The sequence below is a fragment of the Sander vitreus genome, chromosome 10 (genome assembly GCF_031162955.1).
Source record: "Sander vitreus isolate 19-12246 chromosome 10, sanVit1, whole genome shotgun sequence".
NCBI lineage: Eukaryota > Metazoa > Chordata > Actinopteri > Perciformes > Percidae > Sander > Sander vitreus.
The window spans coordinates 17,827,699-18,116,056 of record NC_135864.1 but is presented as its reverse complement, the minus strand read 5'-3'; the positions used below and the strand labels follow the sequence as shown (position 1 = coordinate 18,116,056).

At 40.9% G+C, this 288,358-nt stretch overlaps 21 protein-coding genes and 23 pseudogenes across 25 annotated transcripts in view; 43 read left to right on the top strand and 1 right to left on the bottom strand.

The window, feature by feature from the left end:
- fbxw11a (F-box and WD repeat domain containing 11a) overlaps positions 1 to 16,794 on the top strand; it is a 16,838-nt gene extending 44 nt beyond the window's left edge. The window contains exons 1-13 of the mRNA XM_078260650.1: positions 1 to 102; positions 5,605 to 5,673; positions 6,512 to 6,731; positions 7,208 to 7,394; positions 7,703 to 7,793; positions 8,446 to 8,583; positions 10,484 to 10,602; positions 13,122 to 13,371; positions 13,693 to 13,811; positions 14,055 to 14,165; positions 14,263 to 14,341; positions 15,176 to 15,340; positions 15,509 to 16,794. The exon at positions 1 to 102 is cut by the window's left edge and continues 44 nt beyond it. Coding sequence (XP_078116776.1) covers positions 64 to 102; positions 5,605 to 5,673; positions 6,512 to 6,731; positions 7,208 to 7,394; positions 7,703 to 7,793; positions 8,446 to 8,583; positions 10,484 to 10,602; positions 13,122 to 13,371; positions 13,693 to 13,811; positions 14,055 to 14,165; positions 14,263 to 14,341; positions 15,176 to 15,337 — 1,584 coding nt within the window. The 5' untranslated portion in view covers positions 1 to 63 and the 3' untranslated portion in view covers positions 15,338 to 15,340; positions 15,509 to 16,794. The remainder of the gene's footprint in view (positions 103 to 5,604; positions 5,674 to 6,511; positions 6,732 to 7,207; positions 7,395 to 7,702; positions 7,794 to 8,445; positions 8,584 to 10,483; positions 10,603 to 13,121; positions 13,372 to 13,692; positions 13,812 to 14,054; positions 14,166 to 14,262; positions 14,342 to 15,175; positions 15,341 to 15,508) is intronic.
- A 9,814-nt stretch (positions 16,795 to 26,608) lies between these two features.
- Positions 26,609 to 35,528, bottom strand: fgf18a (fibroblast growth factor 18a). Of its 2 annotated transcripts, none has more exons than XM_078260647.1 (5): positions 33,930 to 35,528; positions 30,218 to 30,257; positions 29,899 to 30,079; positions 28,090 to 28,196; positions 26,609 to 27,910 (listed from the first exon to the last, which is right to left on the bottom strand). In XM_078260647.1, the coding sequence occupies exons 1-5, from the start codon at positions 33,959 to 33,961 to the stop codon at positions 27,638 to 27,640; spliced, it is 633 nt and encodes a 210-aa protein (XP_078116773.1). In that variant the 5' UTR covers positions 33,962 to 35,528; the 3' UTR covers positions 26,609 to 27,637. The 2 variants fall into 2 exon arrangements, with proteins under 2 accessions (XP_078116773.1, XP_078116775.1); XM_078260649.1 differs by having other exon boundaries at positions 29,899 to 30,076.
- Positions 35,529 to 67,435: 31,907 nt separating this feature from the next.
- LOC144524963 (protocadherin-10) lies at positions 67,436 to 73,588 on the top strand. Its single transcript, XM_078261454.1, has 4 exons — positions 67,436 to 69,958; positions 72,469 to 72,527; positions 72,722 to 72,849; positions 73,272 to 73,588. The coding sequence occupies exons 1-4, from the start codon at positions 67,436 to 67,438 to the stop codon at positions 73,586 to 73,588; spliced, it is 3,027 nt and encodes a 1,008-aa protein (XP_078117580.1).
- Positions 73,589 to 79,256: 5,668 nt separating this feature from the next.
- pcdh2a1 (protocadherin 2 alpha 1) lies at positions 79,257 to 81,689 on the top strand. The gene has a single exon (XM_078261453.1). It carries the CDS (start codon positions 79,257 to 79,259, stop codon positions 81,687 to 81,689), a length of 2,433 nt encoding a protein of 810 aa, XP_078117579.1.
- Positions 81,690 to 82,104: 415 nt separating this feature from the next.
- LOC144524960 (protocadherin alpha-C2-like) lies at positions 82,105 to 84,801 on the top strand. Its single transcript, XM_078261452.1, has 2 exons — positions 82,105 to 84,507; positions 84,730 to 84,801. Exons 1-2 carry the CDS (start codon positions 82,105 to 82,107, stop codon positions 84,799 to 84,801), a joined length of 2,475 nt encoding a protein of 824 aa, XP_078117578.1.
- Positions 84,802 to 85,009: 208 nt separating this feature from the next.
- LOC144524959 (protocadherin alpha-C2-like) lies at positions 85,010 to 87,466 on the top strand. The gene has a single exon (XM_078261451.1). The coding sequence runs from the start codon at positions 85,010 to 85,012 to the stop codon at positions 87,464 to 87,466; it is 2,457 nt and encodes an 818-aa protein (XP_078117577.1).
- Positions 87,467 to 87,901: 435 nt separating this feature from the next.
- On the top strand, positions 87,902 to 90,318 carry LOC144524958 (protocadherin alpha-C2-like; annotated as a pseudogene).
- A 902-nt stretch (positions 90,319 to 91,220) lies between these two features.
- On the top strand, positions 91,221 to 93,631 carry LOC144524957 (protocadherin alpha-C2 pseudogene; annotated as a pseudogene).
- Positions 93,632 to 94,147: 516 nt separating this feature from the next.
- On the top strand, positions 94,148 to 96,605 carry LOC144524956 (protocadherin alpha-C2-like). The gene is given in 2 exon segments (XM_078261450.1): positions 94,148 to 95,710; positions 95,712 to 96,605. Coding segments are annotated over 2 exon segments (2,457 nt in total).
- A 975-nt stretch (positions 96,606 to 97,580) lies between these two features.
- On the top strand, positions 97,581 to 100,040 carry LOC144524955 (protocadherin beta-16-like). The gene has a single exon (XM_078261449.1). It carries the CDS (start codon positions 97,581 to 97,583, stop codon positions 100,038 to 100,040), a length of 2,460 nt encoding a protein of 819 aa, XP_078117575.1.
- A 975-nt stretch (positions 100,041 to 101,015) lies between these two features.
- On the top strand, positions 101,016 to 105,713 carry LOC144524954 (protocadherin beta-16-like). The gene is made up of 2 exons (XM_078261447.1): positions 101,016 to 103,415; positions 105,543 to 105,713. The coding sequence occupies exons 1-2, from the start codon at positions 101,016 to 101,018 to the stop codon at positions 105,711 to 105,713; spliced, it is 2,571 nt and encodes an 856-aa protein (XP_078117573.1).
- Positions 105,714 to 110,874: 5,161 nt separating this feature from the next.
- On the top strand, positions 110,875 to 113,949 carry LOC144524953 (protocadherin alpha-3 pseudogene; annotated as a pseudogene).
- A 166-nt stretch (positions 113,950 to 114,115) lies between these two features.
- On the top strand, positions 114,116 to 117,035 carry LOC144524952 (protocadherin alpha-3-like). Its single transcript, XM_078261446.1, has 2 exons — positions 114,116 to 116,467; positions 117,018 to 117,035. The coding sequence occupies exons 1-2, from the start codon at positions 114,116 to 114,118 to the stop codon at positions 117,033 to 117,035; spliced, it is 2,370 nt and encodes a 789-aa protein (XP_078117572.1).
- A 126-nt stretch (positions 117,036 to 117,161) lies between these two features.
- On the top strand, positions 117,162 to 119,490 carry LOC144524950 (protocadherin alpha-3-like). Its single transcript, XM_078261445.1, is given in 2 exon segments — positions 117,162 to 118,652; positions 118,654 to 119,490. Coding segments are annotated over 2 exon segments (2,328 nt in total).
- A 1,212-nt stretch (positions 119,491 to 120,702) lies between these two features.
- Positions 120,703 to 123,882, top strand: LOC144524949 (protocadherin alpha-3-like). The gene is made up of 2 exons (XM_078261444.1): positions 120,703 to 123,075; positions 123,871 to 123,882. The coding sequence occupies exons 1-2, from the start codon at positions 120,703 to 120,705 to the stop codon at positions 123,880 to 123,882; spliced, it is 2,385 nt and encodes a 794-aa protein (XP_078117570.1).
- Positions 123,883 to 124,205: 323 nt separating this feature from the next.
- Positions 124,206 to 126,575, top strand: LOC144524948 (protocadherin alpha-8 pseudogene; annotated as a pseudogene).
- A 647-nt stretch (positions 126,576 to 127,222) lies between these two features.
- LOC144524947 (protocadherin alpha-3 pseudogene) lies at positions 127,223 to 129,589 on the top strand (annotated as a pseudogene).
- A 1,167-nt stretch (positions 129,590 to 130,756) lies between these two features.
- LOC144524946 (protocadherin alpha-8 pseudogene) lies at positions 130,757 to 133,114 on the top strand (annotated as a pseudogene).
- Positions 133,115 to 134,139: 1,025 nt separating this feature from the next.
- On the top strand, positions 134,140 to 136,754 carry LOC144524945 (protocadherin alpha-8 pseudogene; annotated as a pseudogene).
- A 419-nt stretch (positions 136,755 to 137,173) lies between these two features.
- Positions 137,174 to 139,653, top strand: LOC144524944 (protocadherin alpha-8-like). The gene is made up of 2 exons (XM_078261443.1): positions 137,174 to 139,537; positions 139,609 to 139,653. Exons 1-2 carry the CDS (start codon positions 137,174 to 137,176, stop codon positions 139,651 to 139,653), a joined length of 2,409 nt encoding a protein of 802 aa, XP_078117569.1.
- Positions 139,654 to 140,152: 499 nt separating this feature from the next.
- LOC144524943 (protocadherin alpha-3-like) lies at positions 140,153 to 142,552 on the top strand. Its single transcript, XM_078261441.1, has one exon. It carries the CDS (start codon positions 140,153 to 140,155, stop codon positions 142,550 to 142,552), a length of 2,400 nt encoding a protein of 799 aa, XP_078117567.1.
- Positions 142,553 to 143,408: 856 nt separating this feature from the next.
- On the top strand, positions 143,409 to 146,036 carry LOC144524942 (protocadherin alpha-7-like). Its single transcript, XM_078261440.1, has 2 exons — positions 143,409 to 145,780; positions 146,018 to 146,036. The coding sequence occupies exons 1-2, from the start codon at positions 143,409 to 143,411 to the stop codon at positions 146,034 to 146,036; spliced, it is 2,391 nt and encodes a 796-aa protein (XP_078117566.1).
- Positions 146,037 to 146,492: 456 nt separating this feature from the next.
- LOC144524941 (protocadherin alpha-3-like) lies at positions 146,493 to 148,871 on the top strand. The gene has a single exon (XM_078261439.1). It carries the CDS (start codon positions 146,493 to 146,495, stop codon positions 148,869 to 148,871), a length of 2,379 nt encoding a protein of 792 aa, XP_078117565.1.
- Positions 148,872 to 149,609: 738 nt separating this feature from the next.
- On the top strand, positions 149,610 to 151,982 carry LOC144524938 (protocadherin alpha-8 pseudogene; annotated as a pseudogene).
- A 1,040-nt stretch (positions 151,983 to 153,022) lies between these two features.
- Positions 153,023 to 155,422, top strand: LOC144524936 (protocadherin alpha-3 pseudogene; annotated as a pseudogene).
- Positions 155,423 to 156,691: 1,269 nt separating this feature from the next.
- LOC144524934 (protocadherin alpha-8 pseudogene) lies at positions 156,692 to 159,085 on the top strand (annotated as a pseudogene).
- A 1,272-nt stretch (positions 159,086 to 160,357) lies between these two features.
- Positions 160,358 to 163,509, top strand: LOC144524933 (protocadherin alpha-8 pseudogene; annotated as a pseudogene).
- An 88-nt stretch (positions 163,510 to 163,597) lies between these two features.
- Positions 163,598 to 166,144, top strand: LOC144524932 (protocadherin alpha-8 pseudogene; annotated as a pseudogene).
- A 1,285-nt stretch (positions 166,145 to 167,429) lies between these two features.
- On the top strand, positions 167,430 to 170,087 carry LOC144524931 (protocadherin alpha-3 pseudogene; annotated as a pseudogene).
- A 207-nt stretch (positions 170,088 to 170,294) lies between these two features.
- Positions 170,295 to 172,670, top strand: LOC144524930 (protocadherin alpha-8 pseudogene; annotated as a pseudogene).
- A 16,704-nt stretch (positions 172,671 to 189,374) lies between these two features.
- On the top strand, positions 189,375 to 192,197 carry LOC144524928 (protocadherin alpha-3 pseudogene; annotated as a pseudogene).
- A 538-nt stretch (positions 192,198 to 192,735) lies between these two features.
- On the top strand, positions 192,736 to 193,811 carry LOC144524927 (protocadherin gamma-C3 pseudogene; annotated as a pseudogene).
- A 735-nt stretch (positions 193,812 to 194,546) lies between these two features.
- On the top strand, positions 194,547 to 196,408 carry LOC144524410 (protocadherin alpha-9-like). Its single transcript, XM_078260646.1, has one exon. The coding sequence runs from the start codon at positions 194,664 to 194,666 to the stop codon at positions 196,341 to 196,343; it is 1,680 nt and encodes a 559-aa protein (XP_078116772.1). The 5' UTR covers positions 194,547 to 194,663; the 3' UTR covers positions 196,344 to 196,408.
- A 1,480-nt stretch (positions 196,409 to 197,888) lies between these two features.
- Positions 197,889 to 201,325, top strand: LOC144524926 (protocadherin alpha-10 pseudogene; annotated as a pseudogene).
- Positions 201,326 to 201,334: 9 nt separating this feature from the next.
- LOC144524925 (protocadherin alpha-3 pseudogene) lies at positions 201,335 to 205,038 on the top strand (annotated as a pseudogene).
- Positions 205,029 to 207,619, top strand: LOC144524924 (protocadherin alpha-3 pseudogene; annotated as a pseudogene).
- Positions 207,620 to 208,588: 969 nt separating this feature from the next.
- On the top strand, positions 208,589 to 211,061 carry LOC144524923 (protocadherin alpha-8 pseudogene; annotated as a pseudogene).
- Positions 211,062 to 211,574: 513 nt separating this feature from the next.
- On the top strand, positions 211,575 to 214,154 carry LOC144524922 (protocadherin alpha-8 pseudogene; annotated as a pseudogene).
- Positions 214,155 to 214,903: 749 nt separating this feature from the next.
- On the top strand, positions 214,904 to 217,436 carry LOC144524921 (protocadherin alpha-2-like). Its single transcript, XM_078261434.1, has one exon. The coding sequence runs from the start codon at positions 215,022 to 215,024 to the stop codon at positions 217,434 to 217,436; it is 2,415 nt and encodes an 804-aa protein (XP_078117560.1). The 5' UTR covers positions 214,904 to 215,021.
- An 895-nt stretch (positions 217,437 to 218,331) lies between these two features.
- Positions 218,332 to 221,091, top strand: LOC144524920 (protocadherin alpha-5 pseudogene; annotated as a pseudogene).
- Positions 221,092 to 221,763: 672 nt separating this feature from the next.
- Positions 221,764 to 224,307, top strand: LOC144524919 (protocadherin alpha-2-like). The gene is made up of 2 exons (XM_078261433.1): positions 221,764 to 224,188; positions 224,287 to 224,307. The coding sequence occupies exons 1-2, from the start codon at positions 221,810 to 221,812 to the stop codon at positions 224,305 to 224,307; spliced, it is 2,400 nt and encodes a 799-aa protein (XP_078117559.1). The 5' UTR covers positions 221,764 to 221,809.
- Positions 224,308 to 225,131: 824 nt separating this feature from the next.
- Positions 225,132 to 268,151, top strand: LOC144524408 (protocadherin alpha-C2-like). Of its 4 annotated transcripts, none has more exons than XM_078260644.1 (4): positions 225,132 to 227,605; positions 255,397 to 255,461; positions 258,345 to 258,430; positions 267,748 to 268,151. In XM_078260644.1, the coding sequence occupies exons 1-4, from the start codon at positions 225,227 to 225,229 to the stop codon at positions 268,053 to 268,055; spliced, it is 2,838 nt and encodes a 945-aa protein (XP_078116770.1). In that variant the 5' UTR covers positions 225,132 to 225,226; the 3' UTR covers positions 268,056 to 268,151. The 4 variants fall into 4 exon arrangements, with proteins under 4 accessions (XP_078116770.1, XP_078116768.1, XP_078116769.1 ...); XM_078260642.1 differs by lacking the exon at positions 225,132 to 227,605 and adding an exon at positions 231,606 to 234,023; XM_078260643.1 differs by lacking the exon at positions 225,132 to 227,605 and adding an exon at positions 234,824 to 237,299.
- LOC144524866 (protocadherin alpha-4 pseudogene) lies at positions 228,405 to 230,888 on the top strand (annotated as a pseudogene).
- Positions 268,152 to 286,296: 18,145 nt separating the features above from the next.
- The window catches only part of LOC144524917 (protocadherin gamma-A12-like), a 2,771-nt gene continuing 709 nt past the window's right edge, over positions 286,297 to 288,358 (top strand). The window contains exon 1 of the mRNA XM_078261432.1: positions 286,297 to 288,358. This exon is cut by the window's right edge and continues 441 nt beyond it. Within this exon, the coding sequence (XP_078117558.1) occupies positions 286,394 to 288,358 (1,965 nt within the window). The 5' untranslated portion in view covers positions 286,297 to 286,393.

Below are 288,358 nucleotides of genomic sequence, written 5' to 3'. Positions count from 1 at the left end.
GCGGGCCGCCGACGCAGGGCTGGGTTTCCATTTTCAGAGCGAGTTTCGGGGGGGATCGTCAACATGGAGCCGGAGATGGAGGACAAAACGTTGGAACTGATGGTAAGAATCGTTTCATTATGGCATCCTGAACATTCGAAGTGTTCAGTATCACTCTCATATTGGTGGAACCGCCGAGGCTCGATTCGACGGCAGGAATGGGCTGAAGCGGCTTTTCGTAGAGGTGGAGGAGAAAGGAGGGGGGGGACCAGAAAACAGAGGGAGGGCCTGAAATTATCGATACATTTAGCTAAGAATGCTCCGCACACTAGTCGGATTAATAACCAAGACCTGGACTTCAACATCTGATAAATATAAAACCTATTTTGTTTTGGATAAAACTGGTGATCAGCAGGGAAATTTAAAGGTTGATGTTCAGTCGTCGGCCGAAGACAGCCGAGGATTCTCGGGGTAGCGTTCACTGCGGTGACGCTGCGCCACTTTAACTGGGCCCTGTCTGATACTTAGCCAGCCGGCTAACGCAGGCTAGAAGGCGATGAACCACGTAAATTTACGGCTATGTTATATTATGTAGTTTATGTTGAGACAACCCACATGATAATAAATATGTGGAACAGTCAAATATATTTCATAATACAACGGGATGTTGCTAAAATCGAAACTATGTGCTGGTTCTCTGTTTATATTTCCAAAGTGCGTAGAAGGAAGTGTATTGCTTTTTCATTCACATAACGTTAGCGTTACCACGATTAGCGAGGTAGCAATTAGCCTAATAGCTAGCTAGCATGCTAGAAATGCTGGGGATACTTTGACAGCCATTACCATATCAAAACAGTCAATTGATCAGGGCGGTAAAAGCTCTTTTGTTAACCAGAAACATGAACTGTCATAATATCGCTTTCCTCTATAGGCGGTTAGATTTGGTCTACACGTAACCTCGTTTTCTTGTGAAATGATTAGCTAGCTATCTTGGGAAGCTAGCCAGCTAGGCTATGGTTAGCTTCGTATTAGCTAAAATTAACATTACAGGGGTCAAAGTGGTCTCAAGGAATACGCCAATAAGATAAAGCACAAACGTGTTTTGTCAATTAACTTACACACTGGTAGGCTTTCCATTCATTTGGAGGTATCGTAACTCCTACTCCATATCTGAAATACCGCACAACCCTCTGTTTCTCTAACAAACAAATCATTTGTATTGTCACACTTGCTATTGACATAGAAAGTTAGGCCTAGCATCTTAGGTTGTTTCGTAGATAACGTTATATGGATCGTACGTCTCTTGTGGGACACAGGCTGAGGGAGCAGTTCGGGGGTCCTATCCACAATTACTACAGATGTTTACAGACCGTGAACCATCGTTGAGAGAAATACGATACCACTAAAGTGCCAAATTAGTAATGGAGAAAGCCACTATATTACACACTCGCCAGACTTTAGGAAGGTGTTTAAAAGTTCATTACATTTAAACAGCAATTAAAATCACAGTGAAGACAGACTAATTATTACAATGTAATACTTTAGATACATTGTTCTACAAATCTTCCATTGGTTGTTTCTTCTTTATTTTGGTCTCTAAGTTACAATAAATAAATAAATAGACTGAAAACAGAAATGTACCCATACTTACTACAGAATAAGAATGAATAGAGATTAGTATAAAAAGTAATATATCTAACAAGGGCCATACTGCATGTAGCCAATTGACTTAATTGATTTATACAGTGTATCTATTTCCTCTCACTGAAGAATGATTACACATATTAAAATGGAGGAAATATACATTTGTGCAGGGTTTGGGAACCTTACAGACCTACAAAACATTTTTAATTTGGTGTGGGTTGTGTCTTTGTGTTTATTTTGATTTTATTTATTGTCCCAGTGTTATTCACCACTCATGATAGTGGGGATGACAGAACAGTGGGTGGGGTTTCTGTCAAAAAGAGTGACAATAACTGACAATTACTCCCATTTCCCCTCCCTCTCCTCCACCTATCCCTGCCCAGTTTGTGTCTAATAATGCTTCTGTGTGTATGTTTATTAGTCTGTATCTTGTGTGTGAAAGAGTGTGTGTTCCTGCGCTCACTGTGCCAATGTGTGTCTAGCTCTAATACTGGTTTTTCCCCTCACTATCCCCCACCTCCTCCCCTGTTCTTCTCTCCTCACCTTTGGTGGTTACACACCCACCTCCTCTCAATTTCAAACTAAACCTTTTATTTATTTTTTATTTATTTATTTTTTCATAATTTTTATACTTTAACACTTTTTCACACCACCTGTCCTTTTTCTCACCAACTCCTCCCCACTTCCATCCATCTGTCCATTCATTGATCCATCCATTCACTCATCTCCTTTGGTTTCCTCCTCCCACCTTTCCTCATCAACCCCCCCTTCCTCTTTTCCTTTACTTCCCATCTCTGGTCTCGCTCTTCCCTTTCTCTTCCTCCCTCACCCTGTCCACTTCGTTCTCCTCCTCCCGTCCTCCCTTCCTCTCTCTCTTTCACACAGTGCTCTGTGCCTCGCTCTCTCTGGCTGGGCTGCTCCTCGGTGGCTGAGAGTTTGTGTGCACTCAGGTGCCTTCAGAGCATCCCCTCCACCCGGGCTCACAACCAGGTTCTGCCTCTCTCCTCTTAATTCTGCTGCTCCTCCTCCTCTCCCTTCCTCCCTTGCCATCTTCTCACCCTTTACTTTTCTTCGCCCCCTCCACATGACTACCATTACCACCTTGGTGCAGACAGCACCCACTCACCCTGTCACCCTCCTACCTCCTCACCTTCCGTTGTCCTTTCCTCCCTGTTGGAAGCACACTGCTCTCAGGTTCTTCACTGGTGCGTCCTCAAACTCTGCTTGACACAGAATTGTAGCTTCATAAACTGTTTGACTTCCTTATAATCATGTCAAATCACAGATCTTGCATCTAAATTAGGCCCCAGAACACTTAAAAAGTCAAACAGTGATTGTGCCATATAAGGAAAAGTGGAATTTTTTACAATCAGTTTGAATAGTAGACTATATTTTTAAGTAATTTGGTTTGAGTAGAGGAAGGATGGAGGGGGTACCAGAGAATAACCCCGCACTAAGGAGTAATGTTTTCTCCTCTTCTACCTGGAGATGTGAGGGCCGAGGTGGGGGGGGGGGGTCTTCCTTCAAGCTGTGAGAGGCTACATGCTTGCTTGCCTTTCTGCCTGGCCAAACCTGGTCTGTCTGTTTTTTATTTATCCTTCTTTTCTCTTCTTCTGCTCTGCATGGTCATCAACACCAGCAAGCCCATTCTGGCTTCTTGTCCTGTCTGCTTTGGTCTTGGTACCTGGCCGTTTGTCTCTTTGTTTGTGTGGTTGTGTTAATGCCAACCACTGATATGTTTTTGGTGGTATTGCTCTCCACATGTAGCAACATCACCAAGTTATATGGATAACTGTACTAAGCAAAACCTGGAACAGCTCTTCAGGGGTTCTGGATTTTACTGAGAAAATGTCTGTCTATATAATTAGATGTCATTTTTTTTTTTTTTTAAAAGATATGCCCCAGGTTCTGCCCATCAATGGCAACTCTTCCGCCTCTGGAGAAGCACCAACAGATAGGCTATTCAAATAAATAGACAGACAGACCTCTATTCTAGCTTTTTCGCCAACATAGGTGTTTTCAAAGACTGACCTTGGCTCAGTCATCACCTACACAGATATGCAATAGCATTGACCCTCTCCCAGCTAAAAGTTCTTGTGTGTCTCATTTCACCAAATTAGTTTGAACATATCTGCAAACAGGGAATATACATAGGAGTGAACCTGCAAATAATAGCACTCATGCAATAGTCCCGGTTTGGTGTGTTTCATATGTAGTTGTGCTGTTCCTGCTCATTTCTGGAGAGTTTGCAGCGTATCCTTTTTAAAGAGTCTCCATAGTTCAGGAATAAGCTCGTTTGATGAAAATGTTGATTTTACAGTGTGCAAACATGTTGGTTCAAGGTGGTCTCCTGACATTAATAGTCCAGTGTATCTTTAGTCACAACTAAAACATGAAGGACTCCATGTTGGGTTTGTATGAAAGATTATAATATTGCTGCCTGACTGTCCATGACTCCCAAAGAAGTGTATATGCTATAATGAACTTGCTATTTGCCATTTATTTAGAAGTTATTATTATTATTATTATTATTATTATTATTATTATTACTATATTTCATGATTTAAGTGTTAAGAGCCAGACTAAATGGTAAGCCTCTCAGCCTATTACTGTCAAGTGATTTGGGCCATAACTTTTATAACTTTATAAAATGACTCAAGTCTCTGTAGCTTATTTGCAATGCACTTTGTAAGAGACTTAAGTGGAGGTGTGACGAGATCTCGTGAGATTAAAACGTTACGATATTTCTCGTTGAGGTTAAAAGTTGTCTCGCGATCTCAGTTGGCCTACAAAAGTGCAGAATTCCGTCGGTACTACCGAGGACAAATTCGCGTTAACTCAATCAGTGCCAAATTTTGGTACATGAGAGCGCATAAGCGAGAGCTTCTCTGTCCTCTCTGCATCTTTCACAGAGAGCGGGGCTCAACTCCAACACACGCACACACACACAGATGGAGTGAAAGTTACATTGAGTGAGTCACGGTGTGGTTACACTTTTCAAAACTTCACGCAGACATCGTTTGCTGTAATATAATAGTGAGATCGCCGTGCAGTTAATGTTTACTTACGAGACAGACAGGTGTTCTCTATTGCCCTGGTGACTGACTGACAGGCACAAGACAAAAGCATTAATTTGCCCTGGTGACAGACTGACAGGCTGAGGTTGTAGTGGAAGCCGAGAGAACTTTATTTATATAGCACCTTTCAGCAACAAGGCAATTAAAGTGCTTTACATAAAACATTAAAGAGCAATTAAAAACGGTCATGATAATAAAACAGGCTAAAAAAGAATAAGATACAAATACAAGAATAAAAGTGTAAGGCTAAGAAATTAATATTTTTTTAATTAATGGGTTGTAGGGACGGGTTAGGGAGGAGAGGGGGACGCCATAGTTATTAGGTCTGAAGAGGTTAGTTATACAGGATAAAAGCCATCTGAGTTTGTGGCAAAACCCTTCACAGTGCTCATTTTTCGTTTTGTGACTTTTGATTGAATAAAAGAATATGTCATCATCTAAGTTTTCTTTAAAATACTGTAGTGTTAAAATCTTGTGTCTCGTGTTTTAAGCTGAGTGTCTCGTCACACTCCTAGACTTAAGTCATGATAGCAATGGGTGGGATCTGGTTACCTCCCAGTTATTTTTTCTGTCCTGTCTATATGCTTTACTATTTGATTTTAGTTTCATTAAAGTAATGTCTGAGCTGCTGCCAGTGACATACCCAAGATGCTGCAGTTTAATTTCCTGTCCAGACTACTTAGCCCAGATCACAGACAAGCAAGCGAATAGATTCCTTTTGTTGCAGTACTCAGTTTTTTTTGTGTGTGTGTGTGTGTGTGTGTGTGTGTTGGTTACCCTTCCTTGGCTGTGTTTGTGGCACTCTTGTGTCCAGCGCTGTCCTGGCTCTCACAGTGCCTTTAACACAGATGCAAAAAGAATAAAACACTAATGCACACCTTCTCTTTGTCTTCTTTTTTTACAGAACACATCAGGGATGGAGTCACAGAACCTCGTGGACGATCTGTCGCCAAAGAAGAACACAGTTCTCAAGGTGTGTGTTTAACCTCTTAGCAATGCATATTGATGTTTAACTTGGTTCATTCTGCAACAATAAGCGACTCCTCTTGATCCTCTTCACAGACTTATATCTTCTTCATTCCAGTTAAAACCAAAGATTTGCGACGAGACGAGTTGAACGCACCAGTCTGCAGCGTTCTAAAACCTGCCAGTTCACAGCAGTGTGATGCAATGTGTATCCTCTCCATAGCAACAACTCTTAGTACTTCCATTCTAACTTCCAGGCTTTTTGTAGCTGAATATCATTTGTTGTGTCTAAATATGAATGTGGATAACGTTAGTGATAGTGAGACACTTGTTACATTTCTATTGATGAATTGGCGAAAAACGCGTTTTATTTCTCTGATTCACGGCTTTGTCCTAGGCACGCCCTCTCTTCAGTCACTCTCTACAGTAGCGTGCTCGACCGTACATGCTTGCGGGCGCACGTTAAGCCTCCGTCTATCTGCCATTTCAACCCGTTAACGGTTTGTAACAGAAATAAAATGGATTATGGATCATTTTATTTCTGTAGTTTGTAGCTGACTTTACAAGCTGACTTCTCTATTGGCTGTTAAAACAGTGGATGTCCCTTACGTTCTAAAACCAGCCTCTGCAACTTCACCAGCTGAGTCGCAGGCGAGTCGAGCTGAGACGGGCCAGTTCAGACCGCTGCGAAATTCTAAAACGGTTTTGTCTGGTCGCGAATCTTTGGTCTGAATTGGGCTTTAGAAGGATGGGGGGAAAAAAATACTTAAGAGTAATTGAGAAATTGTGTTTGTTACTGTAGTAACTAGATTTGAAATGAAATGGTATGTTTTCAAAATTTACAGCTTAGTAATGGTCCTGTTGTGGGGTCCCGCAAGCGTCCGTCAGAGGGGAACTATGAGAAGGAGAAGGAACACTGCATCGCCCTGTTTGACCAGTGGTCGGAGGCCGACCAGGTGGAGTTTGTCGAGCGCCTGATCTCCCGTATGTGCCACTACCAGCACGGCCACATCAACTCCTACCTCAAACCCATGCTGCAGAGGGACTTCATCACTGCGCTGCCAGGTACAACTCCAGATATAAATGCAACATTTAGTAGCAACCACTCCAGTTTGAGCCCCCATCTCCCCTGACCGCAGGGTAACTGGACAGTTAGGCACACATAAGCAGCATTTCATTTTTTTTTTTACAGATTTCCCTTAAAAATGCTCAGATTTTATTTGAAAAAAGGATTATTTTAGAGTGATTTTGTTTTATGTCCAAAAGTAGTTTTTTAGTAGTTTAAGTTATTTTTTTCTCTCGATAAGGAAGACCATTGTAGTTTAGAGTAAATGAAACCTTCTGAACACGTCAACAAAAATATAACTTTTGTTTTTATATACGTTTTAAGGTTTTCCTTAAACTTTCATCTAAGTTTTTTATTTATTTTTTATTTTATTTTAAATAAATACCAATAAACAAGGATTACTTTTGAAAATAACGAACCCCAGGCACAGATAAACTGACCAGCGAACTTAGCCTCTTCTCTTTCTCCCTTTTAGCCCAAGGCTTGGATCACATAGCGGAGAACATCCTATCTTTCCTGGATGCACGCTCGCTGTGTTCGGCAGAGCTGGTGTGTAAGGAGTGGCAGAGGGTCATCTCTGAGGGTATGCTGTGGAAGAAGCTCATTGAACGCATGGTCCGCACTGACCCGCTCTGGAAAGGCCTGTCTGAGAGACACCAGTGGTAAGAATGGACATAGACCCATTTACACACATACAGGGTTAGCTATCCTACTTTTGTTTTACATTAAGATCTAAAATTGACTGACGCTCTGGCAGAAATTAAGAGGATGCTATCTGAGGATATAGGTAAACTATTTGTTTTCAGTGTGCTTGTTAGTCTTCAGTTTTTTGGCATTTAATTTAGGGTAAAGGAAAGTAAGAGAAGGAGAAAGTAAGGTTATACTTGGTTGGTCTTGAGTGTCTATTGTAGATGCAAGGAAATCCTAGTGGATAAAAAGCAGCTGTCATTCTTATATTTTTTTCCCCCAGGGAGAAATATCTGTTCAAGAACCGCACGTCAGAAGTCCCACCCAACTCCTACTATCACTCCCTTTATCCTAAGATCATCCAAGACATAGAGGTAAGAGACAGTGAAATGGATCAGTCAGTATTAACTGAATACTTTTTGTAGACTTCAGGAATTGACTTCAATAAAAAGAGCAGCTTTCATTATTGCATCAGATTATTTTTTCCTTTGTTGTTAAAAATCCCTTTGCTGACTACAGGGAATGTATTATTGTAGCTCAAACTCTACAAAACATGAATCTGTTCAAATGGACTCATTTGAAACTATAAAAAACAAAAATGTGTTTCTTTCAGAGTATATGCATGACTGACCAACACGTTTTTTTATTGACCTTAAAACAGGTGGGAAAAGTCTAATTTGACTACATATCCCATTGGTTTATCTAATAGTGTTTTAATATATAGCAAATGTATTCACGCTTTGAAGCAGCTTTTTTTTTTTTTTTATACAGAATGGTCTGAAAATGTTGCTTCACTCACACATAGAAAATGTTGATTACAGCTAATTGTTAACGTTGTTAATTGTCAGTCTTATTCTAATTGTGTGATAATCTCCTGAACAAATCACATCTTTTACTGTCCCCTCTAATAACATTACATCACATATTTGCCTCCATCTTCTCTTTCTGTTCAACTACAGTGCTTCTCTTTCTCTATTGTTAGTTTCTGTATTTGTGTTTCTCATCGTTTCTCCCTCTTTCCTCCAGACTATTGAGGCAAATTGGCGGTGTGGCAGACACAACTTGCAGAGGATTCAGTGTCGCTCAGAAAATAGCAAAGGGGTTTACTGTCTCCAGTACGACGACGACAAGATCATCAGTGGCCTTAGGGACAATTCTATCAAGGTACGTGTGTATTGAACATCTAGGACAGTCTGTGATTTAGCTTGGCCCACTTTATTGTTGTCTTTACCACTGTGCCCGTCCACACATTGGCTCTTTTTCTAAACGTTCTGGTCCAAAACTGCCTCAGAGATCTGTGTAGTTGACATGTTAGCAGGTACTTTGATTTAAAAATTGATAAAAGGCTGTTTTGTTTATTTGGTTGTCTCTTCTTTTTTGAAGAGCAGAGTAGTCTCAACTAGGGCTCGGCTATATGGCCAACATCTTTTATCTTGATATAGGTCATCTCTAGAGATATACCTGTATATCATGATATAGCATGTGTTCTGGTAATTCAAATAATAAATAGTATATTAAAGGGTAACTTTGTTTTTTCAACCTGGACCCTATTTTCCTACGTTTTTTGTGTCAAAGTGACTGATGGGAACAACAATTTTTGACATTGGTCCAGTATTAAGCAAGACTGCTGCTGTCGGTAGTTAGCCAAACAAGCTAGAATGTAAGTTATGGGGCAATTGCGCACCTTCCATTTACGTTCACAGAAGTGCTTGTTTTGCCATTGACAGGCAGTCTGATGGGTTTAGCACTAGCGATCTCGGAGCTGTTTCTGGTTAAACAAAAAGGTATTAAATAGGTTAAAAAGGCCTTTATCTGTAGCGATCCTTCCCATAATGTTGTCAGACACTTATAATAACTATCTGAGCCTGTCAGTGGCAAAAACAGCACTTCAAGTGGACAAAATTTTGTGGATATATATAAGTGGATTTGCCTTATAGGATTACATTGCAGCATTGTGGCTGCTGGCTCAGTGTTCTCACTTAATACTGGACCAATTTCATAGATTGTTGTTCCCATCAGTCACTTACACAAAATAACTTTTTTTTTTTAATGATCAACCTTGGGTTAGGGTCAGCTTGTGCCTCCAGTCACGTGATGGTTCGTGGCTGGAGGGAATGCAGTAACAGCCACATGTTGAGTGGTCCTCAACATGTGGCTGTTACTGCATTCCCTCGATATAATCTGCAGCCTTGGGTTGAAAATCTGAATGTAGATCTCTTGTTTTTATTTTTTTTTATAGCGTCGATACTATCAAATGTATAATTAGCAAAGATTGTAACGTTTTAAACATGCGGTATCGAATATTGAATCGAGCATCGGTACTTTTACTGCAAAATAAACAACGTGCAAGAATCAGAAAATAAAGCATTGCCCAAATGCCATAAATATTGCTGTAACGCAGTTAGGCCATTTGTATATCATTTTGACGATATATATCGTCATATCACCCAGCTCTAGTCTCAACCTTTTGCCTCTTCACAAAATGCTCTGAGTGAATTTAAGCAGGAGCATGCTTGTTTTTATTTTATTACACTTGCCTCGGCTACAGTAGTTAGGTCTATCTTGGCTTTGTGGTTGTTTTCTGCCTACCTGGGTTTGTGTATTTAATTTATGAATCAAATCTTTTCTTCTGGCTCAGTATGGCTTATCATCTTATTGTCTATGGCGCTGAGCTAATCCAGCAGACACTGAGACAGAACACAAGTGAATATAGGATAAAAGGGCTCAGCTCCAAACATGTTGTGTGTTCCACTTATCTGTCTGGCCTGGGAGAAGAGAAGAAGATGAAGAGGAGGGGAGGACGGAGGCAGGAGAAGAGCGGATTTGTCTTCTTATTGTTCTGGAGGAGGCTAAAGCACACCAGGGAAAAGCTGAATGGCTCTTACGTACACATGTAGAGCATGGCACAGCAGTGGGGAAATGGGCCATAAACACTGATGTGAGAATAGGCCATTCTTAGCATGAGCCAAATCTGCAACTTTTAAAGAAAAAAAAAAAAAATGATTTCTCCTCTTTCTCTGTGTCCTTCTCTATCTTCCTCTACTCCTGTCCTTTCTCCTGATAGATCTGGGATAAGCAGTCTCTGGAGTGTCTGAAGATACTGACTGGTCACACAGGATCAGTGTTGTGTCTGCAGTATGATGAGAGGGTCATCGTCACCGGGTCTTCTGACTCAACTGTCAGGTACGACACACATCTTGTTACAGAAGGAACACACTGTATTTTGGAGAAGACCAGCGAGTAGTGTCAGCAAGATAAAAAATGATTAAGAGGATTTACTGCCCAACTATGCTTGGGTCAAATGTCAGTTATTTATCAATATCGTATATCTCTTTTATCTTTATTAACCTATTTTTAGTTTTGAACACACGGTACATCCTTGGTAAATTTTTGCAACATAATGAGATAAATAGTAAATGGGCAATAATAGATACTATGCTAAAATCTGTGTAACAGTCAGGTTATAAGTCAAAACTAGCAGCTAACAGCATCTCTATATTTCTTTTTGAATTGATTACTCACTTAGGTGAGTAAATACAAGTTGACACCAACATCAGTGTTGAAGGCGTTGGTGCCACAAGTACATGAGACGGCTGTTTTGATGTATGAAAGTGTACAAAAGCAGAATAGTTGATTTTATAAACTAGAGCTTGGCCGTCATCCACAAGGATATACTTAAATGATACCATTTCGTACACCTCGGTGGTGATGGCGCAGTGGATATGGCACATGCCTTTGGTCTGGGAGATCTGGGTTCAATTCCCACTGCGATACATCAACGAATGTGTCCCTGAGCAAGTCACTTAACCCATAGTTGCTCCAGAGGGCTGCGGCCTGACATATGTAGCAATTGTAAGTCGCTTTGGATAAAAGCGTCAGCTAAATGACATGTAATGTAAACAAATGGCTTACTTTAACTTTGTAAATAAGAACTGGTTTTAGCCAAAGCTGCATTCCTGCTCTTAGTGAATAGACTGACTGACTTCACTGACTTTTAAAGTAGCTAAAGTCTTTCACTAATCAACTTTCTCACTTTACTACATTTAGCGGTTACAGCCAAAGGAGAGCAATCTGGCTCCATAGCCACTATTTCTATTTAAATACATTCATCCCAACAATTGTACAAATGTGCAGCTTTAACTATAGTTTGGCCAATAAATTGAACATACAGCATCTCTTTACTTGGGCAATTAACATGGCTGTTACTTGCATTTTACAACTATTGGATGATATGTTATGCAGTATTGTTATTTATATGACAGAATAGTCACTTGACTGAAAGTACTTTTAGAAGCTATGATCACACTTTCGCTATTCAGTAGGTTTGATTTTGATTTGGTCAGTTTGTTCAGTCAGGTGGAGTGCATCTGTTGAATATAATGAATACTTCATCCACAGAGCAAAATGTACAAAACTACATACTGTACCATTTGAATGAGGAGACAACGTGTTTTCTCATCACCTGAAACGGTGGCTGTGTTTTATCGCTTCAAAGCCTTGATGCAAAATACACCTCTGTTATGTAATGTAGAGCGAGCTGCTCATTATTGCGAATTAGAAGTTCAATTTGCAATAACGACCCGCTGGCTCTACATTATCCTTCTTATTACATGGCTACATACTGAAGGAACCAATCATTAGACACAAAATATTGTGTCAAATGCTATGATTAGAACTGCGTCCATAGCAACGGTCTGCAGAAATAACAGACCGTAGAATGCCGTAATCACAGAACGTCGAAGGTGTGTTGTTTTTGACTCGGCATGTGGCCGCAGCCAGAAGACAAATTTAGTTTCAAAAGAAGCTGGAGGCAGGTAGTGTAGAGTCAAGCAGGTACCATGTAATGGAAAAACGCCACTGTCTATCATTTCACATACTGTATGCTTATAATCCGCCCAGTCATGACCAAAATACCTACTGCTGTCCCCAGTTTACGATTAGTTCCCACCCAACCTACAGCTGCTGCTCAGTCTGGCAAGGGAAATATAAATGTTGACGTTAATGACGTTTTATGAGTTGGATTTACTATCATTACTAGAGATAGTGGTGTGTGTGTGTACACTTGGTTGGCTACTGCACACAGAAGCTCAACATTAATTATCTTATTACTTCACACTTCAGTCGTACTTGTTGTGCGGTATCCAAGGAAAATGTGACTTCACTTCCCTAGCAACAGCTTGACAGACACTTTGTTTGGTAGGTTTGGTTGTCAGCTTTTCCAGTGTGTTCTGCGTTTGAGCCTCAATGCCCAGCGGTGCAGTTCAGTAACATGTTCTTCACAGCTGTGTGTGTGTGTGTATATGTGCGCTCTGAGTTACTGTCCATTGTAAAACCAATAAACATAATTCTCTCTCCTGTCTCCATTGTTTCCCCTTTTCCTTCTCTCCCATTACATTCATTTTCCGTTCTCCATCTTCAACCTTCTTTTCTTTCATTTTGACCACTCTTTCCGCTGCCATCTCATTTTTCTTTCCTACTCACCCCTTCCTCCTATCATTTTCCACTTTTCTCACCCCTTTGTCATTTGTTCCCTTTGTCTCACACCCCTCCCCTCTCATTCCACATGCCCATTTTCCTTTCCTGCCTTTTCTTTTCCTCTCTCTGTCACCTTTGCCCTTATCATTTGGCCACCATTTCATTTCTCCCTACTTCTATTTTCTCTTCCTCCGTCCTTCTATTTTCTCTTCTTCCGTCCTCTGCAGGGTGTGGGAGGTGACGACGGGTGAGGTACTGAACACACTGATCCACCACAACGAGGCAGTTCTTCACCTGCGCTTCGCCAACGGCCTGATGGTCACCTGCTCCAAGGACCGTTCAATTGCCGTCTGGGACATGGCCTCTCCTACTGACATCAGCCTACGTCGTGTCCTTGTGGGACACCGGGCTGCTGTCAACGTGGTCGATTTTGATGACAAGTACATTGTGTCCGCCTCAGGGGACCGCACCATCAAGGTAACAAGAGACAACGAGGTGGTTCCTGGGGAAACATTATTCTGATTGTTGCTGCAGGGTAGGGTTTTATGAAATGTTCTTGGTATAGCAAAAGTTTGGAGCACACACAGGGATTTCTTTAATGATAGTTGAACAGACTAGGCTGTGAATTATAAGGGCTAAGACATTTTATTAATTAACTAGAAACTAGAAATGTCAGACTTCAGTTCTATAGTTTCAAACCCACCACGTGGTTTCAAAGTGGATGTTTTGGTTAGCTGTACGCATCTGAATAAATCCAGGCCATTGTTTCACAAAGCTTTTTGTGTTGCCCCCCTGTAGGTATGGAGCACCAGCACCTGTGAGTTTGTGCGCACTCTAAATGGTCATAAGAGGGGCATTGCCTGTCTACAGTACAGAGATCGTCTGGTGGTCAGCGGCTCATCTGACAACACAATCCGGTACGTGTGCGAGATTAAAGATGTATATGGTTTGTATGTTATGTAGTTTTTATATTCAATGTACATTGTTAAAATCGCATCAAGCTAAACTGTTTGACAATTTTCTAAATGTACTAAGAGGATTGACAGTTTTGACCAGTCGGTCAAAAGCACTTGTAAACCCTGTACTCGGATGTCATTGTTTCAAAAAAATACTGCAGTGTATGTTGTCTCATGTGTTTACTAAGGCTTTTCTTTCTCCAGGTTATGGGACATTGAGTGCGGGGCATGTTTGCGAGTGCTGGAAGGTCACGAGGAGCTGGTGCGCTGCATTCGCTTCGACAACAAAAGGATTGTCAGCGGCGCCTACGACGGGTCAGTCTCGCACGCACACACACAAACGCACACACAGCTTTGCCACAGAGGCGCATTTTGTTTCTGACACTGTCGTCTCATGTTTCTCTCTCTGCAGCAAGATCAAGGTGTGGGACCTGCAGGCAGCCCTGGACCCACGAGCCCCCGCCAGCACATTATGTCTGCGCACTCTAGTGGTGAGACCTTTTGATTTACAGGTCTAACAGTTGAAACATGAATGACTGATGGATCTTATGCACAAGTTGCTTAAACTGCAGTTTCTTTAAAGCACTCTAGATGTAAAAAATCTCTACTCAAACTCCTACCTTCTTTCTCACAACACAAAACATTTATTTTTATTTTTCACAATAGTTATAACGATCGCTGATAGTTAATTTCAGTTCTTCTAATGTGTATTTTGTTGGTCATTTTGTGACCATTAAAGAAAGGACTACTCATTTGCTAATTTGAGGTACAATTAGCTAAAATGAATGCTTTCTATAGTCCTGCAGTAAACCCTACCATCATCACAACAAATATATGTTTTGTTTTTGTTGAAACTGTTTAAGTTTGGGATTTCAAGTTTCTTATCATTGGCCTTGTTGTTGAATTATATTGTATTATACTGAAAGGTGTATCCAGTGTTTACCTCTACCCTCATTGATCTAAATGGGGTGGACAAATACCTCCATATATGGTATCTGAGATTGGACTGTGAAGGTGGTTTCAAAATGTACTCTCATATAAATCTGTGGGTGAAGTGCAGCGTTTCCCCAACTTAAAGACTTTATTTGTGATGTCTTGGAATGGGATGTGGTGCTGCAAACAGCACTGGACATTGAGAGTCGGCTGCAAAAACAGTTAGCTGCTAATATGAAATGTAACTTATGGCGACACTGGTCGCTCAACCTGCAACCAATGCATGCAATTCATTGGTGACATCATACGTGTCCATGTTTTTTTTTTAGAGCCCATTGTCTGCCTGTATGCATAGTATGTTAATATAATCTCTTAATTCATTGTGTTTTCAGGAGCACTCTGGCCGCGTGTTCCGTCTCCAGTTCGATGAGTTCCAGATCATCAGCAGTTCTCACGACGACACCATTCTGATCTGGGACTTCCTGAACGTCTCGACCAATGGCCAGTCAGAGGGACGGTCTCCCTCCCGCACCTACACCTACATTTCTAGATAGCAGGTACAAAGACACACACACATTCACACTTGGCTGATGAGACCTTTTTTCTGGTGTGCATCACACATGAGGTTCTGTATGTGTGCATAGTTGGAGAATCATATTCAGTCAATATGTTTATGCTTGTTGAGCAGATCCAAGTGTGATTGCAGACTCTTTTCTACCCCCCAGGTGGTGCCATCCAAAGGGTGCGGTACCCTTTCTTGGAGGAGCCCAGGGCTTATTGGCTGATGGATGATGGGTGCGTCCATCATGGAAAGGAGCCCATCTCTTCTCTTTCCTCCTCGTCATCGCTCTGTCCACCTCCCACCCTGCCCCCGCCACCTCCACCTCCCTGCCCGTTCTGACAGACTCTTGAGCTTGTGCCCATTGCCTGCCAGTACTGTGACATGCACACAGACACGCACACACAGGTCAACACTGACTCCCTACTACAGAACCAACACAACTCTCCCAAGAAGTTCACCTTCTACTACTAATTTATGTTTTGTAAAGTACACTAATGGCAGTATTAATCTTATAAGTCACAAGCTCCCTTTTTGTCCCCTTGATACAAACTTAAAGCAGCTTCTGCCCCTCAGTTTTCAACCCCAGGTTTCCACAGATATGGAACCTCTTATAGATATATATTTATACATATATTACACACACACACACACACACACACACACACACACACACACAATGGCACAGTTGGACAGAGGATGACCGGAGCTGTGATGCGGGAGACAGAGACTCTTTACTCAGCTCTAGGAAAGGAGGGAAGGATGGGAGATGGAGGGAGTGAACGAGGGGAAATGTGTCGGGGACCGCTTCCCTGCTCCCTCTCACTCCCTCACACTCCTCCCTGTCTCTCTCCACCCCCTTCGCCTCCCCACTCCCCCTCTAACCCCCAGAGATGCACACTCACTTGGAATATGGGGGCGCGCGCACACTCAAGTTTGCGTGAGTGTGTGTTTGTGTATGTGGACTTGTGAAACGGCAGAACAGAGCAGAAGCGTCAAACAGACAGACATGCATGTGAGGTTGCCTTGGATACAGCATCCCGGTACACCTCTGCTTTTTTTTTTTTCTCTTTAACTCTTACTTTCTTACTGTTTTTTATTACTGTTATTTTCTCATTTTATTTGAGTATTTTGGTTCTTAGTACAAAAATCATACTAAGCGTAGTCCTCTTTCTATTTCCCTCTCTTACGGTCTTTTCCTCATTCTTTCGTCTAACTTCGACCCTTTTTTCATCTGTCCCTTTCACTCCATCTTTCTCTCCCCCAATCATCAACGTGCTTGCTTTGGTTATGAGAGAAGCTGGAACTCAAGAGCTCAAATTTAGCTGTAAACGGAGTTGTCTTGTCAAAAATTGTGTTGTATATTAAAAATGATTTTTTAAAGAAGAAAATGACCTTATTGTGAATAAAGTACTTGACAGTGGTGGAGTGTTGAGCCAACTGTAACGTGAATGAGTGTCTAATTGTCTGTCTGTTCCTGTCTGTGTGCATGTGTGGGTGGATTTGTGCTATGCTGCCTTTCTATCTGACATGTAGATACCACACTCTAGTCTTTCAGTTTGTTCCTTTTGTACGTCTTTTGTGTCCTTATGGGCGAACCAGTCATTGGCTCGGTGTCCTAAAGACAAATAATTTAGATATTTATTTGTAATGTGTGGAATTCATGATGTTTTTTTTCTGAAAACAAAATAACCCAACTCGACATCCAGTTAATAGGTTTTTTTGGAGATCACAGCATCTTGTGGTCTTCCTGAGTGGAGTCTTCTCAGTTGACCAACTCAACAGACAGCAACTCTACTGAACAAACTCCATCTGCTGGGGAGGACAAAGGTGGAAGGTTGAAAGATTGGTGGAAAAAAAACTAGTGAAGTGGACCTTAAGTAAAGATTATTTTATGTTTTGGTTCAAACGGTTTCCAAGGTCAAGAAAAAACGCTCACGCTCCACTTAAAACGGAGTGTGTTTGCGTGTAAACACACTCCTTTTATGTGGGGCACTACTATCCCAGTTTTGAGTCTCATCCTGGTTTTAATCTTGATGTTTACATGGAACATGCAAATCCTGGCTATCCATATCCCTGTATACATGATTCTAACAGTATCCAGGTTTTTGATAATCTGTGTACAGTTGTGTTATTTATCACCATCTCAGCCATCATGTACGACATACGTTAGCATCACATCACCAGGATACAGGCTCACTGATTTCTGATGTCAGGTTGTAAGACCATTTGCAAATAACTCATGAAATGTGATGTCATAAAGGTTTGAAACTCTGCATCAGTGAAGATTCTCAAAATGGAACTCAATACACAAACTTGCTGTAGCTGGCTGCAGCTTAATGTAAAGGATCTTCAATGGGTGAGAAGTATATGTAAGCCTCTTGTGTCAGCTTTAGAATTAATGTGGATAGCAGCACTAGGTAGGTAGGTTTAAATCATGTTTGTCCCATCACACACACACATATATATATATATATATATATATATATATATATAAAATATAAGTAGAAGATCACCAATTTTTCTAATACCTATGTAACAAAAATATATGTGGGCACAAATGAATCAAAGTTGACCTCAGCATTGTCAAATGTTTAGAATTACCCTTTTTTTGGCAGTCAAAAGTTGTAAATAGTAAAATAAGGCCAGTTTGCACTTAAGACACAGTCAACTTTTAATTGTAACCACATTTTATGTGTTACAAATTCATTTGATTCTACGCACCTGTCAGTAAGACTTTCCAGTGTATTTTTGACACACTTCTAGGCATAGTGATACCTCCTCATTTACTATAACCCATAACATATTTTGTACTCCTTCCAAAAATATTTTTATTTCTGTGCAGTACCATAACATGAATTAAAGTTCCCCTTTCTCCATAGCCATTCCAGTACATATTTGGGTTCATTTTATGTATGGTGTAAAATCTTCATCTGTATAAGTTTATATCGAACACATTTTGATAAATAATTTGTATATTTAATTATAGTGCCCCATTGTTCTTGTGGTAAGTGTTTTCCCATACCACGTTCCCAGTGTAATTTAACTTTATCCCTGCCACTACAGGAGAAGAGAGATATAAATCTGCACATTTTGGATACTGTCCCTCTATTTGTTACAGTCTCTTTCAGTGTGTTATCTGTGTATTCATCTGAGGCCAGTACAGTGCCTAGAGTTACAAATTTCTGCATTATAGATTTGAGCTTGAAGTACTGCAGGAAACACAAATCTTTGAGCTCAAAATTATCTTTAAGCTCACTAAAACTATTATTCACAGTATGACTTTTTTCATCACTTTTTTGACATACTGTATTATACTATGACTATTTTTGACATACTATAATATGACTTTTTCATCACTTTTTCAACAAACTATACCATGACGTTTTCATAATTTCTTTGTAACATACTATAATATACTGACTATTTTTGATATACTACACTATGACTTTTTTATCACTTTTTTTCGACATACTATACTGAGTTTTATATCACTTTTTCCACATACTATACTATGACTTTTTTTAATAATTTTTTTTCGATATTCTATACTATGTCTTTTTTCGACATACTATACTATGTACTATACTATGACTTTTTTTTTCGACATGGTATGGCTGTGACTTTTTTCGACAGTAGTAAAAGTATGACTTTTTTTGACATTCTATACTATGACTTTTTTTTATCAATTTTTACAACATACTATACCATGTCTTTTTCATTACTTTTTCAACATACCATATCATACTATACTATGACTTTTTTAGATATGCTATACTATGACTTTTTTTAATCATTTTTTTCGACATACTATACTATGACTTTTTTCGATATACTATACAATTACTTTTTTATCACTTTTTTCGACATAGTATAACATCACTTTTTTGACATACTATACTGTGACTTTTTTCGACAGTAGTAAAAGTATGACTTTTTTGACATACTATACTATGACTTTCTTATCACTTTTTCGACATACTATACCATTGCTTTTTCATTACTTTTTCAACATACTATACTATACTATGACTATTTTTGACATACTACACTATGACTTTTTTATCACTTTTTTTTGACATACTATACTGACTTTTATATCACTTTTTTCCATATACTATAATTGGACTTTTTTATCAACTTTTTTCGACATTCTATACTATGACTATTTTCATCACTTTTTCGACATACTATACTGTGACTTTTTTTGACAGTAGTAAAAGTATGACTTTTTTTATCAATTTTTGCAACATACTATACTATGACTTTTTCATTACTTTTTAAACATACCATACTATACTATGACTTTTTTCGATATACTATACTATGACTTTTTTCGATATACTATACTATGACTTTTTTATCACTTTTTTCGACATACTATACAATCCTATGACTATTTTATCCCTTTTTTTTACATACTATACTGACTTTTATATCACTTTTTTCCATATACTATAATTGGACTTTTTTATCAACTTTTTTCGACATTCTATACTATGACTATTTTCATCACTTTTTCGACATACTATACTGTGACTTTTTTTGACAGTAGTAAAAGTATGACTTTTTTTATCAATTTTTGCAACATACTATACTATGACTTTTTCATTACTTTTTAAACATACCATACTATACTATGACTTTTTTCGATATACTATACTATGACTTTTTTCGATATACTATACTATGACTTTTTTATCACTTTTTTCGACATACTATACAATCCTATGACTATTTTATCCCTTTTTTTTACATACTATACTGACTTTTATATCACTTTTTTCCATATACTATAATTGGACTTTTTTATCAACTTTTTTCGACATTCTATACTATGACTATTTTCATCACTTTTTCGACATACTATACTGTGACTTTTTTTGACAGTAGTAAAAGTATGACTTTTTTTTATCAATTTTTGCAACATACTATACTATGACTTTTTCATTACTTTTTAAACATACCATACTATACTATGACTTTTTTCGATATACTATACTATGACTTTTTTCGATATACTATACTATGACTTTTTTATCACTTTTTTCGACATACTATACAATCCTATGACTATTTTATCCCTTTTTTTTTACATACTATACTGACTTTTATATCACTTTTTTCCATATACTATAATTTGACTTTTTTATCACTTTTTTCAACATACTATACTATGACTTTTTCATTACTTTTTAAACATACCATACTATACTATGACTTTTTTATCACTTTTTTCGACATACTATACTATGACTTTTTTTTAATCACTTTTTCAACATAGTATACCATTACTTTTTCATTACTTTTTCAACATACTATACAATCCTATGACTATTTTTGACATACTACACTATGACTTTTTAATCACTTTTTTCGACATACTATACTATGACTTTTTTATCACATTTTTCAAAATACTATACTGACCTTTTCATGACTTTTTTCCATATAATATGGCTTTTTTATCCCTTTTTCGACACAAAATACTATGACTTTTTATGATATACCATACTATGACTTTTTAATGTTTTCTTTTGACATACTATGCTATGACTGTTTTCAACTTTTTAAATTGGCATCACAGTGGCTCGGTATCACAGTGACTCAGCGGTTAACATCGCTCCAAATAGCACCAGCCATACCATTTATTTGTCGTTACTTTTTCAACATACTATACAATACTATGACTATTTTTGACATACTACACTATGACTTTTTTATCACTTTTTTCCACATACTATACTATGACTTTTTTTAATAATTTTTTTTGACATACTATACTGTGACTTTTTTCGACAGTAGTAAAAGTATGACTTTTTTTTACTATGACTTTTTTATCAATTTTTGCAACATACTATACCATGACTTTTTCATTACTTTTTCAACATACCATATCATACTATACTATGACTTTTTTAGATATACTATACTATGACTTTTTTTATAATTTTTTTTCAACATTCTATACTATGACTTCTTTCATCACTTTTTCGACATACTATACCATGACTTTTTCATTACTTTTTAAACATACCATACTATACTATGACTATTTTCGATATACTATACTATGACTTTTTTTTATCACTTTTTCGACATACTATACCATTACTTTTTCATTACTTTTTCAACATACTATACAATACTATTGTATTTCGACATACTATACTGACTTTTATAACATTTTTTTCCATATACTATGACTTTTTAATCACTTTTTTCGACATACTATACTATGACTTTTTTTTCGATATACTATACAATGACTTTTTTATGACTTTTTTTCAGCATAGTATACCATCACTTTTTTATTACTTTTTTGACATGCTATACTATGACTTTTTTCAATATACTATACTATGACTTTTTTCAATATACTATACTATGACATTGTATCACTTTTTTCGACATAATATACTATGACTTTTTTTAATCAATTTCTCCAACAAACTATACCATGACTTTTTTCGATATACTATACTATGACTTTTTTATGACTTTTTTTCAGCATAGTATACCATCACTTTTTTATTACTTTTTTGACATGCTATACTATGACTTTTTTCAATATACTATACTATGACTTTTTTCAATATACTATACTATGACATTGTATCACTTTTTTCGACATAATATACTATAACTTTTTTAAATCAATTTCTCCAACAAACTATACCATGACTTTTTTCGATATACTATACTATGACTTTTTTATCACTTTTTTCAACATACTATACTATGACTTTTTTTTAATCACTTTTTCGACATACTATACCATTACTTTTTCATGACTTTTTCAACATACTATACAATACTATTGTATTTCGACATACTATACTGACTTTTATATAATTTTTTTCCATATACTATGACTTTTTAATCACTTTTTTCGACATACTATACTATGACTTTTTTTTTAATATACTATACAATGACTTTTTTATGACTTTTTCTCAACATAGTATACCATCACTTTTTTATTACTTTTTTGACATGCTATACTATGACATTGTATCACTTTTTTCGACATAATATACTATGACTTTTTTGAATCAATTTCTCCAACAAACTATACCATGACTTTTTCGATATAATAGACTTTTTTTATCACATTTTTTGACATACTATACTATGACTTCTTAATGGCTTTTTTTTTTTTACATAATATGCTTAGACTTTTTTTTTTACATACTATACTATGACTATTTTATCACTTTTGTTGGCATACTATACTTTGACATTTTTATCACTTTTTTTTATCATACTATACTATGACTTTTTTAGATATACTCTATTATGACTTTTTTAAAATCATTTTTTATCACTTTTTCTACATACTATACTGTAACAGTTTTTGTCAACATATCATACTATGACTTTTTAATGGCTTTTTTACATACTATGCTTTGACTTTTTTGACATACCATACTATGACTATTTTATCACTTTCTTCGACATACTATACTTTGACATTTTTATCATTTTTTTCGACATACTATACTATGATTTTTTTGGATATACTATATTATGATTTTTTAACATTCTATACTATCACTTTTTTCGACATACTACACTGACTTTTTATAACTTTTTTTTGACATACTATATGTGACTTTTATCACTTTTTTCGACATACTTTACTATGACTTTTTTTGATATACTATACTATGACTTTTTTATTACTTTTTCCCACATACCTGTACTATGACTTTTTGACATACCTATACTATGACTTTTTTTTCAAAAACCTTAAAATATTCCACTTTTGTTTAATACATTATTGGTATTTTTCAACATTTCAATGAAATTCATACTAATTAAAACCCTTCCCACTTTTCCAGCTATTTTCACTACTTCACCAATTTAGCTTTTTAGCATTCGCAAGCATTTTCTGCAGGAAATGCATTTTCTAGTTATACATTTGTTACTTTTTTTTTTTTAACAAATTTGATTTGAAGTCATGAAACAAGAAACAAATGTTGGTTAAACTATTGTGGGATGTCAGTGTATTAAGAATGGCCACCAGGTGGGAGTATAAACTTAGCTATCTCCCACATCTCTCATCTGTTTATGAGACTTTGGCTTTGACTGTTTGGTAGCCAAGTTTGGAGTCTAAACAACCTGTTACTGTAGATCACATACTCCGTCTTGTAAACACTGCAACTGTGAATGAGGATGTCTGTTTAAGATGCTTAGAGTGGTGCCTTTATAGCAAATATCTGGCTTGCATAATTGAGCTCTAAAATGTGTCTGTCTGGTTGTACAGTGTGTATTCTCTCGACAAGGAGAAGGAGGGGAGTTGGTTTCCTAAATTTCTGGGTTTAGTTTAGTGCAGTAGAATGTTTCAAATTGTGGGAATAAGTTATGTGGGATGGATTTGTGCTTGGTGGAGCACCATCAGTATATGATGTGTGTATGAGTTGGATATGGGTGTGTGTGCTTCCTCTGGGTCTGTGGGATTTTGGCCCATAATTCCTGCAGCTCTCAGGTCACAGCTCCGTTCTCACGCACATATTTGGCATTCCTTCCCCGACATGATTACCATACACCTTCCACTCTGGGTTTGGCTAAGCAGAATATTTCCATCATTCCCGAGTGGAACTGGAGCAACGTTCCAGAAATGAACAACTCACCCCACCACCCCTTACTCGCTCTTCTTTATCCCACCCCCACACCTCGTTTCCCTCCCACCTCACTGTCTCCCCCTTATACCACCCCCCTCCAGCACAGATTCCTGCTGCCTTGCAATAGGAATCCTCTGGTACAACCCATTTTCCCCCTGAGTCAGCTGTTTGTGTCTGCCGGCATGATTGGGTCATTTGGCAGAGACATCTCTTCAGTGACCTCCCGCTAGGATAGGGAAGGAAGGGGAGGGATAGGGGGATAAGAGCAGGATAGATGAGAGGAGAAGCAGCTATGAAATTCTATCCCACTACTGCATTTTTCCCTTCCACTGTGATCATTCATGCTGTATATTCATGGCAACACTTTATAATGTGGAGGTGACTGTTGATTTTTGCACAACAGTTGGTGATCAGCAGTTTTGAAGGGTTCCTGAGTGAGGCTGGTCCATATTAGATTTGTATTTTTTCTTAAAGCAATTCAATGTCTGAGTTTCGAGCTTCAGTGACCACTTCAACTCATACTGACAAGAACTAGAAAACCACAGAATCTATTCTTCTTTACGTTCTTGCACCTTGTCTCTATAAGAAATCTGCTGGTTTGATATAAAGTGCTGAAGTAGTCTAGGAACTTTTCCCAGTTTGTAAGACGAATTCTTGTGGAAAATGCTGAATTCATAGTTTTGCAGTGACAGTGATTGGGCCTTGATACTTCAGAGGTTACTAAATTAGTTATGTAGTTTTCTAATCATTTTAAAGCCAGCCAGGGCAGCAACTAAGTAAATGTCATGAGCAATTAATCATTGCATTTCTATTATTATTATTATTATTATTATTATTATTATTATTATTATTATTATTATTATTATTATTATTATATTTTTTCATTTAAATGTCTTTTAGGAGTGGGCGATATGGATAAAATCCATCACAGTAGATGTAATTCAATATCACAATATTAATACATATCGTGATATGGTAAATTTTCTGTGAATTCCAAATGAGAAATTTTTTTCATGGATAAAGTACCAAGAGGGCAATGTCTGTGTTTGATTAATCCAGTGAATTAAATACCTGAAAAATTAAGGTACATTGATGCAAAACTCTTGCAAACCCAATATTGCCATACATTATCCCTGCACACTGATTGATTGCAATATTGCCAGCAATGGTCTAAAGGCGCTGACACACCAACCTGATTATCGGCCGTCGGACAGTCTGGCGAGGTCGGTGACTCAAGTCTGTTCGGTGTGTTCCGTGCCTTCGTCAGTCAGAGGAACTGTCGGCGTTCATTTTGACCGATTTGACATGTTGAATCGGCCAGTGGGCAGTCGGACTCAATGACCAATCTGATTGGTGGAGTGCTAGCCCTTAACTAGCGAATCGGTGCACGAGAAAACTGGAGCTGACAACGCCAGTATCTTCTTATTACTAGCCATCGTATTTTCTTCCGTTCAGCTAGTAATGACAACAACAATCCTTCTTGACTACTACCAACACTCTCTGATGAAAACAATGACTGACGACAGCGTGCTCTGTGTTTACTAGGTCTAGAGAGATGTTCCGTCATTTCTGGTTTTAATTTTTTGGGCGACAATACAGATTAGCGCTGCCTGCTGTTATGGAGATGTAATACGTCTCGCGCACGCGCAGAACGTACGCTCAAGTCGGTGTCGCTTCGTTGTGTTCCGAGGCACTTTTTTGACCTCGGGGAGCCGACTGATCAGTCCGACTGCCTTTTCTGCCAACGGTCGGCCGTCGGGTTGGTGTGTCAGAGCCTTAATACAACCAAATATATTAAAGGGATATAAATCTTGGTATAAATAGTATGGCACAATCTCTGATGGTTGACAAATGTATATTGCATCATGGTACATATCATCATAATGCCCAACTCTACTGCGTATCATAATTTCTTTGAGCCCAAAGAAATTGCTTCAGTTTGCTTGTTTTGTTTAACCAACAGTCTAAAACCCAAATATATTCCATTTAGAGTGCTACAAAACATAGAATACCATCAAACACTCATGTTACAGTGGCTGGAACAAGCAAATGTTGGGCTTTTTCTTCTTGATACATGACTTACAATTATTAATTATCAAAATAGTTTCCAGTTATTTTTGTGTCGATCAACTAATTGAGCAAAAAAGCCAGCCCACAACATAACGAACTTGAATCTCTTTCTACAATATTATCCTTGACAGAAAATCAAGCAGGTGGAGAAGCAGTTTAAAGATGCTGGGAGACACAGGAAATGTTTCTGTAAGGTTTACTGAGTCGAGAAAGACTGCTGCACACAGAGCTGAAATAAATAAATGAAATAATTTTATCGTAATAATTATAATAACCATCATAGTAAGATTGCTTATTTAGGGTTTCTGTCTTCTTTTATATATATAATATATATATAACTTTCAATAAATTGTTCCCTTTAATATTTTTTCCCCTGTGTGTATGCATGAGACTTTGGTTTGTTCCACTGAATGTCCTGGTAGCAGCATTCTGTATCCACGGTATCGCACGGGAGCATCATCCCCTGGGTCGTTTCTATAGCAATGCTAATAGACAAGGCACCCTCCCCGCCGTCCTCGCCCCTGCGCTTGTCATCCTCTGCACCTATAAGTTGAGAGTGTCCTGGGGGGGGGGTTGTCTTTGGTCAGTCGTTGGTTTGGTTTGCTGTGATTGGCTGGCTGTTTTTGGTGCAGCTTGGTTTTTATACATTCCAGTTCCTAAAGCTTCAGTCCCTGCAGTGAGTTGTCACAGGTTCATGCAGGACTGGATGGTCCCTTTTTGGAGTCCCTCGTGATCCATGAGCTTCACTCATAGTTGATGGTGCACTCACTCGCTCTCACACACACACACACACACACACACACACACACACACACACACACACACACTTACATACAGTTCATCGTCTTGTTCTTACAAACACGCATTTATTCAGTAAGTCACTTGCTCGATCATTCCCTCATGCATCTTTATGTCATCCATTCATCCAACAGTCTCACAGGTTCACACCAATTTAGCAGTGAGACAAAAATAAGTGTGTCACATGTCAACAGTCCATTATTGGTCCATTTGATCTGTGCAGATCACTCTATCCCTTTGTTCACTCTGCCATTTTCCTGTCTTCTTCTTCTTCTTCTTCTTCCTTTTTTCCCTTTATCCGTAGGCTAAGCACCCACTCTCTTGTTCAGTCTTTCCCACCCTTGTTCTCTCTCTGTATGGTCCAGCTGTAATCCCATACTTGACACTGTCCAGCTGGTCCAGAAAAGGAGACATGAAGGCCTTGTGATTTTGAGATTGTGGAATAAAGGCCTTCGTAGCACCTGGGACTCTGGCTGCACTTCAGGTTCCCTGTCAGTATTTCTGGCCTTGGAAGGGAAGCAGACCAGGTCCATAGAGCTTCCAGCGATGGACCAGTCCATTAATGGTCCAGTTGGTCCAGTAAGGGAACTAAAATTGAGAGGAATGATCACTAACTAGTGGCAAATTAGTAGGTGTAAAGCTAAACCCCATGAATGATTCATCAAGTTTCTGGTCAATGTTTGTCCCAACAAAGGGAGGTGTTCAGTCGTGTGTCACAGAGGAGATGATTGGGTTAGCCATTGGCAGGCTCTGGTAAAGGCTTTAGATGACAAGACAGCGGGTGTTAGCATTAGCCACTACTAGCGGGGCCCGGTAGCACGCACCCGCTTGCCCCGCTTGCTGACGGTGGTGAATCGAAAGGGGGTGGTGAGGTCGGGCTGCTCCCCAGGTGGGAAGCGCTTCATAAAGTGTACATCCTGCTGGTTGGGGAGAGTGTGGGGGCCACGGCGAGGACGCCCTCTTTTGGTGAAGCCAACATACCAGCCTGTGTAGCGCGCTGACATCAGAGCTGTGTAGTGGTTTTCCAGAACCTTTTCCACAAAGACGCAGTCATCACTTCGATTACTGGCCTTCTGAGAGAGCAGATAAACCACAGGTGCACACACGTGCACACACACACACGCACACACGCACACACACACACACACACACACACACACACACACACACACGGAGAAACAAAGAGAGGCTGGTCAGAAAACTGTAAGATAATTAGATTTTTGATAATGTCGATAAAAAAAAGAAGTCTTACCTTTCCTACCAGCTTGCCGCGGCGGTTCATGCACAGGTAGAAATTGGTTTCTTTGCCCCGGATTCTCACCTGGCTACCAAAGGTATCGGCCTCCACTACGAGCTGGGCTTGTGAAGGGACAGACAGAGGGACAGACAGACATTAGAGCCGCAGGCAATACAGAGAAATTAAGTTTGTTGTGTTTGCAGGATTTCACAGGTTTATTAGGTTGTATCACACAAAAATTAGAGAAAGGAATTAGACAACATTCAAGCTTACACGAACAAGCCCATGGCCAAGTAGTGTGGCATTAATTGCACAGATTACCAGCCATCAATAAATAATATTTGGCTTTTTAAAACCAGATAAGGCATTCACATTAAATCACAGTTTTAGGATTCATAGTTGCTATTAAATGTGCTGATAAATCACAGGCTGATGTAAATGTCTCTGGCAGGACAGATGGTTGTCAGATAAGCCTGGTCACACACATGGATGTAAGGCCGCTGACCACAAATGGGCCTCGTAAAAAAAGATAACAGCCAAGAGTAGACGGAGCACGGTGGGCTGAGAGCAGCGGGAGAACACTCAGACTGAGTGTCTGCGATACTGTTGTTTAAAGGTAAGTGCATGTGAGCGTGCACCTATGTGTATTTGTGTGTGCAGGTGCATGCATGTTCATCCTTCCAGGCAATACCGCTTCACCAACTACACATGTTCAGAGAGCGCTTGTGCCTGTTTAAAAATAAATTCCTAAAATGGTTCCTACATGACCTTAGTCAACAAAAGGGGTCAAGAGAAATCAATACCTCCCTCCCTCTTGCCCTCTTCCGCTCTCTTCCCCCAACTCTTCTCTCGTCTCCCTTCTGCTCTTTTGCTTCATGTTTATACCTTCATGCACCCGCCTCTTCTTTGCTTTATTTCTTCTCTCTGCACTTGGTTCCCCTGTGTAATATCTCATCGCCATAGTTGGTCAGTTTTGGATGGATTGTTCAGTAGGCCCTATAAGAGTGGTATTTGTCAATAAACAGACAGGCTTGTGCATCTACGGTCCCATCTATGGCTTGAAGTGGCGTGTTAGCAACCTGACATGTTTGTGAATCGACTGGATGTGCAATATGAGCCACTGCTGGAGCAGATGCAGAAATATGAACTCTTGCTTTATTGCTTTGCTTTCTTCTGCCCATTGATTCTGTGTGGGGTTTAAGAATGGGTTAGACATCATTACAAACAGAGAAAGGTGGAGAGGAAGCGGGAGTGGGGGATGGACAGAGGGAGGATGGAGGGAGGGAGGGAGGTAGGGAGGTAGGGAGAGGAAGCCTGCTGTTTTAAATCCAGGGGAGACAACAGGGAGGATGAGAAATCAATGGAGGGATCGATGAAGGAGATGAGTTTCTAACACTCTGTCCGACACTCTACCTGCCAGGCTTCACCCGCTAACTCACACTTTTTTTCACTAACACCTTCACTAACCACCTCTCTCTTTCTCTCTCTCTCTCTCTCTCTCTCTCTCTCTCTCTCTCTCTCTCTATTCTTTTGCTCTCTTGTGAATCATTGAGTCAGCAGCCAGTCGATGAGGTCTTTGTACTCCCAAGACAAGCTCCACTGCCCCTCTGCCAAAGCCTGGGGAGGCATGTGTGTGCTTTTGTGAGTGTGCCTGCACAGTTGCATTCTGTATCCATTCATGCATGCACTTGGTCAACCTTCAAGTCTTTGTACTTGCAGCCGTTAGTCTGTGTGAATGTGCATGTGTGTGCAGGAAAGAATCTAACTGTGCATACACTCACATGTACCAAAGTGTTTGGCTGTGTTCTACTGTGTTTGTCTTACCAAATTTGTCTCCATCTTCTCCTCGAGCGCTGATTTTGCGTCCTAGCACCTGGACGTGTTTGCCGCTGGTGCGGCTGTAGAGCTGGTAGACCCGGTGGTGTCGCCGACTCATGGTGTCTCGCACCTGCGTCTGGTTCTCCACATGCACACTGAAGTTGACCCCATCCACACCAAGTACCTGCTGAGAGAACACACACCAAGGCAGACACACACCCAGAGTTATGATCAGGCTTAATGAACTGCACATACTACCAATATACAACTTGTTCTTTATAATGTATGATTGCTCTTTGTCATGCACGACTTTCATGAATCTTACCTGTAATGGATTGCACATCACCAGCAACATCTGGATACATCTGAAAAAAGTAGAAACAGATGAGTTTAGAAATATGTAAGCAACATTGAATGTTGGAAGAGTAATGCGTGACACCATCATTTCCATCTCTTTCTTCTCTGCCGTTCTTTCTGTTCAACATCTCTTTTCCTTATTGGGTGATTACTCACACTGCTGGGTGTGTGGCTGGCACAGAGACATGACATACAGACAGGCAGATGTCCAGGCATCGGCAGACAGAAAACACCCAGAACAGTGTTTATCGTTACGCTACCAGCCTTCTGTCCAAACCCATTTTCTGACCCGTTCACGACTTTCGCCACACCAAAATCTGGCCTCCAAATGACCTGATTGGACCATGGCGAAATGGCAAACATGCCGAGACAACTAGAACATGTTTTGGTTTGGACATCTAAGGGACTGGGCTGGCTTATTTGGCTGCTCTGTGTATGTAGACAGCTGGGCTGAACTACAGGTGTAGGCTCCACTGTGATGTGGCTTTGGAGAGTGACGGACTGTGGTTACATTTAGAGATGCTATGAATAAGTGAGAACATGAGCTTCCAAAACGTGTAGAAAAATTATTTATGGAGGAATCAATTGGTGGGGAGTAATGGCGGTGATGTAGCATGCAGAATTAATATGTATTGTCCTTAATACAACATGTGTATTATTTCTTATTACTTACTTATCTGTCTGATCAGGACATTTATGATTTAAACAGCTGGTTACAGTTAGAATAAAAATTTGTCTCACTTTATCACATTGCTTAATTGAAGTGTAGACCTTGGATGTATCAAATGTTATTCACAACTTTAGTAAGGGAGTGATAGTGTTGCGCAAAATCTACTCTGGCAGTCCTTGAACTGTTCTGAATTAGTGGCTGAAGACATGATGAAGTTCAGAACCAAGTGTGTGGGCTGAAAAGCAATTCTACGAATTTTGTCTTTCCCCACCTCGTCTTGTGCTATCTCTCTGCATGCCTCTTCGCTCTCTCTCTCTCTCTGTCTCTCTCTACTCCACTCTTTTTCCCTGATGTGTTGTCCTCCCTATTTCTTCCCTACCGTATCTCTCCCTCTCTGTCTCTCTGTCCACTCTACCTTTATTACTCTACCATTTCCCTTTATGTTGGGGGTTAGTAAGGTGACTCCTCCACACTGTCATGGGCATGCACACAGATGTGCCGATGTGTGCAGGGTGTATGTGTGTGTACAGGAGGAGCAGGCAGCTGACAGCTGGGCCAAAGGAAAGACATATGTGCTTCTGAGAGAGGGAGATAGCGAGGAGAGAGAGGGGTAGACTGAAAGGTACACAAAGGGATAGGGAGAAGGAAGGTGATGTAAGGTTAAATAGAGGGGAGATGGTGGTTGTGATGGCGCAGTGGATATGACACTTGCCTTTGGTGAGGGAGATCTGGGTTCAATTCCCACTGTGGTACATCAACCAATGTGTCCCTAAGACACATTAGTTGATGTTGATGCTTAACCCCTAGTTGCTCCAGAGGCGTGCAACCTCTGATATATAGCAATTGTAAGTCACTTTGGATAAAAGCGTTAGCTAAATGACATGTAATGTAAAATGAAGCAAGAGAAGGCTGACAGATAATGAGAGAGGTGAGAGATAAAATCAGAGAGAAGATGCACAGATGTGACAAGGAGAGGGTGAAAAAAGACGAAGGTTACATCTTCACAGGAGAAGAAGTGGCAAAATGAGAGACAATAGTGTAACCACAGAGTGTAGTCTGGCGTGAGAAGTAGACAAAAAGATAAATATGGGAATGAAAGAGGAGGGGGGTTCAACTCATGCACGTCGTAACACATGTCACTGCCTCCTGACTAACACATACATATAGATATACTGTACATATTCTCCCTTCCCTCGTGTTTCTCAGCATTTCTTTCCCATAGCTGGTGTGTTGGCCCCTGAGTCACTCTAATAGATGCAGATATCCTGGGCAATGCAGTAGAGAGTTGGCCCTCACATTTTGCCTGTGCAGACGAAAAAACCTGAGTGCCTGTGCATTGTGAGGACTCTCAGCTGTTAAAACACCACGGCTGCACTGCCACCGAGGACACTGCAGGAAAAGTGCCTCGCACTGGATTCCCCCGCTCCCACAAAAGCCACAGACACTCCATATTATGCCAGCCACAGAGAGAAAGAGAAGGAGAGAGGAAGAAGGAGACAGGATCAGCCGGGGGTGGGGGAGGGATGAGAAAATGAGAGAATAAAAGAGCGCTGAGTAAAAGTTGGGGAGAGTAAAGACAGAAGGAGGTATGGAGAGAGGGAAAGCCCGGTGCGCGTTGGCCGACTGCCAAAACAAGCAAGAGTCTGACATCATAAACCTGCGTCCCAGCAGATCTACCATATGGAGGCTGCGGTTAGACTAGCAGGCCTCAGCAATGAGGACTGGGCAGCAGCATGGAGTGAGAGCGGTCGGCCTGGTGGGACTCAGCACAGAGCGGTGGTTTCAGCTGTGTGTAGCAGTGGTTAGCGTGGTAGGCCAACACTGGAGCAGTGGGCTTCAGCATGGTGCAAGAGTTTTAGATGTTCAGCAGTGGGCCTCAGTAAAGAATAGTGGTTAGGCTAGTGGGTTTGTGAGTGGTACATGTATCAGCAGTAATAGGTCTATGGTGGAGCAATGGTTAGAGAAGCAGAGGGCCTCATAATGGAGCTGTGGCTTTATGAGAAGAGCAGTAACAGGTTGTTGGGGCAGAAGGCCCTTGGCTTTTCTTACTGGCTAAAGACTTTCAGTATGATCATACAGCAAAGATGAAGTGACATGGCTGTGGTAAAACTGATAGGCAAGGAGGAAATGAATGGAAAGATGATTGGCTTTGAAAGACCTAAACTAAAACCAGCAGACTAAACAGTGAGACTGCTCCTCCTCGGATACTGCCAGGGGCGCCATCATTCATCAGTTATTAATTCATACTTTTTATCTGAGCAAGTATCTGTGGAAAAATGGGGTATAGGCAAGACAGGAAGACAGATGTAGGCAGTTAGGTGGGTAAGTGGAGAGAGTGTGAGGGAGACACACACGAAGAGAGAGAAAGTCAGGCAGACACCAGCAGCAGCAGCAGCACACACCCTGTCCAGGTTGTGTGAGGAATGAGAAGTATCTGGAGATGACTGCCATCTGGGAGAAATACAGCCGACACAAAGAAAGAAAAATAAATCCCTTGGCTTTTAACAAGACACACCTCAAATGGGCAAACTCAAGCCCCCTGAGTCTGTATCCTCCTCCCTTATATTTGCTCTTGGCACTTTATCATTTTCCTAGCCCACTAGATAAAGCCGGTGTTATTTGACTCAACTTCTGAAATATTTTCAATAAGGAAAAAAAAAGCATTTTCTTGGCGATGGGAAAATGGCCTTTTTCTAAGCCAGCCTGGCCATCCCTGAAGTAAATGCAGATGGTGATGGAGATGTTTATGGCAGGTTTTATGAGTAACAGGGCCCTGACTCTGACCCAGTGACCCTGAACTGTCAGCCAATCAAAACAGGGCCTTCCATGGCATGTTTTCTATGGGCACTGATGAGGAGTGATGTAATCGTTAGACACTGCAACCTTCCTCTCCATCATCTTCATATGTAGTTAGACCTGCCAGGAAACTAGTTCAAACAACTATAGAAAGACATAGAACCTGAGTGGATAAATACGATTATTACACGATAAAGTGATAAAAGTGACTTACAATACGGTCAGCGTGGAAAGAAGGGGCCACATTGCTTCCCCCCTCCACTATGGAACTTGTCCCAGAGACAGTCTCCTCGCTCGGTCTGGGCCAGTCCGACAGTCCGGAGAGTTCCCCTCTGTGTTTTGAATCCGCTGTATGTAGTGCAGAGTCAAAGAGTCAGCGGACACTCCCGTTGGCATCGGCGGCGGCGTGCCCAGGTTTTCCCGGTGTGGGTAAATGTGCGGGCGCGGGCAATTTGGGGTGTGAGGTCGGGGTAACTGTGCCACTGTGACCGCCGGGCAACCTCTAACAGCTGTCCAGACCGATGGAGAGACGAATGGGCGGGGTAGCAAAGGGGGAAGGTCAGGGCTTTAAAGGCTGCGCGTCCTCGACAAGGAGAGGAACAGGTGAAAGCGCGCTCACGCGTCACAGATAACCAACTGCAATCGACCTTGTTGACCCTCAGAGTGATGCTCGGCCCTGTGGACAGATGCGGTGCGGGCGTAATCTTCTGCGTAATCCAATGCGTAACGTTTCAGCGCAACAGCAAGTTTCTGGTCACCAAAATAATTTCTGTAGTCGGTGAGATGATAACAGAAAGTGGAGTGTTTGTTCCGGCACAGGCAGGAGTAACAGGCAGGTTCAGTCCCAGCAGAGCAGGGTCAGGAGCTGTTGGAGGTGGGCTACCTGGGCTGGCTGATGGAGCAAACGGCGAGCTGGAGACGGGGGCTCTGCGGGCGCAGGGTAATGCAGGGTTGCCTCGGTCATGACTGCGCCCCCACGCTGGCTCAACGGGTCTGTGGCTCAGGTAACACCGACCAACAGTGTCCAACAGAGAGGGTGATAAGGTCCCGGAGAGGTCCAGCTCAGAGGGGTATATGGAGAGTGCTGAATGAAAATGGGATAATAAAGGGGAAAGAAAGACGAGGGAGGGGTGGCTGGAGAGGATGGGAACAGTTGTACGTGGGTGGCGGACTCAGCCTCCCGCGACACAGCGAGGAAATGACAGCCGCACTTTGCACCTGATTTTCCGGACTTCCCCGCTTGCCTCAGCCGCTGGTAACCGCCTGGCTGCAGTAGTCCTCCCTGCGCCCTCTCGACACAATACCAGCCAAAACACAGCACGATGACATCACCTCAAAAATGTTTGAAGGGGGAAAATGCAATCCGATCTTTTTATTTATTTTTTTAAACGTAGAAAGTTTAAGCAGTTTCTCCGAAGACGAAAAAAACTCGAAAGTCTCCTCGTTCCGAGAAAAGCGAACTCCGCGGTGCAAGAGAGGAGTCGAGCTCACCAGTTTCTGAAGAAATAAAAGTTAAAACGTGCGCACTGGAAACGTGTCTACCCAAAATCACACTGACAGATCAACTCCCAGATCAGAACCTGCACCGTCCCTCTTCCCCTTATGTTTGCCTCCCTGTTTCATTCAGACACCAGAGGAGAAAACGCAAGAGAGAACGCAAAAAGAACCCAGTCGTGCGTTTTTTTATCCACTTCACTGGTATAATTCAGATTCTCCCTTTCAAAAATGCCAATGTTTTCTTCCATAAAAAGCTCTTCTTGAGGGGGCTGCATAGGAGAGGCGCGTCGGCAGGCACAGACCTCACTCCAAGAAAAACCAGAACAAGATTTTAACAGACGCGGATCAATCTTCCCTCCCTCCCTGCCTCCTCTCCTCACTCCCTCCCACCTCTCTCTCGCTCCCCTCTCTTTGCCTCTCACACACACGCACATGCACACTTATTGGATCAAAATGGGATTAGTCAGTCGCTATGCGATGCCGACCCAACTTACACTGCACAAATATTCATTTTAACAAGCGTTCCGTTCTGTGAAAAACATCTGCTAATGAGGTGAGATAATTTCACTTGTTTAGGCTACAATACAAATCAACTTGTTTCTTTAATTTTCACGAATCAGGCTGTTATTGTGCCTTGTTTCAACTTATATTTGTTTGTGGAAATTCCTGAAACAAGTAGGCTAAATGCATTGGAAACAATATGAATGGTGTCATAGTATCGAGAGGAATTCATTCGTTTCAAGAAAATACGATTTTCAAGTGGATTTCAGAGCAAATTAATGTCTGTGACAGAAAGAGAAGGTAAACACTTTTATGTCTCCACAAAACAAAGACACCTGCCTCAGTCAAATGAACATCTGTCTTACGGACGTCTTGCCCTACATTATCTCCCCTGAAGATAACCTTACCCCTGCAGCCTCAGTGGCCCCGGACTCAGGGTGGAGGGCAGTGCACTCACACACCCTTCAGAGCCGCAGCGCTTTCAAGTGATGTATTTTGACTCCCCATTTCATAACTTTTAAGTTAAACGTTAAGAGGGAGAAATGAAACGGAGAATGGGAGACAGTCGGGAGGGCGGTATGTAAGCACGGATACGGATCCAAAACGAACATTTCTCAGGGATTTCGGCAGCAACGCCCGCTCTGCGCTCCCAAAACTCCCTCTCACCGCTGCACAACCGCAGACGGTCAGCCAAGCCAACACAACACTCCTGCCATACCTTTCATTCACATACAGACAGACAGACAGACAGACAGACAGACACACACACACACACACACACACACACACACACACACACACTGCACAGAGAGAGTGAATAGAGTAAAAGAGAGAGAGAAAGAGTCATCAGGGACAGTTATCTTGGCTCCAAGTGTAGGCTTATTCTTTTCAACGTACTTTCAAATCACCCACACACACACACACACACACACACACACACACACACACACACACACACACACACACACACACACACACACACACACACACACACAAACTGGACAGGGTTGAGCTGCGCTGGGTATGGGTACTGTGGTTGAATGCCTTTCCAGTCATGCTCCATAGACAAGCCTCTGGCCTTCTTTCCTACTACTGGCTCTCTGTGTCTTTGCACCTGTGTCTGTGTGCTTTTTCGCTGCTCACCGCACTGCTGCAAGGGACACAAGTGTAAATGTTGTGGAGAGGGATTTGAACCACATTCTGGTGATGAGGAATGAGGCCCGTCTGGTACTCTTAAGCCCAGATGAAAGGGTTCAGAACAGGGACTATAGCACATCCCGGTACAATGTTGGAGTAAGAAAAAGCAGACAGAATAGCTCAACTCCATTCACATACTGTACACAAAAGCCTGATTTAACAGTAGTAGTGGATTTGCAGATATAGTAGATTTTCCAAAAGGATCCTGATGCTGAGATGATCTTCCCATTTTAAATCTGGCAAATTTATGTTACACTAGGATTCTTCTGGGAAACAAGACTTAGTGTATCTGGCTCAGCAGTATGAACATGTGTTGTGGTTGAAATACAAAAAGAAAATAAAGGACAAAATTAAACTGAGCCCCATTCACATCTGGAGTCACAGACAGTTATAATAACATATTGTTCATACCTCAATTGTAACTGTGATTGGTTACTCACTAAACAAACCTGCAGCAAGTCTCAGAAATTACTTATAGCTTGCTGTTTCTGTGGAGTTTTGTGCAGAAATGTTACCTGGGTTTGGAAATCACATTTCACGTACCTTACCCAAAAAAGAACAAAGTTAGGGGAAAATATTTTTTTAAACCAACCAGGCACACAAGGCCTTTTCTTCCTCCCTCTCTCCTTCTGTCACATCACTCTTTCTTTTTCATTTTCTGTCCTCCCTATCTGTCTTTTCAATCTCCCCGGCTGTTTTTTATCTGCTCACTCTGTCCCTCCCTCTGTTTGCAGCCAGCATATTGATTGCCCATGTCTTTGCCTCTGCAGCTCCTGCCTATTGATCCCTAGCTAAGACACACATACACACACACACACACACACACACACACACACACACACACACACACACACACACACACACACACACACACACACACCTACACTTACACACATCCTCAAACACATGGATGTCCCCTTTCCATTTCTCCGCCCTCAAAAATCTTATTTTCATGTAGACTAACTTTGCCACACACATTATTCATAAATGCACACATGCATGCACTCACATGTGCACAAACACACACAAAGAGACACACAGCAGGACACCTATTTTTTTTGCATATACCCTCTGTTGTGTTGAATAGACTTGGCATTGATGGACGTTATGCCTTTGTGCTCCTCTCTCGACTCATTAAAGTGAATGAGAGCTGTGTGTGTGTGTGTGTGTGTGTTTTTTTCTGGGGCCCTAGCTGCTGTAGGTCTGGGCCCAGCAGCTTTTACTTTGTATCTCTCTCTCTCTCTCACTCTTTGATTGGGCCTGTAGGCTTCTTCATCCAGGGAGCCTGGTCAATATGGCCATTCTGTCTAGCAATTAACATCGATCAGCGCTCGTCAATACCGTCAGCACCCAGACAAAGACCCAGGGTGCATTGCGTGTGCTTGCCCTTTCTCTATCACAGCCCAACAAATCCCCAAACAGCACTCTCATTATATGAGAGCATTCTGGCCTGACCCCAAGGTCATCGTGGATGAGAGGCATGGTGTGCTGGACTTTATGTTATGGGTGACTGGAGTGGAACCTAATGCAGAGCTCGGAGCGTTCTGAGCCACGGGCCAGTTGTTGGCTCATTATGACAATTGTGTGTGTGTGTGTGTGTGTGTGTGTGTGTGTGTGTGTGTGTGTGTGTGTGTGTGTGTGTGTGTAGAGGTGTGGGTGAGGAGTCAAGTTTAGATATTCCTTGGTTTGGATGCAGTGAAATACAAGTTGGCAGACAGGCAATATCATCCCCCCGCTGTGTACTCTTAAGTGTTAGACACTGTGAAAACTTTGAACAGTATAAATGCAATCCATCATTCTGGTGACACACAGATTTGGAGTTTTCAGATGTGTCAAGTGCAGTGGATTGTGTCCAATTAGCTGTGTCTATGAGGTATTGTCTGTATATGTTTGGATGGGAGGAGGGACCAGGGAAGCAGGCCTGTGTATATGTGGGATCACTGGAGGGAGAGAGGCTTTTGGCTTTGATTAATACCTGCAGACATGGGCCTTAAACTTCACATCAGATGTTGAGATGTCAGGCTAACATCGGTTTCTGGGATAGATATCCCTACTCTGTTAATCACCAGCCAAGTTTAAACTGTTCCCCAATGTGTAAATGTATGAGACACTTAATAAAGGCCCTTTGATGACAGGGGGGCCCATGCGAAGTCAAGGAATGCGTACAGTGTGCTGGGCTTTGAAATGAGAACCTGTTCGCCACTTGTCCGCGTCTGCGAGATGAGAGAATCGACAGCTGCAACTAAGTGAGAGCAGGAATTAATTAGCGGAGAGTCGTTTGTGCGATAGTGAGCCGCGGTTTAGATGAAGAGAAAAGAAAAATATTGTTTTTATTAGCGGCGATGTTGGTGGTGCACAGCCTGCTCCGTTCTCCTGCAAGATTAATCCAGTGAGTATGAACGTTTACTCTCCTCCGATGCACAATCCATTGCAGCTGTTGTCTCTATACATAACACAGCTGAAGCACTGGAATAACTTTACTTTGACACTTTCAAGTTGGACGGTTTGATGCTGCTTTGGACTTGTGTCAGGGTAATTATTCATGTAATCTAGCTTGTCATTGTAAGGCCAAAGCCTGGTTTTACAGAGTGAATCAGGTAGTTGTGTTCTTTGGGCTACACCTGCCTTCCTAGCGTGATACATGATACACTTTTCATTATGGAAGTTTTTCAGTGGCTTCAGGAGTTTATTGTCATTGTTGTGAATGAGGTTTGCCAACATTTGAAATCCAGCAACTAGGTTGTCTCATCTTCACCTCGGTGCCATCTGGCAAGGCTGCTTGCTGAAGTTTGGACAGTTTGCATTGATGAGGTGGTTCGTAAAAATCATAAAGACATCAAACTTGGAAGGAGCCATCTTCATGCACCTGGATCAGCATCATCAGGAACTCATGACAGAACCTTAGGCAGGGACCAACAATTCAAGAACCTCTGACCATCCCAATGAAATTATTAGGCACCATCTAAATATTTTGTTTGACTTTTAGATGCACAACACTAAAGATAAGATGTTACAACACTGCACGGTAAACACAAAAAGTCCTGTGTGATAGAGATTTACTGCAGCAGTGGCACTGCATGCTGTCTGACACTGATTGGCAGGGGCTGTTTAGTGCGCTATGTGAGGATGTAGAGAAGAAGAAAAAGATAATTGCTTTTGACCAATGAGGTTGTATATAAATATGCAACACTCAGCGACTGGGTTGATGTTTGTGTAATTATGGTCCTTGTGGTTGTGTGTGTTTGTTTGAGTGAGAGTGTCATGACCCTCAGTGACAGAATGTGCACAGCTGAGTATGTGGAGTTTGTGGCTATAGTGTAAATGGTTACAAGTATATGCAAATATTGCATCAACAAGGGTATGCACAAAGTTGTGTAGGTGTGTTTCATGACTGCAGCATGCACGTGTATGTGTGTTAAAGAGAGAGAGAGAGAGAGAGAGAGAGAGAGAGAGAGAGTTATCCTGCCCTCACCATGCATAGTGATGTGAATTGCAGCTGTGGCTTGTGTTGGACGCTGCTCCAGCATGATTTTTTCTTCCTGTTTCATGTTCAAGCACTCTGCGATGGAATCCATGATCATGGTAACCTTCACTCCTGTCATCTTTTCTGTTCATCTTGTCCACACTCCTCCCTTCTCTCCTCGTCCCCCTCCTCTCCACTAAGTGCCCTTTACTCTTCCATCCTCCTCTCTGCTTTCCTTTGTGCTGCTTCTGCTCCCTCTCACTGTGTCCATTTCTCTCATTGAGTTTTTTCCCCTCTTTCTGCCCCTTTAGCCTTGCCACCGGGCAGAGGAGGAACTGTTATGTTTATGAAACCCTTTAATGTGCTATGTAATTACCCTGGCAACACCTCCCATCATTACTCATGCCAATAAAGCACCTTCAAATTGACATATCAGAGTGGGAGAGCAAGAGACAGAGAGAGAGAGAGGGACATAGCACACACACTTTCCATCATTCACACCCCCCCTCCCCCATTAATCTTTCCTCCTTTCTTGTCTTTCCTCAGTCTCCATTTGTTCATCTCTGTTTTGTCGTTTCTTTCATTCTTTCCATCCACAGCTCCTTCCTCTCCCTCTGCATCCCCTTCTCTCCAGCTCACTGTGACTTCTGCCAGATGCCCAGGTGGTGGTCAATTACAGCACAACTCCTTTTGGAATAACAAAAGCATTCTTAAACTTGCTCCACTGAGCCTATTTTAGGAAGACTTCTCTGTATGTTGGAAACTGGGTGAATGGGCTTGAAGGAGAGTAAGAGAGGGGGGGGTTATAAAAAACATCTTACTGAAAGAGTGTAAATGAGGATGCATAAAACAGGCAGGCAGCTGCAGGAGTAGCCTGAATGGTGCATTCCTAACACAAATTGTTGTGAGTAATGCAGAAATGTTTGTTTATGTTAAAAAACTTCCATATGAAATTAACACATACTCACATCCTATTACAGCAGTCCCTCCCTTTCCACTGCACCCACCCATGCTAGTCCTCAGGTCACGTACCTCCCACTTACACAGCTGAGGCCCTGGCCCTTCTTGTGTTAGCACTTATGCTAAGTCCCAGAGCTTTCCTCTATCTTTACTCTGAATGCACAAACCCCATTTGCTGCCTTAACATTGGGCTCTTACTGTAATACCCTTTGCCCACCTCTGTTCATCTGCGGCTGTAGCCTCTTATTCTTCCTCTGTCCTTGCAAAATCCTCATTTATAAGACAAATATTATAACGAATTAAGCAGCAAAACAATGGGTGGGTGTCTGCCTGACGTCAGCCTGCATTTCATTAGCAATCGCTAGGCTAACACGTTCCATATGGAGGAGCCTGCAGGGTAGCCCCCTGCTGCCCAGCCTCAGCCGAGCCCAGCCCAGCATGGCCCAGCTCGACTTGGTTGCCACGGTCTGCCCCCACCCTCAGTCAGCCCCAAGTTAGGACCCCATCCGGGCCCCTGCCATTATGTCATCTTTAATTTGGACTTGTCACACATCACCTGACACCTACCCCCGTCATGCTGTAACCTTTTGTCCCGTTGGAGCGAAAAAGCACTCCGGAGGCTTTCTCCCTCTCCATTTCTCTCCCACTTTGCCTGTTGTTTTATTCTCCCTTTTCTTCTCATTCTTTCGCTTTCTCTCACGCTCTTTCCCCCTTGCTCACACTCTTTCTGTTGGCTTCTGTCACTTCCTCCCTTTCTCTCTTCAACCTCTCACTACATGTACACCCACCTGCCTTTCCACTCTGCCCTTTGTCATTCAGACTTAGGTTAGATATGTGAGTTTACATGTGTGTGCGTTATGAGCAGAGGAAACAACCAAAAAAAGATTCAGACAGGAATCTGATGACACCTCAGCTCAGTTACCGATAGCCCTTTTGCCAGACCCCCGACAGATGAGCTGAATGACAGTGATATATGGGAAGTGACAGTCAGAGGGAACGTAAAGTGCTCTGGAAAGAGCTAAATTATAGCACGTGTCAGGATTCTGGAGTCAGACTGGTGTGTTGGACAGAGCTTTGGACTTCTGGAGAGCGGCAGGGCCGTGGGGCTGTCTCCTGTGATGGAAATATGGAATGTGACGGATCTCTGGAATTTAATAGAAGTAGAAGGACAAAGATGGAAGCACAGAGAAAAAGTTGAGAGGAAACATTCATGATCAAGCATGAATTTATGTGCTCAATGTGCACCGAAACAAAGGTGGATATGCATGTGCAATACAGGTGTGATGTGTGCAGGTACTTGCTTGGTGTTTGTGTGTGTTTGCACGCTTGCCCTTTCCTAACCTGTGTATCTATATGTATAATCATGTGTTCTTTATGGCCCATGTGCACTGGTGTTTGTGGGTTGCTGTGCACACCCATGTGAGTTGATGGGTGTCTCTGGTAGCCGTCTCTCATCACTGGTCTGTTCCCCCAGGTCTCTGCTGTTGGCTTTACTCCGCTCTCCTGTTCTGCCATATGCTTTGTGTGCTCAATTCTATTCTGTTGCTGAAAGTATGACTAACTAGAGCAGTTATACAGATAATTGTTGGCTTTGACTGGTTTGAAGCTCAAAGTTGGATGATTAAATTCATCAGTTCTGAAAGCTGTATTTTTATATCTTGCAAGTAATAACTCCCCATTGCTTCTGCAATACAAAAATGAATAAATCAAGCAGTGACAGCTGGTGGACAACCACTTGGTTAAAATTATTCTCTTCAGCTCAATGACCTGTATTCAGCTTGGATAGAGGAAAATTATTTTTATTATGAAGGAACTATTTTGTACCCAAATGATCTGTGAGAACTGCGCTGACCGAAGTGAAAGGAAATTTCAGAGGCTATAAATACCTAATCAACTACATATTGGATAAAACACTGAAAATGGAAAAGGAACAGAGAAACTCATAATATACACAACTAAATTATCTACTCGAAATTCATTTGTATTGTGCAAAGCCAAGAGAATATTCCCACGCATTTTCAAAGGTTGCACAGCAGTTAAGAAGCTACTTGAGCCTCGTCGCTTTATGAACATTCCTATAAAACTGATAATTGACATTTTCCATATACAGACGAGTGAACCTGAATAAACGAATGGAGAAACATAACGGATGCAGATGTTTCGACAGAGGGCACGAGGGGTCACTGAATGGTTTGATGAGCATGAAAATTATGTGAATCATATGCTATGGCTTTTACAGTCACAATCTCAACACAATTAAATACCTGTGGGAGGTTTCGGACTGACATGTTAGATAGCACTCTCCCCCACCATCATCAAACCAAATGATGAACATCTTTTGGTAGAACGGTGTTCATCCCTCCTAGTAGAGTTTAGAGTCTTAAACAGCTTCAATGCCAACTATTTCATACATTTACAGTGCTGAATAAAATATATTAAACCCAAGATGATTTTTTTTTTTTTGGCTTCAGCATTCAATAAAGTGGAGTGATACTGTGTGCATCTTTTAATACACAGTTTCCTGTACTCTGCATGACAGATAATACAAAAGTTAATTTTTGACTTGGAAATGGTAGATTGACAAAACAATCTTTACTCAAGGTCCACTCACTTAATTGTTCTGGTGCTTTCAGTTGCACACTTCCTCAGTGGATGGAGTTTGCCTGACATGAAGATATCATTAAGTGACAAAGACCATATCTGAACAGCGACATGAGTTACGGTCTGTGTTGTGTATACAACCACTTGAACAACAACCACTTGAAGACTGAAGTTCCAGACAGAGGTGAGAACTGAGCCATCTCCATCTGCTGAAGAAGACCATGAGATGTGGTTGAAAGTTCTATAAAAAGTAAGTGGACCTTGAGTTAAGATGTTTTTGTAAAATTGTATTTGTTTGAACCACAGCAGAATCATTTGAATTTTAGGATTATGTGTGGCAGAGAGGTTGCAGGGAGGTGTTTTTACTTTAAGGTCACTGACTTTTTTGTTGTGTTGAACAGACAGAGGACTGTGTCTTCTGTGACAAAAATCACAATGTCTACATCAACACTTCAGGTGCTCAGGTAAATCACTAAAACATGAAGTTTTCACCTTTGTTTTTATTCTGCGATGTAAACCGCGTCGACGTAGTGAAATTGTAGCACTTGAGCTCTTTTTTAACCAATAACTGTCACATTATGTGAGCTGTACTTTCAGCATGCAGCTAAAATCACAATGCCTGCACTTTCAAAGTAGTGAGTCTGGCTTATAAAATGACAGTGGTGGAGTGGTAAATACCAGAATGACAACATCAGACATTTGTTTAGTGAGTTTGGAGTGTCTGGTTGCGCGGTATGCTCAGTAGCAGTGTGTTTTCAGTGGCTGTGTCGTATGTGTGTGTGTGTGTGTGTGTGTGTGTGTGTGTGTGTGTGTGTGTGTGTGTTTGAAATCATGGTTTGTTCATATGAGGGCAGTTTACAATTTGTGTGTGTGTGTACTGTGTCAGTAGCTTGTGCGTCCAGTAGCATGGTGTGTATGTGTGTTGGCTCTCTGTGGGGTTGTTGGTTGCTCATGCTGGTTGGAAGTTTATGATCAGTATTTTCCGGCTTGCATGACTTAGCGTGTGAAAATCCATTCACACTCAAAACACATACACACACACACACACACACACACACACACACACACACACACACACACACACACACACACACACACACACACACACACACACACACACACAAATGTTGTGTATCTTGATAATATTCCATGGTGTGTCCGTTACTGTATGGTAGTCTTGGTAGCGGTACAATGTGGGGGTAGTCAGGGTGTGTGTGTAACTTTGTGTGTTTGTGAGTGCAGCTGCATGTCGGTGTGTGTGGAATGAGTGTAAAAGACATTAGACACCACCGTTAATGGGCTTAATCAATGACAGATGAAATTCCTGTTGTTTTTCTCACCGCAGCACTGTCTGCTCCAATAGAAACAAGGCACAGAATGTGCAGAGAGACTGATGGGGATGACTGAGGTTGGAAGTCTCTCTCACACACACACACACACACACACACACACACACACACACACACACACACACACACACACACGAGTGCTGCGAGGAAAGGTTCTACATTGGCATGGACCTGCTTGCATTTTGCTTCGCCACAGAGTTTACGAATTGCATGAAATATGCATATCACAAATAAACTATGCATACAGTGGTCTTTGACTTTGTTACAGACATACGTCCACACGCTTACACACATACTTGCCAAAGTCCTCTCTGTGCTCCAGCTGGGGACCCAGCTGCAGTGATGTCATTGCTTGCTGCCACTTTGCTGATTGTGACTCTTATTGAAAGCAGAGCACTTTGATTTGGCTTCAAGAGCGGTCACTGTGCACACGCATACACACAATACACAAACACTAAAATAGATTGCATGCATTATGCACATACGTACATGTACGGTTCATACCATCAGCATATTTTGAGTCTACACACACACACACACACACACACACACACACACACACACACACACACACACACACACACACACACACACACACACACACACACACACACACACACACACACACACACAGTGCTTGGATCATAGTGGCCACAGTACTTTAACAGCACTTTTCCAAAGTAGACAAACAGCTTGAATACTCAGTAGATGAGATGGAAAGCAGGATGAGAGGGGAGGAAAGCAAAAAGGTTGTGCCCCTGAAGACTTGATCCAGAAAGAGAGGAAGAAAAGAGAGAGAGAGGAAAAAAGTGAGGGAGAGATGGGAACGCAGCATTGACAGTTTGCTTTGAGAGCAGAGATAAGAGAGATGAAGTTACGCAATGAGGGAATGTCTCCTTTGCCTTTCCAAGCTATCCCCAAATACATCTATCTCCCTCACACATGTACGTTTATTCACACAAACACCTTTCACACAGCATGCAGAAAAACACACACTCATAACTGTGTGCAGATTTATGTATAGACACACACACACACACACACACACACACACACACACACACACACACACACACACACACACACACACACACACACACCAATACTCTTTGCCAGAACCGTTTTCTTAACTATCAAGATCTGATATAAAACATCATTCTCCTCTTAACCTCCCCAACAGACACACATGCACACACTGACAAAATCAGTTACAACACTATGTAAAAGTCCTGCCAGTGTAAAAAGCTGCAAACATATGAGAACAGTTCTGAACAGTTTCCCCATATTATGGTCCATCTGGAATTGTCCCAGCACCCCCTTTTTCCTCTTGCACTGGCCTTCGCTCTGTGTCCTCACTGCCAGTGGCACAATCTCAAGTTCTCAACCCTCTGTCACCTCCTCCACCACCCCCCGAGACCTTTCTACCCATTCATGTCCCTAGACCCTATTCGTTTGCCTTTCTAAACCTTTTTGCCCTGTCCCCTTCACGTCCCCCCTTTCTCTCCCAACTTCCCCCATCCCTCCTTTCTCCTCTGCCTTGTATACACTCGTCTGTTGGCATGTCCTCTGTCTTTCCAGCCTTTGAAGGCTTTTCAGGCTGCTAATAAAAGACAGGTCCCCACCACAACAAAAGGGCTCAGCGCTGCCTTTGAATAAACAGTTTATTTCACTTTTTTTTCTCCCCATCATAGCCCCTCCCCCCACTCTTGGCTAAGGGGGAAATATGTGCACTTGCTATGTTTTTTTTTTCATGTGATCACAATGCTCTGTAACAGATTAACAGAAGATGAGGGAGAGAGAGAGAGAGAGAGAGAGAGAGAGTGATATAAAAAAAAAAGGCGGAAGAAGGAACAGAAAGAGAGCAGGTAACTGTGGCAACCTTGGCCTTCAAAGTAGAGCTGTGTGTGTGTGTCTGTGTGCAGTCTGTCAGTCAATCTGGTTGTCTGTATCTCTGTGCTGACTTGGCCCATATTGTTTAGGGGTCGTGGGCCACATGCTCACCTCCCATCTCAGCATCTTATCTTCGGAGCAGTGCAGCACACTCCTATAAGCACCTGTAGTCTGCACTCTAAGGTAAACTCCCCAAACCACATTAGGCTTGTGTACACTGGCAACACCTGGCTTTTCCCAAGGGGATTCGAATAAACATCTAGTTGAAGAGAGACCTGTTTTGTTGAATAAACTGGAACAACCTGGCTTTGAATCTGAGCGTAATCCACCAAATCCAGGGGATTCACGTCGAAGTAAAGTTGACAATTTGTCCTGTTTACAGTGTTTTCTACATTTCTACCTCTGTATTTATCTGGGTAGAAATGACTTATAAGGCATATTTGAAAAGGTGTACTCCCCCCTCCCTCCCTCCCGAATGTAAATAAGGAACTGGACCCAGAGTGGCTGTTCGCTGGAAAGACACTCTGCTACTGATCGGAGATCCAATAGCCGGGCCAGGCTGGGCAGGGCAAAGTGCTCCCTCCAGCAGATCTGGACAAACATAAACAGCTCAAAATATTTGAAATGTGTGAGGTGAACCTTAATTTGTCTCCTCAAACACTTTCACAACCTCAATGTGGACGGAAATCACTTGAAAGATACATTTATTAAGCACTTCTAATATGTGTTTTCAAGTGCTCAGAGTGAATTCAGCTACTTTCTTGCCCGGGTGTATTTCCCTGCTCGTTTCAGCCCAACCCACACAAGCCACAGCCAGATTGTAACACAACCAAACGCTGCACCGGACCAAACCACAGCTCGCAACGCCACATCCACCAGGAATTTCTCTCCTTCTCTCTCAACCTGTAACTCCTTCCGGCTTATTCTTTTCTTGTTCGTCCACCACTCCTCCCTATGTCCTCTTCTGTTGTTTGCCTACCTTTTGCCTTTTTACTCCCTCCTCTGTTCTACTCTTTGACTCGTTCTTTCTTTTTTCTGGTACTGGCGGGGTGTGTTGCCGCAGCCCCAGAGCTCAAAGTAAATAAATGGTCATTTTTCGGCCTCTTTCTCTTGGAAGAAAAATATCAGTGAGAGGAGCATGTGTGTAAAGGTTTGTGTTAACTGTGCACATATATGTGTGTGTGTGTGTGTGTGTGTGTATTCATCCGACAGTGTGTGCATATCTGTGTATATATGTGTGTGTATGTGTGCATGTGTGTATGAGGCAGCAAACCACAGGCTTATTGGAGCTATTAGAGAGCTGGCTGAGCAGCACAGCATAGCAGCACCAGATGGGCAACTAGGAGTAGATACACACACACACACACACACACACACACACACACACACACACACAAAACACAAACTATGTACACAGACACATGGTGCACATTAATATTGACAGAAGAATTATTAATACATACAATACACACGTGCATAAACAGACTTTGAAATGTATGCAAACAAATTGATTACACACGTACACTTGCGCACAGCTTGCATGCACAACTGCCACACACTCTGGAGCCCCATGATGCTCCTGATGAATGATGGACGGAGTGAGAATGAAGATGGGTGACACCAGAGAGCATCCCTTCATCTCTGTCACCCAGCTAATTCCTCTATCCTCTCATCCATTACGTCACTTTGCCTCTCGCCAGACACCCCCTCTCCAAACCCTCATCCTGCTCTGTGCGTCAGTCGCTTAGTCTTTCCCTTCTCCGTTTGCCTACTTTCCTCCATTAGATCCATCTCTCTCGCTCTTTCTCTCATTCCCCTACGCTCACTCTCCTTGGTTTGGTTCTAATTTTTTTTATTTTTTTTTTAAATGGAACTTCGGTTTATGTTTTAGATTTTTACGTTAAAATACTGTACCATCTGTGCAGTGTCACACGCAGTGGTGGAAGAGGTACTCAAATCTTTAAGTACTGTAACACTACAATTTTAAAATACTCAAAGTCCTGCATTCAAAGTTCAAGTCAAGTTAAGTAAAAGCACAGAAGTATTATTACCAAAGTGAACTTAACGTATCAAAAGTAAAATCCTTGATTATGCAGAACGTGCCCTAGTCAAGTATAATATTATTAAATAAATGCTATTATTGGATTATTATTTCCAATTTACTAACGTGTAAGCAGCATTTTAATGCTGAAGCTAGTTAAGGTGAAGTTAATTTGATGTACTTTATAAAATTTGGGGCTGTTAAATTTAACAGTGAGTCATATTTTATAAACTGGTGGTATATTTTGAATATAAAAACTTCATTTCCAAAGTAACTTGTACATAAAGTTGCAAGATAAATGTAGTCAGTTAAAAATGGACAATATTGTCCTCTATGGAGCAGTGGAGTAAAAGTACAAAGTGACATAAAATACTCAAGCTAAGTATGTCAACATTGTACTTAGTACTTGAGTATGTAATTATTACTAGTTGTTTGCACATGCACCCTCACTCATGGACCTGCACAAATATGTGCATCTATGGACACCTACTGTACTGTATGTATGCATAAAGATCATTGTAAAGGGCCTAAAACATAACATATCCTCCTTTTCAAGTTATCTTTAACATTCCTGCCTTCTTATCATTCAAATAATTTGTATCTCTTACAGCTGTATGCTTTATTGCAACCTGTTTTGTGAAATGTATCTTACTTGCATAGTATTAGGGATAACCTGTCCAAAAAGCCCTTTATATTTATTACCAGTGTTTTGAATCCCACAAAACATTACAGCTTACACTTATCAGCTTCCCAAAAGTCATAGTAACTTTTCTAGAATTTCTTATTTTCTCTGCAATGTTCCCTTTGCATCTCCCTCTTGGCCAGCAGGAATTTACTACAAGCTTCAGCGTTACTCCTAACATTCTCCCATTTGTTATCCATCAGGCTCGGCACAGTTATTGGAACGTTGCAGTTGTGCTTCCCGTGGCGTGGATGCGGCCGGCGGGCACGTTCTTGGGGTTGCAGTAAAACAAGCGTCTAATGGCACCCCCTGTAACCACAGCAAAGGGGGGGCACGCGTCACCAGCGCTAACCCAGGAAATGCTTTGGTTGGCCACAGGGTAATTGGGACTGTCCCATGTAATTTGGGCGGAGAGGCAGGCAAGTTTGGCCGGCACTCCTGCACTTGTCTCTCCCTGGCTGTTGGTCAACTACACAGCACCACAGAAATGACAAAGGGATGGAGACAGGGGAGGAGGAGAGATGGACAGATAAGAGATAAGGGTGGGTTTAGGGAAATTGGGAGAATGAGTGAAGACAGAATACTAAGAGGCTGCATAGAAAGAAATCAGTGAATAGAAAGCAGAGGGAAACTGTAGACATTGAGGGAGCGGATTAGCGGTGTGTGTGCATGTGCATGTGTGTGTTTAAAGGAGTGTCACAGCAAGTAGAGAAAGTAAAGTGTGGCGTGTGTTTGGTGGGCATTATTTTTCCCCAGGTTCTCCTACGCTGAGGCCGATGGAAAATAGGAAAGGGGAGCAGGGGGAAATTCAGCTTAGTCAGGTCTTCTGCTCCAGCAGTGTACTCATCACAGCGTGTGTGTGTGTGTGTGTGTGTGTGTGTGTGTGTTTTCTCTGTCTGTCAGGTCCTCTTCACAAGCAGCGCTCACTTTAAGTGGGACAGACAGCTCGAAGACTTAGGAGTTCGGTGTTCGAGTCTGAAACCACAGGTGTGTCTTTGTGTGCACACACTTGTACCTACTGTGTGTGTGTGTGTGTGTGTGTGTGTGTGTGTACATTTTATGTGGGTACACATTTCTGTTTTGGTGTGAGTAGGTTTAAATGTGTTGGTCATGCATTTTTTTTTACATGTTTCTGTTTGTATGTGTATACTGTGTGTACTATACATGTGACTGGCTATACGGTGTTGAGTGTGTGTAGTCTGTGTACCTATGTGAGTTTAACCTTGCTAAACACACGACTGTGCAGTAGAGTAATCTCTTTGTGTTTGTAGTGGCTGCTGTGTCATACCTGTCTGTCTCTGCAGATTTTTTCGTATTAGTGGAATTAGATGGCTTGTTCCGTATGTTGTCTCCGTGTGTGTGTTCTGTCTGCCTATCTGTCTGTGTTTTCTTGGCTTGCTTGTGTGTGTTTGAGTGCATGAGCAGGAATACGTCTGCGCTCTGCTTATGTTTATGTGTGTGTGAGCGTGCATATAGAAATGTGCAAGAATGTGAGCGTGTGTTGCAGGCTATGGGGTCACCGGCAGGTCCTCATCTCCTCAGACCAGACCAGACGATGAGGAGGGGAAGCGGCTTGGTGCGGTGCAGAGCGCAGCGGTGTGCTGTGTAGCAGTCTCCAATCTGGGACATGGCCTTGGGCTGCGACTAAATGAAAAATGAAACAGTGCAGCAGCGGGGCCTTAAATGTTTGTAACTCGGAGACTGGCTAAACCATGCTAAACACAAAAACACACACACACAGAGCAGACTCCAAACAGATCTCCCACAGAACAGCACCCTCTGACCTGCTTTCCTGGCCTAGTTCTGGCCCGAATCCAAACCTAGTCAGGTACACACCAAAGGCGATTTCTCCTCCAGTGGCCTGCCTTGGGTTTATTTTCCTTTTAAAGGCTGCTTTGTTTTTATGATTAATCAGAGTGAAGGGTTCTCAAGCAGGATTCATGACCGCAATTGAATGCATTTTTAACTTCAATAAACAAAATATTTAAGTGTTGTTGTTGTTCTTTGCCCCAGATTCTTGCGTAACAGTAATACTGTATGTTTAACAAAGCACAGATGCTGTATCAGCCTGGAGACATAGGTCTGCATTACAGAGGGAAAAAGACAGGGAGAGAGACTTTTTAAGAATGTCCCTACCTTTGGTTCAGCCACAACACACACGTCCTCATCCAGCCAGGGCCAAAGGCTGGCCGAGCCCAAGAAACACTCTGACCTCTCTCTGGGCAATGCTGAACTCTTCAGCTGGTATCATGTTTTCTTTGTGACATTTGGGTTCTGCTCTCCACATGTGGCTGTGGGGGGATTTGGGGTAATACAGGAATACACTTAAGTGAACACAGGGGAAGAAGGGATGAGGAGGTGTAAAAGGTGATGAACAGGAGATGAGACAAAATGGGAGAGATATACAGAGTGAGCGACAAAATGGGGTGAGGGGGAGAGGGTCCTGCCATAAACAGATTGAGTACGAGGTACAATTTGCGCAAGGGACCAAGAGAATTTTAAGCCTTTTTTTGCTGCAGTTGAGGTTAAGAGTTATTTCAATTCAGGAAGGACTCGCCAAGACAAAACAATTCCAGTTTTCCTGCACCAGCACAGCAGACAGCGTCAAACCTCTGCACAGCTGGGAAAGTCCAATCTGACTCATTTGTGGATTCCATTCAAAGTCTATGCATCTGCAGATGGAGAAATACTGCTGCAGTTTAAATAAGACTGGAATAGTGAAATACAACACCATGCAGCCCATCCTTTCCCCTCATCCATTTCAACACTTAGCCCAATGAACAGTAGCTACCAACCAAATGTCAATCATGTGTGACCCCAAATGCATGACTGACTGACATTGAATTGCTTTTCCTCTTTTTAAAAAGTAATTTAAAGAGTCTTTAATGTACTGATAGTGATAGCTTAGAGAAGTACTTCGTAGTAGTGAATCAAGTAGAGAGATGGTGGCAATAACCTCAATTATGTTTTGAGATTTATTTATTCCCAACAAGTCTCAACAGCCATAATGTTTGTTATTTATGTGAAGAAAAGGCATTATCATCTTTTAGCCTTGCGTATAATTCAGTTATTTTTTGGGGAAAGAAAGGCAGCAGTCATGGCTGGGACACAATTCGATATAACTACAGATAACACTCTTTCAACCATGTGTGCTCTCATCCATCCATCCATCTATCCGTGAAGTCCGCGCTCTTCCTTGTCTCCTTTACTCCTCTCTTTGCACTCTCATCCCTCCCTCCTGCTCCCTCATTCTATGTCCTCTTCCTCTTTCATCTCAGGCCAGACATGCCCAACTGTAGCCAATTAGCATTTTCTCCTTCTCCTTTTCTCTTCTCTCCCCCCCCCCCCCCCCTTTTCTTCCCCTCTGTTTTTGCCCTCTCTTCTCTCCTCTCTCTGTTTGTTGTGTAAATTAGATTTGGGGGCTCTAGACAGATTTTGTACTGTTTAAGCTCTCTCTTTCTTCTGCTCTCTTTCTCTTAACATGAATAAACCTGCTGGCAATTAAACATTTATGGATCTGGCATGCCCCCATTTATCCCATCTCTCTCTCTCTCCCAACCCCAACCCAATCTCTCCCCTATCCATTCACCTCTAACTTGCTTTTATCCCGCTCTGTCACTCTCTCTTTCTTCTCGTGTTTTCGCTCTGACGCTTACATTGTCTTCTGCCTCCTCACCTTTCAACACCTGCTACACAGGTCGTCAAGTCCCTGCACTCGTCCGTCCTCATCCTTTAGTCCTCCACATCCCTCTCTCTCTCTCTCTCTCTGGGTGGAATAGGGGAATGATTAGTGAGAACACATTCAGATTTTCCTTCCATGTGTTGTGCCAGTGAAACGCCCGTGTGCCCGCAGCATTTGGGACAGCTGTGCCAGGGAAGAAGTGGTGTTTGAGTGTGTGTGTGTGTGTGTGTGTGTGTGGGCGTGCATGAGAGTATGTTTGTGTGTTAAAGGTAAGAAAGATCAGGGTTAAAAAACAACAGAGTGATACAATAAGCAGCACTTGCATAACATAAATGAGGAACTGTGCCCATCACAGATGTTTGTGTACCGATCGTGGTTTATCAAGGTGTGTGTAGATGCATGTGAGTGTGTGTAGGCTATGTGTTTTCAGTCGTGGGAAATCTAATTCTGCTCTCGCAGCCCAGATGTGGCTGCATGGTGCTATGAAACCTGACCCCCCCCCTTCCTCCCTTGTCCTCCAAACCCGCCCAGAACTCTGCGTTAAGACACATGTGGAAACAATTCAGTCAATGCCCTGAGCAGGGTAGCCCTCACACACACACACAAACAGACGTATACACACACTTCACTAATATACACACACACACACACACACACACACACACACACACACACACACACACACACACACACACACACACACACACACACACACACACACACACACACAGACACGATACAACATACTCATTTCACACTCAGCCCTCTCATATACTATGCGCAGACATACACACGCCCAGCCTACGCTCACATGTTGCTCTCATCTATCCCCTGTTGAGGTGCTCATTGCATGGCATTTGACAGTGTGTTAACTCTACTGTCATCCTAAACTGCTATCAGGTTGTCTACACTCAATCAGTAAGTCATGTGTATCCCCGGGATAGCTCAGGGTTTGTGGAGGAGGTGAGCAGGGGGCTACACTTTCAGAACAATATGTGCAGAAGGTAGAGTCATAGATTTTTGGAGATGTTGTAATGCTAGCCAATAATGCTATTTTAGCCTGTAATGCCAGTGTGTTGTCTGCTGTACAATCAGATGTGATATGAAGAAGAAGAAAAGATTAGATTATTTCTTGGATTCCCACGCTTACTGACGTACACATATTTTCATTTCTGAATACAAATGTGAAGAATTCCTAATTTTTACCCAACTTTTAGATTTAGCAGGCTAAAAATATATTCTTCACCCTGCTGATTGAGGGGGGTTTGAACTGAAATAGTCGTTAAATAATCAATTGTATGTCTGTGTTGTAGGTTTGTTTATTTGTTCTGTATGTTGTTAACATGTATTGCTTGACTTGAAGATCTGTCAGCTTACTCTGTCTAACAGGGACCACAATGGAAATTATCTTTTAGCTTTTATTTTAGCACAAATTCAATTGTATGTTAGGACTAGCTGTTTACAATCTTGTATTCACCACAGCAGAGTGTGATAATCAGAATAATCACACAAATCAATCAAGCAAATACACCCTCCATGCATGGTATTAGTAACATTTGTGCTTTTACAGTATGACAAGTCAAAATGTCTGCAGTGGAAAAGTCTGATACTGATCAAGAAAAAGGGACCTAAAGATAACACCATTTTTTACCATTTAATTGGAATTGCTTTGCAACAAAGAGTTTGGGTCCAGTTTATTACCCATCAGCTACTGAGATTAGCAAGCCCTGCAACATGAAATAAACATGAATCCATTAACATTTATATTTGGAACTAAATGGTCTGTTGACGTCATAGTGTGTATATATATATATATATATATATATATATATAGTAAGGGCTTTCATGGAGCCAGCATCTAGTGGTGTTTACAGGGAATGCACCTCGAGGCACTTTTGCTACAAGATCCAGCTGTGGTGGTTGCTGCTTGACTCTGATGCAGTGTTTGTGGATACTGAAAAGAGTACCAGTACACTCAATAAGTAACAACAATAACTGTACTTTGCGCCTTTCACCTGCAGTGTATGGTCACACACAGTTTGAAATGTGATTATCAGAATGTGAGAAAGTGTGTGTGTCAGATCAGGAGAGAGCAAAGGCGGGGTAGTTTTTGATATAGCCAAAGTGCAGAAATAAGCCCATTTCAGTAATTTAATATTTCACTGCCTACACATCTGGAGCTGCATGTAAAAATGGAAAATAGAGGGGTGGGATATAAGACTGACATGGAGAGAGGGAGGAAGAAAGAGGAGAGAAAAAATACACCCTCCTCTCCAGCGCACACATTCATAGCCTTCACTCACTCACTGCTCACACTATGACCACATGCCCGTCTACGCACACACACTTTTGACAGTAACACAGGATGCATACTTGCTGCATGCATATACTTCTTGTCTTTCGTTTTCTTTCTCCCTCTCAATCAGTCTTCCTTTTTTTTTTTTTTAGACAAACACACATACACACACCACTCTGGGGTGACTGGTGTTGTAAGTTGGCGTGAGTGTGTAGGTGATCTGGGTGTGATTACTGCTTGGCTCTCAGGCAGCTCTGATGATGACATTCAGTGCTTTGAGCTCCTCTGGCCTGGGCCCGCTCCAAACACAACCAGGCAGTACACTCTCTCTACCTCGCAACCATGCATACATGTGGCCTAGACACTACATACGCACGCACACACACACACACACACACACACACACACACACACACACACACACACACACACACAGTATATTGTATGTTCAGCTGCACATTCAGGTTCTGGTACGGGAGTGTGAAGTCCAGAGACAACAAAAACATGTTAGCTGTGTACTTTGCGCTCCTTTTTGTCAAATGATGCGCATCTCTTTGTGTTTAAAGGTGAGATGTGATTTCAATAGTCAGGTCACCATCTCTATCATACACACACTCTTTATGCTCATCACTGTTATGTAGTTTACAGCCCAAGAATAAGTGCAACCTGCTCTTGAGTCTGCTGCTGCTCTTCAAATCTCTTCTATCTGTCTGTGTTGTCCCCGACTCTGTCTGTATTCCATTTGCTCCAAGTGTCTGTTTGCCTCATTTAAATGCCAAGCTTAGGGAGCAGCTGTGTGTTGAATCGTTGCTATCAAGACAGAGTCAACATAGGGACAAACACATCGCACACACAACACACAACACACCACACACACACATTGCGCGCGCGCACACACACACACACACACACACACATATATATATATATATATATATATATATATATATATATATATATATATATATACACACACACACACACACACACACACACACACACACACACACACACACACACACACACAGTTATGGGGCTTCATGCCCAGATTGTGTTAATCCTCTCTGTCCTCCACATATTTCTCTACACCCATCAACGTCAATGCCGCTTTGATGAAGACCCACACGCACACACACACACACACACACACACACTTACTACTCTCCATCATTATCATTGTTACAGCTGGAGAAGAGTCAACGCTTTTGTTTGTAATTACAGGGGTTTGAAGTGAAGCATTTTCAAGAAGAGAAAAGAGGATAGATGGAAAAGGGAAAAAAAGAAAGAGTAGGTCAGAAAAAAACACACCAGTATGTCTGTGACATATTAGTCACATTTTACCGTAATTGTTGTTCGACCCCATCCCACACTTGTAAAAAAAGAAGAAAAAAGAAATACTTTGGGAATGTGCTTTGCAGTGGATGGCTTCCAAGGTTTGTCTGGTGTGTTCTATACAAAGGGCAAACGGAGCTTTGTGGCTGGCTGGTATGGCTTTAAAAACATTACAGCTATGGGTAGAGGCCTGTTCCGCTTCCTAAGCCTGCGGCTTCAGTTAGGATTGACCCCATCAAAGCAGAATAGATTGTGCCATTTGTTGAGGTACTAAAGAGTCTTCAGCTATAGTCTTTCAGTTTCCCTAAAATCAAAACGAATCCCTCAGTGCAAAACCCAAGATAAAGGAAACATGAAACCAACTTCATTCCCTTCAATCTGGACATATGGTGATAAGCCAACCTGAGGATCTTAAAGAAAGAAAAAAACAATTGATTGATGATTGATTGACTTACTTTTCAACAGAACAATCGACAACATCAATAAGAGCAAGCCCGTCTGTCAGAAGCACAAGCTTGTTTGAGGCACAAAACTGTTCAAAAACAACACTGCTGAATGATGACAGGCACGTGGCACACAGCAACATCCACACAGCCTGCAGCGATCCCTCAGGGTTCATAAAACACAAGCCTCATTAAAGCCCCACGCCCTCACTGTGACGAGCAAGCAGAGGTCACAGTTCAGGGATAAGGGTCGGCATAAGTAAAACCAGAGGATGAGGCAGACTTACTGTAGTAAACAATACCTTTCCGTCCTACCCAAATTTAATTTTTGTTCTCTGGATATTTAATTTTGTCAGTTTTTGCATCTGGTGAGCTCTCTTTCCTCTCTTTGATCCCTTGTTTCTTAGACAATTCACACACACACACCTTAATCACACGTATTTCTGGCAACATTTTGTGCATGCGCAGATTTCTATGAAAGGAAAAACTGGTTATGCAAAAGCACTCACGCCTGAAACATATGCACAAAATGCGCAAACACACTCACACACATCCTCACATACAACTGCTTTCAAACTCAAAGTGCTTGGGGAGGTGTGTGATCCATGTACGTCCTCTCCTGACTCCCAGTGTTGCCCAACAGGGAGTGTTTGTGTGGTATCTAAGGGCAACGGCTAGAGAGGGTGGGGGAGGCTGATGTAGAGAAGCAGGGCTACAGCCACACTTTTTACTCTGGTTTGTTTGCATGTCTGATTGCTGTATGTGTGTGTGCCTGCAGAGCATGCAGGTGGGCTTATGCAAGATGTCATTGTGTGGCTATGTTTGTGTATGGCTGTGTGTACGTGTGTATTTGTGCATACATGTGTGCCTAAGCAGTGTGTGGAAAGTGTTGTTGTCTACAGGCTAACTGTTACTGACAAGCACACACTGACTACTGGAGTCAAAAAGTTAAACGCACTCTATGCTCTTTTCTCTCCCCCGAGGCTCCCTCTTTCTGCCTCTCTAACTTTCTCTCCTCCCATTTTTATTTTCTATATTTTTCTCTCTGTCACACTCTCCTGCTTTTTCTCTCTCCCTGACAATTTCTTTCTTTTGCTCCCTCCTCCCTCCCTCCATCTCTGATGATTTTAGCAGAGGTGTGACTCATTGGGCATCGAGCCACAATGTCAGGTAGTTAGGGGAGGGCAGGGATGAGGTGGAGAGGGAGAGAGAGAGAGAGAGAGAGAGAGAGAGAGAGAGAGAGAGAGAGAGAGAGAGAGAGAGAGAGAGAGAGAGAGAGAGAGAGAGAGAATGAGAGGGGGAAGGAGAGTTGTTTTATAAGTAGTGAGGTAAGGGGGGGTAAGAGATATGCAAAATGGAGTGGAATGTGCAAGAGGAAAAGAGTGAGAGTAAAAGTGGGAGACCGGGGAGAGGGAGGGGTGTAGAGTCAGCACAAGGAAAACATAAAAAAGGAGGGAAATGAATAATTTCTGCAAATGGTTTCCGTCACGATTTACTTTTTTCCTCGTTGCATGTTTTCTCGATTGCTGCTCATGTTTTGGCCATGGAACGCACTGTGAGCTGACCAATGTGTTTATGTGCAAACCTGTTCATGGGCAGGCCTCCACTCATGCCTTTTTATGCTTTAAAGTAGCTAATTACCGAGGGGGTCATTAATATACGCACGGCTCCTAATAAAAAGACATGGAGGAAATAGGGAAGTGGAGAAAGGAGGGATGGTTGGGAGAAGGGTGCAGAAGATGAAGAGAGAAGGGAAGGAAGGAAAGGAAGGAAAGTAGCGATATAAGACAAAAGAGAAGTGCTGTGATTATGAGGATTTGGAATGGAGGGAGGGTTACACAGGCACAGGCTTGTCAATCAACTGTCTTTGTGGCCCCTACGGCAGGGGCTCTCCACTCTCATCTCAGCATTGGCACTCGTCCACTCACATACATGCACATGCGCACACGCACACGCATGCACGCACGCACACACACACACACACACACACACACACACACACACACACACACACACACACACACACTTGGCTGATAATATGAACATTCTTGTATTTTCTTTCTTGTGATGAGACATTGTACTGAATGATTTTGTTTAATATGCCCAATGGTTCAGGTCACCCTGAGGACACACATACACATGTGCACACACACACACTTGAGCATTGACTTCTGTCCTCAGTAGACACTGCATTTGTGCCAGCGCCATGTCTCTGTCTCCTTTCTGTCTCCCTTTTCCCATCCTTTTTTCCTTCCTCTTGTTTTTCTTCCTTCCCTCACATCTCAGATCATCTTGTTAAAAATCACAAGAAATTCTAGAAGTTTAATGATTAAATGGGATTGTATTGAAAATGGTGACGATTTATGTTTTATTTCACCGATTGACACCAAAACATTCCCATGATGTTTGCAATGTTTCAGGTATTAGCTGAAGTCAACTCCCTGGAGCTTCTCTCAACACTGCCGCCTTCAAATCACTTTATCTCACTGAACACACCACTCAGAAAAAGAGATGCCACTGTTCGTCTATCTCTGCTTTACTTTGGACAGAACACAAGGAAGCGTGGGTAGACAAAAAGGCAGCTTTGCATAACTTTGGATGCATTTCAGCTTGTTTTCAATGTGCAAATACAACCTGATGTGTACTCACTCAATCAAAACTACAATTTTACTGTGGTGCTGGTATTACATCTTGGCGTGCTTATGCACATCATATGATTAATTGGAGACAGGCCTGATCCATCCAGTGTATTTCAGCAGTGGTGACAGAGGCATGGGGAAGATCAAAGTCATTCTGATAGATTGCTATCGCCACTCCCACCTGTTCCCTCTGGAATTTCCTCTCTTCCCAGCATGTGTGCATGCGCGTGCATGTCTGTTATGTCTATCAGAGTGTTTGTGTTTCTGCATGTGTGCCTGAGTTTGCATTTGTTACCAGGTAGACCTGGACCTGTGTGTGAGTCTTTGTGCATGTGTGTGTGTGTGTGTGTGTAGTCTGTTTCAACACGTCTACAACTTGCGGGAATTTTATAATCTGGAGCTGGAATATGTGCTCATGTCTGTGTCTGTCTAGCCCTGCTCCACCTCTCTCTTGCCTTCTTTCTATTTTTCTCTCACTCTCTCTTTTCTCTCACCATTTGACAGCTCTAATAAGTTCAGTAGATCAGGTTACACCCCTCGATACATGCCAACTTCTCCCTGTTTTTCTGTACTCCCTCTAATTCTGTCTTCTTGCTTCTCTCTTTTGCCCGTTTCATATAAATGCTTTGTCTCACTAACAGACACTTTCTCACGAACATGAGGACACAGACACAAACATGCACGCACTGTCTCTAAAGGCCTCTCAGGTTGCTGACATTTTCCATTTTTGCGCATATAAAGTAATAATAATAATAATATTAGTGGGTGTGACAGAGCAAGGGTCCATTTACTGCCACTGCCAGCCTCCTATAAATATCCCCCTTCTTCGGGGGAATCGGAGAAGCAGCAGAGACCTTCAGTTTACACAGCTGAGGAGCATGTGGACGAAACCCTCTATTCTCTCTCTTTCCCTCTTTTTCCTCCCTCTCCTTTCCCCTATCCCCGCTCTTCATTTTTCTATCACTTCACCACTTCTGCTACTGTGTGTCTCTAACATTTTTGTGTTTTCTTTCTATGTATTCTCTTATCTCCTCTCACCTGCCTTCCTCCCCCATTATTTCTTGCACCTATCTCTTTATCTCACATCTCTCTTTTTCTTTGTCTGCTCTGATAGATATTGTGGTGACACATTAGACAGAGTTCAGCAGGTTATTATGGAAACTGTGGAGAGTGATGAGGTGAAGCTAATTGCAGATGGAAGTCACCCTTCCTTTTATCACGTATCTGTGTTTTGTTGTCTCTTCACTTCCCTTTGCCTTCTGCCTCCCTCTGTCTCACCTCCACACACACACACACACACACACACACACACACACACACACACACACACACACACACACACACACACACACACACACACACACACACACACACACACATACACATACAAACACATGGAAAACATAAAAATATATAATGTATGTATAATATAGGCTATAGGCCTAAATATCATTATGGCAAAAGTACGTTCTTCATCATATATGTGGGCCTAAATCCATGTGTGTCTATGAGACAGACAGACAGAGAGATAGGTGGAACTTGTACTTTGGCTCGTCTTTTATTGGTCTTTAGCTCCTCCTAGTGGATTGTATGTGTCAACGTGACAGCCCGCCTATTCCTTTCCTAAGAAGATGACGTCATTCAAAACTCAATCCGGGCATTAGAATTGCGGAATATGCCGAGCAATATAAATAAAAGACACATTGACAGTAGACAGTCAGATTCAGTCACGTGTGCCTTTTGAGAGTAAGTATTTCGTAGGACTACAAAAATAATACAATAAAGGAGATTCAGTAGGAATAAAGGCCTTTTCTAAAGTCTTTTTTTTTGGTTTCTTTATTATTGTGGCGAAATTAATAAGATGATCCTCTACTGAATGTCTCTGCTCATTTTTTATGAATCATCAGTCAGGTATTACAACAGACCAAAGCTGTGGTAGCGTTACCTATTCAGGCGTTCAGCGTTATCCCTATTTTTTTTATTTCACTTTTCTGTTTCTTTGTAAATGTGCACGTGTTTATTCAACATTCACGCATTGCTTGCTTTTGAATTGAACTTTAAAACAGACTACGGCATGTCTAGTAACTTGCTTCATTATTTATAGAAGCTGTATTCTTAATTCCGTTGCAGCGGTTTAGCTCAATGGTTACTCTGGATACTTCTGTTAGGCTCTTTATCTCAGGAATACAAGCTAAAACCCATATTATCCCAATAAAAAGTTATATATGCGAATAAATAATCTACTATGATTGTGTTATGGTATTTTAGGATCTTAAAGACACACTATGAACCACCACGCGATTTGTGTGTTTGTGCTTTGCCCAGCATTATATAGCCTATTCCGAATCTGATTTAGAAAAATAAATATAAATTATATAAAAAATAAAACACATTTCCACTGTTCTGATTGCGATTTATCTACCCTAGAAATAACCCAACATGTTACCATGGATTTAACCTGGTGCTCTCCAACACATGAATACGATTCCTTTAAAGTGATGTAGCTCAGTCTATCAAGTGGTTAAAGTCAAAATGTAGGCTATTGTGTACTGAAATATAAGGTAGCTAAAACGATCAGAACTTTATCAAATTAGCTGATTATTTGAAGCACTTAAACCGGATTGTAAGCAGTCCATTCTGATTCTCTAAACTGTCTGGTAAAGTCCTGTTATCATAAGCCCACTGTTATTGCATAGGCCTACTCTGACACAATAATAATGATTAAAAAAAATGAACAAACTATTTTTTATAACGGGCGAGGCTACTACATAAAACATAAAAACGACTGCTGATTGCCTAGTTTAATTCGTTTTTTTTGGTCGAGATAATTTATATCTCTTGAATATATCTCTTTGTAGATATCCTCTACAAAGAAGGTTATTAATAAACACAATACATACGTCTGTACAATACGCACCAATAAATAATGCAACAATAAAACATTACAATGATGATATAATATAAATAATAGTGTTAGATATAATAAAGGTAAAGCTTTAGAGGATAGCTGCCCGGTTACTCAGGTTACTGGATCAGACAATACATTTGATTACAGTAGAAATACAGTACAACCCAGTGTTGTACTGTATGGTGTTTTGGCCGAGATGTTATGCCGATCAACATCCGGTAGATGGCGGACTAAGACCACAGATTTAAAAAAATAAATAAATAAATAAATAAAAAGACCCAAAACACTACAGACAATAAACAACGGCCTCTGATGGTGACAAAGTGTAAACGGCAGAGAATTAATTGACAAATCCTGATATGTGCTTCGGGAAATGTCAATTAATTAGCTTTTAATGCGTTTTTGCCCCGATTTTCTTTTTTAATATTAAGTGCTTGTAAGAGGCATGTTCTGGGAGGAGACCCCTTCATGGGTTATTATATTATCTTATTTATTCACATAAATTGATCTAGCCTGCTGTGTAGACTAATTGTCACCGGTAACACACTTCATCCTCACTCTCTCAGCAAAACACCCCACATGCTGAACTCATTTTGTAGTCATATGTAGCCTATGTATAAATGCCCTGATGTTTAAAGTGTATTGTATATCGGATATGATATGTTTTTAAATATTGGCACTTTGAGAATATTTTCCCAAATGAGCCTGATGAAGACTGTAGGCTGAAACGCATTGGTTTCCACAATGAAGCCCCATGAACTGGTGGTTGATGAGTGGAGTTGATATTATGACATGTGTTTATGTTTAAAAATCCTGACTCAAACTATAGTGGTTACATAGGCAGGCCATGATGTAACTTTAAAACTCAACATTATGAAGGGCAGCTGTATGTTGTTATGTATGGAATGGCAGTCTATGATTGCATTGTGGATTGTGTGTTTTATATGGATGACAGTTGATGCCGGAGTAATCCTCTCTTTAGTGGCTGAGCAAAAAAAAAAAAAAAAACATATTTTGTGTTTGGTTATTTCTGTTAAGTGTCACTTGCTTGTAAAATATATTGGATACATTATAATCTATACATGTTTGTATTGTTGTATATTTGTTTAGCTGTATGTCTATATGTATCTTCCTCTAAATGTGTCCTCTGCACGCTGTACTTAGAATCTGATTCAAATGTTCTTTGCGTCAACGTACTTGATTAAAGTTGATTATGATTTTTATTGATAAGGTAAAAGAAACGAAACTTTTCTTTTTATAGTATGCCTTTTTTTAATGGGGCCCTTCAATTGCTCAGCACCCTGTTGCTGTGATGCCACTTACAATATTACAATAGCCGTACTTATTTCCACACATTGTTACACTGTCGGGCAGTACTCAGTAGATGGCGCCACACGATCACAAACGAAGTGAAATGAATTAGTTGGCCTCGCATGTGCACATTTGGGGTCAAATAAAACCTGCTCAACTTGATATCCCTTAAAACTGAAACATATAGCCTACTTCTTACTTTTGAGCATGTGAAAGAAAACATGAAAAGTTTCCTACCATTAGTCCTTTACCATCCATGATCCACCAGGTGGCTGTTGAGCGGTAGTTCAGAGAAAGTAATGGCTGTCTTTCTGTCGGACAATGGGGTGAGCGAGGCGATAGGGGCGGGTGAGACCGGCTTAATGCTGCGTGTAATGCATGTTAATGTAACAGGCACCGAGGGACCTCTGGCCGGAGTGCTTTGGGATTATTTATCACAAAACATTTGTATTCTTCCGTCAGAGAACGGTTGATCCCGGATAGCTGCCCACTAATCCTTCACTCCGTTAATTAAAAAGAAGAGTAAAGCAATGGAACTGGTGGTGGTGATTTTTTTCTTTTCCAGAAATGTAATCATTTCTGGAGAAGCTTAACCATCTGCTTGAGGTTAAGTCTGCAAGCAGATTGTGTTTTCTGCTTATTTAAACCTGAGGATTTTAGTTTTTTCCTGAAAAGGGGAGGGTGTCGCACTTCGGGGGCTGCTTACGAGACAGGTCGGAGGACACTTTTTGTGCCAAGGGGAAAGTATAAGTGATACTTATTATTTAACATCTTATTCCATAATGAGCACTTAAATCATTTAATAGTATGCCGTTTTTATTAAGAAATAAATCGTGACCATAGTTATTAACCTTCAAATACCAGACTGAGCATGAAATATACAGAAACCACACCCCACCCCCATTCCCTGAATCCTAAAGTTATTCTTCTCTTAAAAGAGAAATGTCAGAAACAACTACTCTCCAATCTGAATTAGTATTCCCACTACCCCCGTTTGATTTAGTTTTCAAGGGAAAAGTTCACAACAACAATAGACATCAACGACGCTTGTTTTCCCTAAACATTCTCACAGAGGAGCAACCATCAACACAATTTTCGACAGAGGTTTTGGGGGCAGTTATCCAGAAAATGTAGCGTCTAGTGTACAAGAAAAGGCTGACCCTATGAAGTAGAAATGTTTGTTTCTTGTTATTTCTCTCTCATCTCCCACTCGCTTTCTTCATCTTTTTTTTGGTAGCTAACAAGCTCAGAGCTGCCCGGAGGCCAAGGCTGTGTCGTCAGTCCCAAGAAGAGACTTTCAGATTTCAAGCCACCGTTTTACATTAGGATGCCACTCGTGTCTGTCTGGAGACGAACCCGAATTCACAAAGGCATCCTTTAGTTTCTCTCTCTCACTCTCTCTCTTTCCCTCTCTTTGCTGTTGTTCAGTGGCTGTCTAACTGACCAGGATTAACAGAAAAAGATTAGATCTGAACAAACATGTGCCGCACTCTAAAGAGGCCCGAGTTGTACTCTTTGTCCTATAAAAACTACACTGCTCAGTGGTAGTACTTTAATCTACTGAAGGCACTTATTACAGTCAAAGATTTGAGTCCTCGAAAACAGCCTTCATGCTCTCCTCTTTCTGTCATCTGAAACTGTAAACACATCACCTATGGGATATTTATCTAATCCCAACTATAATACCTGATTAGAGACAAGTATGATTACGGCTTTATGACATTGCTTTTACGTTGATTATGTTGATACATGTTCAGGCCTACTTAAGTAAATGAAAGTCGTGTAACGCGCATTTGTATGAGAGTATCGCTTTGATTGTCACTGTATTCATTTAAGCTGCAAGCATGTAGCTCACACTCGTTTAAATATTGATTGGAATTGAATATCCTGGCCCATCAAAGGTTGTTTTTGTAAAACCCAATTTCGTGTGTGATGATTAATGAATGGGACTGTTTTTGCAATGTGGGCATTCACCTTCAAAGAGCTCTCATTAAAAAGCATATAATCCCAGGAGCCTACTGGCAGTGGCCACTGGCCCGTTTGTATGTTGACGAGTTGGGGGTGAGAATGTGTTGCACGGCACAGCGAATGAGCGCTTAGGCTAGTAGCTTTAATGGAGGTTACAATAAATCAAGGTAAAATAATGTTCGCTACCACTGCCATCCTGGGCCTGTAGGGCAATGTGGTCACAATGACAAATCCTTGTCCATCTTCATCTGTTAAATGTAGCGTAGAAAACGACACCCACAACACAATTTATCCCCTAATCCAAATCTGGCTCTGACGTCTGGTGTCAAATTTACGCCTTGTCGTCTCTTTAATGGGTCAGAGGAACAGAGATGTGAACAGAGGATGTGAAAGGGTTAAATGTTTCCAGTAATTAGAGTCGCACTTCGCGTCAGTGTCCTCCAATACGGAGCTGCTAGAAGCTACGTCCACCCACTCGCTCTCTCTCTCTCTCTCTCTCTCTCTCTCTCTCTCTCTCTCTCTCTCTCTCTCTCTCTCTCTCTCTACACACACACACACACACACACACACACACACACACACACACACACGCCTACCCACCAGCTCCTCCGAGTGTCTAATACACTGGAAAATCAAAGTGCGAGCCTCCCCCGTTCACACACCACCGGTGTTGCGCGTGGAGCACAACACACAGAGAGAGAGAGAGAGAGAGAGAGAGAGAGAGAGAGAGAGAGAGAGAGAGAGAGAGAGAGAGGGGGGCTTTCACTCTCCTCACATCTCCCGTCCCCTCAGCTTAACTATCCAGTAAACTTATCTGTACATATAGATGTTACAAACTTAAATCTGAAGATTTTTTTATTTGGGACAGTCTGTGCATTTGTATGTACTTTTTAGCTATAGTTGAATGGCTTTATGAGGCGAAAGATGTCTGGGTGAGGTGATTTTACGCACACCGCTGAAATGGATCACAGACTCCCCAAAGGCAGTTGGGTACCGGTGACTGGGCTGGTTGTATGTCTGCTTCTGTGTGCGTGTGTAGTGGACCTGGTTCTTGCGCAAATTCGGTACTCCATTCCAGAAGAGCTGGAGCATGGAGCTTTTGTGGGCAACATCGCCGAAGACCTAGGCTTGGATGTGGCCAAGCTGTCAGCCCGCCGGTTTCGTATAGTCTCCGGCGCAAAGAGGCAGTATTTAGAAGTGAACTTGGAGAATGGTATTCTCTTCGTCAACGAAAAGATAGACAGAGAGGAGCTGTGTGAACGAAGCCCGAGTTGTTTTTTACACTTACAAGTGGTCATTGAAAATCCATTAGAACTGTACAGAGTGGAAGTGGAGATTTTAGATGTGAATGACAACTCCCCCAGTTTCCCATGGAGCGAGTTTAATCTTGACATCACAGAATCGGCTGCGCCAGGCTCTTGTTTCCCGTTAGAGAGCGCACAGGACCAGGACGTGGGCACCAACTCTCTGCGCTCCTACCAGCTAAGCGCAAACGAGCACTTTGTACTGAATATCCAGACGCGCAATGATGGAAGCAAGTTTGCTGAGCTCGTGCTGGACACCCCACTGGACCGGGAACAGCAGAAAAAGCACGAAATGGTTTTGACTGCCTTTGACGGTGGGTCACCGGAACGGTCTGGGACCGCACTGATAACTATTACAGTGTTAGACGCAAACGATAACGTGCCCGTATTTGACAGATCAGTGTACCGGGCGAGTCTGGTGGAGAACGCACCGAGGGGGACGCTGGTGCTGAAGCTGAACGCCACAGACCTGGATGAGGGCTCGAATGGGGAGGTGACCTACGCGTTTAGCGGGCACGCACCCCTCAAAGTGCGTGAACTGTTCAGCGTGGACCCGTACACCGGTGAAATCCGAGTGAAGGGAATTGTGGACTATGAGAAAGCCAGCGTATATGAGCTGTATGTGCAGGCAAAAGACAGGGGACCATCGGCTGTGGCTGTACACAGCAAAGTGCTGGTAGACATCCTAGATGTGAATGACAACGCGCCCGAAGTCATCCTCACATCAGTGTCCACTCCTGTCCAGGAAGACGCGCCACCGGGCACGGTGATAGCTGTTATCAGTGTAATGGATCGGGACTCGGGAGAGAACGGAAACGTTGACTGCCAGATTCCGAGCAACGTCCCCTTTCAGCTCCATTCATCTTTTAAAAACTATTATACTCTGGTGACAAGCGAGTTTCTGGACAGGGAAACTGTGTCAGAGTACAACATCACCCTCACAGCCCGAGATTTGGGCTCTCCTTCGCTCTCCACCAGGAAAACTATCCTCGTTCAAGTATCTGACATTAATGACAACCCCCCGCGATTCTCTCAACCTTCATACACAGTTTATGTGACCGAGAATAATGCCCCGGGCGCTTCCATTTGCTCTGTAACTGCATTCGACCCCGATTCTAATCAGAACGCCTATCTGTCTTATTCTATTCTCGAGGGTCAGATTCAGGGCATGCCCGTGTCCACTTATGTCTCAATCAACTCTGACAACGGCAATATCTACGCACTGCGCTCTTTTGATTATGAGCAACTTAGAAACTTTAAGATTCTGGTACAGGCGCAGGACGCTGGTTTCCCCCCTCTCGCCAGTAATATCACAGTCAATGTCTTTGTCTTAGACCAGAACGACAATGCACCTGTTATTGTATCCCCGCTGCCTAAAAACGGCACCGTGGCCACAGAGGTGGTTCCGCGGTCAGTAGATGCTGGGTATCTGGTTACCAAAATAACAGCGTTAGACGCGGACGCAGGGCAAAACTCCCGGCTGTCCTATCAGGTGTTGCAGGCTACAGACCCAGGGCTGTTCAGTGTGGCTCTGTACACGGGCGAAATCAGGACTATTCGCCGGCTAGTGGAAAAAGACGCAACAAGGCAAAGACTGGTAATATTAGTCAAGGACAATGGGCAGCCGCCGCTCTCCGCCACGGTCTCCATTGTCCTCACAGTGGTGGACAGCGTGCCTGAGTCGCTGTCAGATTTCGGAGACCTCACACTCAGCCCACAGCCCCCCTCAAACCTCGCCCTTTACTTGATCGTGTCACTGAGCACAATATCTTTAATATTCCTTGTGGCTATTATCGTGCTGGCTGTGGTCAAATGCTACAAGGACAGGGAGACCATCAGCGGGTACAACCTCCCCCCGTTCGCCTGCTGCTGCTGCGGGGGGTTTCAACCCGATCCGCCTCCGGAGGTGTTCAAAAAATCCAACCTCAATCTGCAGATTTCATCCGCGGCCAAAGTGCCCACGAACTGTATGGAGGTGAATGGAAACAGCAGTCTCTCTCAGTCATATTGTTATAAAGTCTGCCTGACTCCCGAATCTGCCAAAAGTGACTTTATGTTTCTGAAGCCGTGCAGCCCCGGCAGCACGCCGAGGAACAACGAAGCGAAGAGTGCAGAAAACTCGTGGAACGCGCAAAGCCGGAGCGCATCTGTGAACAACGGAGCAACTACTCCCAATGAGGTACAGTGAAATCAGCGTATAGTACAAGACGCGAGAGCTTATATTCATTAAAATCCGTCTGTTTCACTCACTGCCACAACAAAACCCACCTCAGTTTTCTATCTGATAAGTATCTAGACTGTGACATTCTCCCATGAAGGTCAAATCACGCATGTCAGACAGATTTCAACTCAACTTGAGCAAAGCAAAACCGGGGTTCTTCTCTTCTCTCTCTTCTTAGTAAGTGTGCTACACAGCATGTTGTCTCGACTGTTTTTATAATTATGGCAATACTTTATCCTATTGCGCAACCATGGTAATGTTTTGCACCGTGTAAATGAAATGAGACGATGTGAGATTACATTTTAAATGACATGGTAATGAAGTGTAAAGCCCTATCTTGCAAGGAGCATATTCTGCGCGCATACCGTGTCTTATCTCTGAAGTGAGATTTAAATTACTGTGTGAGAGGAAGAGGAGATGTAGTTCAAGTTGTGTCCTCTGTTCAGTCTTAGTAACATTTGCAGGTGTCTTCACGACACGTTTTCGCAAATTAATTACACATGGAAAAAGCTTTGAAGAATAATTCATGAACTTAATTATAATAGGTTGTGACCTGGGAGATTACATCATCCAGTGTCATTGGCACGTGCTTTTCATGCAGTGAGGGGGCACACACCTGCTCCCAGCCTATCTACCTGAGTTTAAACAAAAAGTCAAGGTTATATATAGGGCGGACAAGGTGAATGGCAGTTATCTATTTTCATTCAATTCATCTGCTTGGGTTCAGACTATTCTTTTTTTGCCAGTCGCGTTTGCGACAAGCCTTCTTGTCCTCAAACTAACAATATAGGACAGATAACCTCACTAACTATGCCTCAAGGGCACAAGCACGGCTGGACCATTATACTACACACAATGTGGCATATTCGCAAGGGGGGTGGCCATTATTGATGAAAAATGGCAAATGGACGGTTTTGGGAAAACAGGGGAGGACATCGAGAGGGGAGGGGGCAAGGAGAAGAAGGGGGTGCAAGGACATGACTGGACTGAGACGTGGGCCGCCTGTAGATCGGCCCCGACGTTATCCTCTGAATGCTAGGAGAGAGAGAGAGAGAGAGAGAGAGAGAGAGAGAGAGAGAGAGAGAGAGAAAGATGTGGCTTCATATTTGTCGAGCGAGGGTGGGGGAAGACAGGAGGGGGGCATAGAAGGAGGGGGAAGGAAGGAGACAAGGAGAAAGAGAATTTACAGAGGCAGGATGTCTACACTAGTGTTTTCTAATTCTAATAGACGGGGCAGTAGATCGTAAATATGTGCGTATTGCTCATTGTCGCCTCACTGTTTTCATCAAAACGCAGAGTGACAAAGACTCAGGGCCATGCTACCAGACTCTACCAGACAGACTGAGAAATGTCAGTCCAGTCACTGGCACATGCACCTCTGGCCACAAGAGGGATTTCGAGGTCACGGTGATTGTTCTGCCTGCAGCTATGCTCCTTCAGGAGAATGTGTCCTTCCTGTCGTTAATTGGTTCCCGTAATTCACCCGGTGGTGTTCCTCAGCGTACCCATATGAGTCGTCTTAAGGTCGTCAGGGACACATTAAACCTCAAAGACAAATCTCAATGAAACCATTTGAGCATTACGCAAAGCAAGTACATAGGCCTGCTTAAATTGATGAATTGAAGGTGAAAAGAGAGATTAAACACACATTCAAGCGTGTAAAACACGTAGGACAGGTGCGTGTACGTGTATGCGTGCGGCTGTGTTTAGCTGTCTTGGGTTGTGTATACAGCTGCAAGGACCTCAAACTTTTCAAGGCTCTCTGTGAGACTTTTAATTAAAAACCTTGCTCGAGGAGCATCAGGCAAATATTAATGTAAAAATGATGCATAAAATCCACAAAACAATGACGTGTGTAATTTTCTTAATTTCCTCCCTGGCACGGTTTCCTTTGAAGATCAAAATCATGTTTCGTTTCATCCCGGTGGGGTTCTAATTGGTTTTGTGCGTAGTTGGCGGGACGTGTATTTTGAATAATAATACGCTTACGTCGCATTCTCCATGTTAACAACTTTTAAGCGAATTAATAGAGCGTGGAATCCATACTATGAGACTCAGAGCCGGAATAAATATGTCTCGGGTGCTCTCATTCACCTCTCACGCTGTGCCACAGACGATAAAAGCAAAATTAAGTGACAGGCGAGTTGTAGCTGAAGGCAACAGCATTTCTGCTCTTAAAAATGCTGTTCAGTCAAACATCCACAGGGCGGCAGCCGCGATCCATGTGAAACGAGTTATGTCTCCATTTCAGTACAAAGATAGACTGCTCCTCATGTCAATTATCACTGACCTCCACTGATCCAAAGGGATAGAATGAACAGGCGTTGTTTGTTATCAAGACCGGTTTGATTAAAACTTATTTTGAAGAAAGACATTTCTCAAACTAGACCTGGACAGTGACATTGCATACATGGGGATTTTGTATTTTCTTTTTGAAATTTAATTATGTCATGCTATTTTTCCTGCAGCTGAAGCACCCAAACACAGACTGGACTCTCACAAAGAATCAAAACTCCTCCATTAAAAGGTACCATTTTTTAACTTTGACCTTTGCTCTTTTTCAACCCAGATTAAAGCAATTGTACTAAAGCATAAAATGCTCACATAATGAGCTGAAGTACACAGCCTGTATAAAGATCACTCGTGTTAGAATGGATATAGATATTGCATTTACATATGAGTAAAGTACGTTGTCATAACAGACTGGTATCTTGTTTGCAGTTATAACTCTATCAACATGGATGGCACCCTCATGCGTAAGGCAATGCATGCAGACCCAGAAAACTATGTCACCTCCATGGGGCCTGGACAATATTGGACCTGGGGTACTCACATGAGAGGGATGAAAGGTAAAGAGAGGCCAAAGAGTGGCCCACAAACAACTTTCTTCAACACTTTAGGGTTAAGTATACATTAAAAGTATGTTATGTACACACAAACACAAGTTTTCTATACAACACAGCACACATCCATGCGTTTGTGTAATAAGATCTGTTTTCCTTTGTTTTTGCCTTAATTGGTTTGTTGGTATAGACTTAATCAATCTCCACTATCACTAACAGAAGCAGGGTTATATTCATACCCCATTGTTATAGCTCTGTTTTGTATTTTTGTTGCTTATGTCATTGTTTACTGTCCTGACTGCAAAGCACTTAACTTTGTTTTAGAAAAGCGCTATGCAAATGAATATAACACTCCAGCCGTAAGTCAATATTGAATAATTAAGTAGCTGCTTTTCCTCTCCTTTCTTCTTATCTATGTCATACTACAGACTATAAGATGTCTCCTTCAACTAGTGTGGTCCCCGCTCGCCCCTGGACTCCTCGGTGCACACCTCCTCCCCAACAGCAGCAGCCATCAATCCCACCCCACCCTCACCCGCATCCTCCCCCACACCCACCACCTGACTACCACCACAATGTGTACATCCCTGGGACACCATCAGGATTTTGCACCCTGAGGCCTGCAGCACCCCGAAGTGAGCTGGATGTCCACAATTCCTTCTCTACCTTTGGCAAGAAGCGACGTCTTCAGATGTCCCCCCAGGGAGAGGCTGCGATTATAAATAATGACCTGTACAATGACTGACTTTTCAATGACTTGGAATGGATGATTAAAATGACGGATAACCTCATATGAATAGGAAGAGACCATTCAGTACATACATTTATGAACAAATGATTTACAAGTAGGATGAAAAATACAGAGCATTTGCAAAAGAGAAATAATGAATAAACAATCCATTATGGCAAACATGCTGAATGGAAATGAAGTCTGATGGCTATTTATGTGACATGCAACTGTAACATGGTCAATATGTGTCTGCCTATTATTATTATTATTATTATTATTATTATTATTTAGACAATCAAACTGGAGCAGCAATTATATCCAAAATGTTTTGAAAACGCATTAGTGGACAATACTTTTGCACACCCTTATGAATTTATATTTTTGATTTTATGAAAATAAAAAGTGTTTTCTTTTTGTATGTTTGTTTGCTAACAGAGTTAATGTGAATATGACACATAGTAGGATAATGTATATGCAAGCTGCAACATGATGCAGACAACTGTAAAGAGGGGAGGTTCCCCACACATGTACTGTATACATTTATGAAAATAAAGTATTTTTTTCATATGGTCTTCCTTATGTCTCTTGAACATGCTAATTCATAAAACTAAAGGCCTAACCCAACCCTGATACCCTGATACATGCACGCACTCAAACACAGATTCGGTTGATCTACATTCATAAAGCTCCCCAGATCTATGTTTAATTAGCTTGAGTCAATTATTTTGGGGTAAAATAATTTCAACAGCTCCTCTTAAAAGGGTGGAAAGCTTTTCGCCTTGGTAAGCTGTTTTCCACAGCGAGGAATAAACATAGTAAAATGCTAACATATGCTAATTGGTGTGCTTGCATTTCCATTTGCCCGCAGAGAATAGTGAAGTTCATTAACTGAACAAACAGACCCTCCCTCTCTCTCTCTCTCTCTCTCTCTCTCGAAATATCACTTTAATTAAGACCACGGACATGAATACAAGCATCAGGGGAAGGGGGGCTCAGCTCAAATGCCACACCTGGATGTGAGCTAGAGGGCCTGTGACTTCTCTTTCTGTGCCCTTTTACATCTTACTTCTCAGGGAATTAGTTTCTACCATCAACAGATGAGAGCTGGCCACTGGCCAGAGATGAGCAGGATAATTAGGTCGTCGTATGGCTCAGATTGAAAATAATTCAGTTAATAAGGAAACGGGTGTCCGTAGAGAGCACGGAGGGAGCAGGCTAACCTTCTCTGCGGTAAGGTGATCCATAGGGACGGCTGAAGGGGCAGCCGCATTTAGGTCAGCTTGGCTTACTTTCAGATGAGTGAGGAATAAAGCTCTGTTCTAAAAATAGAGGTGTATGATTATTCTTACTCTCTGCTGCAATAAAGTTAAAGTTATTAGTTATTTCAGCATCATTAAACAAAACATATTCAGAAAAATCAAATAAATGTGTCCTATATGTCATCACCTGAAGACCAAACAAATAGGCTCACACAAATTTCGGTATCTTTTAAACTCCTTGTTTGGTGAAATTATAATACAATTATAGTGTTGTCATTGGTGAAATTATAGTCAATAAAAGGTATAACATTTCACAGTCATTTCCGTTACAGCCACATGATCCTCAGCACATGGCAACTACTGTAACTTCCCATCCTTTATTAACCATGTTGGTCATTTGCATTGGGAGCTGTCCATGGTCATGGTGCTGAAATAGTTTTGACCAAGTTGTCCTTTCCAAGCCAGCTGCAATTTCATCAGTCGTCCACCAGAGGGCGCATACGATACTACTCAATGAAGACTGGTGCAGCATGTTGGATTTAATGTTATCGAGGCGAATTAGCGTTTCCTAGGATGGCGAAGGAATGTCCTGCCCTACTCTGCCTTACTCTGCCTCTGATTGGCTTACCATGGTATTCTTACCCTAAACCTAACCAATCCAACCAACGATGGTCTTTGAGTGTTTAAAAAAGCGCTATAAAAATAAATGTATTATTACTATCAGCACTAATCAGAGGCAGAGTATGGCGGGACAGAGTTATTGACCACATTCAGGTGTACTCGGGTTTTTATCAAAATACTGGGTGCAATTGTATTCATCCATGTTTCACACCTAGTCACAATTAATGTGCCTATGATGAGCATTTGCACCATCTGCTTTAGCAGCAGATTTCTCCAGCAGATGGCATCATTGAGTAAGAATCATTGCACACCAACGAGACAGTCTTAGGTAAGAAGGGTTGATTCATTTTACATTGAAAACTCAGGGTGTGTGGGGCTGACGTAAGCCAAAACACTGTCAGAGGAAAAAAACGAGTTTGGCTGAATTAATTATTATTATTATTTTGAACAGAGTGGAAGCAGAAGGGACAGAGGAATATAAAGGGGCATAGTTAGTTCTTTTCTTTTGGGACAGACACAGACTGAAACCACACGCAACAGTAGTCAGTAGTATTATAGGTTATTAATTAAATCAAAGCTCTGTTTCTGATCTCACTTTAATATATGAAAATAGAGCAGACACATATAGAAATATTTATCCACAATTTACATCTTGCAAATGAATATCCTGAAAATGTGTGCAAATACAGACTTGTATTTGTGTGTGTGTGTGTGTGTGTGTGTGTGTGTGTGTGTGTGTGTGTGTGTGTGTGTGTGTGTGTGTGTGTAGAAAGCTACAGGTGTTGTGCTAAATGTTTGTGTTTAAGGTATACAAGAGTTTACAGATTCATAACCTTGGCCTTACACAAATAACAGAGAGGCTCTGATTGGCTTCATTGACATAAGAACAACTTTCCCAGATGCTGTTATCCATTATTTATTATTATTAATTATTAACAGTATGATTAATGATTTTAGCTAAGCCACTATAGCACAACCTGGTGCTTTGTTGCCAACAAGTGACATAAGAAGGTAATACAAATTGGGTTGAAGATTAAGAGTTTGTTTTATTTGTAATTAATTTGATTTCAGTAAATGTGTTAACTGTTCTCAACCCTCAATTAGAAACTGCACAGTTGTGCCTTGTTTGTATTAAACAAAGAGTATAAGAGTAAAAGAGTATAGCGTGCCAATTGGAAATCTCATGTTCTTATGTTCTCAATTAATTAATTTGACTAACATCAGGCTAACGAGTAAATTACACTTCAGTCATTTCCATATTTTATATTTAGAAATTGGCGGGTCTTAGTTTGTTTGGATCAAGTAATCTGTGCTGACATCAGTGAAGCACAGCCATAGTGCATCATAGTTGCTTCTAGTAGCCAACATAGCTACAAGGTGGTTAAAAGATGGTAAACAAAGAAGTGATTTCTAAAAAAAAGTTCAGTCAGTTATTTGGGGCATTTTAGCTACAGTGTGACTACCATTTAATGTTTTTACTGAATGATTTACTACTAGAACTGCATATTCACAAGGTGTTTTCATCCTCAAACACAAAACCCACACATCGCCTATTTCCACAATATGTGCCCCACAGACATTTCCTCTTTTCAATGTATAGGGTAAAGATTTTGAAAAATAAGGTTACAGTTTGAGTGTGTTGGTTCTAGAATGTTACAATTCTAGAATGTTAAGTTACTAGAATGTGATGGTTTGAGAATGTTAAAAAAACAGGCATCATTAAGCAGCTTGACAGCCTCCATCTGGGATGATCAAACAGTAAGATGGAGACAGGGTTAAAAAGCATTCTATCTTGTAAAATTATAGTGATAATACTGGTAAAGATAATTACTAATTGTTGTTAATCTGACATTACCTTTCTTTTAGGCTGTTAGAACTATGGATGATTTCAGACAACAGCACTGTGGCCATAAACAAGAATGATGACAAGGTCCAGACAGTGTGTGTGGTGCCATCAGCCTGATGGCATCGATCCTTTAAAAAAAATCGAATTATGTATTAAGATGATGTGATCAACTCACTCACAGTATATCTAGACCCCCAAAACGGTAAGTTGCCACTAGGCTCAAAAATGATATTTTTTTGGGGCGACCTCTAGCGCACCCAGTAGATTTTGGGCCCTATAGGCTGAGTCCTTAGCAGCGGCCCAGGTTTGAATCTGACCCGCGACACTGCATGTCATCCCCCCTCTCTCTCCCTTTCCTGTCTTCAGGCTGTCCTGTCAATGAAAGGCCATACAAGCCCAAAAAGAAATTTTAAAAGGGATACTATTTTTTGGATTTATTTGAATTAAACTGAATTTCAATTGCATTACATCTAGCTATGTAATGCGATTGAAATTCAGTTTACTTAGGTTAAAGCTGCTGTTGGTTTTCTTGAATAGTATGTAGCATTTCAGAGTTTTGAGGCTGAGAATGATTTGTTCATCTGTTGTTGATAAATTCAATATGAGGTTCAGATATATATTAAAAATAAGGCTCACTATGATCAAGGATGATCTAGATTTGGCTCCTAATGAACTGGTGATATGTTATATGAAGAAAAAAAAACTTGCACTTTATTTCAGTTCCATTTTTTATTGTAACCACTTTCTTTGTTATTGTAGCCTGTGTTATCTCCATTTGGATTAAAAGCAGCCAATTTAGCCATTTTTTTTAATTTTCTGTGGCTCCTCTGTTTCAAATGTTTATAAATGTGCACACCCAACAGCAGAGAAAATCCCAAGCCAGAGAAATACAATCAAACAGTGTAAAAAAGTTACTTAAAATGCAATATATCTCCCCCAATTTTAAGAAACAGGAGCATGAGCAAGCAATTCAGGTAAATGCAATTCGACAAAGCTGAAAAAAGCTGTGCATTGCAGCAGAGGGTTTGGCCAAACTTAACAGGAACACCTTACAATATACGATTTAATATGATAACCCTGCAATCAATAATTAAATATTTTGGGAATCTTATGATATTTACTTTTTTGAGACTGTTATATAGGTGTTGCTTAAGCTCGCAGTAGGTTTTGATTCTGTAGATTGTGGTGTTATTGAATTACATTATATTGTAGGTGTTCCTTTTAGTTTTGCTACCACAAGATGAGTGGTGAGTGGGTTTTTGTGTTTGAGGGGAAAAAAAACCTTGTGAATATGCAGCTCTACATTTCTAGTACTAAATCATGAGTAAAAAAGCTGAAAGAGACAAGTTAAATGGTAGTCACACTATATACATGGTTTTAGCAAATACACAGAGAAGTTGACGCAGCAACTTCATTTCTGTTATGATCCCTCACATCTCATAGCAAATGAGTTTTACTCTTGGGGCGGCCTTATGCTGCAGACATATAGCAGCACATTATGCAATCCATGGCAACATGATAACATACAGTGCAGTTTTAGTATCCCTTTAAACTGAACCTGCTATTGTTTGTCAGAAAGTACAGGGGTAGCCCTTCCACAAAAATAAAAAAATACACGAGTAAATCCTGCGACATGTCAATGTCCTGGGAGAGCATATTTTGGCCAGTTCTTGGCCAACAAAGCTGATTCTAACTGCATAGTTACTGCACTATGAACAGTCTCTGTCACATGGTGTCACTGTTGACTACTAAAGCCTAATGCATCTCCCTTCTGGTAGCCATGACACACCCATTTGTAAAGGATTTAGGACACAGCTTTTCGGAAGATGTGCTTATTATGCTTGTATTAACAACACGACTCTAAGTAGTTGTTAAGTAATCTAGTAATGTTTTTTTTCTGATCTTAAAAATCAACACGTCTTCGGAATCTGGAGTATTGTTCCCTGTAGACGAAATTATGAATTTTTGGGAAACTGTCTTTGTCTTGTATGCAGTATGGCCCAGCGCTTTGTCTGTAACACGGTACTCCATAGAGGAGGAGATGGAAAGGGGCTCTGTTGTGGCTAATCTCGCTGCGGATTTGGGACTTGAGCCTGGAGGTTTGGCACAACGAGAGGTAAAACTTGACATTTTCCATAACAAAAAATATCTAGATGTCAATAAAAAGACAGGGGAGTTGTATATCGTGGAAAAGATGGACAGGGAATATCTTTGTCCGATAAAAACCACCTCCTGTTTTCTAAAGCTTGATGTTATAATAGAAAGCCCCTTACGTATCTTCAACATTGAACTTGGAATAACGGACATAAATGATAACGCTCCACATTTTCGACGAGACAGAGTGGAGCTCGACGTTTCAGAATCGGCAACACCGGGAGAGAGATTCTCCCTGCCTAATGGAGTGGATCCAGATGTTGGGATAAATACAATTAAAACCTACAAACTTAGTGTCAGTGAACATTTCACCATCGAAATTCAGACTGGCAGTGACGGAACTCAATATGTAGATTTGGTGTTGACTAAGTCTTTAGACAGAGAGGAGAATGCTGTTCATAATTTAGTACTGACGGCTGTGGACGGCGGGGTCCCTATGCGCTCCGGCACTGCCAATATTATTGTTAGAGTACAAGATACAAACGATAATCCTCCTCGGTTTGACAAGCAGACTTACACAATTAATATGACAGAAAATTCCCCGATGGGGACCTTAGTGATGAAGCTTAACGCTACAGATCTCGACGAGGGTCCAAATTCGGAGATAGTGTACTCATTCACCCTTTACACGTCAGAAAAAACACAAGACGTATTTGCATTGAATCCTAACACAGGGGAGATAACTGTGAAGGGGACTATTGACTATGAAGATATGACATTTTATGAGATGCACATTGAGGCCAGAGACAAAGGGACACATCCCTTGCTGGGGCAGTGTAAAGTAGTAGTCCACGTGATGGATATGAACGACAATTATCCGGAAATTACCATACAGTCGGTAAAAAACACAGTGGAGGAGAACATCCCAGTAGGAAGTGTCATTGCTTTGGTAGGCATAAGTGACAGAGACACAGGCGATAATGGTAACGTAAGCTTATCCATAAATCAGCCTATGCACTTTATTCTAAACAAATCATCAGATAGACCCTTACATTACAAGCTCATAGTGTCTGAACCCTTGGATCGTGAATCAGTACCTGAATATGACATCACACTGATTGTTTCAGATGCAGGCACGCCGCCATTATCTGATAACGAAACAATCACTGTGCATCTATTAGATGTCAATGACAACGCGCCACAGTTCCCTCAGCCATTTTATACCATACGTGTAGTGGAGAATAACGCACCTGGGGCCTTGCTCAGCTCCCTCACTGCGTTTGACCCTGACCTCCATGAAAACCAGTATCTAGTTTATTTCATCCTAGAGAAGGAGATAGCCAACACCTCCATGTCCATGCTGTTCTCCATCAATCCAGAGAACGGTAATCTTTACGCACTAAAAACCTTTGACTATGAGATCGAGAAGGAGTTTCTTTTCCACATCGAGGCCAGAGACTCTGGCTTTCCTCCACTCAGCAGTAACGTGACGGTCCACATCATCATTGTGGACCAGAACGACAACGCTCCGGTTATTGTCTCTCCATGGCGCGCGCACGGCTCGGTGGTGGAGGAAAAGATCCCCAGATCCACCGATAAAGGCTCTCTGGTTGCCAAGGTGATAGCCTTAGACACCGACTCGGTGCACAACTCTCGGATTACCTACCAGTTCCTCCAGGTGACTGACGCCACCTTGTTCAGTCTGGACCAGTACAACGGAGAGATCCGGACTATGAGGATGTTCAGTTACAGAGACCCGCGCCACCAGCGACTGGTTGTTGTTGCCAAGGACAACGGGGAGCCTGCTCTCTCTGCTACAGTCACCATCAAGCTGTCCACAGTGGAGACTGTCGTTAAGGCCTACTCGGACATGACTGAGGTGCCTCTGGAATATGACATCTTTTCAGACCTAAACCTGTATTTGGTCATCGGTCTGGGCTCGGTGTCGTTTCTCCTGCTGATCACCATATTGGTCACCATCGTGCTCAAGTGTCAGAAACCCAAGCCCAGCAAAGCGGCTCCTCCCTGCAGGAACAGTGTGATCAGTGAGAGGAACTCCACCATCGCAGATTCCACTCTGGTCTCCAACGATGCCTACTGGTACAGTCTGTTTCTAGCAGAGACCAGGAAAGGAAAGCTGGTGGTTAGACAGCCTGTGCCAAAGGGCTCCAGATACATCGTGTCCAGTTTACCAAGAGGCACAGGACTGACAGACACTAGTGACTCAGCAGCTTCCACTCTGCAGGTAAGAGTAGAATGTGCTTTTAGTTTTAAGTATATTATTTATCAACATTAAGTAACATTATATTTTCCACAGACATTTTTAGATTGAAATATGTAGTAATCTAACGATGCTATTTAGCAATATCTGGATTTTTTTTTAAATTCACACATAATCTTTAAAATGCATTTAAATGTGCTTTACGTTCAACGTTAACAAATCTTGAAAAAGCAAAAAGGTGGCGCTGTTCTCTCAATAAAAAAACAGCCGCCATGACAGTGAATCGTTGTCACTGGGGCAGAAAGAAGAAAGCGGACAGTTCCGTGGTGCTGAAATATCGCGCCGAAAAGGCGATCTCCCGTTTTTTGCACTGATATATCCTGGGGATTAAAATTGTGTTAAAATTGGTATCAGGGCCGTACAAGAAAATTTGAATATCACCGGAAATGTACATTATATTGGCTGAATTGAGGTGAACCTACACACGACAATGGGGTCCTCTGTTACAATACAGACTTGCAAAAGGTACGTGCTGCTCGTTATTGTTTTATCCTTGGTTCATCACATATCGAATTCGGTGACTAATTATTCAATACCAGAGGAGATGAAAGAAGGATCAGTCGTCGCTAACCTTGCTACCGATCTCAGCCTGGATGTTAAAACACTGAATCAGAGGAAGATGCGTCTTGACATCATTGCAAATAAGAAATACCTGGATGTGAACAAAGAGACTGGTGAACTGTATATTGTTGAGAAGATTGACAGGGAAAATATTTGTCCTGCAAAGTCGTCTTGCTATCTCAGACTGGAGGTAACACTAGAAAACCCAGTACGAATATTTAACATAGAAGTAGAGATTTTGGATATGAACGACAACGCCCCACAATTTCGACGAGACGTCATACATTTAGATATATCAGAAGCAACGCCGAAAGGGGAGAGATTCTCTCTCAGTAATGCAGTTGATCCGGATGTTGGAAGCAATTCAGTGAAAACATATCATCTGACTGAAAGTGAACATTTTAATATTGAAGTTCAGACTGGCAGAGAGGGGTCGAAGATGGCCGATTTGATCTTGAAAAAGACTTTAGATCGGGAGCAGCAGGCTGTTCATAATTTAATACTCACAGCTGTAGATGGAGGCACACCTGCTCGATCTGGCACTGCAAGTGTAATTGTTCGTGTTTTGGACACAAATGACAATGCACCTACTTTTGACAAAGTTAGTTTGAGTGTAAAAATTATGGAAAATTCTCCCATAGGAAGCCTTGTTGTTCATCTCAATGCAACAGACTTAGATGAGGGGTCAAATTCTGATATTACCTACTCCTACAGTTTATATACGTCAGAGAAAACGCAAGAAACATTTAATTTGAATCCTTCCACTGGTGAAATTACTGTGAAAGGAATGTTAAATTATGAGGATTTCAGGATTTATGATATGGAAGTTATAGCAACTGATAAAGGAGCCAATAGTTTATCAGGACAATGTACTATAAAGATTCTGGTTGAAGACATGAATGACAACCATCCAGAATTATCTATTAAATCATTTCAGAGTCCAGTCAATGAAAACATAGAGTTAGACACCGTGATAGCAGTAGTTAGTGTCAGTGATAAAGACTCAGTTAACAATGGAGTGGTTGATCTTCATATTCCAGAGAATATGCCTTTCAAACTGAGGGAGTCCTCTGATAACTATTATGAATTAGTAGTGTCAGAGCCATTAGACCGTGAGAAGGTTCCAGAATATGACATCACGTTCACTGTGACAGACAGAGGTTCTCCTCCTTTATCTGACAATGAAACTATGACGTTAGAGCTGCTGGATGTTAATGACAATGTTCCACAGTTCCCTCAGTCATTTTATACCATACGTGTAATGGAGAATAATGCACCTGGGGCCTTGCTCAGCTCCCTCACTGCGTTTGACCCTGACCTCCATGAAAACCAGTATCTAGTTTATTTCATCCTAGAGAAGGAGATAGCCAACACCTCCATGTCCATGCTGTTCTCCATCAATCCAGAGAACGGTAATCTTTACGCACTAAAAACCTTTGACTATGAGATCGAGAAGGAGTTTCTTTTCCACATCGAGGCCAGAGACTCTGGCTCTCCTCCACTCAGCAGTAACGTGACGGTCTACATCATCATTGTGGACCAGAACGACAACGCTCCGGTTATTGTCTCTCCGTGGCGCGCGCACGGCTCGGTGGTGGAGGAAAAGATCCCCAGATCCACCGATAAAGGCTCTCTGGTTGCCAAGGTGATAGCCTTAGACACCGACTCGGTGCACAACTCTCGGATAACCTACCAGTTCCTCCAGGTGACTGACGCCACCTTGTTCAGTCTGGACCAGTACAACGGAGAGATCCGGACTATGAGGATGTTCAGTTACAGAGACCCGCGCCACCAGCGACTGGTTGTTGTTGCCAAGGACAACGGGGAGCCTGCTCTCTCTGCTACAGTCACCATCAAGCTGTCCACAGTGGAGACTGTCGTTAAGGCCTACTCGGACATGACTGAGGTGCCTCTGGAATATGACATCTTTTCAGACCTAAACCTGTATTTGGTCATCGGTCTGGGCTCGGTGTCGTTTCTCCTGCTGATCACCATATTGGTCACCATCGTGCTCAAGTGTCAGAAACCCAAGCCCAGCAAAGCGGCTCCTCCCTGCAGGAACAGTGTGATCAGTGAGAGGAACTCCACCATCGCAGATTCCACTCTGGTCTCCAACGATGCCTACTGGTACAGTCTGTTTCTAGCAGAGACCAGGAAAGGAAAGCTGGTGGTTAGACAGCCTGTGCCAAAGGGCTCCAGATACATCGTGTCCAGTTTACCAAGAGGCACAGGACTGACAGACACTAGTGACTCAGCAGCCTCCACTCTGCAGGTAGGAGCCCAATATTCGCATTTCTTTAGTCAGTTCTCAAATTATGCTATTTAATTTTCCTATGTAAAATGTTTATAGTTCCAACGTTTAGTTACTCAGACAAATTGATAAACTGCGTTTCTTTTGGCAAATATGCAGCGGTGTATAATCTTCAACTCATTTCTGAGTTAAACCTACTTCGAATCTTTTTAGCTCATATGTCTCAACTGAAAGGTGTTATAGTGTGCAAAGAGTGGCGCTGTTTACTCGAAAAAACACCAGGCCACGAACGCCATGACGGTGAACCTTTGTTAGTGGGGTAGAGGTTGAAAAACAAACAGCTCCGTGGTGCTGAAACTCGCACGAATAAAAAGCAGCACCATTTAGCTCTCAAATCCGACGAAACTTTTTGGGGATTTAAATCGCAGGAGAACATTTTGATCGAGGTCATAACAGCAATTGTACAGACCATTAGAAACATGCATTAGATCGCTGAAGTGCTTCGAACGTTAAACACGCAACAATGGGGACCGTTGTTACCATTCAGTCACACAGAAGGTACGTGGCGCTCATTAGTCTTTTTTCAATCGTGTATCTTATATCTGCATCAGTGACTCATTATTCAATACCAGAGGAGATGAAAGAAGGATCAGTCGTCGCTAACCTTGCTACCGATCTCAGCCTGGATGTTAAAACACTGAATCAGAGGAAGATGCGTCTTGACATTATCGGTAATAAAAAATTTGTGGATGTGAACAAAGAGACTGGTGAACTGTACATTGTTGAGAAGATTGACAGGGAACATTGCCCAACCAAGATGTCAGCATCGTGCTATCTCAAACTGGAAGTAATACTTGAGAATCCATTAAGAATCTTTAATATAGAACTGGAGATTTTAGATATTAACGACAACGCCCCGCAATTCCGAAGAGATGCAATTCATTTAGATATATCTGAAGCAACGCCCGTTGGAGAGAGATTTTCGTTAAGCAATGCAGTGGACCCTGATATTGGAACCAATTCAGTAAAAACGTACAATTTGACTAAAAGTGAACATTTTAATATTGAAGTTCAGACTGGCAGAGATGGGTCGAAGTTTGCCGATTTGATCTTGAAAAAGACTTTAGATCGGGAGCAGCAGGCTGTTCATAATTTAATACTCACAGCTGTAGATGGAGGCACACCTGCTCGATCTGGCACTGCAAGTGTAATTGTTCGTGTTTTGGACACAAATGACAATGCACCTACTTTTGACGAAGTTAGTTTGAGTGTAAAAATTATGGAAAATTCTCCCATAGGAAGCCTTGTTGTTCATCTCAATGCAACAGACTTAGATGAGGGGTCAAATTCTGATATTACCTACTCCTACAGTTTATATACGTCAGAGAAAACGCAAGAAACATTTAATTTGAATCCTTCTACTGGTGAAATTACTGTTAAAGGAATGTTAAATTATGAGGATATCAGGATTTATGATATGGAAGTTATAGCAACTGATAAAGGAGCCAATAGTTTATCAGGACAATGTACTATAAAGATTCTGGTTGAAGACATGAATGACAACCATCCAGAATTATCTATTAAATCATTTCAGAGTCCAGTCGATGAAAACATAGAGTTAGACACAGTGATAGCAGTAGTTAGTGTCAGTGATAAAGACTCAGGTAACAATGGAGTGGTTGATCTTCATATTCCAGAGAATATGCCTTTCAAACTGAGGGAGTCCTCTGATAACTATTATGAATTAGTAGTGTCAGAGCCATTAGACCGTGAGACGGTTCCAGAATATGACATCACGTTCACTGTGACAGACAGAGGTTCTCCTCCTTTATCTGACAATGAAACTATGACGTTAGAACTGCTGGATGTTAATGACAATGTTCCACAGTTCCCTCAGTCATTTTATACCATACGTGTAATGGAGAATAACGCACCTGGGGCCTTGCTCAGCTCCCTCACTGCGTTTGACCCTGACCTCCATGAAAACCAGTATCTAGTTTATTTCATCCTAGAGAAGGAGATAGCCAACACCTCCATGTCCATGCTGTTCTCCATCAATCCAGAGAACGGTAATCTTTACGCACTAAAAACCTTTGACTATGAGATCGAGAAGGAGTTTCTTTTCCACATCGAGGCCAGAGACTCTGGCTCTCCTCCACTCAGCAGTAACGTGACGGTCCACATCATCATTGTGGACCAGAACGACAACGCTCCGGTTATTGTCTCTCCGTGGCGCGCGCACGGCTCGGTGGTGGAGGAAAAGATCCCCAGATCCACCGATAAAGGCTCTCTGGTTGCCAAGGTGATAGCCTTAGACACCGACTCGGTGCACAACTCTCGGATTACCTACCAGTTCCTCCAGGTGACTGACGCCACCTTGTTCAGTCTGGACCAGTACAACGGAGAGATCCGGACTATGAGGATGTTCAGTTACAGAGACCCGCGCCACCAGCGACTGGTTGTTGTTGCCAAGGACAACGGGGAGCCTGCTCTCTCTGCTACAGTCACCATCAAGCTGTCCACAGTGGAGACTGTCGTTAAGGCCTACTCGGACATGACTGAGGTGCCTCTGGAATATGACATCTTTTCAGACCTAAACCTGTATTTGGTCATCGGTCTGGGCTCGGTGTCGTTTCTCCTGCTGATCACCATATTAGTCACCATCGTGCTCAAGTGTCAGAAACCCAAGCCCAGCAAAGCGGCTCCTCCCTGCAGGAACAGTGTGATCAGTGAGAGGAACTCCACCATCGCAGATTCCACTCTGATCTCCAACGATGCCTACTGGTACAGTCTGTTTCTAGCAGAGACCAGGAAAGGAAAGCTGGTGGTTAGACAGCCTGTGCCAAAGGGCTCCAGATACATCGTGTCCAGTTTACCAAGAGGCACAGGACTGACAGACACTAGTGACTCAGCAGCTTCCACTCTGCAGGTAAATAGTCCAATGTTCACGTGTTTCTATCTTATCATGTATCAATATTAAGTGGCATTTTATTTCACGATTTAGACATTTCAAGATTACAAATCTTTAACAGTCTGACGATTCTTTTCAGTAATATCGACAAAAAGGTAATTTTAAATCCACATAAAAGGTATGCAATGCATTTAATGTGCTTCATGTTAACCACGAAATATAAAGGTGGCGCTGTTTTCTTAATGAAAGAACGGTACATGAACGCCATGACAGTGAATCGCCGTCATCAGGGCAGATCGTGAAACAACCGGAGAGCTCCGTGGTGCTGAAACTCCACACCAAAAACGCAGCTTTTCTTTTTAGCGCGGAAAAATCCTCTGAAATAAAACCGCGTGAATATGTTTGGGATCAAGGGCTTTACAGCTAAATTCAATATTACTGGAAACCTACATTCTATCGTTTAAATCGCGGTGAACCTACACAACAACGAGGTCCTTTGTAACAATGCCGTCTTGCAAAAGGTACGTGTTGTTAGGTATTCTTATTCTTTTGTCTTTTGTTCACAATATTTCGACATCAGTGACTCATTATTCAATACCAGAGGAGATGAAAGAAGGATCAGTCGTCGCTAACCTTGCTACCGATCTCAGCCTGGATGTTAAAACACTGAATCAGAGGAAGATGCGTCTTGACATCATTGCAAATAAGAAATACCTGGATGTGAACAAAGAGACTGGTGAACTGTATATTGTTGAGAAGATTGACAGGGAAAATATTTGCCCTACAAAGTCATTAGCGTCTTGCTATCTCAAACTGGAAATAATACTAGAAAACCCAGTACGAATATTTAACATAGAAGTAGAGATTTTGGATATGAACGACAACGCCCCACAATTTCGACGAGACGTCATACATTTAGATATATCAGAAGCAACGCCGAAAGGGGAGAGATTCTCTCTCAGTAATGCAGTTGATCCGGATGTTGGAAGCAATTCAGTGAAAAACATATCATCTGACTGAAAGTGAACATTTTAATATTGAAGTTCAGACTGGCAGAGATGGGTCGAAGTTTGCCGATTTGATCTTGAAAAAGACTTTAGATCGGGAGCAGCAGGCTGTTCATAATTTAATACTCACAGCTGTAGATGGAGGCACACCTGCTCGATCTGGCACTGCAAGTGTAATTGTTCGTGTTTTGGACACAAATGACAATGCACCTACTTTTGACAAAGTTAGTTTGAGTGTAAAAATTATGGAAAATTCTCCCATAGGAAGCCTTGTTGTTCATCTCAATGCAACAGACTTAGATGAGGGGTCAAATTCTGATATTACCTACTCCTACAGTTTATATACGTCAGAGAAAACGCAAGAAACATTTAATTTGAATCCTTCCACTGGTGAAATTACTGTGAAAGGAATGTTAAATTATGAGGATTTCAGGATTTATGATATGGAAGTTATAGCAACTGATAAAGGAGCCAATAGTTTATCAGGACAATGTACTATAAAGATTCTGGTTGAAGACATGAATGACAACCATCCAGAATTATCTATTAAATCTTTTCAGAGTCCAGTCAATGAAAACATAGAGTTAGACACAGTGATAGCAGTAGTTAGTGTCAGTGATAAAGACTCAGGTAACAATGGAGTGGTTGATCTTCATATTCCAGAGAATATGCCTTTCAAACTGAGGGAGTCCTCTGACAACTATTATGAATTAGTAGTGTCAGAGCCATTAGACCGTGAGAAGGTTCCAGAATATGACATCACGTTCACTGTGACAGACAGAGGTTCTCCTTCTTTATCTGACAATGAAACTATGACGTTAGAGCTGCTGGATGTTAATGACAATGTTCCACAGTTCCCTCAGTCATTTTATACCATACGTGTAATGGAGAATAACGCACCTGGGGGCCTTGCTCAGCTCCCTCACTGCGTTTGACCCTGACCTCCATGAAAACCAGTATCTAGTTTATTTCATCCTAGAGAAGGAGATAGCCAACACCTCCATGTCCATGCTGTTCTCCATCAATCCAGAGAACGGTAATCTTTACGCACTAAAAACCTTTGACTATGAGATCGAGAAGGAGTTTCTTTTCCACATCGAGGCCAGAGACTCTGGCTCTCCTCCACTCAGCAGTAACGTGACGGTCCACATCATCATTGTGGACCAGAACGACAATGCTCCGGTTATTGTCTCTCCGTGGCGCGCGCACGGCTCGGTGGTGGAGGAAAAGATCCCCAGATCCACCGATAAAGGCTCTCTGGTTGCCAAGGTGATAGCCTTAGACACCGACTCGGTGCACAACTCTCGGATTACCTACCAGTTCCTCCAGGTGACTGACGCCACCTTGTTCAGTCTGGACCAGTACAACGGAGAGATCCGGACTATGAGGATGTTCAGTTACAGAGACCCGCGCCACCAGCGACTGGTTGTTGTTGCCAAGGACAACGGGGAGCCTGCTCTCTCTGCTACAGTCACCATCAAGCTGTCCACAGTGGAAACTGTCGTTAAGGCCTACTCGGACATGACTGAGGTGCCTCTGGAATATGACATCTTTTCAGACCTAAACCTGTATTTGGTCATCGGTCTGGGCTCGGTGTCGTTTCTCCTGCTGATCACCATATTGGTCACCATCGTGCTCAAGTGTCAGAAACCCAAGCCCAGCAAAGCGGCTCCTCCCTGCAGGAACAGTGTGATCAGTGAGAGGAACTCCACCATCGCAGATTCCACTCTGGTCTCCAACGATGCCTACTGGTACAGTCTGTTTCTAGCAGAGACCAGGAAAGGAAAGCTGGTGGTTAGACAGCCTGTGCCAAAGGGCTCCAGATACATCGTGTCCAGTTTACCAAGAGGCACAGGACTGACAGACACTAGTGACTCAGCAGCTTCCACTCTGCAGGTGAGAGTCATTTGTTGATTCAACACCTGTACAGCTTTTACACATATTCGAACTGTTTGTTTCATTAACGGACCCTCTTTTAATACCAATATAGGAATACGTAATTTGCAAACGCTTTTAGGAAATTGTCTTAGAACAAATGCATATCAATTTTAAGACATACATGCGCTCATATATTCTCCTCTATAGAACATATTTTGACGTTTTCATTTTAATAGTAAAATTGATGTGCTGATTTAATTTATATAGTAATAGAAACCGTATTGTATAAATACATTATCTTAGAGAGACCCACCCAGATATGTTTTGCCTCAACATTTAAAAGTTACAATTTGTTATTGTCGTTCTTTACAAGTTATTACCCAGGGGTTGCACATGGCAATGCAAGACTATATGCAATCAGCCAACAAAAAAACGCAAAATTACCTCAGACAGAAGAACATAATTTGATTTTAAACGTGTTAAAACGGCAAACAATCAACTTAAGACAAAACGAAAAAGTTTAAGAAAAAGAAAACTAAAACTGACCATAATCCATAGAAACAGCACAAGACGATTACAATAACTTCCCCGGTGTGAAGAATATGTTATGGTTTGAGGTTAACTCGTGGTACACAACAGTAATTTAAATGTTCATATAACAAACGCTGATGAGAGGTACTACGTCCTGCACGCAGCGTCGCTGTTCCCCAGTCATATGCTCTTGTGACATCACGGTCGGCCTGGCACTCGTCACTTAAGTGAAACGGAGAAAACGGCGAATGGATAGCTCCTGGTGCTGAGTGCATTTGGATCTGAAGGATCTCTCAGTGTCCCTACTGGCATTCCTTTTAGGAATATAACTGAAGCTTAACAGTTGACCTAAATGTTGTGCGGAATAATTTAGACTACGTTGAAGAAAACAAAGATCTGTGGTAACAATGGAAGGCTGGGTCTGTTCTGAATATTGGAAAAGGTATGTGTCGACAATTCTTCTTTTTGTTGCCACCTTAAATTCCACGTCGGCTGTATCACACTATTCTGTTCCCGAGGAACTCGAAGAAGACTCTGTCGTCGCAAATCTAGCTGGGGATTTGGGACTAGATGTGAAGACATTAGTCGAACGGAAAATGCGCATAGAGATTATTGCCAATCGGAAATATCTGGATGTGAACAAAGAAACAGGGGAGCTTTATATTGTTGAACGAATTGACAGAGAGTCCCTATGTCCCGCGAAGACATCCTGTTATCTGAAAATGGAAGCAATAATTGAAAACCCAAAACGAATATTTTATATTGAATTAGAGATAATGGACATAAATGACAACGCACCTCATTTTCGAAGAGACACGATAGATTTAGACATTTCAGAGGCTACGCAGGCTAGTGAGCGCTTTTCTGTTAGTAATGCAGTTGACCCAGACGTTGGTTCCAACTCTGTGAAAACATACCATTTGAGCGAAAGTGATTATTTCACAATAGAAATTCAGACTGGAAGAGATGGATCCAAATTTGCTGATTTAATCCTGAAAAAGACATTGGACCGAGAGCAGCAGGCTGTTCATTATTTAATACTTACAGCTGTAGATGGCGGTATGCCATCTCGTTCTGGTACTGCCAGCATTATTGTTCATGTTTTAGACACAAATGACAACGCCCCTACATTTGAAGAAGAGAGCTACCAAATCAGTGTAATGGAAAATTCTCCGATCGGAAGTCTTGTTATTCATCTCAATGCGACAGACTTAGATAAAGGGTCAAATTCTGATTTGATATACTCATACAGTTTATATACATCGGAGAAAACGCAAGAAACGTTTCATTTAAACCCCAACACGGGTGAAATTATTGTAAAAGGAGTGTTAAATTATGAAAATTTTAAGATTTATGATATGGAAGTTATAGCTACTGATAAAGGAGCCAACAGTTTATCAGGACAATGTAAACTCAAAATTCTCGTCGAGGACATGAATGACAACCATCCAGAATTATCTATTAAATCATTTCAGAGTCCAGTCGATGAAAACATAGAGTTAGACACAGTGATAGCAGTAGTTAGTGTCAGTGATAAAGACTCAGGTAACAATGGAGTGGTTGATCTTCATATTCCAGAGAATATGCCTTTCAAACTGAGGGAGTCCTCTGATAACTATTATGAATTAGTAGTGTCAGAGCCATTAGACCGTGAGAAGGTTCCAGAATATGACATCACGTTCACTGTGACAGACAGAGGTTCTCCTCTTTTATCTGACAATGAAACTATGACGTTAGAGCTGCTGGATGTTAATGACAATGTTCCACAGTTCCCTCAGTCATTTTATACCATACGTGTAATGGAGAATAACGCACCTGGGGCCTTGCTCAGCTCCCTCACTGCGTTTGACCCTGACCTCCATGAAAACCAGTATCTAGTTTATTTCATCCTAGAGAAGGAGATAGCCAACACCTCCATGTCCATGCTGTTCTCCATCAATCCAGAGAACGGTAATCTTTACGCACTAAAAAACCTTTGACTATGAGATCGAGAAGGAGTTTCTTTTTCCACATCGAGGCCAGAGACTCTGGCTCTCCTCCACTCAGCAGTAACGTGACGGTCCACATCATCATTGTGGACCAGAACGACAACGCTCCGGTTATTGTCTCTCCGTGGCGCGCGCACGGCTCAGTGGTGGAGGAAAAGATCCCCAGATCCACCGATAAAGGCTCTCTGGTTGCCAAGGTGATAGCCTTAGACACCGACTCGGTGCACAACTCTCGGATTACCTACCAGTTCCTCCAGGTGACTGACGCCACCTTGTTCAGTCTGGATCAGTACAACGGAGAGATCCGGACTATGAGGATGTTCAGTTACAGAGACCCGCGCCACCAGCGACTGGTTGTTGTTGCCAAGGACAACGGGGAGCCTGCTCTCTCTGCTACAGTCACCATCAAGTTGTCCACAGTGGAGACTGTCGTTAAGGCCTACTCGGACATGACTGAGGTGCCTCTGGAATATGACATCTTTTCAGACCTAAACCTGTATTTGGTCATCGGTCTGGGCTCGGTGTCGTTTCTCCTGCTGATCACCATATTGGTCACCATCGTGCTCAAGTGTCAGAAACCCAAACCCAGCAAAGCGGCTCCTCCCTGCAGGAACAGTGTGATCAGTGAGAGGAACTCCACCATCGCAGATTCCACTCTGGTCTCCAACGATGCCTACTGGTACAGTCTGTTTCTAGCAGAGACCAGGAAAGGAAAGCTGGTGGTTAGACAGCCTGTGCCAAAGGGCTCCAGATACATCGTGTCCAGTTTACCAAGAGGCACAGGACTGACAGACACTAGTGACTCAGCAGCTTCCACTCTGCAGGTATGACCAAAGTTAAACATTTCTCCTCTAGATTCTAGCGTTATGTATCGTTTAACTTGCCATTTAACATAGTATAGTATTTCAGAATATAACGTCACTAAAAATGTTGAGAAAGAAATAACCAACATAATTCCTTTCAACAATATGTGCTGCAGTCACTCATCTTGAGCTCACCTTTAAAATTTAAAACGTGCTTTTTAAGATACCTCATTTCAAATAAATCATCCCGCAGTTTGCAAAGTGTGGCGCTGTTCACTCGATATAACAGTAACCAATGGTCGCCATGACAGAGAATCACTGTAAAAATATCAGAGCTTCAAACCGCCGGACAGCTCCGTGGTGCTGAATCTTACATTAAAAACGAAAAAGGCCGACTTCGCAGTTCTACACTTTAAAACACTGTCGGAATTACATTTTCATTAATCGGGTTGGATGGAGAATTTAATGGCAACGTTGTAAATCAGTGGATATATGCTTTGTAACGACTGGCGTGCTATATGTGCAGTGAACAGAAGAACAATGATGCGGCCTGATGTAACAATGCAGGCACGGAAAAGGTACGTGGCGCTTGCGATTTTCTTTTCTTTCGTAAATCATGTTACGGCCTCAGTCACTCATTATTCAATACCAGAGGAGATGAAAGAAGGTTCAGTCGTTGCTAACCTTGCTACCGATCTCAGCCTGGATGTTAAAACACTGAATCAGAGGAAGATGCGTCTTGACCTCATCGCCAATAAGAAATACCTGGATGTGAACAAAGAGACTGGTGAACTTTATGTTGTTGAGAAAATTGACAGGGAATATCTTTGTACCAAAACGCTGACATTGTGCTACTTGAAAATGGAAGTAATACTTGAAAATCCCTTACGAATATTTAATATAGAACTAGAAATTATGGATATGAACGACAACGCCCCACAGTTTCGAAGAGACGCCATACATTTAGATATATCTGAAGCAACGTCAAAAGGGGAGAGATTCTCATTGAGCAACGCTGTTGACCCGGATGTTGGAAGCAATTCAGTAAAAACGTACCACCTAAGTGAGAGTGAACATTTTACTATTGAAGTTCAGACTGGAAGAGATGGTTCAAAATTTGCCGATTTGATCTTGAAAAAGACTTTAGATCGGGAGCAGCAGGCTGTTCATAATTTATTACTCACAGCTGTAGATGGAGGTACACCTGCTCGATCTGGCACTGCCAGTGTTATTGTGCATGTTTCCGACACAAATGACAACGCTCCTACTTTTGGAAAATTAAATTACAGTGTAGAAATAATGGAAAATTCTCCCATAGGAAGTCTTGTTGTTCATCTCAATGCAACAGACTTAGATGAGGGATCAAATTCTGATATTACCTACTCATATAGTTTATATACGTCAGAGAAAACACAAGAAACATTTAATTTGAATCCTTCCACTGGTGAAATTACTGTTAAAGGAATGTTAAATTATGAGGATTTCAGGATTTATGATATGGAAGTTATAGCAACTGATAAAGGAGCCAATAGTTTATCAGGACAATGTACTATAAAGATTCTGGTTGAAGACATGAATGACAACCATCCAGAATTATCTATTAAATCTTTTCAGAGTCCAGTCAATGAAAACATAGAGTTAGACACAGTGATAGCAGTAGTTAGTGTCAGTGATAAAGACTCAGGTAACAATGGAGTGGTTGATCTTCACATTCCAGAGAATATGCCTTTCAAACTGAGGGAGTCCTCTGATAACTATTATGAATTAGTAGTGTCAGAGCCATTAGACCGTGAGAAGGTTCCAGAATATGACATCACGTTCACTGTGACGGACAGAGGTTCTCCTCCTTTATCTGACAATGAAACTATGACGTTAGAGCTGCTGGATGTTAATGACAATGTTCCACAGTTCCCTCAATCATTTTATACTCTACGTGTAGTGGAGAATAACGCACCGGGGGCCTTGCTCAGCTCCCTCACTGCGTTTGACCCTGACCTCCATGAAAACCAGTATCTAGTTTATTTCATCCTAGAGAAGGAGATAGCCAACACCTCCATGTCCATGCTGTTCTCCATCAATCCAGAGAACGGTAATCTTTACGCACTAAAAAACCTTTGACTATGAGATCGAGAAGGAGTTTCTTTTCCATATCGAGGCCAGAGACTCTGGCTCTCCTCCACTCAGCAGTAACGTGACGGTCCACATCATCATTGTGGACCAGAACGACAATGCTCCGGTTATTGTCTCTCCGTGGCGCGCGCACGGCTCGGTGGTGGAGGAAAAGATCCCCAGATCTACCGAGAAAGGCTCTCTGGTTGCCAAGGTGATAGCCTTAGACACCGACTCGGTGCACAACTCTCGGATTACCTACCAGTTCCTCCAGGTGACTGACGCCACCTTGTTCAGTCTGGACCAGTACAACGGAGAGATCCGGACTATGAGGATGTTCAGTTACAGAGACCTGCGCCACCAGCGACTGGTTGTTGTTGCCAAGGACAACGGGGAGCCTGCTCTCTCTGCTACAGTCACCATCAAGCTGTCCACAGTGGAGACTGTCGTTAAGGCCTACTCGGACATGACTGAGGTGCCTCTGGAATATGACATCTTTTCAGACCTAAACCTGTATTTGGTCATCGGTCTGGGCTCGGTGTCATTTCTCCTGCTGATCACCATATTGGTCACCATCGTGCTCAAGTGTCAGAAACCCAAGCCCAGCAAAGCGGCTCCTCCCTGCAGGAACAGTGTGATCAGTGAGAGGAACTCCACCATCGCAGATTCCACTCTGGTCTCCAACGATGCCTACTGGTACAGTCTGTTTCTAGCAGAGACCAGGAAAGGAAAGCTGGTGGTTAGACAGCCTGTGCCAAAGGGCTCCAGATACATCGTGTCCAGTTTACCAAGAGGCACAGGACTGACAGACACCAGTGACTCAGCAGCCTCCACTCTGCAGGTATGGGAAAAATATCTATTTGACACGTGTCACATACAGAGCACTTCGTGAATGTCCACCAAGTCCACTGAAAAGTGACCATTGCAGCCACTTGTCATATCAGTGCTTGATCATTTGACTCTCCTATTCATTTATTGTAAGTTATACGCCGAAAATGAACCATGCATTACATGTAAAAATGTAATTGTGCACATTGAAAACGTGTTAGTAAGTCTTCATACACCTGCTGGATTCTGGCTTCTAGAAAAATCTATACTAAAATAATCTATACTCATTCTTAATTTGTAGATTTTTATCTCAGACTGGATCTTTTTGCATACACACTCGGAGGAGAAATGAGGCTAGATGTGGGGACACCCGGATGCTATATTAAATAAAACGTAACTGGCAGTAGCAACCATTGATGATACACACACGGTCACTTTGGATTCATTATGTTTGGCATTGCTTTTACGCACAGACACCCGTGCGTAAAACTCGCAGAACATGAAGCAAAAGATGATAGTCTGATACATACTCTATACTTTTACAAACACTATCAACACATTTGACATTTAAAAAACAAAACGTGTATTAAGTTATGCAACTAAAGAACGGAAACTGAAAACTACTTAACAGGTTTTTAGAATTTCACCTCCCATCCAGGGAATACAAAAATAGAAATTACAAATGAAAACTCTGTCAAAAGACTTATTTCTAGTTTGTTAAACTGTGATAAAAATCCCACTCACACTCTGCCTTATTTCAAAACAAGATTACATATTTGTTTTAAAAAGTTGCAAAGGCTCACACAAGACTAATTTCGTCGCTGCTCTCCACGAAAACACACTCACTGATGATGTCATCGTTCTCACGATAGTTTATTGGAGGAGGGACAGTCAGACATTGCATTACACGGACGCCACTCTCGGTCTCAGCGTAAAGAAGCGTTTTATTTTTTGAGATCCTCGTCTCGTTTGTTCTTTCAACGAGAGAACGGTGTATCCACGTTTCAGGTCATAATAAGGCTATAACGACATCTGCACGATGGCGCATCAGATCCGACTGTTGTTCGGGAGAGGGTACGTTTCCGTATTTCTCTTTCTTTCTGCCATCATGAACACGGTATCTACCGTCACCCATTATTCTGTTCCCGAAGAAATGGAGGAAGGCTCTGTCGTTGCTAATTTAGCAACTGATTTGGGATTAGACGTGAAGACTCTAAAGGGAAGGAAAATGCGCGTAGACGTTGTAGGCAATAAGAAATATATCGAAATCAATAAAGACACAGGAGAGCTGTTTATATTTGAAAGGATAGACAGAGAGTTGTTATGCCCCTTGAAGACAACTACATCGTGCTTTCTGAAATTAGACGCTACAATTGAAAATCCAATAAGAATGTTTAATATCGAGGTGGAAATCACGGATATTAACGACAACGCTCCTCATTTTCGACGGGGGACGATGCACCTGGACATCTCTGAATCAAGCCCCGTTGGAGAGAGATTCTCATTGAATAATGCTGCAGATCCAGATGTTGGAACGAATTCTGTGAAGAATTACCATCTGAGCTCAAGTGAACATTTCTCCATTGAAATTCAGACCGGGCGAGATGGGACAAAGTTTGCTGACTTGATTCTGAAAAAAGCTTTAGATAGAGAGCAGCAGGCTGTTCATAATCTATTACTCACTGCTGTGGACGGTGGAGTGCCCACACGCACAGGTACAGCCAGCATCATTGTTCGCGTGCTTGATGTGAACGACAACGCCCCTTCATTTGACGAAGACATATATATCATAGATGTAATGGAGAACTCCCCGATTGGCAGTCTAGTAGTAAAACTAAACGCCACTGATTTAGATGAAGGCTCAAATTCCGACATTGTTTATACATATAGTTTATATACATCAGAGAGAACACAACAGATGTTTAACTTGAATCCAGAAAATGGTGAAATCAGAATGAAAGAGATGATAAATTATGAAGATTTAAAGCTTTATGAAATGGAGGTTATTGCCAGTGATAAGGGGCCTAACTCCTTATCTGGACAGTGTAAACTCACAATACAGGTGACAGATATGAATGACAACCACCCAGAAATATCCATCAAATCATTTCAAAGTCCAATAAAAGAAAATGAACCGATAGACACAGTGATAGTAGTAGTTAGTGTCAGTGATAAAGACTCAGGTAACAATGGAGTGGTTGATCTTCATATTCCAGAGAATATGCCTTTCAAACTGAGGGAGTCCTCTGATAACTATTATGAATTAGTAGTGTCAGAGCCATTAGACCGTGAGAAGGTTCCAGAATATGACATCACGTTCACTGTGACGGACAGAGGTTCTCCTCCTTTATCTGACAATGAAACTATGACGTTAGAGCTGCTGGATGTTAATGACAATGTTCCACAGTTCCCTCAGTCATTTTATACTCTACGTGTAGTGGAGAATAACGCACCGGGGGCCTTGCTCAGCTCCCTCACTGCGTTTGACCCTGACCTCCATGAAAACCAGTATCTAGTTTATTTCATCCTAGAGAAGGAGATAGCCAACACTTCCATGTCCATGCTGTTCTCCATCAATCCAGAGAACGGTAATCTTTACGCACTAAAAACCTTTGACTATGAGATCGAGAAGGAGTTTCTTTTCCACATCGAGGCCAGAGACTCTGGCTCTCCTCCACTCAGCAGTAACGTGACGGTCCACATCATCATTGTGGACCAGAACGACAATGCTCCGGTTATTGTCTCTCCGTGGCGCGCGCACGGCTCGGTGGTGGAGGAAAAGCTCCCCAGATCCACCGATAAAGGCTCTCTGGTTGCCAAGGTGATAGCCTTAGACACCGACTCGGTGCACAACTCTCGGATTACCTACCAGTTCCTCCAGGTGACTGACGCCACCTTGTTCAGTCTGGACCAGTACAACGGAGAGATCCGGACTATGAGGATGTTCAGTTACAGAGACCCGCGCCACCAGCGACTGGTTGTTGTTGCCAAGGACAACGGGGAGCCTGCTCTCTCTGCTACAGTCACCATCAAGCTGTCCACAGTGGAGACTGTCGTTAAGGCCTACTCGGACATGACTGAGGTGCCTCTGGAATATGACATCTTTTCAGACCTAAACCTGTATTTGGTCATCGGTCTGGGCTCGGTGTCGTTTCTCCTGCTGATCACCATATTGGTCACCATCGTGCTCAAGTGTCAGAAACCCAAGCCCAGCAAAGCGGCTCCCCCCTGCAGGAACAGTGTGATCAGTGAGAGGAACTCCACCATCGCAGATTCCACTCTGGTCTCCAACGATGCCTACTGGTACAGTCTGTTTCTAGCAGAGACCAGGAAAGGAAAGCTGGTGGTTAGACAGCCTGTGCCAAAGGGCTCCAGATACATTGTGTCCAGTTTACCAAGAGGCACAGGACTGACAGACACTAGTGACTCAGCAGCTTCTACCCTGCAGGTATGGGAAAAATATCTATTTGACACGTGTTACACACAGATCACTTCGTGAATGTCCACCATGTCCACTGAAAAGTGACCATTGCAGCCACTTGTCATATCAGTGCTTGATCATTTGACTCTCCTATTCATTTATTGTAAGTTATACGCCGAAAATGAACCATGCATTACATGTAAAAATGTAATTGTGCACATTGAAAACGTGTTAGTAAGTCTTCATACACTTGCTGGAATCTGGCTTCTAGAAAAATCTATACTAAAATAATCTATACTCATTCTTAATTTGTAGATTTTTATCTCAGACTCGATCTTTTTGCATACACACTCGGAGGAGAAATAAGGCTAGATGTGGGGACACCCGGATACTATATTAAATAAAAAGTAACTGTCAGTAGCAACCATTGATGATACACACACGGTCACTTTGGATTCATTATATTTGGCATTGCTTTTACGCACAGACACCCGTGCGTAAAACTCGCAGAACATGAAGCAAAAGATGATACTCTGATACATACTCTATACTTTTACAAACACTATCAACACATTTGACATTTAAAAAACAAAACGTGTATTAAGTTATGCAACTAAAGAACGGAAACTGAAAACTACTTAACAGGTTTTTAGAATTTCACCTCCCATCCAGGGAATACAAAAATAGAAATTACAAATGAAAACTCTGTCAAAAGACTTATTTCTAGTTTGTTAAACTGTGATAAAAATCCCACTCACACTCTGCCTTATTTCAAAACAAGATTACATATTTGTTTTAAAAAGTTGCAAAGGCTCACACAAGACTAATTTCGTCGCTGCTCTCCACGAAAACACACTCACTGATGATGTCATCGTTCTCACGATAGTTTATTGGAGGAGGGACAGTCAGACATTGCATTACACGGACGCCACTCTCGGTCTCAGCGTAAAGAAGCGTTTTATTTTTTGAGATCCTCGTCTCGTTTGTTCTTTCAACGAGAGAACGGTGTATCCACGTTTCAGGTCATAATAAGGCTATAACGACATCTGCACGATGGCGCATCAGATCCGACTGTTGTTCGGGAGAGGGTACGTTTCCGTATTTCTCTTTCTTTCTGCCATCATGAACACGGTATCTACCGTCACCCATTATTCTGTTCCCGAAGAAATGGAGGAAGGCTCTGTCGTTGCTAATTTAGCAACTGATTTGGGATTAGACGTGAAGACTCTAAAGGGAAGGAAAATGCGCGTAGACGTTGTAGGCAATAAGAAATATATCGAAATCAATAAAGACACAGGAGAGCTGTTTATATTTGAAAGAATAGACAGAGAGTTGTTATGCCCCTTGAAGACGTGCTTTCTGAAATTAGACGCTACAATTGAAAATCCAATAAGAATGTTTAATATCGAGGTGGAAATCACGGATATTAACGACAACGCTCCTCATTTTCGACGGGGGACGATGCACCTGGACATCTCTGAATCAAGCCCCGTTGGAGAGAGATTCTCATTGAATAATGCTGCAGATCCAGATGTTGGAACGAATTCTGTGAAGAATTACCATCTGAGCTCAAGTGAACATTTCTCCATTGAAATTCAGACCGGGCGAGATGGGACAAAGTTTGCTGACTTGATTCTGAAAAAAGCTTTAGATAGAGAGCAGCAGGCTGTTCATAATCTAATACTCACTGCTGTGGACGGTGGAGTGCCCACACGCACAGGTACAGCCAGCATCATTGTTCGCGTGCTTGATGTGAACGACAACGCCCCTTCATTTGACAAAGACATATATATCATAGATGTAATGGAGAACTCCCCGATTGGCAGTCTAGTAGTAAAACTAAACGCCACTGATTTAGATGAAGGCTCAAATTCCGACATTGTTTATACATATAGTTTATATACATCAGAGAGAACACAACAGATGTTTAACTTGAATCCAGAAAATGGTGAAATCAGAATGAAAGAGATGATAAATTATGAAGATTTAAAGCTTTATGAAATGGAGGTTATTGCCAGTGATAAGGGGCCTAACTCCTTATCTGGACAGTGTAAACTCACAATACAGGTGACAGATATGAATGACAACCACCCAGAAATATCCATCAAATCATTTCAAAGTCCAATAAAAGAAAATGAACCAATAGACACAGTGATAGCAGTAGTTAGTGTCAGTGATAACGACTCAGGTAACAATGGAGTGGTTGATCTTCATATTCCAGGTAATATGCCTTTCAAACTGAGGGAGTCCTCTGATAACTATTATGAATTAGTAGTGTCAGAGCCATTAGACCGTGAGAAGGTTCCAGAATATGACATCACGTTCACTGTGACGGACAGAGGTTCTCCTCCTTTATCTGACAATGAAACTATGACGTTAGAGCTGCTGGATGTTAATGACAATGTTCCACAGTTCCCTCAGTCATTTTATACTCTACGTGTAGTGGAGAATAACGCACCTGGGGCCTTGCTCAGCTCCCTCACTGCGTTTGACCCTGACCTCCATGAAAACCAGTATCTAGTTTATTTCATCCTAGAGAAGGAGATAGCCAACACCTCCATGTCCATGCTGTTCTCCATCAATCCAGAGAACGGTAATCTTTACGCACTAAAAACCTTTGACTATGAGATCGAGAAGGAATTTCTTTTCCACATCGAGGCCAGAGACTCTGGCTCTCCTCCACTCAGCAGTAACGTGACGGTCCACATCATCATTGTGGACCAGAACGACAACGCTCCGGTTATTGTCTCTCCGTGGCGCGCGCACGGCTCGGTGGTGGAGGAAAAGATCCCCAGATCCACTGATAAAGGCTCTCTGGTTGCCAAGGTGATAGCCTTAGACACCGACTCGGTGCACAACTCTCGGATTACCTACCAGTTCCTCCAGGTGACTGACGCCACCTTGTTCAGTCTGGACCAGTACAACGGAGAGATCCGGACTATGAGGATGTTCAGTTACAGAGACCCGCGCTACCAGCGACTGGTTGTTGTTGCCAAGGACAACGGGGAGCCTGCTCTCTCTGCTACAGTCACCATCAAGCTGTCCACAGTGGAGACTGTCGTTAAGGCCTACTCGGACATGACTGAGGTGCCTCTGGAATATGACATCTTTTCAGACCTAAACCTGTATTTGGTCATCGGTCTGGGCTCGGTGTCGTTTCTCCTGCTGATCACCATATTGGTCACCATCGTGCTCAAGTGTCAGAAACCCAAGCCCAGCAAAGCGGCTCCTCCCTGCAGGAACAGTGTTATCAGTGAGAGGAACTCCACCATCGCAGATTCCACTCTGGTCTCCAACGATGCCTACTGGTACAGTCTGTTTCTAGCAGAGACCAGGAAAGGAAAGCTGGTGGTTAGACAGCCTGTGCCAAAGGGCTCCAGATACATTGTGTCCAGTTTACCAAGAGGCACAGGACTGACAGACACTAGTGACTCAGCAGCTTCCACTCTGCAGGTACAGATGACCATACTTTAAATAAACCCTTATTCCTAACTTTACTTTGTGAAGAAACATATCTGGCCTCCATGAGGATCTTAATTCTAAATTCAACAATGAATGAATGTATTGAATGTGTCGGACCACATACATTGAGCAAAACAACAACACAATCACTAAATCAGTATAAAAGCTGGGCATCGATGCACAGTGTAAGCTTTTTGTTGTACCCCTGATGTTATTTGTGTAAGGATACTCTGTTGCTTCAATTTTTGTGTGTGTGTGTGTGTGAGACTTGTTTACACATTGGTTTGCGGTTAAATACCGATTCACTCAGTCTTCGCTCAATCTTCACTCAATCTTCACTCAATCTCTCTACATGATACTGTAAAAATTCTATGTAAAACATGTAAATTATTCAACAGGTACTTACTAATAATGAACATAAAAGACTCCCAATACAACTTTTTACATTAAACCAGGGGAGAAGCCAAACCTTTGTTAAAGATGTTAAAACATCCATCACAAAATGGAAGTTTAAATCATTTAAATATATAGCAAAGAAAATGGTTACATGAGGTCACACCTCTTGTTCATGAAATATCCTGCAGCTGTTTAAAGTTTTCCTGTCATTTTACAGTGCGGCATTTGCTCAAAAAGGCTTTTCATCTGTAACTGCTTCAGAGTAATTTCTGTGTGTGTGTTTTTGTGATGTATGTATCAGTGAAATGTATTCACTGCAAATAAAAACACAATCAAGTCTAAAGAAGGACATACATGTTATATACAAAGAGCTAGCTTAACACTATTTTTCAAACCGTGAAAGTCTGTGAGTAAGGATTGTTTGAACTAATAATCTATTTGTCTTCAAATATCTGAAATGAAAGTGCTGAATCCTATGTAATGTTTAAAGTGCCTTTTTTTCCAGTGTCAGTGTCATTGGATTTTTCAATGCAATCGATCTATCTATCTATCTATCTATCTATCTATCTATCTATCTATCTATCTATCTATCTATCCATCTATCTATCTATCTATCTGATGGTAAGTATTCTGCTATAAGAACAAACAATGATAAAGCTAAATGTAAAACTGCCCACTTTAATAGAACAGAGTGTAACAAGCTGCAGTATCTGTTACAAAGGGTCACAAACCATGCTTAGTCTGTGGTATTTTTTAAAGATAACGTGTCATTCATTGTGCGTCGACACCAACTCTGTGATCATTGGATACATACACAAATAATTCTTTTTTGTGCTTGCAATGGCCTGACCATTAAATTGATTGTTTTGTTTTTCTCCCCACTCTAAAGTACCCTAAATGAGGAAAGTCCACTCTGCAGCTGGAGGTATGCAGGAGTCTCACGCCAGATGCCCTTTTATGAATGATGTTACAGAACTTTGTGTTTTGAATGGTTTTTTTGTGTGTTTGTTTTGTTTTCAGTGGATGTTTTCAAAATGATTTTGTCTTTTTTAGTTTATCTTGGAGAAGATTTTTTAGTTGCAAAGGGCCACTCAGTTGACATCACATGCAGCTGGTCAAATCTCCCTTGGTAGCCTACTCATGCCTACATTTTGATATCCGTTGATATCCTCATTTTACAGCCTCATCACTAAATCCCACTAACATTTGTCTATGCAATCTAACTACCAAAGTAATTAACACTACTTCTGTCAGTACTTCAGAATCATGTCCCCTCTTAACCTTTGTGTTGACTTCGGGTCACATTGGCCCGTTTTAAATTTTTGTTTTATATCAGAAAATGATATATTAGGCTGCTCTGCCTAAAGGTCATTGATTACAGTTCAAAACACTCTTTTAATTCAACTAACAAATGTCATTTGCTGGCTTTGCTTTTTTCACAATCTGGCTTTTGCTGTTAATACACAAGACAAGAAAATATTGACGTGTCGAATCACTATGTTCTCAAAAGGATCCTGTGCATGTGAAGATTAATTTGTGTTCATCCCCTACTGACCCACCTCTAATAGATTATAAGTATATCCTAATTTTGAATGTTTATACGTGGAATTGGAATGTGCTGTTGTTGTATGATTGGGTAGTTATACTGTAAGTGTTACTGAATGACACGTTGAATTTCTGCTGTCTGCTGTAGTGTGAATTGTGACCTAATTCTTTGTGCAGGAGAGGCGCAAAGTGAAACCAGTCAGCCAGTTACCTAGCAACCACTCTCCTTCACATCATTTTGGAGCATGGTATTCATTGATAGACCCGCCACCTCACCACTACATGTTCAAGGATCTGCCCAACCCCTCCACCCACTCTATCTTCTGCCTGAAGCCTCTGTCTGAATGACAGACATCGACTGCATGAGATGTGTCAGTTTGCCCAGTCACAAGGCTGTCCGTACTGTGGTTCATTTCTGGATGTATAATTCTCTTTTCTCATTGGCAGGGTTCCACCAGCAGCAGCAGCGGTTCGACATAACACACCTCCAGCTGCGTACTGGATTGACCCTGACAGGAGAGCTTCACAGAGGAAAGGAAAAACACCCTACCCATAACATAACCCCACATCCATCCTGCTCAGTCTGATCTGTGTTTCCTCACAATCTGTAGTTGTCATGCTATAACACCGAATGGACTATGGCGTAATTATGGACACAACCCTCCCCCTCTCTTTCTTTAAGCACATGAAAAGCCAATCAACAATGCCTCTATGTCCATTCAATATGCATGATAAGAGTGCATGGTGTTAACCACACTACAAGACTTCCATACAAAAAAAAATCAAGAGGAGATACTCGCAAAGAAGAAGACTGTACGAAAAATTGCACCTGCGGATATTTAGAGAAGTCTCAACAAGGACTATTAAGAGTGGACATGGAAATGTTGAAATGCCTTTAAGAGACTGTTTTCTCTCTCTAAAAATGAAACACATGTTGGATATTACATTTGTAACCTCTGTGCTTTGTCTTGCTCCATAACAGCATTGATGTATAACAATAACTCAACTAAGAAGTAACACAGCACAATTAACTAAATGTCAGAAAAGCACCAACCTATAATTTGAAAGTATGTAAACAAAAGGGAATCAGTATTTTATAAGTGTGATAGCTTTTAGTCATTGTATGTTTTGTACTTGACGTTGTGCTTTATATGTGAGCTAGGCCTAAATATATGAATGGGAGTGCTGAGAGATTAAGTTAAGGAAACCAGTACATTAAACCGATAAAAGTGAGGCCTTCAGCCATTATGTATCTGCCTTTCAGTTGTTTCTGCATGGGATAATCAAAGTACTTTAATAGCTTTAGATATTTTATAATATTGAGAAATCCATTTAATGTAGTTAGGCCTTACTGTTTTATTTTTTTTAAAACAATATAGAAGATTCAATTTCAATGACCACAATGAAGAAGAACAACAGCATAATTTGTTTGTCCCACTGGTGCTGTTGTACTTCTTCATTTCAGTCATCTATGGATTCAGAAAGTTAAGTGTACTCTCAGCTTAAATGTAAGTTAACAGTGTGCTTGAATATTATCCCCACATTGACATTACCGGAGAATAAGAGTCTAGGGGATTAAACTGAACACAAGTGAACACAGTGAGTTCTTGAGCATGGCTGGATTACTATCTCCTTATGACTACTGTATATACATCACATGTACTTTGACTTTTTTTTTATAGCCAAACTCTGGATGTTCCTTAATTCCAATGTCTTCTGAGATTATGTAACAAGTTGAAAATTCACGTCATGACTTAATGTTTACTTTACAATAGTGAAATCCTGAATACTGCTCGAGTATTACTGACTATTGTATGTATCTGCATATGCAACACACAATTAGTGATATAGATATGACATATATACATCTGAATCTATAAATATGCTTTCCTTTTTCAATATTAATGCTGAACTTTTTAAGGTGAACAAAAACAGTGGAACTCCTGTGCCATCAGATTCATGGGCCAACTAGTATGTGCAACACTAAAATATATCATGTTGTCACATAACTCTTTAGCACAGTTGACATTGCATTACTTGTATAAAGTTGTAATGTTTTACAGGCAAACATATACAATAAGTGCTTTTTGTGGTACTGTGGTACTTTTATGGTGCAGTATGTAGTAACTTGTGTAATGTGAGCTTATTGTATGCTATGGTTTGGTATGTATGATCTATTAAATACAACAACAAAATAGAACAACAAACTAAATGGTGAACTTCTAAATCTCTTGAGTTTTGCATCAACAGGCATCACACTCCTTTGGGACTGCTCCATTATTGTAAAGGGAAGTTTAGTTTTAGTTTATAAAGCAGGTCCACCTTTAGTGAATCTACACTTAAAGAACATTTGTATTGACACCCTGATGTATATTATCAAGGATTAAGTCAAACTACATTTGTGATGGCACAGTTAGTAAGTTAAAGGCCTAGTTTACTTAATTATAATGCCTCTCCCACCCTTGTCAGCTAGTTAACCAACTGCTTAAGTTTTACTTCACTTGATATATCAGTTAATAAAAAAAAAAAAAAACATTTAGCTAATTTCTAAAACAAATCACAGGCACTATGACAGTACCACTCAGTATGATTTTCCTGCCTGAGTCACTTTATGGAACAGTAATTTGCTTGAATGCACATTGCAGTACAGTTTATGGAAATGGGAATTATGGAAATGTGTTGATTTTGCTGATTCAGAGAGCCAAACCAATTAAAATTCTGTTTGTGGTTCGGTTGAAGGAGAACACTCTCCCCCCAAAAATAAATTACCACAAAATCACATAAATATCATGCTTTGTATGCATGTTGTTTAACATCAAACAAACCCTTGCACTTTTCTAAGAACAAGTTACCTGATACACAATAATATTTTACAAATTCATATTTATAACATTAATATTTACAAATAACATATTTTCATTTATCTGATTCACTTGCAGGCATGTAAGGCAGTGGTGATTAGAAGACTGTCTCCTCAAAAGCTTTAAACTATTAAAGAGATCATGTCACTGTCACAGTTTTTCGGTTTAAAATACTAATCCGGGAGGCAATACTCTCTACTCTCTCTACTCTACTTTCAGTAAAAGGCATTTGAGTCATTACGTATTCTTATTTTATATCCATCAATATCCATTTCTCAACCGATTGAGAATCACTAAGGCTTGCAGATCACTATGTAAAGGTCAAGGGTTCTAGTCCAGGCTTTTTTTCTAATAGAAGCATCATTTTTTTAATTGAGTGAATGATTTTTTAAAACATTTCAAGTAATTCAAGTGCACAATATGTGTGTCAAAACATGAGGGGCCAGGCAATTGAGGACGTCCATGACAATACCTCTCGAATATACGATGGCAGACAATGTATGTTAGCAGGATTTTTTTTATGAGGGTGGAATGAGAGTGTCTGTCTCTGTGTCTGTGTGCACACATGACCTCATCTCCCCAGAGAGATATCATGTGTGAGCAGGAGAGCTTGAAATTCAGGCCCACAGGATGAGCTATTTTGATTTAATATCCCTCACCCTAACATTTCAGTAGCACATTTTAGCATTTCAGATGTGTGTGTGTGTGTGTGTCTTTGTAAAAACAAAAATAAAGGTTTTATATGGGATTGTTTTGATACAATTGTGTTTGTTTGGAGCAAAGTAAAATAAAAAAAACATTGAGATCAGAAACATTTTTCAGTTTCACCACTTAACACTGAGAGGAGACTGTCACACTGTCTATTGTCTGCTGCCTGGTCCACTGGCAGACTAGCACACTGATACACAACAATGCACCAATGCGGAACAAAGCACTAGAACAACCACCAGCTGCCACTAGTAGGCTATCACATGTGCATCATACATCAAACCAGATGTATTTTTATCTCGTGTCTCATTTGCTATGCACAATTTTAGTTATACTGAAGCGGACAATGGGATTTTAAAGAGTGATATATTATGTGTTTCTTTCACAAGTATTTCCACTGATACCTTCATTACAAAAGGTATCAGCAGATACAGCTCACTTTCTTTGTCTGCAGCATTCACAGCTCCTGCATCCCTCCCCCTCTGCTTCCTTACCGCGCACTGCTTGCTTTCAGCACTATGGACAGTGGAGCTGCGTTGCCATGGTAACGTGCTGTCTGTTCGCTGGAGGTCGCGGTGAGCTCTGAAGCTGCCTGTGATTTAACAAACCCCCCCCCCCCCACACACACACACTTCATCCGCAGCATGCAGACATTGTCTGAGCATCCTCTGTCAAATATTATCGATACCTCTGCCTACCAAGGGCTGATAATAATAGGAAATGAGATGTTCTGAAACAGTCTAGTAGCATTGATGCAGCATGAGGGGAAACGATGGAGGCAGAAATGGGAGTAGGTGTTGCACAATGCGGCAGCGCTCGTGCACGCTCACGTATACGTTTGTCCTAATTCCAGAAGCAATACGTAGCTGTAGCATGTGGGAGGGGTGCGGAGATTCGGATTTTACTGTGTAGGTCACTTTGTTTCCTAGCTGATGGTAGTGTGATTGTTAATTCATATCATGACTTATTCTGGATATTACCCTGCACTGCAGCAGCATGGAGCACACGGTACAATTGCATATGAACCACAATGTACAGCAGACATACGAATGGGTTCATCATAGCTGCATTTGCAGGTTTAATCCATGAGATGTCACTGCTCACCTCTTCAACAGGAGAAAGATTGTGGGGGTGGGCTGAGTAGACCACACAGAGGAGAATGTGAATGTGACAGCTTCCTACATTAGAACCAAAACGATAGAGAATTAAATAACATTCTGTTTTACACATTTTAGTAATACCTTTTAAGAAGAAAAAATATCTAAACAATAAAATTGCTGCCGTGCATTAATTTTCTAATTGTTCACGTTCATTTAGACACAATTAGTTACCGATAGTTATTCTCTGAAATATATTTAGAACATTTTTAATTAGTATTTACTTTCTTAAAAAATAATGGGAGGTTGCGTATCTACTGTGGCAGCATTACATATTGACTGGCTAATTGTGGGAAACGGACATTGCACTACAACGGGTAACGAAAACAAAACAATAAATTAACATAACTTCAAACATGATATTTGAGACATTTCGGAACCAAGGCAGCCTTTAACACACAGTTTTTTTAATGACCTTTTTCATAACTTCCACTTCTACTTGCATACTGTCTAAATGCAGATGTGGGGAAGAAATTCAGCAAATCCACAAACGCACTGTAGGCTAAACTGGAAGAAACCTTATCGTCACCGCACCAGAGTGAAAGTGACAATGGGTGGTGCTGTTACACTATATATCACCACAGTGTCTGTGTGTGAGGGGAGTTCTTTTTTACATGTGCATTCAGTAACGACCCAAAGAGACGTGTTGAAAGACCGGACTAAACAGCCTTCATTCAGAATGGTGGTTCCCGCAGACCATTATTGTTTATTATCCGTGAGAGAATACTAAAAAATCCATAACAATTTTGTTAACAGATTTAAGACTATTTTTTTTCTCCAGAAATGGCGATAACGGACATCAAAGGACAATGGCTGGATGTGTGGATTTCTTTTTGTCTGGCCCTGCTGATTGTGACTAATTTGAAAGGAATCTCTGCTCAGATACGATATTCAATTCAGGAAGAAGTCAAATTAGGCACGGCAGTTGGAAATGTGGCCAAAGACCTTGGATTAGATATGGGACGATTAACGGAGAGGAATCTTCGTGTCATTTCAGGAACAAAGCAGGATTTGTTTAAGGTAAATCCGAGAGATGGAGTTTTGTTAGTCAACGAGAGAATAGACAGGGAGGAGCTGTGTGTAAAAACGGCTCCATGCATCACAAATCTGAAAGCAGTTGTAGAAAATCCTCTCGAGATGCACCAAATAATAGTTGAAATACTCGATGTAAACGACAATTCTCCGAGATTTCCAGACGAAAACTACACATTAGAAGTGCTAGAGTCCGCAATAGTTGGTTCTCGATTTCAAATGGAAGGAGCACACGACTTGGATGCTGGTTTGAATTCCTTACAATCATATAAGCTCAACCATAACCAGTATTTTCGCCTGGAAATCGAAGAATTTGGGGAGGATGGAAAGGTTCCATTTCTCATCTTACAGCGACCTTTGGATAGAGAACACGTCGCTCAACACTGGTTACTTTTAACAGCTAATGATGGAGGTAAACCTTCAAAATCTGGTACTAGTAATATCACTGTCATTGTGTCTGATGTAAATGACAACTCACCCAAGTGTGATAAACAGAAATACACCATAACAATAAAGGAAAACGCACCTGCAGGGACATTTCTGCTGACAGTAAATGCATCTGACTCAGATGAGGGGATGAACAGTTTGATTGAATATTCTTTACGGAGTAAACTTAGAAGACTCTCATCTGAACCGTTTGATTTAAATAGCAGCACTGGCACACTTACATTGAAAGAGGGCCTTGATTACGAGGAAAAGCAAGTATATGAAATGAATGTACTGGCTGCGGACAAAGGTGCTGTGTCTCTCTCCACACACTGCAACGTGGTTGTTAGAGTGGAAGACGTGAACGATAATAAACCCGAAATAGACATCACATCCCTTTCAAGTCGCATTCCAGAGGATGCACCTCCTGGCACGGTGGTGGCGTTGATGGATGTGACGGACCTTGACTCAGGTGTGAACGGACAGGTGGTCTGCAGTGTGCCCGGCCATTTACCTTTTGACTTAAATCCATCCCCGGACGGACAGTCATACTCTTTGGTCACGAAGGACTACCTAGATAAGGAAACCATGCATATATATAATATTACAATAACGGCTAACGATTTAGGGAGCCCCGCCCTGTCATCTACGAAGGTAATACAGGTAGATGTGCTAGATGTTAATGACAATAGTCCTTTGTTCACTGAAAGCCCATATATTTTTTATGTGCCTGAAAACAACAAGGCTGGAATTTCAATTTTTTCAGTGAGCGCAAGAGATGCCGATGGAGGCGAAAATGCGGAAGTCACATATTCACTCGACCGGAAGATTCCAGGACCCACTGTAACTTCTTTTTTGAATATAAATGAAGCCGATGGCACCATTTCAGCACTAAAATGTTTTGACTTTGAAACACTGAAGACTTTCCAGTTCCAAGTTGTTGCCACAGATTCTGGAACTCCGTCACTAAGCAGTAACGTCACAGTGAACGTGTTCATTCTGGATCAGAACGACAACGCTCCAGTCATCCTGTATCCAGTCAGCTCTAACGGTTCTGCTGAAGGTGTGGAGGAGATTCCCCGCAATGTGAACGCAGGACACTTGGTGACTAAAGTCAGAGCCTATGACGCTGATATAGGATATAACGGCTGGTTACTGTTTTCACTGCAGGAAGTTACTGACCACAGTCTCTTTGGTTTGGACCGCTATACAGGACAGATCAGAACACTTCGCTCATTCACAGAGACAGACGAGGCTGAGCATAAACTGGTCATACTGGTGAAAGACAATGGGAACGTTTCACTCTCAGCAACAGCTACTGTGCTTGTCAAAGTTGTGGAGCCCAAAGAGGCTTTTGCTGCTTCTGATGTTAAAAGTGCAACAAAGAATGAGGAGGAGAATAATGTGACTTTTTACCTGATGATAACGTTGGGCTCAGTTTCAACACTTTTTCTCATCAGTATCATCGTGCTGATTGCAATGCAGTGCTCCAAAACCACAGACTATACTTCTAAATATCTACAAGAGACTAATTATGATGGGACACTGTGTCACAGCATCCAGTACAGATCTGGAGACAAACGGTACATGCTAGTAGGACCCAGAATGAGTATAGGATCTACTATAGTCCCGGGCAGCCATGCGAATACACTAGTGCTGCCTGACAGGAGAGGGACATCTGGAGAGGTAAATATTTTTTTTTATTATTCACACTATAGAAGAAGATACATATTGTCATTACTTGTTTTTTGATACTGCTGGTGTGAAACTTTGCTGTCCATGGTTCTGAAATTCTGTTTTTTGGATTCAGAACACCGGTGTTCTGAATAAAGTTTGTATTAGTTAGTATCCTTATGTCCAGCCCCACGTTTTGTTTTAATCTACAGTAAGCGACTCAATAGTACAAAATAGTGCTGTGGAGCAGATTTACAATGTGTGCCTCCTGTTCTATCATGCCTCAAATACTTTACTCCCGACATCAGTCGCCGAGGTCACATGTCGTTTAACAATGCATGCAACTGCAGGTGTTATTGTTTGTCTTATCAATTGTCCAATAACCGCATACCTGAGTTGCACGCTGATTGGGCGTTTTTGCGAAACATATACATTTTGTTAGACTTTCTGGAGGAGGCAGACTTAAGCATCCTCCACAGAGGGAGAACATTGGGGACGTTTTAATCAGCTCATTGCATGCCCTTTAGTGCTGGATTATGGGCATCATGAAGGCATATAGACGTCGATTGTATTAGAGAAGAAGGTAGTGAAGTAAAACACTTGGCATAATATCGTATTGTAGTCTAGTGGTCACATGGTGTCAGTGTGGCATAGATAATGATTGTGTTGCTCATTCAGCAGGCCCTGCCCATCTGTGGATCATGTCTTATGGAGATGGTATGCTGACGGAGTACACACTGTAGGTTATGTATCAAGTAATATGAATAGTAGTTAATATTTATATGTAAAACCTTATATTTGAGAATCGTGAAATGGATCTAATCATACTTGGTCGATGAGCAACTGAATCACTGTATTTGCCTAACAGAAAGCCTTTATTTTTTGCTTCAAAATGGGAGAACGAGGACAAAGGCACCGAGTGAACTGCTGGTGGGTTGCCGGGATTTTGTTGCTGTGCTTTGGGAAACGAATCTGGGCTCAGCTTAGATACTCTGTTCCAGAAGAAGTACAAGTGGGATACCCTGTTGGACATATTGCCAAGGATTTAGGGCTTGACCTTAGCACTTTGACAGACAGGCGGTTTCGTATTGTTTCGGGACCCCACCATGCTCTGTTTCACTTAAATCAAAACACTGGAGTGTTGTATATTGGAAAAATTACGGACCGCGAAGAGCTATGCGATGGAATCGAGGTTTGTTTGATAAACCTGAAAATTGTTGTAGAAAGCCCACTGGAAATACATTACGTTGGCGTTGAAATAACAGATGTTAATGACCATTCACCGACTTTTCCAGAAAGCGAACAACGACTGGAAATAGCAGAGCATACTCCTCCAGGTACTCGTTTCCAAATTCATGCAGCTAGAGACCCTGATGTCGGAACACAGTCAGTCCGGTTATATAAGTTGAGCTCAAATGAATTTTTTGATATTGAAATCAGAGACAGCGAGGAGGACAAGATACCGTTTTTAGTGCTTAAAAAGCCTGTAGATAGGGAGCAAAAGACAGAACACCGTTTAGTGTTAACGGCTCTTGATGGAGGCAGTCCGTCGAAATCTGGGAGTCTTAATTTAATCATTACCGTGCTAGATGCAAATGATAATCGCCCTGTGTTCAGCAAAGATATATATACAGTTTTATTAAATGAAAATGCCCCGATAGGAACTCTCGTTATACAATTAAACGCTACAGATTTAGATGATGGTTTAAACAGCGAAATTGAATACACGTTTGAAAAAACACAAAAGAAAAAAGTGCATGACACATTTGAATTAGATAGCGTCACTGGTGAGATTCGAGTGAAAGGAATAGTGGACTTTGAGGAAACAGAAATTTACAGACTAGATCTGCAGGCTTCAGATAAAGGCCAGCTACCTTGGACGGCCGAAAGTAGAGTTGTGATAAACATAAAAGATCTGAACGATAATCAGCCAGACATTGAAGTAACATCATTGTCCAATGTAGTCCCCGAGGATACAAAGCCTGGCACTGTTATCTCCCTCATCAGTGTTACGGACAAAGATTCTGGGGTTAATGGAAAAGTTATTTGCAAAATTTTAGACAATGTTCCATTTGATTTGACGCAATCCATTGAAGAAAACACGTACTCTCTTGTCACAAAAGGGCGTTTAGACAGAGAAATTATGTCCCATTATGACATCACAATAACAGCTACTGACTGTGGTGAACCTCCACTTTCCGCTGTTAAAACCTTGAGTGTTCAGGTGTTAGATGTAAATGACAACAGACCACTTTTCAGTCAGAATCCATTTGAATTTTATTTGGTAGAAAACAATGCCCCGGGCGCATCAATATTTTCTGTAAGTGCTGCTGATAATGATCTGAATGAAAATGCAGCAATAGCATACCACATTGTGAGAGGTGATGGGCTGCATCGTGATATAACATCATTCCTAAATGTAAATTCAGATAATGGACACATTTCCGCGCTAAAAAGTTTTGACTTTGAAACAATGAAAACTTTCCAGTTCCAAGTTGTTGCCACAGATTCTGGAACTCCGTCACTAAGCAGCAACGTCACAGTGAACGTGTTCATTCTGGATCAGAACGACAACGCTCCAGTCATCCTGTATCCAGTCAGCTCTAACGGTTCTGCTGAAGGTGTGGAGGAGATTCCCCGCAATGTGAACGCAGGACACTTGGTGACTAAAGTCAGAGCCTATGACGCTGATATAGGATATAACGGCTGGTTACTGTTTTCACTGCAGGAAGTTACTGACCACAGTCTCTTTGGTTTGGACCGCTATACAGGACAGATCAGAACACTTCGCTCATTCACAGAGACAGACGAGGCTGAGCATAAACTGGTCATACTGGTGAAAGACAATGGGAACGTTTCACTCTCAGCAACAGCTACTGTGCTTGTCAAAGTTGTGGAGCCCAAAGAGGATTTTGCTGCTTCTGATGTTAAAAGTGCAACAAAGAATGAGGAGGAGAATAATGTGACTTTTTACCTGATGATAACTTTGGGCTCAATTTCAACACTTTTTCTCATCAGTATCATCGTGCTGATTGCAATGCAGTGCTCCAAAACCACAGACTATACTTCTAAATATCTACAAGAGACTAATTATGATGGGACACTGTGTCACAGCATCCAGTACCGATCTGGAGACAAACGGTACATGCTAGTAGGACCCAGAATGAGTATAGGATCTACTATAGTCCCGGGGAGCCATGCGAATACACTAATGCTCCCTGACAGGAGACGTACTTCTGAAGAGGTAAGGCATTTAAAGAAAACGCCAACAAATGCAGCTCGTTGCTTAGTTGTGATTGCTGTCCGTGGTGCTGAAACGCTTTGGCTTTTCTGTTTCTGATAAGAGACTTTGAGGAATCCTTGCTCCGTTTAAGAATACTTGGTCAGTTTGTGTTTGACATTCGTGTTTCTAAATTCTAACCAATAATGTATTTGGAGGTATGAAATTAGCAGTGGTGGTACGTAACTAAGTGCATAAACTCAAGTAGGCTACTGTACTTAAGTACAAATTTGAGGTACTTGTACTTTTTACTCCACTACATTAATCTGATAGATTTAGTTAATAGTTACTTTTAAAAAAAATAAGCTTAGACTAGACCCTATCTGTCCAATTGTGTTTTGCTGCAGACTTTACACTCATTTCATGACAAAAAGATTTGGACAAAATACATATAGTATATCCTTGAATGTGTAGTATTTTACGTTCATTTAATGACCTTCGGGTGTCACTGTTACATTGGAAAACGATAGAAGACTTTGTCCCTCCCCTCAAAAAGCTTGTGTTTGCCATCTAGAGCCGGGCAGGCATTTGAATCAAGCACGCCAGCCGCTGGATTCATGTTGTACAATTTGTAATTATGCGATATACAACGGGTTGGATATGAAGATTTTTTGACGCAGTAACTCCTTTCATGTTTTTACTCTAAGTTGTAGTAACGATGGGGATAGACAAACAAAGTCGAACGAGGGAGAAGTGTTTGTTTGTCTTTCATACAGGGCTACTGCTTTTTTTCGGAAAGCAGGCTTTTGCTCAGATAAGATATTCTATTCCAGAGGAGGTGAAAGAAGGATCTGCAGTTGGAAATGTTGCGAAGGATCTTGGCCTCGAAATCACCTCGTTAAGTGACCGACGGTTCCGTGTTGTGTCTGGATCAAAGGAGACATTTTTTGAGGTAAACCAGAACAATGGGGCTCTCTATGTCCATAAGAAAATCGACAGAGAGGAGCTCTGTAAGGGGAGTGGTGCATGTCTAATGGAGCTTAAAATCCTTGTTGAAACCCCGTTAGAAATGCACTACGTAGTTGTAGAAATTACTGATGTAAATGATCACTCTCCTAGTTTCCCTGAAAGAGAACAAATATTTGAAATAGGTGAACAAACATTACCCGGAAAGCGATTTCAATTGCACACTGCTCGTGACCCCGATGCTGGAATTAACTCTATTCGTACATACACTTTGACGTCTAATGAACATTTTGAAATAGATATCCGTCAAAGTGATGAGGATAAAATACCGTTTTTAGTGCTGAAGAAATCGTTAGACAGAGAACAAAAGGACAAACACACACTACTGGTTACAGCAGTTGATGGAGGCAAACCTCCAAGATCAGGGACACTAAATGTTTCCATTATTGTTCTCGATAGTAATGATAACCGTCCTATATTTAGCCAGGAGATTTATCAAATTGCAATAAAAGAAAATGTTCCAGTCGGTACTTCAATATTTCAAATGAATGCGACAGATCCCGATGAAGGCACCAATAGCGAAATTGAGTACAGCCTCGGAAAAACTCTGAAGAAAAAAGTCTATGACATTTTTGAATTGGACAAATTAACCGGAGAGATTAGAGTTAAAGGAGTAGTGGACTATGAAGAAAACGACGTTTATAAACTTGACATTGAGGCATCCGATAAAGGAACACCTCCACTGACAGGGGAGTGTAGAGTCATTATAAAGATAAAAGACGTTAATGATAATCCACCGGAAATAGAAGTGACATCACTGTCAAATACAGTGTCTGAAGACTCAAAGCCTGGCACAGTTATTTCACTACTTAGTGTGACGGATAAAGACTCCGGTGTCAATGGAAAAATAATATCGAGCATAACCTCAGACGTGCCTTTTGAGTTAAAGCCCTCCTATAAGGAGAACATTTATTCAGTTGTCACGAAGGGATTTTTGGATCGAGAGGAGGTGTCACATTATGAAATAACAATAAAAGCCACCGATTGTGGTGAACCTCCCTTATCGACTTTTAAAACCCTCAGTATTCAGATATCAGATGTAAATGACAACAGGCCACAATTTTCCCAAAATCCATTACAGTTTTATCTTGTAGAAAATAACGTTGCTGGAGCGTCGATATTCTCTGTAAGCGCAACGGATAAAGACTTGAACGACAATGCAGCTATTTCATATCATATAGTAAGAGAAGGGAGTCAGAAATATGTCTTTCCTAAATATAAATCCAGATAACGGACACATTTCAGCTCTAAAAGGTTTTGACTTTGAAACACTGAAAACTTTCCAGTTCCAAGTGGTTGCCACAGATTCTGGAACTCCGTCACTAAGCAGCAACGTCACAGTGAACGTGTTCATTCTGGATCAGAACGACAACGCTCCAGTCATCCTGTATCCAGTCAGCTCTAACGGTTCTGCTGAAGGTGTGGAGGAGATTCCCCGCAATGTGAACGCAGGACACTTGGTGACTAAAGTCAGAGCCTATGACGCTGATATAGGATATAACGGCTGGTTACTGTTTTCACTGCAGGAAGTTACTGACCACAGTCTCTTTGGTTTGGACCGCTATACAGGACAGATCAGAACACTTCGCTCATTCACAGAGACAGACGAGGCTGAGCATAAACTGGTCATACTGGTGAAAGACAATGGGAACGTTTCACTCTCAGCAACAGCTACTGTGCTTGTCAAAGTTGTGGAGCCCAAAGAGGCTTTTGCTGCTTCTGATGTTAAAAGTGCAACAAAGAATGAGGAGGAGAATAATGTGACTTTTTACCTGATGATAACTTTGGGCTCAGTTTCAACACTTTTTCTCATCAGTATCATCGTGCTGATTGCAATGCAGTGCTCCAAAACCACAGACTATACTTCTAAATATCTACAAGAGACTAATTATGATGGGACACTGTGTCACAGCATCCAGTACAGATCTGGAGACAAAACGGTACATGCTAGTAGGACCCAGAATGAGTATAGGATCTACTATAGTACCGGGCAGCCATGCGAATACACTAGTGCTCCCTGACAGGGGAGGGACATCTGGAGAGGTAAGAGCTTGAGAACTGTTGGATATATGATATCTATGTATGCATTATGTTCTGTCCTTGATTTGTGTTCAACTGCCTATTTTTTTTCTTCACGTGTCTAAAGACCCTTGTACAAAAAAAACCACCAAATAGCTCAAAACAAACTCGACCATATTACAACTCTGATTAAGTGATGCTTATTATTTGCATATTTACCCGTTAGTCTGACTTTAATTACAGATACTGTATTCACCAGACTGTGTTCACGGTTTCCAAAAGAAGATATGTAGGTATGCAAGTCAGAGCACCAAAAGCTTAGTTCCTTTCCTTTACTGTGTTGACAACGGCCAACTGCAGAGTTTTGGTTTTGTTCATATCTTCACCTACTAATTGTTTGTAATTTTCAAGCCTATGTAAGCTAAGAAATACCATACATTTCATGTCATCCATTTCAAAGACCACAATCTTTGCCTGATTATGACTGCTGTCCACTGTACAGAAATGCTTTGCCTTTACTAATGCCACCGAAAAAAAACCCGCAAGCATTGCAAACTATATTTGTGCAGTGTGTCTGTGATATTTATGTTAACATGCATCCAAATCATAAAATACAGCTAATGGAAAAGTTTAACTTCCTGGTGTTTCCATTGATACTTACGAGTCTGAGCATGAGACGGAACTCCTTTCGTTTAAAAAAGGCGAAACGCTTCGTACAGATCTATATCCATGTTGCTGAAACGCAATTGCTTTTTTAATCAAACAGAACAAATTGCAAAACGAAGTTATATTAAATAAACCTTATAAAAAGCATTACTTTTTGAAGCGTGTTAACTGCAGTATTTTGTAACAACTTAAACTAATGCACTTTTCTAAACCATCAAGAGGCATCACGTTATTTGCTAGACAAATCAGATGTTTAGTTGTTGAAATGTATTGGTACATACGTGTTCAATTTGATTGATGTATTTCTTTAATTTGAGTATACATAGCCTTGTACTTTCTCAATTAACTCTAGATGTCAGTGTTACAGTGGTAAACCAAAGGAAATCTCGTCCCTCCCCTCATAAAGCTTTAGTTTGCCCCCTGAAAAAAACGGAAAAGGCATTTGAATGGAGCTCGCCACCCGACGGAATTGTACTGTGCTATATGTAGATATGCACTCATAGCGGGTTTGATACAGACTTGTATTGCAGTTACGTTTTTGTGTATTAATGTGTTATTATATAACAATGGTGATCGAAAGTCCAACTCGAAGAAGGTTCTGCTCATGGATTGCTTTTCATTTGGCTCTACTGTTGTTCGTCGGAATACGGGCTTTGGCAGAAATAAGATACTCTATTCCAGAGGAGGTCAACGATGGAACTGCTGTTGGAAATGTTGCGAAGGATCTTGGCCTTGATATCAGCTCTTTGTTTGATAGAAGATTCCGCGTTGTTTCTGAATCTAAGGATGCATTTTTTGAGGTAAACCAGAACAATGGGGCTCTGTATGTCCATAAGAAAATCGACAGAGAGGAGCTCTGTCAGGGCAGTGGTGCCTGCCTAATGGAGCTAAAAGTGATAGTCGAAAACCCGTTGGAAATACACTACGTAATTGTAGAAATTACTGATGTAAATGATCACTCTCCTAGTTTTCCCGAAAAAGAACAAATATTTGAAATATTTGAACAAACATTACCCGGAAAGCGATTTCAATTGCACACTGCTCGTGACCCCGATGCTGGAATTAACTCTATTCGTACATACACTTTGACGTCTAATGAACATTTTGAAGTAGATATCCGTCAAAGTGATGAGGATAAAATACCGTTTTTAGTGCTGAAGAAATCGTTAGACAGAGAACAAAAGGACAAACACACACTACTGGTTACAGCAGTTGATGGAGGCAAACCTCCAAGATCAGGGACACTAAATGTTTCCATTATTGTTCTCGATAGTAATGATAACAGTCCTATATTTAGCCAGGAGATTTATCAAATAGAAATACAAGAAAATGTTCCAGTCGGTACTTCAATATTTCAAATGAATGCGACAGATCCCGATGAAGGCACCAATAGCGAAATTGAGTACAGCCTCGGAAAAACTCTGAAGAAAAAAGTTTATGATATTTTTGATTTGGACAAATTAACCGGAGAGATTAGAGTTAAAGGAGTAGTGGACTATGAAGAAAACGACGTTTATAAACTTGACATTGAGGCATCCGATAAAGGAACACCTCCACTGACAGGGGAGTGTAGAGTCATTATAAAGATAAAAGACGTTAATGATAATCCACCGGAAATAGAAGTGACATCACTGTCAAATACAGTGTCTGAAGACTCAAAACCTGGCACAATGATTTCTCTTATCAGTTTTAAGGATAAAGACTCCGGTGTCAATGGAAACATAATAACAAGCATAACCTCAGACGTGCCTTTTGAGTTAAAGCCCTCCTATAAGGAGAACATTTATTCAGTTGTCACGAAGGGATTTTTGGATCGAGAGGAGGTGTCACATTATGAAATAACAATAAAAGCCACCGATTGTGGTGAACCTCCCTTATCGACTTTTAAAACCCTCAGTATTCAGATATCAGATGTAAATGACAACAGTCCACATTTCGACCAAAATCCATTACAGTTTTATCTTGTAGAAAATAACGTTCCCAGAAATTTTATTTTTTCTGTAAGCGCAACAGACAATGATTTGAATGACAATGCAGCTATTTCATACCACATAGTTAGAGGAGGGAGTCAAAATGGCATAATGTCTTTCCTAAATATAAATTCTGATAATGGACACATTTCAGCACTAAAAAGTTTTGACTTTGAAACACTGAAGACTTTCCAGTTCCAAGTTGTTGTCACAGATTCTGGAACTCCGTCACTAAGCAGCAACGTCACAGTGAACGTGTTCATTCTGGATCAGAACGACAACGCTCCAGTCATCCTGTATCCAGTCAGCTCTAACGGTTCTGCTGAAGGTGTGGAGGAGATTCCCCGCAATGTGAACGCAGGACACTTGGTGACTAAAGTCAGAGCCTATGACGCTGATATAGGATATAACGGCTGGTTACTGTTTTCACTGCAGGAAGTTACTGACCACAGTCTCTTTGGTTTGGACCGCTATACAGGACAGATCAGAACACTTCGCTCATTCACAGAGACAGACGAGGCTGAGCATAAACTGGTCATACTGGTGAAAGACAATGGGAACGTTTCACTCTCAGCAACAGCTACTGTGCTTGTCAAAGTTGTGGAGCCCAAAGAGGCTTTTGCTGCTTCTGATGTTAAAAGTGCAACAAAGAATGAGGAGGAGAATAATGTGACTTTTTACCTGATGATAACTTTGGGCTCAGTTTCAACACTTTTTCTCATCAGTATCATCGTGCTGATTGCAATGCAGTGCTCCAAAACCACAGACTATACTTCTAAATATCTACAAGAGACTAATTATGATGGGACACTGTGTCACAGCATCCAGTACAGATCTGGAGACAAACGGTACATGCTAGTAGGACCCAGAATGAGTATAGGATCTACTATAGTCCCGGGCAGCCATGCAAATACACTAGTGCTCCCTGACAGGAGAGGGGCATCTGGAGAGGTAGGAAAACAAAGTTTTATACAATATTTTTTACAAGCATACACTTCTTTGTCTGTGCTTTGCTCAAAGTTTGCTTTTCATCAGGTCTCTAAAGCCTTTACCACAGAGAAAAGTATGAAATATCACTGGCACCAAACTCCAAAATCTCTTAAGTGTGTTGCTTTTTTTGCACAGATTATACTAGGTTTGTTTGAGTTAATAGTATGTTTTATTTCTCGTTTATCATACATAGTGCTTGTTGACATTGATAGGGATGTAAAAAGGCAAGTCAATGAAGAAAAATGTTGGATGTGGCAAGATAGCTCCGTCTATAACGGCCACTGTGCTCTCTACTCTCAGTGTTGTGTATCTTGTACATTTAAATACATATAATAACCATGATCGAAACTAACACATTTGGAATACATAAAACAAGAGTTAATTCTTTGTAAAAAGGACAGTATTTTCACTGACTATGACCGCTGTCCATGGTACTGAAATTACTACATTTTCTGGGTTCCAGCCCAAAATTGTAATTGTTATCTATTTTTGCACGTAGTGAGTTTTTGGAACTCACAACTCAGACCATTACAACTTCTAACCAATAACTGGCTGAAAGGTTTGAATATATGACAGGGTTTCTGTTGAGTTGTTTGGGCAGTATGCATGGACTTAGTTGTTTTAATACTGAACTACTTTTGTTATAGAGGGAAAGGATGTGCACTACTTGTGTTTGCTGTCCATGGTGCTGACACGCATGGACATGTCAAACAGTAATTCAATGTTAAAGAAACACAATACGTTTTATGTTTTAAGGTGAATGAATAAGCCTCCTAGTATGTGCATGGCACCTAAAAGAATGCATCACTTCAAACTTTGCATATGTGGTATGTAATATGTAGTAAAGTTTGTTCTTAGAAATTACCTCTGGGTGTCACTATTACATCGGGAAACCATAGACGACTTTGTCCCTCCCCTTTCAAGGCTTTTGTTTCCTGCTGAATAGAGCAAGTAAGGTGTTTGAATCAAGCACACCAGCCGACGAAATCACGCTTAGGATTTTGCAAATATGCGATATTCAGCGTGTTGGACATAAGTAACTGTTTGCTGAAGTAACCGGATCCTGTCTGCATATGTGTTGTTGGATAACGATGGGGACCGATACAAAATCTCGGACAAAGGACTGCTCCTGGTTTGCTTTTCATTTGGCTCTACTGCTGTTGTTCGGAAAACAGGCTTTGGGTCAGATAAGATACTCTATTCCAGAGGAGGTACAAGAGGGAACTGTTGTTGGAAATGTTGCGAAGGATCTTGGCCTTGAAATCACTTCTTTGATTGCTCGACGGTTCCGTGTTGTGTCTGGAAGCAAGGACGCTATTTTTGAAGTAAACCAGAATAATGGGGCTCTGTACGTCCACCAGCATATTGACAGAGAGGAGCTTTGTCAGGGCAGCGGTGCATGTCTAATGGAGCTTAAAATCCTTGTTGAGACCCCGTTGGAAATACACTACGTAATTGTAGAAATTATTGATGTAAATGATCACTCTCCTAGTTTCCCTGAAAGAGAACAACGATTTGAAATAGCTGAGCACACACTACCAGGAAGGAGATTTCAACTGCACACTGCTCGTGACCCCGATGCTGGAATTAACTCTATTCGTACATACACTTTGACGTCTAATGAACATTTTGAAGTAGATATCCGTCAAAGCGATGAGGATAAAATACCATTTTTAGTACTGAAGAAATCGTTAGACAGAGAACAAAAGGACAAACACACACTACTGGTTACAGCAGTTGATGGAGGCAAACCTCCAAGATCAGGGACACTAAATGTTTCCATTATGGTTCTCGATAGTAATGATAATCGTCCTATATTTAGTCAGGAGATTTATCAAATAGAAATACAAGAAAACGTTTTCATAGGCACTTCAATATTTCAAATGAATGCGACAGATCCCGATGAAGGCACTAATGGCATAGTTGAGTACAGCCTCGGAAAAACCTTGATACGGAAAGTTTATGATATTTTTGATTTGGACAAATTAACCGGAGAGATTAGAGTTACAGGAGTAGTGGACTATGAAGAAAACGACGTTTATAAACTAGATGTTGAGGCATCCGATAAAGCAACACTACCACTGACAGGGGAGTGTAGAGTCATTATAAAAATAATAGACGTCAACGACAATGCACCTGAAATAGAAGTGACATCACTGTCAAATACAGTGTCTGAAGATTTAAAGACGGGAACGGTTATTTCCCTCATCAGTGTGGCGGACGAAGACTCTGGTGCAAATGGCAAAATGATTACAAGCATAACCTCAGACGTGCCTTTTGAGTTAAAGCCCTCCTATAAGGAGAACATTTATTCAGTTGTCACGAAGGGATTTTTGGATCGAGAAGAGGTGTCACATTATGAAATAACAATAAAAGCCACCGATTGTGGTGAACCTCCCTTATCTACTGTTACAACTCTCAACATTCAGATATCAGATGTAAATGATAACAGTCCACATTTCGACCAAAATCCATTACAGTTTTATCTTGTAGAAAATAACGTTCCCGGAAATTTTATTTTTTCTGTAAGCGCAACAGACAATGATTTGAATGACAATGCAGCTATTTCATACCACATAGTTAGAGGAGGGAGTCAAAATGGCATAATGTCTTTCCTAAATATAAATTCTGATAATGGACACATTTCAGCACTAAAAAGTTTTGACTTTGAAACACTGAAAACTTTCCAGTTCCAAGTTGTTGCCACAGATTCTGGAACTCCGTCACTAAGCAGCAACGTCACAGTGAACGTGTTCATTTTGGATCAGAACGACAACGCTCCAGTCATCCTGTATCCAGTCAGCTCTAACGGTTCTGCTGAAGGTGTGGAGGAGATTCCCCGCAATGTGAACGCAGGACACTTGGTGACTAAAGTCAGAGCCTATGACGCTGATATAGGATATAACGGCTGGTTACTGTTTTCACTGCAGGAAGTTACTGACCACAGTCTCTTTGGTTTGGACCGCTATACAGGACAGATCAGAACACTTCGCTCATTCACAGAGACAGACGAGGCTGAGCATAAACTGGTCATACTGGTGAAAGACAATGGGAACGTTTCACTCTCAGCAACAGCTACTGTGCTTGTCAAAGTTGTGGAGCCCAAAGAGGCTTTTGCTGCTTCTGATGTTAAAAGTGCAACAAAGAATGAGGAGGAGAATAATGTGACTTTTTACCTGATGATAACTTTGGGCTCAGTTTCAACACTTTTTCTCATCAGTATCATCGTGCTGATTGCAATGCAGTGCTCCAAAACCACAGACTATACTTCTAAATATCTACAAGAGACTAATTATGATGGGACACTGTGTCACAGCATCCAGTACAGATCTGGAGACAAACGGTACATGCTAGTAGGACCCAGAATGAGTATAGGATCTACTATAGTCCCGGGCAGCCATGCGAATACACTAGTGCTCCCTGACAGGAGGTCCGCGATTGCAGAGGTAAGATATGTTTAAATATTTTTTATCATGCTGGTGTGCAGAAGCACATTAATAGAAACATAAAGGGCCTTAAATATCAGTGACAGTGAACACATTCTGAGTCACTAAGGTGGTTTAATAAATATCACCATACATACAAAAATATATTACTTACTACGCATTTGTTTCAGCTAGTTATGCTATAAGGTTTGTACACTTGTGTTTTAAATACTGTTTTGATTAAGTTGTAGAATTTCCCTTTCAAATATAAAATAAACTAAATTATTATACAACATCGTAATTAATCCATTTTTAATTGTGAGACTAACTGGCTTGTTGTCATGTGATATGGTCAGTGAATCGCCTCTTCGTGTACAGTGTTTGGTTGTAAGATTGTGTTGTATAAGTTTACTAAATCAATATGTGTGATAGAATCGCATGGTGGCACTAAACAACCAGAAATACGCATTACAGTATTTCACCATCCATGGGTCTCTGGGACTGCCTCTGAAGCATTCAGGGGGCAGACTATTTTCCTCCGAATGTAATTTTTTCCACCGATTTTGTCGTCCAGACAAACCGAGCGCATTATAAGACGGTGTTTTTTTGTTCTCAATTAATGGATATGTAAACAGTCTGTAGATCACTTGGTATTTACTGGATTTATCAACAGTCAATAAGCAATGGAACAAAGCGGAACGGACTCCTGGCGACAAGAAAGCAAATGGGTGGTCCTCGTGCTGGCTTTTAATTTGATTTTCGGCAATGCATCTGGACAGATAAGATATTCTATATCGGAAGAGATCAAAGAAGGGACTGCTGTTGGGAATATAGCAAAGGATCTGGGAATAGATTATAATATATTAAAAGCAAGGGGATTTCGTATCGTTTCTGGCTCCAGTGAACCCCATTTCCAGGTAAACCAAGATGATGGGATTTTATACGTAAATCGGAATATTGACCGTGAGGAAATATGCCAGCGGACCAATGTATGTTTGATAAACCTTAAATCCGTGCTAGAGAACCCACTGGAGATCCATTATGTCGCTGTGGAAGTGTTAGACGTAAATGACAATTCGCCTTCTTTCCCGGAGAACAACAAAAGGCTAGAGATTTCAGAGTCCACCTTACCGGGAACCAGATTTCAGTTGCATGCTGCTCTCGATCCAGATGGTGGTGTGAATTCCGTTCAACAGTATAGGCTAAGTCCTAATAATCATTTTCGTCTAGAAGTGAAAGATAGCGGGAAAGATGGCAAAGTGCCTGTTTTACAGATACAAAGCCCGTTAGACAGAGAGACCTCCAGCAACCACAAACTACTGCTCACAGCCCTGGATGGGGGTAAACCTCCTAAATCAGGGACCATGGAGATATCTGTAGACATATTAGATGTGAACGACAATGCGCCAGTTTTTACAAAAGATGTCTATTCTGCAGAGATAAACGAGGATTCGCCAATTGGAACAATAGTCATACGAGTAAATGCCACAGATATGGACGACGGATTAAATGGAGATGTTAGCTACTCTTTTGGTAATGTGAATAGTAAGGTGCGCGAACTGTTTGATGTCGACCCGAACACAGGTGAAATAACTGTGAAAGGACAATTAAACTATGAAGTGGATGACAGTTACGAGATTAATATCCAGGCATCTGACAGCGGTGCTGTTCCGTTTAGAACTGAAAAAAGCGTTACTGTAAATATTAAAGACATAAATGACAATGCACCTGTAATTGAGGTAACGTCACTGTCGAACACAATTTCAGAGGATTCCAGACCAGGAACAACGGTAGCACTTCTTAGCATTACCGATTCGGACTCTGGAGTAAACGGGAAAGTTATAAGCTTTGCAAAAAGCGATGTCCCTTTCACACTAACGCCATCAATACAGGACAACATGTACGCTGTCGTGACAAATTCGCAGCTTGACAGGGAAAATAAATCGATTTATGATGTAACAGTAATCGCAAAAGATGCAGGCGAACCAGCCTTAACGTCTGTAAAGACATTAAGAGTTGTTGTTTCTGACGTTAACGATAACAGCCCAGAGTTTTCAATAAGCCGATATAATTTTTATGTCACTGAAAATAACCCTCCCGGAATGTCGGTGTTTTATTTAACGGCGTCTGATCGTGACGAAGGAGATAATGCTCTTATTTCGTACAATATTCTAAGAGATGCAGTTTATTCTAATAAAGTGACATCATTTCTTAGCATAAACTCTGAAACTGGAGATATTTCGGCGCTAAAAAGTTTTGACTTTGAAACACTGAAAACTTTCCAGTTCCAAGTTGTTGCCACAGATTCTGGAACTCCGTCACTAAGCAGCAACGTCACAGTGAACGTGTTCATTCTGGATCAGAACGATAACGCTCCAGTCATCCTGTATCCAGTCAGCTCTAACGGTTCTGCTGAAGGTGTGGAGGAGATTCCCCGCAATGTGAACGCAGGACACTTGGTGACTAAAGTCAGAGCCTATGACGCTGATATAGGATATAACGGCTGGTTACTGTTTTCACTGCAGGAAGTTACTGACCACAGTCTCTTTGGTTTGGACCGCTATACAGGACAGATCAGAACACTTCGCTCATTCACAGAGACAGACGAGGCTGAACATAAACTGGTCATACTGGTGAAAGACAATGGGAACGTTTCACTCTCAGCAACAGCTACTGTGCTTGTCAAAGTTGTGGAGCCCAAAGAGGCTTTTGCTGCTTCTGATGTTAAAAGTGCAACAAAGAATGAGGAGGAGAATAATGTGACTTTTTACCTGATGATAACTTTGGGCTCAGTTTCAACACTTTTTCTCATCAGTATCATCGTGCTGATTGCAATGCAGTGCTCCAAAACCACAGACTATACTTCTAAATATCTACAAGAGACTAATTATGATGGGACACTCTGTCACAGCATCCAGTACAGATCTGGAGACAAACGGTACATGCTAGTAGGACCCAGAATGAGTATAGGATCTACTATAGTCCCGGGCAGCCATGGGAACACTCTGGTGATGCCTGACAGGAGAACAGCCACAGAGGTAAGACTTTAAAATGCAGCAAGTGTGGCGTTTTCTATTCAGATATACAGTATATCACATTGTTTGAGGTTTGTGGAATTTTGGTGTCTTATTCAGCACGTTCAAACTACCTTCAGACATGTTTGTCACACATGCTATTGTGTGCTCTGTTTTTAAAAGGACAGATATGAGTTCGTCAGCTTACTATAATTTTGGATTCAGCTTCCTGCTTCTGTTTTCAAGAGCTACTGTCTGATGCACAACTTTCTCTTAGCTCCTTTAATCCCTGGACTCTCTTATACACACTCATACACTAGTCATTGTGAACACTAGAGGTATTTCTATACAATTATCAGTCTTTCCAAGTGACAGAACCGAAAAAGCAAATCCCTTACATGATTCTCTTGTGCAATGAGCTTTTCCACCAACCATCTAAAATTGTATTAAAAATCAAAACATCACAGCATGTCTGCCTACACTGACATGCTCTTGGTTATTTGTGTTGGTAGTATTTATAATCATTCTGCAAAAGGCATTCATAATTTAGAACACAAATAATGTGGTTAAGACAGAAAAAAGCCCGATAGTCTGCTTGGAATCGCTATCCATGGTGCTGAAATGCATTGACTTCACTATTTTCCAGCAAGAATATGAGCAAAGCTATAAAAAAAACATACAATTGGGTTAGTAGTTTTTTTCTGACACTTCATGTATGTTCCAAGTTAGCTATTTGATTATTTCTGAATATGGAATTTCACTAATTCATACTTTTTTCTGTGTGGCAGAGAAAAAAAATAACTACATAGCCTACATAGCTCTATGCCCTGTCCATAGCATTAAGCGTTTGTGATCATATTCGTTGTCCGCAACCTTCTTTATCTCCGTTTTTGTTGTATCTCCAAGTGGATTTTCTGACCAAAGTATATACCCTGGAATGCCATTTCAACGACTTTAAATGGTTTAAAAATGTTGCCCTCTTGGTGTCACTGTTACACCAATAAGGCCATAAAGGACTCAGCTCCTCCCCGAAGAAAGCTTTTGTTTGGAACAAACAGCAGAGGATACATTAGATGTAAGGGTGCGAGCTGGATGAGATGGTGTGGTGCGCTTTCTAAACATGGAGAACTAAACGTACGGGTACATTTGATTTGATTTGCAGCAGAAACTGGCTCCTGTGTGTGTATTTTCTGTTGGACAACGATGGGGAGTAAAAGACGATCTCGCTCATGTGACTATTGTTGGTTTGCTTTTCGTTTTTCCTTACTGCTGATTTTCGGAAAGCAGGCTCTGGCTGAATTGAGATACTCTATTCCAGAGGAGATGAAAGAAGGAACCGTTGTTGGAAATGTTGCTAAGGATCTTGGTCTGGACAAAACCTCTTTAATTGATCGACGATTTCGTGTTGTGTCAGGATCCAAGGACGCTTTTTTCGAGGTAAATCCGGACAATGGTGCCTTACAGGTCCGTAAAAAGATCGACAGAGAGGAGCTGTGTCACGGTAGTGGTGCATGTCTAATGGAGCTGAAAATCCTTGTTGAAGACCCTTTGGAAATGCACCATGTTATTGTAGAAATTACCGATGTAAATGATCATTCCCCCAGTTTTTCTGAAAAGGAACAGCAATTTCAAATAGCAGAACATACAGCTCCGGGAACGCGATTCGATCTGCACGCAGCCCGTGATCCGGATGCTGGAAGTAATTCTATTCATACATATACATTAACATCAAATGATCACTTTGAAATAGATGTTAGTCAAAGCGATGAGGACAAAATACCATTTTTAGTGCTGAAAAAGTCCTTAGACAGAGAACAAAAGAATAAACACGTGCTATTTGTTACAGCAGTTGATGGAGGTAAACCTCACAGATCAGGGACACTAAATGTTTCCATTATTGTTCTTGATATTAATGATAATCGTCCAATGTTTAGTCAGGATACTTACCAAATAGAAATATATGAAAACGTCCCAGTTGGTACTACTGTTACAAGAGTGAATGCAACAGATCCAGATGAAGGGACCAATGGAGAAATAGAGTACAGCCTTAGCAAAACATTAGCACGTAAAATCTACGAGATATTTGAATTAGATAGTTTAAGTGGACAACTTAAATTGAAAGGGACGTTGGATTTTGAGGAATCAGAGATTTATAAACTAGATATCCAGGCATCGGACAAGGGGACGCCTCCATTAATGAGCAGGTGTAAAGTGATAATAAAGATAAAAGACGTTAATGATAATCCACCGGAAATAGAAGTGACATCACTGTCAAATACAGTGTCTGAAGACTCAAAACCTGGCACAGTTATTTCACTTATTAGTGTGACGGATAAAGACTCCGGTGTCAATGGAAAAATTATAGCACGCATTACGGAGGAAGTGCCTTTCGAGTTAAAGCCCTCCTATAAGGAGAACATTTATTCAGTTGTCACGAAGGGATTTTTGGATCGAGAGGAGGTGTCACATTATGAAATAACAATAAAAGCCACCGATTGTGGTGAACCTCCCTTATCGACTTTTAAAACTCTCAACATTCAGATATCAGATGTAAATGACAACAGTCCACATTTCTCCCAAAATCCAATAAATTTTTATCTTGTAGAAAATAACGTTGCTGGAACATCAATGTTCTCTGTAAGTGCAACTGACTACGATGTCAATGAGAATGCATTGATTTCATATCATATTGCCAGAGAAAATGATCTAACATATTTCCTAAATATAAATTCAGATAACGGACACATTTCAGCACTAAAAAGTTTTGACTTTGAAACAATGAAAACTTTCCAGTTCCAAGTTGTTGCCACAGATTCTGGAACTCCGTCATTAAGCAGCAACGTCACAGTGAACGTGTTCATTCTGGATCAGAACGACAACGCTCCAGTCATCCTGTATCCAGTCAGCTCTAACAGTTCTGCTGAAGGTGTGGAGGAGATTCCCCGCAATGTGAACGCAGGACACTTGGTGACTAAAGTCAGAGCCTATGACGCTGATATAGGATATAACGGCTGGTTACTGTTTTCACTGCAGGAAGTTACTGACCACAGTCTCTTTGGTTTGGACCGCTATACAGGACAGATCAGAACACTTCGCTCATTCACAGAGACAGACGAGGCTGAGCATAAACTGGTCATACTGGTGAAAGACAATGGGAACGTTTCACTCTCAGCAACAGCTACTGTGCTTGTCAAAGTTGTGGAGCCCAAAGAGGCTTTTGCTGCTTCTGATGTTAAACGTGCAACAAAGAATGAGGAGGAGAATAATGTGACTTTTTACCTGATGATAACTTTGGGCTCAGTTTCAACACTTTTTCTCATCAGTATCATCGTGCTGATTGCAATGCAGTGCTCCAAAACCACAGACTATACTTCTAAATATCTACAAGAGACTAATTATGATGGGACACTGTGTCACAGCATCCAGTACAGATCTGGAGACAAACGGTACATGCTAGTAGGACCCAGAATGAGTATAGGATCTACTATAGTCCCGGGCAGCCATGCGAATACACTAGTGCTCCCTGACAGGAGAGGGGCATCTGGAGAGGTAAGAGTTTAATGTAGCAAGTGTTGTGTTTTTTTGTTCGGATGCGTATCCCATTACTTGAGGTTCATGGACTTGTTGTCTTATTCAGCTCGTTTAAATGCCTACATAAATGTATGAGACAGATATTATTGTGTTTTCTGTTTCCAAAAGAAACAATGTGAGTTTGTATGCTTATTATAATGCTGGCCTCAGCTTCCTGTTTCTGTTTGTAAAAGCTTTTGTCTGATGCACAACTTTCTCATTATGAACACCAGAGGTGTTTCTGAAATAAATTATCCTTCTTTCCCAGTGAGAAAATAAACAGAGTAAATGCGTTAGTTAATGGTAGCCTCATTTTGGGAACATGTGAGCAAAGAGCTTTACCACCAACCATCTAAAATTGTAATACAATTCTGAACAATGCCTGCTTACACTAATATCATGTTAGTTTTATGTTCGCAGTATTTGTCACGATTGTTCAAAATGTATAATAATAGAGACAAATAATAATTATGCTTGGAATCGCTATCCATGGTGCTAAAACACATTGACTTTATTTTTCTGTACTATGTGCAATCAGGAATATAAGCAAACAAAAAACAAAAACAAAAAAACAATAACATATAAACATTTTTATTCTTTCTGAGCATGGCATTTCACTAATTCATACTGTTAGCTTTGTCTGTGTGTAGCAGAGAGAGCAAATAAGTATATAGCTCTAAGGATAGAACCCATCCATTGAATTGCACGTTTGGGATCATGTTGTAATTCCACAACCTGCTTTATCGCCTCTTCTGTTTAAACATCTTAAGGTGACTTTTCTGATTAAACTATACAGGTATTGCCATTTTAAGGACTTTAAATCGTCTAAAATGCTGCCCTCTTGGTGTCACTGTTACATCAAAAAGCCCATAAAAGACTCAGTCCCTCCCATAAGAAAGCTTTTGTTTGGTATACACAGCAGAGGATACATCTGATTTGAGCGTGCGAGTTGGTTGAGACGGTGTTTTTCGTTTTCTAAACAAACAATACTAACTGGGCTGAACTGTTGGACAACGATGGGGAGTAAAAGACGATCTCGCTCAAGTGACTATTGTTGGTTTGCTATTCGTTTTTCCTTACTGCTGATTTTCGGAAAGCAGGCTCTGGCTGAATTGAGATACTCTATTCCAGAGGAGATGAAAGAAGGAACCGTTGTTGGAAATGTTGCTAGGGATCTTGGTCTGGACAAAACCTCTTTAATTGATCGACGATTTCGTGTTGTGTCAGGATCCAAGGACGCTTTTTTCGAGGTAAATCCGGACAATGGTGCCTTACAGGTCCGTAAAAAGATCGACAGAGAGGAGCTGTGTCACGGTAGTGGTGCATGTCTAATGGAGCTGAAAATCCTCGTTGAAGACCCTTTGGAAATACACTATGTAGTTGTAGAAATTACGGATGTAAATGATCATTCTCCCAGTTTTTCTGAAAAGGAACAGCAATTTCAAATAGCAGAACATACAGCTCCGGGAACGCGATTCGATCTGCACGCAGCCCGTGATCCGGATGCTGGAAGTAATTCTATTCGTACATATACATTAACATCAAATGATCACTTTGAAATAGATGTTAGTCAAAGCGATGAGGACAAAATACCATTTTTAGTGCTGAAAAAGTCCTTAGACAGAGAACAAAAGAATAAACACGTGCTATTTGTTACAGCAGTTGATGGAGGTAAACCTCACAGATCAGGGACACTAAATGTTTCCATTATTGTTCTTGATATTAATGATAATCGTCCAATGTTTAGTCAGGATACTTACCAAATAGAAATATATGAAAATGTCCCAGTTGGTACTACTGTTACAAGAGTGAATGCAACAGATCCAGATGAAGGGACCAATGGAGAAATAGAGTACAGCCTTAGCAAAACATTAGCACGTAAAATCTACGAGATATTTGAATTAGATAGTTTAAGTGGACAACTTAAATTGAAAGGGACGTTGGATTTTGAGGAATCAGAGATTTATAAACTAGATATCCAGGCATCGGACAAGGGGACGCCTCCATTAATGAGCAGGTGTAAAGTGATAATAAAGATAAAAGACGTTAATGATAATCCACCGGAAATTGAAGTGACATCACTGTCAAATACAGTGTCTGAAGAATCAAAACCTGGCACAGTTATTTCACTTATTAGTGTGACGGATAAAGACTCCGGTGTCAATGGAAAAATTATATCACGCATTACGGAGGAAGTGCCATTTGAGTTAAAGCCTTCTTTTAAGGAAAACACATATTCAGTTGTCACGAAGGGATTTTTGGATCGAGAGGAGGTGTCACATTATGAAATAACAATAAAAGCCACCGATTGTGGTGAAACTCCCTTATCGACTTTTAAAACTCTCAACATTCAGATATCAGATGTAAATGATAACAGTCCACATTTTTCTCAAAATCCAATACAGTTTTATCTTGTAGAAAATAACGTTGCTGGAGGGTCGATATTCTCTGTAAGTGCAAAGGACAACGATGCGAATGACAATGCAGCTATTTCATATCATATTGCTAGAGAGAATGATTTAACAACCTTCCTAAATGTAAATTCAGATAATGGACACATCACCGCGCTGAAGAGTTTTGACTTTGAAACACTGAAAACTTTCCAGTTCCAAGTTGTTGCCACAGATTCTGGAACTCCGTCACTAAGCAGTAACGTCACAGTGAACGTGTTCATTCTGGATCAGAACGACAACGCTCCAGTCATCCTGTATCCAGTCAGCTCTAACAGTTCTGCTGAAGGTGTAGAGGAGATTCCCCGCAATGTGAACGCAGGACACTTGGTGACTAAAGTCAGAGCCTATGACGCTGATATAGGATATAACGGCTGGTTACTGTTTTCACTGCAGGAAGTTACTGACCACAGTCTCTTTGGTTTGGACCGCTATACAGGACAGATCAGAACACTTCGCTCATTCACAGAGACAGACGAGGCTGAACATAAACTGGTCATACTGGTGAAAGACAATGGGAACGTTTCACTCTCAGCAACAGCTACTGTGCTTGTCAAAGTTGTGGAGCCCAAAGAGGCTTTTGCTGCTTCTGATGTTAAAAGTGCAACAAAGAATGAGGAGGAGAATAATGTGACTTTTTACCTGATGATAACTTTGGGCTCAGTTTCAACACTTTTTCTCATCAGTATCATCGTGCTGATTGCAATGCAGTGCTCCAAAACCACAGACTATACTTCTAAATATCTACAAGAGACTAATTATGATGGGACACTGTGTCACAGCATCCAGTACAGATCTGGAGACAAACGGTACATGCTAGTAGGACCCAGAATGAGTATAGGATCTACTATAGTCCCGGGCAGCCATGCAAATACACTAGTGCTCCCTGACAGGAGAGGGACATCTGAAGAGGTAAGACATTTTAAAATGGTTTACATGGCTCCAAACTTTGGTTTGCGTTTAATTCTAAATGTCTCTTTATTATACACTTTATATATATATATATATATATATATATATATATGTATATATATTTGTACAAGTACCTCAGCTATATATATATATATATATATATATATATATATATATATATATAGCTGAGGTACTTGTACAAATACATATTTCTTGTTTTGTGAGATGTGTTTTTTGAGTTTGGGGAATTACTCAACAGGCGAGTCTGAGTGATAATATCGCTATCCATTGTGCTGAAACCGCTGTCGGTGTATTTTATAAAGGCACAATTATGTACACTGTATCTTTCTTACAGACCTCGCCAGTATTGTTTTAAAAGAGCTACACTTTAAAATGTGTTATGTTTGTGTAGAAACAAACCGAGTGGAAAGTGATCACATGGTGTCAGTATGTTAGCAGAAAAGAGATTAAAGACAAGCCTTTTGTCAAAAAGATGGTTCCTCCCCTTGTGGGATGGGTTTTCGCATTTCAGTACTGGACGCATCCTGTACTCTCACAGCGAATATTCAGCATCTGTGATTTTGATTATACACTGGAAAGTGTACATATTATTTTAGGTACATCTATTTTTCTTTTGATGAAGGAGTCGTTATTCTGAATCATCGGGATACATTTTTAATTTCTAGTTATGGAGCAGAAAGGACGGGGAACATCGAGAGCGCAATGGCGGTGGATCGCTTTCATTGTTTCAGTAATTTTGATGTGGAGCAGAGCTTCGGCGCAGTTAAGATATTCCATCGCTGAGGAAGTTGAAGAAGGAACTGTTGTTGGGAATATAGCGAAGGATTTGGGATTGGAGAAGAACACATTGAAAGAGAGAGAATGCCGCATTGTTGAGGGTTCAACAGAGTCATTTTTTCATGTAAACCAGAACGACGGGTTATTGTATGTTGACCGAATAATTGACAGGGAGAAGGTTTGTGAGCGGAGTAGTGTGTGCTTGATCAACTTAAAAACTGTGCTGGAAAACCCTCTAGAAATTCATTATGTGACTGTAGAGGTGCTGGATGTCAACGACCACTCTCCTACCTTTTCAACGAAAGAGTCACGTCTCGAAATTTCAGAGTCAGTTTTACCAGGTTTGCGCCTCCAGCTGCAAGCAGCACACGACCCTGATGTTGGTCAGTTTTCAATCCAGGAGTATAAACTAGGTCCTAGTGATCATTTTCGTTTAGAAGTCAAAGATCGTGGAAAAGATGGAAAGATACCGGTTTTAGTTTTACTGAAGACGCTGGATAGGGAAACAAAGGCAAATCACAAATTGCTTCTTACAGCTATTGATGGAGGGAAACCAAGTAAATCTGGAAGAGCGGAAATTACAGTTGACGTTTTAGACGTCAATGACAATATGCCGGTATTCAACGAAGACACGTACTCTGTACGTTTGGATGAGAATGCTCCCATTGGCACAACAATTATAAAAGTAAATGCTTCTGATTTAGATAAAGGATCTAATGGCGAGATTATGTATTCATTAGGGAAAAATGTGAACAGCAGAATACGTGAACTTTTTCGTGTAGATCCGACTACAGGTGAAATTATTGTTCAAGATCTGATAGACTTTGAATTAGAGGAAAGTTATGAAATTGATATACAGGCGTCTGATAAAGGATCAGCTCCTTTGAGGACAGACAAAAGTGTATTGGTGAATATTGTTGATATGAATGATAACGCCCCTCATATAGAGGTTACATCATTTTCAAGGACAATACCAGAGGATGCAAGACTGGGAACCACTGTGGCATTAATCAGTGTTCTTGATAAAGACTCTGGTCTTAACGGGAAATTGATTTGCTCCTTTAGTAAAGATGTTCCTTTCATAATATCACCTTCAACACAAGACAACATGTATTCTATAGTCACAAAATCGCCATTGGATAGAGAAAAGCAGTCCATATATGATGTTACAATTGTTGCCAAAGACGCAGGTGTTCCTTCGTTGTCTTCTGAAAAAGGCATTAGTATTGTTGTATCAGACGTGAATGATAACAGTCCCGAGTTTTTAGCCAGCCCTTACACATATTATGTTATGGAGAACAACTCTCCAGGAGCTTCAGTGTTTTCTGTGAGGGCATCAGACCACGACGAGGGTGATAATTCTCGTATTTTATATCATATTTTGAGAGCTGGAAAAGAGAATAACAAACTCCAATCATTCAGTCTTAACATAAATTCTGAAACTGGAGATATTATGGCGCTGAAAAGTTTTGACTTTGAAACACTGAAAACTTTCCAGTTCCAAGTTGTTGCCACAGATTCTGGAACTCCGTCATTAAGCAGCAACGTCACAGTGAACGTGTTCATTCTGGATCAGAACGACAACGCTCCAGTCATCCTGTATCCAGTCAGCTCTAACGGTTCTGCTGAAGGTGTGGAGGAGATTCCCCGCAATGTGAATGCAGGACACTTGGTGACTAAAGTCAGAGCCTATGACGCTGATATAGGATATAACGGCTGGTTACTGTTTTCACTGCAGGAAGTTACTGACCACAGTCTCTTTGGTTTGGACCGCTATACAGGACAGATCAGAACACTTCGCTCATTCACAGAGACAGACGAGGCTGAGCATAAACTGGTCATACTGGTGAAAGACAATGGGAACGTTTCACTCTCAGCAACAGCTACTGTGCTTGTCAAAGTTGTGGAGCCCAAAGAGGCTTTTGCTGCTTCTGATGTTAAAAGTGCAACAAAGAATGAGGAGGAGAATAATGTGACTTTTTACCTGATAATAACTTTGGGCTCAGTTTCAACACTTTTTCTCATCAGTATCATCGTGCTGATTGCAATGCAGTGCTCCAAAACCACAGACTATACTTCTAAATATCTACAAGAGACTAATTATGATGGGACACTGTGTCACAGCATCCAGTACAGATCTGGAGACAAACGGTACATGCTAGTAGGACCCAGAATGAGTATAGGATCTACTATAGTCCCGGGGAGCCATGCGAATACACTAGTGCTCCCTGACAGGAGAGGGACATCTGGAGAGGTAAGACATGAAAAACGTTTTATACAATATGTTTACAAGCATATCATTCTGTGTTTTTGCTTTGCTTAAAGTTTGCTTCTCATTGTGTCTTCAACGCATTTTGCACGATGTACTGAGAAAAGTACAAAATATAAGTTGCAATACACTCAAATATTTCTCTTCATACTCTGGAGAGGTGAGTAAATAGTTATATTGCATATACATGCTAATTTAAGGATCACCTTTGTCATCAACGTCCTCAATCATGGTGCTGAAAATGGATTCAGCCCACATGAGGAACTTTTTTAGTCAAAACAATTGAACACATACAGTGACATTTAGTAGTAATCAGTATAACGTGATGAAGTGCATTATTGCAGACATTCACAGGGTGGCAGTACCTTATCAGTATAAAGCCTTATAGCGTCTCAGCGCAGGATACACTTGAGTCCGCCCCTACTACGGTCAGACTGGTTAGACAACATTTAGCTGGTAGACTTGGATTAGGCCTCCGTGACTGTTTTTTTGTAAAATACATTTAAGGAGACATAAACATAGTTCGTGCTCTGATGGAAACGCAAATATAGATAACCGGCAATGTTGGAAGCGTTTGGATTTGTACTTTTACCTCAAAACATGAAACAAAGAGGACAGGAGGCATGGCGACAGCGACCGAATTTAATCGCCGTTTTGTTTTTGCTTTTATTTTTCAGAGTAGCCTCAGCACAGTTGAGATACTCTATAGCTGAAGAGCTCAAAGAGGGAAGTTTTGTTGGAAATATAGCTAAAGATTTGGGAATTGACCTGAATTTAATGAAGCAGAGGGGATTTCGTATTATGTCCGGCTCGACTGAACCTCTTTTCAAGGTAAATGAGAATGACGGGATCCTTTATGCGAACCATAAAATAGACCGGGAGGAAGTATGTAAGGAGAGCAGTGTATGTTTAATTAACCTTAAAACTGTTCTCGAAAACCCACTAGAAGTTCATTATGTCACCGTGGAGATAACAGATTTAAACGACCACTCTCCCACATTTCCAGAGAAAACAAAGAGGCTAGAGATCTCAGAGTCTGCGTTGCCAGGGGCACGATATCAGTTGCAAAATGCACACGACCCGGATGGTGGAACAAACTCCGTCCAACAGTATAAAATCAGTCAGAATGATCATTTTCGTTTAGAGATTAAGGACCGCGGCAGAGATGGTAAAACTCCAATTTTACAATTACAGAGGCAGCTTGACAGAGAGGCCAAACGTAGTCATAAATTGGTGTTGACTGCTATAGATGGCGGAAATCCCACAAAAACAGGCACAGTTGAAATATACATAGATGTTCTAGATGTTAATGACAATATGCCAGTCTTCACCAAAGACACATATTCCGCCGTGCTACAAGAGAACGCCCCAGCTGGCACAACAGTCATCCAAGTTAACGCAACAGATCTGGACGACGGTCCCAATGGGGAAGTGGTTTATTCATTCGGCAGTGATGTAAAAGGTAAAATTCGAGAGCTGTTTGATATCGATTCTGTTACTGGGGAGATAATTGTGAAAGGTCGTGTAGACTTTGAGGAACAGGACAGCTATGACATTGATATACAGGCATCTGACAAGGGAAGCATTCCATTCAGAACAGATAAAAGTGTCATCATTAAAATTGGAGATACGAACGATAATCCTCCTGAAATAGAAGTGGCATCGTTGTCAAGTGCAGTTTCAGAGGACTCTAGACCCGGAACAACCGTAGCGCTTATCAGCATTACTGATTTAGACTCTGCATTGAATGGCAAAATAATCAGCTATGTAGCCGAAGACAGCCCGTTTACATTAACCCCTTCAATACAAGATAACATGTTCGCTGTTGTCACTAAGTCACATCTTGACAGGGAACAGCAATCAAGATATGATATTACAATAATCGCTAAAGACGCAGGTGAACCAGCCTTAACATCCGAAAAGACTATAAGTGTGTTTGTATCAGATACTAATGACAATAGTCCCATGTTTTCTGTGAGCCCCTATAGTTTTTACATCATCGAAAATAACCTCCCAGGGGCCTCTTTGTTTTCTGTAAGAGCCTCTGATCGTGACGAGGGAGATAATGCGCTTATTTCATATCATATTCTCAGGAATGCAGATTATGAAAATAAAGTCACATCATTTCTTAACATCAACTCTGAAACTGGAGATATTTTGGGACTAAAAAGTTTTGACTTTGAAACACTGAAGACTTTCCAGTTCCAAGTTGTTGCCACAGATTCTGGAACTCCGTCACTAAGTAGCAACGTCACAGTGAACGTGTTCATTCTGGATCAGAACGACAACGCTCCAGTCATCCTGTATCCAGTCAGCTCTAACGGTTCTGCTGAAGGTGTGGAGGAGATTCCCCGCAATGTGAACGCAGGACACTTGGTGACTAAAGTCAGAGCCTATGACGCTGATATAGGATATAACGGCTGGTTACTGTTTTCACTGCAGGAAGTTACTGACCACAGTCTCTTTGGTTTGGACCGCTATACAGGACAGATCAGAACACTTCGCTCATTCACAGAGACAGACGAGGCTGAGCATAAACTGGTCATACTGGTGAAAGACAATGGGAACGTTTCACTCTCAGCAACAGCTACTGTGCTTGTCAAAGTTGTGGAGCCCAAAGAGGCTTTTGCTGCTTCTGATGTTAAAAGTGCAACAAAGAATGAGGAGGAGAATAATGTGACTTTTTACCTGATGATAACTTTGGGCTCAGTTTCAACACTTTTTCTCATCAGTATCATCGTGCTGATTGCAATGCAGTGCTCCAAAACCACAGACTATACTTCTAAATATCTACAAGAGACTAATTATGATGGGACACTGTGTCACAGCATCCAGTACAGATCTGGAGACAAACGGTACATGCTAGTAGGACCCAGAATGAGTATAGGATCTACTATAGTCCCGGGCAGCCATGCAAATACTCTTATGGTCCCAGACAGGAGGCCTGCGTCTGAAGAGGTAAGATCAATAGTTTGTTCGTTCTGTCCTATAATGTTTTAGAGCTCATTTTGTGTGAATAACATTAGCTCCGATTTATGAATTATCATGTAATACTGTAGCTTGTTGTGTTCCTGGTTTGTATTTGGGGGATCGAATTGATTGATGTCCAAGGTTATGAAGCAGGAGTAATTTCTACATGGCAAACACTCCGGTACGGTTAATGGGAAGAGAATGTTTTCATAAGTATGTTTACAGTGGCAATCTACGCGATCTTCATGTGGTGTACGTCTAATGCGCTCGTGGTTTAGCTGAGTGCAGGCTGTCTCTGTCCGTGGTGCTGAACCATTCTTAAGCAAGTCCCTCTTTTTTGGCACAAGCGACACTCATTTGAGGCATGGCAATAATCGGTAATATAATGTAAAGTAAGAGTTATGTCTCCATGCACTATACATACATATACTATACATACTTAATTGAAGGCGGCATCTTTGCCTGAACTTATCCCAACTTGGCTTTATAAGTGGGAATATGGCAGACCGCTTGTCTTCATTGTTAAAAACTCTTTTTCGTGCAAAGTCCACTTTTTAATACATTGTTGCTATTATTTTAAATACAATACTGCACTCTGATTCTCTATCACTTGGTGTCAGTATAGTAACAAATCATGCTTTCATTTGTTTTCGTCATAGCCACGAGACCCATCCCCTTCCTCTTTAGAGTCTAAAATCATCACTGACACAACCGTATACGTGCTGACGGCTGGAATACACAATTTAGCGTTAAAAAAATCTAATGCTCTGTTGGAGAATGGTTGGATTATGACAACGAATGTGACGAAGGAAGTGCACGTTAGCATATGAGTAGAGGTATTTGAAAGCTATTTTAGTATTTATTTTAAATGTTTCATCTTCACATCATGGAACAAAGACGCCGCCAAACATGGAGTAAGCGGACAAAGTGGGTTGCCTATATGATTATTTTGGTTACGTTTTGGAGCAGAGCTTCAGGACAATTCCGATATTCCATCTCCGAGGAAGAGAAAGAAGGAACTGCTGTTGGAAATATAGCTAAGGATGTAGGTGTTGATAAGACCACACTGAAGGACAGAGGGTACCGTATTGTCTACGGCACGACGGAGCCTCCTTTTCGAGTAAACCAGGATGATGGTATCTTGTATGTAAACCGGAAAATTGACAGAGAGGAAGTGTGCGACCGAAGTAAGGTTTGTCTAATCGACTTTAAAGTTGTGTTAGAAAACCCCCTGGAGGTGCACTATGTAGCAGTGGAGATTCTGGATGTAAACGACCACTCACCAAGCTTCCCCGAAAGAGAAAAGAGTTTAGAAATTTCTGAATCTGCATTACCAGGAGCAAGATTCCAGTTACAAGCTGCGCGTGATGCTGATAGTGGTTCATTATCCGTTCAGCAGTATAAGTTAAGTCTGAATGAACATTTTCGCTTGGAAGTGAAAGATCGTGGTGAGGACCGTAAAACTCCTAGTTTAATTCTTCAAAAACCACTTGATAGAGAATCTGCCAAGACCCATGCATTACTTCTGACAGCCATTGATGGAGGTAACCCTCCACGATCCGGTAACATGAAAATAATTGTTGATGTTTCCGATGTCAATGATAACCCCCCAGTTTTCACCCAGGATTCATATACAGTGCAGCTAAAAGAAAATTCTCCTTTTGGTACAACTGTGATCCAAGTTAATGCAACTGATTTGGATGAAGGTTCAAATGGTGAAGTTGTATATTCATTTGGAAATGATGTGGATACACGGGCACGTTCACGTTTTGATTTAAATCCAGTGACTGGAGTAATTACTGTAGCAGGGGCCATAGATTTTGAAGAATGTAGCAGATACGAAATTGATATCCAGGCATCCGACAAAGGTGCGGCTACACTAGCTACGGAAAAAAGCGTTATTATACACATTGTTGATGTAAACGACAATGCACCAGAGATTGAGGTGACATCTTTTTCTCGTGCGCTCCCGGAAGATTCGAAACCAGGAACCACAGTAGCCTTAATTAGTGTTAAGGATTCGGACTCTGGTCTCAACGGAAAAGTTATGTGTTACATAAGCCAAGATATTCCTTTCATGCTCACTCCATCTTTACAAAATAACATGTATTCTCTGGTAACAAAATTGCTTTTGGATCGAGAGCAGCAATCGCAATATATTGTCACAATTGTAGGTAAAGACGCAGGTGCACCATCTTTATCATCAGAAAAGACTATTCACATGGATGTGTCAGATGTGAATGACAACAACCCAGTGTTTTCACAGAACCCATACACTTTCTACATAACAGAAAATAACAACCCGGGCGCATCTATTTTATCACTGACAGCCCGTGATGATGACGAGGGCAGTAATGCTCGTATTTCATATCATATATTAAGGGACACAGGCGGAACCCATTTGTTTACCTCTTTTCTAAATGTTAACAGTGAAAATGGAGAAATTTTAGCGCTAAAAGGTTTTGACTTTGAAACACTGAAGACTTTCCAGTTCCAAGTTGTTGCCACAGATTCTGGAACTCCGTCACTAAGTAGCAACGTCACAGTGAACGTGTTCATTCTGGATCAGAACGACAACGCTCCAGTCATCCTGTATCCAGTCAGCTCTAACGGTTCTGCTGAAGGTGTGGAGGAGATTCCCCGCAATGTGAACGCAGGACACTTGGTGACTAAAGTCAGAGCCTATGACGCTGATATAGGATATAACGGCTGGTTACTGTTTTCACTGCAGGAAGTTACTGACCACAGTCTCTTTGGTTTGGACCGCTATACAGGACAGATCAGAACACTTCGCTCATTCACAGAGACAGACGAGGCTGAGCATAAACTGGTCATACTGGTGAAAGACAATGGGAACGTTTCACTCTCAGCAACAGCTACTGTGCTTGTCAAAGTTGTGGAGCCCAAAGAGGCTTTTGCTGCTTCTGATGTTAAAAGTGTAACAAAGAATGAGGAGGAGAATAATGTGACTTTTTACCTGATGATAACTTTGGGCTCAGTTTCAACACTTTTTCTCATCAGTATCATCGTGCTGATTGCAATGCAGTGCTCCAAAACCACAGACTATACTTCTAAATATCTACAAGAGACTAATTATGATGGGACACTGTGTCACAGCATCCAGTACAGATCTGGAGACAAACGGTACATGCTAGTAGGACCCAGAATGAGTATAGGATCTACTATAGTCCCGGGCAGCCATGCGAATACACTAGTGCTCCCTGACAGGAGAGGGACATCTGGAGAGGTAAGATTAATGTTTTTGATGTTTTCATTTCCCCGTCCCCTACATAGCCTAACTAACAACTGGTCTGAAAAGCTTTTTTTTTTAAAGGACCCTTTAGCAGTGAAATTTTTCTCTATAACTAGCAGAAGAGCTACACTTTGTATTTGTCTTCCTTGGAGCCTACAACATAACGTTCGTTCTGATCGTGGGTCACTTGCTAATAACATAATGGTGCTTGTATGGTATGGTCTTTTACAATGTATTGGCAGCTGTGGTGATGAGTGTTAGAGTGATTTCCTCAAATGGATGTATTGCTTTATTATGCCTGAAATGCAAATACAAAGATCAAGCTTACAACATGTGCTTAAGCCTTTTCTCTCTGTCAAAAGTCAAAGCAGGTATATATGTCTCAATACTCCGAACATGTGAAGATTGTCTTCGATGTGTTAACTGACCACTACTGTAATCTGTGAAAATAACAATTCCAACGCTTGGTGTCAGTGTAGTTTAGTGATTCTGTGCATCTGGCAGCACTTTACGTCACTAGCTTTATTTGGACCGAGCCCTTGCATTTTACTCAAACAGCATACTTGAGCGCAAGCTCGCTATTGGCAGCAGCCATTGTTTCATTTTCAGCCGTTTTGTAAAAAAAAAAGACGTTGGTCATTATTCAGAAACATAGCGGATTAAGTTTAATTTATATAACGACGTAGTTAAAGGACTGTTCTTTATCGCCTTCGGGACATGGAACAAAGAGGACGCAAAGCATGGAGGGAGCTACAGTTTTGGTTTGCCTTCATGCTTATTCTGGCTATTTCATGGAGCGGAGCTTCTGCACAGATCAGATATTCAGTATCAGAGGAGGTTCAAGATGAAACCGTCGTCGGGAATATAGCTAAGGATTTGGGGCTAGATAAGAGTACACTAAAGGACAGAGGATATCGCATTGTAGCAGGCTCAACTGAACCCCTGTTTCAAGTGAATCAAGATAACGGTATATTGTATGTGAAAAGAAGATTAGACAGAGAGGAGGTGTGCGAACGGACAAGCCCATGTTTGATCAATCTGAAAACCGTGCTAGAAAACCCGCTGGAGATCCATTACGTGGCAGTGGAAATACTGGATATAAATGATCACTCGCCTGTTTTTCCAGAGAAAGAGAAAAGGCTTGAGATCTCTGAGTCGGCCTTACCAGGAGCGAGATTTCAACTACAGGCTGCGCGCGACCCCGACGTAAGCCAGTTCTCCATTCAACAATATAGGCTTAGCCATAACGAATATTTTAGATTAGAAGTGAAGGATAGAGGCGAGGACCGTAAAGTACCATTTTTAGTTCTGCAGAAGCAGTTAGATAGAGAAACAGTGGGAAAACTTAAGCTACGTCTAACAGCCGTTGATGGAGGAAAACCAGTAAAGTCTGGCGCTATAGAAATTATTGTGGATGTACTTGATGTTAATGACAACTCCCCGGTGTTTACCAAAGAGTTTTATTCTGCCACACTCAAAGAAAACGTTCCCGTTGGTACTGTAGTGATACAGGTAAATGCAACAGATTTGGACGAGGGTGCAAATAGTGAAATCATATATTCATTTGGTAACGAAGTTGATACAAAATTAATGGATGTCTTCAGTATAGACGAAAACACTGGTGAAATTAAAGTAACCGGTAAGATAGACTTCGAGGAATGTAAAAGTTATGAAATTGACATTCAGGCGTCTGATAAGGGACAAGTTCCTCTAACAACTGACAAAAGTGTTATAATAAATGTTATTGATGTTAATGATAATGCACCTGAGATAGAAGTGACATCATTTTCTAGCTCTATCAAGGAGGATTCAAAGATAGGAACTACAGTGGCTCTGATTAGTGTCAGTGATTTAGACTCTGGAATCAATGGTAAAGTAATTTGCACAATCAAAGAAGAAGTGCCTTTTACTTTATCTCCATCATTACAAGAAAACATGTACGCTGTTGTAACCAGGTCACAGTTGGACAGGGAAATTGTTTCCCAATTTGATGTGACAATTATTGCGAAAGACACAGGTGATCCGTTATTTTCAACTGAAAAGACCATAAGCGTCGTAGTATCAGATGTAAATGACAACAGTCCAGAGTTTTCATCAAGCCCCTATGTATTTTATATAACCGAGAACAACAGCCCCGGAGCATCAGTATTTTCAGTAAAAGCCTCTGATCGTGATGAAAGTGATAACGCTCTCATTTCATATCATATTTTCAGAGAAGCAAGTGGAGATGATACATTGATCTCATTTTTAAATATCAATTCTGAAACTGGAGATATTTTGGCGCTAAAAGGTTTTGACTTTGAAACACTGAAAACTTTCCAGTTCCAAGTTGTTGCCACAGATTCTGGAACTCCGTCACTAAGCAGCAACGTCACAGTGAACGTGTTCATTCTGGATCAGAACGACAACGCTCCAGTCATCCTGTATCCAGTCAGCTCTAACGGTTCTGCTGAAGGTGTGGAGGAGATTCCCCGCAATGTGAACGCAGGACACTTGGTGACTAAAGTCAGAGCCTATGACGCTGATATAGGATATAACGGCTGGTTACTGTTTTCACTGCAGGAAGTTACTGACCACAGTCTCTTTGGTTTGGACCGCTATACAGGACAGATCAGAACACTTCGCTCATTCACAGAGACAGACGAGGCTGAGCATAAACTGGTCATACTGGTGAAAGACAATGGGAACGTTTCACTCTCAGCAACAGCTACTGTGCTTGTCAAAGTTGTGGAGCCCAAAGAGGCTTTTGCTGCTTCTGATGTTAAAAGTGCAACAAAGAATGAGGAGGAGAATAATGTGACTTTTTACCTGATGATAACGTTGGGCTCAGTTTCAACACTTTTTCTCATCAGTATCATCGTGCTGATTGCAATGCAGTGCTCCAAAACCACAGACTATACTTCTAAATATCTACAAGAGACTAATTATGATGGGACACTGTGTCACAGCATCCAGTACAGATCTGGAGACAAACGGTACATGCTAGTAGGACCCAGAATGAGTATAGGATCTACTATAGTCCCGGGCAGCCATGCAAATACACTAGTGCTGCCTGACAGGAGAGGGGCATCTGGAGAGGTAAGATCAACAGTTTGACTCTTCCTCCTGCACGATTGCTTTCACGCTGATTTATGTTTTATGCTGATATATGGCTTATGTTGCGTATTGTTAAGGTATTAAACGTATTCATTGATTAGAAATGTTTTCAAACTGAAAATAGAAACAGTGCCAAATTAAGGGCTACGGATATGCAGGTGGTTACTTTCTCAGTCCTTGGTGCTGATTTTCTTTCTCCCTTTTTTCTTATCAGTTTACGATCATTTCGATGGGCGTCACAAGTAAAAAAGCTTTTCGGGAACAAACTAAATTTTGGCTGTTAAACTGTTAAAATGGATTTGCCATCAGTCTATAGATGCTTTTTGGATATAGATATACACAGGATAGAGATTTCAGAAATGGCTATTAGAGCAGCCGGGGTGCATAAGGTAAAATTGACAATCTGTGTGTTTGTGGATACATGTCTGTAGATTAATGGGTTCTTCGAAATTCTCTCACTTGCAATGAAAAGAGAGATCGCATGGTGTCAGTGCACGAAAACATAAGTGCTTCACAAGAGCTCATGTCAGCTGCATTGTATGATACGCCCATTGATGATTTTACTAGTTCAACATAGCACCGTCGTTTGTGAGCTGACGGTTTATCCATTGTAAAATTGTCTATATTTCATATATATTGAGAAGAGAAAAACGACTATACATGCTACTGCGCACGATGCTGTTTCTCTGATGCCATTATTTATTTCGTGAAGGATTGTTAAAATTTTCGTTGATGGCCATGGAACAAAGAAAGTGCGAGCCAGGAAGGGTGATACGGCGGTGGCTCTGTTTCGTGGTTGCTGTGCTTTTGTGGAGCGTGGCATCGGCGCAAATCAGATATTCAATTTCTGAGGAAGTCAAGGAAGGAACTGCGGTTGGGAATGTTGCAAAAGATCTGGGATTAGATAAAAGCACGTTAAAAGACAGGAAGTATCGGATTGTTTCTAGTGCAACGGATCCTCTTTTCCATGTACATCAGAACGATGGCATCCTATATGTGAGCCGAAAGATTGACAGAGAGGAAGTATGCGAGCGAAGCAGTACATGTTTGCTTAATTTGAAAACAGTGCTCGAAAATCCGCTGGAGGTCCACTATATTGGAGTTGAGATTTTGGATGTAAATGATCACTCTCCAAGCTTTCCAGATGAAGAGAAAACGTTGGAAATGTCAGAATCTGTGTTAAGTGGAACACGCTTTCAGCTCCAAGCCGCACGAGATCCAGACAGTGGCCATTTTTCCGTGCAACAATATAAACTCAGCACAAACGACCACTTCCGTTTGGAAGTTAAGGATAAAGGAGACGATGGTAAAATACCTATATTGGTTGTTCAAAAATCTTTAGACAGAGAAACTGCAGTAAGTCATTCATTAGTGCTGACTGCACTGGATGGAGGGAAACCTCCGAAATCTGGCGACATGAATATTCTAGTAAATGTTTTAGATGTAAATGATAACGTGCCTGTTTTCTCTAAAGATGTTTATTCTGCAATGCTCGATGAAAACGCTCCAGTAGGTACAACAGTCATACAAGTGAATGCAACTGATTTAGATGACGGAGCAAACGGAGAAGTGGTTTACTCATTTAGCAACAGCGTAAATAAAAGGTTATTTAAACTCTTTGAAATAACTCCATCAAAAGGCGAGATAATTGTAAAAGGTCCAATAGACTATGAGCACAAGGATAAATATGAAATTGAAATACAGGCATCAGATAAAGGTCTCGCTCCTCTAACAACTGAAAAAAGTGTGGTTATAAAGATAGTTGACCTTAATGATAATGCACCCCAGATTGAAGTCACCTCGTTTTCAAGCTCCATCTCTGAAGATTCCAGACCAGGCACTACAGTTGCCCTTATCAGTGTTAATGACCTGGACTCTGGTCTCAATGGAAAAGTTAGTTGCTTTTTGCTTGAGGATATTCCTTTTATGTTATCGCCATCGTTACAAGACAAAATGTATTCATTAGTAACGAAAATGCCTCTGGATAAAGAGAAACAATCACATTACGCCCTAACGATAACTGCAAAAGATTCTGGCCAACCAGCGTTGTCATCTGAAAACACGATACATGTTGTTGTATCAGATGTGAATGACAACAGTCCAGAGTTTTCACTGAGTCCATATACTTTCTATGTCACTGAAGCTAATGAGCCAGGTACCTCTGTGTTTTCTGTTAAAGCATTTGATCGTGATGAGAACGATAATGCACTTGTTTCCTATCATATTCTCAGAGATTCAAGCGCTGATAACAAATTGACATCATATTTCAACATAAACTCTGAAACTGGAGATATTTTGGCGCTAAAAAGTTTTGACTTTGAAACACTGAAGACTTTCCAGTTCCAAGTTGTTGCCACAGATTCTGGAACTCCGTCACTAAGCAGCAACGTCACAGTGAACGTGTTCATTCTGGATCAGAACGACAACGCTCCAGTCATCCTGTATCCAGTCAGCTCTAACGGTTCTGCTGAAGGTGTGGAGGAGATTCCCCGCAATGTGAACGCAGGACACTTGGTGACTAAAGTCAGAGCCTATGACGCTGATATAGGATATAACGGCTGGTTACTGTTTTCACTGCAGGAAGTTACTGACCACAGTCTCTTTGGTTTGGACCGCTATACAGGACAGATCAGAACACTTCGCTCATTCACAGAGACAGACGAGGCTGAGCATAAACTGGTCATACTGGTGAAAGACAATGGGAACGTTTCACTCTCAGCAACAGCTACTGTGCTTGTCAAAGTTGTGGAGCCCAAAGAGGCTTTTGCTGCTTCTGATGTTAAACGTGCAACAAAGAATGAGGAGGAGAATAATGTGACTTTTTACCTGATGATAACTTTGGGCTCAGTTTCAACACTTTTTCTCATCAGTATCATCGTGCTGATTGCAATGCAGTGCTCCAAAACCACAGACTATACTTCTAAATATCTACAAGAGACTAATTATGATGGGACACTGTGTCACAGCATCCAGTACAGATCTGGAGACAAACGGTACATGCTAGTAGGACCCAGAATGAGTATAGGATCTACTATAGTCCCGGGCAGCCATGCGAATACACTAGTGCTGCCTGACAGGAGAGGGACATCTGGAGAGGTAAGACATTTTTAAGGGCAAACTGTGGATGACTAACTATTGTTTTGTTTACTAAACATATCAACTATGTCTCATGGGTAATGTTTTTAGATCGATGGCAGTGAATTTGTTGGCTTCCCTGGTGCCCTGACAATTGTGATCTTATGTCCTTTTTAGAAATTATTATTAGAGGTAATTTAGGTTGAAATAAACAAATGAAATACCATTTTATTTCTTACTATGGTGGTCACCCACTATGTCAATACCTTTATCAACTATATCATAACAATTCGGACTTCATGGCTGGTTTGACATTCTGAAAATTTTCTTGGGCAATGGTATAAACAATGCTTCTTGCTCCTTTATTTTGCTCCAGTATTTTTAATTGTTTTAGGTTGATTTCGTATCTTATCTAATTATACCTTCCACAACCTTTTTCATTTCTCACACTAGATTAATAATATAAAATTGCGGAGGAGCAAATGAAAGATGGCTTATTTCCGATCGGTGTGTGCGCTTCGTCAATATACTCAGCAATGAACAACACATGGCGAAAGAGTAAACTATAACATATCGTAGAGTTGCAACCACTGCATGGTAGTGTGGAAAAACGTACTTAAGTTGACTCTGTACAACAAGAGAACCTGAAAACAAATATGATAACGTCTTAATCGAAGAGGTACTCAACTGCAAAACTTCACGATCGCTGTCCTTGGTGCTGAAAGTGTTTGGCTTCGTTTTCCGGTCTGAAAACGAAACCAACAATGATCTAATGTGCAGTACATCCTTCACATTTCTGCAGTGAGAAATAAGGTCGCATGGTGTCAGTGTAATGTAAAAAGTCAGCGTTGCATGGGCTTATTGCCTTTGGTTTTTGGTTCCACCTCCTGAAAACATTCTCGCTTCGCTACCAGCAGGATCGTTCCTGTGCCTATATTGTGTAAATGGTCGGTTTGCCTGAATATATGGATATATAGGAAGTGAATGAATATGTATATGTAGCAAAGTGTTGGATTCGGCATTTACAAAGCAGTAATTATCCTTGTGATGTATTACTGAGGAGTTCGTGTTTAACCATGGAACAAAGAAGATGCAAGCCACGAAGGGTATATCCGCGAGGATATCTGTTTGGCTGCGTAGTTGCTGTGGTTTTGTGGAGCGTGGCCTCGGCGCAATTAAGATACTCCATCTCTGAGGAAGATAACGAAGGAACAATGGTTGGAAATATAGCGAAGGATCTGGGATTAGAAAAGAGCACGCTGAACGACAGGAAGTATCGGATTGTTTCTAGTAATGCAGATCCTCTTTTCCATGTGAATCAGAATGATGGTGTCCTGTATGTGAGCAGAAAGATTGACAGAGAAGAGGTGTGCGCGCATAGCAGTACATGTTTAATAAATCTGAAAACCGTGTTAGAAAACCCACTGGAGGTTCATTATGTTAGAATCGAAGTTCTGGATATAAATGACCATTCTCCTAATTTTCCAGAGAGAGAGACAACGTTAGAGATTTCAGAGTCCGTGTTGCCCGGAGCACGATTTCAGCTAAAAGCATCACGGGATCGAGACAGTGGTCATTTCTCTGTGCAACAATACAAACTCAGCCAAAACGATCACTTCCGTTTGGAAGTTAAGGATAAAGGAGACGATGGTAAAATACCTATATTGGTTGTTCAAAAATCTTTAGACAGAGAAACTGCAGTAAGTCATTCATTAGTGCTGACTGCACTGGATGGAGGGAAACCTCCGAAATCTGGCGACATGAATATTCTAGTAAATGTTTTAGATGTAAATGATAACGTGCCTGTTTTCTCTAAAGATGTTTATTCTGTGATGCTCGATGAAAACGCTCCAGTAGGTACAACAGTCATACAAGTGAATGCAACTGATTTAGATGACGGGGAAAACGGAGAAATAGTTTACTCATTCAGCAAGAGTATGAATCAGAATATGTTAAATATTTTTTACATCAATCCATCAACAGGTGAAATAACTGTTAAAGGTTTGGTAGATTATGAGGAGAAGGACAGATATGAAATTGAAATTCAGGCATCAGATAAAGGTCTGGCTCCTCTTACGACAGAAAAAAGCGTCATTATTAAAATAGTTGACGTTAATGATAATGTGCCTGAAATTGAGGTTACTTCCTTTTCAAGCTCAATACCTGAAGATTCGCGACCAGGCACTACAGTTGCCCTTATCAGTGTTAATGACCTGGACTCTGGTCTCAATGGAAAAGTTATTTGCGCTGTAAATGAGGATGCTCCTTTTATATTATCATCATCCCTACAAGAAAAAATGTATTCACTAGTAACGAAATCGCCTCTGGACAGAGAGAAACAGACACAATATGACCTGACAATAACTGCAAAAGACGCAGGACAACCTTCATTGTCATCTGAAAAGACAATAAGCGTTGTTGTATCAGATGTGAATGACAACAGTCCAGAGTTTTCACTGAGTCCATATACTTTCTATGTCACTGAAGCTAATGAGCCAGGTACCTCTGTGTTTTCTCTTAAAGCATTTGATCGTGATGAGAACGACAATGCACTTGTTTCCTATCATATTCTCAGAGATGGAAGTAAAGAAAATAAAGTGACTTCATTTCTCAACATAAACTCTGAAACTGGAGATATTTTGGCGCTGAAAGCTTTTGACTTTGAAACACTAAAGACTTTCCAGTTCCAAGTTGTTGCCACAGATTCTGGAACTCCGTCACTAAGCAGTAACGTCACAGTGAACGTGTTCATTCTGGATCAGAACGACAACGCTCCAGTCATCCTGTATCCAGTCAGTTCTAACGGTTCTGCTGAAGGTGTGGAGGAAATTCCCCGCAATGTGAACGCAGGACACTTGGTGACTAAAGTCAGAGCCTATGACGCTGATATAGGATATAACGGCTGGTTACTGTTTTCACTGCAGGAAGTTACTGACCACAGTCTCTTTGGTTTGGACCGCTATACAGGACAGATCAGAACACTTCGCTCATTCACAGAGACAGACGAGACTGAGCATAAACTGGTCATACTGGTGAAAGACAATGGGAACGTTTCACTCTCAGCAACAGCTACTGTGCTTGTCAAAGTTGTGGAGCCCAAAGAGGCTTTTGCTGCTTCTGATGTTAAAAGTGCAACAAAGAATGAGGAGGAGAATAATGTGACTTTTTACCTGATGATAACTTTGGGCTCAGTTTCAACACTTTTTCTCATCAGTATCATCGTGCTGATTGCAATGCAGTGCTCCAAAACCACAGACTATACTTCTAAATATCTACAAGAGACTAATTATGATGGGACACTGTGTCACAGCATCCAGTACAGATCTGGAGACAAACGGTACATGCTAGTAGGACCCAGAATGAGTATAGGATCTACTATAGTCCCGGGCAGCCATGCGAATACACTAGTGCTGCCTGACAGGAGAGGGGCATCTGGAGAGGTAAGACATTTTAAGACGTTTTTTGTTCCTAAATAGTTATTCTATTGAAAATGAAGCTAGACTATGATGATATAACCTGAGAAAGAGCATTTTATATCACAATTATGGACGTCGCTTGGTTTGTCACTAGCTTGAAAAACCCAATCAATATAATTACCTTCAAAAATACTTGATTTTGCGCACTGTCTGCATTTTCTCTTGGACGAGCGATGAACACGTGTGGATTGTTTTTTTCAATGTCGTTTCTTACAATATTTACAACTCGTTTTATCATTAATTAATTGCCTCCTGTCATTGCTGCTTTGAGCAATTTTTTTTCTGCTTTTTTTACACTTTAGGTATATTTCTTAGCTGATGTATGTTACAATTCTGTTCATGTTATTCGTGCGTAATGTCATGAGGTGAACGCGAACAATCAGAGCGAACTGGTTTCAGACACACGACTGCGCTGCATCAGAATCAGCTTTAATGGCTAAGTAAGTCTGAACACATTCAATGAATTTGACTACGGCTTTCTGTTGCTCTCAAAGTACATAAGCCATACCCAGTCATAGACATAATAACACCTGTCAGGGAAGGTACAGGAACAGTATGGCTGCTCTGTAAAAAATGTCCATCGTTAACAAATAAACTTGAAATGGAACGACAAAATCATCAAATACATTTAGACAGAAGTAAAGTTAGTTGTTATCCCTTTCCATGGTGCTGAACATAAGGACTCTCGTTGAACAGCATGGTTTAAAGCACGCATGGCTTTATCTCAAAGTGTTAATTCATTCTACTTGATCTATCACACACATATGTTCTCACGTGTTATGCATAATCCTCAGACATTTTGAGAAGCTTCGTTCTGTATCTTTATTGAAGGGAGGTATTAGTTGACACGGAGCTGCCATATCATCTATTTTCATTCACCTGACTACTTGACCATTGTTAAATTAACAAATAAATAAAAATAAAAAACACAACAAAACAAAAAACAACCTACAATTCTGTTAAACCTGGTACTGCAATTTGAATTTCTGCAGTGAGGATTTAGATCGCATGGTGTCAGTGTAATAGAAAAACGAAGCAGTACACGAGCTTATCATCATGGCATTTTGGTTCCACCTCTTTATAGTCATCAACTCGACATTTTCGCAGGCGTTTTTCAGCTTCCTGCTGTCTTTGGAAATACTATATTTGCACTCATGTCTGTCGGTGTAGGAAGAGGATAAATAGTTTTACACATGGAAGACTTGGATGTTGCCATTATAATGTAGTAATTGTTTTTGTGAGGAATTATTGACGAGTTCGGGTTTCACCATGGAACAAAGAAGATGCGAGAGACGAAGTGCGCGAGGATATTTCTTCGGCTGTGTGGTTGCTGTGCTTTTGTGGAGCGTGGCCTGGGCGCAATTAAGATACTCCATCTCTGAGGAAGTTAACGAAGGAACAATGGTTGGAAATATAGCGAAAGATGTGGGATTAGATAAAAGCACGCTGAACGACAGGAAGTATCGGATTGTTTCTAGTAATGCAGATCCCCTTTTCCATGTAAATCAGAATGATGGTGTCCTGTATGTGAGCAGAAAGATTGACAGAGAAGAGGTGTGCGCGCAGAGCAATACGTGCTTAATGAATCTAAAAACCGTGCTAGAAAACCCACTGGAGGTGCACTACGTAGGAGTTGAAATTCTGGATATAAATGACCATTCTCCCAGTTTCCCAGATGAAGAAAAAACGTTGGAGATGTCAGAGTCTGTATTACCCGGAGTACGTATTCCGCTTCAACATGCACGAGATCCAGACGGTGGTCATTTTTCCGTGCAACAATATAAACTCAGCACAAACGACCACTTCCGTTTGGAAGTTAAGGATAAGGGAGAAGATGGTAAAATACCAATATTAATCGTACAGAAATCTTTAGATAGGGAGTCAGCGGGAAGTCACTCATTAGTGCTGACTGCATTGGATGGAGGGAAACCTCCGAAATCTGGCGAGATGAATATTCTAGTAAAGGTTTTGGATATTAATGATAACGCGCCTGTTTTCGCTCAAGACATGTATTCTGTGATGCTCGATGAAAACGCTCCAGTAGGTACAACAGTCATACAAGTGAATGCAACTGATTTAGATGACGGAGAAAACGGAGAAGTGGTTTACTCATTTAGCAGTATTGTGAATCGTAAGTTATTAAAGCTGTTTGATATTAATACATCAACAGGGGAGATACTTGTGAAAGGCTTGATAGATTATGAGGAGAAGGAAAAATATGAGATTGAAATTCAGGCATCAGATAAAGGTCTGGCTCCTTTAGAGACACAAAAAAGCGTAATTATCAAGATAGTTGACGTTAATGATAATGCGCCTGAAATTGAGGTTACTTCCTTCTCAAGCTCCATCTCTGAAGATTCCAGACCAGGCACTACAGTTGCCCTTATCAGTGTTAATGACCTGGACTCTGGTCTCAATGGAAAAGTTATTTGCTCCATAGGGGAAGATGTTCCTTTCGCTTTATCATCATCTTTACAAGAAAATATGTATTCATTAGTGACCAAATCGCCTCTGGACAGAGAGAAAAAGTCACATTATGACCTGACAATAACTGCAAAAGATGCTGGTCACCCTTCATTATCATCTGAAAAGTCAATAAGCGTTGTGGTGTCAGATGTGAATGACAACAGTCCAGAGTTTTCACTGAGTCCATATACGTTCTATGTCACTGAAGCTAATGAGCCAGGTACCTCTGTGTTTTCTCTTAAAGCATTTGATCGTGATGAGAATGACAATGCACTTGTTTCCTATCATATTCTCAGAGATGGAAGCGAAGGAAATAAAGTGACTTCATTTCTCAAAATAAACTCTGAAACTGGAGACATTTTGGCGCTAAAAAGTTTTGACTTTGAAACACTGAAGACTTTCCAGTTCCAAGTTGTTGCCACAGATTCTGGAACTCCGTCACTAAGCAGCAACGTCACAGTGAACGTGTTCATTCTGGATCAGAACGACAACGCTCCAGTCATCCTGTATCCAGTCAGCTCTAACGGTTCTGCTGAAGGTGTGGAGGAGATTCCCCGCAATGTGAACGCAGGACACTTGGTGACTAAAGTCAGAGCCTATGACGCTGATATAGGATATAACGGCTGGTTACTGTTTTCACTGCAGGAAGTTACTGACCACAGTCTCTTTGGTTTGGACCGCTATACAGGACAGATCAGAACACTTCGCTCATTCACAGAGACAGACGAGGCTGAGCATAAACTGGTCATACTGGTGAAAGACAATGGGAACGTTTCACTCTCAGCAACAACTACTGTGCTTGTCAAAGTTGTGGAGCCCAAAGAGGCTTTTGCTGCTTCTGATGTTAAAAGTGCAACAAAGAATGAGGAGGAGAATAATGTGACTTTTTACCTGATGATAACTTTGGGCTCAGTTTCAACACTTTTTCTCATCAGTATCATCGTGCTGATTGCAATGCAGTGCTCCAAAACCACAGACTATACTTCTAAATATCTACAAGAGACTAATTATGATGGGACACTGTGTCACAGCATCCAGTACAGATCTGGAGACAAACGGTACATGCTAGTAGGACCCAGAATGAGTATAGGATCTACTATAGTCCCGGGCAGCCATGCGAATACACTAGTGCTGCCTGACAGGAGAGGGGCATCTGGAGAGGTAAGACATTTTAAGACGTTTTTTGTTCCTAAATAGTTATTCTATTGAAAATGAAGCTAGACTATGATGATATAACCTGAGAAAGAGCATTTTATATCACAATTATGGACGTCGCTTGGTTTGTCACTAGCTTGAAAAACCCAATCAATATAATTACCTTCAAAAATACTTGATTTTGCGCACTGTCTGCATTTTCTCTTGGACGAGCGATGAACACGTGTGGATTGTTTTTTTCAATGTCGTTTCTTACAATGTTTACAACTCGTTTTTATCATTAATTAATTGCCTCCTGTCATTGCTGCTTTTAAAATATTCGGGGTTTTTTTACACTTTAGGTATATTTCTCAGCTGATGTATGTTACAATTCTGTTCATGTTATTCGTGCGTAATGTCATGAGGTGAACCTGCATCAAGCAAAGAGAGCGAATTGATTTCAGACACACGAGAGCGCTACATCAGAATCAGAATCAGCTTTAATGGCTAAGTAATGAACACATTCAAGGAATTTGACTCCTGCTTTTTGTTGCTCTCAAAGTACATACACACCATAGACAAAACATAATAAAGCCCGTCTGGAAAGTCACGGGAACATGAATGGCTCCTCGGCAAATAATGTCCATCGTTAACAAATAAACTTGAAATGGAATGATACCATCACCAAATGTTTGACAGAAGTAAAGGTAGTTGTTATCCCTTTCCATGGTGCTGAACATAGGGACTCTCGTTGCCCAGCATGTTTTAAACCACACGTGACTTCATCTCAGAGTTTTAATTCATTCCACTTGATCTATTACATACTGTATATATTCTTACGTGTTATGCATACTCCTCAGGCATTTTGAGAAGCTTCTTTCTGTATCTTTATTGAAATTAGGTATTAGTTGACACGGAGCTGCCATAGCATCTATTTTCATTCACCTGACTACTTGACCATTGTTAAATTAACAAATACATAAAAATAAAAAACACAACAAAACAAAAAACAATCTACAATTCTGTTAAACCTGGTACTGCAATTTGAATTTCTGCAGTGAGGATTTAGATCGCATGGTGTCAGTGTAATAGAAAAACGAAGCAGTACACGAGCTTATCATCATGGCATTTTGGTTCCACGTCTTTATAGTCACCAACTCGACATTTTCGCAGGCGTTTTTCAGCTTCCTGCTGTCTTTGGAAATACTATATTTGCACTCATGTCTGTCGGTGTAGGAAGAGGATAAATAGTTTTACACATGGAAGACTTGGATGTTGCCATTATAATGTAGTAATTGTTTTTGTGAGGAATTATTGACGAGTTCGGGTTTCACCATGGAACAAAGAAGATGCGAGAGACGAAGTGCGCGAGGATATTTCTTCGGCTGTGTGGTTGCTGTGCTTTTGTGGAGCGTGACCTGGGCGCAATTAAGATACTCCATCTCTGAGGAAGTTAACGAAGGAACAATGGTTGGAAATATAGCGAAAGATCTGGGATTAGATAAAAGCACGCTGAACGACAGGAAGTATCGGATTGTTTCTAGTAATGCAGATCCCCTTTTCCATGTAAATCAGAATGATGGTGTCCTGTATGTGAGCAGAAAGATTGACAGAGAAGAGGTGTGCGCGCAGAGCAATACGTGCTTAATGAATCTAAAAACCGTGCTAGAAAACCCACTGGAGGTGCACTACGTAGGAGTTGAAATTCTGGATATAAATGACCATTCTCCCAGTTTCCCAGAGAAAGAGAAAACGTTGGAGATTTCAGAGTCCGTGTTGCCCGGAGCACGATTTCAGCTAAAACCTTCACGGGATCGAGACAGTGGTCATTTCTCCGTGCAACAATATAAACTCAGCCAAAACGATCACTTCCGTTTGGAAGTTAGGGATAAAGGAGAAGATGGTAAAATACCTATATTGGTTTTGCAAAAATCTTTGGATAGAGAAGCAGCAGGAAGTAACTCATTAGTGCTGACTGCACTGGATGGAGGGGAACCTCCGAAATATGGTACTATGAATATTCTAGTAAAAGTTTTGGATGTAAATGATAACGTGCCTGTTTTCTCTAAGGATATTTACTCTGTTACGCTCTATGAAAATGTTCCAGTAGGCACAACAGTCATACAAGTGAATGCAACGGATTTAGATGAAGGTCAGAATGGAGAAGTGTATTATTCATTTGGAAACAGTGTGAGTAATACATTATTTAAGCTTTTTCATATCAATCCATCAACAGGCGAGATAATTGTCAAAGGTCTCATTAACTATGAGCAAAAAGACAAATACGAAATTGAAATCCAAGCATCAGATAAAGGTTTTGCTCCTCTTACAACAGAGAAAAGCGTTGTTATCCAGATAGTTGACGTTAATGATAATGCGCCGGAAATTGAGGTTACTTCCTTTTCAAGCTCCATCGCTGAAGATTCCAGACCAGGCACTACAGTTGCCCTTATCAGTGTTAATGACCTGGACTCTGGTCTCAATGGAAAAGTTATTTGCTCCATAGGTGAAAATGTTCCTTTCGCTTTATCCCCATCTTTACAAGACAATATGTATTCATTAGTGAACAAATCGCCTCTGGACAGAGAGAAACAGACACAATATGACCTGACAATAACTGCAAAAGACGCAGGACAACCTTCATTATCATCTGAAAAGACAATAAGCGTTGTGGTGTCAGATGTGAATGACAACAGTCCAGAGTTTTCACTGAGTCCATATACTTTCTATGTCACTGAAGCTAATGAGCCAGGTACCTCTGTGTTTTCTGTTGAAGCTTTGGATTGTGATGAAAACGACAATGCACTTGTTTCCTATCATATTCTCAGAGATGGAAGCAAAGAAAATAAAGTGACTTCATTTCTCAACATAAACTCTGAAACTGGAGACATTTTGGCGCTAAAAAGTTTTGACTTTGAAACACTGAAAACTTTCCAGTTCCAAGTTGTTGCCACAGATTCTGGAACACCGTCACTAAGCAGCAACGTCACAGTGAACGTGTTCATTCTGGATCAGAACGACAACGCTCCAGTCATCCTGTATCCAGTCAGCTCTAACGGTTCTGCTGAAGGTGTGGAGGAGATTCCCCGCAATGTGAACGCAGGACACTTGGTGACTAAAGTCAGAGCCTATGACGCTGATATAGGATATAACGGCTGGTTACTGTTTTCACTGCAGGAAGTTACTGACCACAGTCTCTTTGGTTTGGACCGCTATACAGGACAGATCAGAACACTTCGCTCATTCACAGAGACAGACGAGGCTGAGCATAAACTAGTCATACTGGTGAAAGACAATGGGAACGTTTCACTCTCAGCAACAGCTACTGTGCTTGTCAAAGTTGTGGAGCCCAAAGAGGCTTTTGCTGCTTCTGATGTTAAACGTGCAACAAAGAATGAGGAGGAGAATAATGTGACTTTTTACCTGATGATAACTTTGGGCTCAGTTTCAACACTTTTTCTCATCAGTATCATCGTGCTGATTGCAATGCAGTGCTCCAAAACCACAGACTATACTTCTAAATATCTACAAGAGACTAATTATGATGGGACACTGTGTCACAGCATCCAGTACAGATCTGGAGACAAACGGTACATGCTAGTAGGACCCAGAATGAGTATAGGATCTACTATAGTCCCGGGCAGCCATGCGAATACACTAGTGCTCCCTGACAGGAGAGGGGCATCTGGAGAGGTAAGACATTTTGTGAAAACCCTGACCTGTTTCCGCTGGCAGCCTTATAATTTGTTTGTTCATTAATACGTCAATTATCTACTGCATTTACTGTATGTGTACTGTTTCTCTGGCAATATAATACAGTTTTAAGAAGTAGGAAATTCGACTGGTACTCTTTGGTTTACATACCAGTATTATAACACACTTTGATTTAATCGAAGTACAATTCAGTGTCAAACATTCTGCACTTTCACTTATACCATGATCTGATTTGAGCTTTCTGGGCTTCTACGATGTAATCTAAAAGCACACAAAGGGTTGGGCCGAATTGTAGCGTTATTCGCTCTCCATGGTTAATCATACTTGTTTTGTCTATGAACATCAAACGATTCAAATTCAAAGTTATTACTGGTAAGTTGAAGCATCGAACATTTTGCGAGAATTCGATGTTCCCATCTCCATTTAAACGAATATTAGTTTTGTGTTTACTATTTAAATCATTTTAAGAAGGCATGTCCTTACCTGAGGCACTGTCACCCACAACCTCTACGTACAGGGCTAAAGTAAACAAATACAAAACCTTTCCATTCTGCTGTAAAACAATAGCTGTAGAAACTTTGTTTTCATTGTAGTGAGCAATAAAATCGCATGGTGTCAGTATGTTAGCAAAAAACGGATCTAACTGTCGTCACTGAATTTTAGTTCCACCTCTTTACAGCCTCTCACTTCGATACTAGCAGAATCGCTTGGTAGCTTACTGCTGTATTTAAATACAGATTGTCCCGTGTTTTTAGCATTTTGAAACAGAGTGAACATTTGCATATATCGGATGTGTTGGATTAATTCCTTACAACACGGTTCCTTATCCCGCGAGGAATCAACAACAATTTGTTTTCAATCATGGAACAAAGAGGATGCGAGGCAAGAAGGGCGAGAAGACGATATGTCGGCTGTGTGCTTGGTGTGTTTTTGTGGAGCGTGGCCTCGGCGCAATTAAGATACTCCATCTCTGAGGAAGTTAACGAAGGAACTATGGTTGGAAATATAGCAAAGGATTTGGGATTAGAGAAAAGCACGCTGAAAGACAGGAAGTATCGGATTGTTTCTACTGCTATAAAACCTATTTTCCGTGTAGATCAGAACGATGGCATCCTGTACGTAAACCAAAAGATTGACAGGGAAGAGATGTGCGAGCGAAGCAGTTCATGTTTGATAAATCTGAAAACTGTACTGGAAGATCCACTGGAAGTCCACTATGTTGGAGTTGAAGTTCTGGATATAAATGACCATTCTCCCAGTTTCCCAGAGAAAGAGAAAACGCTGGAGATTTTTGAGTCCGTGTTACCTGGAGTACGTATTCCGTTAAAAGCATCACGCGATCCAGACGGTGGTCCTTTTTCTGTTCAGCAGTACAAACTTAGCCCCAATGATCACTTCCGTTTGGAAGTTAAGGATAAGGGAGAAGATGGTAAAATACCAGTATTAATTGTGCAAAAATCTTTAGATAGGGAGTCAGCGGGAAGTCACTCATTAGTGCTGACTGCACTGGATGGAGGGAAACCTCCGAAATCTGGCGAGATGAATATTCTAGTCAATGTATTAGATATAAATGATAACGCGCCTGTTTTCTCTAAAGATGTTTATTCTGTGATGCTCGATGAAAATGCTCCAGTAGGTACAACAGTCATACAAGTGAATGCAACTGATTTAGATGAAGGACCGAACGGAGAAGTCGTTTACTCATTTAGCAACAGTGTGAGTCACAGATTATTAAATCTTTTTGATATCAATCCATCAACAGGTGAAATAATTGTGAAAGGTTTAATAGATTATGAGGAGAAGGAAAAATATGAGATTGAAATTCAGGCATCAGATAAAGGTCTGGCTCCTTTAGAGACACAAAAAAGCGTAATTATCAAGATAGTTGACGTTAATGATAATGCGCCTGAAATTGAGGTTACTTCCTTCTCAAGCTCCATCTCTGAAGATTCCAGACCAGGCACTACAGTTGCCCTTATCAGTGTTAATGACCTGGACTCTGGTCTCAATGGAAAAGTTATTTGCTCCATAGGTGAAAATGTTCCTTTCGCTTTATCATCATCTTTACAAGAAAATATGTATTCATTAGTGACCAAATCGCCTCTGGACAGAGAGAAACAGACACATTATATTGTAACAGTAGTGGCAAAAGATGCTGGTCACCCTTCATTATCATCTGAAAAGACAATAAGCGTTGTTGTATCAGATGTGAATGACAACAGTCCAGAGTTTTCACTGATTCCATATACTTTCTATGTCACTGAAGCTAATGAGCCAGGTACCTCTGTGTTTTCTGTTAAAGCATTTGATCGTGATGAGAACGACAATGCACTTGTTTCCTATCATATTCTCAGAGATGGAAGCGATGGAAATAAAGTGACTTCATTTCTCAACATAAACTCTGAAACTGGAGACATTTTGGCGCTAAAAAGTTTTGACTTTGAAACACTGAAAACTTTCCAGTTCCAAGTTGTTGCCACAGATTCTGGAACTCCGTCACTAAGCAGTAACGTCACAGTGAACGTGTTCATTCTGGATCAGAACGACAACGCTCCAGTCATCCTGTATCCAGTCAGCTCTAACGGTTCTGCTGAAGGTGTGGAGGAGATTCCTCGCAATGTGAACGCAGGACACTTGGTGACTAAAGTCAGAGCCTATGACGCCGATATAGGATATAACGGCTGGTTACTGTTTTCACTGCAGGAAGTTACTGACCACAGTCTCTTTGGTTTGGACCGCTATACAGGACAGATCAGAACACTTCGCTCATTCACAGAGACAGACGAGGCTGAGCATAAACTGGTCATACTGGTGAAAGACAATGGGAACGTTTCACTCTCAGCAACAGCTACTGTGCTTGTCAAAGTTGTGGAGCCCAAAGAGGCTTTTGCTGCTTCTGATGTTAAAAGTGCAACAAAGAATGAGGAGGAGAATAATGTGACTTTTTACCTGATGATAACTTTGGGCTCAGTTTCAACACTTTTTCTCATCAGTATCATCGTGCTGATTGCAATGCAGTGCTCCAAAACCACAGACTATACTTCTAAATATCTACAAGAGACTAATTATGATGGGACACTGTGTCACAGCATCCAGTACAGATCTGGAGACAAACGGTACATGCTAGTAGGACCCAGAATGAGTATAGGATCTACTATAGTCCCGGGCAGCCATGCAAATACACTAGTGCTGCCTGACAGGAGAGGGGCATCTGGAGAGGTAAGACATTTTTGTGAAAACCCTGACCTGTTTCCGCTGGCAGTCTTATAATTTGTTTGTTCATTATTTAGTTCAGTCAATCATCTACTGCATATATACTGCATGTGTACTGTTTGTTTGGCATAGTGATATCGTTTTGTGAAGTAAGACACTTGACTGGTACCCTTTGGTTTTCAGCTGCAATTTTGATCATACAGTATGCAGGCAGATCTTTAAGCATTGTTATTTAGCTAATTTGTTAATAGCCTATAGGTTTATGTATATGCTTACTCATCTGTTTTCAGTTCGTATTGTCCTTCTCTCACTATTTTCTGACAAAGAAATGGCTTTTTTTGCTGTCCATGGTACTGATATGTTTTTCTCCGGTGTTCTGATACATGTTAATACATAAAGATGTAAGATACATTAATTAATACTTACAATATTACAACTTCCCGCCTTTAATTTTTACAAAGACACGCAGTAACTTCATGGCAATCTGAATACACACATTTAAACAGGTTAACATCAAATAACATTGGATCTTTTACTACACTAACACTTATACACTTCTATGGAGAAATAGGCTCTGCTCTTGAAGGTGCCCCTGAATATATTACAGCACCTGCCATTAAATAGCATTTTAACTGCGTGTTGCTTAATTTCAAGTGCTACCTGTATCACAGAATTGACTTACCTTTGTGTGTAATCCATAGTGGTGACATTTTAGAACAATGAACGAATTTAAGTCAAATATGTTTTAGAACAAATATTTCAGATGTTAAAACATAGCATCTCCATCTAAATGACACAAACAATGCTGTTTTCTTGTTGTTGGATAGGAGATACACAGTATTTGTCGATGCAGTTTTAACAAGTATCTATTCTGACGCCTCGGAGTGCAGTAAGAAGTGTTGCTGTCCGTGGTGCTGAAAGTTTTTAAAGGCAGCAATTTCTCTTGGCACAGAAATAAGGACCTGGTAGTGATCTAGACTCTTGGAAATATATATATATATATATATATATATATATATATATATATATATATATATATATATATATATATATTTTATATATATTTTTTTTTTTTAAGAATTCATTGTGACTCGAGTTCAGGGGTTCATACAAATGACTGTTGACGCAAATCTTTGTAAATACATTAACAAGCGGTTTGTTTCTTTTACCTAGTGTTTTCGTTGCAGTGTGAACTTTTAATTTGACCATGTTTTTAGTCCAACAGTTCTGTAATAACTTTCTGGATCGCATGGTGTCGGTATAGTGGTCAATAGCGTCAGCAGAGCTTTTCGTCATCACCATTAGGTCCAATCCTGTATTTTGGCATTACGAGTAAAGGGCTTGAACACGAAACTAGCTCTGTACAATTCCCAGGGCTGTCTTGGCGATGGAGCGCAGTTTGCATAGGAATAAGCCTGATTGTTATTTTTGACCATACAATTATATATCCCGGAATTATTCTTTTTTTTTTCTGTACATAATGGAACAAAGCGGACGCCAGGCGTGGATAGAGCGATGGAGATGCGTCGCCTACATGGTGGCTTTGGTAACGCTTTGGAACGAAGCCTCAGCTCAGATCAGATATTCCATCTCCGAAGAGGTAAACGAAGGAAGTGTTGTTGGAAACATTGCGAAAGACTTAGGAATTGATAAGGCCACGCTTAAAGATAGAGAGTATCGTATTGTTGGCAGTTCTACAGAACCCCTTTTTCGTTTGAATAAGGACGACGGCATTCTGTATGTAAGTAGGAAAGTGGACAGGGAAGAGATCTGTGAACGAAGCAACACCTGTATAATCAACATTAAAACCGTGCTAGAAAATCCTCTGGAAATCCATTATGTGGCCATAGAGGTGATGGATATAAACGACCACTCCCCCGTCTTTCAAGAGAAAGAGAAGCGACTGGAGATATTTGAATCGACATTACCAGGAGCACGGTTCCAGCTCCAACCTGCACGCGACCCTGACGGTGGTCAGTTTACTGTTCAGCAGTATAAACTCAGCCACAATGACCACTTTCGTTTGGAAGTTAAGGAGAGGGGCGAAGACCGTAAGATGCCCTTTCTGATTTTACAAAAGCAGTTAGACAGAGAGGCTATGGGAGAACACAAGCTTCTGCTTACAGCTATTGATGGTGGGAAGCCGGCGATGTCTGGAACAATAGAAATAGTAATTGTGGTGCTCGATGTTAATGACAATTCACCCGTTTTCACAAAAGATGTATATTCTACTATCTTAAATGAAAACGCAAACCCTGGTACGTTAGTTATTCAGGTTAATGCGACTGATTTGGATGAGGGTGCAAACAGCGAAATTGTTTACACATTTGGTAAAGAAGTGGATATACACTTGCAAAAACTATTTCACATAGACCCAAGGACGGGTGAAATTAAAGTGGCCGGTGTAATTGATTTTGAAGAAAACAAGAGTTATGAAATTGATATACACGCTTCAGACATGGGCACTATCCCCTTTTCCACAGACAAAACTGTGATAATAAAGGTAATAGACCTAAACGATAATCCCCCAGAGATTGAAATCACATCATTTTCGAAATCAGTTCCAGAAGATTCTAGAATTGGAACAACAGTAGCTTTGATCAGCGTCAATGATTTGGATTCAGGCGCCAATGGAAAGGTTTCCTGCTTTATACGCGAGGACGTTCCTTTCGCTACATCTCCATCCTTGCAAGATAATATGTACGCAATAGTGACCAAATCACAACTAAACAGAGAAAAAAAGTCTTCTTATGAACTGACAATTGTTGCAAAGGACACTGGTGAGCCACCGCTCTCATCTGAAAAGACAATAAGTGTGGTTGTATCAGATGTGAACGATAACAGACCACAGTTTTCACTGAGCCCATATACGTTCTATATCACTGAAAACAATGACCTAATAGCACCAGTATTTTCAGTTAGGGCATCTGACCTTGATGACAGTGCCAATGCACATATTTCATATCACATTCCGAGGGACAGCAGTGGAGAAAATGTTGCTCTGTTTTTAAATATCAACTCTGAAACTGGAGATATTTTGGCACTAAAAAGTTTTGACTTTGAAACACTGAAAACTTTCCAGTTCCAAGTTGTTGCCACAGATTCTGGAACTCCGTCACTAAGCAGCAACGTCACAGTGAACGTGTTCATTCTGGATCAGAACGACAACGCTCCAGTCATCCTGTATCCAGTCAGCTCTAACGGTTCTGCTGAAGGTGTGGAGGAGATTCCCCGCAATGTGAACGCAGGACACTTGGTGACTAAAGTCAGAGCCTATGACGCTGATATAGGATATAACGGCTGGTTACTGTTTTCACTGCAGGAAGTTACTGACCACAGTCTCTTTGGTTTGGACCGCTATACAGGACAGATCAGAACACTTCGCTCATTCACAGAGACAGACGAGGCTGAGCATAAACTGGTCATACTGGTGAAAGACAATGGGAACGTTTCACTCTCAGCAACAGCTACTGTGCTTGTCAAAGTTGTGGAGCCCAAAGAGGCTTTTGCTGCTTCTGATGTTAAAAGTGCAACAAAGAATGAGGAGGAGAATAATGTGACTTTTTACCTGATGATAACTTTGGGCTCAATTTCAACACTTTTTCTCATCAGTATCATCGTGCTGATTGCAATGCAGTGCTCCAAAACCACAGATTATACTTCTAAATATCTACAAGAGACTAATTATGATGGGACACTGTGTCACAGCATCCAGTACAGATCTGGAGACAAACGGTACATGCTAGTAGGACCCAGAATGAGTATAGGATCTACTATAGTCCCGGGCAGCCATGCGAATACACTAGTGCTCCCTGACAGGAGAGGGGCATCTGGAGAGGTAAGACATTGTATCATGAAAACCCTGGCTTGTTATAGACAATCAATTGATTTATAGAAGTAATTATTATTCTGTATCATATTATTCATAATGTAGGTATACTTATCCAATCAATATCACGTGTAATTATGGTAGATTGTCTTGTCATAACATTAATTCTGAAATGGTATGAGTTCACTTTTTTTCCTTTTGCAACCTCAGCAGGCAATTACTACTGCGAACGTCACATAAAAAAGACGATTTTTCATTGAAAGTGTGTCTGCATTGTAACTTCAGCTCGCATGGTGTCACTGCTTGTGAAAGTGAACGCCTCGTTCAACATCCTCTACGTCAGTAGTTTGGTGCTATTTCGCGACGGTGCACTTGTGCTTTAGGGCGATGGCTTCAAATATTTGACTCGTTCACCAACATTTTTCGAATATCGTGAAATTGTTATTTTTTACAAAATGTTTGTTCCTGTGTAGACTCACATTTGGATTTCTAATTTTTGTTTCATTTTAATCCAATATGGCACGACGAGGGTGCACAGCATGGTTGGAGCGCCTCATCGTTCTCATTGTGTGTTTGAATCTTACTTTTAATTTTACTTCGGCACAGCTACGATACTCTATTCGCGAAGAGCTTACGGTGGGTGCTGTTGTTGGGAATATCGCTAAAGATTTGGGGCTGGATATAGGTGCTTTGAATGCTAGAGGATTTCGCATCGTTTCTGGATCGACCGAACCCCTGTTTCAACTGAACAACAATGGCATCTTACATGTTAACGGAAAAATTGACAGAGAAGAAGTGTGCGAACGGATCAGTACCTGCATTATCAACATAAAGACTGTGCTGGAGAATCCGTTAGAGGTGCATTACGTCGCCATTGAGGTTTTGGATGTTAACGACCACTCTCCCACCTTCTCTGAAAACGAGACGCGTTTAGAGATATCAGAATCTGCTTTACCTGGGGCACGATTTCAGCTACAAGGCGCCTATGATCCAGACAGTGACATGTATTCTATTCAACTGTATAAGCTCAGTCAAAATGACCATTTTCGACTGGAGGTTAACGATAGAGGAGAAGATGGGAAAATTCCTGTTTTGTTTTTGCATAAACCGCTGGACAAAGAAACCGCGAGAAGTCATACATTACTGCTGACAGCCGTTGATGGAGGGAAGCCTGCTAGATCAGGAGATATGACTATTATCGTTCATGTTTTAGATGTAAATGACAATATGCCAGTTTTTGCCAAAGATTCATATGCTGCGGTGTTGAGTGAAAATTCACCTATTGGCACAACTATAATGCAAGTAAATGCCACAGATTTAGATGATGGTTTGAATGGGGAGGTGGTTTATTCGTTCGGTAATAATGTAAATAATAAATTACGTAAACTTTTTGAAGTTGACGCTAATACTGGTGAAATCATTGTTAAAGGACTGATCGATTTTGAAGCAAAAGACAGGTATGCAATTGACATTAAAGCTTCTGATAAAGGAGCAGTCCCCCTAGCAACAGAAAAAAGTGTTATCATAACTATTGTTGATCTGAATGACAATGCACCTGAGATTGAGGTGACATCCTTTTCAAGTGCAATTCCTGAGGACTCCAAACCTGGAACAACAGTAGCGTTGATAAGTGTGAATGATAATGATTCAGGTTTAAATGGAAAAGTAATCTGTTATGTAAGTGAGGATGTACCTTTTACATTAACACCATCTTTACAAGACAATATGTTCTCTATAGTCACCAAATCTCTGCTGGATAGAGAGCATCAGTCCAAATATGATGTAACAATAATTGCTAAAGATGCTGGTGACAAACCTTTGTCATCTCATAGGACAATAAGTGTAACTGTATCAGATGTGAATGACAACAGTCCAGAGTTTTCAACAAATCCGTATACGTTTTATGTTATTGAGAACAATGTTGCAGGAGCCTCTTTATTTTCAGTGAGTGCTTATGATTGTGATGAGGGTGATAATGCTCTCATATCATATAACATTGTGAGACATGGGGATGAACACAAAACAATTACATCATTTCTTAACGTAAACTCTGAAACTGGAGATATTTTTGCGCTAAAAAGTTTTGACTTTGAAACACTGAAAACTTTCCAGTTCCAAGTTGTTGCCACAGATTCTGGAACTCCGTCACTAAGCAGTAACGTCACAGTGAACGTGTTCATTCTGGATCAGAACGACAACGCTCCAGTCATCCTGTATCCAGTCAGCTCTAACGGTTCTGCTGAAGGTGTGGAGGAGATTCCCCGCAATGTGAACGCAGGACACTTGGTGACTAAAGTCAGAGCCTATGACGCTGATATAGGATATAACGGCTGGTTACTGTTTTCACTGCAGGAAGTTACTGACCACAGTCTCTTTGGTTTGGACCGCTATACAGGACAGATCAGAACACTTCGCTCATTCACAGAGACAGACGAGGCTGAGCATAAACTGGTCATACTGGTGAAAGACAATGGGAACGTTTCACTCTCAGCAACAGCTACTGTGCTTGTCAAAGTTGTGGAGCCCAAAGAGGCTTTTGCTGCTTCTGATGTTAAAAGTGCAACAAAGAATGAGGAGGAGAATAATGTGACTTTTTACCTGATGATAACTTTGGGCTCAGTTTCAACACTTTTTCTCATCAGTATCATCGTGCTGATTGCAATGCAGTGCTCCAAAACCACAGATTATACTTCTAAATATCTACAAGAGACTAATTATGATGGGACACTGTGTCACAGCATCCAGTACAGATCTGGAGACAAACGGTACATGCTAGTAGGACCCAGAATGAGTATAGGATCTACTATAGTCCCGGGCAGCCATGCGAATACACTAGTGCTCCCTGACAGGAGAGGGGCATCTGGAGAGGTAAGAAAGATCACTTCATTTTAAGGCAGTTCTGGTATGAATGCTGTTGATAAATGAGATACAGATATCAGATGATTTAAGTGTGCCAAAAAAATCACACCACCTATTCAGAATAGCTGGCTAGAGATGAACCACAGACATAAAATGCATCACTCACACAGCCCAGACTGTTAATTAGATTAGTAAATAACACATTGTACTTCAGTTAGTATGCTGTGTTTGTAGCTTGATGCTGGTTGTCCCCATGTACTTAAAATAAAATTAATTCCAAGAAATGATACAACCTTATAAAATATATTGACCTTTGTGGGCTATGTAAAACAGAATGTTGTGGATCGCTGTGAAACATTGGTCAAATTAGTGAAGATGTTTCTGATAAGAGCTAAGCATCCTTCTTTGTGACACTGAAGACACAGTTGCTTTCCAGAAAAGAGAGCCAAATCGAACTCTTCCTTTTTTTCCTTAAGAAAATGAATGCCTCTAAACTGTTGTATTGTGTTTGTCTAGTATTTAATCACATCTGACTTTTTTTAGACTTTTGAGAACTTTGTATTGTGCACTGACCAACTTTGACTATTAATCATTTTAACTGTAATGTGTCTGTTTCAGACCATGTGTGGTCATGTCATAGTAAATTATAAACTGGCTGTGAAACATAATACATGCATAATTTGAGCTGCTTGTAGTTAAACCTTGTGAAATAGGGAGAAATACGGAAATGTTTCGGTTCAGTTAAAAAAGTGATGTTCCGTTTATTGCAGTAACCACTGTCCCTTTGTGTTAGCTAATCCTTAAATTTTGAAGCAATTTCCTAACATCTGCAACGTTTGAGATGCTGCATCTGATCCTCCACTGATGTTTTTTCAGTATCCATATCATTTGAAAAGGCATATTATTTATCAGAAGAGTACAGAAATTGCAGTCTGTGTATTTTACATGCTTGTACACATGTATTTACACGTGTTTTTTTGCTCTATCTATTAGCGTTGTTACATGTGTGTAAAGGGAGTGACTGACTGGCTAACAGAGTTACTCGAGGTATGTGCTCACTGATGTAGTTGAGGTGATTCAGTGGTCCATGAATGGCTGCAGCTACGACAGAGAGAGGGAGAGAGGGAGCCTGCGGCTGGTGTGCAGTGAATCACAATGTACAGCCAGTTAGGTGGCGCTGGGACATTTTGCTTCAGCAGGGATCTTCATTCCTTACAGGACTGCAAAGCAGCAATAGATACAGTATATTTTTACTATTTTTCATTGAATCAACTTGTAGCGCTTTGGCCTTAAAAAAATACTACAGTGATGTAAAATATTGAACACAGTTTAAATATAATTTATATACACTATACACATTAGCTTCTGCGCAGTTGATCTTGTTTGACTGAAAAATAGGTCATATTTTATCACGTGTAGGTCTGCATGCTAGGCTTCTGGGCTGATTCTCTGTCGAACACTGTGTGTTGCCCATAGCAACACACGAGGAGATCCACCTCTCTGAGTCTACTGGTTTCCACAGACTAGCATGCGCTCAGTGGTCTTAGCAACAGCAGCGGAAGAGGATGAAGGGAGGGAGAGAGGGATAGAGAGAGCAGTAGAGGAGGGGGGAGGGGAAGTGGCTTTTGTATGGCTCATCTATAGACATCTCACAATATTTAATGAAAATGGGTTTATTTAGATAGAAACACATGGATTATATTAGTGAAATCTCCATTGTGAATCCGGCAACAGATGGTGCAGATATTGAAGCAATAGTGAAGGCAGGAATAGTTGAGCTTGTAATTAGATATTTTATAGTATGGAGATAATCTTCCCTCTCAAACAACTGGGTCAACCTTAGATTTCCTACCTAGAAAAAAAGACTGTCAGAAAAACGTATTTTTAACTGTTGGTATATTTGTCATTGTTGAAAGCTGAATGGATATTTTGACCCGCTAAGCAGCATGTGAACTAAAGCCAAAGCAGTCAACCAGAGTGGAATATATATGCAAGAAGGGAAAGGCTCTGTTCAGATTCAGAATAGGGCAGCAGCTCAGATTGATGAAGTAGAGGCTGAAAACATTTTCTCTGAACTTCCTTTGTCCAGTTTTATTCAGTGCTTTTCTAGATAGCACAAATGGCCTCTCTGTGTGCATGTGTGCATATTTTATTTGCACGTTTGTGTGTGAGATAAAAGTGTGTGGGGCATCATATGTGTAGCAGCAGTGCTAAGCTGTGCCTGGACAGCAGATGCCCAGAAAAAGATTCATTGATGTAATTAAAAATGTGTGCATCTCATTAAACCTAAAAAGTGCAGGGTGATTTCGGTGGATCACATTGGTTATCTCTGGTTACACCGTGAGCTGGAGCTGTGAGAAAGTGTTGAGTTGTTGTATATCACTGCACTTTTGTTCCTTTGCCATTGCACTTTTTGGGGAAAGAAAAAATGATGGGAGAGGAGTGGATGAATTACAAGTAGGGTCATAAACTGCATTTAGAATGCAAGCACATGTGCCTTGGTCTTATGAATCTACACACTGTGTTTGATTATACAAATTGTTTTAGCATTGTTGACAACATGCAGGTGCTAACACAAGTTAGCAACTACATTTTTAAATGTACTTCTGTTCTTGATTTTGATTTAAATCATGAGTGTACAACAGCAGACTGTAATATAAATACAGCATATCTATCATAGGATACTACCAGTACATTTTCATTCTGTATGCTCTCTTTGGTGGAGGTGTGGCCACTTGCTCCAGTGGCTTTGTCTGTCTGCTTGGCTGGCTCAGCAGATCTGTGCAATTGTGTTTGCATGCTTAGTGTCTGCACTGAAAATCATTCACAGTGCAATGACCCTAATGTTTGTGTGTCTGTGCATGTTGTCTTTGTTAAGTGGGTGAGAGCATCTTCCTCATTAAACTACATTCAGTGTCAAACGGAGAGGGGAAGAGAACAAGCTAAATGACAGAGAGGGGAGTGACACAGCTGTTACAGCAAGACTGTATGTATGTACTGTTATGTCAGCAGCCTGAAAGAATTGGCTTTATTCTACATGGCTGCTCTTCTGCATTCATACAAAAGTGCTAACTTTCTCCAAAGCAAACTCTCCTCCCTGTGTTCCATCCTTGCCTTTGCTTTCTAAGTTTTTCTCCCTTAACTCTTTACCAACATTGTGTGTAAACCTTTCAAAATGTGTTCTGTTGTATTATCTTCTTTCATTTCACTGTCAATTCTCGACTCCCCCTACAAACTGTATACCCCATAGTTGCCTTTTCTTTGTTAGATACTACAATGTAAATGTTACTCTGTATGATATAATTCATTTGCAGTACTTCCTGTTCTATTATGCCTCTATCTCTGTTCCGTTTCATGTAGTGGACTGTTTTTCGTTTCTCCCATGTTGGCAGCTTCCCTCTCTGTCTCCTCACAATTTCTCTCCTCCTTCTTTACCCTCCATATTGATATCACCCCTCCCCCATCACACTCTTGGCCTCCTTTTCTCGCTTTTATGTCTCTGTCCTTCGTTTCCTCTTTCATATGCCACCCTTTTTTGTCTCCCTATCATTTTCTGTCTTTCTTTCTGTCTGTCTATCTCCTCTCTCGTTCTGTCACATGCTTTTCAGCTCTGTTGCTGTGCCTCATGCCTGTAGGGCTGTGGCTGTGGATGTTGCATGTGCTGTTGTGTGTCAGTAGGGCACATTCTCTCTTATTGCAACAGCTTTGTTGGAAGATGGCGCAACTCACATTAAGGTCAGCAGCAGTGATGGTAATCTAATTTAAACACAAAGTCGGGTACAACGAAAACAGCTACTATCTTTATGTTCACAAATTCACGCTTGTGCTCACAGACACACATGCACAACACATCTGCACATACTCACAGAAGGGGGCAGGATGGATAGAGGGAAAGACATGCAGAGAGCAAGAAAACAGAGCACATGCAGAGCATGCTTCTTTGGTAATATATTGTATATTGACTCGCAGAGATAAGTAAAGACACATCCACTGTGAGATAATTAGGCCCTCTCCCAAAAAAGCATTGTGCTTGGCAAACTTTACCGCTACAGTATACTCTGTTCTTCTGCCTTTGTGTGAATCATCCTTCTTTTAATTTCTCTCTCTCCTGTAAACCTTGCTTTCCTTTGTTTCCTGAGATCAGTCATTTAAAGTCACTTACTGTACACTTGAATTCAATGATTACTGAGCTAAGTCCTCCCACCATTTCACTATTAGATTATGTTCCTTTCCACTATCTTTGTTGCAGATTCCAATTAGAAAAGATTAATATGGCTAACAAGCACCATGCATGATTTAAAACTTTGATAAAGCTGAACTGTGGAGGCAGGTAATCAGCCACGTATATAATGTTCATCATCACTTTATCATTTAACATTCCCCCCCAGCACTATATTTTATCAACAGTCACTTACAGTTGACAAGGTTGACTCAAGAGTTAGTTTTCACTAATTGAGTGAATGTGAATGGAGAAAGAGAGATGATATATTAACTTTGATTTTTGTTAACTATTATATTGGCATTGTGTTCATTAATTAAGAAATAACTGCTGTTTTAGGTTCTATTGTATTGTTCCACATTAGCTGCATGCGGTCCAGATGCTGCTAAACAGTTTGTTATCCGGGCTGATACTAGATGTAATGTCCCTGTTTGCTTGTGTGCAGGGGAGTGTGAGTGTTTTTGTCAGCTTTTCCTCTCTGCAGACCATTCAGGTGATTTGGTGTTGGTGAATCAGGAGGTTGTAATTGTGAATTTCAGCAAGCACAGGCACTGCTGCAGTGCAGCTTATAGAGTATATGGTCAATAAGCTGTTTGTACAACCCTCTGAAGTGCTGTACTTTGAATGCAGCGTGGCAGAGAAAGGTTGGACAAAGTTTATCAGTATTATAGCATTTACATGTGACTTTAACTTTGAGTTTGATATATAAAAGTTTAAAATCCTGCACTTTTATATAAACTGATACCAGTTTGTATCTATAATGTGTAACACTGACACAGATTTCAACTGTACAGAAAACACTTTTTTCTCTAATGACAATGAGTAACAACACGACATGCAGATGTACTAAATGTTTGCACTGGTTTAAAAGGGCAAAATCAGAGTCAGTGGGCCAAAAATTGCATTGCAGGCTGCATTTTAAACTGTGGGCCAAGACTCCCTGGCACAGCTCCTTTTGCTCGTCATTTGTCCTAGAACATGATGAGACTGGTTCGGACCAGCCTAGTCACTTCTCTTAAGAAAATGGGTCAAAGCTGGTTCTTCCATGTTGATACAGAGACATGACAGTTTTATTTGTGAGCTTGTACAGCAAGTCTGACCTGGTTGCCTAAAAATCATAGCAAATAGTAAGGAATGTGTAAATATATTTTTTCTGTCTCACTACTATCACCTTCATGCCTGGTATTGTGTGAGTATGGCTGACCCTTTCTTCTCTCCACCACTCGGTTATATAAGCTCTTAGTTTCATAATGTCTCAGTCCATTAACTCATTGCTGTGTGAATGAGTCCTATAGGTTGGACCTTGCCATTCTCACTTTAGAATCACTCCACTGCAGCTGAATCAAGGCCTTTTTCCAGGGTGTTAACCATGTCTATGTCTATGCACATTAACAACATTGCACTAATGAAAACCATTTACGCACACTATCTTCATGTGTCATATTAAATCCATAGATGATATGATCTTATCTTATAATATGTATAGAATAATATAATGTAATAATTCACCAGCAATAATACTATTAATACAATAACAGCATTAAACAACATATAGGCATACCTACATATATCATATATATCTGTCTGTCTGTCTGATGTAACAACCAGTGCTTGATAGCTTTGATAGCTTAAGTGCAGTTAGACCAGTGCTATGTTTAAATTTTTTTTTTTCTGAATCAACAGAGATCAGAACAGATGTAGGTCTGCACTGCACTTGGCATCGGTGCTCATACAGCCACAACATCTGCTGCTGTGCTTAGGTCATCACTGCATGCCTGGAGGATTGAACTGACTGAGCGGGCAGCGCAAGGCTACATGCAAGACAGACAGCTATTAAGTGGAAAACAAGTGAGGACACAGTTGGTTGAAAATCCCCTTTAAGGTCACCCTGTTGCCTAAAAGCGCCCAGTGATCTAGATTTAATGGGATGGGGTTGTGATGTCTCATTGATAGAATGTATGGGTGAGGAAAATCCAGAGTCAGCTGTTTAGACATTGGATGCAGTCTTAGTAAGAGGATTGCCTTCTTACAGCAATATATCTGCACTGCTCACTGTGGAGTAGACGGGGTATAAGGCCACAGTTGCCATGCACTTGTCTGATTAAATACCGTATGTTGTATTCATTTTTGGCCATGCATGGATGGGATCAGATGTTGGCTGTTAGATGGATCCAGTCTCTAGCGGAAGGGTTCCTCTTCCCCCTGTGGCTATTTGCCCCTGTCATATCCCCACTAAGCATCTTGGGTAACTACTATGCCTTTATTTAGCAATATTCTTATTTCTCTGGATGTTCCCTGTTTGGGTATTCACAACAAGAAAGTTTTATAGTCAAGCTTATGTGTGTTTATGACTTCTTTAATGTTGCTACACCACAGTATTGATAACTTGTCTTTTTCTTTTAATGCTTTTTTTTTACATGGTTAGCAGGAGTGCAAACAGAATTCCACAAGAATTTGTGTGTCTGTTCAGTTACAAGGCTGTAACTAAAACAACATTGTCTGAAAAAGAATACAGAAAAAACTTTGTATATATTTTTGAGTATGTTTCATTAGTTATATATTGAGTTCATTGAGTGGTCTGGTCAAACCTTCCTTTGTGATCTAATCGTGATATTTGTGTCATGCAAAGAGCATATTGTCACTGTGTTTATTTCATAATTTAACTTTAGTTCACGTACTGCATGGCCCTCTAGGAAGATTTTGCATCTCTTGAACTGTAAGGCATTTTCAAAAAAGCAATTAGGTCACCTCAGACAAACAAACAGTCAATTATTTTTTTCTTTTTTCTTAAAAGTTCAAATGTTGAAGGTGCGAGTTTTCACCAGAACTCAGTGATAGATTAAACAGCCTTTTTCTAAAAGCATGAAAATGTGGTCAGAATTGCATCATAAAGAAATATAAATCATTCACTGTGCTGATATCAAGCATGTGTGATCTCATGCCACTGACTGTAGATAGAGAAAACGCCTGTTTTAACACTAATTAAAGCTACATGTACATGTATGTATGTTTTCTTCTAATTTTAAAATGGTCCGACCGTCATTTGGCTCCTCCTGGTCGTCCTTGAGAGTGTGAACCAGTGAGCTGTACAGTGGGTGAGTCATCTCATCCCACATGTAGATTTTCATTTTGTGAAGTTGGTCTGCTGTGTTTATTTTTAGGTGAACAATCTATAATGGAAACATGAAATCAGGAACTTTGGCATTTATGGTTATTGCTATTATTCCATCATGATATTAGGGAGATTTGGTTATGTGATGCCCTGTAGCAAAACAGACTTTAGTTGTGTGCGTGCTTGTTTAGATGTGTACTGATCGCTAAATGTTATTCCAAGTTTCCCGCCATCTTAGTGGGTACAGTCTATGAATAAAACAATGAAACATGGGTGTGGAAGATGAGTGTTAATGCTGTAAGCCTGACTCATATCCCTCTCTCTCCTCCCACCCACTGGCTCCCTCTTCCCCTGCCTTTGTTCTCGTTATCACTACCCCACTTTACTCCAGCCTGGTGTGTTTTCCTTCTCGTCTTCACATTTTACTGGTTTCTTTTCATTTTCTTGTTTCTTTAGTACATATCTTTGTTTTCATATCACTTCTTCTATCTCATTCTTACACAAATAATCTTTTTTCTCTGATTTGCTTCATCCCTCTCCTCTTCCTACACATCCTGATACTCTAGCTGGTACTCTCTCTTATGCCCCCTTCTGTTTCTACATGTAATTACAAGCTGATAGACAGGCTGACACCATTTGTAGGCTGTGTTACTCTCTCTATTGGTCTCTCTCACCTTTCTTTTTCATTTAAATTTTTTATTCTTAGTTTGGTTGTTAATTGCGATTGGAAAACATAGCTTTGTCCATTAGTCTTTATTCCATCATGCTTTCTCCGTTCTTCTCCATCTTTCTGACCACAGAGACAGCCTCTCCTCTTTACACTACCTCTTCTCTCTGTAGAAACTGGAGCAGTGAATAGAGCTGAATATGTCAGAGCACCTTTCTCTTTCCCTCAGCCTTATGACTGCAGCAAAAGCAGAGGAATGAGACGCACTACCAAACCGTAGTCTGGCTCTTCACAGTGTCAGGCCTAGAGCCAAAGACAATAATCTGAACCTATTCTCTGTTACTGTGTACGTGTGTGTGTCCTCTATATGAACCAAGAGTGGCTATTTTGGCCATTTGTCGTTGAACTGACTTGGCCTTAATAATTGTTAATGGCTACTTTATATGCAGCATGAGAACTGTCAGACATACCGATAAAGCATGGTTTTGTTCATTTCATTTCAAGAGGTACTTTCACCCTCCTATTTTCCTTAGAAATGTGTCTGCGGGTTTTCACATTTAAATGTTCCATTTGAACTGAACATATATAACCGATTATAAGAAAACCAACGTGACTCAAGCAACACTTGCTTTGTTGTACTGTATAAAACCACTCCACATGGTCCTTTTCTTTTCATATCAGCTGTCAAACACCTATTTTAAATGGGGGATTTCTGTAAGATAAGGCTAATTGTGCACCATATGCACTTTATGATACATGTTGTCCTGTATTGTTAACTGACTCTAGACAGTGCTCATCTCATCGTGTCTCACTAAAAGATGAAGCCCTGCTGGTTCCTGGTGTACAGCCTTGGGCCTAATGCTGTGGCTTCAGTTTGTGTTTGAGGGCTGCACTATTAGTGATCATGATTACTAGTGACAATTACACATTGTTTTCAAGAAACAGTAAACATATTGCAGTGCATAATCTGGAACTAAAAATAACACAAATGTTCAGATACAGGAGAATTTTTTTTATTGCCTGCTTTCTTGTTACAGTTTTTCAAAGATGATATATGTAAAATTGCTTGCATTGAGATTCTGACTTTTCCTGCATTTTAACAGTGGTTTTGGTCATTCAAAGACTGATTGGCTATTCAAAATGTCACACTTCACACTGTCAGGGTAATTGCAGCTATAACAAATGCCCAATTAAATGCTTAATTTCATTGTATGGGTCATTATGGGGACATGACATTATGATGCATTTGTAATCAATTGTGCACTTTCTGAGTTTGTGTCTCTCATCTCATGTAGCTTTTAACCTACAGTCCAGCTCTCAGTGCTTCGCTGTCAGTGTGTCACATCACATGTTTAGTCTGATGGTTTAGATATAAGCAGGGTTTAACAGCAGATAACAAGATCAGGTGTTACATGATACATCAAATAGAAAAACTAAATCTTTCATGTATACCAAAACTAAATCGTCCACTGTAGACACTGGGTTAGATAATCTATGCATCACATTACAGATGATGAATGAAGTCCAAATGTGCTTAATGTGAGCAGAAGAGCAAAACTGAGCAGAGACAACAAAGGTGTTAAAAATATGATACCAAAATAACAAGGAACAAGTTTGGTCTGCTTGTTTAAATTACAGACTACTGTAAGCGGGGTCTATGCGATAAGACTGGAGTATAATTGTTCCCTAAGCCCTTGTTTACTCCCTAATGTTCATCTTAATCCTGATTCACTTTGCTTTGTCCTCTAACTGGAAACTAAAGTAGTAAACTGTGCTCATGTTGCTTCTTATGGCGCAAAGATATCCAACATATGAAGAATAAGAAAAGAATAACACAGTGACCAGTAAAATAGAAATACATGCACAATGTAATGTAATCCTGCAGTAAACATCGCCTTTGTGAAACCAGAATATTACATCTCCATGTACTGTATAGAAAGTAATTATTAGTCATACCAAATGCTTGAAATCACAAAACATTATCCGTGTTCCTTCAGGTGTTTTAAATAGGAACTTCTTGTCAAAGCCTTCTTTCCATTCTGCCACTGCTGTCAGAATTCCCAGTTGCCCTGGATTAAGGCTTCTGCAAAGAGTGTAAAGTAATAATTCTCCTATGTTGCTCCTCTAATGGGATTAGGTAGAACATCTTAATGATGCCTTGAAGAGTAGCTTTGAAAAGGCAACAGCACACAAAGTTGTCTGGGATGCCCCTCTCCCGTAAATTCCAGACTAATGTCCAGGCTGCTTTTGTTTTGTTTTCTATCGTTGTTGTTGTGCCTTTGCTTTGGCCTGATTGCAGGTGATTATTAACCCTAATTTCTCTACATGTCTACTGCAACATTTCTGTAATTTTTTTTAATTCGGTCGCCTCCTAAATTCATTCAATATATTTATTGTCAGTGTCAATATATTCCAGAAAATATGTGAGAAGGGTGTTGATTTTAACTTAATGGTCTTTTGGAGGCTGTAGTTTGGGGTGCTGGTGTATTGTATTGCATTATACCAAGAGGTTTAATGTTTACTTCAAACCAAGTAAGGTTAACAAAATATTAGAAATACATCAGAATATCGCAATACAGTTCAACAGCATCACAATCTACAGCACCCAAAAGACCTTTAAGATCAAGCAACACCTCTCTAAAATAGTTTCACCAAAGCTGAACATTATAATCATCATGGAGGCAGGAGTTATTGCAGGTGTGTTGCATCAGTGTGTATTAGTTTTAGTCAGGTGTTCCTGATAAACTGGCAATTGAATCGTATACTACCTCTACCTCTCTCTCTATACGCACGCGCGCATGCGCGCGCACACACACACACACACACACACACACACACACACACACACACACATACAAGCTAAAATGCACACTTATGGTGCACTTAACATCTTCACCACATTATGATAAGGTTCTTTTGCTACACATACCAGGGCAATGTCCATGTAGCTGTTTAAGTTTTGATGCTGATGAGAGTGGAAGATGGTGTTTGCTATTCTTGGAGACCGGCAGCAACAGAGCTGAAGCTGAAATGATATAGGCAAATCATTATTTTATAAATAGTTATCTTCATTTTTATGTGGAAAGCGGAGCAACCTCACTAAACAATTTCAGCTGTTTCAACCATTAGATTCTCTGCAGGCCAACACTCTCCTTTATTATTCAGACCTTCTTTTTTTTTTTTTTAAGAAATGGGCCAAGCACCCGTGCATCAGGCCTGTTCCTGCAGCACTGCTTGCTGCATATTCAGTACTGCATGACTGATAAGAAACTAAAAATAGGCATTATATAGTGTTACATTGATAAATACAGGTAGAATTTGCTGATGCACGGAAAATGTAAATGAGACACCAAAGTGTGGATAATCTATGCTTTACATTTGCCATTATGCAATTGCCCTACGCATGTGAATAATGTAAACTATATATGCAAGTGCTCTATAAAGGATACAGCATATTCTGCATAATCTTTAATGGTGGCTGATGAAATTATCTCTCTGTCTGTCCCTCTTCGTTTTGATAAATATCAGGCTGGATGGGAATGTGCAGGTATTGTTAAATACATCCACATCTCCTTTCCCATCTGGGGGAGTTGACATTTTAATTTCCGCAGGCAGAGAAAATGTGTGGCAGACACCAAGGCTGCTAGTGTATCTGTAACACTGATACACTTTTTGGAGTGGGTGAGCATGCTAATCTAATATAAGGCTTTATAGCATTGCATGCCTCTGACATCAGTTTGTGTCTGGCTGTGCATGTGGAAACTGCTTTAGAGAACAAAGAAAAGGGTAGAAAAGCTCCCCCTGGTGGTAAAAGGTGGAAATGACATGCCACTTCTTTTGTGCCTTATGTGTGTCTGTGTGTCCATATATTCAATTATTTAGCATGTGACCACTCTGTATGTGGCAGTATATTGACTGGTATTGTTATTGAGGTTCTGTGTCAATATTGATCCATGGATAGCGGGTCTTGTCCCATTTTACATTCTGATCAAAGCCAAACAGTCCATGCCCTCTTCCGCAGTGAACTGTTTGATTGACAAATCTAAGTTATCCAGGCCTGACTACAAAGATAGATTTATTCTTAATCCCACACAAAAATGTTTGGTACAGGCTGTTTCTGTGTGTGAGTGGGAGACAGATAAAAGAGAATAGGAGAGAAAGCGAGGGTACATGGAGGGTGTGTGTCCTTTATCACATTAAAGGCTTGTATAAAATGGGTAAATGTGCACAATGTGGAAAATATATATAAACATTTTAATCTAATACCACCCATATTTTTTAGTTTGTATGGTTGTGGTTAGGGAAAAATAAATGCCCTCTCCTTGGCATATGTACTGAGTGCTCATAAAGAGGGGTGCGGAGGAGGGGGGTGCAGGGAGGGGCACAGACAGGGGCTGCATCTGCATCACCATGGATACAAGAGAGATAGTGAATCTATTATGGGTGCACCCTGTGAAAGCAGAGATCTATCAGACACTGCCTTGTCGCTAGGCACAATGTTGAGCCAATCAGAGTGTCCATTACAGTCATATTGATTCTAGCTGACCAATCAGATTGTCATGCTACATTTGCTTTTATGAAAGCTTGTTGTGCATCCTGTTTTATTTACAGTTTTGATTAATGATCTGTTGTTGCAATGTAAACACTGAATGTGTCTCTGCTTTCACACCCTGTTTGCTGGATTAGATGTTTTTTTTTTGTTGTTTTGTTTTTAAATATGTTAAGAAACACACAGTTTCTCTTTTTTTTGTCTCTCTGACCAGTGTTTGTTCTCACACACCACTCTTACACACAAACACACATGCAAATCACACACGCTGACGATTACTTCCTGCAGTTAAATTCCACACAAAGACACTGTGATTAATGCTGTATAGAAGCTTACTACGAATTATTGTGAATTCACCGTTACAGGTTCAATAACACACCCTGTGTCTGTTGAAATTTGTATGCATGGCTTCATTATGATGAAGATATTTTGGCTTTCATGGACAGAGGGCCCTTTACACTACGGATCATCTGTAAACTGACACAATTTATCAATGTTTTTATATCTAAATTAAGCAATGGTTAGTGTTGTTGCATTGGTGGATAGCCTAAAACACCACAAATTACTGGAAATAAAATGTATTAGCAATATAGGTATGTGTAATCTAAATTATACTGTCCTATCTCCCTGATTGGACAATGACAGCTAATGACAATATCAAATAGAACAATCACTTCAGCAACATTAGCAAGCTGTTTCTCCTGCCTGTTGTTTTACAGTAGAGTAACTGATTATGTGATATTTGGGCATTGTGCCATCCCTTTCCAAATGAGTGAACACTGTTTTGGTGTGCCTCTAGTTTTATCTCAAGGGTATGTGCATGTCTGCGTTTGGGCATGCTCCATATTGCTGTGTCCTGGTTTTCATTGTGTACCGGCTCATGTTTCCCTGGACCGGCCCTGTCCTACTTACTCCAGAAACCAGTGGAGGCAAGCGCAGATTTAGAAATAAATGATTAAGTGCTAGTTGGATTAAATACTAAGTGATGTATCTTCCCTTCACCTCTCTCCCTATCTATCTATAACAGAATATATTATGGATCATACCTTTGTGTAACTTTTCATGTGTAGCTGTATGTGTGCATACAAGTAAGAGTCTAGCCTTCTAGGTGTATTTTATAAGGTACTCATTGTGTCTGTGCACAGCTAGGGATCATGATTTAAAATACTTTTTTTTTTTATCAGTGTCATATGGTAGCTAGGGAGGTAAATCTCCCCTTTAGAAAATACCCCCTCATGAAAAGCAAGTATATCCCTGTCTATTTTTAGACATCTTTATCTTTCCAAGTGCCATTTCCCTTCCTCCCTACTTCATTTCAGTTCCTCTTCTGCAATACCACCTCCTATGTCCTGTTTCTATTACATTAAGCCAGTCTTGTTACCTCTTTATCTCCATACACCCCTGCTTTATCAGAGAATATAAGTCATTACAGCACTGCAATTGGGTGTGGTCACACTGTTTCTAAAAGCAAGTGATGCATGAGTCATATCAGAACTGTTTATCAGAGAATCACCAGATAATTAGAACCTATCAATTAGACATCTCAGCACACAAAGAAAAAGCATAAAATAAATAGATCTGAACAAGAAGCATGATATAGTACTGGAGGGTTCGTACTGAGTAAAGCAGGAAACATGTGCAAGGAGTAGGTTGCCCCCTTGTGCCGTGATGAGATCTACTCCACACAAAAATATTACAATGACATCAGTATTTCGTCACATGAAGCAGGATGTAGTGTGCACACTGCAGGAGTGGGGGTGGTCCCCAGAGCCTTGGCCCAGAGAGGGTACTGTGGGTTGGGCATGGCTGACTGCAAAGGTCAGGCTCTCTCTGGGGCTGTGGGGGTGGAAAGAGCAGTGAACACTGCTGTTAAAGTGAATCTGTCATACTGAATATGCAACTGCAGTGCTACATTATCAATGCATGAGCAGCCCAACAGCAAATGCGGACAGCCTAGTGTGTTATGCATACAAGTGGGGTTTGAGAGGTGTGTGTGTGTGTGTGTGTGTGTGTGTGTGTGTGTGTGTGTTTTGCACCTGTCACAGTGTGATCCGATTCATTTAGTGAGATTAGAAGGACTACGTGAAAGTGAACTATTTAGATTAAAATCTAGAAGTGGGTAGGAAGTCCAGTGAATTACTTTTTATACTATTCAATGTCTTTGGAAAAAATAAACCCATAGGCTTCTGCATTAGTGAGGGAGTGTATGTGCGTTTGTGCACACATGCATCATGTCTGTGCCTGAGATGGCGTTGCTATGGAGACAAGAGAGCTGTGCAGAAGGAGAGAAGAAAGGGGGGGAGAGACTCGCCTTGGAGCATGTTCAGATAGCACCCTTCCCCCATCAACTCACACACGGATGTAACAGTACAGTACACACCCTTATAACACACACTTCCTCACAAGCACACACACACAGCTGATGGTTATGCGAAGGACTATCATAAGATGGTTAGTATGGAGGAGATATATAAGATAATTTGGTAACTATACGTGGTGGCAGCCCTTTAATAATGCAGTGAACACGTGGAACACTGCTGCCGACTGCTTCCGCCCATGCCACCCCCTCCTTTCACCTACTGCTCACTGCTCACTCTGCCCCTTTAATCACACTGCATATGGTTTCTCCTTTTAACTTCATCACGTGATAGGTAAACCGCAGACAGAGAAGCAGGTTAAAAGGCACACATGCATCCAACTACTAGATTTATTATGCACAGCTCCCTGTGTTTAGGGAGTAAACTGTGTGTTTTCTTAAGCACCATTTATTTACAATTAATTATTCAGCAAATTAAATTATCATATTCTCAGGAAATGTGCCTTTTATCAATGCATACAGAGTTCATATATATAAAAACTGAAATACTGTCTTCATGAGGACATGGTTAATTTAATCAACTAAAACTTTATCAATGACAACCACACCTCTGTGTGTATGTGTTTACATATTATTGGAAGAGGAGATTATGTGTGTTCAGCATCTTTTATGTCTCCATGACACAATCAGTGTTTGCCCTCCAATTGGATTCAGTACTACAACCTCTGATATCATTCACAAACTGTGTGAGGGCAATGCAGTACTATCTTTGCTTGGTGATTGTAAATGTAGATACTACTGTAGCTGTTCATTATTTCTTGGAAGGTTGTGACTGGTACTGGTAAAGGGGTTTTAACAAACATCTCACTCAACAGTTCACATCTAAAGCCTACAAAACAAGATCACACAAAGCAGAATCCTGGTACAATAAAGATACATTCTCTTTGATTTTATTAAAACTTAATCCAGACTAAAGTCCTGTAAGGCCGGTGCAGTATAGACAGTGACGTACAAGTGTGTGTGTGTGTGTGTGTGTGTGTGTGCGTGTGTGTGTCCTACATGTACATTCTGTTCAATGTCCTTGTACAGTACATACCATTTTTAATTGCATTACATTAGGAAAATTAAGCGCACAGGTCATCTTTTGTGAGCTATTATTATTATTGCATTTTTGGGTTAGCAGATGACTGCAGCTCAGTGTGTGATGGTTATTAATATTTTCAAATCAAATCATGTTTCCTGGAAATAGGACAAGAGTTTCTGAACCCCAGGCTTAATCCTGGGATTACAGACAAGGGAATGTCCATACACTCATGAGACTACTGTCTCTTTTGAAATGTGGAGAAACACTAAATTAAACCGAAATACAATACGAAAATGTGTAATTTATTTCTACAATTCTTTGCCAGTGTTCACCCTTCTATTGGAGTTGTATAGATGAAAATGTTTGTTATGACTGAAATCATTATTTGTACAAATATGTAGTGAGTTGATGCCATATTTAAAAAGATGTGTGTGTGTGTGTGTGTGTGAATAGACTATATATCAAGGAGTTCTGACACAGTCACACACATCAGGACAAGCAGATGTTTTATATACAAAGCCCTTATGTGCTGTCCATGGTGCTGAAATGCAATTTCGAGATTTTATTTGAGTTAGGCTATTCAGCAGCACATATATTTATCTACCTTTTATGGCGTGACGTGGCTGTTTAAAAACAAGCAATACGTGTTCACTGCTCTCTGCATGTTGTCTATTTCACCACGTGGCGCCACTGTTGATCCATCAGAGACAGCGGTACTCTCTGATACAACTAGGCCCCTCCCGTTTTCAGGCGATTGGGACATTTCTTCATTCTTTGTTAGAGGGAGAACGTCGGAACAAACACATACTTTTCAGATTATATTCAAAGCTCACCTCGGTTGATCTTTTCCATATTGCCTGCAATTTCTGACCCTGACTGGAAGTCATATTCATGCTTTGTTCATATTGGACAGAAATATGTCTTCGCCTTGTAGATGGAGCTTTTTCAGGATGTGTCTATGGTTCTTTCTACTGGATTGTTACTGGGAAACGGTGTCTGGGCAGCTCTCTTATTCCGTCTCAGAGGAGGTAAACCCGGGGACTCCTGTTGGAAATATCGCTAAGGACCTGAACCTTAATTCACAGGACTTGGAATCCCGTATCTTTCAAATTGTTACTGCATCAAAGAGAAAATTCTTCGAGGTAAATCTAAAGACTGGTGTTCTGTATGTCAGTGAGAGAATAGACAGAGAGGAGCTTTGCACAGATGAACTTAAATGTTCAGTAAGTGTAGAAGCCGTCATAAATAACCCTTTAAAGCTTTACCGTATTGACGTAGACATTTTAGATATAAATGACAATGCCCCATTGTTTACGACCAAATTGCAACATTTGTACATCGCAGAGAGTACTTTACCAGGAGTAAAATTCGCATTGTCTGAAGCAACTGATGCAGATGTGGGGAGAAACGGAGTCAGTACTTACAAAATAAGCCAAAATGAGCATTTCTCTTTGGCAGTGCACAAAGCAGGTGACAGCGTGTCTGCTGAGTTAGTGCTGCAGAAAGCTTTAGACCGAGAGAAGCAGCCTGTGATCACCATGACACTAATTGCTGTAGATGGAGGGAGTCCTCCGAAATCAGGCACCTCACAGCTCGTTATCAATGTTCTAGACATTAACGATAATATTCCGATATTTAGCAAAACGTTGTACAGGACAAAAATTCCCGAAAATACGCCACTGGGCACAATAGTAATCGCTGTGAACGCCACCGATAGAGATGAAGGCATGAACAGTGAGATTGTGTATTCACTGAGAAGCAAAGATCAAGATCACGTCCTTAATATCTTTGAAATTGAAAGTCAAACGGGTGTCATTAAGGTAAAAGGCAATATAGACTTTGAGGAAAAAAAGGCTTTTGAGATACGTGTAGAGGCTAGTGATAAAGGGCAGCCTCCGATGTCTGCTCACTGTAAAGTGCTGGTAGAAGTCATGGACGTGAATGATAATGCTCCGGAGATCACTGTGACGTCACTACATACCACCGTGAAAGAGGACGCTAATGTAGGCACCGTAGTTGCTCTAGTGTCAGTCCTCGATAAGGATGGTGGCAAAAACGGTGATGTAAAAATTCTAATTGAAAATGAGGTTCCACTCAAACTCGAAACAAACTACAAAAATTATTATTCTTTGTTAGTGGACGGGCCCTTGGACAGAGAGAGTGTCTCTAACTACAATGTCACCATAGTCGCCACTGATAAGGGAACACCGTCCCTCTCCGGCACGAGTGTACTATCTATACACGTTTCTGATGTAAATGATAACGCACCTCTTTTCCCAGAGCCCCTAATTAATGTATTCATAAAGGAGAACAGTCCAGTGGGAGAAATTATTAAAACAGTGACTGCCATTGATGCTGACGTTGACCAGAACAGTCAGGTGAGCTATTCTTTTTTTAAAGAAAACAGTAGCCCATTATCTACAATGATAAACATCAACACAGAGAGTGGAGATATAGTCAGCCTGCAGTCTTTTAACTATGAGGAGTTAAAAACGTTTCAGTTTAAAGTTCAGGCCACAGACTCTGGTGTTCCTCCGCTCAGCAGCAACGTGACGGTGAACGTTTTAATCCTGGATGAAAATGACAATAATCCAACAATTCTCGCTCCCTATTCGGAGCACGGCTCCGTTAACAGTGAGAGCATCCCCTATTCTGCTGAAGCGGGATACTTTGTGGCAAAGATCAGGGCTGTAGACGCAGACTCTGGATACAATGCGCTGCTTTCTTATCACCTGTCTGAGCCCAAAGGAAACAACCTCTTCCGGATCGGAACCAGCACCGGAGAAATCAGGACTAAGAGGAGAATGAGTGACAATGACCTGAAAACTCACCCCTTGGTGGTGTTGGTTTCTGATAACGGAGAACCCTCCCTGTCAGCTACTGTGTCTATTGATGTGGTGGTGGTTGAAAGCACGGCTGACATCCAGACTCAGTTCAGACATGTGCCCATAAAGGAGGAGAGCTTCTCTGATTTAAACCTGTATCTGCTGATCGCCATCGTGTCGGTGTCAGTGATCTTTCTGCTGAGTCTCATCAGTTTAATAGCTGTCAGATGCCACAGGACAGACGGCAGTTTCAGCAGGTACAGCGCCCCAATGATCACCACCCACCCTGACGGGAGCTGGTCTTACTCTAAATCTACTCAGCAGTATGACGTGTGTTTCAGCTCAGACACGATGAAGAGTGACGTAGTGGTTTTCCCCGCACCGTTTCCGCCTGTAGATGCTGAGCTCATCAGTATTAACGGAGGAGACACTTTTACCAGAACTCAGACTTTACCTAACACAGACAAGGTAAGAGATCAAATACATTTAGTACTCGTTGCTGCACTTTTTCTATGTAGGCAATTGTTTACGATATAGTGCAGTTTTATTTAGTCTACATTATTTTTAAAGAGAGATGCTAGGTAGCGTCAAGAAACCGTCATGACCTTTACACAGACTATCCTGTTTAATTAAAAAGGGGAAATAGCATCAAGTAAAAACAATAGTAGTTTGTAGTTTGATATTGTAGACTATAGCTTGCTTGTCATTTGTTAATGGTTTTTGAATTTCAGGTGTTGTTTGGCTGCAGATTCGCCTTTTTTCTGTGGGTCGCTATCCGTGGTGCTGAACAAAACCAAACCGTGTTGAAGTCCACAATGTTTAAATACATTTACACATGGCTTTGGCAATAACTGTTGAACAATATGTAACATGTTTCATAATTTACCTTCAAGAAAACTTTCTATTTAATATTTGCATTCATTTTGGTCTACTTTTTAAAAAAGTCAGTGCGTTTCTGTATTTACCACAACAAATAACTCAATTTCACTGATGCAAGGCATTTAATTAGAATGTCTAAAGAACCCTTTAGTAAAACAAGATTAGTTTCAGTAGCTTAACTCAATAATCTTAAAACAATATCAGTAGCTTAACGTTGTTGTTTATTATTTGACCTTTTTATTTTCGCAATTCCTTCATGTTTAAGGAGAAGTAAGAGTGTATAGTTTTTTCAAATGTTGTGTTTGATGTAGCAGTATTTATGACATATGTCCACACGGGGACACTGTAGACCATCACATTTGGACGATCTCTTTGGTGGCTAAGGGCTCCTCCCAGATTCAGGGATGATGTTTCTGTGGGCTTTGTTACAAAGAGAGGTCGAACGACAAAGAACGGTTGTCTTGTTTGGTCGCGGACATGCCGACATTTTTTATTGGAATATATCTTTCCTGATGTTGATTTCGTTGTAACGTATTGTCCAGATTTGCCTACATGTTCCTTCTCGATGTATGGAATAATGCATTTGCCGAGCAGAAGGAGCTCTGTGTGGATATATCTCTTGGTCGTGCTGCTGGATTGTTACTGGGAAGCGGTGTCTGGGCAGCTCTCTTACTCCGTCTCAGAGGAGGTAAATCTGGGGACTGTTGTCGGAAATATCGCTAAAGATCTGAACATCAATGTCCAGGATTTGGAGTCCCGCATGTTTCAGATCGTTGCAGGATCAAAGAGAAAATATCTCGAGGTTAACCTAAAGACTGGTGTCCTGTACGTTAATGAGAGAATAGATCGAGAGGAACTCTGCGGCGATGAACCAAAATGTTCCATCAGTGTAGAAGCAATTATTAATAACCCTTTAAAACTGTGCCGGATTGAAATAATCATTTTAGATGTGAATGATAATTCCCCGTCATTCCTCAGCACGTCGCAGATAATTAACATAACTGAGAATACAGCAGCAGGAGCAAAATTCCCTCTGCATCCAGCTCACGATGCTGATGTCGGTAAAAATACTGTAAGTAGCTACAAGCTTAGCCAAAATGAGCACTTCTCTCTCGCTACACATAAAGGAGAGAGTGTTACCGCCGAATTACTGCTTCAGAAAGTTTTAGACAGAGAAAAACAGTCTGTGATCCGACTTACACTGACTGCCATTGATGGAGGGACTCCTGCTAAATCTGGCAGTATGACTATAATAGTGAATGTATTGGACATTAATGATAATCCTCCTGTATTCAGCCAAACACTATATAAAGCTAGTGTGTATGAGAACGCCAAGATAGGAACATCGATAATAACATTAAATGCAACTGATTTGGATGCAGGCCCAAATGGACAGGTATTTTATATTTTCAGTGCAGGAGGCCGAGGGAAACAAACTGATCTATTTGCTATCAATGAAAAAACTGGGACCGGTAGTTTGTGGTTTGATATTGTAGACTATAGCTTGCTTGTCATTTGTTAATGGTTTTTGAATTTCAGGTGTTGTTTGGCTGCAGATTCGCCTTTTTTCTGTGGGTCGCTATCCGTGGTGCTGAACTCCACTTTTTAAACTTGCTTTCAATTTCCAGAAAATGATGCAAAACCAAACCGTGTTGAAGTCCACAATGTTTAAATACATTTACACATGGCTTTGGCAATAAACTGTCGTAACAACAGGCACATAGTTTCATACATTTGACCTTCAAAGAAAACTTTCTATCGAAGATTTGCAGAATCATTTTTGCCTACAGCTTTCAAAAAGTCAGTTACTGCTTTCCGCACATTTCACCACAACAAATAACTCAATGTCACTGATGCAAGGCATTTAATTAGAATTTCAGTTGATTTCTCAAAAAGAAGAAAGAAAAGTAAAGCAGAGGCCAGAAGAAGAAGATAAACCTTTAGTAAAACAAGATTAGTTTCAGTGGCTTAACTCAATAATCTTAAAACAATATCAGTAGCTTAACGCTGTTATTTATTATTTGACCGTTTTATTTTCGCAATTCCTTCATGTTTAAGCGAAGTAAGAGTGTATAGTAGTCAAATGTAGCTGAATGATGTAGCAGTATTTTATGACGAGCAGGTCCACTATCGGGGACACTGTAGACCATCACACATGGACGATCTCTTTCGGTGGCTAAGCGCCTCCCAGAAACAGGCGGTGATGACGATGTTTCTCTGGGCTTTGTTACAAAGAGACGCAGGGAGAGAGAGAAAAGGGTGAAAACGTTTTCCAGCTGTCTGATAAAAAATACGAAGAATAGGAAGGTCTACTTCACTTTTAATATGACTATTTGACGGGACTGCTTGCACTGGGATTTATGTCTTTTTCGGGATGGATGCAATTATGTATTTCTCAAGCAGAACGACTCTTTTTCGGATATATCTTGTGACCGTGCTGCTTAATTATTGCTGGGATGCGGTGTCTGGACAGCTCTCCTACTCTGTCTCAGAGGAGGTAATCCCGGGGACTTCTGTTGGAAATATCGCCAAGGATCTAAATCTAAATGTCCAGGATTTAGAGTCTCGTATGTTTCAGGTCGTTGCTGGATCAAAGAGAAAGTATTTCGATGTAAATCTGAAAACAGGTGTTCTTTATGTCAATGAAAGAATAGACCATGAGGAGCTTTGTGCGAAGGCTACAAAATGTACCGTCAATGTAGAGGCCGTGATCAACAATCCACTTAAGCTTTACCGTTTAGAGATAATTATAATAGATGTAAATGACAATGCCCCCGTTTTCTCTGAGCAATTGCAGTCACTTAACATTGCAGAAAGTACTTTACCGGGAGTGAAATTTGGACTAATCGAGGCATCGGACTTGGATGTTGGGAAGAACGGAGTTAATACATACAAGCTTAGTAATAATGGTTATTTTTCTTTAGAAATCCACAAAGGGGGAGATAGCGTGTCTGCTGAGTTAGTACTGCAGAAATCTTTAGACCGAGAACACGACTCTGTAATAAAACTCACACTAACTGCAGTTGATGGAGGAAATCCATCCAGATCGGGAACCTCACAAATTGTTATCAACGTTTTGGATACTAACGACAACAATCCTGTTTTTAGTAGATCTTTGTACAAAATTAAAATATTTGAAAACTTGCCACCAGGGTCAATTGTGATAAGTCTTAATGCAACAGACGCAGATGAGGGTTTAAACAGTGAAATAGAATACTCTTTGAGAAAAAAAGGTCAGGATCATGTTATAGAGGTATTTGACATTGATTCTAAAACAGGTGCAATTTTAATCAAAGGTAAGATCGACTATGAAGAACATCCTGCGTTTGAAATTCATGCACAGGCCAGTGACAAAGGCCAGCCTCCGATGTCGGCTCATTGTAAGGTGCTGGTAGAAGTGGTGGACCTAAATGACAACGCTCCTGAGATCACTGTGACGTCACTATTAAACACAGTGAAGGAGGACACCGAAGTTGGTACTGCTATAGCACTTGTCTCTGTACTGGACAAAGATGGTGGAAAAAACGGTGTAGTAAAAGCGGTCATTCTGAATGAGAGCCCCTTCAAATTGGACACAAATTATAAAAACTATTATTCGTTAGTAGTTGATGGTGCACTTGACAGAGAAACTATGACCGAGTACAATGTCATTATCGTCGCAACTGATGAAGGGACTCCACCTCTCTCCAGCACCAACATAGTGACAGTTCATGTTTCTGACGTCAATGATAACCCGCCTCGCTTCACAGAGCCGCTGATTAATGTTTATGTGAAAGAGAACAGTCCAGTAGGAGCAGTTATTAAAACGGTGACTGCAGTTGATGTCGATATCAGTCAAAACGGTCAGGTTAGCTATTCTTTTTTACAAAGTAACAGTAACTCAGTACCGCTGTCTACACTAGTAAACATCAACTCAGAGACTGGAGATATAGTCAGCCTGCAGTCTTTTAACTACGAGGAGTTAAACACGTTTCAGTTTAAAGTTCAGGCCACAGACTCTGGTGTTCCTCCGCTCAGCAGCAACGTGACTGTGAACGTTTTTAATTCTGGATGAAAATGACAATAATCCAACAATTCTCGCTCCCTATTCTGAGCACGGCTCCGTCAACAGTGAGAGCATCCCCTATTCTGCTGAAGCGGGATACTTTGTAGCAAAGATCAGGGCTGTAGACGCAGACTCTGGATACAATGCTCTGCTTTCTTATCACCTGTCTGAGCCCAAAGGAAACAACCTCTTCCGGATCGGAACCAGCACCGGAGAAATCAGGACTAAGAGGAGAATGAGTGACAATGACCTGAAAACTCACCCCTTGGTGGTGTTGGTTTCTGATAACGGAGAACCCTCCCTGTCAGCTACTGTGTCTATTGATGTGGTGGTGGTTGAAAGCACAGCTGACATCCAGACTCAGTTCAGACATGTGCCCATAAAGGAGGAGAGCTTCTCTGATTTAAACCTGTATCTGCTGATCGCCATCGTGTCGGTGTCAGTGATCTTTCTGCTGAGTCTCATCAGTTTAATAGCTGTCAGATGCCACAGGACAGACGGCAGTTTCAGCAGGTACAGCGCCCCAATGATCACCACCCACCCTGACGGGAGCTGGTCTTACTCTAAATCTACTCAGCAGTATGACGTGTGTTTCAGCTCAGACACGCTGAAGAGTGACGTAGTGGTTTTCCCCGCACCGTTTCCGCCTGTTGATGCTGAGCTCATCAGTATTAACGGAGGAGACACTTTTACCAGAACTCAGACTTTACCGAGCACAGACAAGGTAAGAGATTAAATACATTAGGTATTCGTTGCTGCACTTTTTCTATGTAGAGAATAAATTACGATACTGTGCAGTTTAATTTAGCCTACGTTATTTTTTTTTAAAGAGATACTAGTAGGAAACCGTTATGACCTTTACACGAACTCGACTTTTTTAATTAAAAAAATAATTAATAGCAAGTAAAAAAAAATAGTAGTTTGTAGTTTAATATTGTAGAATGTAGCTTCCTTGTCATTTTGATGGTTTTTAAATGTCAGTTGTTGTTTGGCTGCAGATTCGCCTTTTTTCTGTGGGTCGCTATCTGTGGTGCTGAAATTGATTTCAATTTCCAGAACATGATGCAAAACTAAATCGTGTTGAAGTCCACAAGTTTAAATACATTTACACATGGCTTTGGCAATTACTGTTGAACAATATGTTACATATTTCATAATTTATCCTCAAGAAAACCTGACATTTTTTAAAAAGGTCAATGTATTTATGTATTTACCACAAAATAACCGACTGGCAGGGCTGGAAGGCTCTTGTTTGACATTTCAGTTAAGTTCTAAAATATGCTGTATTCTAAGGAACACTTCAGCCATACAATGTTATTATAGTAATTAGTGGGCGGAACGTTGTTGTTTATTTTTTGACATTTTGATTTTTACAATCGATAAATGTTTAAGGGAATTTAAGAATGTTTACTACTTTACATTTATGTAGCACGTAGTTATGTCCACACGGGGACACTGTAGACCATCACATTTGGACGATCTCTTTGGTGGCTAAGGGCTCCTCCCAGATTCAGGGATGATGTTTCTGTGGGCTTTGTTACAAAGAGAGGTCGAACGACAAAGAACGGTTGTCTTGTTTGGTCGCGGACATGCCGACATTTTTTTATTGGAATACATCTTTCCTGATGTTGATTTCGTTGTAACGTATTGTCCAGATTTGCCTACATGTTCCTTCTCGATGTATGGAATAATGCATTTGCCGAGCAGAAGGAGCTCTGTGTGGATATATCTCTTGGTCTTGCTGCTGGATTGTTACTGGGAAGCGGTGTCTGGGCAGCTCTCTTACTCCGTCTCAGAGGAGGTAAATCTGGGGACTGTTGTCGGAAATATCGCTAAAGATCTGAACATCAATGTCCAGGATTTGGAGTCCCGCATGTTTCAGATCGTTGCAGGATCAAAGAGAAAATATCTCGAGGTTAACCTAAAGACTGGTGTCCTGTACGTTAATGAGAGAATAGATCGAGAGGAACTCTGCGGCGATGAACCAAAATGTTCGCTCAGTGTAGAAGCAGTTATTAATAACCCTTTAAAACTGTACCGGATTGAAATAATCATTTTAGATGTGAATGATAATTCCCCGTCATTCCTCAGCGCATCTCAATTAATGAACATTACAGAGAGTGCAGCTGCAGGGGCTAAATTCCCTCTGCATCCAGCTCACGATGCAGATGTCGGGAAAAATACTGTAAACAGCTACAAGCTTAGCCAAAATGAGCACTTCTCTCTCGCTACACATAAAGGAGAGAGTGTTACCGCCGAATTACTGCTTCAGAAAGTTTTAGACAGAGAAAAACAGTCTGTGATCCAACTCATACTGACTGCCATTGATGGAGGGACTCCTGCTAAATCTGGCAGTATGACTATAATAGTGAATGTATTGGACATTAATGATAATCCTCCTATATTCAGCCAAACACTATATAAAGCTAGTGTGTATGAGAACGCCAAGATAGGAACATCGATAATAACATTAAATGCTACCGATTTGGATGCAGGCCCAAATGGACAGGTAGTATATTCGTTCAGTGAAGTAGGCCGAGTGACAAACAAACTGATCTGTTTGCTATAGACGAAAAAACTGGGACCGTAACAAATAAAAAGAATATCGACTTTGAAGAGAATAATGCTTTTGAGATTCGAGTACAAGCCAGTGATGGAGCATCATCGCCGATGACATCACATGCCAAATTATTGATTGAAGTTTTAGACGTCAATGACAATGCCCCTGAAATTTCAGTTACTTCACTGTTGAACACCGTGAAGGAGGATGCGTCTATTGGCGCCGCCATTGCGCTTGTTTCAGTATTTGATAAAGACGGAGGTAAAAATGGGATGGTGAACTGTAAAATTTCCAACAATGTTCCTTTTAAATTGGAGTCAAATTATAAGAATTACTACTCGTTGGTGGTGGACGGTCCTCTTGACAGAGAGAGCGCATCTCAATACAATATCACCATCACTGCGACTGATGAGGGCAGCCCACCTCTCTCCAGCACGAGCGTTATTAATGTGCACGTCTCAGATGTAAATGATAATACACCTATATTCACAGAAAACATAATCAATGTCTATGTGAAAGAAAACAGTCCAGTAGGAGCAGTTTTAAAAAAGGTTTCAGCAATTGATGCAGACATCGATCAAAACGGTCAGGTGAGCTATTCATTTTTACAAAGTAACAGTTACTCATTGCCACTCTCGACTATGGTAAACATCAACTCAGAGACTGGAGATATAGTCAGTCTGCAGTCTTTTAACTATGAGGAGTTAAAAACGTTTCAGTTTAAAGTTCAGGCCACAGACTCTGGTGTTCCTCCGCTCAGCAGCAACGTGACTGTGAACGTTTTAATCCTGGATGAAAATGACAATAATCCAACAATTCTGGCGCCCTATTCTGAGCACGGCTCCGTCAACAGTGAGAGCATCCCCTATTCTGCTGAAGCGGGATACTTTGTGGCAAAGATCAGGGCTGTAGACGCAGACTCTGGATACAATGCACTGCTTTCTTATCACCTGTCTGAGCCCAAAGGAAACAACCTCTTCCGGATCGGAACCAGCACCGGAGAAATCAGGACTAAGAGGAGAATGAGTGACAATGACCTGAAAACTCACCCCTTGGTGGTGTTGGTTTCTGATAACGGAGAACCCTCCCTGTCAGCTACTGTGTCTATTGATGTGGTGGTGGTTGAAAGCACAGCTGACATCCAGATTCAGTTCAGACATGTGCCCATAAAGGAGGAGAGCTTCTCTGATTTAAACCTGTATCTGCTGATCGCCATCGTGTCTGTGTCAGTGATCTTTCTGCTGAGTCTCATCAGTTTAATAGCTGTCAGATGCCACAGGACAGACGGCAGTTTCAGCAGGTACAGCGCCCCAATGATCACCACCCACCCTGACGGGAGCTGGTCTTACTCTAAATCTACTCAGCAGTATGATGTGTGTTTCAGCTCAGACACGCTGAAAAGTGACGTAGTGGTTTTCCCCGCACCGTTTCCGCCTGTAGATGCTGAGCTCATCAGTATTAACGGAGGAGACACTTTTACCAGAACTCAGACTTTACCTAACACAGACAAGGTAAGAACATTGGCATTAACTACGTCTTATTATTGCCCTTCATTTATGTTGATATTCAACGGTGAAATTATACTTGTTACAATAATTAAGGGCTTTGTGCAACAAGAAGCTTTTATTGGAATTTATTTAGAGTTAGAGTTAATATAAAAGTCATTGATGTTGTAGTCTTATGTTGATCTAGGCCTGCTTTTCAGATGTTGTTGAATTCCCCCCCTTTTTTTGGCTGCTAACTCTGCATTTAAAATTGTATGCTGCTGTCCGTGGTGCTGAACACACATTTCTGAATGTGTTCTGCCTGCAATCCCCATGGCATATGGAAAATATACTGCATATAAATATAGCCATGTTCAATTGTGCAGTATATTTGCAGGTGTACATGTTAATGTTAAGAAAGCGGTACTAAATACATGATTTTATCTTATTCTCTAACCGTCATCTGGATCTTTGCAATAACTTATTTTCCTGTTACAATTTCCAGTGCCTTGTCAACAAAATGTCAGCCCATGACTATTCACTCAAAATATGTCAAGTCAGTGCTTGTTTGACATGTTTGTTTTTTTTCATGTTTTTTTATAAAATATTTGTTAAAGAGTGACTTGCAAATCATTTCTCATACCTGTTCCGACAGAAATTGGAATCCCTTACTTTCATAGTTTACCACAAGGATTGTAAATCTGAATTCAATGGTGCTATTGAAAGTGTAAGACTGCCCATGTACTTCGAAACACATTGCGTCTTTTTTAATATATCCAAATCCTTACAATAACTTAATGTGCCGTTTGTAATTAAGTGGTTGTCCAGCGTTTGTGATAGAGGAGGGACATTTTATAGTTGTTTATAACGTGTGCTGTTTATCAAAGTTACCACACAGTGACGCTATAGACCGTAACACAGAAATGCCGAGGCTCCTCCCAGAGTAAAAACGGAATGACTGTGGATTTTCATCACAAAGAGACACGGTGAGAGAAGGGAGGGCATAATGGAGTCTCCGTCTTTAAGAATAAAAACATCGAAATAGTGTTGGCTAAAATATTGTCACGTCTCATCAGTCCACGGTAAAAACTCCATTGTGGATATATGCTTTGTTTTTTTTTTCGGCGGAATGATGCCTTCTCCGAGTAGCAGGAGGTCTATTGTTACATATCTGGTGCTGGTGCTGTTGGATTGTTTCTGGGAAGCGGCGTCTGTGCAGCTCTCATACTCTGTCTCAGAGGAGGTAAAACCGGGGACTAATGTCGGAAACATCGCCAAGGATCTAAACCTCAATGTGCAGGACTTGGAGTCCCGTTTGTTTCAGGTTGTTCCAGGATCTAAGAAGAAATACTTCGAGGTAAATCTAAAGACCGGATTTCTGTATGTCAATGAGAGGATTGACCGAGAGGAGCTTTGTGCAGATGAACCCAAATGCGCTGTTAGCGTAGAGGCAGTTATAAACAACCCATTAAAGCTTTACCGCGTAGAGATAGAAATTAAAGATGTGAATGACCATTCTCCGTCTTTTAACACCAAATCACAAATACTGGACATTGCAGAGAACACCTTGCCTGGATTTAGATTCGCGTTATCGGAGGCAAGCGATGCTGATGTGGGTAAAAACGGTGTTAGTGCGTATAAGCTCAGTCCAAACGAATACTTCAATCTTGCTACACACAAAAGAGGGGAGAGCATATCTCCAGAGTTAGTGCTGCAGAAAGCTCTAGACCGTGAGAAACAGCAATATATACAGCTCATGTTAACTGCGGTAGACGGGGGAACTCCACCAAATTCAGGCACATCAGAAATTGAAATAAATGTACTAGATACTAATGATAACGCACCAATGTTCAGCAGCACTCTTTATAAAGTTAAAACGTTTGAAAATATCCCGATTGGTACAGCGATCTTCACCTTAAATGCGACTGACGAAGATGAAGGCACGAACGGTGAAATTGTATATTCTCTTCGTAGTAAGGATCAGGACCATATTCTGGATATTTTCAAAATTGACCCTGAAACGGGGATCATTTCAGTAAAAGGCAAAATCGATTATGAGGAAAGAAAAGCTTTTGAGATCCGAGCAGAGGCAAGGGACAAAGGCCAACCTCCTCTGTCTGCTCATAGTAAAGTGCTGGTAGAAGTAATTGATGTAAATGACAACGCTCCTGACATCACTGTGACGTCACTGCTTAACACAGTGAACGAGGACGCTGATGTAGGTACTGCCATTGCACTTGTATCCGTTCTAGATAGAGACAGTGGTACCAACGGTGAAGTGAAATGTGAGATCTTAAATACGGTCCCGTTCAAATTGGAGACAAATTACAAAAACTATTACTCGTTAGTGGTTGACGGACATTTAGACAGAGAGTAACCCCTCAGTACAATGTAACAATTTCAGCTGCCGATGAAGGGAGTCCTTCTCTTTCGAACATCAGTGTTATAACTGTTTATGTTTCTGATGTTAATGACAATGTCCCATGTTTCCCAGAACATGAAATAAACATTTATGTGAAAGAAAACAGCAAAGTAGGAAGAGTTATTAAAACAGTGAGTGCAATTGATGCTGACGTCAGCAACAACGGTCAGGTTAGCTACTCCTTTTTTAGACAGTAATAGTAAATCTCTGCCCCTCCCCACAATGGTAAACATCAACTCAGAGACTGGAGATATAGTCAGCCTGCAGTCTTTTAACTATGAGGAGTTAAACACGTTTCAGTTTAAAGTTCAGGCCACAGACTCTGGTGTTCCTCCGCTCAGCAGCAACGTGACTGTGAACGTTTTTATTCTGGATGAAAATGACAATAATCCAACAATTCTCGCTCCCTATTCTGAACACGGCTCCGTCAACAGTGAGAGCATCCCCTATTCTGCTGAAGCGGGATACTTTGTAGCAAAGATCAGGGCTGTAGACGCAGACTCTGGATACAATGCTCTGCTTTCTTATCACCTGTCTGAGCCCAAAGGAAACAACCTCTTCCGGATCGGAACCAGCACCGGAGAAATCAGGACTAAGAGGAGAATGAGTGACAATGACCTGAAAACTCACCCCTTGGTGGTGTTGGTTTCTGATAACGGAGAACCCTCCCTGTCAGCTACTGTGTCTATTGATGTGGTGGTGGTTGAAAGCACAGCTGACATCCAGACTCAGTTCAGACATGTGCCCATAAAGGAGGAGAGCTTCTCTGATTTAAACCTGTATCTGCTGATCGCCATCGTGTCGGTGTCAGTGATCTTTCTGCTGAGTCTCATCAGTTTAATAGCTGTCAGATGCCACAGGACAGACGGCAGTTTCAGCAGGTACAGCGCCCCAATGATCACCACCCACCCTGACGGGAGCTGGTCTTACTCTAAATCTACTCAGCAGTATGACGTGTGTTTCAGCTCAGACACGCTGAAAAGTGACGTAGTGGTTTTCCCCCGCACCGTTTCCGCCTGTAGATGCTGAGCTTATCAGTATTAACGGAGGAGACACTTTTACCAGAACTCAGACTTTACCTAACACAGACAAGGTAAGAACATTGGCATTAACTACGTCTTATTATTGCCCTTCATTTATGTTGATATTCAACGGTGAAATTATACTTGTTACAATAATTAAGGGCTTTGTGCAACAAGAAGCTTTTATTGGAATTTATTCAGAGTTAGAGTTAATATAAAAGTCATTGAGGTTGTAGTGTTATGTTGATCTAGGCCTGCTCTTCAGATGTTGTTGAATTCCCCCCCTTTTTTGGCTGCTAACTCTGCATTTAAAATTGTATGCTGCTGTCCGTGGTGCTGAACACACATTTCTGAATATGTTCTGCCTGCAATCCCCATGGCCTATGGAAAATATACTGCATATAAATATAGCCATGTTCAATTGTGCAGTATATTTGCAGGTGTACATGTTAATGTTAAGAAAGCGGTACTAAATACATGATTTTATCTTATTCTCTAACCGTCATCTGGATCTTTGCAATAACTTATTTTCCTGTTACAATTTCCAGTGCCTTGTCAACAAAATGTCAGCCCATGACTATTCACTCAAAATATGTCAAGTCAGTGCTTGTTTGACATGTTTGTTTTTTTTCATGTTTTTTTATAAAATATTTGTTAAAGAGTGACTTGCAAATCATTTGTCATACCTGTTCCGACAGAAATTGGAATCCCTTACTTTCATATATAACTTCAGGTTTTCTACTGCCAATACAAATAGGTCGCCTATTATAATGCAACAAAAAAATCATTTATTGAGTTATGTCCTAAAAACGTAAATTCCTCTATTTTAAGTTTAAATATAGCATATGTTTGACTGTTGTCAGACGTGCAGCCTTAATGTCTTCGTTGAATATCCGTTGAAAGTATTTGAAACTTCCATAATTTAATAAATCAATGTCACAGCAAATTGTTTACCACAAGGATTGTAAATCTGAATTCAATGGTGCTACTGAAAGTGTAAGACTGCCCATGTACTTCGAAACACATTGCGTCTTTTTTAATATATCCAAATCCTTACAATAACTTAATGTGCCGTTTGTAATTAAGTGGTTGTCCAGCGTTTGTGAGAGAGGAGGGGCATTTTATAGTTGTTTATAACGTGTGCTGTTTATCAAAGTTACCACACAGTGACGCTATAGACCGTAACACAGAAATGCCGAGGCTCCTCCCAGAGTAAAAACGGAATGACTGTGGATTTTCATCACAAAGAGACACGGTGAGAGAAGGGAGGGCATAATGGAGTCTCCGTCTTTAAGAATAAAAACATCGAAATAGTGTTGGCTAAAATATTGTCACGTCTCATCAGTCCACGGTAAAAACTCCATTGTGGATATATGCTTTGTTTTTTTTTTCGGCGGAATGATGCCTTCTCCGAGTAGCAGGAGGTCTATTGTTACATATCTGGTGCTGGTGCTGTTGGATTGTTTCTGGGAAGCGGCGTCTGTGCAGCTCTCATACTCTGTCTCAGAGGAGGTAAAACCGGGGACTAATGTCGGAAACATCGCCAAGGATCTAAACCTCAATGTGCAGGACTTGGAGTCCCGTTTGTTTCAGGTTGTTCCAGGATCTAAGAAGAAATACTTCGAGGTAAATCTAAAGACCGGATTTCTGTATGTCAATGAGAGGATTGACCGAGAGGAGCTTTGTGCAGATGAACCCAAATGCACTGTTAGCGTAGAGGCAGTTATAAACAACCCATTAAAGCTTTACCGCGTAGAGATAGAAATTAAAGATGTGAATGACCATTCTCCGTCTTTTAACACCAAATCACAAATACTGGACATTGCAGAGAACACCTTGCCTGGATTTAGATTCGCGTTATCGGAGGCAAGCGATGCTGATGTGGGTAAAAACGGTGTTAGTGCGTATAAGCTCAGTCCAAACGAATACTTCAATCTTGCTACACACAAAAGAGGGAGAGCATATCTCCAGAGTTAGTGCTGCAGAAAGCCCTAGACCGTGAGAAACAGCCACATATACAGCTCATGTTAACTGCGGTAGACGGGGGAACTCCACCAAATTCAGGCACATCAGAAATTGAAATAAATGTACTAGATATTAATGATAACGCACCAATGTTCAGCAGCACTCTTTATAAAGTTAAAACGTTTGAAAATATCCCGATTGGTACAGCGATCTTCACCTTAAATGCGACTGACGAAGATGAAGGCACGAACGGTGAAATTGTATATTCTCTTCGTAGTAAGGATCAGGACCATATTCTGGATATTTTCAAAATTGACCCTGAAACGGGGATCATTTCAGTAAAAGGCAAAATCGATTATGAGGAAAGAAAAGCTTTTGAGATCCGAGCAGAGGCAAGGGACAAAGCCCAGCCTCCTCTGTCTGCTCATAGTAAAGTGCTGGTAGAAGTAATTGATGTAAATGACAACGCTCCTGACATCACTGTGACGTCACTGCTTAACACAGTGAACGAGGACGCTGATGTAGGTACTGCCATTGCACTTGTATCCGTTCTAGATAGAGACAGTGGTACCAACGGTGAAGTGAAATGTGAGATCTTAAATACGGTCCCGTTCAAATTGGAGACAAATTACAAAAACTATTACTCGTTAGTGGTTGACGGACATTTAGACAGAGAGGTAACCCCTCAGTACAATGTAACAATTTCAGCTGCCGATGAAGGGAGTCCTTCTCTTTCGAACATCAGTGTTATAACTGTTTATGTTTCTGATGTTAATGACAATGTCCCATGTTTCCCAGAACATGAAATAAACATTTATGTGAAAGAAAACAGCAAAGTAGGAAGAGTTATTAAAACAGTGAGTGCAGTTGATGCTGACGTCAGCAACAACGGTCAGGTTAGCTACTCCTTTTTAGACAGTAATAGTAAATCTCTGCCCCTCCCCACAATGGTAAACATCAACTCAGAGACTGGAGATATAGTCAGCCTGCAGTCTTTTAACTATGAGGAGTTAAAAACGTTTCAGTTTAAAGTTCAAGCCACAGACTCTGGTGTTCCTCCGCTCAGCAGCAACGTGACTGTGAACGTTTTTATTCTGGATGAAAATGACAATAATCCAACAATTCTCGCGCCCTATTCTGAACACGGCTCCGTCAACAGTGAGAGCATCCCCTATTCTGCTGAAGCGGGATACTTTGTAGCAAAGATCAGGGCTGTAGACGCAGACTCTGGATACAATGCTCTGCTTTCTTATCACCTGTCTGAGCCCAAAGGAAACAACCTCTTCCGGATCGGAACCAGCACCGGAGAAATCAGGACTAAGAGGAGAATGAGTGACAATGACCTGAAAACTCACCCCTTGGTGGTGTTGGTTTCTGATAACGGAGAACCCTCCCTGTCAGCTACTGTGTCTATTGATGTGGTGGTGGTTGAAAGCACAGCTGACATCCAGACTCAGTTCAGACATGTGCCCATAAAGGAGGAGAGCTTCTCTGATTTAAACCTGTATCTGCTGATCGCCATCGTGTCGGTGTCAGTGATCTTTCTGCTGAGTCTCATCAGTTTAATAGCTGTCAGATGCCACAGGACAGACGGCAGTTTCAGCAGGTACAGCGCCCCAATGATCACCACCCACCCTGACGGGAGCTGGTCTTACTCTAAATCTACTCAGCAGTATGACGTGTGTTTCAGCTCAGATACGCTGAAGAGTGACGTAGTGGTTTTCCCCGCGCCGTTTCCGCCTGTAGATGCTGAGCTGATCAGTATTAATGGAGGAGACACTTTTACCAGAACTCAGACTTTACCTAACACAGACAAGGTAAGGCATGCCTAATTTCATTAATCTAAAAAGGAGTGAATATTTTTAATCTTTGGGTTAACATTATGTGCGTTTCTTTTGTTAGATACAAATATATGAATATGTTGATAATAGCCATGCCCTGAGTTTGCTCAAAATCCTTCAAAAGCATCCACATTTCTTTCAAATAATTTTTCGACTTTATCTACAAATATATTAACTAACAGCTATTACAGCTATATAGCTATTAACAGCTACACTTGTAACTTATCTATCATCGTTAAGCATTTTAATTGGGCTCGTAACTCTGACACTTATTTGTAGTCCATCTGATAAAACCTGATTTTAACTGGTTTAATGGCGCGTGATGGTATTAGAAAGTTGGCAGGTGATTCAGTGTGTTTTAATGATGTCGAGGATGGTTTGTATGATTGAATTACACATTAAGTGCAACAAAGTTGGTATCTTTTCACTGAGTTTTACAGTACTTTGGAGACACTTGAGCAGTGGCACGATTTGCATTAAAACGGCATTGGGCCGCTGCCCATGGTGCTGAACAATTCTCTTTCTTCTGTTGTCTGTATTGAGAGATGCAGTGGAGGTGCTGTCCGTGGTGCTGATATTGAATTCAGACAACATAAATAGATATCATGTTAACGAATGTTCTAAACTACGTATTTCACAGATACATTTTGTTCTATGAGCAGTCTGCCAGTTGAGCTCAAGTCATCGAATATCAACCCATTAATTGTATTAATGAATACGGTTTACTGTATCTTATAATAAGCATATCCCCCTATGCTCCGAGCCATATTTCTGTATTCAAAAGAGTCACTGGATGTCGCTAGAGACTAGGCAACAATCTTGTATTCACCATTTAGAAACTCCTCCTCTATTTATGAAAGAAAAGAAAACGTCATCATCTGGCAGTGCTTTGTGAAAATAGCGTACAGACGAGTGAAACCCTGAAGAGAGAGGACTCTAAGCGAGAATGGATACATAAAAACAGCTATTTTTCACTTTTCGGGGACAGGCCAAAAAGAAGAAACCAGGATTCATTGCTTTTGCCTCAACTGCGATGGCTAATCGGGAACAATGGGATAATATTGGGGGTCTATTTTTCACTCTGCTTTGTCTCTGCGACTGGTCCGTGGCTCAGATATCGTACTCAATTTCAGAGGAGGTGGACAAAGGGACAGCGGTGGGAAATCTCGCTAAGGATTTAAATCTCAATGTGCAGCAACTCCATTCCACGGGTCTTCAGATTACCTCTGGATATAAAAAAACGTATTTTGACATTAATCATGAATCTGGAGTACTCTTCGTTAGCGAGAGGATAGATCGGGAGGAGCTTTGTCCTAATACGGTAAAGTGCTCTTTAAATATAGAGGCCATATTGAGTAACCCTCGCAGCCTACATCGAATTGAAGTTGTTATAAATGATATTAATGACAATGCTCCATATTTTCTGAAAGAAATAACTACAATAGATATGTCTGAATCTTCATATGTCGGAGAAAGGCATCCACTGCCGATAGCTCATGACGCAGATGTAGGTGCTAATTCGGTTAAGACTTACAAATTGAATCCGAATGATCATTTCTCTTTGGATATACAAAACATTGGTGACCAGAGTGTGTCCGCAGAGTTAGTGCTTCAGAAAGCATTGGATCGAGAAAAACAGGCTGTGATTGAACTCATACTAACTGCGATAGATGGAGGACAACCTCCCAAAACGGGGACTTTACAGATACAAGTTAATGTACTGGATGTAAACGACAATTCACCCTTGTTCAGTAAATCTCTTTACAAGGTCCAAGTTGTTGAAAATGCAAATATTGGCGCAACGTTATTACAACTGACAGCTACTGATTTAGATGACAGTGTTAATGGTCAAATTGTATACTCTTTCACAGAAAGGGGACGTTTAAACCCTGACGACAAATTTGTCCTAAATGATGATACTGGAGAAATTACTGTGAAAGCTAATATTGATTATGAGGAAAATCAAGCATACGAGATTCGTGTTCAAGCACGAGATAAAGGCAATCCTCCTCGCAGTGCACATAGCAAGGTTTTAGTCGAAGTTATTGATGTCAATGACAATGCTCCAGAAATCTCGGTTTCATCACTCATGAGTCCAGTAAAAGAGGACGCTGAAATAGGCACAGCTGTTGCTATGGTGACTATCACTGATAAAGATGGAGGTAAAAATGGTTTGACAAACTGTAAAATTACAGGTTCTGTACCATTTAAATTAAAATCCAACTATAAAAACTATTATTCTTTGTTGGTTGACGGGCCTCTTGACAGAGAAAGTGTTTCCCTGTATAATGTATCAATTACAGCTGCAGATGAAGGAACCCCCTCTCTGTCGAGCACAAGCGTCATTACTGTTCAAGTTTCTGATGTCAATGACAATCCTCCTCGATTTCTAGAACCTCTGATTAATGTTTACGTGAAAGAGAATAGTCCGATTGGAAATACAATTCATATACTGGCGACATTAGATTCAGATTTGAATGAAAACGCCAAAGCGACGTACCACTTAATAAACAGTTCTCCAAAGACCACACAGATAGCTTCAATGGTAAACATCAACTCAGAGACTGGAGATATAGTCAGCCTGCAGTCTTTTAACTACGAAGAGTTAAAAACGTTTCAGTTTAAAGTTCAGGCCACAGACTCTGGTGTTCCTCCGCTCAGCAGCAACGTGACTGTGAACGTTTTAATCCTGGATGAAAATGACAATAATCCAACAATTCTGGCGCCGTATTCTGAGCACGGCTCCGTCAACAGTGAGAGCATCCCCTATTCTGCTGAAGCTGGATACTTTGTGGCAAAGATCAGGGCTGTAGACGCAGACTCTGGATACAATGCTCTGCTTTCTTATCACCTGTCTGAGCCCAAAGGAAACAACCTCTTCCGGATCGGAACCAGCACCGGAGAAATCAGGACTAAGAGGAGAATGAGTGACAATGACCTGAAAACTCACCCCTTGGCGGTGTTGGTTTCTGATAACGGAGAACCCTCCCTGTCAGCTACTGTGTCTATTGATGTGGTGGTGGTTGAAAGCACAGCTGACATCCAGACTCAGTTCAGACATGTGCCCATAAAGGAGGAGAGCTTCTCTGATTTAAACCTGTATCTGCTGATCGCCATCGTGTCGGTGTCAGTGATCTTTCTGCTGAGTCTCATCAGTTTAATAGCTGTCAGATGCCACAGGACAGACGGCAGTTTCAGCAGGTACAGCGCCCCAATGATCACCACCCACCCTGACGGGAGCTGGTCTTACTCTAAATCTACTCAGCAGTATGACGTGTGTTTCAGCTCAGACACGCTGAAGAGTGACGTAGTGGTTTTCCCCGCACCGTTTCCGCCTGTAGATGCTGAGCTCATCAGTATTAACGGAGGAGACACTTTTACCAGAACTCAGACTTTACCCAGCACAGACAAGGTAAGAATAATTTGCAACTGATTTAATTTTAGTTTTTTTTTCCTGGTAGTATTGATCAATTAAATCCAGGAAGAAAGGATTTCTATGTCACACTGTAAACAAAACTTTAGTGTGTGGCTTTCTGCTCGTTTTTTTTATTTTGAAAACCTTAACTTGGTTTTGAAAAGTTGGGAACTTGAATATCCTGGATCCCATGGTGTGCCAGATTGTAGAATGTTTTACGATTCTTTCATCATTTTGTAAACTGAAATTACATGCAATAAACCGTATTAACATTGTTTTGATTTGGTGGCATTTGAGTTGCCTTTTCACCAACAGAAAAAGCCTGTGAAAACATTTAGCCTCTCTTGGAAATAGCATCTGCTTTTCAATATAAATTATATCAATTTTGCCATATCCCCACGTGGTGACGCTATAGACTGTAACATTGAGAGTTCCTATGTAGTAGTTTCACGCTCCTCCTCGTTTTAGATGACGATTGTCTTCTGCAGGCTTTGTCACAATGAGAGAGACAGCGAAACGGCAGAGAAAAGATTTGTTTCATCCATCTGTACAATCTATATTTGACGCAGTCTAAAGCCGTATTTTTTCATACTTGTAAAATTCGTGACGGGGTTTCCTTGCATTTGATGTGCTTTGAAATCAACTCATGGAATTATGCCTGCACCAATGAGGACGTCTATTGTTTCATGTCTGGTGCTTGTGCTACTGGAGTGTTGCTGGGAAGCGGAGTCTGGGCAGCTCTCTTATTCCGTGTTCGAGGAATTGAATCCGGGGACTTCTGTAGGAAATATCGCAAAGGATATAAACCTCAGCCTTCAGGATTTGGAATCTCGTATGTTTCAGATTGTTACTGGATCAAAAAGAAAATATTTCGAGGTAAACGTAAAGACTGGTGTTCTCTACGTTAATGAGAGAATAGACAGAGAGGAGCTCTGTGCGAAAGCACCAAAATGCACAGTCAGTGTAGAAGCTGTGATAAACAGTCCTTTGAAGCTGTATCGCTTAGAAATAAATATTCTAGATGTCAACGACAACGACCCGTTATTCACGGAAAAGTCTCAAACTGTAGACATAGCAGAGAATACTCTGCCTGGAATGAAATTCGCTTTGTCGGAGGCTATCGATGCAGATGTAGGTAAGAATACAGTTAATGCGTTTAAATTGACACCAAATGAATATTTTTCTCTCGCTACGATCAAAGGAGGAGAAAGCGTGTATGCCGAGTTAGTTTTACAGAAAACGCTGGATAGAGAGAAACAGCCTGTGATACATCTCACTGTGACTGCTATAGATGGAGGGACTCCACCGAGATCTGGCACATCACAGGTCATTATTCACGTTTTAGACATAAATGATAATCCTCCAGTGTTTAGTAGTCCCTTATACAAAACTAGTATTTTTGAAAACACGCCAATCGGGACAACTGTGATTACACTAAATGCAACCGACGCAGACGAGGGGATAAATGGTGAGATAGTGTATTCCTTAAGAAGTAAAGGGCAGGATCGTATATTAGAGATTTTTCATATTGATCCCATAACAGGTGCGATAATGCTCAAAGCTAATGTCGATTATGAGGAATATACAGCGTTCGAGATCCGTTCAGAAGCCAACGATAAAGCTCAGCCACCGATGTCTGCTCACTGTAAAGTGCTGGTAGAAGTAATTGATGTAAATGACAACGCTCCCGAGATCACGGTGACGTCATTGTTAAATACTGTAAAGGAGGACGCTGAAGTGGGTACTGCTATTGCACTTGTATCCGTTCTAGACAGTGATGGCGGTAGAAACGGTGAAGTGAGATGTAAAATCTTAAATCAGGTTCCCTTTAAACTAGAGACAAATTATAAAAACTATTATTCTCTGGTTGTTGACGGGGCTCTTGACAGAGAAATTACCTCCAACTACAACGTCACCATATCAGCTACCGATGAAGGGAGTCCCCCTCTCTTCAACACCAGCGTTATTACTGTTCACGTTTCTGATGTAAATGACAACTCGCCTCGTTTCTCAGAACCCGTGGTTAATGTGTACGTGCAAGAAAACAGTAACGTTGGGGTAATCATTAAAACGGTATCTGCATCTGATGCTGACATTGACAAGAATGGCCAGGTCAGATATTCATTTTATGGTAGTAATAGTAACTCAGTCTCCGTGTCTACAATGGTAAACATCAACTCAGAGACTGGAGATATAGTCAGCTTGCAGTCTTTTAACTATGAGGAGTTAAAAACGTTTCAGTTTAAAGTTCAGGCCACAGACTCTGGTGTTCCTCCGCTCAGCAGCAACGTGACTGTGAACGTTTTAATCCTGGATGAAAATGACAATAATCCAACAATTCTGGCGCCGTATTCTGAGCACGGCTCCGTTAACATTGAGAGCATCCCCTATTCTGCTGAAGCGGGATACTTTGTGGCAAAGATCAGGGCTGTAGACGCAGACTCTGGATACAATGCTCTGCTTTCTTATCACCTGTCTGAGCCCAAAGGAAACAACCTCTTCCGGATCGGAACCAGCACCGGAGAAATCAGGACTAAGAGGAGAATGAGTGACAATGACCTGAAAACTCACCCCTTGGTGGTGTTGGTTTCTGATAACGGAGAACCCTCCCTGTCAGCTACTGTGTCTATTGATGTGGTGGTGGTTGAAAGCACAGCTGACATCCAGACTCAGTTCAGACATGTGCCCATAAAGGAGGAGAGCTTCTCTGATTTAAACCTGTATCTGCTGATCGCCATCGTGTCGGTGTCAGTGATCTTCCTGCTGAGTCTCATCAGTTTAATAGCTGTCAGATGCCACAGGACAGACGGCAGTTTCAGCAGGTACAGCGCCCCAATGATCACCACCCACCCTGACGGGAGCTGGTCTTACTCTAAATCTACTCAGCAGTATGACGTGTGTTTCAGCTCAGACACGATGAAGAGTGACGTAGTGGTTTTCCCCGCACCGTTTCCGCCTGTAGATGCTGAACTCATCAGTATTAACGGAGGAGACACTTTTACCAGAACTCAGACTTTACCCAGCACAGACAAGGTAAGAGCCATAAACAGCGAAAACTATGAAGCAGTGGAAATGTTGTCTTTCAAATATAGCTTTAGAAGGTTTAAGTGAAGGTAAATGTGGTTCCGTTCATCATTGATGGTAGCAAATTATTATCTCAAGACGCTCTCCTTGGTGCTGATATCGCTCCGTGTGCCACAGTCTTCAGGACATGCTTAACTTCATGGCCTACTTAAGGCTAACTGATATTACACGTGCCATAGGTTGTCGGTGGGTCCTATAATGTATCTATAATCCTATTTTGAATGATACGGGCCTAGAAGTTCATCATTATCGATATACACAACAAAAATACCATAAGCTGCTAAAATAGAGGAATAAAATGAAGGGTATATTGTCATACAACTTATTTTTAGTGGTGGAAGCTCATTACTAAATATATTCAGCAGCAAGAGCTATAGGGACAGCCATATATCATCAGTCATTAATTAATTGAATTAATTCACTGTTCAATGTACAATCCACAATATATTATAGTCCCTCTTTACAGTTATATGATTATTCTGATTAATGTAGTCTCTAGTTGCTTGCCTTTTCTCTGTTCTTACTATTTTTTGCAACAAACAAAACATAATTCTTCACGGAATCCGATCATTAATACATTTCTGCTATATCCTTTAAGAAAAGACACTAACTCGTGAGGTGCGGTTAGTAAAGAATCCACTGTGGTCTATCAAAGGAACGCAAGATGTCGCCCGAGACCACACATTCAATTGTGTTCATTAATGAACAAAAACTCCTCCTCCGATGTCGGTGAAATGAGCAAGCCCGTGCGTTTCGTAGGGGCTGCATTAGTCAAACACTTCGTCTTTAAAGATGGTCCATAAATGAAGAGATTTTTGGCTGTCTTGTGGAGATTTTCCCGTTTTTGTGGATGAATGACGTTTGTTTGCCTTAATTTCTAATTTAAACAAAAGGATGATTCGTCAACAGCATAGAGAGGCAGAATGGATGGTGTGCGCCATTCTTCTTTGTTTATCTGACTGGTCTGCAGCTCAGATTTCCTACTCTGTTTTCGAGGAGGTGGACAAAGGCACAGTGGTGGGGAACCTCGCAAAGGATTTAAACATTCATACACAACAATTGGAGGAACGGGGATTTCGAATTGTATCGGGATACAGTAAGAACTATTTCGAGGCTAATTTGAGAACAGGAGCTTTGGTTGTTAACGACAGGATAGATCGTGAAGAGCTTTGTCCGAATCTACCTAAGTGTACCTTAAATATAGAGGGACTATTGAGCCATCCTATGAATATGTATCGCATTGAGGTCAGTATTGTGGACATCAATGATAATACACCATTATTCCTCGAGCAAACCCATGTGTTTAATATCTCCGAGTCTTCTTCGACGGGAGAGAGATATCCGCTCCCAATAGCTCAGGATGCAGACACTGGCAGTAATTCAGTGAAAACCTACAAGTTAACTCCGAACGACCATTTCTCTATAGATGTGAGTAGTGGTGGAGAGAGTGAGTCCGCTGAGTTAGTGCTGCAGAAGGCTTTAGATCGAGAGAAACAAACCACTATTAAAGTAACATTAACCGCTGTAGACGGAGGGAAACCTGCAAAGTCTGGCACTATGCACATTTTTGTAAATGTGATAGATGTTAATGATAACACGCCTTCGTTTAGCAAGCCGCTTTATAAGGTAAGAGTCAGCGAAAATGCCCCCATAGGTACAACAATATTGAAACTAAATGCAACTGATTCAGACGAAGGGTCAAATTCAGACATTCGATTTCATTTAATGAGAAGAGGAAATGTGGACTCTCCTGAAAAATTCATTGTTAGTCCTGAAAGCGGTGGAATCACTGTGAAGGATAAATTGGATTATGAAGAAAGCAATGCATATGAATTACGAGTACAAGCAACAGACCAGGGCGGTTCCCCTCGCAGTGGTTATTCTAAAGTGCTGGTGGAGGTTGTCGATGTCAATGACAATGCACCAGAAATCTCTATAACTTCACTAATGAGTCCAGTAAAGGAAAGTGCTGAAATTGGAACAGTTGTTGCATTGGTGACTGTGACTGATAAAGATGGAGGGCAAAATGGCCTTACCACTTGTCAAATTAAAGACTCAGTCCCTTTTACATTAACGTCAAATTACAAAAACTATTACTCTCTGATAGTTGACGGTCTCCTTGACAGAGAGTTTGTGTCACAGTACAATGTTACCATCACTGCCATCGACGAAGGTAGTCCACCTCTTTCTAGCACAGCTGTAATTACTGTGCAAGTTTCTGATATTAATGACAACGCGCCTCGTTTCCCAGAAGGCAATATAAATATTTACGTTAAGGAGAATAGTAAAGTGGGAGATATTATTACAACAACAACTGCACAGGATCCAGATACAAATGAAAATGCTAAATTGACTTATTCATTAATGGATACTTATCCGAAAAGTTTTCCAATTTCAACAATTGTAAACATCAACTCAGAGACTGGAGATATAGTCAGCCTGCAGTCTTTTAACTATGAGGAGTTAAAAACGTTTCAGTTTAAAGTTCAGGCCACAGACTCTGGTGTTCCTCCGCTCAGCAGCAACGTGACTGTGAACGTTTTAATCCTGGATGAAAATGACAATAATCCAACAATTCTCGCGCCCTATTCTGAGCACGGCTCCGTTAACAGTGAGAGCATCCCCTATTCTGCTGAAGCGGGATACTTTGTGGCAAAGATCAGGGCTGTAGACGCAGACTCTGGATACAATGCTCTGCTTTCTTATCACCTGTCTGAGCCCAAAGGAAACAACCTCTTCCGGATCGGAACCAGCACCGGAGAAATCAGGACTAAGAGGAGAATGAGTGACAATGACCTGAAAACTCACCCCTTGGTGGTGTTGGTTTCTGATAACGGAGAACCCTCCCTGTCAGCTACTGTGTCTATTGATGTGGTGGTGGTTGAAAGCACAGCTGACATCCAGACTCAGTTCAGACATGTGCCCATAAAGGAGGAGAGCTTCTCTGATTTAAACCTGTATCTGCTGATCGCCATCGTGTCGGTGTCAGTGATCTTTCTGCTGAGTCTCATCAGTTTAATAGCTGTCAGATGCCACAGGACAGACGGCAGTTTCAGCAGGTACAGCGCCCCAATGATCACCACCCACCCTGACGGGAGCTGGTCTTACTCTAAATCTACTCAGCAGTATGACGTGTGTTTCAGCTCAGACACGATGAAGAGTGACGTAGTGGTTTTCCCCGCACCGTTTCCGCCTGTAGATGCTGAGCTCATCAGTATTAACGGAGGAGACACTTTTACCAGAACTCAGACTTTACCCAGCACAGACAAGGTATGGTTCTTCACTGAAGCGCTTTCAGTTTGCAATTGACATGATTTACATATTTTGCTGAGATAATTGTGCATACACAGGTCAGCAAAACCTGAAAACAAAGTAATAAAAGTAGTATTAGCTCCCCAGTTGACATACAATTTCCGATGTTCACGTTAGCACATATTGTAGTTTTATAAATTAACGAATAGAAATTCCCATCAGGGATGGGATTCAGCTACAGACTTCGTAACACCTCAAAGACAGAGCACCCATACCCATGTCTGTATGTTTTAATGTCCTGAGATGGCGTCTATGAAAACAGGATTGTTTGATAATGTTGCCTCTAAACAGCTCAGTAGTACACTGGCTCCATACAGTTTACAGCCTTTGTGTAGAGCGCTCTCCGTGGTGCTTACATAAAGTCAACATTTGGACGCTCTATCTACGATAAAATTATACACTTGTATTATTTAAGGGATTCGTTGGCTAATTAGTTGATTGGTTATTTTACGTAAAGAGTTCCATTTTGCTCGACGTTCCCTAAAAATAAGTTAGCTTACTTTGTGCATATACACTGCATCACTGGAGCTTTGCTGTACCCTTGAATGGCGCCTTAAGTTGATAGATTTACATTTGAAAACGGACATGATTATATGTTATAAAAAAATACTTTTGATTTTGTTTCCAAACACGGAAGTCAATTAACAGTATGTGCCAACGCTTTTAATAAGTCATATTTTATAATACTGCAAATCATTGGGCTGTTACTTACATTGACTTATCTGTCATTTACCACATGATGTCGCTGGAGACCACAGATATGATTGTTACAATATGTGTAAAACTCCTCCCTGCACGGGAAACCTAAAACAGCCATTTGCCAGGCATCAGTTTAGAGAGACACGGGATTGTACTGTGGGGAGAAGGGCTGCTGCTGCTGCTGGGAATTTGTGTTCATGACGGATGTATACACGGGAAATACATGATAAGCGGAATTCAGTTTTTATTGTACAGCGATGGGAAACGAGGAATATGCCTGGATTCATATTGTTGCACTGTTGTGTCTTTGTGACTCGTCTGCTTCGCAATTATCCTACTCCATTTCCGAGGAGGCGAACAAAGGCACCGTGGTGGGGAATATCGCAAAGGATTTGCACCTTAATGTACAATATCTAGAAACCAGGGATCTAAGTATTGTTTCGAGTTACAGTAAGAAATATTTTGACGTGAATTTGCGGACCGGGAACCTCTTTGTTGACGAGAGGATAGACAGAGAAGAGATTTGTCCAAACACTGCACAATGCTCCCTGAGGATACAGGCTGTTTTAAGCAATCCAATGAATGTACACCGCATCGAGGTCAGTGTTTTAGACATGAATGATAACTCGCCAGAATTTATTGAACAGTCCTATTCGTTAAACATCTCCGAATCAATGTCACCGGGAGAACGATATCTTCTCCCAATAGCAGTGGACGCAGACATAGGCAGCAACTCAGTGAAGACTTACAAGCTGAGCCAAAATGAATATTTCTCGCTAGATGTGCAGAGCGGAGGAGAACACGGTGTGTCTGCTGAGTTAGTACTTCAGAAAGCTTTAGATCGAGAGAAACAGCCGGTCCTTAAACTTATTCTGACCGCTGTAGATGGAGGAAACTCCGCTAGATCAGGTACATTGCAGATAAATGTAAATGTAATAGATGCGAATGACAATACACCAATTTTCAGCAAATCGCTTTACAAAATACGTGTGCGTGAAAATATCGCACAAAGAACAGTGATAATAAAGTTAAATGCAACCGATTTAGACGAGGGTATGAACAGTAAGATCCTGTATTCTTTTATCAAACGAGGAAATACAGATCCATCAAATATGTTTGATCTAAATTCAGAAACCGGAGAAATCACTGTGAAGGGTACATTAGATTATGAAGAGAAGCCTGCTTACGAGGTAAGAGTCCAAGCAATGGATCAAGGCACCTATCCTCGTAGTGCTCATGCTAAACTGCTGATAGAGATAATTGATGTGAATGACAATGCCCCAGAAATATCGGTGACGTCACTCATGACACCAGTAAAAGAAGATGCAGAACTGGGGACAATAGTTGCTTTGGTTACAGTGAGTGATAAAGATGGAGGAAACAATGGTGTAACTAACTGTAAGGTAGTTGGGTCTGTTCCCTTTAAACTGAAGTCCAACTACAAAAATGACTATTCATTAGTAGCAGATGGACCACTGGACAGAGAAAACACTTCTCTTTACAATGTCACCATTACAGCCACAGATGAAGGGAGTCCACCTCTGTCCAGTATCAGGGTCATTACTGTTCATGTTTCTGATGTCAATGATAATGCACCTAGATTTATGGAGCCTGTGATTAATGTTTATGTGAAAGAAAATAGTGCAATAGGCTCCGTCATTTCTACAATAAATGCTTTTGATCCCGATTTGGACAATAATGCAAAACTGACTTACAAATTGTTAGATAGTTATCCAAAAAATATTCCTGTTTCATCAGTTGTAAACATCAACTCAGAGACTGGAGGTATAGTCAGTCTGCAGTCTTTTAACTATGAGGAGTTAAAAACGTTTCAGTTTAAAGTTCAGGCCACAGACTCTGGTGTTCCTCCGCTCAGCAGTAACGTGACTGTGAACGTTTTAATCCTGGATGAAAATGACAATAATCCAACAATTCTCGCTCCCTATTCTGAGCACGGCTCCGTCAACAGTGAGAGCATCCCCTATTCTGCTGAAGCGGGATACTTTGTGGCAAAGATCAGGGCTGTAGACGCAGACTCTGGATACAATGCTCTGCTTTCTTATCACCTGTCTGAGCCCAAAGGAAACAACCTCTTCCGGATCGGAACCAGCACCGGAGAAATCAGGACTAAGAGGAGAATGAGTGACAATGACCTGAAAACTCACACCTTAGTGGTGTTGGTTTCTGATAACGGAGAACCATCCCTGTCAGCTACTGTGTCTATTGATGTGGTGGTGGTTGAAAGCACAGCTGACATCCAGACTCAGTTCAGACATGTGCCCATAAAGGAGGAGAGCTTCTCTGATTTAAACCTGTATCTGCTGATCGCCATCGTGTCGGTGTCAGTGATCTTTCTGCTGAGTCTCATCAGTTTAATAGCTGTCAGATGCCACAGGACAGACGGCAGTTTCAGCAGGTACAGCGCCCCAATGATCACCACCCACCCTGACGGGAGCTGGTCTTACTCTAAATCTACTCAGCAGTATGACGTGTGTTTCAGCTCAGACACGCTGAAGAGTGACGTAGTGGTTTTCCCCGCACCGTTTCCGCCTGTAGATGCTGAGCTGATCAGTATTAACGGAGGAGACACTTTTACCAGAACTCAGACTTTACCTAACACAGACAAGGTAGGCCATCTGTACTCAGTGCTTGTAGAATTTAACAATGCTATCATAAAAAAAATATAATGCAATTTATTTGCTGCTTATGAGTCTCACAATTTACAGTATTTCGACCATAATGTGTAGCCCTTTCAGAATGTCTTCCATATGTTCTCCATATGACATGAATGGTCCGTGCCGAAATACCTAGCTTCAATCATTTTTTACGTAGACAGCTCGTGTGTTAAAATGGGACGATCAAACTAGTTTAATGCAAGTATTTAAAAAGTGCTCTCCGTGGTGCTGAACTGTGTTTTTGTGCTATTCAGCTGCAATATCCGCAGATTTTTTGACTGTTGAAAGCATGTCATTATTGATCACATCGATCTAAGCTGTTCTTTACATACTTTTTAACAATCGATAAGGTGCTGAGTTTGCAACATCGGTATATAGCTGGTATCATTCTGCTGTGATCAAACATTTGCAATGCCTCCTGATATTGAATGTAGTGAAAAGGCGCTGTCAGTGGTGTTTGACTTTGTGCTGACAATATGTTGTTTCAAGAAAGTCCTGCTGAATCAAACTGGTTTCTTTAATTTATGATTTACTCTAATCATGTGACGTTTGGAGTATGGAAATTACACTCGAAAACATATTCGAAGTTATTTTATATCTGTATATGTGGTATTATTTGTACTTCATACAATAGCTAGTTTAGACAGTATTTAGATTGAGGGTTGTCACTATACATATTAATATACATGTTTAAACCTCACCATTTATGTCATTCATAATATTTGAAATATATGACTATATGATACACTGGTTTGTATTTGCTTACCTATCATTCACCACATGATGTCGCATGAGACCAGGCACATGAATGTGTTTGTTTGTCCAAAACTCCTCCTCCCTGGATGGGAAAAAATTAAATCGTCATCGGCCATTATTACACCCGCGGAAGGTGCTGTGACGAGAAGGGCAGGAGCTTCCCTCACAACTATATTTCTGTGGACGGACTTATCTGAGGATAAATGATCGATAGGGTTCAGTTCTTTTGTTGCATCAACAATGTATATTCGACTACAAAAGGAATACGTCTGGATTCGCATTGTTGTGTTTCTTTGTCTTTGTGACTGGTCTGCTTCGCAGTTATCCTACTCGATTTCCGAGGAGGTGAACAAAGGCACCGTAGTGGGGAATATTGCAAAGGATTTAAACCTCAATTTACAGGAACTAGAGACCAGGGATCTACGTATTGTTTCGAGTTACAGTAAGAAATATTTTGACGTGAATTTGCGGACCGGGAACCTCTTTGTGGACGAGAGGATAGACAGAGAAGAGATTTGTCCTAATGTGGTAAAATGCTCCATCAAAATACAAGCCGTTTTAAACAATCCAATGACTGCACAACGCGTAGAGGTTCATGTTTTAGATATAAACGATAATTCGCCTGCTTTTATTGAAAAAACGCATTCTTTGAATATTTCAGAATCATCTTTAACTGGAGAACGATATCTTCTCCCAATAGCAGTGGACGCAGACATAGGCAGCAACTCAGTGAAGACTTACAAGCTGAGCCAAAATGAATATTTCTCGCTAGATGTGCAGAGCGGAGGAGAACACGGTGTGTCTGCTGAGTTAGTACTTCAGAAAGCTTTAGATCGAGAGAAACAGCCGGTGATCACACTTCTCTTGACGGCTATAGATGGAGGTAAACCGCCTAGATCGGGGTCATTACAAATACATGTTAATGTATTAGATGTTAATGATAATATACCAATTTTTAGCAAATCGCTGTATAAAGTACGTGTATCTGAAAATACTGCACATGGAGCAGTGATAATGATGTTAAATGCAACAGATTTAGACGAGGGCATGAACAGTAAGATCATGTATTCATTGATCAAACGAGGAAATATTGATCCATCAAATATGTTTGATCTAAATTCAGAAACAGGACAAATCACTGTGAAGGGCACATTAGATTATGAAGAGACGTCTGCTTACGAGGTAAGAGTCCAAGCAATGGATCAAGGCATCTCTCCTCGTAGTGCACATGCTAAACTGTTGATAGAGATAATTGATGTGAATGACAATGCCCCAGAAATATCGGTGACGTCACTCATGACACCAGTAAAAGAAGATGCAGAACTGGGGACAATAGTTGCTTTGGTTACAGTGAGTGATAAAGATGGAGGAAACAATGGTGTAACTAACTGTAAGGTAGTTGGGTCTGTTCCCTTTAAACTGAAGTCCAACTACAAAAATGACTATTCATTAGTAGTAGATGGACTACTGGACAGAGAAAACACTTCTCTTTACAATGTCACAATTACAGCCACAGATGAAGGGAGTCCACCTCTGTCCAGTATCAGGGTCATTACTGTTCATGTTTCTGATGTCAATGATAATGCACCTAGATTTATGGAGCCTGTGATTAATGTTCATGTGAAAGAAAATAGTGCAATAGGCTCCATAATTTCTACAATAAATGCTTTTGATCCCGATTTGGACAATAATGCAAAACTGACTTACAAATTGTTAGATAGTTATCCAAAAAATATTCCTGTTTCATCAGTTGTAAACATCAACTCAGAGACTGGAGATATAGTCAGTCTGCAGTCTTTTAACTATGAGGAGTTAAAAACGTTTCAGTTTAAAGTTCAGGCCACAGACTCTGGTGTTCCTCCGCTCAGCAGCAACGTGACTGTGAACGTTTTAATCCTGGATGAAAATGACAATAATCCAACAATTCTCGCTCCCTATTCTGAGCACGGCTCCGTCAACAGTGAGAGCATCCCCTATTCTGCTGAAGCGGGATACTTTGTGGCAAAGATCAGGGCTGTAGACGCAGACTCTGGATACAATGCTCTGCTTTCTTATCACCTGTCTGAGCCCAAAGGAAACAACCTCTTCCGGATCGGAACCAGCACCGGAGAAATCAGGACTAAGAGGAGAATGAGTGACAATGACCTGAAAACTCACCCCTTGGTGGTGTTCGTTTCTGATAACGGAGAACCCTCCCTGTCAGCTACTGTGTCTATTGATGTGGTGGTGGTTGAAAGCACAGCTGACATCCAGACTCAGTTCAGACATGTGCCCATAAAGGAGGAGAGCTTCTCTGATTTAAACCTGTATCTGCTGATCGCCATCGTGTCGGTGTCAGTGATCTTTCTGCTGAGTCTCATCAGTTTAATAGCTGTCAGATGCCACAGGACAGACGGCAGTTTCAGCAGGTACAGCGCCCCAATGATCACCACCCACCCTGACGGGAGCTGGTCTTACTCTAAATCTACTCAGCAGTATGACGTGTGTTTCAGCTCAGACACGCTGAAGAGTGACGTAGTGGTTTTCCCCGCACCGTTTCCGCCTGTAGATGCTGAGCTCATCAGTATTAACGGAGGAGACACTTTTACCAGAACTCAGACTTTACCCAGCACAGACAAGGTAGGCCATCTGTACTCAATGCTTGTAGAATTTAACAATGCTATCATAAAAAAATATAATGCAATTCACCTGCTGCTTATGAGGCTCACCATTTACAGTATTTCGACCATAATGTGTAGCCCTTTCAGAATGTCTTCCATATGTTCTCCATCTTAAATGGTCCGTGCCGAAATACCTAGCTTCAATCATTTTTTACGTAGACAGCTCGTGTGTTAAAGTAGGACGATCAAACTAGTTTAATGCAAGTATTTAAAAAGTGCTCTCCGTGGTGCTGAACTGTGTTTTTGTACTATTCAGCCGCAAAATCCGTTGATTTTTTGACTGTTGAAAGCATGTCATTATTGATTACATCGATCTAAGCTGTTCTTTACATACTTTTTAACAATCGATAAGGTGCTGAGTTTGCAACATCGGTATATAGCTGGTATCATTCTGCTGTGATCAAACATTTGCAATGCCTCCTGATATTGAATGTAGTGAAAAGGCGCTGTCAGTGGTGTTTGACTTTGTGCTGACAATATGTTGTTTCAAGAAAGTCCTGCTGAATCAAACTGGTTTCTTTAATTTATGATTTACTCTAATCATGTGACGTTTGGAGTATGGAAATTACACTTGAAAACATATTCGAAGTTATTTTATATCTGTATATGTGGTATTATTTGTACTTCATACAATAGCTAGTTTAGACAGTATTTAGATTGAGGGTTGTCACTATACATATTAATATACATGTTTAAACCTCACCATTTATGTCATTCATAATATTTGAAATATATGACTATATGATACACTGGTTTGTATTTGCTTACCTATCATTCACCACATGATGTCGCATGAGACCATGCACATGAATGTGTTTGTTTGTCCAAAACTCCTCCTCCCTGGATGGGAAAAAATTAAATCGTCATCGGCCATTATTACACCCGCGGAAGGTGCTGTGACGAGAAGGGCAGGAGCTTCCCCACAACTATATTTCTGTGGACGGACTTATCTGAGGATAAATGATCGATAGGGTTCAGTTCTTTTGTTGCATCAACAATGTATATTCGACTACAAAAGGAATACGTCTGGATTCGCATTGTTGTGTTTCTTTGTCTTTGTGACTGGTCTGCTTCGCAGTTATCCTACTCGATTTCCGAGGAGGTGAACAAAGGCACCGTAGTGGGGAATATTGCAAAGGATTTAAACCTCAATTTACAGGAACTAGAGACCAGGGATCTACGTATTGTTTCGAGTTACAGTAAGAAATATTTTGACGTGAATTTGCGGACCGGGAACCTCTTTGTGGACGAGAGGATAGACAGAGAAGAGATTTGTCCTAATGTGGTAAAATGCTCCATCAAAATACAAGCCGTTTTAAACAATCCAATGACTGCACAACGCGTAGAGGTTCATGTTTTAGATATAAACGATAATTCGCCTACTTTTATTGAAAAAACGCATTCTTTGAATATTTCAGAATCATCTTTAACTGGAGAACGATATCTTCTCCCAATAGCAGTGGACGCAGACATAGGCAGCAACTCAGTGAAGACTTACAAGCTGAGCCAAAATGAATATTTCTCGCTAGATGTGCCGAGCGGAGGAGAACACGGTGTGTCTGCTGAGTTAGTACTTCAGAAAGCTTTAGATCGAGAGAAACAGCCGGTGATCACACTTCTCTTGACGGCTATAGATGGAGGTAAACCGCCTAGATCGGGGTCATTACAAATACATGTTAATGTATTAGATGCGAATGATAATATACCAATTTTTAGCAAATCGCTGTATAAAGTACGTGTATCTGAAAATACTGCACATGGAGCACTGGTAATAAAGTTAAATGCAACCGATTTAGATGAGGGCATGAACAGTAAGATCCTGTATTCCTTTATCAAACGAGGAAATACAGATCCATCAAATATTTTTGATCTAAATTCAGAAACCGGAGAAATCACTGTGAAGGGCACATTAGATTATGAAGAGACGTCTGCTTACGAGGTAAGAGTCCAAGCAATGGATCAAGGAACCTCTCCTCGTAGTGGACATGCTAAACTGCTGATAGAGATAATTGATGTGAATGACAATGCCCCAGAAATATCGGTGACGTCACTCATGACACCAGTAAAAGAAGATGCAGAACTGGGGACAATAGTTGCTTTGGTTACAGTGAGTGATAAAGATGGAGGAAACAATGGTGTAACTAACTGTAAGGTAGTTGGGTCTGTTCCCTTTAAACTGAAGTCCAACTACAAAAATGACTATTCATTAGTAGTAGATGGACCACTGGACAGAGAAAACACTTCTCTTTACAATGTCACCATTACAGCCACAGATGAAGGGAGTCCACCTCTGTCCAGTATCAGGGTCATTACTGTTCATGTTTCTGATGTCAATGATAATGCACCTAGATTTATGGAGCCTGTGATTAATGTTTATGTGAAAGAAAATAGTGCAATAGGCTCCATCATTTCTACAATAAATGCTTTTGATCCCGATTTGGACAATAATGCAAAACTGACTTACAAATTGTTAGATAGTTATCCAAAAAATATTCCTGTTTCATCAGTTGTAAACATCAACTCAGAGACTGGAGATATAGTCAGCCTGCAGTCTTTTAACTATGAGGAGTTAAAAACGTTTCAGTTTAAAGTTCAGGCCACAGACTCTGGTGTTCCTCCGCTCAGCAGCAACGTGACTGTGAACGTTTTAATCCTGGATGAAAATGACAATAATCCAACAATTCTCGCGCCCTATTCTGAGCACGGCTCCGTTAACAGTGAGAGCATCCCCTATTCTGCTGAAGCGGGATACTTTGTGGCAAAGATCAGGGCTGTAGACGCAGACTCTGGATACAATGCTCTGCTTTCTTATCACCTGTCTGAGCCCAAAGGAAACAACCTCTTCCGGATCGGAACCAGCACCGGAGAAATCAGGACTAAGAGGAGAATGAGTGACAATGACCTGAAAACTCACCCCTTGGTGGTGTTGGTTTCTGATAAAGGAGAACCCTCCCTGTCAGCTACTGTGTCTATTGATGTGGTGGTGGTTGAAAGCACAGCTGACATCCAGACTCAGTTCAGACATGTGCCCATAAAGGAGGAGAGCCTCTCTGATTTAAACCTGTATCTGCTGATCGCCATCGTGTCGGTGTCAGTGATCTTTCTGCTGAGTCTCATCAGTTTAATAGCTGCCAGATGCCACAGGACAGACGGCAGTTTCAGCAGGTACAGCGCCCCAATGATCACTACCCACCCTGACGGGAGCTGGTCTTACTCTAAATCTACTCAGCAGTATGACGTGTGTTTCAGCTCAGACACGCTGAAGAGTGACGTAGTGGTTTTCCCCGCACCGTTTCCGCCTGTTGATGCTGAACTCATCAGTATTAACGGAGGAGACACTTTTACCAGAACTCAGACTTTACCCAGTAAAGAAAAGGTGAGTTGTTTGCAGCCTTTCACTCCTATATTCTTGCTTTGACTTTCTTGCTTTGAAAGTCAGAAAATCAGAAATTCCCATTTAAGAATGTCCCTTTTACTTACATGGAAATGCATTTGCATTTAAACAGAAAACAGGCTTGGCCTAAGTTGTAAAATAGTGGGCATATCCTGTAAGTAGGCTTGTAGGGTGCTTTCCGTGGTGCTGAAAACATTACTGGCGTCTTCTTCGTCCTCTTGGGCTCACAATCCAAAAACTCTGGCATGTCATGCTATCACTCCTGGTTTCATTTACTAAGGCTTTCAATTCGTAAATGTCTTAACGCTTGAAAATCAATTGTTTTATTGATTATTATTACATGCTGAACTGTCTTCAAATAGTGAGAAATATGGGAAATATTGTCCATGCCTTGGAGGTCATTATATGTTTCCAACAAGTTTGATTTATCTTTTCCATGTGTAACAATAAATTCAGATTGTTCTCACTGTCATTTTCTGCAGTAATCTGTGACTATTTAGCGTGATTTTTTCCTCTTTACACAACTAGTTCAAGAAAACGTTAAGTCGTCTTTTAGTCCATTTAAAACATTATGGTATACAATGTATTACACGTGTTGTGATATGAGACATGGTGTGTGTTCTCGAATTTTGAAACCATATTAATTTCTAAATTTTAACGCGTGGGGTCGCTGATGACCACATGTTTTTGTGAGCTCGGTGTTTTCAGTCTCCTCCTTTCCGTGTGAAGCGTCAGCAGACTGCGAGTGCTTTGTGAGAGGAAAACGAGTGCCGATGAAAAGAAGAGGACATGATTGTATGGGATTATAAATGCTGTCCGATCGAGTAGCGTTTTATGGATGCATATATTTTGTATAGCGTCACTTTCTTTGAAAGCAGCGATGGGCAGTGGAAGGAATAGCGGAACACTCTGTTGGCTGTTCATCCTGTTTTTATCTGACTGGTCTGCTGCTCAGATATCCTACTCGGTTTCCGAGGAGGTGGACAAAGGGACTGTGATAGGGAATCTTGCAAAGGATTTAAATGTCAACGTTCGGGAGCTGCAAACGAGGAATCTGAATATCATGTCTGGGTACAGTAAGAAATATTTCGAGGAGAATTTTAAAACGGGGGATCTTTATGTAAATGAGCGAATAGACCGCGAGGAGATTTGTCCAACCACGATCAAATGCACGCTAAACTTAGAGGCTATACTGAGTAATCCTATGGTACTCCACCGCATTGAGGTGGTAATTGTTGATTTAAATGACAACGCACCTGCCTTCGTCGAGAAGTCATATTTGCTTAATATATCTGAAATTTCCCCTATGGGCGACCACTTCTTGCTTCCACCGGCTCTTGATGCAGATACGGGAAGCAATTCAGTAAAGACTTACAGGCTGAGTTCAAATGAATACTTCTCACTAGATGTACAGAGCGGCGGAGAACAAAGTGTATCCGCTGAATTAGTGCTACTAAAAGCTTTAGATCGTGAAAAACAAGCCGTTATTAAACTAACGCTGACCGCTGTAGATGGTGGAAAGCCACCTAAAACCGGAACCTTACACATACATGTAAATGTGCTGGATGCTAATGATAACACGCCGTCATTTAGTAAAACACTTTACAAGGCACGGGTAAATGAAAACGCGCCAGCTGGATCACTAGTGATTCAACTGAGTGCCACGGATTTAGACGAAGGAGACAACGGGAGGCTCACTTATTCATTTGTCAAGCGTGGAAACTTCAATCCTGCAGATGTGTTTTTCATTAATGCCGAAACTGGGGAGATCACGGTAAAGGGTCATTTGGATTACGAAGCACAGTCAGCATATGAGATTCATGTTCAAGCAACAGACCAAGGGGGTTTGGCTCGAAGTGCAAATGGAAAGCTGCTGGTGGAGCTAGTTGATGCGAACGACAATGTCCCAGAAATTGTGGTGACATCACTCATGAACCCGGTTAAAGAAGATGCTGAAATAGGAAGCGTTGTCGCATTAGTGACGGTGACTGATACAGATGGAGGAAAAAACGGCCAGGCTCGCTGTACACTTATCGGTTCTGCACCTTTTAAGCTAACTTCCAATTATAAAAATTATTACTCTTTAGTTGTAGATGGACCTCTTGATAGAGAAGGATACTCTTTTTATAGTGTCACGATTATGGCTGCTGATGAAGGGACCCCGCCTCTATCCAGCACCAACGTTATTACTGTTCAGGTTTCTGATGTAAACGATAACGCGCCTCGTTTCCTTGAACCCGTGATTAATATTTATGTAAAAGAAAACAGTCCCGTTGGAGCTCGTATCTATACGATAACTGCAGTCGATTCTGACATAAATGAAAACGCGAAAGTAACATACTCATTAGATGGTGATTCCAAAACTATTTCGCTAACTTCAGTTGTAAACATCAACTCAGAGACTGGAGATATAGTCAGCCTGCAGTCTTTTAACTATGAGGAGTTAAAAACGTTTCAGTTTAAAGTTCAGGCCACAGACTCTGGTGTTCCTCCGCTCAGCAGTAACGTGACTGTGAACGTCTGTATTCTAGATGAAAATGACAATAATCCAACAATTCTCGCTCCCTATTCTGAGCACGGCTCCGTCAACAGTGAGAGCATCCCCTATTCTGCTGAAGCGGGATACTTTGTGGCAAAGATCAGGGCTGTAGACGCAGACTCTGGATACAATGCTCTGCTTTCTTATCACCTGCCTGAGCCCAAAGGAAACAACCTCTTCCGGATCGGAACCAGCACCGGAGAAATCAGGACTAAGAGGAGAATGAGTGACAATGACCTGAAAACTCACCCCTTGGTGGTGTTGGTTTCTGATAACGGAGAACCCTCCCTGTCAGCTACTGTGTCTATTGATGTGGTGGTGGTTGAAAGCACAGCTGACATCCAGACTCAGTTCAGACATGTGCCCATAAAGGAGGAGAGCTTCTCTGATTTAAACCTGTATCTGCTGATCGCCATCGTGTCGGTGTCAGTGATCTTTCTGCTGAGTCTCATCAGTTTAATAGCTGTCAGATGCCACAGGACAGACGGCAGTTTCAGCAGGTACAGCGCCCCAATGATCACCACCCACCCTGACGGGAGCTGGTCTTACTCTAAATCTACTCAGCAGTATGACGTGTGTTTCAGCTCAGACACGCTGAAGAGTGACGTAGTGGTTTTCCCCGCACCGTTTCCGCCTGTTGATGCTGAGCTCATCAGTATTAACGGAGGAGACACTTTTACCAGAACTCAGACTTTACCCAGCACAGACAAGGTGAGTTGTTTATAACCCAAGAGTAGTTTGCTAATTGTTAGTGATTTAATTGTATATATGTTTGAGAAAGCAACTCGATACAAAGTATTACTTTAGCCGATATAAATCATCAATCACCTGACAGATTCTTTCCTCTAGAAAATCCATTCACTAGTATGATGCTGGATATTGGGGAGTTTATGTGGGATATTCTTCGAAATAGTTAAAGTGAATAATAGTATTTTAAGCTGAGAAGTAATTGGTTAAGTTCGATCTCTGTCATACTGCTGACCAGCGGGGACGCTGTCCATGGTTCTGAACTCTGCATTGTGTTTTCGCGTGCAAAAAGGCTGCCTTATATTATTTCAACATTAAAAACAGACTATGTATAACTTGTTTAATATGCAGTGCCATGGTAATACACAACAGATATAGTTTTTACTTACACACACTAAAATGCGTTTGGTTGTGAACGAGGTTTTATATAATTTTCCACTGAAATAGATGTATCTACTACTTTGACCTTCTGCACAAATATAGGCTATATTTAAGCATATCCTATTCATGTCTTCATATATTAGCACCAAAATAACTGTTGGTGTCGCTCGAGACCACAATATCCTGTGGCTGCTTTTTTTCCCAGACTCCTCCTCTCCGTACGAAGCATCAGCAGTCCATAGTGCTTTGTTAGAAAACACACAAATGGTCACAAGACAGCGAAGGCTTCGTCTGTTATTTACCTTAAGTGCGGACATGTTTGAAAATGATTATTTCTTTCATTCGGTGGCAGCGATGGGACGTAGAGGACTAACATTCACGGTCTGGATACAAATAATAGCTTTGCTTTGTTTGTGTGATGGGTCTACAGCGCAGCTCTCGTTCTCCGTTTCCGAGGAGGTTGACAAAGGAACAATCGTGGGAAATCTCGCCAAGGATTTACAAATGAATGTTCACGAATTGGAAAAACGGGATGCACGAGTTGTATCTGGGAATTCTCAGAAATATTTCGACATGGATTTAAAAACTGGTGCTCTATATGTTTGCGATAGGATTGATCGTGAAGAGCTCTGTCCAAATACGGCAAAATGTTCCCTAAATATAGAAGCCATTCTGAGCCACCCGATGCATCTGCATCGCATAGAGGTACAGATTATTGATATTAACGATAATGCACCATTTTTTCGTGAAAAGGAGAAGACTTTCAATATTTTGGAATCTTCTTTCACCGGGGAGAGATATTTACTACCAATGGCAAACGACGCAGACACGGGCAGTAACTCGGTAAAGAGCTACAAGCTGAGTCCAAATGAGTATTTCTCACTGGATGTACAGAGCGGCGGACAGCACAGTGAGTCTGCTGAGCTAGTGCTACAGAAATCTTTAGACAGGGAGAAACAGTCTGTCATCCACCTTACTTTAACTGCTCTGGACGGAGGAAAACCTACCCGGTCAGGGACATTAAAAATAGTTGTTAATGTCATAGATGTAAACGACAATGTTCCTGTATTCAGTCAACCTCTGTATAAGGCCCAGGTCACTGAAAATGCACCATTTCAGACATCCATTCTGACTGTAACTGCTACGGATTTTGATGAAGGAATAAACGGTGAGATTATATATTCATTTATTGAGAGAGAACATTTCAATCCTGAAGTTTTGTTCTCAATAAACCCAGACACAGGGGAAATAACTGTAACAGGAAAAGTAGACTATGAAGAGAATACAGCATATGATATCCGTGTACAGGCAAGAGATAAGGGTATGCCTTCTCGAAGCGTGCATGGTAAAGTGTTAGTGGAAGTAACTGATGTTAATGACAATATACCTGAAATCATTATCACCTCTCTTATGAGCCCAGTTAAAGAGGATGCTGAGGTAGGGACAGTGGTCGCCTTGGTGACTGTGGCTGACAAAGATGGGGGTAATAATGGTCTCACTACTGCTACAATTCTCGGGTCGGTGCCTTTTAAACTCAAGCTAAACTACAAAAGTTATTATTCATTAGCAGTCGATGGACCCCTTGACAGAGAGAGTTTTTCTCAATATAATGTCACCATCATAGCTACTGATGAAGGCACTCCACCTCTCTCCATCACCAGTGTTATTCCAGTTTACATTTCTGATGTGAATGACAACGCCCCATTATTCTCAGAATCTGTGATTAATGTATATGTGAATGAGAATAGTGCAGTGGGAGCTACTATCTTTACTATAACGGCGGTTGATCGTGATATAGAAGAAAATGCAAAAGTAACATATTCTTCATTAGATGGCATTTCAAAAACTATTCCGCTAACTTCTGTTGTAAACATTAACTCAGAGACTGGAGATATAGTCAGCCTGCAGTCTTTTAACTATGAAGAGTTAAAAACGTTTCAGTTTAAAGTTCAGGCCACAGACTCTGGTGCTCCTCCGCTCAGCAGCAACGTGACTGTGAACGTTTTAATCCTGGATGAAAATGACAATAATCCAACAATTCTGGCGCCGTATTCTGAGCACGGCTCCGTTAACAGTGAGAGCATCCCCTATTCTGCTGAAGCGGGATACTTTGTGGCAAAGATCAGGGCTGTAGACGCAGACTCTGGATACAATGCTCTGCTTTCTTATCACCTGTCTGAGCCCAAAGGAAACAACCTCTTCCGGATCGGAACCAGCACCGGAGAAATCAGGACTAAGAGGAGAATGAGTGACAATGACCTGAAAACTCACCCCTTGGTGGTGTTGGTTTCTGATAACGGAGAACCCTCCCTGTCAGCTACTGTGTCTATTGATGTGGTGGTGGTTGAAAGCACAGCTGACATCCAGACTCAGTTCAGACATGTGCCCATAAAGGAGGAGAGCTTCTCTGATTTAAACCTGTATCTGCTGATCGCCATCGTGTCGGTGTCAGTGATCTTTCTGCTGAGTCTCATCAGTTTAATAGCTGTCAGATGCCACAGGACAGACGGCAGTTTCAGCAGGTACAGCGCCCCAATGATCACCACCCACCCTGACGGGAGCTGGTCTTACTCTAAATCTACTCAGCAGTATGACGTGTGTTTCAGCTCAGACACGCTGAAGAGTGACGTAGTGGTTTTCCCCGCACCGTTTCCGCCTATAGATGCTGAGCTCATCAGTATTAACGGAGGAGACACTTTTACCAGAACTCAGACTTTACCCAGCACAGACAAGGTAAGGGTGATGGCAAATAAATCACAGGGGATTGTGAGTGATTTAAGGCTTTACTTTTTCACATAATGTGGTTTGATTCCTAAAGCAGGTAACTGTTTAAGGACCACAGTGAAAATACGTCTTAGACTTGTGTTGTCCTTGACAGTAATGTACTTGTGTGTGATCTAATGTACTTCATCTCGTTATGCAAATTTAAGGGGACTCATCTATTGTAAGGCTGACACTTTAAAAATATTATAGTCTTTATTTGTTCTTCTGTGACCTGTTGGTCAGTTACGGGTGCACCGATCCGATATTAAGATAGGACATATTGACAAAATAGCTGGATCGGGGATCGGAAAAATTAACAGATCCACAGGCGATCCAGTTTTGTTAGTTTTTTTCCCTCTGTCGCACGTGTGTCGCATGATGGAAGAATTGAGTGTACAAATAAATAAGAATTCAATACATTACATCTATGTTATTTAGTCTTAGTTAGGAAAGTAATGTTTAGTTAGGAAGGTTTGTGTGCTTTAGTCTCTTCCACATGGTGGAAGGAAGGTATAAGGTGGAAGGTATACAGTGTATTATTAATTCAACCCAGTCTTGCTAGAATGCCATGTATGTTTGTTGCTTTTCCTGTGACTTTAAGACGTTTAAGATGTAATACTTCATCAATTCTTTTCTTGCCTCTGACTTCAAATTTACCACAAGATGTCGCTATCAGCTCAAAGAGTTAAAACACTATCTGTGCGACGGCCCTCCCCTTCCGTTTAATAGAGGTGTTAGTAATTCTTTGTTCATCCTAGCAGTATAGAACATTCTCACTGTATGAAGGGCTCCGATCTGGATCTATCATTAATGGGCAATGGTACCGCTGGAGTGATTTTTTTCGAATTACTTGTTTAGCAGCCTATGGGCAGAATGCAACAAGGAAATATTTTTCGGATGCGGATTTATTTCTTGTTCCATGTATCTCACATATGGAGTCTCGCAGCAGCACAGATTGTGTATTCTGTTACGGAGGAATCGAGCCCGGGTACCACTGTGGGGAATTTGGCGAAAGACTTGCATCTAGATGTACAAGAATTGGAAACTAGGGGTTTTCAGATTTCAGGACCTAATACGAGGTATATCGAAGCAAATGTTAAAACTGGGATACTTTTGGTAAAAGACAGAATAGACCGAGAGGAGCTTTGCTCTCGTAATGTGAAGTGTTCTCTGGAAGTGGAAGCCATTGCGAACTCTCCGCTGAATCTCTATCGCTTTGAGGTTAAAATTTTGGATATTAATGACAATGCACCTGCATTTCGGATACCGGGAATCGTTTTGAACGTGTCCGAGTCAGCATTTCCTGGTGAAAGATTTACATTAGCAAAGGCCTTCGATGCAGATGTCGGCAGTTATTCGGTTAAGGGCTACAAGCTGAGTCAAAATGAACATTTCACCCTGGATGTACAGAATGGTGGAGAGGCGACTATGTCTGCTGAAATGGTGCTGCAGAAAGCCTTAGACCGTGAGAAACAGCCAGTTATCAAACTAACATTGACCGCTGTAGATGGAGGGAAACCTCCTAAATCAGGCACGTTACATATCACAGTTAATGTGCAAGATGTAAATGATAATATTCCGATTTTTGACAAGCCGCTGTACAAAGCCACAGTGCTCGAGAACACGCCGCACGGTGCCACCGTAATTTCTGTGCATGCTCAGGATTTAGATGAGGGTCCTAACGGAGAAATATTGTATTCTTTTATAAATCACGACAGTGATAATGATGTTGACAAATTTGTCATTAATCCAGTAACGGGGGAGATTACGGTAAATGGTGAATTGGATCACGAAAAAAGCAATGCAGTTGAAATACGGGTCCAAGCGAAAGACAAAGGCGCAAGTGCAAGAGCATCTCATTGTAAAGTACTCGTTGAAATCACGGATGTTAATGATAATCCACCAGAAATATCAGTAACATCCTTAGTCAACGTAGTGAGGGAAGACGCACCCCTAGACACAATGGTTGGACTTATAACAGTGAGAGATAACGACTCAAATAAAAATGGCGTTGTTCAGGTTAGACTAGTTGATTCATTGCCGTTTACAATTAAGAACACGTATAAAAATCATTACTCTTTGGTCGTAGACGGAAATCTAGACAGAGAACGAGCTTCTCAATATAATGTGACAATAACAGCGACTGACGAAGGGGTTCCACCTCGTTCCAGTACAAGCGTTATTACAGTCCACGTGTCTGATGTCAATGACAACGCACCTCATTTTAAAGAGCCTGTAATAAACATTTTCGTCAAAGAGAACAGTCCCGTGGGCGCTGTTATCTATACTATGACTGCAGATGATCCGGATGTAGACGAAAATGCAAAAATAACGTTTTCAGTAAACAATAATAATAAAAACAATTTAATAGGATCAGTTATAAACATCAACTCAGAGAGTGGAGATATAGTCAGCCTGCAGTCTTTTAACTACGAGGAGTTAAAAACGTTTCAGTTTAAAGTTCAGGCCACAGACTCTGGTGTTCCTCCGCTCAGCAGCAACGTCACTGTGAACGTTTTAATCCTGGATGAAAATGACAATAATCCAACAATTCTCGCGCCCTATTCTGAGCACGGCTCCGTTGACAGTGAGAGCATCCCCTATTCTGCTGAAGCGGGATACTTTGTGGCAAAGATCAGGGCTGTAGACGCAGACTCTGGATACAATGCACTGCTTTCTTATCACCTGTCTGAGCACAAAGGAAACAACCTCTTCCGGATCGGAACCAGCACCGGAGAAATCAGGACTAAGAGGAGAATGAGTGACAATGACCTGAAAACTCACCCCTTGGTGGTGTTGGTTTCTGATAACGGAGAACCCTCCCTGTCAGCTACTGTGTCTATTGATGTGGTGGTGGTTGAAAGCACAGCTGACATCCAGACTCAGTTCAGACATGTGCCCATAAAGGAGGAGAGCTTCTCTGATTTAAACCTGTATCTGCTGATCGCCATCGTGTCGGTGTCAGTGATCTTTCTGCTGAGTCTCATCAGTTTAATAGCTGTCAGATGCCACAGGACAGACGGCAGTTTCAGCAGGTACAGCGCCCCAATGATCACCACCCACCCTGACGGGAGCTGGTCTTACTCTAAATCTACTCAGCAGTATGACGTGTGTTTCAGCTCAGACACGCTGAAGAGTGACGTAGTGGTTTTCCCCGCACCGTTTCCGCCTGTAGATGCTGAGCTGATCAGTATTAACGGAGGAGACACTTTTACCAGAACTCAGACTTTACCTAACACAGACAAGGTAAGGGTGATGGCACATAAAACACAGGGCTGTGAGTGATTTGAGGCTTTACTTTTTCACATAACGTGGTTTGATTCCTAAAGCAGGTAACTGTTTGACCACAATGAAAATAAGTCTTAGACTTGTGTTGTCCTTGACAATAACGTACTTATGCAAAGACGAGTTGATACACAGTTGATTTTTTTTTTACTTTTGTATACACCGTCTCCTACAGTATCTAAATTATTACCTCTGCTGGTCTGTGGAAGAAATGTTTCCTATTATTTGTTTCAGTACCCTACTTTTTCTTCCTTCCTTGACTGCTTTTGGCATTAGCACTATCCATGGTCCTGAAATCGCGGGAGCCTGTTAGAGCGTCTTTTTCACAACAGCGCGCTTGTTATCCCACAGAGCAAAACAGTGGTGGGTAGTGCTGCCAAAAACTATAATTATATATATTTTTTCATTTAATATCAAAACCTAATAAAGTAAAACTAGGCATAAAAATTACGTATATAATAAAGTATCTACAAAACACAACTTGTGAGTAATGTCATGAAAAGCAACAGTTCAGCATTTCTGGCAGCAACAGAATTCATAAACAACTCTTCATTGTGAAGGTTAAATGAATGAGGATGTGTATTTCAGTTCAGTTTAGTTTCTTCATAAAACAGTTAAGTACACTCCTAAAACATAATAGTTATATGTGAAATGGGCCACCTTGATAAATTATCGGAAGCTTGAGGATAGAGGCCTAGACACTAAACACCAAAGACCGTAAGAACTAACTACCCTCACCCAAACGATTAAATGGTCCCAAGACATTTATTTCCATCAGTGTAAACATATGGCAAGTGGAAATAACAGTACAATTTAAATGGATGTTTGAGTAGAACAGCTAGTTTAGAAGTCCCCAGCCGTTTAGGTTATTCAAGCTTTAACATACTTTAGTAGTAACTGCTGACTTAAGCTCTTTTTGAAAGCAGACACAGAAAAAAATGTTTTTTAGTGTTTAAAATCTCATTCCATACCTGTGGATCTCAGCATACCACACTTCGTACATTTAAGATAACGTTTTTACCCTTTGTAAGATGCTTTTTCCTAGTCGTATTTGTGAGGGAAAGTAAATTGGAATAATGTCACACAGTCATTGAGCATATTTTATTAATAGTAATACTAATAATAATAATTTACATTTATATAGCGCTTTATCATAGACACTCAAAGCAATTCGGGGGGGGATAGATAGATAGATAGATAGATAGATAGATAGATAGATAGATAGATAGATAGATAGATAGATACTTTATCATTGCCATGCAACAGTGGTAATTGTTTTGAAATGGCAAGGTAGCTCATTTCCAGTGCAAAAGAAAAAGAAGCTCAGTTGCCCAGCATATGAAGTAGCCCAACAGTACAATGATTAATGTACCAGTGCAAACAAGTCGAGTTCGGGTTCAGACCAGTGCCTGCAGAGCAATACAGCTCAGTATATGGAAACTAAACTATGGGAATCATAATTATTTTAGAGACCATTTCTGTCAGTTGGCGTCAAAAAGAATGGATTCAAATACTTCCCTTGTAAGCCATCTTGAGATTCAGTACTCACCGTTAGTAGACTTGAAATGTGGTTCCTAAGTTGTAGCTTACTCCCTCGGAGCCACAGGGAGGACAGCAGTTGTTAGCTAGTCAACTTGGATTCACTGCGGTTAGCATGGATTCGAATGGCGACCAATTCCCGGCAAGAAAGGGTACATGTGTATTAAAAACTTACCAAACCACGCATGTATCACCACACTTCTGCAACGTTAATTTCAACGGTGGAAACATTGATTTTTTTTTTAACTCACAGTGGTTGTTGTGAGAAGTTTCTGCCCTGAGAATAGCCCAAGATATGTATGTCCCATTAAAGTTACTAAATGCTCGTATGTTGAAAACCTAAACTGACCGGAGATAAGTTGAACTGCTTCGCAACCGGTCAGGCAAAATAAGTTGATGATATGCGGGTGTTAATGTAACAGAAACGCAGCTTTGTCTCATATTGTCCAAAAGATCCCCAGAATGTCAACAAGACATTTACAACTCATCTTCTTCGGTCACTGGCGATGTGGTGGTCAGCGGTTCTGCGCTCAGTGCTGCCACTGATGGCTTGAAGCTGTATTGCAACCATTGTGATATTAGCTTACGTTAGCTGTCGGCCACAAGTGTGGACATTTTGGACTTCACATGGGGTGTATTGTTTTGCATGAAAATTACCCCAGTCGATCCGAGTAAGTGTTGATTTTGTTACTTTACAAGCGCCTGACATCGAGTTTCTATCGACTGTTGAGGTCACCTGTGATTAACCTTTAGCTAATTACAAACCCTGCTTCTTTTATGTGAATGAGATCATGGCTAGGTTGGAAAACCAGAAGTAAACAGAGCTAGTGACCAGATTTTTGATGACCTTCGATTACTTGGTTTCTTTTTGTGCTTAGTGAAACCAATAAGTAGCCTGAATGTTTCTTGATGGAGGGCTGTATCTATCTATCTATTTCTCTAATATATATAATCACAAGGCAAATCGATTATAAAGAGTTACCACTCTATATTTCTGATTGAGCTTTTCTTTGTATTTTGTTAGAGGCATTTCACATCCACACAGGAGTTTTCTTCAGTTATTCTGGCTCATTATTTTTTTTTTTAGCTCAGGTTGAAATTTGGAGGGGTATGGTGGAAATGTTGTGAGGTCACCAAACTCAGTGCATTCACAGGCCTATTTCACAGCAGCTATTTTGAGTTGTCATAGTAGGAAAAGCACAAGTGTTACTGATAACTTTAACGATTGCTTTGTTCTGTTCAAGTGTCCCTTAAAAGTGTGACAGTGTGAGGCATGCACAATACTAGAACCTTGAACCCGTAGCAGCTAAATGGAATTCAGCTATCACAAATGTGTTATTACCTGTGCTTACTATGTTCATGTCAAAATGTCATCTGTGAAGAAGGCCTATAAGATTGATTTTGGTGTAATTCATCCCACCTCATCACGTACAACAGGAATGTGAGGGTGATGTCAAGCAAGCACAATTTGTCCATGCCCACACTGTTGTAAGAGTTGGTCTAATAAGCAAAATAACCCACCTTTTTGGGTGGATCATGGGTGTGAAGGGTCTATAGCTCTTCAACCTTCTCTAATCTGGAATAATCTACTGTGTTTGTCTGCCTTTGATATTGCTCACTCATATTTTTTTCTATTCCAGTAATTGAATGTGCTTCTCCTGAGATGTTTCCATAAGCTTCTCTTGAGTCACACATTGTCCTTAGTCCTATTCACCATTACAGCTTTTAATTCTCTACTTCTTGTACTTATATTTCTGCATTCTACCCAGAGCAATTGCTTACATACCTTTTTTGTTGTTTAAGTAACATTTCCCTTAAAAATCCACTGCTGTAATATAGGTTTATGTTTTGAAGTGATTATGCTATGCCCCATTGTCTTAATATTATAGCTGTTAGCAACTGCACTTCAAGACCCCAATGCATACTTAATAATGTTATACTTAGTGTGTGATAGTGAATTTCTAGATTAACACCATGAGGAAGTTTCACTTTTAGCCAAGCCATATATTTTACTTTCAATATAAATTAATAGTGAGCCTGGGAAATTATGTGTTCCTTTGATGGTTTTTTTCTGACCCTGCTCTCAAAATGCAACTGCTTAAAACATATTTTTTTTATTAAAATAACGTTCACATCTTCATAATTCCTTTATTTTGTCTTAACCTTGCCTGCTCTATTTCCCCATTTTGTTGCACTGCAATATCAAGACATTCCTTTCAGGCCTATTCCTTTTTCTCTTCCTCCTACTGCTCCATGCTGCCGGATCACTTTCCCCTCCCCCTCTCCTTCACCAGCTCTCCCTGAGAAGGGGAGCAGCTGAGAGAACTAACAGGGAGTTAACGTCCATCTCTGCAGACATGTGTGCCATCAGCCTCAGAGCACTGTAAACATGATCTAATATATTTTCATTAACATCCCTAATGTGTGTAGAGTATAGAGGCAACCTTGATCCGCTCGTGCCCTGTAGGCCTAGGACAGAGGCGCCGCGTGTATTCTGTTTTGGTTGAATTTGTCAATGTTTAAATCTAGCTTTTCATGTACATTTGTGTGGTATTTAATCAGGCCTATTTAATGATGTTGTAATTGCTCCTTACTGCTGGAGTTTGTTCAGATATTCCCGGTGAAGCTCACAGTACATTGTGGTGGTGGATTTATGATGCTTTAGAGTCAGACGATGTGACCTCATTTTAGGGAGTGGCCCAGAACAAACAAGCATGGACTGATCTGTCAAAACTCCGTTCGTGTGGTTGGTTTCGTGTGAAGGAGACTGAAAGCGGGCTTTCTGCGCTCTCAACCAGACTTTACAAATTGCAGGCGATGCGAATGAGCAGTGTGCTCATACTCTTAAATGGGTCAGCATGTGGTTTAAAAATGGCAGCGCGCTACATCCGCCATCTGAATGAACCAGTGTGGTGTTGCCTGCCTCTCTCTCCGATACAGGCTCTGCTATACTGTATGTACAAGCTATACATACTGTGGTTCCTGAAACAATGCCTAGAGCTGTCTCTGCGTAAAATGCGTTCAGTATGTGTTCTGTATGCTGCAGCTCACTGTGAATGTGAGTGAGGGAGAGAGAGAAGGGGGAGGGGCAGGTAATTTTCCGCTACTTGCAGCAGCAGGGCGCTTCAGTACCGATCGAGGTATCAGCTCCGCTCGGCTCAGCTCTCCCTCCTTCTCTGCTCTGCGGCTGGGCGGGGCCGACAACACCTAGTGTCAATCACAGCCAAACCGGTTGGGCGGGGCAAATGACCTGGGTGGATGAGGAGGAGAGGCTTTTATTCATGCAACCATCAAAACATCGTGTATCTGTGTCGATGTGTTGTGTTACAGGATATTTTTATGGAGCTGCAAGACTGTGTTTTTTTCTTCTTCTCCATACGGCAGATATTGCCTGCTGTGTGTTTTGTAGAACTAGCATACTAATAAAATAGACACATTGCACACACAGAGCTATTGGGAGAGCTATAGCTTTTTGGCAGTGTATAAAATGATGACTTTTATGATGGGTGTGTATTCGGTAAAAGCGTCTAACTCTGTCTCTCGGTGCTGCATTAAATTATTGATTCTACAGTACATTATCCTGGTTGAGGCATACAGCTAAGTGGTTCACAGCTCATATATTGTAGTCTTACAGTTATGATGTAGCATTCACCTAAGTCATATTGGTGGAGTACACAGATGGGTTTGACAGATGGGCCAAAGGCATGACATATTAATGTCCTTACTTCACCCGTTTTAATCCAAGGTGACATAGCAGCAGAGTGATTTACAGAAAATGTATTTACTCTTCTTTATTTATCTCCCTGTCTGTCTGTCTGTCTGTCTGTCTGTCTGTCACACACACGTCTTATGTAGCACTTCCTGTTTTTCTCCTTTACAAGGGTGTGTCCTTGTGTGTGAGTGAGGTTAGCGCTGCTATCTGTGGTTACCATGGAGACTGTACTGAGTCGTAATGAAATTATGAATGGGGGGCAGGGGAGATGGAGAGAGACAAAGAGAAAGATGCCAACCAAAGACGTGCAGCATCTTGAGCAGAAATGCCAAGTCAGACGAAGGGTAAAGGAAGTGAGAAAGCAAGGGAGAAAGCAAGGGAGAAGTGCGTGTGATTAGAAAGATCGGTTCTAAAAAGGGAGAGGGTTTTAGGGAAAGTCACAAATACAGCAGCACAGACTCAAGCCTTGAGCATGATATAGTGAGAAAACTGGAGCTTCTGAGGAGGAGATGGACAAAAAACACATTAAATTCATGCCCTGCAGCTGAGTGAGAACATCACAGGCTTACAATTGGTCACAGATAAAAGAAAGAACTTATCACCACCCCTCCCCTTCTCCCCCACTTCATCCAACCCGTCCTCCATTCGTGTTCCCTCTTAGTGGCGTCCGGGATGTTGTTGCCGTCATTAGATCAGCTTTCTCATGCTCTGAACCACGGGTACCATCTTCTCCCATCCGCAAGCATACAAAGCCAGGGCATCCTAAGAGGGAAGTATCCAAAGCCTGCCTGCATTTTCTGATAGCTTTGTTCACAACAAGAATCTGTTTGATGTATGCACAGGCTGAACCAGGACAACCAAGGAACTGTTTAACCCTTACAGGGCCCCAGAGGGATGGATTTGGGCTGCTTTTAGTTCTCTCAGGCCCTTTATTTTTGAAACCAAGGTACACAAGGGATAAGCACAAACAAACATACCCAAAGAATGTCTCCTTAATCCGCTTACTGTGTTTCCACCTGAGTAAAAGGATTGTGGTTACCATGGGACTTTTGTTCTCTGAGATTTAAAGATGGGAAAGTTATTGTGCGTAGAGAAAAGTATGACGAGAAGAGGGTATGAGAACACCGCTTTGTCATAGTGTTATAAACCTATTTACTAAATAATACCATTATCCAGTCTGTATTGCTAAAACAATTTATCAAGTATTTTGAGTTTTGTATTTCAGAATTTCTTTTCTACGCATTTGTCATTTCATTTGAAGGAGTGATACAGATAAAATGAGCTTATCTGTGAAAGAAGGTTGTTTATTCCCTTTTTTGGTAAGGGAGACAAAATGCTTAAATTCATCTGGCTTTGTTCTGTGTAGGCTGTACACCATTTTGCACTTGAATCCTTATTTTGGTGTGTGTGATGTGTTTTCAGTACATTTATGTAAAATGTATAGTTACTGTTTTTGTAAATACTTGATCTTGTACCGATTACAGATTGTAGATTCTATCTGTATCCTTTATACTGCTCTTTCTCGTCTCACCTCTGGAGGGTGTCTTGACGTATATCTTGCTTTATCCATTGTGGTCACTGTATTGAAAATGAGAGCGAAAATGACTTCCACTGCAGTCTGACGTCTGTGCACTCCTTCTCTCTTTCTCTCCCTCTCTCTCTCTTAAACACACACACACACTCATGGCTGGGATTATGTTTTAGTGCTTTGGCTTAATGAGAAAGCCTGTGCGGATGGGCAGTAGGATGGTGATCACGTGTCCAACCCTTGTACTACTGCTTCAGTCCAACAGAGGGACCAATTTCACTGTCTCACCCACCTCTGCTCCCTCTTGCTCAGTCAGCCTCTCCCACCCATACAGCATAATTATATTTGCAGTGCCAGTAGCATTGGCCTCCTCCTTTTCTACTGAGGCATAACTCCAAATATACAGCAATTTAGAGACTTTTATGGAGATACTGTATTGTGTTCATGCATAGTTTATATTTTGGTTTCAGTAGAAGAGATAACCAAAGCACAACATTGTTAACATGATTGGCTGGTGATTGTCCCTCAAGAAATGTATTTTGACTTTATGCATCCCATGATCACTCCCACCAATGGTAGCTTCAATCTTTAACATACATAATGGTGAGACAGTTGTTTAGGATGCTGTTTTCTGCTGTATCTTCTAAGAAAAGGTCTGTTTTGACACCACATACGCTGCTGCCCACCTACACAACAGCCTGCAGACATTAGTCTATCTTTCTCGCTCACATTCTCTTTAAACTATAAGAAAAAGGAGAATAGTATCTGTGCCTTTAAAATGTGACCAGTATGTACATAATCCTGACTGCTGTCCCATTGTGCAAAGTGGCACTAAACCAAAGCTTTATGACATTTTGAATAACATTGATATGAAAACTTTCGGCTAGCAGTTTCTGATTATGGACCTGAATAAAAAGGTTTTCCCTCTCCATCTAAATGCTTTAAAATAAAGCATATAATGAACTTTCTCTGTGAACCTGTATAGGTGTAGTCAGTATCACCTCTGCATGCGTCTATTTTCCCTGCAGTCAACACATCGCTTTATCAAAGCCCTTGATGGCTGTTTCCTGCCATTTAAGAACAAGAGGAAACAACGGCAAAAGATGCATTCATTCAGACACAATGATTTTGTCTTTGGCCAGCATTTGTGTATTTATAGTTTATATTGTAGTGTTTGTGTGTGTGTGTGTGTGTGTGTGTGTGTGTGTGTGTGTGTGTGTGTGTGCGTGCCTACAGGAACAAATGCCCTTTATTTTTGCATGACTGCCTCTGTTTAAATGTGTGTTGACTGAGGGAGTGATGTAAGGAGTCCTGCTTCATGATAGCCCAGCTGTGACCCGTTTTTCTGTGGATCTCTGCTGTCATCTGACTCACCAAAATGGGGGGATTCCAGATGAGAGAATTGAGGAGAAGTAATATGAATGGCTTTTAGAGCGGCCGCTTACAGTATTAATGAGGTTGAGTCTTAGTGAAGAGAATGTTATTAATATGGTGGCCATCATGCATAATTGATGCAATGGGGGGTGTTAATGTTCTGGCAGAGAGAATGAACAAAAAGAGTCTCTATTTTTTTGTATTTGAATTATTTCTTATTACTATATATATATATAATATATAATATCACAGGCCTGAGGCCTACATGTATAAAGCCACACTCTTTTTTTTTTTTCTCACCCACTGGTTTTGTCTATCAGTCTGCAAAAGGCATGGGCATGGGTTTCCACTTAAGACCACAGTATGCCCCTCAACCATTCATCAGCTGGAACAGTGGATGTCTGACAGAGGCGCAGCTGGAGACTCTCCAGAGTGGAGAGAGTAGGCGAGAGACGATTGGCAAAAGTGAGAATATGGAGGGATTGGAAGGGTGGTTGAGAAAACAAAAGATGTCAAGGTCAGGTAAATGAATAGATGAGGAGGGGGAACAAAGTTCTGACAACCTGTATTGTTTTAAGACAAGATGCAGTAAACATAAACACCAATTAGCCAATTAGCTCTTTGAAATCTGTGTTTGTGGATGCGTAACAGGCGTCTGTCTGAGTTGGAATAATAGTGATAGCTTTATCTGCAGCACCCTTGAGTGAAAAATGAAATAATCCACAGCTCAGCGGCATGCAATTATCGCTAAAACAGATGTAATTGAAACAGGTATGAGAGAGCTGTAACATCAACACATCGGAAGAGTAGAGGAGAGGAGGAGAATGAGAGAGACAGGTGCAAAGGTCAGGTGTAAATCCAGATCTGTTTGTTGTCAACAAGATAAACGTCACCTGTTTTCATTTTTGTGTCATTGCCAAACACAGAGGTCCAGATATCCCACTGGAAAATCTGCTAAATGTCATGCTTCGCATGGCAGACCATACATGTCGAACCATCAGAGACGGCTGAACGGCCCCAGTTGAAAGAAACTGTGTTATCACTGCTGCTCAGTGGGAGAGAGAAGTAGGCCTAAATGCCAAACCCTTTTTTACTGATGAGTACAACATGTACACTTTTGTATGATATTGATAGAGTAAGAGATGAACTATACCACAAATTGAGTCTTTTATAAATGCACTTTATGTACAGTAGATAGGATTGGTGTATGCAGCTATAATTTGTCTTCCTTCAACGGACATTTGGCTGCTTCTATACCTCCCCATTTCGCCACCTCCTCTTCGTCGCCTTGTAGTGTGAAGAGTCACTCAGTATCTACCCATCCACTAGCAGTATCCGAGTGATTCACTGTCTTCTCCCTGTCTCCTGGGATGCCAAGCGCTGTTATCGCCGTGGGCAGACTGGGCGTGGGTGAGAGTGGCAGCGCACCAGGAGAGAAAAAAAAAATGATGTGGGCGGTAGTGGACGCTCATCTTGGCCCAGTGGCCGGGGCCAATCAAGAAGGCTCAGGGTCTCACAAGGCCGGATCTTCACAGCATGTAACTTGTTTAAAGAGTGGCGATAGAGCCCATCAACACAGTTTTAATGTCGGTGGCTTACTCGATGCATCATTGTTGATCCTCAGACTAATTTGTATTCATATTCTTAGTGGCTCTACAGGACCTATTATTGTGAAACTGTGAACACTGAACTTCTGTTGATTATGATTTCTGCAGTCGTCACTGCTAAGTTGAAATTGAATAGTGTCAAAAAATCTTCCATTTCTCTGCCATATTGATTGCATTAATCCAATTAACTTGAATGAAATTTGAATTTGAGTTTAATTGAGGTACATGGGTTTTGAGGCCGGAGTATTTAGAAGGCAGTCAGAGCAATAGGAATTGGGTGTTAATGTCACCACCTGCTACACACATGCGCTATTCAGAACCATCTGCAGGATCCAGTGTCAAAACGTGCAAGTGGGATCTTATAATGGTATTTATTACCTGAAACTGAAACAAAAGTATGGATATGTGATGGGATTTGGTCGCTGTAGGCTAATGTATCTTCTAATATGTGAAGCTAATAATTAAGGATATAAAGCCGATGGCCGAGGGAAATGTGTGGATGTGTGCAAAATCCATCCAAAAGGCTGCTTTTTGTAAGTGCAGTAGCAACTACAGATGTGGTTACTTGTAGATAATAGTGGCTGTGCAGTTAATGTGTACATAACCACTGGACCATGTATTTTTGCCAGATATGAAGAGTGGTCACATCTGGAGCATTTTGTCTGTGACCTGGTTAGCGTTATCACCAGTAAATATCCTTTTATTTATTTTTAAATGTGTGTCTTTTATTTTCAAAATATGGTCTGCATGTATCAGAAATCTGCTTTTCTGTTTGGCTCGAGGGTCCCTGAGTAATTGTGGGTTTCCATCAGTGAGGAAATGTAATCGCCAGGCTGGTTCATAAATCAGTTTAACAGCGCACAATGAAAAGGGCGGTGGCACTGACAAAAACAGGGGAAATGATTGTGTCGAAATCCTTTCCCTGAAATCAGTGTGCAGAATCAGATGACATTGGCTCCGTGTACGGAGTCCAGATTTGCACATTGATACAACTCCAGAATCGTTTCGTCTTTTGTGTTTTTATTTGTATTAGATGTGCTCGATGATTTTTTTTTTTTTTCTCTTTTGCGGAGATGCTGAAATGCAGCCAGCATCGTTTGAGCGAGTGGCTCCCCCTCCCCTTTTGCCCACAGACACCATCGCAGGCAGAGAGAGAGAAAGAGAGAGAGAGAGAGGCAGCATCAGTGAAAGCAGTAAGCCTTGCCTGTAGGATAGAGAAAATTAAAAAAAAAACAGCACCCAGCACAGACAAAGGAAAACATGGATGCACAGGGGAAAATTCCCTTTAAACAGGCACCAAAGAGGTTGCGGTGGTCGTCCTGCACATAGTCGGAGTTATGCACGGACTATTCCCTTGTTTTTAATGAGGCGGGTGGGCTCGCACAGCAAGCTGAAAAGGCGGAAATATTTCTCAACCCGTCTGCAAATTCTGCCTGCCTGCGATGGCTGTGACTGCGCGATGCTGTTACAGTGTAAACGAGAATGTGCCTTTTTCTTTATATTTGGTTATTTTTGTAATCAGTGGCCTTACAAATGCACAAATTCGATACTCCATTCCGGAGGAGCTGGAGAACGGGGCATTGGTCGGTGACATTGTCCGTGATTTGGGTCTGGACCTGAGAAAACTTTCCACGCGACGAATCAGAATCACATCGGACAGTGGACGGAGATATTTCACCATAAATCACAAAACTGGGAAGCTGGTGGTGAGTGACCGCATTGACCGAGAGACCGTTTGTGAATTCAGTGGCACCTGTTCACGCAACCTGGAGGTGGTATTAGAGAATCCACTAGAGGTGCACAACGTGGAGGTGGAGATTTTGGACGTGAACGATAACGCGCCGCAATTCCCTCGAGATGAATATCAGCTAGAGTTGTCGGAGTCCGCTCTCACTGGGTCGCGCTTCCACATCGAGGGAGCTCAGGATGCAGATGATGGCTCCAACTCTGTGAAGCAGTACCGCCTCAGCCCAAACGACCACCTCACACTGGACTCCATTAAGCCCCTTTCTAATAATAAGCACATCGAGTTTATTCTTAAAAAGCCCTTTGACCGCGAGCAGATGCCCTCTCATCAGCTAATCCTGACAGCAATGGATGGGGGCACCCCACAGCGAACTGGCATGGCCAAAATTAATGTACGCATCCTCGATGCCAATGACAATGTACCTGCGTTTGACAGCTCCGTGTACAAAGTAAAACTGTACGAAAACTCTCCAAAGGGCGCACTTGTAATCAAGTTAAATGCAACAGACCCTGATGAAGGCTCAAATGGGGAAGTGTTTTACTCCTTCAGCAGTTACACACCAGAAAGAGTCAGACAGATGTTTTCCATGGACACAGTAACAGGGGAAATTAGGGTAAAAAACAATATAGACTATGAGGAGACAAACTCATATGAAATGTACATACAGGCGATGGACAAGGGGGCATCTCCTGTAGCAGTTCACTGTAAAGTAGTTGTAGAAGTTTTAGATGTCAATGACAACATTCCTGAGATTGTACTGTCTTCACTCTCCAGCCCTGTACGTGAGGATGCCCGGGCTGACACGGTTGTAGCATTGATCAGTGTGAATGACCGTGACTCTGGACCAAATAAACAAGTTAGCCTGGAGATCATGCCCCATTTGCCTTTTAAGATCAAGTCTTTCCGGAACCACTACACCATCGTCACATCCGCTTTTCTGGACCGTGAAACCATCTCATCCTACAATGTCACTGTCAACGCTGTGGATGGAGGCACCCCACCCCTGTCATCTCAAATGACTTTTAAGGTGGATGTTGCAGACGTGAATGACAACCCACCTCGTTTTGAACAGACATCATATACTGTTTATGTTACAGAGAACAATGCTCCCGGTGCACCTCTGTGTGTTGTTAAGGCCACTGACGCTGATGCTGCAGAAAATGCACGCATCACCTATACTGTCCTGAATGACAACAACCATGGTATTCCTGTAGCCAGCTACGTCAGTATCAAACCTGATAAAGGTGAAGCATATGCCCTGCGAGCCTTTGACTTTGAAAAGTTGAGAGAGTTTCACTTTCAGATTAAAGCCCAGGACAATGGTGTGCCTCCCCTTAGCCGTGTGGCCACAGTGTATGTTTACATTATGGATCAGAATGACCATGTGCCCAGGATAGTCTACTCACCTAATGGGAGCCGCACCACAGAGACGCTGATGAAAAACGCTGAAGCAGGAGTGTTGGTTAGCAAGGTGACGGCGTGGGATGGCGATGCAGGACAGAATGCTTGGCTGTTCTATGCCTTGGAGCAGACCAACACAGACCTTGACCTGTTCAAGGTGCATGAGTACACAGGTGAGATCCGCACAACAAGGCGTGTAATTGAGGAGAACTCCACCTCCTTCGTTCTGACAGTGCTAGTGCGCGATAACGGCTTACCGCCACTCTCCTCCACGGCCACCATCTATGTGCACGTGATGGAGCTGCCACCGAAGTTGACCCTTGACCCCAAGCGCATCATCAGGCCCAACAGCCCCCTAATGTTTTCCAATGTCACCCTCTACCTTATCATTGCCCTGAGTGCCACAACCTTCGTGTTCCTGGTCACCATCTTTGTGCTGGCCATTGTGCGTTGCCATGCCTACTGCACCCAGCCTGGCTCCTGCTCCCCATGTTGCGTATCCAAGAAGAGTGCTCCAGAGGGGAGCACCTCAGCTGGTGGTGGTGGGGGTGGAGGAAGAGCTGCAGGTGGAGGAGGTGGTGGAGGGGGTGGAGGAGGCGGAGGTGGAGGTGGAGGGCAACCAAACGACAATGTGGCCCTGCGACGTGACCTCAAAGTGGAACCGCATTATATTGAAGTGCGGGGAAATGGGTCTATGACCAAAACATACTGTTACAAGACATGCCTGACCGCCACGTCAGGAAGTGACACTTTTATGTTCTACAACACGGGACGACCACACAGTGGCACTTGGGGCTCGAGCTACGTCACCAGCCACAGTGGACAGAGCCAGTTATTTGTACGCCGCCTCAGTATGCCAGATGCAACTGCCATTCAGGTGTGTGTCTGGTGTGATCTCTGTGATTTGTTATTTTAGATTGCCTTATTAACAGTAAATGACACACAAAGCACAAGTCATAAAAGGAAAATTCTCAGAGAGTTATGGTTCAGGTTTTGCTCTAGGGCGGTGTTCTTGCAGTAGGATTGCAGTTGACATTTATGGCTCATAAGATCAGTGGCTTTTAAAAATACATATTATTTATTATTATACATTCCCAGGATCTGCTTAGTCCTTTAAGTTCTCCTAAACTAATTGGAAGGATCTATATGTATCCGATTAAAGAAAGAAATACCACCATTTTGTTTGTGCTATTACTAGGGCTGTCAATCAATTAAACAAATGAATCTAATTAATTACATACTCTGTGATTAATTAATCAAAATTAATCGCATACATAATTAACGGTGCCTGAACCGATACTTTTTAAGAAAGTAAAAAAAGAAAAGAAAAAAAAGGGTACTAAACAACAGAAAATTGTTTTTAAAATTAAATGTTTAATAATAATGTATAACAATAACTTATTTCACTAGTAAATTGCTGTTGAACGACAAAAACAACCGCCAGATGGTAATGGACAATTACAATAACTTCAAATGCACCACGAAGCTGTAGTTTACCAGTTTCATTGAACGCACATCTGTTGTGTCTCCGACGGCAGCTGCAGATTGTTACATCCCGGTGTTGAATCCTCTACAGTGAAACACAGTCAAACTTTACACCGTTTAGCGTTAGCTGTCAGCATTGTAACCTTGTGTAATCCAGCTACTAGCTAGCGGTAGGCTAACGTTAGCTGCTGTCGAGTATAGTGTTAACTAGTGTCATGTGCAGCGGTTTTTGTGTTGCCTGTATCGTCTTCAGAGCATCAGAGAGAAGTGCAGACATATCAGTGGCACCGGATTTCGGTAGCCAGGGTTGGCAGGAAGAAGATTTTTACAAGTAAATGTTCCAATTAATGATCCAGGCAGCACATTCTCTCTCAGTCTCCCTCCTTCATTTTACAATCGAATGGTGGCTAGAACGGCTCCGGGTCAAACCTCAATATGGAATGGATTAATCTGCGTTATTTTTTTTAACGCGTTATTTTTTCTCAGATTAATTAATCGAAATTAACGCGTTATTTTGACAGCCCTAGCTATTACCTTTACTGGTCTTCACATGTGTTGCCATTTATCTTCAGGTCTGCATCTTAGAAACCTGGCATACACAAGTGAGGGTAGTTTATTTGGGCTATGGTTTTATTTGAGTGGGTGCACTCTGATTTGCTGGATGTAGTGTCTTTAGCAAGCGTGGAACACATAAAGACTAGTTGTTCGGTGATTCAGTGTATGATGATAGAGTGCACCTGTCCTCCACAGTTCTGCGGAAAGCTGTAATCAAAATATATTTCAAGAACCATCTCTCTCGCTCTCTTGGTCTCTTTCTCTGCACCCTGTTACTTACTCTCTTTTCAAAACAAGCCAGTGGATTTAAGCTTGTTCACCTATGACCCCACACAGCCATTGTTATTTGTCTTATGTGGGCTGTGAGCTACACTATTCAAGTCCAGTAGGTCCAGAGGGCATTCAGTGGCCATCTCTATAGAGAGGGAGAGTCTGGGAAATAGTACAGCCTTCGCCAGCTACGAGGGCCACCAGTCCCACTGCACCAAAATATCCTCTTCTGCTCACGTACCTCTGTGGTACTAAACAGTGAGCCAGAGTTTGGGAATCGGTGAAGAATGAGGCAGAGACTGTGTCTGAGTGTCATTTAGATTAGAGCCTTATTGTATGAATTTTCCCTCCATGTAAAAGGTTGCACAAGGTTGTTTGCATCATTTGTGGTTGTAGTAAAACAAACAGTATTATTAGGATAAAACAAACATTATTTGTTTTGTACATGATCGTGTTTCCCCCGGAGCCTCTCTGAGTTGGTCTATGCAGTGCAGAAAAGGATATAAGAGAGAATAAGTGATAAAAACAGAAATAAAGAAATATTAAAGGTAATTGTTCTGTTGTCACTTGACATGTTTCTCATTAAATGACAGTTATGTTTGTTCTTGCTGTGTAATTAATTGGTAACGATGCGTTTCATATTACTGGGCATGGATTGGCTGGCTCCGCGCAGATGAGGCGGGGGATGAAAGATGATTGGACACAGTGTTGATGGCGGAGGTGTGAGCTCTGTATCCATGCTAGAAGTGTTCACTCAGGGGGAGAGGGAAGAATGGGGAAAAAAGGCGAGAAAAGGGTTGAGTGGCCAAACCAAAATCTTTCTTTATTCTCTGATTTACAAAGTACAGCCAGACAAGGAAATGAATACAGTAAAAACCCATGGTATTTTTTTCCTATCCACTTAATGTGGTGTCTCCCTTTCAAATGATGAAACAGAATGCATTAAATTTCTCATCCTCCGTATGAGTCAGATTTGTTTTTGTTTGTCTGTTTACATTTATTGCATTAACTGGTAACATTCTAGTTTTGCATGTATGTATACCCTTGGGAGTTTATCAGACAATGGACATGTTTAGGTTCCAGATGGTTGTATCTAATGTGTGTATGTGCTAGTGTGTGTGTTTCCATTTACACCCGTAAACACCATACGACCTCTCCCTTCGGCCACTTCCATGCCTCAACAGGGCAAACGATTAGCAAAGCCGTTAAGTCCCATTTGTGGACAATCTGGTTTTATTTGAAGTTTTTTTTTGTCTCACTCTCTTTTCCTTTCAATATTAACCTAAACTATTGATCTAGCCAATGATTGCTTTTTGAGGAGTGATTGTCTTCAAATAATCAAGTGCACCCTTAGTTTTCAGAATGGATAAGTGTCTCCCATGCTGCACTGTTCTGTATCCCTGTAGACATTCTTCTCTGTTTGAATGAGTCCAGGAGGAATACCAGGCTTCTCTCATTAAGACCAAATATTGGATTTCAAGGGTGATGAATGTCCACTGCAAACTCGTAGAGGTCAATGCAGCTTCAGCAGCAAGTGAACATCTGTCATATTTGAAAGGAAGTGGAATTGCAAATGGGTCTCTTATGAACTGCATGGCCAAGCACGGAGAATTTAGTGTTAGTCAGATTGGTTTAGCTCTGTCAGTGGTTTAGGTTGAGGTTTGAGAAAATACAATCTCATCTCAGTTATATGGTCAGGTTAACAGCCCAATTTGCTGCACAGCGAGCTGCACCACTGCTGAATTTTAGTCTAACCACATTTTGTCAGGTTTTACAGTGTTGTATCTTAATATGTTTATGATAATTGAATTTACTAGAAGCACAAACACTGAAATATCTTATTAGGATGTCACAAATGAATTGCATCACTGGCAGACAGGCAGAGGTTGCAGTGGTGTCCCTTTTGTGTCTTTCTGTTGTGTTGTGGTGTGTCTTAGTCTAAATGCAGAGCCGAGGGGGTTAATCTGATATCTTCCCCATCCCTCCTCCACCTGTGACCTTCACAGGAGTGAAATGAAAGAGGGCGTTGGATGGAGGGTAAAATGTAGACTGAGCTCTGCACAGTTACCATGGTGAGATGTGTCAGACTGACTCAGGCAGACTGTTTGCCAGTGACACTCAAGGTTTTGATCAGAGTTAAGAGGATGAAACAGGGAGAAAGAGCTCAACAGCACAGGAGGGGGGTTGGTGAATATACAGAGGCAGAGTAGAGGAAGGGAGGGTGGTATGTTGAAAAGGAAAAATACAGCAGACGATGCAGGTCTTTCAGAAACCAGCATCAACGAAAAACATTTTGATATTTCAGTAGCTTTGTTAAGACTGATTTACACACTTAAAAAATATTAGAAATATTCTAACAGAATGTAGAGGAAAGGATGGGGGAATTAGGTAGAGACAGCTGTAGCTTTGAATTGAGTCTGTTGTCAGCACTATGGTAATGGACTGGTCCCAGAACAGCCTGGTCTGAGTGGACCAACCCTGGGCATGTAGCCTCAGGGCCTATGCATCACAGTACCAGGGTCAGTGGGCTGCTGGGGTGAAATCTCTCAAAGTCATTTTTTTTTCAGAGGACATGGATGGAAATAGGAAGGGAATGGGGGAGGAGGAGAGGGTGTGGCAATGGGAGGAGTGCACCTGCAAGCTTTAATTCATCACTCAATTCTCTCCAAAGGCAGGGGCAAGCTGTCACTGCTATGACTGTCTGTGTGTGTGACTGAGTTTGTGTGTTGTTGTGTGTGCGTGACGCGCATGCACTAGCAGTTCTCTCCATGACTTATTAATGAGACAGTATTGGCTTCCGCCTGTATTTAACACTCAATTCCTCTCCTTCTCTCTTGCAGCCCAAAGGGCCGAGTGCAGACTGGAGATATTCAGCCTCCCTGAGAGCAGGAGGTGTGATGCAGAGGTAAGCATCCCATTTTGTTTTCTGTCACTTTGCAGTAAGTATCTCATCGTATCTCACCAGCCACTGATCTTAAGCCCCACCCCATTCTTCATTAAGACTACCTCAGATGGCTTTGAACAAAGTTTAATTTAGCCACCTAACACAAGTTTATAGTTGATTGTGGGAGTCATGTAGCGTATCCTCAAATAATCTACAGAAATGGCTTCAGTATGCCATTGAGGCATACTGTACATTTAAGATGAAATCATACAAACATAAAATGAAGTAAAATGTAAGGCAAAGTCAATCTTCAGTCAGTTCAAAGGGAGAAGCCCTGTCATCCTGCAGTGGAGACCAAATATAATAATTTCATACAGAGAAGTCATTCTCTAAATCCGTTTTAGTTTGTGGAAATGGAATTTAAAATATATCTACATGAAAAGGTTACAGAGTGTACTTATGACATGATCCACCAGGAAGACATGTCTCCAAAGCCTTACCCATCTTTGTTCCACAGAGCCAGATGAGGCATTCATTGGCCTATTCCAGTAAAGATGTCTAAGATCATCTTTGCTGCCAGCTGTTGCTCAGCTGTGATCACAGTGCTGAGGGAAAAGAGGTGGCATAATTACCATCTTGTTTTACCCACTTACATTTACATTTCCCAATGTACACTAGTATATACAGTTAAAGTGCATTGTGAGAAAACCCCAGTTTATCTAAATTTTAATAAACAGAAAGTATTACTCTTATAATGATCATTGAAAGTAATTGAATGTGAATTATCAGAAAAGCGACAGTGAGGAGAAATGTGGTTGGAAATGGCTCTCTCAATATTGCCATAGACAGATGGAGAACTGACAGGAGGGCAAAGTAAGCAGATACAGGGTCAGTGATGGATGAAGGGCAGGTAGTCAGGTGGAAAGACATTGGGACAACTGCATGACAACGCCAGTGATCAGATTACCCATAAAACACTGGGCTGTTACCTGCTGTGGGATCAGATGGACCCGACCAAATCAAGGGTGATGCTAATGAGATGACACCGTAATTACAAAAAGTCACAGGCTTAATGAGTTAGCCACAATATCTCTATCTATCTTCCTATCATATCTATGTAATCTATCCACTTCCTATAGATAGATATGGCATAGATGGATCAATTTGAGACACTAGCCTTGAACAGACAACAACTGGCTTTCCAATTCCTATGTCTAAGTAATATTTCTCTGTAACACCCAAAGCCATAATAATAAGTCTTTCACAGCTCCAAATAAAAAGCATTCATCTGTTGCTGCTCATTGACGTGAGTCTCCTGAGGCCCAAGTGTTTATGTACTATATGTGTTATATCATCCGTATACTGTATACACATACTGTATATATATGTGTTCATATGTGTACTCTGATGTCCATGTCAGATAAATAACTGTGTACCATCTGAGTGTCATTGATGTTACACAGATTCAGTCATACAGTAATTACAGCAGGGATTAATGAGCGTTAATGTGCTTGTGTGATCCAGTCTAACATATAAAATCTTTCCTGTGACTCACTACCTTTGACCTTTGGTTTTAAGTTGACTATCCCCCATTGCTGGGGCTTCACTGAATGTTCATCTGTAATCAGAGCTTGTATAAGAGATTTTGGATATCACACTCCAACACCATATAATGGCACTGACCTATTTCATTGGTGCGTGCGTGCGTGCGTGTGTGTTTACAGACAGCAGGACCGGCATTAGCTAAAAAGTGTATTATCAGCCCAGTGTTTGCCATTACTATTTCATCAGTGTACCTTGATGGGTTAGGGGTTGTCTTTAGCATTACTAAACTGCAGATTTATACTCCCTGGTTCCCAAGATCTTTCATAAAGAATGAAAGCTCCTTGTTTTCGAGAAGTAAAGCAATTATTGATGCCTTAGAAGCACAAAAATTTCCAGGAAGAAAGACCTGCTCAAACAGACCTCAGTAAAGGTTTTAACTTCTAAAGACCTAGTTATTCACCGGGGGATGTTTGGGAGAAGAGTAGACAGGCAGATTTAAGTGGAGCAGCAGCAGTTAGCGATTGAGAGTCAGAGTAGTGGTTTTGAATAACCATTTGAGTATGTTTCTGTATCTAAATTATTTCTTGAACATTTGAACAAAATTAAGTCGAGAAGTCATTAATCTGCTTCTAATACCCAGCAGCTTGAAGGTAACCTTTAAATGGGTGGTGCAGCCAAATAACAGACAAATAATGTCATATTATGGTTAGATTAATGGCTCATGGCTCGGTTGTTACTGTATGTTTGTATAATTTGGTTGAAATTACCCTTTAAGAGAGGTTATGCCCTCCTTGCTTGAAACGTATAAGAAAGCAGTACACCTGGATCTTCATGACTAAAATCTTATTTTCAGAGCCAGAAAATATAATTCTCCCCTTTTTAAAGATTAGGTAGAAGCAGTGAGAGAGAACTTTGGTTTGTAGCAGAATTTCTGTTGCTATTTTTCAGCACTACAGAGAGTGTGTTGTAGAGGGGAGGGTGCTGAAATCCCACAGAGTGTGCATGAAAATGTAAGAGCGGCCATCTGTAATCTATAATCCAGAGAATATCAGAAAAATGTAGGGTGAATACTTTAATCCTAATCTGAATGTTACATTTTTTAATTCCCACACAGAGCACCAAGGTTTGAATTTGTAGTACTGTGTATTATAGGAAACATATGGAGACAAGATAATCAAATATTTGCGAGCTTATATTTAAGTCACGTGAAACAATCATAATGTAGAGCTTCACAAAGTATATGTGTGGATTCCTTCTGTTGTGCAGATTCATTAATTTAGCATGGTATAGTATATAGTACGTATATGTGAGATAATACCTTTCCAGAGTGTAATATGTGCATGTTTTTTTGTTTTTCAGCTCAGTGCACATGGAAGAGTCCTCAGTAATGCAAGGAGCCCAGGGTGTCCTCGTTCAGAACTGGCCCACTGCATCCAGCGCCGCTGGTAAGAATCAGTCATGCAACTCTCACTTACAACAATCAGAACTATTTTAAATTGACCACAGTAAAAAAAATAAAAATATGGAGGTCTGCTGTAAACATAAATTAAGAGGTCTGCTTGGCACACATGGACCCAGTCTAGTCCTAAAGGTCTAAAATAGTGACAGCCATCTAAAATATAGTTTAATGGATCTCTGTGCAACACATTCCATGACAAAGATTCAGAGAAAAAACAGCTAAGAATATCTTATACCAACAACTGTACATTTCTTAAGTGCGTACCAAACCACAAGAGAGTGATAAAATGAGGAATACAGAAATATCAGCTACGAGATCGCCCGACCCACTCATACCACTTCCCACTGCTGCAGGGAGAGGAAATGACACAATGCTACGTAGGCGTAGATGGATATCTCTGCTCTCTGTATCATGAAGGGAGACCTTCACCGATTGTTTTAGTTTTTTTGCTACTGCCAGCACTCCAAATTTCCAAACAACAGAGCTACGTGTTGAAATCGACTTTAAGCGCACAATATTTTAAAGAATTTAAGCCTCCAGGCATTTCCATTGCAAGACCATCTATACAATTGCAAATATGAGTCATATTCATAGTGTTGTTCAAAACAAAATAGTAATTATTGGCAGTGCCTTTGCTGTGAAGCATCTGCAGGCCAGTGACACGCACATGGAAGTGTCAACTTAGTGTGTTGCTTGATAACCATTACATCTAAATTTAACATTTGACACCATTTGATAGAACAGACTTACATGTAGAGTCTCCATCTCACTCACAAAGATTGGTGCATTATCCTTATTATGTTAATAAATGATGACAGGAAAGAGTCACACTCAGTGGCAAGTAGTGACCACATTTATAGACGACAAAACATTTTTGGCCATCTGGCCTTTCTCAGGGTGGAAAAAAACTTCACTGAGGCACTGCAAGGAGCTTATTAGAAAACACTGCTAGATAAATCGCAAGAACAGGAACACTGGAGCGAAACAAAACTCTAAATGACAACATACTCACTGCTAGATGACATTTCACAGACATTGTCATGTTTTTAATGTCATTGCATATGGTGCCATATTCCCTGCCCTGAACCAAGATGTATGACCAAAGAAGCACTGCATACACTGTGTCAGCACCCTACGTGCATTGAGGAGAATTCAGTGGTCAACTCTTTCTTTATTTCATGACTTTCCTCATGATGACAGGGAAGTGGGGTCAAAAGAGGATTAAGAGTTAAGTAGAGAAAAGATTGGCCTGGTAGAGAAAAATGAAGGAGGAGGCAGGTGAGATAACTAGACAGGAGTATGCACAATGAGAGGACTGGAGCGAGAATGACTAATTAAGTTTAGATAAAGAGGTGATTTGTAATTAAGAAAGTGGAGATGGCTTGGCCTGGTGTCTTTTATAGACAGGAGGTGGTGGGCTGGGCAGGCAAACAAACTACACACACACAAAGTAACTACTTTCTCTTACTGTCCACACACACACATATGCACACACACACACACACACACACACACACACACACACACACACACACACACACACACACACACACAGCCTCCTCCACTCTGCTATCGATTTGTTGCCTAGGCTGAGGACTTACAGCCTGCAGGCACTTCAAAACATGAGAGAAAGACGGAGAGAGAGAGAGAGATAGAGAGAGAGAGAGAGAGAGAGAGAGAGAGAGAGAGAGAGAGACAACAGAACAGGCAGTAGTGGCGTCTTCAGGGTGGGTCAGTGGTAATAAGATCAGCTGGTGAGGATTTAAGGTGGTCTAATTAAGCTGTGGCAGTTCAAGAACAATACGTCCACACGCTACCATGCTTTGCCTCAGGGCTGACTGTCCCTTCTTTATCTCATTGTTAGAAAGGTTAAAAATGGAAATATTAGCTGAGGGCTATGTTAGCTTCAGGTCAAATGTTAGGGTTGGATTAAGGATAATTCTGGTTTAAGAGTGTCAGATAACATGAAAATAATGTATTTCTAGAGCTCCCTGACTGGAGGACAAGATTGGAAAAGATTTGTGTTCTGACTTTGAAGTTGGTTCTGTTCATCATGAAAATTGAGATATTGATTCAATGTGGCCTGTCACATAACTATGAGTCACAGGCTGTGCTATTTATAACTAAATCATCTTGTTTGCTAGGCAGGCTGTGGTCCTTAGTTGGAGAGCAGGAGTATATCAGAGTTTGGTTTGTTGAGGCAATTGTTTCAGCCTGGGGGCTGTACCTACAGGGTGATGTTTTACCATACCGTCTATTTTTTGCTTCAATGTGAGACACGGAGGTACAGCCGACAACACCCCTGTTTCTTCCCTCTCTGATTTAGAGCGTGTGGATTTGTGTGTCTGTGTCGTTGCATCTCGTTTAGTGTTTTCGTGTGTATGTGCATGTGTGCTTGGCTGTGCTTCTGAGTGTTTTGGCTGTCTGCTCTGTGTGCTGCTCCTGCTGTGACAGATGGAGCGCAGCCCACGCCCAGATTAACAGACCCACATTAATGAAATCAGGGTTCTGCTTGCTGTCTAACTCTCTCACCCTATCTGTCTCTCACTCCCTCTATGTCTTCCTCCTCTGTCTCTCTCTGTTTCTAAACCAAGGACCCATAGACAGAACTGTGCACTATTGCAACCATCCCCTGGAGAGATGGGCAGAGAGAGATGGGGGGGGGGGGAGATGGGCAGTTTACAAAGTGAGGTATTGAAAAGAAACAATAGAATAAGCATTAAAGGATAAGTTGGAGAGGAAGGTAGAGATGCGATGAACATAAACTGTTTGGGAGGGAGTGGCGATGAGTAAATCAGAGTGATTGACTGTACCAAAGTCTGCAGAGGAAAGAGAGGAAGCTGTATGAGGCTGCTGTTGCTAGGGGAGAGTGGTTAGACTAGACAGAGAGAGAGAGAGGGGGGGGACAGAGAGAGAGAGAGCTTGCAGCATTATTCTTCATCAGCACAAGCACTGTCACCATGACTCCTACCAATGTCCTACTGCTTCACTGGAGGATGTTGTTTCCACGGCAACCATTCATGGCCGCTGATATTAGCAGGAGAGAGAGAAAGGGATGGGGCTGTTATGAACAGTGGGGTGCAAACATATGGTGTGGGACAAAAGGTGCTGAAGGACAGGGAAGAAGGGGGAAAGAAAAAAACAGACTGGCATCAGGTGAAGGACAAGACAATGGGATGCAAGACAAAATGCACGTACATAAGCAATAGCTAAAACAGACCGGGTGTTAAGTTAAATGAGGGAGGGATGTGTTTGGAAAGTGAGAGTTGGGGTAAGAGGTGTAAAGGCAAGGAGAGAGTAACCGAAGGAGAGTGACCTGCATTCATGGGGCGGTGGTGTACTGCAGAGATAGATGCAGGTTTACTGTTTTTTGTATCACCCCAGATCACACATGCACACACATACACACTGAAACATATACACGGAGGAAGAGAATAAGACAGATTTGATTAGCGTTAACAGTAATCAACTGTAGCGGGCACTTGTCAAGGGAAAAATAGACTCATGGGTGGAGGCAAAATGCCAAGAGAAAAAGGTGGACAAGAGGAGATTCTACTAATGATTAATGCTTCATTTTCTCTTTCAATAACTCTGGGCTTGACCATATATCTGTTATGTAGCATATACGACCATGACCTCATGCATTTACATTTACTGTATCTTTGTTGGTCTCATCAGCAAGGGTAGGTGTAGTGTAGAGTAGTGGATATGAACAGACACAAAGAGGTATGCAAAGAAGAGATACAAACAGACAAACAGTTTATTCAATTCAAACCTATATGTCTTATTTTAGAGATGCAGTCTTAAGGTGTACTTGATATGAAAAGATTATTGGCACAATCAGTAAGGCAAGGTAGACCAGTCTAGAAGCTGGTGGAGACTGTTTCTAAATCCCTCTGCCCCATATTTTTCCTCTTCTCGACTTCAGTTATTTGCTTTCCTTTATTGTCACTCTGTTTTTTTGTTCCCATCCTGCGTTCTCTGAGTCTTTATATATCTTGCCAGCTCTCTCCCTCTCTTTGTCTCTGGAGAATAAATCAATTTCTACTTCTCCATTTATTTAATTTTTATTATAGCACCTACACATACTGACATATACACACAGATACACAGACAACAAGTCAAACTCCCACACATACCCATCTACATTCAGTGTTATTTTTATTTTGTTAAGCCCTGTCACTTGGGATTGCTTGTGTCCACCATCTGCCACATGAGCCAGCTGGGAGCAGACGGCAAGGTGCTCAACCTGGCATGAACACAAACACACACACACACACACACACACACACGCACGCACGGACGCACGCATACACACACAGACACACACACACACACAGTTGTACACTCTAATATGCATATAGAGGTATAATTGCTCTTTAAAAATCCACAACCAGCCATCATTATTGTATGATGATGATGTGATGACCCACAACAGTTTTCTTTCTTTATTTATTTCATTTACTGTTAGCAGATTGGGGAATATATGTAAATTTATGCAGGCACAAAATGTATTCTTGTATCACTACCCAGGCATAGCAGTAAAAAACACAGACACATGAATAAGAATTAGGTTTTGAATAGACAGCAACATCACATTTAGTTTTTATCACAATGCTCACTGCATAGCACACTTACAAACACAGGTGCTATCTTGAAGAAGGGTGTGGTCCCAGCTGACTGTATGCTATCATAACAATCACAGATTTCTCTACCACTGCAGTGTGAAAAAAAAGAAAGAATCGCACCTTCAGGATCTTTTAATCCTTTCTTTCCCTCCTCCCACCCTCCGTTTTTGTGGTGAGCATCGTGTTTCATATCTTCATATCTGCATCCCTGCACTTCCTGGCCCCTTTTCTTCTTCTTCCTCCTCCTCCTCCTCTTCTTCCTCAGCTTGTTATGTAACACTGCACTGCGCTTCTGCCCAACTGGCCGATGGTAGGGCGAGACAAGGGGATGAATAAAGTAGAAGTGGCAAAATGGAGCTTGGGTGATTTAAGTGACTGTGAAAACCTTGGGCGGCAACAGGAGAGCGATGGGACATTCACACGCAGAGGTGGTAGGGCGAGGCAAGGAGATAGATCAAACTCATGGGAGGATATGGATAAAATCAGTCTGTAATGCATAACGCGCTAGCATTTCCATTGCAAGGGTTTCAAATGCTGCTAGTTACAGATGCATGGAGAAAGTAATACAGCTGGGGGCATCACTATAAAAACAAATAACCCATCCTTGTGTCTAATGTGCCTGGTAGTTATCATTGATGGACAAGCAGTTTAATACACAACCACATTAACGTTACCATAAACATTGATTGGCAATGATTAAGACTTGTCAATAACTGGGATGGACTGGTATTAGCTGGCTGAGTTTTCACGCAAGATTAGTTAAAAGGTCAGGGGAAATGAGCAATATAGAGAGACAGAGAGAGAGGGTGGCAAGGAAAAGAGAAGGAGGGAGGTTGTGCAAAATGAACAGAGAAGAGAGAAAGTTTTGCTCTGCAACAGCCTTCGACAAATCAGATTGAAGCAATGGCTGTGTGGAGATCAGTGTTGGGCGAGGTGAGTCTGTTATCGTTATGAAGGAAGAGATGCAGAGAAGAGGCAGGGAGAAAATAAAGTGAGGAAAGACATACAGTATAAGGGGACAAAAAATGGGGTTAAATATAGCTGGAATGAATTTGCATCACAGGTCAAATCCCATATTGTCAATGTTGTCTGTAATATCAAAATTACATATGTTGTTGATTGGATTTATTTGACATTTAAAAAATATATATATATACTGTAATAGGTCATACATACGTTGCACTAAATGCATATTATATTGCCAAGTATAGACACAATAAAGTTAAATATATAACTTATTTACATTGTGGTCCTCCTCCCTTGTTAGAAATGTTCATTTAAAAAGTACAAAAGGAAGATCCCAAAGCAGCAAAGACTATTATGATGTGACCTTTTCAGTTGCACCAGAGTTTAACACAGCCAGACTACAGTGTGTCCCAGGATTTGTCTTTTTTTTTAAATACAGCATAAGACATTGACCCTTTCAAGAGACTTACCCTGCCATGCTTTGCTTTACCCTTTTCCATCTGTCTGCTCTTAGCATGACTCATCACTCTCCGGGGTGTTATTTTGTTTGTGAATGCAAGTTTGCATGGGGGCACTGGTGTGTCAAGTTCCCACATTGAGTTAGACAGGTAATTTCTTTGAGGCAAGAGAGTGGACACTTTAGAGCAAAGCATTGCCAGCACCTTTTTTATATTTAGTATTTTTTTGCTCCTTTTTCTTTTGAGATAATAGAATCGGGGTCATGTTTCTGCTTTGGGAGTCAGATGAGGATTTATCAACTGGGGGAAAGACTCACTTTGTAAATATATGTGACTCTAGCTGTCTCTGTGTCTACATGTGGAGGAGCAGTGACTGGATCTAGCCTGTCCTGTCTTAATCTTCTCAGTCTCTTTGTCAAATTCAGTCTTCTCTCTGCAGCTCTTGCAGCTTTGTTGTCGCAGTCGGTGAAAGCATGAGGGCTTTTAGGGGGATAGTGATGTGAAACAATTCAAATGCATGACCCACTTAATTCTTGTACGGCGGTCCCAGTCCGATTTCTTCAATATATCTGAGGGAATTAAACATGATGTTAAGAATGACAAATCAGACGAGGGCTGCAACTATATTTATTATTGGACAACCTCCCAATTACTTCCCCAATTATCAGTTAATAGCTTGGTCTGTAAAATGTGGGAAAACAGTGACCACAATTTCCTAAAGGCAAGGCAAGGCAGCTTTATTTGTATAGCACATTTCAAAAACAAAGCCATTCAAAGGGCTTTACATAAAACATTAAAGAACAGGAAAAACTAGTTAAAAATATAAAAACAGATGAAATATGAGAATAAAAGTTAAGGTAGTCTTCAAATTGCTTGATTTGTCCAACCAACAGTCAAAAACCCCAAACTATTCAATTTGCAGTGTTATTTATTAATGAACTTATCATCTCAGCTCCAATTCAGACAGAATCAGTGTATGTTAAAGCTCAGGCGTTAAAACAAATTTGATTTAAAGCCATTGTCTGCTTTGACTTGGGCCGTTTCCTTGCAGAAGGAGAAGCTTTACAGCAGTGCGTGCCTCTATGACTGACTAGGATTGTATGCCAAGCAGGAGACATCATGTTTGTCATGGATTTACTCCATGAATCCTTCACTGTGAGCAGATCTCACCGAGAGCTGGTAATTGAAAATGGTAAAATATAGAAAGAAAATCAAGTAGGAAGAGTAAGTGAAATATGAATTAAAAGCAGGGATAGCAATTGAAGAGGGAATACGATTGGAACACATTATATCGGAAAAAGTGAACTAATAAACTCCATCCTCTCACAAATTAAAGTTTATAAATGCTAGTAACTTATGGCTGAATTAGTTTTGATAATTTGTATAACAATGCAAAGCAGAATTGTAACAGCCAAACAAACATATTAACTGCATATGAGACTCTTGTTCTGTCTCAGTCATTTAAAGGAGAATTGATTTATATCCCTAATGTTACTTTGACCACTATCCCTTGTATCACCCAGGTGATCATAACTGAATAAAATTCAGCTTACACCTGACAGTACATATATAGTTTAGTCAGAACTACTTTTGCATTCTTTATGTCCAACTATATTTAGGATGGCAGTTCATTTTTTGTAAGACATGCAGCATGAAGAAAGCTTAAACCAAACAGAGTGTATATTTTGAGGCTGGCTGGGTAAAAGTGCAGTAAGAGAAGATTGGAAGACGGTATTCTCTGCCCTGGGTACTGCATGAGGTCAGGCTTCCTCTTCTAGACACTGTTCCTTCTGGTTGGATGGAGCCCTGCTCAGTGAATCTCCCCTTTGGAAAGAACTCAGAAAAGAAGTGAGATAAATAAAAGGAATATGTGAGGCAAGTAGGTCATTGCTGTAAGGAAAGAACCAAAGTGCTGGGGTCTTTTGCTGGTAGACTGAGCTTAGTTTTGTTATAGTCATAAATATAATGACACACACCCACGCAATGAAGTAAGGGTGTGATTTTTTCTTGATTCATGGTCAGGTTGGTTGATAATGCCCTCCTAAATACAGTTACACCTGCCAATTACTGGATACAGGTGTGTTTGCTTTGTGTCCACTTTTCTTGCAAAACGATTCAGTTAAATTCCACTAAAATACTTTATTACCTTTCCTATCCCTTAACATAATGATGAAGGGTTTAAAGTTCCATCAAACAGTGCCACAGATATTCGCTTTGGCCAGGAGGGAGCCTTTGATTCATTGCCCGCTTAGCAGTTTCTTCTTGGAAACCTCCCATTCAGTTCCACCAACTCCCACCTTGTATAGCATGTCATGGCCTTTCCTCAAGGAATGCCACTCATTATTGACCATTTGGATTTTTACAGTGGCTGCAGTGGATGTCCGTGATCTCTCCTTGTAGTCAAAGTTTTAACACAGTAGGCCTGATTTATGTATGCAGCATGTAGTGCAGGGGAGAGTTTTGTTTTAAGGTCAGCCCATAAGACTGCCTCCTGCAGGCACGTTCTATGAGCTCAAAAGGGAGCAGAATGTGATACTAAATAGAGATACTTGTAGACCATGAATAATATTTTATATAGAAAGGTTTGTGGAACTAATGTAGTAGGAGTTATTACATGATGCACAGAAGGAAAGATTGCTTATAAAAAATACAAGCCACCACAATGTACCGGTCATCCTAGGGACGCGTCTGCTTTGGTGCAGTAGCAGCTCAGTGAACTATATAGCCATTAATAAATAAATAAATACAAACTCTATAAATATTTCTAAAACAAAAGTTGTGTGCTCATTAGACTTTACAATTGCAACTTTACTATATAAACCTGCTCATATTTGCACCTGCTCTTCAGAGACGTATAATTTACAAAATAAAACTGACCTTGTATATTGGGCAAATGTCTGTAAATCCAGTAGAATGCGTTCCATCAACCTCCATTTTGATATCTCTTCCAGTTATTTGTTCTATCGTCTCTTAAATGTGCATGCATGAAGGACAAACACAACCTGTATGTTAGATGACCGGCAAATTGTGCTGCTAAGCTGTTGTGTTTCATAAGTAGCATTCATAACATTCATTTAGGTGCAGCATGCAAAAGACTTAGTAAACCTCCCCTAGTGTCTGAAGAATTTAGCTTTTTACATTACAATTCAGAGTCTATGAACATCATAACATTTGGGCATTTTAATAACCACATCTATTTGAAGCAAATAGCAAATAATTACTCATCATCCATATGTTTATGTTTCTTTCAGATGCTGAAGGGGGAGAGGTGTCCCCCCCAATGGGTGCTGGTGTAGACAGCAACAGCTGGCACTTTCGCTATGGCCCCGGCGGTCCTGGTGCACCCCCACAGCACCTGAAACCTGGTGAGGTTCCCCCAGAAGCCTTCATCATCCCTGGCTCCCCTGCCATTATATCCATCAGACAGAACCAGGGAGGAGAGGACGACAAAAGCGATTTCATCACCTTTGGAAAGAAAGAGGAGGCCAAGAAAAAGAAGAAGAAGAAGAAGGAGAAGAAAGACAAAAAGGATAAGGGAAAGGATGATGGAGATGAGTAGAGAAGCAGAAAGAGAAAATAGCAAAGATGAAAAGGGCGCTGTTAAAACAGAGGTACCAACCAAAGTCCACTGGGCGAAAAGAAAATCTGAAAACTATTACAGATTTTCGAATTTCATTTTATTACCTATTTTCACTAATAATATTTTAAAGAACCTGGCCTTACCAAGATTTATTTTACCTTCAGTCCCTTACTAAGGTAAATTATCGATCTTGCCTTGATAAACAATAAAATGATTGATTTTGATCCACGCCCCTATGTGCCTATACACCCTGAGTCTACTCAAGTCAGTCATCTTTTCCAATAAGGAGCGATCACTCTTTGCCCTCATCTTAAATTTTTTTCTCCTTTAACCCACTGGGCACGTTGGCACCTCTGTCTTATCCCCTCCCCCAAACTGATGTGTAAACCAATCTCCCTGAGAGAAGACAAATAATTTGTACAAGAACAACAAAAAGCTCTGTGCCAGCCAAGGAAAAGAAGAACGACAAAGAAGATTGAGAGAGATGTATGCCATCTGGAGCTGGACACATACTACTTGTAAATAGCACATGAGAGGGTCACTGAAACTAAGGCTTACATGACACTGCTGCAGATTCCTCTGATAATTACAACAGTGTTTCCTGAGATCTCAATGAAACCACATGCACACATAGGCATGCTCACACATTCAAACATGCAAACACAAATACACATACTTACCATGAGTAGTCATGGAAAACACTTGAGGCATAGAGAGGCAGAGAAATAAAAAAAGGAGAGAAAATCAACTGACATCAAAGAAATGTGCTTAAAACTAGACACTGCAAGCTTTTTGCCCTGCAAAGTCGACTATGCGGTGCGCATGTGTACATCAACTCTCTCAGGATGGAAGCAGTATCCTTTGCAACCACTCTGTATTTGCTCACTGCATTTGAAAGACACAGAGAGCTTCATCTCCGCCAGAACCCCAACTGAGGAATGCAGAGAGCACCGGAATGATGGAGAGATGGGAGGATACCTCACATTCTCCTGAGGATCACAGAGTGGAGAGTCCAGCTGAGCTGGCTTGTGACTCCGCTTTCAGTCAGTGGACTCTAATGAAACCTTACAGAATATTAGGACAGTCTCGAGATTTTGATATCACCTTCTCTTCTCCCCCTGCCGCAGCAAAAGCCTGATGCTTTCTGCTTTGAATGTTTGGTAGCAACCAGTCCTTACCTTGAGTTTACAACTGCTCACTTGCTTGTACTTGCCCAAAGCTGCCACAAGCCATCCTCTCCTCCCCCAACTGCCTCTTCATGTGATGATGAAGTTTGTGAACTTGTTCTGTTCTTCATTTATTCTCTAAAGAGATTCACAATTACATATGCCTGCATTTTTTCTGTTCTTTGTAGCTTTGACTGCTTTTTGCTTGTCATGCCGACCCCCATTTATCCTCAGACCCTGCCCCTAACCCCCCGCTCAGGATCAATCCTGGGAATGGCTTACTCTGAACATTGTGGTGTGCTGAGAACAGCATGGAGTAATGTGGATGAGGCCTGGGGAAGCCCAGTCAGGGGTCTACGCTCTGAACTCTTGTCAGATGTCTCTCTAAGTGCACAATGGTTCAGTGCTTTTAACTTGCGAATACTTACAGTACACAGTTCATTTTCTGTGTGTAGCCACTGATGAGAGGGGATCAGGTGGGATGAAGCGGATTTAAGGAGTGGAGGACTGGGATAAAGTGAGGGGAAAGGTGCCGTGGGCTGGCCCTCCACCTCCATGTACAAGAGAAGAGAGTTGTTCTCCAAATTGATTGTTTAGATTGTTGAGTCACATATTAGCTTTCATCTACGCTGTAAATGTAGCGTAGACTTTTCATGGATTGTTACTGCAGTAGTAATTAGATCTGCTAAAAAATATGGGCATCTAGGGATTCCCATCCCACAACTATATCCCACCAATCCTCTCTCAGGAGGTTTTGAAAAAGGGGAAAACTCATGCCTCATGACCTGCTTCTGTTGGTTCCCCTCACCTGCCTGTAACTTGTTGCCACATCCCCAAAGTTTTGCGGCTCAGTATGACGTCACTCCATTAAGTGGCTGCTGCATGTACTGCTCTAAGGAAACACATACTATATAGAGAAATATATATATAAATAGATAGATGGCTATGATTTTATTCTTTTGTATTATCATTTTTCTTCATTACTCGCACAGGAGATATTTGTATGTACTTCTGTCTCTGCCAAACATCTATGTACTACAATCTTCACGCTCCACAGATGTTGTATGGCATCCACTAAACCTCTTTAGATATTTGTAAATGCTATAGTGTGATACCTTTCAACGCAAGTTTATTTTTTACCAACTATGATTTTTCCTTTTGAAAACAAGCAAAGCAAGAAAAAAAAGAAAAAAAATCACTCTATGTCCAGCTTTGACATGATGAACTAACACTGTAATATTGTAACTGAAATATGTATGATCCTATGATGAGCTATCACTTACTTCCCTTTCACTCTTAAAAAAATTACTGAAAAAAATGTGTATAAAAAGGTATATGTAGTGTATGCTTGTGTTTAGTGAGCGTTCATGCTGTCATTCTTTCCCAATGTATGGTGGTGAACTATGGTGGAAATGTGCTGTCCTAAATGGACTAGCCCAGATCTGTTGTAAAACCTTTTTTTGTACACCTGCTCATCAACTGTGACAGTGAAGTAGTGAATTTAATTTCTTTTCTGATTTGGTTTATTTTACCTAAATGGATACAGTGGTAGTGTGTTTTGTTTATAAATCACTAATAAAGTTTTCTTTCTTAAAAATAAATGTGAATTTATTGTCTTGTCGTGTGTGTGTGTGTGTGTGTGTGTGTGTGTGTGTGTGTGTGTGTGTGTGTGTGTGTGTGTGTGTGTGTGTGTGTGTGTGTGTGTGTGTGTGTGTGTGTGTGTGGTGTTCTATTTACCTCTGAGCTTAAACTCTCATATCTGTTTCCCCCCAAGATGATGGGTTATATATTGGCTATAACATAAACACCAAATAACTAAAATCTGCCAGCCTGTCAGCCTTTTTCTTTCTCTGTCATTTGAATTTATTACAATGCAGCAATACAGAATAAGATTCAATTTAGATATTTTTTTGTTTGTAATTTGTTTAGGTTTTTATTAAAAAGCTAAGGTTTTTCATCTGCATTTTGTTTAAATACTGTGTAATGAATAAGAGTATTTTAATTAAAAGACAGCCTTATGTAATGAAAGCCTTAATTAGAAATCAGTATTACACTTGTTCTTGTTTTACAGAGGAGGCTTGTATCTCAGGAGAGTTAGAAAGGGGTCAATTTAACACTCCAGAAGAGTGGGAAATAATAAATCTGAAAGTCTTTTCACATCAGTGAGGGCAGGACTGACAAATTATTGGCTGCTCTCCTCTATTACATATGCTCACATCCCACTTCTTTCTCTGCACTGACAAGAACTCAGAGGAGAGACACAGGCAGAAAGACCTGCCCAGCATTGATGCCTCATTTCTCCTTGTTGAAAGCCATGGTCACAGATTGTGCAAACTGTCCCTTGTGAAAAGAAGCTTTCAGAAACAATATAATTTAATAAAGTGGCTAAGTATATTTATTGTATCCCAGTCTGTGAATTTGTAGAAAAAAAGATCACAATAGTGAGACATCAGTCATGCTGGCTTAGATAAAATGCAACATTGATAATCAATACTTTTATCCAGTCATCTAGGCAGCCAGCTCAATAGTTTCCTAAATGGTAGTTTAAAGCTCTAGGAACTACAGCAGATTTCCCATTTAGTTTGTCTGGAATAAACAAACATTCAGACTTATCCATGGCTGAGTGTTAAATAGATGTGTCTTTGATGCTGCTCTTGAAAAATATCAAGTTAATGAAGTCTCCCTTTCTCCAGTATTGGCTTTCATCTTTCATCTAGAGAGAAGGGGTAGCAGTGACAGGGGTTCAAGAGTTCATGTTTAAAAAGATTGCTTGTGAAAATGCCACGTCTTTGTTTTATTCTCTCCAAGAGACAGACAAAAACTGTCTCTATGGTTACAGCTATTTGGGGAATAGTCTCTATGGCGACAGCCTTATATACTTAGCAAACAGAGCAGGGTTGAAACAGTGAGGTGTCTAGGATGGGGTCAAGGTGTGTGTGTGTGTGTGTGTGTGTGTGTGTGTGTGTGGGGGGGCTGCTGATTTGATGATGCAATACCACAAACAGTGTCTCTGACTCCTTGCTTACATTTCACTGTTAAGAACAACAGATCCATGGAAGAACAACACTTTAACAAAAAACACTAACACCCACACATTTAAAATGCCTACAGTTACATATTCCCATGAGCATTCACAAAATGTGTTCTGGTCTCTCTGAATTTTGGCTCATTTGATTTATACAAACAAATTAACAAACAAGCAAACTGGCTCAGTGCAGGAAAGTAGCCTGCAGTGTTTGGTCTGCAGAGCAGTGAATCTCTGGCTAATGAATATGGATATATATTATGGCAGAGTGAACGGAGCCAGGCAAGCAGAGCAGTGAGCCACTGTGTTCACTCTCTTTATAAGATGCTGTGTGAAGTCCACAGAGACAAATGCAAGCCAGTTTAAACACAACATAAACATAGACTGCACTATATTGTGCATTGCATCAGTCATGCCTTAATGTATGCAATATGAATTGAACTTATTAGGAGAGCAAGGCCAAATAGTGAAATTTTAACAACTACAATTGTGAAAAGGGTCTTTAAACACATGATAAAACAGATCAAACATATGCCGAATTGGGGTGCACCAATATGTAGTGTGCATGTGTTTGTTGTTTTGGTTGTGTTGGCTGGTGATGTTTCCAGTTGCAGTGACTCAGCAAAACCAGCATCTTGCTAAGGAAAGCAAATGAAGTGACTTGGAAGCAGCCAGGATGAAGATGGAAAGAGAGATTAATGCTGAGAGATTAATGTGCACAATAATTTTGGCCTGTGGCAATGACAGCACTACACATTACACTGCAGAGACACTGTGTGTGTGAAAGAAAGTGCAAGTGAGAATTGAGAATTCTTTTTTTTTATAAGTCTTTTTATTAGATTTTTCGTTCACATACAACATTTGACACATACAATGCATCCAGGTAGTCTTGTCAGAAGGTAGCAAAAACCCTATCCTACACAGTGTATGTTGAAAACGACAACCAACTTAACCTAAGCCAGAACGGCTTCTATGACTGAACCGTAGTTAGAATTGAGTAAAGTTGTCATGATTAATGCAAATTATATTAATTAGTCCAATGGTAGCCTAAATATAAATGTATAAGTAGTATGCAAGTTCACAAAACCGTACTGAAAATACATGACGGCAGCACATTGCCTTTTCTATCATTTCTATTCGCTGCACTGTTTCTATCTGCAGGAGTGCTAAGCAAAAGGCGCCATCTCCTGGTCAAATAACCACAGCACATTTAACCACATGTGGTTTTTTATTATTATTTTGGTGTTTTTTAAATTGTCATTAATTGTGAAAATATAATCTTGACTGTCATTATTTATTGTGACTGAACTGGCTTGATTAATTTCAGGTCACTTCTGCCTTAAAATAGGCTATTTATCCCAAGAGATTACCTTACATTTACATTCATAGTTGAATTCAGCTCACAGATGAGTGTCATCATTGTTAATACTTAAATATTGTTGTTTGCCCTGATTAATTTCACTATTTGTTGGTAAACATACTGTATTCATTCATACGATAACCCAACAATTATGTAGCCTAAAAAGGAAAGAAACTAACAAAAAATCACATTAATAGGCCTATTAGAAATACACATAGGCCTACAAATTGAAGTTTTGCCATACATTCTACTGTAATTCAGAGCAATAATGCAGAACAATTTAGTTTACCTCTTTTCAAATTGGACATCTTAAGATTGGCTGTGAGTAGGCCTACTTGCTCTTACTGTAAAAACGGCCTGTCTAAATCTAAATCCACCGGTTTTATAGACTGTAGGGCCCGCTACACCTTTTAGTAGCTCAGAAGGCAGTTTTCACAGCCTACATGGTTGATGGTCCTGTTGTATTGTGTCCATGCGCAGCTTGTATTTTGGTTCATGTAGCCTCTGTTCAGTAGCGCAACTTGCTGGGTCAACTTGGGCTGAATGAAGGTGAATATAATAGATTGGTGTGGTGACGTGCAGCAAGTTGGCTATTTAGTTTGAAAAACAGGCGCCTAGCCTGCAGTAGCCGCTGTGACGCTCACAAAACCAAAGGGATTTTAAGGGAGGGAGTTCAATAATTCATATCTAGACATAATAAGTTATTTTCTGTTTTTGTTAAAAGGAGAACAAAAGCAAATTCAGGACTACCACCGCAAATCTCCAGATCCAGTCCAAGAGGAATCCAGCTCACCGCTCAACCTAAAGTCTGGTGGATAACGTAAGACCATTTAAAATGAGTGCGTTTAAAGTGTGATTATTTAGTCAATCTGATGATCTGGCACTGAGCTATAGTTCATGTTGTGAGACGACATAGGCCCTATATACTGTCTATGCGCGTTCCCCATAGACGAGAACGGCGAAACGACAGAGGAAATGTAAATCGCTCCAAACCTCTACTTTAAACAAACCGTTTTGAATTAATAACGATGCCGAAAGGTTGCTGAGTAGTTTGTTGCACCAACAATACATCCAAAAACCCCGGTCTTCGATATGTCCTCTTGCCATGTCCTAAAATAGATCCTGATAGATGGGCTTTGACACCAGCATCACCGAGGCTCCCTATGAGAGGGACGCTGTCACATCAGGAGAGAAACAGCTGTTGTGTAGCGGGTTAATGGAGACTTTCACACTGATATATGTATGGGGTGCCGAATGTAAAAGTTCGGTTACAATTTTTTAGCTTATACATTTTCAACATTTAGCTCACTTTCCTCACATTTAGCGCATTTTCCTCACATTTGAGACAGAAATTATATATATATATATATATATATGTATATATATATATGTATATATATATATATATGTATATATATATATATATATATATGTATATATATATATCTAAATGTTAAATATTATATCTAAATATAAATGTTATATCTAAATCTAAAATCTAAATGTTAAATCTAAATCTAAATCTGAAATATATATCTAAATGTTAAATGTTAAATCTAAATGTTATATCTAAATGTGTGGCCAACTGTAAAGCTAAATATTTAGAAAATATTCAAATCCCCAAGGAAACCACGCCCACTGCAGTGGCTTCAAATCCCGCTGAACCCAGTGATGCCCCAGCAAGGGGTATCGCTGCTGTGGGCCAGTGGATACTTGGAAAGATTGTGGAGCAGCTTAACTAATCAAAATAATAATTGAATTACGATTGATTTAAAACAATATATCAGCTAAAACAGCTCAACACATATGTTAAAACATATAGCGAAGTAATCAATGGTAGAAAAAAATAGCTAAAAGTGGCCTACTGACTTAGCCAACAGTTGAAATGATTAGCTAAAAGTAATGGATGACTTTTGAAACATTAACCACACTTCAAGTAAAAGGTCTAGTAGTAGAATTTCTGACCAAACCAACCTAAATGTTTACAGTTCAATTGCATGAAAATGTAAGAATATTCACTTTAATATGATAAATAGTGTGAACACATTGGGAATTGAGGCGGGGTATGTGGGTTTATCTGACAGGGCTGTGGGGGAACCTCAGACCAGAAGGGTTGGAAAGCACTGATCTACAGTATTTTATATTATTGACCGACCGGTATATTACAGACATGCCTTAATAGTTGTGTTAATCACAATACCGTTGTTTGAATTACATATATCCGTGTGTGACTAATGTCATCCTTCCCAAGCAATCTAACATTAGCCCAGCATGGATAAAGTCCAGCTATGCATCCAACATATTCATCTGAACACAACTAAAATGTCACAATCCAGCCACTTGTAAGAAGTTTGTAATACTGGTTACATAGCTAGTTATCGTGTTTTATTAACCTTAATTCTGTTTGCCAAGGCTATATTTTATTGGCTTGCAAAGTAGCTATCCGTTGCTAATGCTAACGTTAGCTAGCTAATTTATGTCAAAAAGCAGTAGCTAACTAATGTTACTGCCAAGATATGGTTTCATTGTAAGACAGTGTAAACACATGACAACACTTGACGAGTCTTACAACACCTCTCTGGTCTCTAGTGAAGTCATATCTTGGCAGTAGTTAGCTAACGTTTCTGCTTTTTCAGATAAATTAGCGTTAGCAACGGATAGCTCCTTCGCAAACTAATATAGCAACATAATTTAGGTTAATAAAATACGGTAATGTAACCAAAGTATTGAAAACTACTTACATGTGGCTATAGTGTGACAGGCCTACTGCTGTTCAGTCTCGTATTGCGAGACCTAGCTAACTTAGCTAGTTACAGTGCTGCGAGGCCTGTTCAGATGACATGTCGGCTGCAGTGTGTGAGCTAGATTGCTTGTGAAGGATGAGTCAAACTAATGTTAAACACACAAGGAGATATGAGTCAAACAAAACAACGGCATTATAGTACACACAAATATTAAGACATTTCTGTGATATAAGTCAATAATACAAATACAAAATAATTTACACTTGGCGACACATTTAGGTATAACATTTAGATTTAACATTTAAGATTTAGATATATATTTAAGATTTAGATTTAGATATAATATTTAGATATATATTTAAGATTTAGATATAACATTTAGATTTAACATTTAAGATTTAGATATATATTTAACGTTTAGATTTAGATTTAACATTTAGATTTAACATTTAAGATTTAGATATATATTTAACATTTAGATTTAGATTTAACATTTAGATTTACATATAACATTTAGATTTAACATTTAGATATAACATATATATATATATGTTATATATATATATATATATATATATATATATATATATATATATATATATATATGTTATATCTATAATTGAGGAAAATGCGCTAAATGTGAGGAAAGTGAGCTAAATGTTGAAAATTTATCAGCTAAAAAACGTTAACCGAACTTTTACATTCGGCACCCCATATATATGAGGCTCATAAGAAACGTCAATATTGTCAGTCAGTGTGGTGAATGATGCTGGTGACAGTTAGCCTACTACTGATGGATAGCTAACGTTAGCTTTAGTGGGAAGCTGCTAACAGTTTAGCAGCATCAGACTGTCGTCTCCAACTAAATCTCAGCTTATAGATTGAACAGTTGGTTATTAATAACAGGTTGATTAATTACAGACGACACTCAGCCTAACAATAGTGATTTAATCAGATATGTATTTCTACATTTAGCAGTATATGCGGCCACCGTGTTGGGTCATTGATCTACTGTTACAGGGGAAGACAGGGGATATGACGGCAATCATGCCGTCATGTCCGTCAAAATGGTTTTCTCACTAGAGCAGGAGCTCCTCTTAAGAGACTACCTGATGCAGGCAGCTGATTTGTATTATGGGTTGAGCCCAAAGGAGGTAGGCTAAATATGTAGTAAGCTAGAGTAGGCTATGCTATACACATTTGTTGTGTATTAAACTAATTAACAATTTATATAATTTAGTTTGCCTATGATTTGGCAAAGACCTACAGTTGCAGGTACCCCGAAACCTGGGCAGAGAACGGGATGGCTGGAGCCGACTGGTTCACAACGTTTTTGAAGAGGCACCCCACTGTCTCCATAAGAAGACCTCAGGCTACAAACCTCTCCCGGGCTACGAGTTTCAATGAGACAAACGTCAATACGTTTTTTGACAACTTGTTTTCTGTCCTGGACAAACACAGATTTGCTGCACAGGACATCTGGAACATGGATGAAACAGGTATGGTGGAAATTATCTATATCTCCCTCAGAAACACCTTCCAGAGGCTCACAGCCTTACAAAATAAAATGATTACAGAATAAAAGCACTAAATAAAATATTTTTCTATACAGGAATGACCACAGTGCAAAATCCTGAAGAAATTGTGGCCTGAAAGGGAGTCAAGCAAGTAGGTGCAGTCACCTCTGCAGAACGGGGTACACTAATTACACTTGCCTGTGCAGTGAATGCCTTGGGGAATTTCATCCCACCAATGTTCATCTTCACCCGGAAAAAAATCCATCCTTCCTTTACCAGCAATGGCCCTCCTGGTTGTATCGGTACAGCAAATGGGTCTGGTGGATGCAAGAGGAGGACTTTTTGGTCACACCAAGTCCTCACTGGAGTCAAAAGTGCTGCTAATTCTGGACAACCATACCTCCCACCTTTCTGTGGAGGGGATTGATTTTTGCAGGAGCCATGGCATCGTCCTCCTCTCATTCCCATAAGCTGCAGCCATTGGATCGCAGTGTATATGGGCCACTGAAGAGGCTGGTATACAACTGCTGTGACAGCTGGATAAAAGCTCATCCAGGAGCCACAATGACCATTTATAATCTGCCAGGCATTGTGAAGAGTGCCCTTCCCCGTGCTGCATAAACATTTAAGGAACCATCTAGCATTATACAGTTGCATGCAAAATGATTATTGATCTGTTTTTGTAATTAAAATAACTTCTTAGTGAACCATGGTCTTTGTATAAACAGTAATGTTTTCAGTGACTGCTGTTTATACTGTAGTTTAACACACTCAACAGAGCCCTGTTGGGAGAATCACTATCCCAGTTTAGGCATCACCACTTCCGACATAGAAGTTTAGTAGATGTTTGCTCACAGTTACATTATGAACATGTCCAAAGGTGGGTTCTAGTTCCAGCTTGGTTCTTGTTTGATTACTCATAATTGCAGTTTCCATGAAATTATGGAATTGAATTGATATCTGCAAAATCAGTTAATTATTGCATTAAGTATTGTAATAAAAAATGCTTTGCATTTATGAAGGCTGTATGAAAATGAATGCGGTACCTTGTGTATCTATTATTTATTCCCTGGTTGCTTCTGGCCTAAACTCTTTTTTTGTAGCACCAGATACACAACCACAATTACTCTGAATGTTTGTTTCCAAGGCAGATGGAGATATGATAGTGACACTTGATGCCAACTTTGGCTTATGAGGAAGCAAAGCTCAGGAACGAGTGTGGTTGAGCCGTTACATGGGACGTGCATGTTCGTTGCTAAAAAAGATGCACATGGATACCTGCTATCACATCCTGACGCCTCACGAGGTTAGTCGTAGTAGCAGAATACTTTACTTTACTTTAGGACTGAGAAAACCGAGTCCATGAAATGTTAAATTTAACTCATAGAAAAAGACCATTATTCCAAGAACATTTGTGAGGGAGTGAAAATGAAGATCCAACTTTCAAATAAACTAAATAATGGATTTATTTGCATGTATGTTTACTAACTTTGTTTCAGATGGGCAGGGCATTGCCATCAGACTGTCCAATCAGCTAGTGAACTGCAACAAGATAGGTAATAAATTCCTTTATTACAGAAAACAAGTATGAAAAATAACAACTGAAATAATAAAGTGCGTACATAAAAACAAACCTTTTCAGTTCTATGAGCTCAATTGTTCTTTGATGACAATAGTTCAGAGATGTTCAACGTTGGGGCCCATATGAGTTTGGTTTCTGTTTGTCCTACCACCATGAAGAAGGAATCCGGGGCAATCCGTCTAAGTTCAGAGTCTGGATCCTGTAGCTCGCCACCCAGCCAACTGAACTGGGAATCTCTAATCCCTGGAAGAATCTGGGATCTGAAGAGTCAATGTGATCCAATATCCCTCTCTGGACTGGACCTCCCCTGCGTAGCGTTTCTCAAATCTCCACCTCATCCACCTGTAGATACGGCCAAATCAGTTCTCTCAATTACTATTCAGTAATAAAATCAATTGCTTAGGCTACAATGAAAATAAAATGAGGTGATATTTCAGTTAACCCATACTGAAATATCTAAATCTCTATTCGGGTTGTACAACCGTTCTTACATTTCTTCTCTTAGGTATCAAAAGTATATAAATCCCTTTCAGGTATCAAAAGTACATTTATATTAATAGATAACCTTTATACAAAAAATACATTTCTAATTCAAGTTGTATGGAACCTACCTTAGTAACATTAACACTATTCTTAATATAATTGCATAAATTGCATGTAAACATCTCTCAAACTGTATTACTTTCCCATAACTTAAGCTACAGTGTTGTAATCTAGAGGCATTAAGATGCGTGCTTATTTATCCCTCCCTGCACCGATAAAAGTAGAAAGAATGCACTAAAAATTTGCCTCTTTAAGTTACTTCACCATAAACTCCAGTTAAACAATTAAACTCACAATTGTACTAACATTCATTCAACAAAATACCCACAGCTAGCAATAGTGTTGAAAAGCAAAATTACTTTCCATAACCATTAGATAGAATCATTAGCCTTTTCACAGGCAATATGCAGTACTCCGCTAGCCTTTTGTGGCTAATTACCCTATTAGCATATGAATACAGCACCTTAGCTAACCCGTTAGCTTTGCGCTATTAGCACCGATTAGCATGAATGCTAGCGAACTCAAGGCCTAGTGCTAAGGAGTGACTCACCATTTTAACTTCAGGCACAGCCCTCTTTCGCTCTATTTACAACAAGGCAAAGCCAGCATTAGATAGTATTTAGTATGTAGAATTGATTTATTTTACTAAATGTCGTTCTTTTTATCTTACTGAGTGAATAACAACAGCCTCGTACGTCCCGATGCAGGCACCAAAAGGAACGTGAGGAGACGTAAATCTAGCGATCTAACGTAGCCTAGTTGATAGCTGATTGGTCAGCTCACGGACCCAAGTTCACCTATTGGCTTATTTACTTTAAGTGAAAGTAAAATAATTTTCCACTATTTTCTCCCATAGATTTTACCAACTACTTTTGATCACATTTTAATAACTTGGAAAACAAAAGGAATGTCTCAAAATAAAATAAAATAATATAGGAGTGTCATTATTAAGCCTGGGCTACACATGACAACCAGTTTAGTGAAATATCCTGTCACACATCTATCTGACCAAGTGCTAGAATTGGTCTCTAACCTTGCACATCTAATTATAATAATAATTTTGTCAACATGTCATGAATACAAAAAGAGGTGTATTGTCTGTTTATGTCAAGTTGTCATGACAAAGACATCTTCTGTTAATGTCATCCTGGTTAATGTCAAGTTGTCATTACAAAGACATCCTCTGGTAATGTCATCCTGGTTAATGTCAAGTTGTTATGACAAATACATCTTCTGGTAATGTCATCCTGGTTAATGTCAAGTAGTCATTACAAAGACATCCCAAACTAATTTAATGTCAACTTGTCATGACCAAGACACCTTCTGGTAATGTCACTTTGATTAATGTCAACTTGTCATAATCAAGACAACCCAAACAATGTCAACTTGTCATGACAAAAACCGAATGACACTTAATGACAGAAGTCATAAACGTTTATGACTTGTTTATAAAGTTTATGACACGTTCATGACAGTGTCATGTCATAGTTATGACAGAGTCATGTCACGATTATATTGATACTGTCAAGTAAAGTGTTACCGCTTTTTGTTTATTAGTTTTTGCTTTTTTAAGTGGAAATAGTGACCAAAATGAGTCAACTTCAGATATTACAATACTGCTGACAATCTAGGGCACTACTACAGGCTTAAAGGAAGCCCTAAAGTGCTTGGGTTAGGGCTGAAAAGACCAACCCGTTCTCATTCACAGGTTGTTGATACCGAGGCATGCATAGGCTACTATTTACACAACCCTGGAGATTTTTTATATCTTTCTGATTCTTTTGGGATTTTATGTCAGCATGACAGCCAGTTCAATCAGAAGCCAATGCAAGCATACATGTAAGGATAAGTGCAATATGTAGTGATTCTGTGACAATGAATAAGATAGTGTATGCATCGTCCAGCTATATCACAGCCTTAACACATAACTTCAGTGTTATCCCAAAATAAATATTTCCAGTTTATTTACCACAACCTAGGTTTACCATTACAATTTTATTGGTTACACTTTACTTGAAAGTATCTACATAAGAGTGACACGACACTGTCATGAACGTGTCATAAACATTATAAACGAGTCATAAACGTTTATGACATGAGGCTTCTTTTAGTAAGTGTCATCGGCTTTTGTCATGAGAAGTTATGGTTAGGGTTAGGGTTATAGTTAGGGTTAGGGTTCATGTGTCATGACTGTGTCATGACAGTGTCATGTGTTTATAACAGTGCCATGTCACTCTTATGTAGATACCTTCAAGTAAAGTGTTACCCTATTATTTCACTACTGCTCTGACATAAACCATCCATCAATATCCTTTTTGCCAAATACCTACTAATGACAATCCAACAAGGACATTTAAACAATCTGAACAGTACAACTGTTGTTGTTTACATTACAAATATTTTTGTCAGCAATAAACACAATTCTGCACAATTAAACATTGTTGTCATTAAGGTTTTATTTATTACATTGTATCATGTTTGTTTTGAATCATGAACCTCATATTGCCTATCTATTCCTATCGTGAGATAAGCAGATGTCCCATTCCTACTGAATAGGAAACTGGGACTCCTTACCGTCAAGCACATTAAAATGTTGCATGTCAATTATGGCTTAGTCATCCCTGAGCAAACTCAGCCAAACCTTAGCAAAAACCCACAAAACAGGTTGTAGATGATGTGTAATCATGAGGAGATGTCTCAGTCCATCCCAATTGAGTGGACCTTCTTATTACCCAAAAAGTAATTTAACAATGATCCAGGTAACGTTATATTTACTACTAATTATTAATCTAAAAATAAACATAATAATAACAATACATATAACGTTATTGTAAATGTCAATGTTAATCCCGAATATAACTATACATGTAATGTAAATCCAAAGCATAAACGTGGCACTTAAATCGCTATTTAAACATTCAAATTTGTGTTTGATGGAAGTAATTAAGGTCAAGTTCCGGTCCGTCACACAAAAGAATCCCTTTATTAAATGAATGAAGCGCGCTAACTCTGTTTGGCTGTGCTCGCCTCTTTTTCTTCAAAGTGAAATATCAGCAATTTAACCGAAACGATTGGAAAGACCGTATCAGTTGTTCAGGACTTCAGCAGTAACAAACTCAAATTCAATCGCCTATTAATCGGTAAATTAACTTCTTTACCAAGGTAACCAAAACGACTGCAAGAGACGTGACCAGTAACGGAAGTTAACCATTACCTTAATAACTTCAAAGTTAAGCGTTACAAGCTTCAGTACTAGCTAGCTAACTTAGTAGCAATATTCAACATATGTTAGCTGCTTTGTTTTGTCTGGCCTTACAAACGCCAACTGGCTGGATAAGTGTCACCTGGTAAGTAGCTAGCCAGCTAAAAATATTTAAATTTCGTTGTATGTTAATTGAAGCCTGGTTAGCCTCCCCACAAAGTTGGGAAGCTTTGGGGCTTTATTTCCGGATGTACATAGCTATGACTTATTTATTTTGTGCCGCAAACATACTTTAAGTTTATTGGCTTCAAACGCAGAAAGTAATAGTAACACCTGGTGGCTTGCAAAACGTATAGAAGCCCTTCAAGACTGGGGTCGAAGCACTACAACACCTAGCTTATTTTAATGGTTTTAGTCTCATTTGTGTGCAGTAAAGGTTCAGAAAGCCTGCGTGTTGTTAATATCAAATCTGTAATGGGCTACTTTTTAAGTAAGCGCTGTATTAAATGTAGTTATTGTGCAATAAGTTATAGTAAAATAATGATTTAATGCATTGTCCAAAAAGACTGTCCTTTCAAATATGTACCTTATTGGTCACAACAGTGTAGTTTAGGCCCATTATCCACTGTGGGCTCATGCATTTAACTTGCTGGTTTTTGTATCATTTCATATGAGTCGCAATGTGATTGGATGATGGATTTAGTCGTTTTTTATTACATTAGGCCTATTACTTGGTAGGCTATCAGGTGGAAATATTGTCATACCTATGATTATGTATTTCTAGTGTACATAGCCATATTTCTCAATTATTCTCATCTCTTCGTATCCCACTAATGTGCCTTTCACATAGTTTAGCTGCAAAATAGTCAAACTAAATGGAGCGCTGAGACACAAGTGCGTTTGAAGCTTCTGTCGTCGTCGGTCACGTGGTATTCTGTATTTGATACAAGCTCCGACATGTATTGAAACACTGCGCTTTACAGGAGTGAAACAAGTTTCATTATCATTAGCCAATCTCTTATGTGTCAGAAAATAAGCCAGTATACCAGGACACCGAACATGGTGAACCCACAACACATAACAATAATAGCGTAAACATAGTGAAGGGTGTAATGACAAAACAAAAATGGAGCACTTTTTGGGGCAGATGCACTTAACCATTGTTGGCCTAGCTTTTATTCTTGATGGAAGTTTAATATCAGTAGAATTAGTTCTTTTAATATTAGTGTATAACAACTACCGTGAAGGAACGATAACAACTTTTGTCAGTGACTTTGAAAGTGTGCTGTGTCAAAGAAGGAGAGGCACGTTAAAAACCTATGCTACAAATGGTGAATATTTGATCCTGACAGCATGGTAACTCACAATTAAAAACTGTTTGCTCAATAACCGTTTTACTATTCGTGTAGAAAACATAGCCTATTGAAGTTCAGTTAGCCTAACCCTTTTCCACCCATCATAACTGGATACTTTTAACAGTATCGACAGAATTTGTCTGGTGAATTTAATGCTATAAATTTGTATGTTAAATTTAAATCTTTATTTATTTAATTATCCAGTTTTTGATTACAATACCAATACAGCATACAAGCTGCACATGCCTTCAGTGGAAAGTACAGTATACTAAACTAAATCTGGTGGTGTTGTATTCTCTCCTCAGGTTTTAGTACTTCCTGAGAGAAAACCCTTGCTGAGAGAAAACCCTTGCTTGTGGATAATGCTGGACACACCTGAAGAACATTCTGCTAATCTTCCAGAACTACTGTACTGGTGATTAAATTAAGTTGAATTTTCTTATGCAACAACTAAGATGTTGACAAATTGTTATTCTTTTTATATTTAATGACCTAAGCACTGACTCAATTGTGCTAATATGGCAATATGTGTCGCTTTCCATGGTGCTGAAACAGTGTAGGTCTCTGACGGTCTTACTGCCTGTGTGGCTTTTTTGGCCACATGTTTCCAAAGATGTGTTGAAGATATGTATGAATTATTAATTGTAACAAATTGTTTGTCACCTAGCATTCTATGACTGCTTGGGACCCTGACTGGAGACAAAATGGTAACTCAAAAGAAAAAGTCATGTACTTTGTAGCACAAGCCCTCCCATTCCACATGTTTTCTCTGTCCATGGTACTGAAACAACTAACCAACTGGAAACTTATTTATCTCTTGTACCCATATTTTTCTACTACTACTACAACTATGACTACTACTACTTAGTGAATATTTTGTAACACAATAAAAGAGCTTCAAATGAGCTATACCTAATTAGCATAGCCTACATGTGCAGCATTTCATTTAAAATGTCTTCCTAATAAGCTATAACAATTAATGAATATTTGTAGCAAGCAATATTTTAACACATTCTGTGTGTGAGTTTTTATTTTGTATTTATTCAGTTTATTTTCTCAGGGACAGTGCATAAACATGACTGTAAAGATGCCAGATTTAGCCAGGAGGCTAGTTTTCACCTGTAGTCCCTGGCCAGGTGTGAAATTGGCAGCCTAAAGTCAAGGAACATGTTCAAAACAATGATGAAAAACATATCAGTTTCAGTACATGTAGATTAGATGGAAGGTCATAAAGATAATAAAGCTATTTACCACTTACACACTGTGTACTGGCATTATTGTATAGATATATATAGTCTAGTCTTTATTAATTAAGGAGTAGCTGATGTTTATCTATGGTGCTGAAAGAGCATTTATATCATGTTTTACTTGTGCAAATCGATTTTTTACGTTTTAAGTTCTATTTCATATTTAGGTTTTTGTCTGGAAGTAAATACAAGTTGACCAATAACATAATATAAGTATATATTTTATAACGTTTTTTTCCAATCAGCTGCTTTTTTTAATCGTTGAACAGTATACATTACATTGTGGAGTTTATGCTATGTGGAACAAAGTTCGGGTCAGTCGGTGAAGATAAGGCATTGTCGAGAATATTGCATGCAGGTGCAAGAAGTAAAAAGCGACTCATGGTGTCGCTGTAGACTTGCACACAAGGAGCACAGACATCTCCACCCACTGTTACTGCATTACAATCGGTTGTAATTTCTCAGTAAAATCCCTTTATCCACTGTTTATCATCGCCTTCGCTGTTAAATATTGGATCACTGACTGTTTTGGAATTGGATTTTTTGTACGTAGGCCTACAGTAATTTGCACAAGCCATGGACGTGCTTTTTCCGAGGATGGCAGACAAAGGATTTTCAGCGCTTCGTCTGATCTTCTGCTTTGCTTCCTTTATTGTAACGCTGCACCTCGTTCATGGAGACCTGAGTTATTCTATTCCAGAAGAGATGAAACGCGACTCTGCTATTGGAAATCTAGCCAAAGATCTCGGTCTGGATCTGAGGACCTTATCTTCCCGAAAGGCCCGTGTTGATTTTGAGGGGACTCGTAAACGGTACTGTGATGTTAATCTGAGTACTGGAGAGTTGGTCACATCGGAGAGAATGGACAGAGAAAGCCTTTGTGGCAAGAAACCCTCGTGTGTTGTGAAGGTAGATCTAGTGTTAGAAAATCCTCTGGAGCTTCATCGACTAAGTCTTCATATTCAAGATGTAAACGACAACTCGCCAAAATTCAGAGAAAATTTGATTGAAATGGAAATAAGGGAGTCAGCTGAAAAAGGTAACCGCTTCTCTATCGAGGAGGCCCATGACGCAGATATAGGTCAAAATGCTGTTCAAAGGTACAGCCTACAAAAGAACGACAACTTTATTCTCGCTGTTGACAGCAACAAGGTTGAACTCGTGCTAGAGAATACACTTGATCGAGAAAAGCAAAACGAGATTAATTTGCTCCTTACAGCTCTAGATGGTGGCTCTCCTCAGAGATCAGGTACTGTAGTCATACACGTCACTGTACTGGATGCTAATGATAACGCCCCAGTGTTTAGCCAGGCCGTTTATAAAGCCAGTCTGCCTGAGAACTCTCCTCCAAATACCAAAGTGATTAATGTCAGTGCTACTGACGCAGATGAAGGAGTGAATGGAGATGTGACATATCAGTTTGGTCACGTATCTGATGACGATGGTAATGTGTTTTCTATTGATCCTAAAAATGGAGATATTAGAGTAACTGGAGTGATTGACTTTGAAGAAATGAGTTCTTTTGAAATGAGAGTGCAAGCCAAAGACGGTTTAGGGCTAACCTCATATGCCAAAGTAATAATATATGTTACTGATATGAATGATAATGCTCCAGTTATATATCTGAAATCGCTAACTAACCCCATACCTGAGAACGTGTCACCTGGTACAGAGGTGGGCATCATTAACGTGCAGGACAGAGACTCTGAGAATAACAGACAGGTCCGCTGCTCCATTCAACAAAACGTCCCTTTTAAATTGGCTCCTTCTATTAAAAACTATTATTCTCTGGTGACCACAGGACTACTGGACCGTGAACTAGTGTCTGATTACAACATTACAATCACTGCCACTGACGAGGGCTCTCCACCTCTGTCCTCCTCTAAAACTCTTCAGTTATCTGTAGCAGACATCAACGACAACCCACCTGTGTTTGAGGAACAGTCCTACAGCGCATATGTGACTGAAAATAACAAACCTGGCTCCACTTTATGTTCCGTTACTGCTCGAGACCCCGACTGGAGACAAAACGGTACAGTGATTTATTCTCTGTTACCCGGTGAGGTGAACGGTGCCCCGGTGTCCTCCTATCTATCTGTTAACGGAGACACGGGGGTGATCCACGCTGTGAGGTCGTTTGATTATGAACAGTTCAGGAGTTTTAAAGTCCAAGTGATGGCCAGAGACAACGGTTCTCCTCCGCTTAGCAGCAACGTGACCGTCAGTGTCTTCATATCGGATGTGAATGACAACTCTCCTCAGATACTGTACCCCGCCCCGGAGGGCAACTCCTTCATGACCGAGCTGGTCCGCAAAGCTGCACACGGAGGCTCTCTGGTGTCCAAAGTGATAGCGGTGGACGCGGACTCCGGACAGAACGCCTGGCTGTCCTATCATATAGTCAAATCCACTGATCCGGGACTTTTCACTATTGGTCTCCACAGCGGGGAGATCAGGACACAGCGGGACATTTCTGAGTCTGACAGCATGAAACAGAACCTTATTGTAGCAGTGAAAGATAACGGACAGCCCTCTCTCTCT

What these genes read in the sequence shown, in the direction of transcription:
- fgf18a (XM_078260647.1), bottom strand. Translation starts at nt 33,961, where the DNA reads ATGTGGCCCCTTCTTTCCACGCTGACCGTATT. An exon ending in CTTTCCACGCTGACCGTATT is followed by an intron (nt 30,258 to 33,929) that starts GTAAGTCACTTT and finishes TACTTTTTTCAG; the next exon opens with ATGTATCCAGATGTTGCTGG. An exon ending in GCGGCAAGCTGGTAGGAAAG is followed by an intron (nt 27,911 to 28,089) that starts GTAAGACTTCTT and finishes CTGCTCTCTCAG; the next exon opens with AAGGCCAGTAATCGAAGTGA.
- LOC144524963 (XM_078261454.1), top strand. Translation starts at nt 67,436, where the DNA reads ATGGATCACAGACTCCCCAAAGGCAGTTGGGTACCGGTGACTGGGCTG. An exon ending in CAAAACTCCTCCATTAAAAG is followed by an intron (nt 72,528 to 72,721) that starts GTACCATTTTTT and finishes TCTTGTTTGCAG; the next exon opens with TTATAACTCTATCAACATGG. An exon ending in TCACATGAGAGGGATGAAAG is followed by an intron (nt 72,850 to 73,271) that starts GTAAAGAGAGGC and finishes GTCATACTACAG; the next exon opens with ACTATAAGATGTCTCCTTCA.
- LOC144524954 (XM_078261447.1), top strand. Translation starts at nt 101,016, where the DNA reads ATGGCGCATCAGATCCGACTGTTGTTCGGGAGAGGGTACGTTTCCGTA. An exon ending in CAGCAGCTTCCACTCTGCAG is followed by an intron (nt 103,416 to 105,542) that starts GTACAGATGACC and finishes TTCTTTGTGCAG; the next exon opens with GAGAGGCGCAAAGTGAAACC.
- LOC144524943 (XM_078261441.1), top strand. Translation starts at nt 140,153, where the DNA reads ATGAAACAAAGAGGACAGGAGGCATGGCGACAGCGACCGAATTTAATC.
- LOC144524941 (XM_078261439.1), top strand. Translation starts at nt 146,493, where the DNA reads ATGGAACAAAGAGGACGCAAAGCATGGAGGGAGCTACAGTTTTGGTTT.
- LOC144524952 (XM_078261446.1), top strand. Translation starts at nt 114,116, where the DNA reads ATGGGAGAACGAGGACAAAGGCACCGAGTGAACTGCTGGTGGGTTGCC.
- LOC144524959 (XM_078261451.1), top strand. Translation starts at nt 85,010, where the DNA reads ATGGGGACCGTTGTTACCATTCAGTCACACAGAAGGTACGTGGCGCTC.
- LOC144524921 (XM_078261434.1), top strand. Translation starts at nt 215,022, where the DNA reads ATGATTCGTCAACAGCATAGAGAGGCAGAATGGATGGTGTGCGCCATT.
- LOC144524919 (XM_078261433.1), top strand. Translation starts at nt 221,810, where the DNA reads ATGTATATTCGACTACAAAAGGAATACGTCTGGATTCGCATTGTTGTG. An exon ending in CTTTACCCAGCACAGACAAG is followed by an intron (nt 224,189 to 224,286) that starts GTAGGCCATCTG and finishes CACCATTTACAG; the next exon opens with TATTTCGACCATAATGTGTA.
- LOC144524955 (XM_078261449.1), top strand. Translation starts at nt 97,581, where the DNA reads ATGGCGCATCAGATCCGACTGTTGTTCGGGAGAGGGTACGTTTCCGTA.
- LOC144524944 (XM_078261443.1), top strand. Translation starts at nt 137,174, where the DNA reads ATGGAGCAGAAAGGACGGGGAACATCGAGAGCGCAATGGCGGTGGATC. An exon ending in GGAGAGGGACATCTGGAGAG is followed by an intron (nt 139,538 to 139,608) that starts GTAAGACATGAA and finishes CTTTGCTTAAAG; the next exon opens with TTTGCTTCTCATTGTGTCTT.
- LOC144524960 (XM_078261452.1), top strand. Translation starts at nt 82,105, where the DNA reads ATGGGGTCCTCTGTTACAATACAGACTTGCAAAAGGTACGTGCTGCTC. An exon ending in CAGCAGCCTCCACTCTGCAG is followed by an intron (nt 84,508 to 84,729) that starts GTAGGAGCCCAA and finishes AAGGTGTTATAG; the next exon opens with TGTGCAAAGAGTGGCGCTGT.
- LOC144524408 (XM_078260641.1), top strand. Translation starts at nt 248,541, where the DNA reads ATGGCTGTGACTGCGCGATGCTGTTACAGTGTAAACGAGAATGTGCCT. An exon ending in GCAGGAGGTGTGATGCAGAG is followed by an intron (nt 255,462 to 258,344) that starts GTAAGCATCCCA and finishes TTTGTTTTTCAG; the next exon opens with CTCAGTGCACATGGAAGAGT. An exon ending in CACTGCATCCAGCGCCGCTG is followed by an intron (nt 258,431 to 267,747) that starts GTAAGAATCAGT and finishes TGTTTCTTTCAG; the next exon opens with ATGCTGAAGGGGGAGAGGTG.
- pcdh2a1 (XM_078261453.1), top strand. Translation starts at nt 79,257, where the DNA reads ATGAATTTTTGGGAAACTGTCTTTGTCTTGTATGCAGTATGGCCCAGC.
- LOC144524942 (XM_078261440.1), top strand. Translation starts at nt 143,409, where the DNA reads ATGGAACAAAGACGCCGCCAAACATGGAGTAAGCGGACAAAGTGGGTT.
- LOC144524949 (XM_078261444.1), top strand. Translation starts at nt 120,703, where the DNA reads ATGTGTTATTATATAACAATGGTGATCGAAAGTCCAACTCGAAGAAGG.
- LOC144524410 (XM_078260646.1), top strand. Translation starts at nt 194,664, where the DNA reads ATGGATGCAATTATGTATTTCTCAAGCAGAACGACTCTTTTTCGGATA.